General features: G+C 44.9%; 3 protein-coding genes and 5 non-coding genes across 8 annotated transcripts; all 8 read left to right on the plus strand.

Moving 5' to 3' along the window:
* The first annotated feature begins 2,033 nt into the window (after positions 1-2,033).
* LOC138787711 (small nucleolar RNA SNORD58) lies at positions 2,034-2,101 on the plus strand. Its single transcript, XR_011362446.1, has one exon. It is a non-coding gene; the product is annotated as a small nucleolar RNA SNORD58 (small nucleolar RNA).
* Positions 2,102-2,117: 16 nt separating this feature from the next.
* On the plus strand, positions 2,118-7,538 carry RPL17 (ribosomal protein L17). The gene is made up of 6 exons (XM_069963203.1): positions 2,118-2,224; positions 2,384-2,424; positions 4,074-4,208; positions 4,674-4,772; positions 5,773-5,964; positions 7,455-7,538. Exons 1-6 carry the CDS (start codon positions 2,185-2,187, stop codon positions 7,500-7,502), a joined length of 555 nt encoding a protein of 184 aa, XP_069819304.1. The 5' UTR covers positions 2,118-2,184; the 3' UTR covers positions 7,503-7,538.
* LOC138787709 (small nucleolar RNA SNORD58) lies at positions 2,468-2,532 on the plus strand. Its single transcript, XR_011362444.1, has one exon. It is a non-coding gene; the product is annotated as a small nucleolar RNA SNORD58 (small nucleolar RNA).
* LOC138787708 (small nucleolar RNA SNORD58) lies at positions 4,261-4,328 on the plus strand. Its single transcript, XR_011362443.1, has one exon. It is a non-coding gene; the product is annotated as a small nucleolar RNA SNORD58 (small nucleolar RNA).
* LOC138787712 (small nucleolar RNA SNORD58) lies at positions 5,633-5,699 on the plus strand. The gene has a single exon (XR_011362447.1). It is a non-coding gene; the product is annotated as a small nucleolar RNA SNORD58 (small nucleolar RNA).
* LOC138787710 (small nucleolar RNA SNORD58) lies at positions 7,146-7,212 on the plus strand. The gene has a single exon (XR_011362445.1). It is a non-coding gene; the product is annotated as a small nucleolar RNA SNORD58 (small nucleolar RNA).
* Positions 7,539-25,377: 17,839 nt separating the features above from the next.
* C3H18orf32 (chromosome 3 C18orf32 homolog) lies at positions 25,378-29,538 on the plus strand. The gene is made up of 3 exons (XM_069964827.1): positions 25,378-25,467; positions 28,585-28,769; positions 29,238-29,538. Exons 2-3 carry the CDS (start codon positions 28,590-28,592, stop codon positions 29,310-29,312), a joined length of 255 nt encoding a protein of 84 aa, XP_069820928.1. The 5' UTR covers positions 25,378-25,467; positions 28,585-28,589; the 3' UTR covers positions 29,313-29,538.
* A 6,690-nt stretch (positions 29,539-36,228) lies between these two features.
* Positions 36,229-237,621, plus strand: DYM (dymeclin). The gene is made up of 17 exons (XM_069963208.1): positions 36,229-36,361; positions 47,661-47,843; positions 58,818-58,870; positions 59,479-59,572; positions 61,982-62,115; positions 70,096-70,168; positions 79,256-79,381; positions 80,327-80,469; positions 101,874-102,056; positions 102,194-102,372; positions 103,314-103,439; positions 109,122-109,235; positions 111,907-112,001; positions 162,191-162,293; positions 191,533-191,715; positions 197,402-197,515; positions 236,579-237,621. The coding sequence occupies exons 2-17, from the start codon at positions 47,704-47,706 to the stop codon at positions 236,726-236,728; spliced, it is 2,010 nt and encodes a 669-aa protein (XP_069819309.1). The 5' UTR covers positions 36,229-36,361; positions 47,661-47,703; the 3' UTR covers positions 236,729-237,621.
* The last annotated feature ends 50,737 nt before the right edge of the window (positions 237,622-288,358 follow it).

A 288,358-nucleotide genomic window follows, 5' to 3' on the forward strand; every position in this document is an offset into this window, starting at 1 on the left:
ACCCCTCAGCTACCTAGCTGAGGGGTCCGGAGCAGGTATTTATTACTTGTGAGGACTTTGATCGCCGTGAACGGCCGGCCGGCTGGCGATCGGGACGGTGGTACCGTGACCACCATTACTTTTTACAGTAATGGCGGTCGGTGCCGTCCTCGGACAGCACCGACCGCCATTTTTTTCCGGGTCATCGGGCCACCGATGGCCCGGAAAGGTTCCGATCGCCGCTATGGGCTTATCAGCCAATAGCGGCGATCGTCGGCATGGGGGGGGTTAACAACCCTCCATGCCGACAGGGAGAGATGGCCTGCTATGTATTATAGCAGGCTATCTCCCCCGATCGGGACCCGGCGAGGATTAGGTGAGTATAGGGGGCTCTAACGGGGGTCGGGAGCCTGTCACCCCAGCATGGGGGGTGACAGGTTCCCTTTAAAGGGGTTATCCAGCAGAATTTTTTTTTTTAATCAACTGGTGCCAGAAGGTTATACAGATTTGTATTTTACTTCTACTCAAAAATCTCAAGTCTTCCAGTACTTATCAGCTACTGTACGTCCTGCTAGAAGTGGTGTACTCTTTCCAGTCTAAGGCTATGTATACACTATAGAATCCCGACGGAACACCCACTGCAGATTCTGCAGCTCGTACCCACTTGTGGACGCTGGCGGCTCCGCGTGTCTCAGCTGCTCTCATAGACGTTATTCTATGTTTTGACGGATTCCGCCGCCTGCCTGAAGAATGAGCGGGTGTTCCGTTGGGATTCCGTAGTGTGCACATACCCTGACACGGTGCTCTCTGCTGTGGACAGTTCCTGACATGGACAGAGATGGCAGCAGAGAGCACTGTGTCAGACTGTAAAGAATACACCACTTTCTGCAGGACATACAGCAGCTGATAAGTGCTGAAAGACTGGAGATTTTTAAATGGAAGTAAATTAAAAATCTATATAACTTTCTGACACCAGCCTTTAACTTTCACAATACCCAAACTTTGCTTTTTTTCCAGGCTGTATTGTGCTTTATTGTACTAAGGGCACTTCAGCTCAAACTAATTTGTTATTATAGGTAATAATAATAATAATAATAATAATAATAATAATAATAATACATTTCCTGTGAGTAGAATGGCATCTTGTAGGCACAGCTACAGTATGTGGATAAACATCCAGATTTGTATTTCCATATAAACCAATGACTGGTTGGCACAATGATTGGCAACATGTCCGCCTCTTTCCACGTCCCAACAGCCGAAATCCCGTTCTCGCGAGGCTTGGCGCCGTCATACCGCACCCAGAATGCTTTGCCAGCCCTCTTCCTGCGCGGCCTGAGGTGAGTGAGACATGGCTGCTGAGACCGGCTCCGGGACTTGTGGTCTGATCCGTGCTCTATCTCCGCCATCCTGCCCCGGATTGTGGCGGGGAGGTGTCGGGACATCGTAGTAACGTGGCTGGGAGCGGGATGCACCGGTATGAGGCGGGTGTGCGGAGGGCGCCCCGGGCAGAGGCCTCTGGAGACGCCGAGGCTGCGGCCTGTTGTCCGGGTGACATGTTGGCTGTGTGGTGGCAGCGCACAGTGAGCGCTTCACCCTGTATACTGCTATATGGTGTCAGGCTGCTGCGGGGGGGGAGGACTACTGCTCCCAGCATTGTGTGCCAGTGCTAATAGACTGTGTTATGTGGCTGCCATGCCTTGTAGTTGCTGTGTGGTGCTGGCATGCCTGGGCAGAGGGTGGCACCAGCCCCTGGCACTGACTGACATGCTGCCCAGTGCCAGCAGCCATGTGTGTCCTATAATATAATAGCACAAGGCGAGCAGGACACCCCTGTGGTCAGCTAATGGTTGCAACTCTAGTAATAGACTGATGGACTGTTTGGACTGTACCATTATACATATGGGGGAGATGTGAAATTGTCCTGCAATGCTATAGTAGGTATGGGTGTTTTTCTTATAACAATTCTCAGCTATCCAGGTATGATGGGAGTTGTGGTTCTACAACAGCTAGAGAGCACCGGCTGCTGGTGTACAGCTCTATAGGGTTCACAGCTGCGGTGATGACTTTCTTAGGACACCTTTGGAATTAAAGATGAAAACAACTTTCAGAACTGAGCGGCTGTGCTGTATGCTGAGCTGCACTCACAATGTTACCCCCTGTGTCTAATTAATTTATTATTTTCTTTCTAGGTAATACCTGAAAATGGTCCGCTACTCTCTTGACCCGGAGAACCCCACAAAATGTAAGTCACCTCTTATTCAGCTGCGTTATATCAGTGCTCTCCGGGTGGTGTATAACTGTGAGTTGCAGCGGCTGGGAGTTGTAGTGTTGCACCACCTGGAAATACACAATGTTGGGAAGTATTGGAGTAATCGATAACTTTGTTGTTTTCCCCCTACAGCATGCAAGGCCCGGGGCTCCAACCTGCGAGTGCACTTTAAGGTGAGCATGAGACGTCTCTAGCTTGGGGATTGCAGAGACCTTGCTGCGATGATGTTTTCTTAGGACACCTTTGGATTATCCGTGAAAAGAATAAGAATTCTGAGCAGCGAACGCTTGTAGTATATGTATAGGAATGTTGTGTACTGTAATGTGGGCTGGGGGTAAGGATATGTTTACGTGTGTCTGGTCCAACTTCCCAGCATCATGGTGCTTTAAAGTGACTGTACCACCAGGCCCAGGCTGAAGCACTGGAGGCGGGCCGACCCACTCTTAGTGGGAAGAAATTCCAGTGACTCCATTAGAATCAATGGAACCCTATCATAGAGGGGCTAGGGTTTCCTCCCACTAAGGGTGGGTCGGCCCGCCTCCAGTGCTTCAGCCTGGTGATAGTCACTTTAAAAAGTCAGTCGCTAAAAAAAAAACTTTGACATGTACTCAGGCATGTCAGTAGTTGTTGATCTCATTGGGTCTCACTGCTGAGACCCGCTGTGATCAGGAGATATAGCTGGGGGGAGAGAGCATGGCAGCAGCGACACCACTCCCTGGCTGCCATCTAAATCCAACAATGTAGCCTCATAGGCTTTTATTGTAAGAATTAGCCGATAAGGAGATACAGCTGAGGAGTGGATGGCATGGCCGCCGCTCTCTCCCTGACTCTCCTGATCACAGTGGGTCTTGGCAGTGAGACCTGCTGTGATAAAATATGGGCTACAAAAAAGGTGGGAGGCATAAAAGTTTAGGAAATCAAGAATGACTTAAACGTTTGAATCTGTATAGTCTGGAGGAAAAATAGGAAAGGGAGACATGGTGGAAACCTTTTAAATATGAAAATGGACTTAATAAGGTTCAGGAGGGAAGTGTTAAATAAAATTGACGTCAAGAACAAGAGGACACAGTGAGATGTTAGTTGGGGGAAAGATCAGAAGCAATGTGACAAAATATTACTTTACTGAAAGAGTAGTAGATGCCTGGAACAAACTTCCAGCACATGTGGTTGGTAAATCTCCAATAACAGAATGTAAACCTGCCTGGGATAAACATATATCCTAAGATAAGAAGGTAAATACTAAAAGGGCAGACTAGATGGACCCAGTGGTCTTTTTCTGCCAACAATCTTCTATGTTTGTGTGTCTGTAGGACACGTCGAAGTGAGGGCGCCCATTTAATGGCCCCTATGTAGTCGGCTAGTGACTGTTTGGACCACTTCCCACTCACACATTCATTTGGCCGTATGAAGTAGCACAGCAGCCCACCGTACTGACTGCAGCAAGGAGGAGGCCTGAAAATTGGTCATAGTATATATCTGCATCTTTTTGATGCTGATGTATACCTGGGTCGCAGTGCATTAACAGCGTCGACCCAGTTTTAGTCCTAAGGGAACTGGTGTGCCTGGCTTTTGACATGTCCTTGGAAGCGTCTAGGTTGTCTGTGGCAGGGCCTGCAGGAGTGTAATACCATAAGCACTTTGACTAAAAGAGTCCTGCATGCTGATTAACGTTACACTCCAGAGGAGATGAAGTGTTGCAGTATCTTGTGTGAACATGTGGCGATTACTTTAAGCAGCTCTAAAGTGATAGTTTGTGTTGCAGATGACTACTGTCAGTGATCCTTTTGGTTTGTATATAATATTGTATTTTATTTCCCTTCAGAACACTCGTGAGACTGCACAAGCTATTAAGGGCATGCACATCCGTAAGGCCACCAAATACTTAAAAGATGTCACTCTGAAGAAGCAGTGCGTTCCCTTCCGCCGATACAATGGGGGTGTTGGCCGTTGTGCCCAGGTCAGTATGATGTGGCCTCCTATCCCGGGTGAGCTATGGGCGGCTCATGGAGTTGCAGTGATGACCATCTTAGGACACCTTTGGAATAACCATGAAAACAACCTTTATATTCTGAGCAACTCCAGAAGGCTGTAATATAAACCTAAGTGCAGCTTTACTATGGCCACGCTGTGTGCACATACGCACAGGTCTCTCTAGTAGAAGTTTTTTTGTCAATTGCTTTTCTAAATCAGGAATACACTGCTGTGAAACTTGCGTGTGGTCTTGCTGACTCTAGATCTACTCAGACCATGTGTGATGGTGCTTTAGTAAGGTGTTGCAGCACTATGTACATTCTTTAGTGCAAATCATACACTGATTACGTTTCTGTGGGAAAGTTGTCACAGAGCAAAACCTGAAAGTGATAGATAATGGTGACAGTCTGTAGCTATCAGGGTTATAATTGCTGCTTCATTTATATTACAGGCCAAGCAGTGGGACTGGACACAGGGACGTTGGCCCAAGAAAAGCGCAGAATTCCTCCTGCATATGCTGAAGAACGCAGAGAGCAATGCTGAACTGAAGGTGAGCTGTGCTTCATAGCTACCCTGACTGTAAAACATAACATTGTCAGAGAGGTGAGCCGTTTACGGGGTCGTAGAAGGTATAACTCTATACACAGATGCATTCATTGTTTGGATAAATGCTGAGCACTTATACCTCATTGTCTTAGTGATTAGTGGAAACTGTGAAATCTGCATAGGATATTGGGCTGGCTGTAGTATTCCCCCCCCCCCCCCCAGCTGATTCAGTTCAGACAATTAAAGTTGTGAAAAATGTTTTTAACCCCTGCACGTCAGCAATACGTGTATATACGTTCCTGAGAGTGAGGGGCTTTAGGTGTGTCTTCGGAGCTGAGGATAATGACAGGCAGCTGCACTCCCATAGCTGCCTGTCATTAACCCATTAAACGCAATCTATAGTGATCTGTGTTTAAGTTAGTGGCAGGTTAAACATCTTTCACTGGCTGATCAGGACCCCCACCATGCTACAGGGTCCCGATCACTTGTACCAACGGGCGGGTGTTAGGACACTTACCTTCTGTCCTGCCGGATCGTCCATCTGTACATAGTCTGCTCTTAGGCAGGCTGTATGCACAGATCACACTGATCTATGCTATGCTAATAATGGCATGTTTAACTGTGGGGGAAAAAAAAAGTTTTATAAACCCACCACCAGTAAAAATTTAAAATACCTCCCTGCCAGTTATAAAAATGTTAAACAAAAACATTCTATATTGTAGCGTGCGGCATTGTCCAGCAATAGAAAAGTGTAATACATATATGTAAATATTTGTTACTGACTAAAGAAGCCTGTATGTATTGTTTCACTAGAGTATTAAGTGTTATGTGACCTCCGAAAGCTGGAGTGTGTGATATTACTGGCGGCAATGATGACTATCTTAGGACACCTTTGGAATAAAGCATGAAACAAATCTTTGTTCTGAGCCCCCAGTAATCTTAGTCTGTCTTGTACTTATGTCAGAAATGCTTCTGCTAAACCTTCACTTCTCTTTGGTTCCCAGGGGTTGGATGTTGATTCTCTGGTCATCGAGCACATTCAGGTAAACAAGGCCCCCAAGATGCGCAGACGCACCTACCGTGCTCACGGACGCATCAACCCTTACATGAGCTCCCCCTGCCACATTGAGATGATCCTGACCGAGAAGGAGCAGATTGTCCCCAAACCAGAGGAGGAAGTCGCCCAAAAGAAAAAGGTGTGGTTTTTTTGGGCCTTTTTGTTTGCCCTTCTTAATGGATCTAGATCATGTTTGTCAAATTTAGGCCCTCCAGCTGTTACAAAACTACAAGTCCCATCATGCCTGGACAGCTAAAGCTTTGGCTGTTCGGGCATGATGGGAATTGTAGTTTTGTAACGGCTGGAGGGCCTAAATTTGACAAACATGATCTAGACGGACACCCTTGGTTCACTATAAGGGTGCGTGCACACTACGGAATTGCCGCATATAACCTGCGGCGTATTCAGTCACTCACATTTCCGCCCATGCCATAGACCATGGGTCTCCAAACTGCGGCCCTCCAGCTGTTGCAAAACTACATTTCCCATCATGCCTAGACAGCCAAATCCAAAGCTTTAGCTGTTCAGGCATGATGGGAGTTGTGGTTTCGCAACAGCTGGAGGGCCGCAGTTTGGAGACCCATGCCATAGACTCTTCTATGCACGGGTGGATTACGCATTCCGCCAAAAGAAGTGACATGTCGATTCTTTCGGCGGAATGTGGAATCTACCTGTGCATAGAATAGGGTCTATGGCACGGGCGGAAATGCGCGCCGCCGCGTGCGGGTACGAGCGAATGAATACGCTGCGGGTTATGCGCGGAAGTTTTGTAGTGTGCAGGCACCCTAACTTGCAGACCACTGGGCGGTATTGGGTCATGGCTGAGCTCTTAGGGGGCTGTGTATCAGTATAGTTCAGGTATTGATCAGTGGTGTTTCTAGTACAGCCCTAAAGAGTACCTGTGAGTTGAATGCATTTCTGATATGTTGGTGTTTTAGTAGAGGTTGTGGTAACATGGGGAAATTCAACATGGCCAATTCTTTCTTTACCTGGTGACTGCCTGTATATGCTCACATTTCATGCTGAGTCAGTGGGGTGGTCCGAAAAAGGAGATCTGAGTCAGAGCTCGTGCGGCAGGGAGAAGCCTCAGGGGACGGCCGCTATGACTTAGGCCACATTCACACGTTCTGTGTTCTGCATATAGTGGACTCGGGCAGCATGAGCGTGAGGTTCCCTTTGAAATTTGTTCACTAGCTCTGCAGTCTGTAGCACAGGACTTTGTGCTAAATGGCTATGATGCCCAGTGCAGGCAGCAGTGTACTCACTACAGTATAAAGTGTTCTGTAACCTGTTACACTGGAGGATCTGTGTGACTACTGGCGGCAATGATGACTATCTTAGGACACCTTTGGAATAAAACATGAAACAAATCTTTGTTCTGAGCCCCCAGTAATCGTGATCTGAAGTGTACTTATACCGGAGATGCGTATTGCATATGGTTGCTGCTTATCTGTGGTTCCCTGGGCCTTATAGGCCTGAAAAACAATATTAATACAAAGGAAATGAGCTGCGCTAATGTAGTAGAGTATCTTCTATAGCCGACTGTGGCAAAGCTTCATGTTCATATAACATGTTGGATTCCATATTGTAGTTCTGCAAGTAACACAATGCTTTGTTTCTGTCTTGCAGATCTCTCAAAAGAAGCTGAAGAAGCAGAAGCTCATGGCTCGAGAGTAAAAATGAACTGTACAGAAATAAATGACATCCTTCTAAGTCCGGTTTCCTTGTTCTTGTGTTGCCGCTTTCTACCACCTATCGAGGGTCTTTACTTATACAGACCATCTATACCAGATCTGTTGTATTTATTTTTACTATCTTTTTCCTGGGATGTGATTAAAAATCATCAATTCCAGCGTAAAAAATGTTTTCCCTCATTTTTGTAGCCTTCGCACAGGATCAGTAATGGATTTTATAGTTTGGACACTTCAGAACTGATTTTTATTTACGGGGTATTTTTTTTTTATTTAAAAAAACTTTACTTTTTTATCTTACTAGATGCCTTTTCTGAGCAATCATTCCATTTATATAGAGCAATGCCAATGGATTGTGGTGGTCTACCAAATCAGCCTTCTGCTAGTACAGCCTGTCTATTGTGGGCTGTAACAGTTTACATGGCATAGAGACCTTTAGAAAGTGTCTGGCTACCATGCTAACTAAGGATGGTCCGAACCTGCCGAGGTTCGGGTTCGTATGAACCCGAACGCTTGGCATCAGATTCCCGCTGTCTGCCCGCTAGGATACAGCCTATGGCTGTATCCCAGTTTTCCAGGCGGTCCTCCCGCTGTATCCACCCTCTCCACGGAGCGGGCAGACAGCGGGAATCATTGCCGAGAGTTCGTGTTCGTACGAACCCGAACCTCAGCAGGTTCGGACCATCCCTAATGCTAACCTATTAGACCTTTGCTTTTATACCGTTGTCTGTTGACACAATTGTGGCATGCAGCATCTAGTGGGTTAAACTGTTAAAACCTGATGCCGGAAGTTGTTGACAAGTGTTGGTGACAGTGTACAGCTGGAACCATCCACATATACAGCGAGCTCTGCTCCTGAGTTAGTTAGTTTTACTGACTACCAAACTACTATAAGAAGTTATTTTGTTGGTCACTAAGGTATTCAGGTTTCAGCACATGCTTTCTGTATAAAGAGCCGCATAATATCTTAATCATTTGTTCTGGAGTCATATCTCAGTCTTTAAGATCTCTGCTGTCATTCAAAAGGAACCTATGGTTTACTATTCAGGGCGGTATATGGAGAGGATGGGATAATGGTAGGCTAGACTGAAAGTATGGCTGCATAGAAAGTTACATTGTGGCTCTATTATCAATAGAGATGAGTATATTCACAGTAATAAAGTGAAGCACTTATTGCTGCTTTGTGGGGCGGCTGACCACAACTGTCCTCATGCACCATGACGTGATTAAAAGCCCTGAGGAGAGCAACGTTGCAGATGACAATGGCGGTCAACCATAGTGAGCTTGGCAACTTGGCCCCAACAAGAGAGTTGCTAATAGGAAAGATGTTAACTTCAGAGCAGTAGAGCTCTTCTATGAGGATTCCTATAGCCTCTTCTACTCTCTACCTGTAACACCACACAGCACGCTGTATTCTCTACCTGTAACACCACACAGCACACTGTATTCTCTACCTGTAACACCACACAGCACGCTGTATTCTCTACCTGTAACACCACAAAGCACACTGTATTCTCTACCTGTAACACCACACAGCACGCTGTATTCTCTACCTGTAACACCACACAGCAGTGCATTGTCTATCTGTAACACCACACAGCACCCTGTATTCTCTACCTGTAACACCACACAGCACATTGTATTCTCTCTGTAACACCACACAGCACTCTGTATCCTCTACCTGTAATACCACACAGCGTGCTGTATTCTCTACCTGTAACACCACACAGCACATTGTATTCTCTCTGTAACACAGCACAGCACGCTGTATACTCTACCTGTAACACCACACAGCACGCTGTATTCTCTACCTGTAACACCACACAGCACGCTGTATTCTCTACCTGTAACACCACACAGCACGCTGTATTCTCTACCTGTAACACCACACAACATGCTGTATTCTCTACCTGTAACACCACACAGCACGCTGTATTCTCTACCTGTAACAGCACACTGTATTCTCTACCTGTAACACCACACAGCACGCTGTATACTCTACCTGTAACACCACACAGCACGCTGTATTCTCTACCTGTAACACCACACAGCACGCTGTATTCTCTACCTGTAACACCACACAGCACGCTGTATTCTCTACCTGTAACACCACACAGCACGCTGTATTCTCTACCTGTAACACCACACAGCACGCTGTATTCTCTACCTGTAACACCACACAGCACGCTGTATTCTCTACCTGTAACACCACACAGCACGCTGTATTGTCTACCTGTAACACCACACAGCACGCTGTATTCTCTACCTGTAACACCACACAGCACGCTGTATTCTCTACCTGTAACACCACACAGCACGCTGTATTCTCTACCTGTAACACCACACTGTACGCTGTATTCTCTACCTGTAACACCACACAGCACGCTGTATTCTCTACCTGTAACACCACACAGCACGCTGTATTCTCTACCTGTAACACCACACAGCACGCTGTATTCTCTACCTGTAACACCACACTGTATTCTCTACCTGTAACACCACACAGCACGCTGTATTCTCTACCTGTAACACCACACAGCACGCTGTATTCTCTACCTGTAACACCACACAGCACGCTGTATTCTCTACCTGTAACACCACACAGCACGCTGTATTCTCTACCTGTAACACCACACAGCACGCTGTATTCTCTACCTGTAACACCACACAGCACGCTGTATTCTCTACCTGTAACACCACACAGCACGCTGTATAGTCTACCTGTAACACCACACAGCACGCTGTATAGTCTACCTGTAACACCACACAGCACGCTGTATTCTCTACCTGTAACACCACACAGCACGCTGTATTCTCTACCTGTAACACCACACAGCACGCTGTATTCTCTACCTGTAACACCACACTGTACGCTGTATTCTCTACCTGTAACACCACACAGCACGCTGTATTCTCTACCTGTAACACCACACAGCACGCTGTATTCTCTACCTGTAACACCACACAGCACGCTGTATTCTCTACCTGTAACACCACACAGCACGCTGTATTCTCTACCTGTAACACCACACTGTATTCTCTACCTGTAACACCACACAGCACGCTGTATTCTCTACCTGTAACACCACACAGCACGCTGTATTCTCTACCTGTAACACCACACAGCACGCTGTATTCTCTACCTGTAACACCACGCTGTATTCTCTACCTGTAACACCACACTGTATTCTCTACCTGTAACACCACACAGCACGCTGTATTCTCTACCTGTAACACCACACAGCACGCTGTATTCTCTACCTGTAACACCACACAGCACGCTGTATTCTCTACCTGTAACACCACACAGCACGCTGTATTCTCTACCTGTAACACCACACAGCACGCTGTATTCTCTACCTGTAACACCACACAGCACGCTGTATAGTCTACCTGTAACACCACACAGCACGCTGTATAGTCTACCTGTAACAGGCATGAATTAAAGAACTTTTTAAATGTAATATTTTTTTTTTTTTTCATTTCCACACATATATTCTAATCAAGCATCTTTTATCTTTGAAGTTTATCCGCTATTATCTTACATGGGATATACTGTTTATGCCTTTTTTGTCCAGGTGGGATTGGCAGTGCCGGCTCTGATCCTCTGTGCTGTTTACCATCATTTAATTATGTTACTGCATCATTTATGTGAATATTCTGCAGTACTGCAATGAAACTCTATGTGTGAACACAGCCCTAATTTTACTGCAGAATATTGCACAATCAGTGAAGTTGCAGCAGCTGCTTCTGGCTGGTCAGAGATGGTGAATCACTCTGGATCCAGGGATCCAGCCAAGCGTCCTGTGTGATCACACTCTGCCCCCTGTCTGCATCATCAGCCTGTGCTCAGCAAACACACACAATGTGAGACAGAGGCATGGAAGATTTGCAGAAGGAGCAGGAGACAATGGGAATTGGTACAGAAGCCAGTTTTCTTTACTTGGATGTCTATCAGTTACCAGTGTGGCAGAACCGTACAGATATGGTAATACATTGTATAGACACATCTATATAACTTTTAATAGAAAACAAGTTTTCCTTATGTGGAGTTTTCCTTTATCTTTTGACATGTCGCACGGTCACAAGATCTGTGGTCTCAGTAGTGAACCCCCCTCCATTTTTCAGTTAGTTGGATAAAGCCTCCCTGGTGGGTGACCTGATCTGACTTATTGCAGCAGATCGGCTCCATTATAAGTCTATGGACCCCTTCTATAATTTGCATAGTTTACCAGCCCTAGAAGAAAAAAAACCTGATAAAAATGAAAATCCACCCCCTTTTTAAATAAACCTAACCGGTCCTGTCCTGTGGGGGAATGTCTAACAAATAATATAGGTGTAGACAAATACTGTATATATAGATACACACAAATAGATATATACACACATAGGTATATACACAGATATATACTGTGTATGTGTATATATATATATATATATATATATATGATACGAATTTAAACCACCCACCTTTGAATAAACCTAGCTGGTCCTGTAGGGAAATGTCAAACAATATAAATGTGTAAACATATACTGTATATATATATATACACACACATATATATAGGTGTATACATATACTGTATATACACACACACATATATATAGGTGTATACATATACTGTATATATACACACACACACACACACATATATAGGTGTATACATATACTGTATATACACACAGATGTAGGTGTATACATATACAGTATATATACACACACATATATAGGTGTATACATATACTGTATATACACACAGATATATAGGTGTATACATATACTGTATATACACACACAAATATAGGTGTATACATATACTGTATATACACACACACACATATATATATATACTGTGTATACACACACACATAAGTGTATACATTTACTGCATCTATACACATATATTGCATAAGGTACACGAGGCTGAAGTTGGTTTCTTATTCGGCCAGTTTCTTATTCGGGGCTGAAGTTGGTTTCTTATTCGGCAGTTTCTTATTCAGAGGATTTTTCTTTTTCCTGTTTTAGCTATTATTCTTACAGAAAATGAATAATATTCATACCCTACCGTAAGTGAGGGGCCCTGAGAGGACTGGTGATAAAAATGGCAAAAAAGACCCCACGGTTGGCATAAAAATGGGCATGAAAGTAAAACCACAAAATTATTATTTAAAAATAAAATTGACTTTGGGCCACTGATCTCACCCTGATAATACACAGAGCGGGATCCCCTGCATCACACCCAAGAGAGTCCAGCCTGGCCCAAAGTGGTTCTGGGTATAAAAACTGGCGTCAAAGTGGGCACATAGCCATTTTTCATTATTTGAATAAGTAACAGGTATTTTCAAAGGGTTAAATGAGTTTGGGCCACTGATATCACACTGATAATACACAGAGAGGGATCCCCCGCATCACATCCAAGAGAGTCCAGCCTGGCCCAAAGTGGTTTTTGGTATAAAAACTGGCATCAAAGTGGGCAGATTGGCATTTTTTCCCAATTTGAATAAGTAACAGCTGTTTTCAAAGGGTTAAATGAGTTTGGGCCACTGATCTCACACTGATAATACACAGAGAGGGATGCCCCGCATCATACCCAAGAGAGTCCAGCCTGGCCCAAAGTGCTTCTGGGTATAAAAACTGGCATCAAAGTGGGCACATAGCCATATTTCATGATTTGAATAAGTAACAGCTATTTTCAAAGGGTTCAGTGAGTTTGGGCCACTAATCTCACACTACGTACACACAGATAGGCATGCCCCGCATTACATCCAAGAGAGTCCAGCCTGGCCCAAAGTGGTTCTGGGTATAAAAACTGGCATCAAAGTTGGCAGATTGGCATTTTTCCCAATTTGAATAAGTAACAGGTATTTTCAAAGGGTTAAATGAGTTTGGGCCACTGATCTCACACTGATAATACACAGAGAGGGATGCCCCGCATCACATCCATTAGAGTCCAGCCTGGCCCAAAGTGGTTCTGGGTATAAAAACTGGCATCAAAGTGGGCACATAGCCATTTTTCATGATTTGAATAAGTAACAGCTATTTTCAAAGGGTTAAATGAGTTTGGGCCACTGATCTCACATTGATATTACACAGAGAGGGATGCCCAGCATCACATCCAAGAGAGTCCAGCCTGGCCCAAAGTGGTTCTGGGTATAAAAACTGGCATCAAAGTGGGCAGATTGGCATTTTTTCCTAATTTGAATAAGTAACAGCTGTTTTCAAAGGGTTAAATGAGTTTGGGCCACTGATCTCACACTGATAATACACAGAGAGGGATGCCCTGCATCATACCCAAGAGAGTCTAGCCTGGCCCAAAGTGGTTCTGGGTATAAAAACTGGCATCAAAGTGGGCACATAGCCATATTTCATGATTTGAATAAGTAACAGCTATTTTCAAAGGGTTCAGTGAGTTTGGGCCACTAATCTCACACTACGTACACACAGATAGGCATGCCCCGCATTACATCCAAGAGAGTCCAGCCTGGCCCAAAGTGGTTCTGGGTATAAAAACTGGCATCAAAGTTGGCAGATTGGCATTTTTCCCAATTTGAATAAGTAACAGGTATTTTCAAAGGGTTAAATGAGTTTGGGCCACTGATCTCACACTGATAATACACAGAGAGGGATGCCCCGCATCACATCCATTAGAGTCCAGCCTGGCCCAAAGTGGTTCTGGGTATAAAAACTGGCATCAAAGTGGGCACATAGCCATTTTTCATGATTTGAATAAGTAACAGCTATTTTCAAAGGGTTAAATGAGTTTGGGCCACTGATCTCACATTGATATTACACAGAGAGGGATGCCCAGCATCACATCCAAGAGAGTCCAGCCTGGCCCAAAGTGGTTCTGGGTATAAAAACTGGCATCAAAGTGGGCAGATTGGCATTTTTTCCTAATTTGAATAAGTAACAGCTGTTTTCAAAGGGTTAAATGAGTTTGGGCCACTGATCTCACACTGATAATACACAGAGAGGGATGCCCTGCATCATACCCAAGAGAGTCTAGCCTGGCCCAAAGTGGTTCTGGGTATAAAAACTGGCATCAAAGTGGGCACATAGCCATTTTTCATGATTTGAATAAGTAACAGCTGTTTTCAAAGGGTTAAATGAGTTTGGGCCACTGATCTCACACTGATAATACACAGAGAGGGATCCCCCGCATCACATCCAACAGAGTGCAGCCTGGCCCAAAGTGGTTCTGGGTATAAAAACTGGCATCAAATTGGGCACATAGGCATTTTTCATGATTTGAATAAGTAACAGCTGTTTTCAAAGGGTTAAATGAGTTTGGGCCACTGATCTTACACTACGTACACACAGATAGGCATGCCCCGCATCAGATCCAAGAGAGTCCAGCCTGGCCCAAAGTGGTTCTGGGTATAAAAACTGGCATCAAAGTGGGCAGATGGGCATTTTTGTCCTATTTTGAATAAGTAACAGGTGTTTTCAAAGGGTTAAATGAGTTTGGGCCACTGATCTCACACTGATAATACACAGAGAGGGATGCCCCACATCACATCCAAGAGAGTCCAGCCTGGCCCAAAGTGGTTCTGGGTATAAAAACTGGCATCAAAGTGGGCACATAGGCATTTTTTCCTAATTTGAATAAGTAACAGCTGTTTTCAAAGGGTTAAATGAGTTTGGGCCACTGATCTCACACTGATAATACACAGAGAGGGATGCCCCGCATCAGATCCAAGAGAGTCCAGCCTGGCCCAAAGTGGTTCTGGGTATAAAAACTGGCATCAAAGTGGGCACATAGCCATTTTTCATGATTTGAATAAGTAACAGGTATTTTCAAAGGGTTAAATGAGTTTGGGCCACTGATCTCACACTGATATTACACAGATAGGCATGCCCCGCATCACATCCAAGAGAGTCCAGCCTGGCCCAAACTGGTTCTGGGTATAAAAACTGGCATCAAAGTTGGCAGATTTGAATTTTTTCCTGATTTGAATAAGTAACAGCTATTTTCAAAGGGTTAAATGAGTTTGGGCCACTGATCTCACACTGATAATACACAGAGAGGGATGCCCCGCATCACACTGATAATACACAGAGAGGGATGCCCTGTGGGTCCTTACCAGACTTTGGAGCAAATGCCAAACTTTACTGAAACGGTAATGAGGATTAAGGTAAAACACACCTTTATCCATGGTGTTTTTGGTGCAATAAGGAGCTATCAGCAGTTTAGATTAATCTAACTGGCTGACAGTTCCCCTTTAATAATGGTCATTATTTGCCCTTATTTTTACTTTGTTTAAACATAGCCTAAAGGGGTATCCTGGAAAAATTGAAAAAAAAAAGAACGAAAATTAACCCTTAACTAAAGAACTTATATATTCCTTGTTGGCTTTACTCGGAGATTGCTGGTCCAGTCACATGATGCAACCTTTCTTACAGTGATGTCCTACTTCCTTTCATCTTCTTGGGTATGGTGACGTCAGCACTTGGGGGCAAAGCCATCTCTCGTACCCAGAACGGCCTTCCTACACGTGCGCAGTGCGATCATTAGTATTGCAGCATGCATCTGCTAATCCCACTGGGTACAGGGACATCAATGCTCCCGTAATCAGGTTCTGCTGGCTACAAGGGCAGTCTTACTGGCTACAAAGGGGTCCTATATGGCTAGAAGGGGACCCTGACATTGCAGGCAACACATAGGACAAATATATTTCAATGGCCCTGTTCACACATCTGTACAAGTGTTCAGGTCCACGTCCCGCGCTACAAAAAAATAAAGGATAGATTATAGTGCGGACTTGCATTTGCGGCACGAATCATTGTCTTCTACATAGTGCTCCGTAAACTGCGTAGCACTGTTACTGCACATTCATAGTGCGGTCCACCATTACAGGTCCGTATTCACTGGCTGAACTATGGATGTGTGAATGAGGCCTAACATAGCCTAAAGCAGACCTGTCAGCAGAAAACATTGCTGCAGGTATTGTTATTATAGAAATGTATTCAGGGTTAGCCGAGAAATGTTTAATAAGAAGAGATGGGACAGCTAATTCTGGGATCCTGTCATGCTGACAAATGCCTCCTGAGTACTTTAGCCCTGTTTGCTTAAAGGGGTAGTGCGGCGCTAAACATTTATTCACAAAATACCCAGAACCACTTTGGGCCAGGCTGGACTCTCTTGGATGTGATGCGGGGCATCCCTCTCTGTGTAATATCAGTGTGAGATCAGTGGCCCAAACTCATTTAAAGGGAACCTGTCACCCCCCGTGCCGGGGTGACAGGCTCCCGAACCCCCGTTAGAGCCCCATATACTTACCTAATCCCGCCGGGTCCCGCTTCTGGAGGTGGTCGGGTGACGGAGATCTCAGCCTCTGCAGCCCGGCGCGCGCTGAGAGATGAGTCCAACGCTCATAGAGAATGACGGAGCGCTGGACTCTCCTGTCATTCTCTATGGGTGTTGGACTCATCTCTCAGCGCACGCCGGGCTGCAGAGGCTGAGATCTCCGTCACCCGACCACCTCCAGAAGCGGGACCCGGCGGGATTAGGTAAGTATATGGGGCTCTAACGGGGGTTCGGGAGCCTGTCACCCCGGCACGGGGGGTGACAGGTTCCCTTTAACCCTTTGAAAATAGCTGTTACTTATTCAAATCATGAAAAATGGCTATGTGCCCACTTTGATGCCAGTTTTTATACCCAGAACCACTTTGGGCCAGGCTGGACTCTCTTGGATGTGATGCGGGGGATCCCTCTCTGTGTATTATCAGTGTGAGATCAGTGGCCCAAACTCATTTAACCCTTTGAAAACAGCTGTTACTTATTCAAATTAGGAAAAAATGCCAATCTGCCCACTTTGATGCCAGTTTTTATACCAAAAACCACTTTGGGCCAGGCTGGACTCTCTTGGATCTGATGCGGGGCATCCCTCTCTATGCAATATCAATGTGAGATCCGTGGCCCAAACTCATTTAACCCTTTGAAAACAGCTGTTACTTATTCAAATCATGAAAAATGGCTATGTGCCCACTTTGATGCCAGTTTTTATACCCAGAACCACTTTGGGCCAGGCTGGACTCTCTTGGATGTGATGCGGGGCATCCCTCTCTGTGTAATATCAGTGTGAGATCAGTGGCCCAAACTCATTTAACCCTTTGAAAACAGCTGTTACTTATTCAAATTAGGAAAAAATGCCAATCTGCCCACTTTGATGCCAGTTTTTATACCAAAAACCACTTTGGGCCAGGCTGGACTCTCTTGGATCTGATGCGGGGCATCCCTCTCTATGCAATATCAATGTGAGATCCGTGGCCCAAACTCATTTAACCCTTTGAAAACAGCTGTTACTTATTCAAATTAGGAAAAAATGCCAATCTGCCCACTTTGATGCCAGTTTTTATACCCAGAACCACTTTGGGTCAGGCTGGAGTCTCTTGGATGTGATGCCGGGCATCCCTCTCTGTGTATTATCAGTGTGAGATCAGTGGCCCAAACTCATTTAACCCTTTGAAAATAGCTGTTACTTATTCAAATCATGAAAAATGGCTATGTGCCCACTTTGATGCCAGTTTTTATACCCAGAACCACTTTGGGCCAGGCTGGACTCTAATGGATGTGATGCGGGGCATCCCTCTCTGTGTATTATCAGTGTGAGATCAGTGGCCCAAACTCATTTAACCCTTTGAAAATACCTGTTACTTATTCAAATTGGGAAAAATGCCAATCTGCCAACTTTGATGCCAGTTTTTATACCCAGAACCACCTTGGGCCAGGCTGGACTCTCTTGGATGTAATGCGGGGCATGCCTATCTGTGTGAACGTAGTGTGAGATCAGTGGCCCAAACTCACTGAACCCTTTGAAAATAGCTGTTACTTATTCAAATCATGAAATATGGCTATGTGCCCACTTTGATGCCAGTTTTTATACCCAGAACCACTTTGGGCCAGGCTGGACTCTCTTGGGTATGATGCGGGGCATCCCTCTCTGTGTATTATCAGTGTGAGATCAGTGGCCCAAACTCATTTAACCCTTTGAAAATAGCTGTTACTTATTCAAATCATGAAAAATTGCTCTGTGCCCACTTTGATGCCAGTTTTTATACCCAGAACCACTTTGGGCCAGGCTGCACTCTCTTGGTTGTGATGCGGGGCATCCCTCTCTGTGTAATATCAGTGTGAGATCAGTGGCCCAAACTCATTTAACCCTTTGAAAACAGCTGTTACTTATTCAAATTAGGAAAAAATGCCAATCTGCCCACTTTGATGCCAGTTTTTATACCCAGAACCACTTTGGGCCAGGCTGGACTCTCTTGGATGTAATGCGGGGCATGCCTATCTGTGTGAACGTAGTGTGAGATCAGTGGCCCAAACTCACTGAACCCTTTGAAAATAGCTGTTACTTATTCAAATCATGAAATATGGCTATGTGCCCACTTTGATGCCAGTTTTTATACCCAGAACCACTTTGGGCCAGGCTGGACTCTCTTGGGTATGATGCGGGGCATCCCTCTCTGTGTATTATCAGTGTGAGATCAGTGGCCCAAACTCATTTAACCCTTTGAAAACAGCTGTTACTTATTCAAATTAGGAAAAAATGCCAATCTGCCCACTTTGATGCCAGTTTTTATACCAAAAACCACTTTGGGCCAGGCTGGACTCTCTTGGGTATGATGCGGGCATCCCTCTCTGTGCAATATCAATGTGAGATCCGTGGCCCAAACTCATTTAACCCTTTGAAAACAGCTGTTACTTATTCAAATTAGGAAAAAATGCCAATCTGCCCACTTTGATGCCAGTTTTTATACCCAGAACCACTTTGGGCCAGGCTGGACTCTCTTGGGTGTGATGCAGGGCATCCCTCTCTGTGTATTATCAGTGTGAGATCAGTGGCCCAAACTCATTTAACCCTTTGAAAACAGCTGTTACTTATTCAAATCATGAAAAATGGCTATGTGCCCACTTTGATGCCAGTTTTTATACCCAGAACCACTTTGGGCCAGGCTGGACTCTCTTGGATGTGATGCGGGGCATCCCTCTCTGTGTAATATCAGTGTGAGATCAGTGGCCCAAACTCATTTAACCCTTTGAAAACAGCTGTTACTTATTCAAATTAGGAAAAAATGCCAATCTGCCCACTTTGATGCCAGTTTTTATACCCAGAACCACTTTGGGCCAGGCTGGACTCTCTTGGATGTGATGCGGGGGATCCCTCTCTGTGTATTATCAGTGTGAGATCAGTGGCCCAAACTCATTTAACCCTTTAAAAATACCTGTTACTTATTCAAATTGGGAAAAATGCCAATCTGCCAACTTTGATGCCAGTTTTTATACCCAGAACCACTTTGGGCCAGGCTGGACTCTCTTGGATGTAATGCGGGGCATGCCTATCTGTGTGAACCTAGTGTGAGATCAGTGGCCCAAACTCACTGAACCCTTTGAAAATAGCTGTTACTTATTCAAATCATGAAATATGGCTATGTGCCCACTTTGATGCCAGTTTTTATACCCAGAACCACTTTAAGCCAGGCTGGACTCTCTTGGGTATGATGCAGGGCATCCCTCTCTGTGTATTATCAGTGTGAGATCAGTGGCCCAAACTCATTTAACCCTTTGAAAACAGCTGTTACTTATTCAAATCATGAAAAATGGCTATGTGCCCACTTTGATGCCAGTTTTTATACCCAGAACCACTTTGGGCCAGGCTGGACTCTTTCGGTTGTGATGCGGGGCATCCCTCTCTGTGTAATATCAGTGTGAGATCAGTGGCCCAAACTCATTTAACCCTTTGAAAACAGCTGTTACTTATTCAAATTACGAAAAAATGCCAATCTGCCCACTTTGATGCCAGTTTTTATACCCAGAACCACTTTGGGCCAGGCTGGACTCTGTTGGATGTGATGCGGGGCATCCCTCTCTGTGTATTATCAGTGTGAGATCAGTGGCCCAAACTCATTTAACCCTTTGAAAACAGCTGTTACTTATTCAAATTAGGAAAAAATGCCAATCTGCCCACTTTGATGCCAGTTTTTATACCAAAAACCACTTTGGGCCAGGCTGGACTCTCTTGGATCTGATGCGGGGCATCCCTCTCTATGCAATATCAATGTGAGATCCGTGGCCCAAACTCATTTAACCCTTTGAAAACAGCTGTTACTTATTCAAATTAGGAAAAAATGCCAATCTGCCCACTTTGATGCCAGTTTTTATACCCAGAACCACTTTGGGTCAGGCTGGAGTCTCTTGGATGTGATGCCGGGCATCCCTCTCTGTGTATTATCAGTGTGAGATCAGTGGCCCAAACTCATTTAACCCTTTGAAAATAGCTGTTACTTATTCAAATCATGAAAAATGGCTATGTGCCCACTTTGATGCCAGTTTTTATACCCAGAACCACTTTGGGCCAGGCTGGACTCTAATGGATGTGATGCGGGGCATCCCTCTCTGTGTATTATCAGTGTGAGATCAGTGGCCCAAACTCATTTAACCCTTTGAAAATACCTGTTACTTATTCAAATTGGGAAAAATGCCAATCTGCCAACTTTGATGCCAGTTTTTATACCCAGAACCACCTTGGGCCAGGCTGGACTCTCTTGGATGTAATGCGGGGCATGCCTATCTGTGTGAACGTAGTGTGATATCAGTGGCCCAAACTCACTGAACCCTTTGAAAATAGCTGTTACTTATTCAAATCATGAAATATGGCTATGTGCCCACTTTGATGCCAGTTTTTATACCCAGAACCACTTTGGGCCAGGCTGGACTCTCTTGGGTATGATGCGGGGCATCCCTCTCTGTGTATTATCAGTGTGAGATCAGTGGCCCAAACTCATTTAACCCTTTGAAAACAGCTGTTACTTATTCAAATTAGGAAAAAATGCCAATCTGCCCACTTTGATGCCAGTTTTTATACCAAAAACCACTTTGGGCCAGGCTGGACTCTCTTGGGTATGATGCGGGCATCCCTCTCTGTGCAATATCAATGTGAGATCCGTGGCCCAAACTCATTTAACCCTTTGAAAACAGCTGTTACTTATTCAAATTAGGAAAAAATGCCAATCTGCCCACTTTGATGCCAGTTTTTATACCCAGAACCACTTTGGGCCAGGCTGGACTCTGTTGGATGTGATGCGGGGCATCCCTCTCTGTGTATTATCAGTGTGAGATCAGTGGCCCAAACTCATTTAACCCTTTGAAAACAGCTGTTACTTATTCAAATTAGGAAAAAATGCCAATCTGCCCACTTTGATGCCAGTTTTTATACCAAAACCCACTTTGGGCCAGGCTGGACTCTCTTGGATCTGATGCGGGGCATACCTCTCTGTGTAATATCAGTGTGAGATCAGTGGCCCAAACTCATTTAACCCTTTGAAAACAGCTGTTACTTATTCAAATCATGAAAAATGGCTATGTGCCCACTTTGATGCCAGTTTTTATACCCAGAACCACTTTGGGCCAGGCTGGACTCTCTTGGTTGTGATGCGGGGCATCCCTCTCTGTGTATTATCAGTGTGAGATCAGTGGCCCAAACTCATTTAACCCTTTGAAAATAGCTGTTACTTATTCAAATCATGAAAAATTGCTCTGTGCCCACTTTGATGCCAGTTTTTATACCCAGAACCACTTTGGGCCAGGCTGCACTCTCTTGGTTGTGATGCGGGGCATCCCTCTCTGTGTAATATCAGTGTGAGATCAGTGGCCCAAACTCATTTAACCCTTTGAAAACAGCTGTTACTTATTCAAATTAGGAAAAAATGCCAATCTGCCCACTTTGATGCCAGTTTTTATACCCAGAACCACTTTGGGCCAGGCTGGACTCTCTTGGATGTAATGCGGGGCATGCCTATCTGTGTGAACGTAGTGTGAGATCAGTGGCCCAAACTCACTGAACCCTTTGAAAATAGCTGTTACTTATTCAAATCATGAAATATGGCTATGTGCCCACTTTGATGCCAGTTTTTATACCCAGAACCACTTTGGGCCAGGCTGGACTCTCTTGGGTATGATGCGGGGCATCCCTCTCTGTGTATTATCAGTGTGAGATCAGTGGCCCAAACTCATTTAACCCTTTGAAAACAGCTGTTACTTATTCAAATTAGGAAAAAATGCCAATCTGCCCACTTTGATGCCAGTTTTTATACCAAAAACCACTTTGGGCCAGGCTGGACTCTCTTGGGTATGATGCGGGCATCCCTCTCTGTGCAATATCAATGTGAGATCCGTGGCCCAAACTCATTTAACCCTTTGAAAACAGCTGTTACTTATTCAAATTAGGAAAAAATGCCAATCTGCCCACTTTGATGCCAGTTTTTATACCCAGAACCACTTTGGGCCAGGCTGGACTCTCTTGGGTGTGATGCAGGGCATCCCTCTCTGTGTATTATCAGTGTGAGATCAGTGGCCCAAACTCATTTAACCCTTTGAAAACAGCTGTTACTTATTCAAATCATGAAAAATGGCTATGTGCCCACTTTGATGCCAGTTTTTATACCCAGAACCACTTTGGGCCAGGCTGGACTCTCTTGGATGTGATGCGGGGCATCCCTCTCTGTGTAATATCAGTGTGAGATCAGTGGCCCAAACTCATTTAACCCTTTGAAAACAGCTGTTACTTATTCAAATTAGGAAAAAATGCCAATCTGCCCACTTTGATGCCAGTTTTTATACCCAGAACCACTTTGGGCCAGGCTGGACTCTCTTGGATGTGATGCGGGGGATCCCTCTCTGTGTATTATCAGTGTGAGATCAGTGGCCCAAACTCATTTAACCCTTTAAAAATACCTGTTACTTATTCAAATTGGGAAAAATGCCAATCTGCCAACTTTGATGCCAGTTTTTATACCCAGAACCACTTTGGGCCAGGCTGGACTCTCTTGGATGTAATGCGGGGCATGCCTATCTGTGTGAACCTAGTGTGAGATCAGTGGCCCAAACTCACTGAACCCTTTGAAAATAGCTGTTACTTATTCAAATCATGAAATATGGCTATGTGCCCACTTTGATGCCAGTTTTTATACCCAGAACCACTTTAAGCCAGGCTGGACTCTCTTGGGTATGATGCAGGGCATCCCTCTCTGTGTATTATCAGTGTGAGATCAGTGGCCCAAACTCATTTAACCCTTTGAAAACAGCTGTTACTTATTCAAATCATGAAAAATGGCTATGTGCCCACTTTGATGCCAGTTTTTATACCCAGAACCACTTTGGGCCAGGCTGGACTCTCTTGGTTGTGATGCGGGGCATCCCTCTCTGTGTAATATCAGTGTGAGATCAGTGGCCCAAACTCATTTAACCCTTTGAAAACAGCTGTTACTTATTCAAATTACGAAAAAATGCCAATCTGCCCACTTTGATGCCAGTTTTTATACCCAGAACCACTTTGGGCCAGGCTGGACTCTCTTAGATGTGATGCGGGGCATCCCTCTCTGTGTAATATCAATGTGAGATCAGTGGCCCAAACTCATTTAACCCTTTGAAAATAGCTGTTACTTATTCAAATCATGAAAAATGGCTATGTGCCCACTTTGATGCCAGTTTTTATACCCAGAACCACTTTGGGCCAGGCTGGACTCTGTTGGATGTGATGCGGGGCATCCCTCTCTGTGTATTATCAGTGTGAGATCAGTGGCCCAAACTCATTTAACCCTTTGAAAACAGCTGTTACTTATTCAAATTAGGAAAAAATGCCAATCTGCCCACTTTGATGCCAGTTTTTATACCAAAAACCACTTTGGGCCAGGCTGGACTCTCTTGGATCTGATGCGGGGCATCCCTCTCTATGCAATATCAATGTGAGATCCGTGGCCCAAACTCATTTAACCCTTTGAAAACAGCTGTTACTTATTCAAATTAGGAAAAAATGCCAATCTGCCCACTTTGATGCCAGTTTTTATACCCAGAACCACTTTGGGCCAGGCTGGAGTCTCTTGGATGTGATGCCGGGCATCCCTCTCTGTGTATTATCAGTGTGAGATCAGTGGCCCAAACTCATTTAACCCTTTGAAAATAGCTGTTACTTATTCAAATCATGAAAAATGGCTATGTGCCCACTTTGATGCCAGTTTTTATACCCAGAACCACTTTGGGCCAGGCTGCACTCTCTTGGGTATGATGCGGGGCATCCCTCTCTGTGTATTATCAGTGTGAGATCAGTGGCCCAAACTCATTTAACCCTTTGAAAATACCTGTTACTTATTCAAATTGGGAAAAATGCCAATCTGCCAACTTTGATGCCAGTTTTTATACCCAGAACCACTTTGGGCCAGGCTGGACTCTCTTGGATATAATGCGGGGCATCCCTCTCTATGCAATATCAATGTGAGATCCGTGGCCCAAACTCATTTAACCCTTTGAAAACAGCTGTTACTTATTCAAATTAGGAAAAAATGCCAATCTGCCCACTTTGATGCCAGTTTTTATACCCAGAACCACTTTGGGCCAGGCTGGACTCTCTTGGGTGTGATGCAGGGCATCCCTCTCTGTGTATTATCAGTGTGAGATCAGTGGCCCAAAGTCAATTTTATTTTTAAATAATAATTTTGTGGTTTTACTTTCATGCCCATTTTTATGCCGACCGTGGGGTCTTTTTTGCCATTTTTATCACCAGTCCTCTCAGGGCCCCTCACTTACGGTAGGGTATGAATATTATTCATTTTCTGTAAGAATAATAGCTAAAACAGGAAAAAGAAAAATCCTCTGAATAAGAAACTGCCGAATAAGAAACCAACTTCAGCCCCGAATAAGAAACTGGCCGAATAAGAAACCAACTTCAGCCTCGTATAAGGTACCTACAGCTGTCACCCTGATGATATAATGTCACCCTTTAATGGCGGGGCTTATCTAGAAGGCAGCGCCTCCAGCAGAACAGCCAATAGCATGACTCCCCCCGCACACGTGACTGGCCACATGATTGTTACGTCATCAAAGGTCCTTGGTCCCTGTTGGATCTTGTAACTTCCGTGTGACAGCCGTTGCTGTGGTCGCTCCTGTGTCTGTGTGAGTGCGGGGGCTCCGGGGATCACTGTGCGGGGGGTGGGGGGACGGACAGGAGAGCTCTTGTGTTTGCTGTGGAGCAGTGTATGTGGGTACAGAGCGTTATACGGGGCCATAGGGGGCGCTGTACATAGCTGGGATTTATAGGACATAATGGTTTCCGGCAGCTGCCGTTCTCCTTCACTCTGTATGTTACTTCGTGACTCTTATAGGACCTTACACATCATGTCCCCTAACCAGCTGCTACAAAACTACAACTCCCAGCATGCTGTGCCAGCTCAGTGATGTACACAAAGAGACTGAGTGGTGTTATAAGATGCGGCATATATCTGTGTAATAGCCACAATATCCTATATACTATACCAGTGTATAAGGATCAGACATCACCGCTATAGTGTTACTGATCAAATATAATATACTGACACCACCATATACAGGTCACATAATACCGCCATACTGTTACTGACCACATCTCATATACTGACACCAATATATACAGGTCACATAATACCGCCATACTGTTACTGACCACATCTCATATACTGACACCAATATATACAGGTCACATAATACCGCCATACTGTTACTGACCACATCTCATATACTGACACCAATATATACAGGTCACATAATACCGCCATACTGTTACTGACCACATCTCATATACTGACACCAATATATACAGGTCACATAATACCGCCATACTGTTACTGACCACATCTCATATACTGACACCAATATATACAGGTCACATAATACCGCCATACTGTTACTGACCACATCTCATATACTGACACCAATATATACAGGTCACATAATACCGCCATACTGTTACTGACCACATCTCATATACTGACACCAATATATACAGGTCACATAATACCGCCATACTGTTACTGACCACATCTCATATACTGACACCAATATATACAGGTCACATAATACCGCCATACTGTTACCGACCAAATGTAATATACTGACACCAACATATACAGGTCACATAATACCGCCATACTGTCACCGACCAAATATAATATACTGACACCAATATATACAGGTCACATAATACCGCCATACTGTTACCGACCAAATGTAATATACTGACACCAACATAAACAGGTCACATAATACCGCCATACTGTTACTGACCACATCTCATATACTGACACCAACATATACAGGTCACATAATACCTCCATACTGTTACTGACCAAATGTAATATACTGACACCAACATATACAGGTCACATAATACCGCCATACTGTTACCGACCAAATATAATATACTGACACCAATATATACAGGTCACATAATACCGCCATACTGTTACCGACCAAATGTAATATACTGACACCAACATATACAGGTCACATAATACCGCCATACTGTCACCGACCAAATATAATATACTGACACCAATATATACAGGTCACATAATACCCCCATACTGTTACCAACCACATCTCATATACTGACACCAACATGTGAAGGACATATAATACTGCCATACTGTTGCCAACCACATGTAATATACTGAGATGAATGTATACAGGTAACATAATGCAGCCATACTGTGACACATTTGTACTGTATAGAATCCGTTATATCAAGGCCAGTATTACCATATCTACACTATACAAGAGTATACAACACTGTACAAAGGACAATACCGCCACATCCTGACCACCAGCTCTGCCTAATGACCTCACAATACTGAACCATCACATGATTAGAGGTGCAGGGTCTGGGGGGTGGAGCATCAGATGCTATAAATAGCTATAGCACCTCAGAGGCTATAGAGCAGTATATAGCACCTCAGAGGCTATAGAGCAGTATATAGCACCTCAGAGGCTATAGAGCAATATATAGCACCTCAGAGGCTATAGAGCAGTATATAGCACCTCAGAGGCTATAGAGCAGTATATAGCACCTCAGAGGCTATAGAGCAGTATATAGCACCTCAGAGGCTATAGAGCAGTATATAGCACCTCAGAGGCTATAGAGCAGTATATAGCACCTCAGAGGCTATAGAGCAGTATATAGCACCTCAGAGGCTATAGAGGAGTGTATAGCGCCTCAGAGGCTATAGAGGAGTATATAGCACCTCAGAGGCTATAGAGGAGTATATAGCACCTCAGAGGCTATAGAGCAGTATATAGCACCTCAGAGGCTATAGAGCAGTATATAGCACCTCAGAGGCTATAGAGGAGTGTATAGCGCCTCAGAGGCTATAGAGGAGTATATAGCACCTCAGAGGCTATAGAGGAGTATATAGCACCTCAGAGGCTATAGAGGAGTATATAGCACCTCAGAGGCTATAGAGGAGTATATAGCGCCTCAGAGGCTATAGAGGAGTATATAGCACCTCAGAGGCTATACATGGGTTTTTATGAATCCTCAGATGTTATAGAGGTGCATATACCACTGCTATGTTGGTTAAAGGGGTATTACACTCAAACATAACTTTTGATATGTTGCTGCCCATGGTGAGACTAATAATTGCTTAAATACTTGTTATTATCTATTCAGTCTCCTTCCCACAGTTCTGATCTGCTGCTTTCTGCCAAAGACACAAGAATCTGTGAGCCTTTCTCTCTGTCTCCCCCTTCCTTCTGAGATAGCTGATGTAAACAGTGCCTGGCAGGCTGTATCTGCAACTTTGTAGCTTCTTTGTAATGCTGGGAGGGATAATCTGAGGTGATGTTGCTGATGAACTCATCCTCCCAGCATTACAAAGCTACAAAGTTGTAGATACAGCCTGGCAGGGACTTGTTTCCATCATCTGTCTCAGGGGGAGGAGGAGGAGAAGGAGAAAAAAGCTCTCACGCAGATTTTTGTGTCTTCAGCAGCAGCTCAGAACTGGGGGAAGGAGACTGAATAGATAATAACAAGTATGGAAGGAATTGTTAGTCTCACCATGGGCAGCAACACATTAAAAGTTATATTTGAGTGGAGTACCCCTTTAAGGTCCATGTGGTTACAGGATGAGTTGTCATTTTCAGTTCCTATATACCCAGGAATATGGAGACACAGGAATCTTCTATAGACTCCAGTGACTTTTGAGCCTTCATTATCGGCCTCTAACCTCTTCCCATCCTTGTTGTGTCTCTCCGGAGCAGCCGCCATGGTTTGCATCCCCTGCATCGTCATCCCGGTCCTCCTCTGGGTCTACAAGAAGTTCCTGGAGCCCATCATCTATCCTGTCATCTCTCCTTTTATCAGCCGCCTATGGCCAAAGAAAGCGGTGAAGAGCGACCCGGCCTCTGCAGGTCAGGGCAAGATAGAGAGCAACGGTGGCATCAAGGTATGAGTCCTCCACTTATATGATGGCCTGGCAGCGGCTTATTCTCCTAAGTACACTGAAATTAATGGGAGATTTATCAAACATGGTGTAAAGTGAAACTGGCTCAGTTGCCCCTAGCAACCAATCAGATTCCACCTTTCATTTTCCAAAGAGTCTGTGAGGAATGAAAGGTGGAATCTGATTGGTTGCTAGGGACAACTGAGCCAGTTTTACTATACACCATGTTTGATAAATCTCCCCATGAGTGTATATACCAGGGGTAATGAACCTTGGCTCTCCAGCTGTTGCAAAACTACAACTCCCATCATGCCTGGACAGCCGAAGGCTGTCCAGGCATGATGGGAGTTGTAGTTTTGCAACAGCTGGAGAGCCAAGGTTCATTACCCCTGGTATATATGAATAATGGGTGGGAAGGAGGGAAGCGCCTGCTCAGTGCTTCTTCTTACCATTCACCTCGTCTTTCTACAGCCGGACAGTAACGGGACAGCGAATGGATGCGTCACTCAGGAACAGGATGGGACGGCTCATAAAAAGACAGACTGACCGCAGCCCCCAAAGGACTCCGGACTACACACTATGACCGTTCCTGCCGCCGTTCTAGGGAGGAGTTGCAGACGCCGACTGCCGCTTTGCAGATCTTTTTATTTATTGATTACATAACAATCCTGATCCCTTCTGTATATACTATTACGTGGCATTCCAGATGAGATTTTTAAAAAGATACTTTATAGTTCAGTTACTGAAAGTAATAAATTTATTATTCCGTGTAGCGTCTGTCTTGTGCTTTGCTGAACAAGTCTATGGGAGTAGTGCTCACCCTGCTGCAAGGAGGGACCTTAGATCTGTACTTAGTGTCACTGTGTATAATATATATATATATATATATATATATATATATATATATATATTATATATAATATAAATTTTTTTTTTTTTTTTTTTTTTTTTTTCAGAAAGCAATAGTCCAGGCGATTTTAAGAAACTTTGTAATTGGGTTTATTAGGCAAATATGCCATTATCTGCATTCAAAAAGACTTTCCCCAGCCCCCCCCCCCCCTCCTATCTCTCATTCACTGCTCATTATCAGGAAATCTTGTCTTTTGCATCAGACGTGCTCTGCCTGTTCTATGGAGGGGGGAGGAGGGAGATTAGTCGCCAGCAGAGAACAAAGGATTACACAGCAGGACCTGTGTGAAAGCCGGTATTCAGAGGTCAGTGCTGACTTCAGAGGAGAGAGCCCAGTGATGTAGCTGTAAATTAACTCTTTGTTGTCCTGTTTTGGTGCCTCATCTCCCTCCACCCCTCCCCTCTCCACAGAGAACAATGAAGACAGGGGCGAGAGCATCAAACTGCTTTTTCATGATAAAAATGCATTTTTCGGCTAATAGACCCAATTACAAAGTTTATTAAAATCTCCTGTACTATTGATTTCTGGAAAAAAAATAAAAAAAAATAAACGATAGTGACACTTTAAAGGGGTTGTAAAGAGGAAATCTTTTTCTTTCAAATAAACTGGTGTCAGAAAGTTGTAAAGATTTTGTAATTTACTTATAAATCTCTAGTCTTCCAATACTTATCAGCTGCTGTATGTCTTACAGGAAGTGGTGTATTCTTTTCAATCTGACACTGTGCTCTCTGCTGCCTCCTCTGTTCATGTAGGAACAAACCTCCATAGAAAACCTCTCCTGCTCTGGACAGTTCCTGACATGGACAGAGGGGGCAGCAGAGAGCACTGTGTCAGACTGGGAATAATATACCACTTCCTGCAGGACATACAGCAGCTGATAAGTACTGGAAGATTTGAGATTTTTTTTTTAATAGGAGTAAATTACAAATCTATATAACTTTCTGAAACCAGTTGATTTGAAAGAAAAAAAATTAGCTGGAGTTCCCTTTTAAGGGTGCGTTCACACCTACAGGATCTGCAGCAGATTTGATGCTGTGTTCAGTTATTTAAATGAAATCTGCTGCAGAAAATCAGCTGCAGATCTTGTAGGTGTGAACGCACCATAAAGGGGTTATTGAAACTTAGAAAAACATGTCCGCTTTCTTCCAGAAACTGCACCTTTTCTGTCCTCAGGTTGGGTGTGGGTTGAAGTGAATGAAGCTGGATTGTAATAACGCACACCACCTGAGGGCAGGGGTGGTGCTGTTCTTGCAAGAAAGGAGCTGTGCTTTGTCTCTTTAAATGGATATTGCACCTATGGACACCCAGTACAGGGAATAGGTGTATGGTTGAGGTGGAGTAGATCCAACATCCGGGACCCCCTCTAAGCAGGATAATGGAGGACAAATAGCCATAAACGATAACATAAACTAGTGACAGAAAAGCTGGACAGAATGATGTATCACTTACATTGTTCTATGCAGCTGATCCAGAGATATCCTCCTGAATAACATGGACAATACGTAGTCCTCGACATTATGTCCATGAGTTCAGTAGTCCTGGATATTCACAACCAAATTCCGCTTACCAGCTGCTGATTGGCAGTTATCTATCCATGCTGTGTGTAGGCAGTCAGCTGTTAATCAGAAGCTGGGGGAGGGGTGTGGCACAAATCCTATTCTCCTGCATATTAGGAGAACAGTAGTACACAGAGAAAAAGCCAGCTTACCCCCTCCACCGAGCTTCCCAGCACGGACTCGCACTCCAACAGGTGTCCACAGTAGATGCAACGAAATGATGAATCCAGCTTCCGGCAAGGTGGAATAACGTGCACTTTATTGAAACCTTCCGTCACCGTACACACATAATGGCATGCCCCCAACAGAAAAGCCTACGCGTTTCAGCTGCTAGACCGCAACCTTAATCATGGCTATCCTTCCACTGGCAGAGCCACACTAAATAGCTGCTAGCTGGTGGCGGAACAAGTCAGCAGTCCGCCCACTGGCTCCTCTGTGCCTGGGCCCGACCCGCACAGCTGCAGACTTAATAACTGTAATCCACCTGTGAAGTCAACTAAGACTATGTAATTAATAACAGAATCTATTATAAAAACACATCATTGCACTTGTTATTACATATGTAAATACCTCTTTATATGTATAGATTAGAAATTATGTGGGAACCCATATTATATAGTTGGAGACTAAGCAGAAGTTCACACTAGGAGCTATAACAATTAACGCAAATCCAACAACACGCATGATGTTATGTAAACAGGGTCATATTATATACCTAAGGATAGCATATAACCAGCAGCAAACATAATATTTTGTTGTATAACGGAAATCATGTTGTATACTGGGGGAACATAACAAATGAGGGAATGTAATTTATTGAAAAATATTATTGAGCTCAATTAACATCATTTGTATGAGTACTTGTATGAATCCATGATTGTGAACCAGTCGTCTTCACCTCACGGTTTGACCCCTCAGATCAGGGGAGTTCTTCCAGTGGTGTTGGAGTAAGCAAAAGGTAAGTTACTTTTTCAACTTTTCAAATGTGGATAGGAAAAAGGGGGGCGAACGACTGTGAGACACAGAGGGGGGCTTATTACTGAGTGAGACGCTGCAGAGATGAGTGGTGGCAGAAATCATCATGGTGGTCTGATAAAGAAGAAAAAAATGGCTGATTCTAATCAGAGAATGCGCCCCCTGTAGTGACTGATTGTAACTGCACTGTTATCACTATATGATCTGCAGAGCCTGTGTAGATCTGGTATGGTTATTGGTAAGTTATATACTGGCTCCTTGTGTAGTGGTGGTATTGGTGCTGATATACTGGGTTCCTTGTGTACTGGTATTATTTGTGCTGATATACTGGGCTCCTTGTATACTGGTATTATTGGTGCTGATATACTGGGATGCTTGTGTACTGGTATTAATGGTGCTGATATACTGGGATCCTTGTGTACTGGTATTATTGGTGCTGATATACTGGGATCCTTGTGTACTGGTATTATTGGTGCTGATATACTGGGCTCCTTGTATACTGGTATTATTGGTGCTGATATACTGGGCTCCTTGTATACTGGTATTATTGGTGCTGATATACTGGGCTCCTTGTATACTGGTATTATTGGTGCTGATATACTGGGATCCTCGTGTACTGGTATTATTGGTGCTGATATACTGGGATGCTTGTGTACTGGTATTATTGGTGCTGATATACTGGGATGCTTGTGTACTGGTATTATTGGTGCTGATATACTGGGCTCCTTGTGTACTGGTATTATTGGTGCTGATATACTGGGCTCCTTGTATACTGGTATTATTGGTGCTGATATACTGGGATCCTCGTGTACTGGTATTATTGGTGCTGATATACTGGGCTCCTTGTATACTGGTATTATTGGTGCTGATATACTGGGCTTCTTGTGTACTGGTATTATTGGTGCTGATATACTGGGCTCCTTGTGTACTGGTATCATTGGTGCTGATATACTGGGATCCTTGTGTACTGGTATTATTGGTGCTGATATACTGGGATCCTCGTGTACTGGTATTATTGGTGCTGATATACTGGGCTCCTTGTATACTGGTATTATTGGTGCTGATATACTGGGATCCTCGTGTACTGGTATTATTGGTGCTGATATACTGGGCTCCTTGTGTACTGGTATTATTGGTGCTGATATACTGGGCTCCTTGTATACTGGTATTATTGGTGCTGATATACTGGGATCCTCGTGTACTGGTATTATTGGTGCTGATATACTGGGCTCCTTGTATACTGGTAATATTAGTGCTGATATACTGGGATCCTTGTGTACTGGTATTATTGGTGCTGATATACTGGGCTCCTTGTGTACTGGTATTATTGGTGCTGATATACTGGGCTCCTTGTATACTGGTAATATTGGTGCTGATATACTGGGATCCTTGTGTACTGGTATTATTGGTGCTGATATACTGGGCTCCTTGTGTACTGGTATTATTGGTGCTGATATACTGGGCTCCTTGTATACTGGTATTATTGGTGCTGATATACTGGGCTCCTTGTGTACTGGTATTATTGGTGCTGATATACTGGGCTCCTTGTGTACTGGTATTATTGGTGCTGATATACTGGGATCCTCGTGTACTGGTATTATTGGTACTGATATACTGGGCTCCTTGTATACTGGTATTATTGGTGCTGATATACTGGGATGCTTGTGTACTGGTATTATTGGTGCTGATATACTGGGATGCTTGTGTACTGGTATTATTGGTGCTGATATACTGGGATCCTTGTGTACTGGTATTATTGGTGCTGATATACTGGGCTCCTTGTATACTGGTATTATTGGTGCTGATATACTGGGCTCCTTGTGTACTGGTATTATTGGTGCTGATATACTGGGCTCCTTGTGTACTGGTATTATTGGTGCTGATATACTGGGCTCCTTGTGTACTGGTATTATTGGTGCTGATATACTGGGATCCTTGTGTACTGGTATTATTGGTGCTGATATACTGGGATCCTCGTGTACTGGTATTATTGGTGCTGATATACTGGGATCCTCGTGTACTGGTATTATTGGTGCTGATATACTGGGCTCCTTGTATACTGGTATTATTGGTGCTGATATACTGGGCTCCTTGTGTACTGGTATTATTGGTGCTGATATACTGGGCTCCTTGTGTACTGGTATCATTGGTGCTGATATACTGGGATCCTTGTGTACTGGTATTATTGGTGCTGATATACTGGGCTCCTTGTGTACTGGTATCATTGGTGCTGATATACTGGGATCCTTGTGTACTGGTATTATTGGTGCTGATATACTGGGATCCTCGTGTACTGGTATTATTGGTGCTGATATACTGGGCTCCTTGTATACTGGTATTATTGGTGCTGATATACTGGGATCCTCGTGTACTGGTATTATTGGTGCTGATATACTGGGCTCCTTGTGTACTGGTATTATTGGTGCTGATATACTGGGCTCCTTGTGTACTGGTATTATTGGTGCTGATATACTGGGCTCCTTGTGTGCTGGTAATATTGGTGCTGATATACTGGGATCCTTGTGTACTGGTATTATTGGTGCTGATATACTGGGCTCCTTGTGTACTGGTATTATTGGTGCTGATATACTGGGCTCCTTGTGTACTGGTAATGGTGCTGATATACTGGGCTCCTTGTATACTGGTATTATTGGTGCTGATATACTGGGCTCCTTGTGTACTGGTATTATTGGTGCTGATATACTGGGCTCCTTGTGTACTGGTAATGGTGCTGATATACTGGGCTCCTTGTGTACTGGTATTATTGGTGCTGATATACTGGGATGCTTGTGTACTGGTATTATTGGTGCTGATATACTGGGCTCCTTGTGTACTGGTAATGGTGCTGATATACTGGGCTCCTTGTGTACTGGTAATGGTGCTGATATACTGGGCTCCTTGTGTACTGGTATTATTGGTGCTGATATACTGGGATCCTTGTGTACTGGTATTATTGGTGCTGATATACTGGGATCCTTGTATACTGGTATTATTGGTGCTGATATACTGGGATCCTTGTGTACTGGTATTATTGGTGCTGATATACTGGGATCCTTGTATACTGGTATTATTGGTGCTGATATACTGGGCTCCTTGTGTACTGGTATTATTGGTGCTGATATACTGGGCTCCTTGTGTACTGGTATTATTGGTGCTGATATACTGGGCTCCTTGTATACTGGTATTATTGGTGCTGATATACTGGGCTCCTTGTGTACTGGTATTATTGGTGCTGATATACTGGGCTCCTTGTGTACTGGTATTATTGGTGCTGATATACTGGGCTCCTTGTATACTGGTATTATTGGTGCTGATATACTGGGCTCCTTGTGTACTGGTATTATTGGTGCTGATATACTGGGCTCCTTGTGTACTGGTATTATTGGTGCTGATATACTGGGCTCCTTGTGTACTGGTATTATTGGTGCTGATATACTGGGATCCTTGTGTACTGGTATTGGTGCTGATATACTGGGCTCCTGATGACTCCATTACTTAGAGCCCACTATTAGCCCATGGCTCTGGCCCCGCCCCTTACACTTGCCCTACTTGCCCTGTTTTTCCTGCTTGCCCGTCTCCTCCTCAGCTGGCTGCACTCGCTGGGTGACATGTGCCATTGCTTCACATTTACCACGCCCTCTCTACGGCGAATATACTTAACCACGCCCACACAGACTTACCGACCGCCCCGCCCATTCATCCTTGACCACGCCTACACTGTACTCTTCCCATTTGCAGCTCTTTGAAACATCCCTCCCTGTAACCACGCCCACACGTCGCGCTCCGCCTTTTTCATACTGTAGTCTCTCACAAGGCCCGCCCTCTTTTATATAGCCACGCCCACCCGAGGAACCATCACGTTCCTGCTTCGCCTACTTATCAGGTAACCACGCCCATTAATAATATCCTATAGCCTATAGGCGTCAAGCGCAACTTTAACAGCCTCCTTGTAACATTTTTTGCATAGACACGTCCACATTCCAGCTCAGAGTAACTAGGCCACACCCCCTCTTACGTAGGCCGGCAGGCAAGGAGGCTGTCACGTGACGCTGGTGACGCAGCTGTCTGCAGCGACGTGGAGTGATGGCGGCTACATCCTAGTGACAGCAGAGGAAGAGGCTGGGACTGTGTGTACGGGAGAGCGGGGGACACAGGTGAGGGAGCGGGCACAGGGGGCGGCACTCCCCGCTCCGGTCACTCCTATGGGGCCTCTGCAGCCCGTCAGCTACTTCCCAGCCCCGGGACTTGTGTGTGAGTGATGGGAGAGGATGGAGGATGGCGGATGGCCCCCTGCCTGCTCTGTGTGCTACGCTTCTGTCTGTACTATGTGAGTGTAGTTACTATGGTCTCATGGTGGGCTGTGCAACTAGTATGTGAAGGGGGTCTCCTCTGCTGTGCTGGTGGAAACAGTCAGCGAGTAGTATGTGAGGGAGGGTCTCCTCTGCTGTGCTGGTGGAAACTGTCAGCGAGTAGTATGTGAGGGGGAGGGGTGGTCGCCTCTGCTGGTGGAAACTGTCAGCAAGTAGTTTGTGAGGGGTGGTCTCTGCTGTGCTGCTGGAAACTGTCAGCAAGTAGTATGTGAAGGGGAAGGGTGGTCTCCTCTGCTGTGCTGGTGGAAACAGTCAGCAAGTAGTATGTGAGGGGGGGGTCTCCTCTGCTGTGCTGGTGGAAACCGTCAGCAAGTAGTATGTAAGGAGAGGGGTGGTCTGCTGTGCTGCTGGAAACAGTCAGCAAGTAGTATGTGAGGGGGGGGTCTCCTCTGCTGGTGGAAACCGTCAGCAAGTAGTATGTGATAGGGAGGGTCTCCTCTGCTGTGCTGGTGGAAACCGTCAGCAGGTAGTATGTGATAGGGAGGGTCTCCTCTGCTGTGCTGGTGGAAACTGTCAGCAAGTAGTATGTGAGGGGGGTCTCCTCTCCTGTGCTGCTGGAAACCGTCAGCAAGTAGTATGTGAGGGGGGGTCTCCTCTGCTGTGCTGGTGGAAACTGTCAGCAAGTAGTATGTGAGGAGGGGGTCTCCTCTGCTGTGCTGGTGGAAACTGTCAGCAAGTAGTATGTGAGGGGGGGGGGGTCTCCTCTGCTGTGCTGCTGGAAACTGTCAGCGAGTAGTATGTGAGGGGGAGGGGTGGTCGCCTCTGCTGGTGGAAACTGTCAGCGAGTAGTTTGTGAGGGGTGGTCTCTGCTGTGCTGCTGGAAACTGTCAGCGAGTAGTATGTGAGGGGGGGTCTCCTCTGCTGTGCTGGTGGAAACTGTCAGCAAGTAGTATGTGAGGGGGGGTCTCCTCTGCTGTGCTGGTGGAAACTGTCAGCAAGTAGTATGTGAGGGGGGGGTCTCCTCTGCTGTGCTGCTGGAAACTGTCAGCGAGTAGTATGTGAGGGGGGGTCTCCTCTGCTGTGCTGGTGGAAACTGTCAGCAAGTAGTATGTGATAGGGAGGGTCTCCTCTGCTGTGCTGCTGGAAACCGTCAGCAAGTAGTATGTGAGGGGGGGTCTCCTCTGCTGTGCTGCTGGAAACTGTCAGCGAGTAGTATGTGAGGGGGAGGGGTGGTCGCCTCTGCTGGTGGAAACTGTCAGCAAGTAGTTTGTGAGGGGTGGTCTCTGCTGTGCTGGTGGAAACCGTCAGCAAGTAGTATGTGAGGGGGGGGTGTGCTGTGCTGGTGGAAACCGTCAGCAAGTAGTATGTGATAGGGAGGGTCTCCTCTGCTGTGCTGGTGGAAACTGTCAGCAAGTAGTATGTAAAGGGGAGGGGTGGTCGCCTCTGCTGGTGGAAACCGTCAGCAAGTAGTTTGTGAGGGGTGGTCTCTGCTGTGCTGCTGGAAACTGTCAGCAAGTAGTATGTGAAGGGGAAGGGTGGTCTCCTCTGCTGTGCTGGTGGAAACAGTCAGCGAGTAGTATGTGAGGGGTGGTCTCCTCTGCTGTGCTGGTGGAAACCGTCAGCGAGTAGTATGTGAAGGGGAGGGGTGGTTTCCTCTGCTGTGCTGGTGGAAACCATCAGTAAGTAGTATGTAAAGAGAGGGGTGGTCTGCTGTGCTGGGGGAAACCGTCAGTAAGTAGTATGTAAGGAGAGGGGTGGTCTGCTGTGCTGGTGGAAACAGTCAGCAAGTAGTATGTGAAAGGGAAGGGTGGTCTCCTCTGCTCTGCCCCCAGTCATACATCATGTGGCCCTTACCTACTGTCACTAATAGCAAAGAGCGCCCCCCCCCCCCCCACACTGCAATAGGAGGGGTTATACAGTTTTATGTGCCCATCACTAGCTGCAGGACCAGATACAGCCTGTGAGCAGAGGGGGCGCTGTTTGTGAAAGACATCAGCAATATCTCTCTACTCCTGGACAAACCCTTAAAGGGGTTGTTCACCAAACAATTCTTTAACATCAACTTATGCCAGAGATTTGTACTTTACTTCAATTTAAAAAAATCTCAAGTCTTTCCATACTTATCAGCTGCTGTATGTCCTGCAGAAAGTGGTGTATTCTTTCCAGTCTGCAGAGCAGGAGAGGTTTTCTATGGGGATTTCCTACTGATTTGGACAGTTCCTGACATGGACAGAGGTGGCAGCAGAGAGCACTGTGTCAGACTGGAAATAGTCCACCACTTCCTGCAGGACATACAGCAGCTGGTAAGTACTGAAAGACTAGAGATTTTTTTTAATAGAAGTACAGTACAAATCTCTTGCACTTTCTGGCACCAGATGATTTGACAGAACAACCCCTTTAAACCAGGGATGGGAAATCCAACAAGTTTCCCGCGTGAGTCCTACGATTAGGACAGGGCTTGGAACTCGCCAGGTGTCGCACAGTTGCCAAGGCAACCTGGATCAACATTGGACTGACCCCCTGACCATTATAGAAAACAGAAGAGTTACATACAAAAGAATGCATGACTACATTGATTACATGACTACAGAGTTTGTTTGTAGTCTGTTACCATGGAGACATAGATCTACAGATTTTTTTTTTTTTACTTCAAGTTAAAGGGAACCAATCAGGACAATGATGGGGATGAAGCTCCCCGGGACTCTGCCCAGATCTTGTAGACAGGTCTCCCACCATGTTGGGGTTGCTTGCTCAGTAGCTTTATATCCCAGTAAAACGTTGTTTAATCTGGCGCACGGTCCAGGGGGAGTAGTCCTCTGGGCGGGGTCTAGTCACTGCTCTCTGCCTGTCAGCGCGCTCTGCGAGGGTGAGGAGAGCTGAGGAGTGAAGCGCACATCACGCGCTTCTCCTGGCTATATATAGTGACTATTAGGGGTCTCTGACTAATCAGAACGTTTCATGTCTGTGACAGTAACACTGAGGCCTACTGTCATGTGACCAGAGACCGCTGGATTACCAGTCATTTAAAGGGTCACTCTTGTTACATCATATAGCAGGGGTAGGGAACCTTGGCTCTCCAGTCGTGGCAAAACTACAACTCCCATCATGCTTTAGCTTAGGCTGTCCAGGCATGATGGGAGTTGTAGTAGTAGTAGTAGTAGAGCCAAGGTTCCCTACCCCTGCTATATGATGTGTCAAAAGTTTTCATTGCTGCTTTGAAATCGATAAACGATTGATTGGGCGAATTATCGCTCGGTGTACCCGGACGATTAGACGCCACAATAAGTAGCGGCTATGGCATCTATACGGTTATATGACCACCTGGTCCTGTCCGCAGCCTGAGGGGCAGTCACAGGGTGCCGCTCTGTTGTCATAGCAACCTGGGGCCTCCCTGACCGTCAAGTTAGATTTATTATCCCTTGCAATAAAATGAAAGTGCACTGCAATACAAGGGGTTGCAGTGTACTGTACAAGTGATCAACGAAGTATAAAAAAAATTATAAACTTAAAATATTTAAAAAAAAATCACCCCCACCCCATATTTCCGATTTGTAATTTTTCCTCTGGGCAGAAATGGACGTTTTATTAACAGGAAAAAGACAATTAGAACAGTTTATCCTGCAAAAATAATAGAGCTGGAAGCCGACAGCGCCATACATTGTGCGGTGGCCATTCTGAGGTATTGCAGCTCGGTTCTCATTGATAATTCAGTGTTAGAAAAACACGGCCACTTTCTTCCAGAGACAGCACCGCTCTTGTCTCCAGTTTGGGTGCAGGTTTTGTAACTCAGTTCCATTGAAGTGAATGGAGCTTAATTTCAAACCACACGTGACCTAGACACAAGAGCGGTGCTGTGTCTGGGAGAAAGTGGACTTATTTTGTGGTGCTGGATAACCCCATTAATAGTAGACCAGCTCAGAGTGTAGTAAGGCATCTGCTTCCTGTGTATCCTGATGACCTGACACTGATGACATATCCGGAAGAAGTTTCTGGAAACCCCCTTTAAGTTCTGCTCTTTTAGTAGTCAGATGAGTTATCCTTTTTACATGTGAGGCTCCGTACTGTATGTTAGGTGCATGTTCTGTGATCGGTAGCGGTGAGGCGTGACTTGGGGGGTGTGAGGTATCACCAATGTGTTATAGAGAGGCAGCTACTGCACATAGAGGCCGCCCTGCTCCATTATATGTACAGTGCCATCTGGACTACAGGACTATGGGGCTGATGTACTAAAATCACCAGCATTGAAATTAGTTTAAATTGCATGCACGGCAGATTGCATAGTGATATTGCATGCACGGCAGATTGCATAGTGATATTGCATGCACGGCAGATTGCATAGGGATATTGCATGCACGGCAGATTGCATAGGGATATTGCATGCACGGCAGACTGCATTGGGATATTGCATGCACGGCAGATTGCATTGGGATATTGCATGCACGGCAGATTGCATAGGGATATTGCATGCACAGCAGACTGCATTGGGATATTGCATGCACGGCAGATTGCATTGGGATATTGCATGCACGGCAGATTGCATAGGGATATTGCATGCACGGCAGACTGCATTGGGATATTGCATGCACGGCAGACTGCATTGGGATATTGCATGCACGGCAGATTGCATTGGGATATTGCATGCACGGCAGATTGCATAGGGATATTGCATGCACGGCAGATTGCATAGGGATATTGCATGCACGGCAGATTGCATAGGGATATTGCATGCACGGCAGATTGCATAGGGATATTGCATGCACGGCAGACTGCATTGGGATATTGCATGCACGGCAGATTGCATTGGGATATTGCATGCACGGCAGATTGCATTGGGATATTGCATGCACTGCAGATTGCATTGGGATATTGCATGCACTGCAGGTTGCATAGTGATATTGCATGCACTGCAGGTTGCATAGTGATATTGCATGCACGGCAGATTGCATAGGGATATTGCATGCACGGCAGATTGCATAGTGATATTGCATGCACAGCAGATTGCATAGGGATATTGCATGCACGGCAGATTGCATAGTGATATTGCATGCACGGCAGATTGCATAGTGATATTGCATGCACGGCAGATTGCATAGGGATATTGCATGCACGGCAGATTGCATAGGGATATTGCATGCACGGCAGACTGCATTGGGATATTGCATGCACGGCAGATTGCATTGGGATATTGCATGCACGGCAGATTGCATAGGGATATTGCATGCACGGCAGACTGCATTGGGATATTGCATGCACGGCAGACTGCATTGGGATATTGCATGCACGGCAGATTGCATTGGGATATTGCATGCACGGCAGATTGCATAGGGATATTGCATGCACGGCAGATTGCATAGGGATATTGCATGCACGGCAGATTGCATAGGGATATTGCATGCAAGGCAGATTGCATAGGGATATTGCATGCACGGCAGATTGCATAGGGATATTGCATGCACGGCAGACTGCATTGGGATATTGCATGCACGGCAGATTGCATTGGGATATTGCATGCACGGCAGATTGCATTGGGATATTGCATGCACTGCAGGTTGCATAGTGATATTGCATGCACTGCAGGTTGCATAGTGATATTGCATGCACGGCAGATTGCATAGGGATATTGCATGCACGGCAGATTGCATAGGGATATTGCATGCACGGCAGATTGCATAGGGATACTGCATGCACGGCAGATTGCATTGGGATACTGCATGCACGGCAGGTTGCTCTATGAGATTGCATGCACGGCAGATTGCATTGGGATATTGCATGCACGGCAGGTTGCTCTATGAGATTGCATGCATGGTATATTGCATTGTGGTATTGCATGCTGTGTTTTTCTATGGGAGTGTATAACCTCACATGTATACCGCACAATCTCGCATGCTCTGCATCGTATACACCTGACATAACCCCCGGCCTGACTGTGTATGAATAGAGCCATGGCACTTGATGCTTGGAGCCCCGGGCACACACTCCCATCATGCATCTCTGCCAGTCAGGTGGGTAGCTGCCATTCTTACCAGTAACAGACGTGCATCACTGGGAGGGTCTTGCCTTCTTGCCACAGAAGGTGACGTTCGGTTTTCGCCTGACACTGACTCTTACATGCAGCTGCGGTGGTCGTACGTATGTCGGGTTGTGACGGACACCGGTTCTGAGGTGTTGTGTTATAAATATCGGCCTGATTTCTATATTGAACAGAAGCCTAAATCCTCTCCCGTCCTGTTCGTGCGGCAGCTTGTTGTCATGGCGACATGTAGGCGCAGTGTCCGTATATAATCCTAGTGTTATATAGGAGGACCCCCGCAGCTTCCTCACATGGGGGACATATAGTGACACTAACCACATGGATGGTTCTATCAACATAGAAGTCCTGGTGGTCTCTTGTGTCACAGACTTCCAAATACTTACATAGTGATGAAAAATCCCTTTAGTTTGAAGTAGGTGGTGGGACCGGGGGTGAGCAGTATACTCATGGGCTTTCTGTGCCCTCCTTATCCAGCCTGGCACAGCACATCTCTCCTCTTTACTATGCCATGCTAGACAGCGTGCACTAGCCTCAACAGGCCGGCACTGTGCTGGGGGAGGATTTACAGCACAATACAGTAAGTGGCATCTGGGGGGAGAAGAGGTTACTGATGCCCTGGACTTACAAGGTGCTACGTGAGCGGAAAGAAAAGAGACAGCACAAAAAAGGGGTCACACAAGGCACCGAACTGATCTAGCAGGCACATTGTAAAACCTATGAAGGATGGAGAAATCCTGAGCTTGTATGCAAACAGTCCTGTATTATACCCCAGAGCTGCACTCACTATTCTGCTGGTGGGGTCACTGTGTACATACATTACATTACTTATCCTGTACTGATCCTGAGTAACATCCTATATTATACTCCAGAGCTGCACTCACTATTCTGCTGGTGGGGTCACTGTGTACATACATTACATTACTTATCCTGTACTGATCCTGAGTAACATCCTTTATTATACTCCAGAGCTGCACTCACTATTCTGCTGGTGGGGTCACTGTGTACATACATTACATTACATTACTTATCCTGTACTGATCCTGAGTAACATCCTATATTATACTCCAGAGCTGCACTCACTATTCTGCTGGTGAGGTCACTGTGTACATACATTACATTACTTATCCTGTACTGATCCTGAGTTACATCCTGTATTATACCCCAGAGCTGCACTCACTATTCTGCTGATGGGGTCACTGTGTACATACATTACATTACTGATCCTGAGTTACATCCTGTATTAAGGCCCTATTCCACAGAACGATTATCGGCTGAATTTGGCTGATATCGTCCGTTATGGCCGATAAACGTCCCGTGGAATAGGAGGCAACGATCACCCGACTTTGTTCATGTCAGCTGATCGTTGAAGTTGTTTGTCTTTCAACATGTGATGTCCAAGGATTCTCTACTTGCAGCAGTCACTGTCCGTCGCTTTTTGGTAGGATGTAGGGCTGACAGACACAGACGGATTATCTGACAGATTTGTAAAACCAAAGCCAGGAATAGATTTGCAAAGGAGAAATCTCAGTCTTTCCTTTATGACCAGTTCTCTGTTTATAGTCTGTTCCTGGCTTTGGCTTCACTGTCAGATGAATCTGTGTATAATTCCACCAGATGATTATCGTTCGCATAATCGTTAACGATTAACGATCTCAAACGACCGCTATTGTGAAAGACCTGAAAACGTTCACTCGTTTCCATGGAACGATAATCGTTACTTATGATCGTAATTGCGATCGTTTTTTCTTCGCTATTTATTCGCTATTGTGTTCGTATCTACTGCGAACAACCAAACGACGTCTTTTCAATGTGAACGTTTTGCGAACGAGCAACGATAAAATAGGTCCAGGTCTTATAAAGCGATCAACGATTTCTTGTTCGGTCGTTAGTTGTTAACTGCATTTCAACCGAATGATTATCGTTTAGATTCGAACGATTTAACGATAATCGTCTGGTGTAGTAGGGCCCTATCTCTCCTTGTTGTGTGTATCTGCTGGAGAGGGTGATGGTCTCACGATGGCGCTCCAGCCCATTTTCTGTGTCCGGTTACATAGACATCAAAGAGGAGTAGGGGGTACACCTGGGTCCCTCTGACCCAGAACTGAGAAGCCCTCTGTATGTGCTGCCCCCCAGGCCCCGCTGTGTGTTCTGGCGGTGTCCTCACAGTCTTGCCATGCTTTTTCCTGCTCTTTCTGGGTCACGTCTCTGGCTGGGTCGGTGTTATAGGGTTATAATGGCCGGATGCAGCTACACCAGGGTCAGATGATGGAACATAATGCACTTCTGGGAAACCACACCCAAACTAAGGACAGGAGTGGTGCTGTTTCTGGAAGAAAGCGGCCGTGTTTTTCTAGCTCTACACAACCCCTTTAAGGGAACAGGGCAGGTAGTGATGCTATGAATATTTATTCATGGTCCCATTTAAAGGGGTACTCGGGTGACTGTTTAGTTCAAATCAACTGGTTTCAGAAAGTTATATAGATTTGTAATTTACATCTATTTAAAATTCTCAAATCGTCCAGTACTTATCAGCTGCTGTATGTCCTGCAGGAAGTAGTGTATTATTCCCAGTCTGACAGACAGAGTGCAGCAAATCCTCATAAAAAAAACCTCTCCTGCTCTGGACAGTTCCTGACATGGACAGAGGTGGCAGCAGAGAGCACTGTGTCAGACTGGAAAGAAAACTCCACTTCCTGCAAGACATACAGCAGCTGATAAGTACTGGAAGACTTTTTGTTTTTTTAAGTAGTAGTAGATAACAAATCTGTATAACTTTCTGTCACCAGTTGATTTGAAAGAATCCCCTTTAACCTCTGTGGGAGTTGTGCAGATTATGTAAAACCTCCACCTTGTCTGTTTCCACCTCTTTGACCACCCCCCGCAGGAGACCCCCAGATCTCAACATTTTTTAAAGAGGTGGGACCTTCATCTATCAGAGTTTTGTGGTGTATCCTTTGGATGTCCGGTCCTCTACGCAGGATCGGTAAATGGTTCCTGACTCAAAAACAATAAAGTTCATAGCAAGATGTCACTTTCCCAACCGCATTGGTTTTCCTGACCCCCCTTAAATATTTACAGGGAAAAAATATTCCCTGTGAAAAATAAGTGCCTACAGACGGCACAATAAGCTCACTGAGGGATCAGGTTACATGCTGCCCATAGTGATCTATAGAGAGAGGAGGGAGAACTAACAATATATAGCTGGAGCCTGCAGAGGGGAAAACAGGTATAAATGCCAGCTATGAATTAGTTGCAGGAGGGCTGGAGTCATTGGATTCTGGAATTTGGGGCCTGGATTCTAGTGCAGGGATGGGCGGTCAGGAGCCGCACCTCTGGTTTTATACGGTGTGTCATGTCATGTTAGTGATTGTGTAACACTAGTAATCATTGTTCTCTCCATGACATGTGTGATGCTCTCTGCAGCCGGTGTCCGGTTTAGGTGCTTAGCTGGCATAGTGGGTAGAGCCTGTATACCTGAGCGTAAGACCGTGAGAGCTACATCCTGGAACGTCATTCATCCAATGTCAGGAGGGACAGTGCAAATATTGGTATAGTGTAGCTGCAGCAGTCTCCGGTCCTCGTGATTATGGAGCGTGCACCATCACCATACTGCCCAGAGCCTGGCACGAGATATGTACCCACCACCATACTGCTGCACCATCACCATACTGCCCAGAGCCTGGCACAAGATATGTACCCACCACCATACTGCTGCACCATCACCATACTGCCCAGAGCCTGGCACGAGATATGTACCCACCACCATACTGCTGCACCATCACCATACTGCCCCGACCCCTGTGCCATATATGTGCCCACCACCATACTGCCCAGACCCCTGCACTAGATATGTACCCACCACCATACTGCTGCACCATCACCATACTGCCCAGACCCCTGTGCCATATATGTGTCCACCACCATACTGCCCAGACCCCTGCACTAGATATGTGCCCCACCCCACCACCATACTGCCCAGACCCCTGCACTAGATATGTGCCCCACCACCATACTGCCCAGACCCCTGCACTAGATATGTGCCCCACCACCATACTGCCCAGACCCCTGCACTAGATATGTGCCCACCACCATACTGGCCAGACCCCTGCACTAGATATGTGCTCCACCACCATACTGCCCAGACCCCTGCACTAGATATGTGTCCCACCACCATACTGGCCAGACCCCTGCACTAGATATGTGCTCCACCACCATACTGGCCAGACCCCTGCACTAGATATGTGCCCCACCCCACCACCATACTGCCCAGACCCCTGCACTAGATATGTGCCCCACCCCACCACCATACTGCCCAGACCCCTGCACTAGATATGTGCCCCACCCCACCACCATACTGCCCAGACCCCTGCACTAGATATGTGCCCCACCACCATACTGCCCAGACCCCTGCACTAGATATGTGCCCCACCACCATACTGCCCAGACCCCTGCACTAGATATGTGCCCCACCACCATACTGCCCAGACCCCTGCACTAGATATGTGCCCCACCACCATACTGCCCAGACCCCTGCACTAGATATGTGCCCCACCACCATACTGCCCAGACCCCTGCACTAGATATGTGCCCCACCACCATACTGCCCAGACCCCTGCACTAGATATGTGCCCCACCACCATACTGCCCAGACCCCTGCACTAGATATGTGCCCCACCACCATACTGCCCAGACCCCTGCACTAGATATGTGCACTTGTGTGCTTATTCTGTTTAGCCTTGGGAAGACACCTGCATACTGCTGTTAAAGGGGCGCTCCAGACTACTACTATAGAGGGGCACAAGATTATACAGCTACATTGCCGTTATAGGGGGACTCCAGACTTTTTGGCTAGGCTACTACTTTAGGCGGCACTCCAGACTATCCAGCTAGACTACTACTTTAGGGGGCACTCCAGACTATCCAGCTAGACTACTACTTTAGGGGGAGCGTCAGACTATCCAGCTAGACTACTACTTTAGGGGGAGCGTCAGACTCCGGTCTCCGGGTCTTGATGTACGGAGCTGTAGTTAGATCAGGCGACGTTCAGCACAATGTTTTATCTTCCGTTCTCTCTCTCGTCTTGTCACTGACCTGTGCGTTTGCCGTCCACAGGGGCCCCTAGTAGGAATGAACTGGACGCTGCACTTCTAGCAACATGGGTGCCAACAGCAGCACTATCAACGAACTGTCCGACAACGACTACCTGAAGAAGCTGTCGGGAACCGAGGCCATTTCTGAGAATGAGCCCTTCTGGAACCAGCTGCTGTCATTCACCTTCAGTACACCGACAAACAGGTACGTGATGGAGCGGACGTCTCACCCATTCACTCAAAAAGCTGTACTGCAGCCCAATCCTCTCACTTCATAAGAAGCAGGATTTCTGTGTCTATTTAGGTCTATGGAGGGGGGAGGGGTGAGTGAGCACGGAGTGGAGAAAAGGCAGCCTTGAAAAACACTACATCCTGCAATCCTCGCACCAAGACCAGCACTGACTTTTTGACCTATGAATCCAGCATTTTATGCGCCCAGTCTCCAAACTGTACAGCTGCTTCCCTGCTCTCTCTGCTCACTCATCCCCCTCAGCCCCTCCCCCCCTTCATAGGTTATAATGGACACAGCAAACCCGTCTTCACCCGCTGTTACCCGCTGGGAAACATTTTTTGAGTACAGAAAGAGGCTTTTTTTGACTCTTAAAATAACTTGTACTATTGATTTCTGCAAAAATATTTTAAATGACAGATACACTTTAATTCTCATTTATCGGCCATCAGTATGTAAAGTGTTTCTGTTACTTTAAAAAAATACATGAGGCATGTGAAAAGGTTTGATTGGCCGGACTGATCAAATCTGGAGCAATTGCCAGAATGATTGGAGAGCAGGAACCAGACTTGGTCACATGACCTTCAGCAGAGTGAAAGCCGACCATATAGAGCTGCATTGACGGGTAGATAAAGTTCTCTTTATTTGTTAGTGGTCTCGGTGTGGGCTCATTGCTCTTTGGGGATCAGAGCGTTTTGTACATTCTGCAAGAAACCATGGAAACCGCCGTATAAGAACATCGCAGTATGTAAGAGCGAAAGCGCAGAATCAGAACTCTGCAGTATAGTGGAGAGGACAGGGTGCAGTATAAGGCTGGGTTTACACTGTGTTTTTGTAATTCTTTTTTTTTTCATCTGTTTTATGCAAAAAAAAAAAAAAAAAAACCGTATGAAAAAACAGCTGCATTTGTGTGTATCCATTTTGATCCGTTTTTCCATTGACTTCCTTTATAAAAAATAATAATAAAAAAAAAGGATCTAAACCCACTTGTTTTTTTAGCATACACAAAAATATAGTCGATCACACTTTTACGTATACTGAAAGAAGGATGCGGTGTGATCTATTTTTGTTTTTTTTTAGAATGGAAGTCCATGAAAAAAACCCGATTAAAACGGAAGCACACAAATGCATCTGTTTTTTTTTTTTTTGCATAAAACAGAGGAAAAAAAACGGATAGCAAAAACGCAGTGTGAACCCAGACTGAAGCCCTCCTTACACGGGGCGATCTCATGGAGCAAGCGAGTGCCAACCTGTCAGGTCAGTGCTTGCTCGCTCCTCCCTACTTACTGCCGACGCAATTACACGCACGCACAAAAAGTAAGTGGGTAAATGTGGGGGGCTCCGGGGGTGATCGTTTATCGTTCGTAATGGCCAAGTACAGCCAATAAGCGGTTTGTGTAATAGGGTCTTAACTCTATGTAGGAGTCTGCTGTACAGTGGTACCTTGGTTTAAGAGTAACTTGGATTAAGACCTTTTTGGTTTAAGAGCTCCCAGTTTTTCAAAATTGTGACTTGGTGTAAGAGCATTGCTTTGGTTTAAGAGCCCCCTGTACTGGGTGAAAGGGCGAGTGGAGGAGGGGCATGATCTGCATAGCGGGGTCTACAGCCCTGTACTCTGACCCAGGAAGTCTCCTTCACCTTCCAAATCATAGCAGATCCACTTCAGGCTGGGGCTTACATCAGAGGACAGGACTGTGGAGGTAATCTCTCCATAGCTGTAACCCCTCTCTCCCCGGACAGAGAGTGCTGCATGTATGTGCCCACATATGCCCTGCTCATTCCTTCATGCTCCCTGCAGTCTCTGTCCGCCCTTGTGTTTCCCATCCTCTCCATTACTGTACAGTAACTTATAATATCACAGATTCTGCTGTTTCTGAATGTTTGTTTCATCTGTTTTACACGTTATTCATAATAATAAATCATTATTTTTGGGGTGTAGAACCAATTGTCTGCATATCAGTGATTTCTTATGGGAAAATTTGCTTTGGATTAAGAGTGGATTTGGATTACAAGCACAGTCCCGGACGAATTATGCTCGTAATCCAAGGCACCACTGTATATCTTCCTAAACAGCCAATGCACAGGGACATTTCCAAATGGAGATCCTGGCCTTTGAATAAGGATTGTCCTATCATATAGAGCCATTTATTCTGCCCACAATGAAAGCATAGCCGCGTTCATGTCTGTGCGCTGTATCCAAGGTGCAGCACTTATCTACCCAATACAGGGAATACACTTATCATTTTATGGCTTGTATCTATAAAGTCTTGGCTCCGGCACCATAATCTAGCTTGGCAGTAAAAGAAAAGGAATATACTATAAAATCTTTCAAGCTTCAATACGACCATGTGACAACTGCCTGAATAGTTCAGTTTTTCTCCAATATTCAGCACTTATCTTTATTAGTATTATTATAGGTGCATTGCCTGCAGTAAGGCATTGGCTACACTAGATGGCGCTGGTACAGCACTGATCACTTTCCTAAAGAGCTGTATCCATTAATCTAGAGGTTTCAGCTGTTGTAGAACTAAAACTCCTTTCATGCCCTGACAGCTGAATACCTGTATATGTATCTGAGTATACAGTTATCATTATATGTATACCATTATGTGTTCTAAGTTGTCCTTGTTTACAGATATTGGCTCAGGAGAATTATTTGCTTAGAGACTGGCAGATAGAATTTGGCAACTTTCTAATTCCTTGGCAAACAGAAGTGGTTACCTTTTTCATCTACTAGTGTTTTCTCTATAATCCTTATGTAAAGCAGATTACTGGAATTGCCTCTTAGGCTTTATTCACACAACGAACAAACAACGGTCGTTATTAATGTTCGTGATCATTAGAGAGACTCTGTAAGTTGGTTTATTGTGTCTTATCTAAGAGTAGCATCAACTAGTGACAGAGAAGCTGAACATAATGATGGATCACTTACATTGTTCTGTGAAGCTGATTCAGAGATCTCCTCCTGAATAACATGGACAATAAGTAGTCCTCTCTATTATGTGCATGACCCCAGTAGTCCTTGATATTCATGAGCACTGGTAAACGCCGCCCACCAGCTGCTGATTGGCAGTTATCTGTCCATGCAGCTTATAGGCAGTCAACTGTCATTCAGCAGCTGGAGAGTGGGGGAAGGGGTGTGGCAAGAATCCTATTCTCCTGCATATTAGGAGAACGGCTAAACAGAATGATGCAAGTAATACACCGATCTGCTCAGCATTTCAGCACTAGTTTATGCTGCTTTAATTTAATTTCAGACCACATAAACCTAGTGACGGATTCCTTTTAATAACGAGCATTGTTTTACAACAACTGCCGTGGTTTAGTTAAATGACGGCTGCCCACTAAAGAATGGCCATCATTACTATGTTTGAACAAAGCCTTAAAGTGTTTGCCTTTCAAAAAAATAAAATACAATACAATGAATGGTGTTTAGACCCTGTTGGCGGTCCAGGCATGATGGTGCCTCACTCCTATCCTGCGACGAGACAAAGCTGTGTACTTCTTCTAGCTTTGTCTTATAGTTGATGGGGGGTGTGAACACCCAGACAGATCAAAACTTTTTTTCAAAAATTTTTTTTTTTAAATTGACACTAACATGAGAGAGCAGCAGCAGGTTATACATCACTTCCAGGTCCCAAAAGCCGACAGCTACCAGTGGTGCCAAAGGGTGAAGTCCGCTTTTTCACAGAGAGCAGAAAAAAGGCCATCTATGTTGGATCCATTGGGGTCTGACTCCCATCACCCCCACTGATCGGCTGTTTAGAGGGGCTGCAGGCTCTTTAGGGTACCATTACGGGAAGCGATTTTACAATGGTCAACGAACAACGATAAACGATCTCAAATGACCGTTATTGCGAACGGCCTGAAATCATTCGCTCAATTACACGGAACAATGATAATTCCTTTGATCGTTCTTACGGTCATCTTGTCGTCCCTATTGCGTTCGCCGCGGCTGCAAACGTCCGAACGACCTCTTATTCCATGCAAACGATTTACGAACGAGCAACGGTAAAAATAGGTCCAAACTCTATCAAGCGACTAACGATTTCTCTTTGGACGTTTTATCGCTGTCTGCTATTACACTAAACTATTATCGTTCAAATCTGAACAATCTAACGATTTTTCCAACTATATTCGTTCCGTGTAATAAGGCCCTTAGGACCGTATTACACAGGACGATTATTGTGCAAAAAATCGTTATATCGTTCGAATTTTAAACAATAATAGTTCTGTGTAAATGCAGGCAACGATTGAAAAATCGCTCATGTGTCGTTGATCGTTTATTTAGATCTGAACCTAAAATTATCGTTAATCGTTCGCTGTAATTCCACATTCGTTCGCTCAGGTTCCGCATTTGTCACTAATCGTTCAGTGTAATTGCACATTGTTCATTGTTTTGCTGGGATCAGAAGGAATAAACGATCATAGTAACGATCGCAATAACGACCATCATTCTGTGTAATATGGTAAACGATTTCAGGTTAACGATAAACTATCTCGTTTGTAATCGTTTATCGTTAGTTGTTTATCGTTAAAAATCGATTTGTGTAATAGGACCCTGATGGTCCTTTTACACAGAGCGATTATCATTCGAACTTTTGCGACAACTATCCCATTTGAACAATAATCGGCTCATGTAAACACAGTGAACGATCAAGCGACGAGCAAGAAATCGTTCATTTTGATCTTTCAACGTGTTCTCAAATCGTCGTTGGTCGTTCGCTGAAAATTCTCCGATCGTTTCGTGTAAACAGTCTTTCACCGATTCTTCCTATGCGTGAGATGGGCTTAAGCGATCTTAAAACGATCGCAATAACGATTTTTTCAAACGATTTATCTTTTCGTCTAAATGCTGATCGTTATAAAAATAAAATCATTGCCTCAAATTCGTTAAACGATCGATTGTTTGAGTTATCCCTCAGTGTAAAAGGACCATGAGTCTTGACAGCGTTAGTTTTATAATGGCGGATAACCCATTCAACCTAGAAGTGTTTCACATAAATTAGTAATAATAATATGCATAGTATCTTCCTACAGAATAATGCCGTCACATACCAGACCCCTCTGCTCTTATAGCACTGGTAAAATCAGAGATGGGGATGCTTTATCAGCTTACTGAGGGATCAGGTTACAGCTGCTGTCCATAGAAATCAGTGGAAAGAGGGGGAGATACACAGCTTACTCTGCTGAACGGTCTGACTAATTATATATACCTGCCAGACCACTGCTTTTAGAGCAGAGTAGTGGTCTGTAACCTAGACTACGAGCTGTCATCAATGGGAGGGAAAGAGTGGCATATCCGGAAAAGGAAACGAGTTTCATAAATAAATGTGTTTGTCAAGTGTAACTATATCAACTGAGGTGGGAATACCCCTTTAAATCAATTTTTTTTTTTTTTTTGTTAAATTTATTTTATTATATCTTCCCCCTTTTGAATGACCTCTATAAAGGTTACTGAGCATGCCCAGAAGCCTACCTCATTCATCGGAATGGGATAGGTCCTGGCATTACAAAGAAGCCACAGAGTTGCAGATAAAGCCGGTCAGGGACTTGTTTACATCAGCCCTCTCAGAAAGGGGGGGCGGGGCTGGAGGGGGAAACAGAGAGAAAAGCTCACACACAGTATTTTGTGTCTTCAGGAGAAAGCAGCAGCTGAGAACTGGGGGAAGGAGACTGAATAGATAATAACAAGCATGGAAGAAATTGTTAGTCCCTCTGTGGGCAACAACATATTAAAAGTTATGTTTGAATGGAATACCCCTTTAATAGTCTTGGTATATATGGAGTGAGTATGTGAGTCGCTGTGCTGCTGGGGGTTATTGTCCTGAAACGACACAAGGGTTGAGCAGCGGGGCTGTAACGTGAGCGCAGTGATGGGTGTGCGGGGTGTCGGGGGGGGGATAGACCAGCACATTCTTGGAGCGGGGCCGACAATTGATCAGCTGAAGCCCTGCAGTGTTTGCTTTCTCGCCATGTGCCGGGCTCGGTGTGAGGAGCCTTCTCTGGAGCCGCTCTGTGGTTAAATGCAGGGATTCACATAATCACATTTAATATTCGCTTCCCATCTTTACATCCATTCACTCGCTCCTTCCTTCCTTCATTAATGAAGCGGCTCTTCCTGCCGGCTTTGTGGTCAGGGCTAAACCAATATGTGGAGCCGGTAGAGTTGGTCAGGTGCCACCTCATGAATTCTGACTGATGACGCCGGGGGACGCCGCTCACCGCGCGAGAGAGCGCTTAACAGCGTCTTCATAACGGACAGATTGTTGGGGTGGGCTGGGCGCCAGCCTCTGGGCGCGGGCCGTGATAGTAGGACCATATATGTACCATCTCCTGGCTGAACCGGAGCGGTCATCTGTAGCAGTCCTGGAGGGGGTTGACCCCCCCAGGCCTGGGAAGACCTCCGGAAACGTCCGAGCTTCCTGCATACAAGAAGAGCTTGTTCTTTTTATTGATTGATTTTTTTTATTTTTTTTTATTTTACGATTTCTAAACAAGATGGACGTCCTAATCTGGGAAATCTCCAGAAACACTTGGGCCTGAGCTGTGTATGTTTTCTCTACAAACAGGTTGTGGGACCTGGCACTTCTGCAGAAAGAGAGGGAGACATCAGTCTGGGATTCCTGCTGATATGGCGGGGGGCAGTCACCATACCCAATAGTCCAGAGGCGGTCACATGGTCGATAGAGGGTCTGTGACTGGTCGGAGATGGGCATCTGATCAGCACCAAAGCGGTGCAACATGTACTCCAGCAAAAAAAAAAATCAACTGGTGCCACAAAGTGCCAGAGATTTGTAGTTAACTTCTATTAAAAAGTCTCCAGTCTTCCAGTACTTATCAGCTGCTGTATGTCTTGCCGGAAGCTGTGTATTCTTTCCAGACTTAACAGAAGTAAATAAAAAAAATCTGTGGCACTTTCTGACACCAGTTGATTTGAAAGAAAAAAAAAATTGCCGGAGAATCCCTTTAATTCCAGCACGCACGATTTAGATGTTAAGGCAGATTAGGAAATAGGGGCAATGAGGTGTTCCCTTGGCTGCAAAAGCAGAGACGATAGCCAATAGAGAGAGCGCTGGGAAGAAAGCAGAGGGCAGGAGAAGACTGGGAGAGGTAATGTATAACAGTTTAGACCAAGGGCTGCACGGACATCGATATATATATCTCCCTTTCTAAAGGATCATCAAGCCCACAGGTGCCAAACCTGCCACCCTCCAGCTGTTGCAGAACTACAATACCCATCATGCCTGGACAGCCAAAGTCTGTCCAGGCGTGATGGGAATAGTAGAGGGCCAAAAGTTTAGCACCAATGTTTTAGACCCTCAACACAAATTACATGAGTTACACAGGACGATTATTGTGCAAATTATTATGCCGTTCGTTGTTATACCGCTAACCGTTTTGTGTAAGCAGGCTACGCTCATATGACCAGTGAGAAATCGTTCATCGTTCGTTTGGTGCTGACACCAAAACCATTGTTAATCGTTCACTGTAATTCCACATTCGTTCACTAATTGTTCAGTGTTATTCCAAATTCGTTCCTCCTTTTGTTGGGATCAGGTGGAGTAAACGATGGTAGTAACAATGGTAACAAACCACTATCCTGTGTAATATGGGGAACCATTTCAGGTTAATGATAAACAATCTCATTTGCGTTGTTTATTGGTAAAGTGATATTGTCTCTCCCCCTTTCCATGTCAGGAGTTCTCAGCACCGTTATATTCTGGACTTTCCATATCTTACCGTATAAAGGATTTCTTTGTGGCCTTTCCCCTCAAAAATGCATGTTTGTAGACAGTGTGGTAGAGGCTGGGCTTAACAGCCGTGGTGGCCTATATTTGACCACATTGGCGCAGTATACCCGCCCCCTCTGTGACGACATTGTTATATAGGCCCCTCCGCAGCCATTGGAATAGGCTGACCTAGAGGCCTAGGTCCCACCCCCTCTAGGTCAGCCTATTCCACTCACTGCAGAGGGGGGCCTACGGTGCCAATGTGGACGGAGATATGAGGATCCACAGCCTTTAAGCCCCGCCCCTATGACACTTTCCACCAACAATAACATGCATTTTTGAAGGGAGAGACCACAAAGAAATTCTTTATACAGTTAGATATGAAATGTCCAGAATACAAGCTTAAGAACGGTGCTGAGAACTCCTGATATGGAAAGGGAGGGACAGTATCACTTTAATAGTTAAAAGTCGCTTTGTCTGATAGGACCCTAAGCTAAATGACCACTGAGGACACTGACACACGTTTTCACGTTTTATTTCTGAGTCCCTTCTCACATTTTATATTTTCACCCCCCCCAAAACCTGCCTCAGCCCTGGAAATAGGTGCAGCCACAGTCCAGCGTTGTTCCTCTGCCAGCGATGGCTCCCCCGGCACCGTCCACCACTGACGTCCACTCTAGTTAAAACATGGCCGCGTCTCCGTGCATCCTGCGCTGTGATTTATGCCGCGTTTCCGATGATAATTCACAGAAGACTTTCCCAGTTCCAAAAGTGTGACAACTCGTAGCTGCGCTCTTTGTTACCGCTGCTGAGACATTTGGTTTCAATTAAGAGAGTGAACCTTCCGCCAGGAGCGAAGAGACCACCTTAGAGATAAAAATTTGAGATTTCCAAGAAACATACCAGAGAGCGGATTTCAGACCATCGGAAATGAAGAGACTGAGAAGGCCGCTCCAAGACCGGGGGATTATGATCAGCCAGGGCTCAGATTGCACCATGATAAGTCACCATGTGGCTGCCCAGACCCGCTGTCTACCGCACACCATACGTGATAGAGTCCCTGGCTCCCTCCGCTCCCGGACACTCCTTTTCCCACCCTGCCTTCGAGGTGGCTCAGACTATCTGTGATGAAGACGGCCCTTTGTTTCTGTAGAGAGTGGTTAACCTCCTCACACGGTGTTTATTTTCCTTCCCACGTCCCTTACGGACAGCGATGTTCCTCAGCTGCTCGGCCTCGGCAGGCAGGACCATGTTGACTCGGCCTCGGGTCATAGACTCTGCTTAGTTTTAATAAGCGCCACTTATTCTACAGCTCTCATGGTCCGCTACATGACATGACAGCCATTGGGCTTCACCGCAGCCAGTATGTGTGGTCAGAAAATGACTTTTTGTTTTGTCCTTCCTCACGGATATTTTTTTTTTTTTTTTATTATTATTCCAGGTTATGGTATTCTGCTGCCACATTGCAGAGTTGTGTGTCCCTTTTAAAGGGGTTATCCAGCACTACAAAAACACGGCCACTTTCTTCCAGAGACAGCCCCTTTCTTGTCTCCAGCTTGGGCGGGGTTTTGCTGCTCTGTTCCATTGAAGTGAATGGAGGTTAATTGCAAACTGCACCTGAACTGAAGACAAGAGTCGTGTTGTCTCTGAAAGAAAGTGGCCACTCAAAAAGCTCTGGGGGTGGCTTATGTCTCCCAGAACTAAGAGGTCAGGCAGTAAAATTCCATAACCCCTCACCCCTATTTCCCCTTATTTCACCCTCATACACTTTATATTGACACTTCGGTCTACCTAAGTATAAAGTATAGGGCCTTTAAAGGGGTACTCCGGTGAAATAGTTTTTCTTTGAAAACCTCTGGTGTCAGAAAATTATAAAGATTTTTAATTTTACTTTTATTTTAAAATCTCAAGGCTTCCAGTACTTATCAGCTGCTGTATGTCCTGCAGAAAGTAGTGTATTCTTTCCAGTCTGACACAGTGCTCTCTGCTGCCACCTCTGTCCATGTCAGGAACTGTCCAGAGCAGGAGAGGTTTTCTATGGGGATTTTCTCCTGACATGGACAGAGGTGGCAGCAGAGAGCACTGTGTCCGACTGGAAAAAATACACCACTTTCTGCAGGACATACAGCAGCTGATAAGTACTGGAAGACTTTAGATATTTTAGATATTTAGATAGAAGTTAATTACAAATCTATATAACTGACATCAGTTGATAGTAGCAGATGTGCTGTTCCTCTGCTCTTCCTAGAAATGGATAATTAAAGAGTCAATTGGGTGTTACTACTTTGGGGGTGGGGTTCCTGTATTGTCTGGCTTTGGTGTCACACTGTGTAGGGACACGCCCCCAACTGGTAACACCCAGTTGACTCAAAGGACAACTCTGACGCTGATAAAAAAAACAAATCAATCAATCATAAACAGTTTTCCCACTTACCATCCCTCCTGATTCTGTCTCAGTTTGGATTTCCCGCTGTTTGCAGGTCCCTGAAGCTCCAGTTGGTGTCTTCATTTTTCTTCACTTCCTGGTTTGGGCTTTCCCATGATGCACTTTGTCTCCTGTGATGTCTAACTGACTCTGTAAAACTGATAGATGGCTTACATCTTGTTCAGCCAATCAGAGCTGAGCAACCTGTGTCATCTGACAAAGGGAGGCTGGCCTAACAGGGCTTAGACCCGCCTCCCTCTTGATGATGTCATTTTCACAAAATGGCTGCGACAGAGCATCCTGGGGTCAACAGTCATCAGGTAAGAAGGAGTTTACCTCACTTCCTGGGGGGGGGGGGGTGGAGGGGGGAAAAGATAGGGAAGGGGAGTAGATAGGTGATTGATGGATATTACAACGTTATATAACTTTGTAATTTGTTTCAATTGGAGTGCCCCTTTAAGTTATACATTTCTAGAAATAACAAAAGAATCTCCGCACACAGAGCTATAAGATGTGCTGTGACTGGTTATTTCACAGGGGACAGAAAATTTGTATTAAATTGGGCAGGTCTGGGGCCATAGGTCCTCTTTAAGGGATGAAGAAAAGCTCAGTGTGATCAGTGACTGCAAACACAAGGGTGGAAAATGGAAATAAGGATGTGATGGATGGAGCTAGGCTGCAATAGCGGCCACCGCCAGTAGAGCGGCGCTAAGCTTTAATACCATTTTACCTGTATATAGTGTTATCTCTATCTTTTGAAGGCATTAATGCTTTTCATCTTCTTTATTTCAGCACTGACTCCAAATTGTTGGAAGAAGCCACCATTTCAATTTGCAAGGCATTAAGTAAGTAACAGATGTGCATGAAGGACCTGAGAGGAAGAGGGTCAAAGCTATATAGATTAGTAAATTACTTCTATTTAAAAATCTAAAGTCTTCCTGTATTTATCAGCTGCTGTATGTCCTGCATGAAGCTGTGTATTCTTTCCAGTCTGACACAGTGCTCTCTGCTGCCACCTCTGGCCATGTCAGGTACTGTCCAGAGCAGGAGGGGATTTCTATGGGGATTTGCTAGTGCTCTGGACAGATTTACATGCAGATTTTCTGTGCCAGTTTTGCACCAAAATCCCTTTGTATTTCACCTACAAACCCTTGTCATTTTCAGGGCATAGCTCATACTGCATGAAACTTCTATGGCATGTCCACAGGACGCACTACTTTACTACACATCTGGGCCCATAGAGGCGGCAATAGTGGGGAGGTCATTCTGAACCCTGTTGGTCAAAGTGGAATCACTGCAAATGTCGGCTCTGCGTTCCTTCTCCTGATCAGTAGGGTCACAGTCAGTAGAAACTTTTGACACATCTCAATGACATGTCCCAACGTTTTTCCTAATATAAAATAGCCGCTCTATCATTGTGCTCTATGGTCTAATCTTTACATTTCCTTTTCAGTTGAGAACAACCCAAGAACAGGAAATCTTGGCGCTCTCATCAGAGTATTCTTATCGAGGACAAAAGAGCTGAAGATATCGGCAGAATGTCAGAAGTAAGTGAGTGAGACCAGGCCTCCTGCGTATGTTAAGGCCCTATTCCACAGAACGTTTATCGGCCGTATTCAGCCGATATCGGCTATTACAGCCGATAATCGTCCTGTGGAATAGAAGGCAACTATCAGCCGACATCACTCATGTCAGCTGATCGTTGTGTCTTGTCTTTCAACCAGTTTGAAAAACAAACAAATGACTGAGATAGCAGCGATTTGCTGCCATCGCTCAGTGGAATAGGAGCGGGGGCAGCAGACCGCCACTATCCTCTATGGGCTGCCCGGACAATCTAGCGATCACTCGGGCAGCTCCCCGCGGCCCCTCCCGCACTAACCCACTCACTGCCGGCACGTGGAATATCGGTGGCAGCGAGCGGGGAACAAGGAGCAAGTGAGCGCTGACAGCGCTCATTTGCTTCTCACTGTCGGCCCCTGGAATAGCGCCTTTTCAGGGCTGTGGAGTTGGAGCTAGCTTTGGCTGGAGTCGGAAAAAAAAATGTTCCGACTCCAGCTTTAAAAAAATCTTTAAAAAATGTAGAATTGAATTTTAATATGAACTTTACAAGTTTTGCTCATAAATGTGTATTATGAGCAACATTCTAATAGGACACTGGCCCTATTACATAAGGGGGGGGGGGGTCATGGAAAAGTCACTTTTTGGCAGTTTGTTTCTGAGCTGGAAGAGTCCATTGTGTAGGGGGAGATCTGTGATGGTCTCTTCCTGGATGCTGGGTGACTGTATATGAGCAGCAGTGTAATATGAAGATATCCTGTGTAATATAGAGGAGGAGAAGACATAAGTAGTGTAGCTGTAACCTCTGTCCTCAGTGGGGTGTTTTCTCTCTGGGAGAAGATTGTGTGTTTTTCTTCCATGTTCTATGGCTGCAGCAGGCTGTGTATGTGTGCTATGACTACAGCATTCTGTGTGTGTGTGTTATGGCTGCAGCAGGCTGTGTGTATGTGTGCTATAGCTGCAGCAGGCTGTGTGGGTGTGCTATAGCTGCAGCAGGCTGTGTGGGTGTGTGTGTATGCTATGGCTGCAGCAGGCTGTGTGGGTGTGTGTGTGCATGCTATTGCGTGCCCCCACAGTGACCTTCTATATCACTATGTGTGACCCCCCTCTATATCACTATGTGTGACCCCCTGTATATCACTATGGCTGACCTCTATATTACAGGGATCTGGCATTGTTAGCAGTGTTTCTTGTATGGTGAATATTTAGTTAGAAACTGTCAGCAGGAAAAGACCACCTGCTCCATCTAGTCTAGTTGTGAGTTGTTCAGGACATGGAGGCTGGAGACTGGCTGCATCCACTGCACACACAGGAGAAGCTGCTTTATGTCTTTCCTTATTCCCTCAGAAGTCGCCCCAGGATCATGTAGGACATTAGGGAGAAGCTGCTGAGCCAGTGTGATAAATAACTCCCCTGGTATATGACCGGCCATTTATGAAGGAGCAGGAGTCGGAGTCGGTCCTGATAAAATTCAGGAGTCTGAGTTGGAGTCGGAGCTGCGAGTTACCGACTCCACATCCCTGCTTTACATCAGCCATAGTCTCCCTCCACAATGCCCCCTCCTCGAATGTGGACAATATACTGTCTATGAATGGCCTCTAAGGGTGGGATGAATGCTAACCTCCTTGTTATGTTCCGGCACAGAGGTCCCCACGGATCACAATGTAGTGTGAACCCAGCCTTTTATTTAAAAAGCTCAAGTCTTCCAGTACTTATCAGCTGCTGTATGTCCTGCAGGAAGTGGTGTATTCTTTCCAGTCTGACACAGTGCTCTCTGCTGCCACCTCTGTCCATGTCAGGAACTGTCCAGAGCAGGAGAGGTTTTCTATGGGGATTTGCTCCTGCTCTGGACGGTTCCTGACATGGACAGAGGTGGCAGCAGAGAGCACTGTCAGACAGGAAAGAATACATCACTTCCTGCAGGACATACAACAGCTGATGAGTATGGGAAGACTGGATTTTTTTTTTTTTAAATAGAAGTAAATTACAAATCTATCTAACTTTCTGACACCAATGGATTTGGGAAAAAAAAATATTTTTCACCATAATACCCCTTTAAAATGAATGAGCCCACCATAGTTTAACAGCATTTAGCATCATTTTAAGAAAACTTTTGACTCATAAAAACACCTGGAGGTTTTTTTTCCGTCCGTGGATTGGGTGATGAGACCTAATTTTTGGAGCAAGCAGGGTGATTCTTTCAGCCAAGCGAGTCTCTCCTCGCTGCAAAAGACTAGTTCTATAGAATCCATCTGCTACATATGATAGTAACTCTTTCTTCTAGAGCAGAGTGGTGGTCAGTGACCTAGAAAATGAACCGTCAATATTGGGAGGGGAATACCCCTTTAAGATCCTGGCAGGAGGATTTGTTATATCTAAAAGACTTTTCTTTCTTGCAGTCAACTCTTCATCTGGCAAGCCCACAACGCCCTCTTCATAATCTGCTGTCTCCTGAAAGTGTTCATCTCCCAGGTGTCTGAGGAGGAGCTGCTACTCCACTTCTCATATCAGAAGAAAGAGCCCGGATCATACGGTAAGTGAGAAGCCCCAGGGGGAGACATTGCGGATGGTTCTTATCACCATCATAGAGGTTCAGCAAGTGACACTGCAGACTGAATCACACCGTCCCCAATGTGTAAGGGCTGTATTACACACAACGATTATCGTGCAAAAAATCGCTATATCTTTCAAATTTAACCGATAATCGCTCTGTGTAATTGCAGGCAATGATCAGAAAATCTTTCGTATGTCGTTGATCATTGATTTCGACCTGAACCTAAAATTATGGTTAATCGTTCGCTGTAATTTCACATTCGTTCGCTCAGGTTCCCTATTTGTTCACTAATCGTTCAGTGTAATGGTGCGTTTACACAGACAGATTTATCTGACAGATTTTGGAAGCCAAAACCAGGAATGCATTTGAAAAGAGGAGAAATCTCAGTCTTTCCTTTATGACCCAATCCCTGTTTATGGTCTGTTCCTGGCTTTGGCTTCAAAAATCTGTCAGATAAATCTGCCTGTGTAAACGCACCATAATTGCACATTGTTCATTGTTTTGCTGGGATCAGAAGGAATAAACAATCATAGTAGCGATCCCAATAACGATCATAGTAACGATCGTATCTAACCACCATCGTTCTGTGTAATATGGACAATGATTTCAGGTTAACGATAAACAATCTCGTTTGCGATCGTCTATCGTTCATCGTTAATAATCGCTCTGTGTAATAGGACCCTTACTTGCTGCTCCCTGGGGAGATCCCTGAAGGATGTTCCTTCCCCATAATGGCAGATTCTTCCCAGCGTGAGGGATCAAAACAAGAGTTGCCACATAAAATAGGTGGCGGCACTGAGTAGACGCCACCCTCCATAGCTCACCAGTTACTGACACACTTGCCCGTGTGGATTTCTCTCACCAATAATCTACAAGCCCAGAGCTCATTGGTCAGTCTGCAGTAGAGGATTTTAGGAAGGGAAGCCGTGTTATTCCCTATATGACCTCTAGGTGGCAGTAAAGGAGTTGCCTTGGACACCTTTTGACATGAATATATATTTTACCTTTGTTAGTGCAACTTTCTATCCCAAGGTAATCACTGAGTTTGAGTCTCTATTAAGTTATTATTTTTCCCACCCTATTGTATGCGTTTTGCTATCTGTTTGGGGGTGGGGGGTGTTCCTCCTGGTAATAGATACTGAACGGGAGGGCCAGGGTGCTGCTGTTTTTTTTTTTTTTAGCTCTCTTGTATCAGCATAGCTTCCTCTCCCAGAAGGAAGAGAGCTTGCTCTGTGGTGCCACCTAGTTAAGGTAGCTTTCCAGCAACTTAAAGAGTAACTATCATGTTTTGATTTATTGCAGAAATCAGTAGTATAAGCGATTTTAAGAAACTCTGTAATAGGTTTCATCAGCCAAAAAAGCCTCCTTCTGTACTCAAGAAGCAATCTCCCAGCCTCCCCCCCTGACTTCTTATCTGTGCATTATCAGGCAAACACGTCTTCATTACAGAGAAGCCAGTGAAGACGGGTTCTGCTCTCTCCATTGTAAGCCTATGAAGGGGGGAGGGGCTGAGGGAGATGAGGGAGCAGGAAGAGGTGACATGAAGGTCAGCTGTTTGTAGACTCTCTGGGCACCTAAACTGCAGGATTCTGGGGTCAGAAAGGTTAGTGCTTATCTATGAACTTACTGAGAGAAGATTGCAGGGTGTTGTGCTGTGCAGGACTGCTCCGTGCTCAGTCACTCCTAACAGCTCCTCCCCTCTCCATAGCCCCATAATGGAGACAGAAATCCTGCTTCATTTGATGTGAGGGGGGAGGCTGGGAGATTGCTTTTTCAGTGCAGAAGGAAACTCTTTTAGTACATAAAACCTATTACAGAGTTTATTAAAATCGCTTGTACTGTTGATATTTAATGTTTTCAGAAAAATGACCCTGAAATGACAGTTACGCTTTAATATTCGGTCCCTTTTAAAGAACCTTGAAGCATTTCTGGTGACTATTAACCAGGCCTGAATCTCCCTTCCAAAAGAGTCATTGGCCCTATAGGGCCATCTGGAAACTGTCCAGAATTCCGGGTGCATTGCTTGACAGCCGAGGCCAGCACCTTTCCCTGGGCAACTGCTGACGCTGGCCCTTTAAGTGTACATGTTTCTAATTTGAAGTTCATATAGTTCAATGCGGAGCCGTGTTTTACAGGGCTGGGAGCCATTGGCTCTGGGCTCTGGCAATCACTCTTCTGACCGGAGATAGAATTATGCCTTTGGCAACAAGAAGCCGCTCTGCCCCCCCCCCCCCCCCAAACACTGCAGCGCATGAGTGATGTCACTTATGGGCTTGCAAAGTCAGAAGGTGTACTTCTGAACATTACTGACTTGGTTATGTTTTGCAGTCCAATAGACTGTCCTTGGGATAATACCCCGACCATCCGCTAGTAATACTCTATTCTGTGGGTTAGGAATAACTTTTAAAGGGGTACTCCGGCAAAAATCTTTTCCTTTCAAATCATCTGGTTGCAGAAAGTTATACAGCTTTGTAATTTACTTCTATTTAATAATCTCCAGTGTTCCAGTGCTTATCAGCTGCTGTATGCCCTGCATAAATGTTGTATTCCTTCCTGTCTGATACAGTGCTCTCTGCTGCCACCTCTGTCCATGTCAGGAACTGTCCAGAGCAGGAGAGGTTTTCTATGAGGATTTGCTACAGTTATGGACAGTTCCTGACATGGACAGAGGTGGCAGCAGAGAGCACTGTGTCAGACTAGAAAGAATATACCTGCAGGACATACAGCAACTGATAAGTACTCGAAGTCTTGAGATTTTTAACTAAAAGTAATTTACAAATCTATATAACTTCCTGATATCAGTTTTTTCGAAAGAAAAAGTTGTTCTTCAGAGTACCCCTTTAATTCTGGGATAACCCCTTTAAAGTGTTTGTGTAAAACAACCGCACACACATTCCAGTCCTAGAAAACCCTTTGAAGATGATTATATTGTCAGGCGCATTCAGTAAATTGGCAGCGCTGTCTCCACCATTCAGGTTTATGAGTTTCCAGCTAGGAAGCTGAGGGCGAGCCCTTTCCCCAGGTCACGTTCTCCTGAGCTGCAGAGACTGAGATAATGTCAGGCAGCGCTGGCTCCACGCAGCAGTCCCGGCTCCAGCCACCGGCCCGGCCTGTTTACATTGCATCGTGTTAGAAATCAGCCGACCTTTTCCCCGGTGCTATCACGTTGTAGAGGAAATCCATGGAGTGCTGGGGGCGCCCTTATTGTGAGCAACACAATACATAGCGGGCTATATTAACTATATAAAGAATCCGACCCTCACTGGCCGGCCATGTGATCTCATCTCTGCCATTCGTGACTTGTTTGCTTTCCTGTACGCCACTGGATTGTTTTGTTTGCTTTTTTTCGCTTTCCTACATCTCTGTAGAGTGTTGCTTTCCTACTTGGCGCCCAGTAATGATATCGTCCAGAAAGAGAGACTCTCAGAATGTTATTTGTAAGGAAAGACGCCCTGTCTGCGACATCTTGGGGGCCCGCTGGAGAGATCGGACCTGGAATAGTATCCTGAGCGGGCATGGGTTATTTTTGGCTGATGGTCATCGTTGCCATCATCCCTAGGGATGGCAACCCAGCTTTTCCAGACTTCTGAACTCCTGATGTGCAATGGAACTTCCTGTAGGAAACTCCATGTAAGGGAGGGGGATTTACTTAAAGGGGTACTCAGCCAAAAAAATTTTATATACAGGTTGCCTAAGGGCCCTTTATACCAAGCGATTATTGTCTGTCCTTGGCCGATTACCGGCCGTTGCAGCGATAATCGTGCGGTGGAGTACATCAGGTTAAAAGGCAACGATTGGACAACATGCTTAACGTTGGCTGTTCTATGTCTTTAAACATGCTTAAAGCAACTCTGTACCCACAATCTGCCCCCCCCCCCCAAACCACTTGTACTTTCGGATAGCGGCTTTTAATCCAAGATCTGTCCTGAGGTCCGTTTGGCAGGGGATGCAGTTATTGTGCTAAAAAACCCCTTTAGGGTATAAACCCACACACCGTATATGCAGCAGATATGCAACAAATACGCAGCAGATTTGTTGGTACAGATTTGATGCTGTGTTCAGTTATTTAGATCTAATCTGCTGCGATTTTGCTGCGAGTTTCCTGCGAGTTTGCTGCGTATTGCAGCAGTAAATACGCTGCATATACGGTGTGTGGGTTTATACCCTTACACTTGCAGCCCTGTGTCGAATTGACATGGCCTAGAGAACCCATGCCCAAGGACTGCACTGCCCCTCCATCCCCCCTCCTCGCCCTCCTCATCATTAGGGATGCCCCTGGCAGGATTTCTCCTATTCACCACTTGTCTAAACACTGCACATGTGCTGGAAGTTTAAAGGGAACCTTTCACCCCCCCGTGCCGGGGTGACAGGCTCCCGACCCCCCGCTACAGCCTCTTATACTTACCTGATCCCGCCGGGTCCCGCTTCTGGATCCGGTCGGGTCACGGAGATCTCAGCCGCTGCAGCCCGGCGCGCGCTGAGAGATGAGTCCAACGCTCTGAGAGAATGACAGGAGAGTCCAGCGCTCCGGCGGGATCAGGTGATTATAGGGCGCTGTAGCGGGGGGTCGGGAGCCTGTCACCCCGGCACTGGGGGGGGGGACAGGGACAGGTTCCCTTTTAAGGCTCATGTGCAGTGTTCAGACAGGTGATAAATAGGAGAAATCGTGCCTGGGGCATTCCTAATGGTGAGGAGGGTGCGGAGGAGGGACAGAGTGGCTATGCGAGCCTAGGGCACACATTCTAGGCAACGCCAATTTGACACAGGGCTGCAAGTTTAAAAGTTGTTTTTTAGGACAACTGCGTCACAAAAGCAGCTATCTGACGGTACAAGTGGTTTAGGGGGAGGGCAGATTTTGGGTACAGAGTGGCTTTAATCACAACTATCATGACAGTGACGGTCTGCGGGTCCTCGCCTGCGTAACAGGGTCAGCTGCAGTAGACCGACACTCTCTTCAGTGGGAACGATCTAAAGACCAGGCAGCCCCTCCCCTGCTTCTCCTACTCACTGTCTGTGCGTGTAATAGCACCGGCAGGGCAGCGAGCGTGGGCAGCGTGGAACTGCCAGATCGGCACTCTCTTCCTCCTCTTAATCGCAATAGGGCCCTAACTCTCATGGATGTTAAATGCCATTGCTTCAGCATCCCTTTATTATTATTGTTATTGTTGTTGTTATTATTATTATTATTATTATTATTATTATTATTATTTTATTATTATTTTATTTTTATTTTTTTTACCTACAGTGGCCTAGAGGGAACATTCATGTTACGTAATAGGAGCTTGGGACAGGTACCCTTTGACTTAAGATATCATTAGGGAACCGGGCCATTCAATAGTAGCTTGATGGGGAAAACAAACAAAAGACTAGATTGGAGTCAGGGATTTTCCTATAGGCATATAGTGCCGTCTGCGCATCGTGTCTGTGGTCATTCCTGCGGAGATCAACTCCATGTCCAAGAGCTTACAATCTAAAAGTCCATTTAAACAGAAAGATTATCTGACAGACTATCTGCCAAGCATTTGAAGCCAAAGCCAGCAATGGATTTGAAAAGAGGAGACATCTCAGTCTTTCCTTTATGGTCTGATCTCCATTTTTATAGTCTGTTTCTGGCTTTGGCTTCAAATCTTTGGCAGATAATCTGTCAGATAATCTTTCTGTATAAATGGACCCTTAAAGGAGTGTATTTAAAGGGTCATCAGTGTAGGTCCTTATCTTAAAATTAAGAGTTAGTGATGGATGACCTTCCTCCACATCTTCCATGTGTGGCTCCACAACTCCCAGCATACTGAAAGTTGCAGAACACAGCAGTAGTGTCATGGCTTTCCTCTTTTTATCAGTAGTCCTCAGTGTGCCCCGTGTATACATTGTGGATTGAGGCTGTCCTGCTGGGGGTATGGGGTTATGTCTTTTGTTAGGCCTGGCCCGGTTTCAGGTTGTGCGGGGCCATGCGTGCACGGCCGATCGTCTTCTCGCCTCTGAACACACACAGACAGCTCCTGGTTTGTATAGTCCGTGCCCAGTGAACTGAGGTCACTCAGACAATGTGCCCACAGTCAGGGGGCGCATGTCATACTCACTTTGTGCACAGCGCTGGATAGAAAAAAAAACAGTGGACAAGTTACACCCCCCCTTTTTCTTTTTTTTTTTCTTTTTTTTCTTCTTTTTGAGCCATTGAAGAATTACGAGCATTTGGAAAGCCCTCTCTCCCCCCGACTCTGGTATTTTGCTTACCTCCCTCTCGCTCCTGAGGGAGAATCCACTCTCTTAATTCCTCTTCAGTTTTGACAGCAGAGAAACGCTGATCCAGATACAGAGGAAGCGTCTTATAAAAATCTCCGCGGGGAAAGGCACCGGGCCCCCGGCCCTGCCAGCTTTCCACCGCAAATATGTTTGGCAAAACAAGAGGAAGATGGCACTCGAGGTCAGGCCGCGATGGGCGCAATAAGCGGCAGAATGGAAAAACGACCCCGCTGTAGCTAAATCCTACAGAAAGTGTTACTGGATTAAATCATAAGACGCAGAGATGTGTCAGGAGCGGCCGGCTGTCTGAATGCTTCATTTGTTTCCAGGGCACAAATTGATCTCCTGTTAAGTAGCTGACACCAGTCTCATACACTAATGGAAATGTTATTAAACAGAAGCGCCCGTGATTGTACTGACGCCTGCAATTCTACCGCCATATGGCAGAATAACCTGGGCTTACCTGCGACTGAGAAGGGGGAGACCGTGCCGATCAGGCTAATGAGCTCCTTGCTTTATCTGTAGTTGTATAGCAGTTATATCCTTGTATATAGGAGCAGTATTATAGTAGTTATATCCTTGTATATAGGGGCAGTATTATAGTAGGTATATTCTTGTATATAGGGGCAGTATTATAGTAGGTATATTCTTGTATATAGGAGCAGTATTATAGTAGGTATATTCTTGTATATAGGAGCAGTGTTTTAGCAGTTATATTCTTGTATACAGGGACAGTATTATAGTAGTTATATTCTTGTATATAGGAGGCAGTATTATAGTAGTTATATTCTTGTATATAGGGGCAGTATTATAGTAGTTATATTCTTGTATATAGGGGCAGTATTATAGTAGTTATATTCTTGTATATAGGGGCAGTATTATAGTAGTTATATTCTTGTACATAGGAGCAGTATTATAGTAGTTATATTCTTGTATATAGGGAGCAGTATTATAGTAGTTATATTCTTGTATATAGGGGCAGTATTATAGTAGTTATATTCTTGTATATAGGAGCAATATTATAGTAGTTATGGTTCAGGGAAGAAAGTGTGCTGCACCTCACACCTATGGCTGACACTAGTGCCTCTCGGCTGCATAAAAAGCATCAGAATTCTGTATGTGAATTGATCAAGCCACACTGCCCCATGTACCGCGTGCAGGTATCTGATACACATGGGTCCCTACACTAAGTCCACACCGTGCCAGTCAGCGACCAGCTATGTATTACAGATACACATTCACAGTGGTGGCCGCGGGTCCGCGGTCACTGGCTGCGCTACGGATGTGTGAATGTAGCCTAACAGTAAAACAACCTTCGTAATCTTGTGCACTGTATGGCTGTTCAACTCCGTATACAACAAGCTACGTAGTCCTATTTAATTTGACCCTTTATCACAGCCATCAATAAATTTTCTCAGCAGTTTTTTTCTTTCTGAATTGTATTTGTGGGATTGGACAAGACAAGCTAGTCTTTTCTTCCCATGCACTTGGGTGCCTAGAATACAATGATGTATCAGGCTACATCTCTCCATCAGACTCTGTCTATTTGTCCATATCCTTTATTTTGGGCTCTTCTTATTCTTGGTCAAATGTTATCGAATTAACTTTTTAATACTAATGATAGATCTTGGGGTGATTGTAAGTAGGTGATGACCTTTTACATATGGTGATTCTGAAAATGACTGTGACAATGTCATCCTGTTCTTTCTCTATCAGAATCGGACATAGAAGACCTTCTGGAGGAGCTGCTCTTCTGCCTCATCCATCTCATTGTTGAGGTTCCTCTTCTGTAAGTAATTCTCATCATCCACTGTCAATTTAATATCTGATGGTTTCTGAGTTTATCTCAACTCTTTGTATGAGAATCAAGTAAAAACTGGGCAGCCATACCCTGCTAGTTGTCACTGGATTAACCCTTTATAGCGGTGACATGCTTTTTTTCTTCCTCTCATTTAGAGCCCCCTCCATGATATAGTTAATCATTGTTCTCCAAAGCCACGCTGTTTGCAAGTAGAACACACATGGACTTCATTTCCCTTACTAGTCTGGCCAATCACAGCACAGCTCCTACTGCTATGCCATGACTTAGTGCTGTTGACTATATAGTGCAGTGGACTGAGTAGATTAAACCTTAGGCAGTACATTCAGTATTTCATGAGAGAAGGGATTACTCATGCACTGGGTTTGCAATGTGTCATGTGAGTTAAAAGTAGGGGTTACATCATGCACTGAACTGCGGCTGCTAATAAAGATGACAGGCCTGCAGACTAAAGGGAGGGGGGTTGCTTTCAGGAGGCAGCATTGTGTACAGACACTAGTTGGTATATACAAAAGGAACAGCTGACCAGAATTTTATTTGTTGTCAGGAATTTAAAGAAAGCCTTGATTTACCTTTCTGGATGAGTGTGAATACTGCTTGGGATGCATGTACAGTACATAGCACTAGCTATATTCCACTTTCACTTTATATGTTCAGTTGTGAACTATCACATGGAATGAGGGCCTGAAAGGTGGCTGGTGGAAGGGGAGTCAGAGAGGTGGGTGATGGGGAGGGCCTGAAGGGTGGCTGGTGGAAGGGGAGTCAGGGAGGTGGGGGACAGGGGAGAGCTTGGAAGAAGGTGGCTGACGGGAGAAAGCCTGGAAGTTTGCTATAGAACAAGAGTCAGGGAGGTGGGTGATAGGGAGGGCCTGAAGGGTGGCTGGTGGAAGGGAAGTCAGGGAGGTGGGTGATGGGGAGCGCCTGAAGGGTGGCTGGTGGAAGGGAAGTCAGGGAGGTGGGTAATGGGGAGGGCCTGAAGGGTGGCTGGTGGAAGGGAAGTCAGGGAGGTGGGTGACGGGGGAGAACCTTGAGGGAGGTGGGTGACTGAGGAGAGCCTAGAAGAAGGTAGGTGATGGGAGAAAGCCTTGAAGGTGGCTATAAAACAAGAGTTGGGGAGGTGGGTGATGGGGAGGGCCTGGAGGGTGGTTAGCTGCTTATTTTGCTGCTTATTTGCCTTTTCCCTGTTGAACACCCATGCATACTTAGTCGGTCTGAGCGTTTGTGTTTATGAGGAGGGTGGGAGGGATAGCTGATCTTGGACAAGTGTGAAGCTGACTGCTGTGATGGTGCATTATAGTTAGGTCTCCTATAGACCACCATCTATTGGGCTCTCTGAAGCATTCCCCTGTACTGTGACATATTCTTCCCCTATAGCGTGACTCCATCATTGTGTAGATTATGTCCCTCTTGATAGTTGACGCCTTTCTGAAGAACTTTTGTGGAGCATAAATAGAAACACTTGGACTGACTGGGTAACTATAGACCCCACCACCACCATATAGGAGATGCTGGTTATGAGAACCATCATTAGGGAAGGAATCCCCCCCCCATAAGTATCTCCCCCCTGGACGCCATTATACAGACGCCTCAGTCTGCAGACATCCTGCCTCCATAGTACATAAATCCGCCGCTGCACGTCTTCACACTACAATCTGCGTTCTCTGCAATTTATGTGCCCTGAGCCCGAATACCGAGAAGCCGCCCCTCTTTTGTAGATATTATGAATGTTTTTCTGATAAGCTCCGCTCAGATTTACTGTATGCTAAAAGTGTAATGTATAAATGCATTAATAATGTCAGGGGCTGCAGTAAACAGATGGTCCATCCTGCTCCTCGCCTCCTAGACTGAAGTCTCAGCGGTGGGAGAAGGAGACAGACTGTCCGGCTCTGCTGACAGCCTCCTGTCAGCCAGCAGATAAGAAACCACTAGATCTACAAGAAAGCTGGAAGACCGAGCCCCAACTAGTATTACGTTACATTAAACATGACCGAAAGGGAAAGGTATAAACACCATTACTCTAACATGTAGTGCCGGAAGTATGGCGCTGCTGACACATACGTGATGTATGACGGCTCCTCTATCACACGTATGTTTCAGCAACCTGAGCCCATTCTAATTATGGCTGGTCGATGGGCTAATGTCCGCACCTTCTCAAAGACGTTCAGTGACCACAAAGGAACAGAATTATGTCTATGCTTCATTCCTTATATCACATATCTGGGGAGAGGGGGGTATTATCGCTCCTTGTGGAGATCCAGTGTATGAAGTCTGAACAGGCAATGCTTGTTGGGAAACAAATATGCAAAGGACCTATTCTCTAGAAGGAAGAACACTGTCTCTCTAGCACCACCTATAGGTAGCTATTTACAGGCGGAGAGAGGGTGTATTCCTAAAAGTACATGCCTCAGCTGCTGCAGAACTCTTGTTTTCAACAAGGAGCAATAGCTTTATTCAGGGATTGGCTGCCATAAAGCTTCCCAGTAGCAAGGAGTGCATTGCATTACTAGCCATAAAGTGCTCCTCATACAGTACAGAGCAATATCCAAATACATGGACAGTCATAGTGTGCCTCCAGAGGCCTGACCTGTATATGACCTGCAGTAAACTCTGTATGTGTTGTGTGTGGCTTGTGCCGAAGGGGAAATCCAGCGATCAAATTAAAAAAAAAAAAAAGCAATAAAAGCATATAGGTGCACTCACCAACCCACTACCGACTGTTTGACACCTTTTCCACTTGGCTATGCTGCTCCTAGCCCAAACTTTTCCAAATGAATTCAGTACGTCATGGCACTACATCTACCAGCATGCATTGCACTTGATAACTAACTGCCCAGTTCCTGCCCCTGTCTTGTAGGATCTGCCCACCTCTGGCTCCATCTGCTTCTGCTTTGCACAGTAAACACAGAAACTGTCTATCTACTGTAGGTAGCTTAAAGTGAGTGTCTTCTTACTCCTATACGGCTGGGTTCACACTACATTTTTGCAATCCGTTTTTTTCATCCATTTTTTTTTTTTTTTTTTTTTTTTTTTTGCAAAAAATGGATGGAAAAAAACGGATGCTTTTGTGTGCATCTGTTTTCATCTGTTTTTCCATTGAATTCCATTATTAAATCAGATCCGTTTTTTTTAACGGTCACAAAAATGAGGTCGACTATGTTTTTGTGTACGTTAAAAAAAAAAAAAAGGATTCCTTTTGATCCGCTTTTTTTTTAATAGTGGAATTCAATAGAAAAACGGATGCACACACGTGCATGCGTTTTTTTTCCCCTCTATTTTTTATCCGTTTTTTGCAAAAAAAAAAAGATTTAAAAAAACGTAGGGTGAACCCAGCCTTCTACTGAGGAGAGGCTGTTGTTTCCCTTATCCCTTGGTCAAGTGATCACTGTGTTATCTCATTCGTGGGTGGGGTTACAGATGAGGTTTTACAGCTTGCCTGGCAACACAAGACAAAGATCATGTGACCTCTGTCTCAGAAGGGAGGGGGAGGACAGAGGAGTAGAGACAGAGTGGACCAAGTAGTGAGGATTTTCAGCATCTTCAGGGTGTCAAGATGTGCTGCAACCATCGGCCCTGTTCATGTATTAGAAACCTAATACACAAGCTTAGATTAAGGGTGGGGACTGAAGAAGGTTAAATCTTTAACTGGCCTTCTCCAGGTAATCGACGGTCATGGTTGTCCACATGATGTAACGTGATCTATCAGACTAGACGCCTTCTTCCTTTACTCCAGTTCTGATGCTCATGTGTTCATTGTAGACACTTTGGTTAGTGGACAGGGGTCAGTATTGGCGCAGCTACACAGCCCCATATACAGTACACTGTGATGTCCTCTGTGATCTGGCAGTAAGTTTTCATCAGTTTGGTCTGATCCCACAGATCAGCTGAGCCTTCACTCCCCTCTGGGCACCAGCTGGAACGTCCTTCTGGTACTGACACTTGCCCATTTTCTTGCTTCCATCACATCCACTTCAAGAACTGACTCTTCACCCCTTGATGGGCGCCATTGTCGCATACATTTACTATACATGGCTGACGGGTGTATATTATATTCTTATAAGTGGTCTGTCTTCTGAAGCTCCTCGCCCCTGTTATGTAGCTGAGCCAACCCTATCGCATGTTTGGCTCCTGACCCGTACACTATTTACCAGGCTCTTGTCCTTGTGACTGTGTCATGGTGACAGCTCTCTGACATCTTAACTGTCCCTTTCACCAACCAGAGTGAGCTGGCTGCGAGCGAGTTCTGCTCCGGAGGCATTGGTGGGAACACATAATCCTTGGTATGCCAGGCTTCAGACTGAGGCATTGGATGAATGCTAGAGATGTCAGCCCCTGCATGTCTACCACCCAGCGTCATCAGGACTGAGCCATAAACAGTGACTGTCATCCCCCCAGCCTGTCTCCAGTCATTGGTATCACACACTGGGGGTTTGAGCCTCCGCTATTGTTCGTGATACAAGTATAATCACATTTATCTCCATTATTCAGATTATTCCTCTCTGTATCCAAGATTTTGCCACACTGAAGAAACTTTTGGGGTCAGAACAAACATGGCAGGACAGTATCCCCATGATGGCTCCATTCTGGAACTTCTCTTCTGCTAATTCTGTATTGTGCACTTGTTGTTGCTCATGGAAGTAAAGGAAAAACTAATATTACGCGAATCAACCGCTGCACATTCTGCCATTCGCGCCTGCGCACATTTCTGCCCGTGCCATAGACTCCATTCTATGGTCGGGCGGATTCCATTGTGTGTACTTACCCTTACTGCTCTTTCTGCTTCCGAGATGAGCCCTCACGGCAGGACCCTCCCTCTTAGCCAGCAACTGGCCACATTGGTGTCCCACCTTCACCAGTGATTGGCTGAGCATGAAGGCTCCACTGCTCTCCGAATCAGGTTGAAGAGATGAGCAGTGAGGGATCATAAGAAGAATAATCAGAGCTGTGAGGGGAGCAGGGGTAAGTCGGTTCCTAGTACTGTAATATTATTATATATTCCTTAGCAACTGACAGGAAAAAATGATGTGTTATTTTTAACAACATAAAAAAAATTACTGTCTAAAGAAAAAAAAAATCAACTAATTCCATAAATACAGTTTGTCTCTCAAAAAACAGCTACATTGATAGGAAAATAAAAAAATTAGACTGGCATTCAGTTTTATATAGGGTTAAAAAAATAAAAATAAAATGAACCTTTGTTTCTGTGTGCAGGTTGTGTGTGGTGTCACACTACCTTCCTTAGAACTGCAGTACTGGCCGCAGTCTATGTTCTTGTAAAAAAGCATCCATTTGATTTTTTTTTTTTTTTTTTTTATATGTTGCTTTGATCAGGATTCAGCAATTTCTGGAGAGGCACGAGGCACTTTCGTCATTGTACCTCACTCATTTTGTATAAATTGTTCTTCTCTTCTCTGCATGCCAATAAATCTGATTGATCCATCTTCCTTCAGGATGTGATTTTCTCCATATTGGTTCTGCCAATGGCACCGCTGACCTCCATGACATCCCCCGCCGTGTTGTTGCCCTCTCTCCCCCGCAGGACAATTGTTTTATAAATGGAAGGTCAAAATACTAGGAAGCAGTCAGCGCTATATATCCTGTCTGTGATTGCAGTATATTGTGCGGCAGACAATGTATGCGCGCTGTCATTGACTCGCTGCCAGCCATACCAGGGTCTTCCTGTCGTCAGCCCTTCACTTCCTTCCCATTCTTTTGGCTCTTTCCTCAGATAGCCCCTCATTATTCCCAATCCTTTCTAGTCTAATATCCTCTCCGCTTTCCCTTTTTATTCTATTTCAGGATGACGGTGAATGAACAATTCCTTATTTAGGGAAATTCTTAATTCTTAATCAGGAACTGTCCAGAGCAGGAGAGGTTTTCCATGAGGGTTTGCTACTGCTCTGGAAGGTTCCTGACATGGACAGAGGTGGCAGCAGAGAGCACTGTCAGACTGGAAATAATACACCACTTCCTGCAGGACATAAAGCAGCTGATAAGTACTGGAAGACTTGATATTTTTAAATAGAAGTAAATTACACATCCCTGTCACTTTCTGGCACCAGTTGATTTATAAATAAATATAAATATAATATATATTTATATTTTTTTTTTTTTAGTTTTTCTTGTGAACAACCCCTTTAAAGGGAAATTCCAATGAAACACCATTTTTCTCCTCTTGTACATGGAGCACGGTTGGGAACGATGTTGGATAAATGTAGTGATAATCAGATATGTGATCCCCTGCGGCTCTTTGGCCGCCATCAGTCATGTACTGGGATTCTCTGGCGCGGCTGTTCCCCCCAATAATTCTATATGGAATATATGTAGAGTTGATGGCTTCTTCCTTGTCTCCTGTCGTCCTTGCAGCCGGTCTACGCGTCTACTCATCCTCTATAACATGGAATAATCCTCGCCTTTTCTACATTAATATTTGCGGTTTGTGAAGGAGGAAGAGACTGCACACTGAAGACTTATAAAACCCTGTTCATAGACAAGTAATGGAGGTCAGAGGGGCGAAAATCCCCATTACACCACCCCCACCCACTCATACACAGGGTCTGACTAATGTGTCTCCCATTGGTTCTTTTTTTAAATAAGGGCCCTATGTCTCTGTACCTGGGAAGTTGGTTAGACCCACTTATTTCAGTAGAATTGGCTGAATATGTGATGTGTATGGGAGCGTTCATTAAAGGGGATCCAGGATTAGAGAAAACACAGCTACTTTCTTGCAAAAACAGCGCCACCCCTGTCCTCTTGATTGTGTGTGGTATAACAATTCAGCTCCATTCTTTTCAATGGAACTGAGTTGCAAAACCCCCACACCCAAACTGAGGACAGGTGTGGAGCTGTTTCTGGAAGAAAGCGGCTATGTTTTTCTAATCCAAGACAACTTCTTTAAGGAAGTAATAGTAAAAGATGGGCAATCTTTTCAGTGTCACTGTCACTTTTCTTTGTCCACTGTCCAGAACTATATGCCAGAGCACTTTAAGCTCCTATATTAAAGAAATCCAATGAAAACAAATGACAGGCATGCAAGGAGGTATGGGAACATAATAAAACCTACTTACCAGTTCCTGTGCCCTCCGACCGGTGCTGGAAGTCCTTTTCGTAATGTAACCAGCTCCTCCAGCTGCGATGTTGCTGACTGGCTGATGGATTGCCCGCTCAGCCAGTCAGTGACTGCAGTGGTGTCCCGCCCCAGTCACTCATTGGTTGAGCAGGCAATCCATTAACCGGGTATGTGACGTTGCAGCTGGAGGAAACACCAGGTGATATCCAAATATCCAGCCAATACTTACCAGCGACTTAAGAGGTTTTGTAGTCCTGGAAATCCCTTTATGCAGTAGAGTACAGTATCACTACTTCGGACTGATGTTCCCATGTAAATAGGGCCAGCGATCAGTGATTGATTGCCACTTCTGGCCGGTCAAAAAATGATCTCCACAGATGGCTGATTAAAGGGGTATTTCAGTCAGGTATAATACATATCGACTCATTCCCCCCCCCCCTTCCTAGGGACTAACAATTCCTTTCATACATATTATCTTTTCAGTCTCCCAGTTCTGAGCTGCTGCTTTCTGTTGAAGACACAGAAAACTGTGTGAGCTGTTCACTCCGCTCTGAACGCCCTTCTCCCCCCTCTCTTCCGAGACAGCTCATGTAAACAGTGTCCCTGCCCGGCTGTCTCTGCACTCGGTAAAGCTCGGAGAATTTAATCACAGGGAAGTCATCAGCAGCTTGGCCTTATATTAACCCTCCTGGAGTCCTGGTGTCACATAGTGCAAAAACACTATCGACCCAGGTTACATGAGCTGTCTCAGAAGGGAAGGGGGAGGAGGGGGAGACGGAGTGAGCAGCTCACACACCATTTTCAGCAGAAAGCAGCAGCTCAGAGCTGGGGGAAGGAGACAGAGAAAAAGTAATAACAAGTATGGATGGAATTGTTAGTCCCAGCAAGGGGGATGGTTCAAAATGTATTTTATCAGAGCGGAATACGACACGATTAGGAGATTAGCGTCTCGGATCATCTATTCCTTGAGCAGGTATGGGGGATTCTGAGCTTGGCTTCATGTCCATGCTCCATGGAGGACCCTCCACAGTGATTGATACCTGAGTTGGTGCAACCATCTTTTTTATTTATTTTTTTTCCCTCTTCATTTGGCGGTGTAATTTATCATATTCTGCCCTCTCTGTATGATGAAAACTCCTCTCCTCGATATACATGTCTCCACCATAAAAAGAACAGAAGCCGCCTTCTTTCCACCGCCGAGCCAGAACGTCATACCATATAAACAGCGCATTAAGATATAATTACTAGACATTGGATAGATAGAACACGGAGCTGGGATGATTTCAGGGGAATGTTTTCTTTGGAGGGAGCGGACAAGAAGTTGGGGCCAAACACCACTTCCTCTATTCCTCCCCCTCTGGTGGTTGATGATAGCACTGGGAATATCATGGATGCTCTGACCTGAGCTGCACAGGAAGAGAACACCTAGTCCTGACTAAGAACAATTTAACTTCATTTCTGACTGTGGAAAAGTGATACTCAATCTTGTTTTTCTGCTCATTTTTTTTTTTTTTTTCCCTTCCAATTTTTTTTTTTTTTTTTTTTATGCATCAATTTCTTAACCGAGCTAAATAAGTCTTCACAATCTACAATATCTGTTCTGTAATGGAAAGCCATTGACCTGCCCAAATATAGCTCCTTGTAGACCTGCGGAGAAGAACAGTATTTATTAGTGGAACATAAATTATTCTGGGCCAAACAAACCTAAAAAGTGCTTCCTTTCTAGTGACTGCGGAGCCTTGGCTATCACTGTGTGTGGTTCTAAGCTCCGGCCTGGGCCCTGTGATTTCCTAATATATCCTTAAAGTGAATAGGGCTTTGTTGTTTTTTTTCTTTTCCTGATACAGAGCTCCAAATCCTCTGCATAGAGTTTACTTAGACTAGTGTTTTGTTTGAGCCTTCTACTCAGGGCAGCCTGAAAAGTAATGATAGTCATGTGTTATATACTGTGTTATATACCATCACTACAATGACTCTGTCCTCTCTTCCAGGGATATAACATACAGCATCCTCCTGGAAGCCGTCACTGCCCTCGTAGTGTTCCTGTCATATCAGCTCTTCCGGAAGGAGATCATCCATGAAAGCGTCATCCACAAATACCTGATGCAAGGCCGCTGGTAAGTCACCATTGTATACAGTATGAAGTGTCTCTAGGGCACGGCTGCATTGCAGTATCATTTGGCAATTGGCATAATGGTAATGCAACTCTGTAGGAAACACAAGGGCCCCATGTTTGTTTGTCACTGTGTACATTCTTTTACTGATCCTATCCTATTACATCCTGTATTATACTCCAGAGCTGCACTCACTATTCTGCTGGTGGGGTCACTGTGTACATACATTACATTACTTATCCTGTGTTGTATCCTGTGTTATACCCTGTATTATACCCCAGAGCTGCACTCACTATTCTGCTGGTGGGGTCACTGTGTACATACATTACTTATCCTGTACTGATCCTGAGTTCCATCCTGTATTATTCTCCAGAGCTGCACTCACTATTCTGCTGGTGGGGTCACTGTGTACATACATTACTTATCCTGTACTGATCCTGAGTTCCATCCTGTATTATTCTCCAGAGCTGCACTCACTATTCTACTTGCGGTGTGGTCAACCATGCTATTGTGTACACATAAAAATAGCTTTTTTTTTATCATGTACGTCAATGGGAGGCATCCTGACAGATCAAACAGATATGTGTATAGGTAGATACGCAGTGCGAACCCAGCCTTAGTGACAGCCGATGGGCAACAAGAGAGCTCTGACTGCGGCTTATCTCTTCCGGAACAAAGTGGTCGGGTGCTGATTGTCCATCACGCCCGACCACTATCACCTCCAACATCATCTGTCAGTGGTTGTTTGGGTGAGCCCCATACAGCTTATATTGTCGTCTGAATCTACCACAAGTACAAAAGTATAAGGCATACAAGGACCTCAAATCTTACTCCCACCTATGAGATGATATGAGAATAGACAGCCCTTTGGCTCCATCACCTCAAGGGATAATTCTATAACCAGTCCTCACAAATTAATGTAAGAATGGCCTTTCCTTCTATCCGCAGTCTTCCTTACACTAGTCGACTGGTAAAGACGTTACTGTATAACTTCATCAGACAGGAGAAGAGCCCCCCGCCGGGGTCCCATGTTTTCCAGCAACAGGCAGATGGGGGCGGTCTACTCTATGGCTTGGCCTCCGGAGTGGCAAGTGAGTAATGTCATTTTTTTATTAGCTTACGTTACAGTAATTCATGATATGTACAGCATTGGGGGGTCCTTCCACGATTGGTGACATATAGTTGATGAAAAATGTTCATTCTAGACCAGGGGTAGGGAACCTTGGCTCTCCAGCTGTTGCAAAACTACAACTTCCATCATGGCCGGACAGCCAAAGCTATAACTTTGGCTGTCCAGGCATGATGGGAGTTGTAGTTTTGCGACAGCTGGAGAGCCAAGGTTCCCTTTCCCTGTTCTAGAGGTTGGTTGTCGACTCCTATGACATCATTCTTCTTTTAATACCAACACTGTACTGCTGTGTAGGAAGACTGCTGGAGTGGGCCATAGTTGCTGAGTATGAACCACAAATGACCAACGAACGAGCAAACGTTTATCCATCACCTGATCAGACTGCTCTGATAAGCTGAGAAATCATTGACTGTCAGCCATACATCTCCCATCATTGCCAGATAGCGCCGCATGAACGATTCAACGATTGACTCATTGAGCCTTGTGCAGGCTGCGTAGATGAATGCTGATGTCAGAGATTGGCACTGGTTTACAGATAACCTTGGCCCTTAAAGACTCCGGCAATTTTTTTTTTTCAAACCAACTGGTGTCAGAAAGTTACAGATATTTGTAATTTACTTCTATTTAAAAAATCTTAAGTCTTCCAGTAGTTATCAGCTGCTGTATGTCCTGCAGGAAGTGGTGTATTCTTTCCAGTCTGACACTGTGCTCTCTGCTGCCACCTCTGTCCATGTCAGGAATAAACCAAGATGGGTGGCACTAACGGTGTAAGTCCATGATAGAAGGCAAGACACTGATGGTGCAAACTGTAGAAAAATAGTCATATGTATGAAATCTTGGAAGTAAAAGAGAAACAGTTGCACTCACCGCTCCGGTCTTCTTAATTTAAGGCAATATTACACAGCTTAATGTTCCGGGGGAAGTGAACGCCGGCCTGTAATTCTTACCTTGTCCAGATTGTCTATTGAAGTGAGCAGCAGTCTGCTAATACCACTCCTACTAGATGAAGCAACACGCAACAGACCATTGGGCATGCTGGCTGATTGTGGTCTTTTAACATATCCTATTACGCCAAGTATGGCGGATAATCGTTTAGTGTAATAGGGCCTTTAGTGTGTCATCCTGACCATCAAAGACCAGAATGCCTTTGAAGATATGGACAGCCAAGAAACAGAGAGATGAGGGTACGGCATTCTAGGTCCCACTGACTATGCCATCTTTTCTCTAAAGGGAAGAAAAGTAACCTGCTGATAGCTTCCTAGTGAGCACAGGGTGCTGAGGATGAAGGCATGTCTCTTACCTTCATCCTCTGCGCCGTTCCCATGCAGTTTTTAATGTAATCCTGTGTCTGGTAAGGCTGTTTGGAGCACTGCTCCCTGCCCCAGAGCGCCGATTAGGCCCACTACTTTTATAATCGTTACAAGGGGCGAGCCAGGGCCAAGTCAGTGTTATTGGGGCGGAGCAGTGCTCCAAATGGCCTTACCAGACACAGGATTACAGGGATGATGCTGAGGATGAAGGTAGGAGACATAGCTCCCTACAGTGCACAGGACGCTGAGGAGGATGGTGTCAGCAGATTTGTCTGATCCCTGAGGGCCATCACTCTACCCTGAACAGAGACAGGGATGACATATATATGGCTTATATATGTAAGTCACAGGCCAATGCTAGTTATTGCCATACAACACCACTATACGACTTGATTATAATATAGGTTGTTTCTGTTTTATGCAGCCCAGCACATGGACAGCATGAAAGTGATAGATTAATGCCAGAACACTATGATTTACTTTAAGGGGGTCTCCAGTAAAAAAAAAACAAAAACGGTTCCATTATCCATAGGCTAGAGTAAAAGAAAGAGATTTCTGGGGGTCCTACCTCTGTACCTCCTGATGATTTCCAGATCGCTTTCCGGGTGTTATGAATCATGTCATGTGCCGCACATTTTAGTTTTCAATAAGCTGCTGGGACCCCTGTAAGTAGTGACAGTGAGGGGGGCTGCTCCCCATCCTGCCAGCCTTCTGTGATGCATCTCACCTTAGTCATTTATAGGGAGAGAGATGCATCACTCAAGGCCCCTGGTCCACCATGTTACTACTTCTGTAAGCAAGGTGTAATAAGAGAGCAGTAAAAGTATACACCCATATAGCCGTATACTATATTAGTAATCACCCTCCTTTTATGGTCAAACAGTAAAACTAAAAAAAGTGTAAAAAAATGTAATAAACAGAAAATATACTTTAAAAAATAAAATTATTGAACCAAAGTATTAAACCATACCATTCCTGTTCTCCCTGGTGGTGATGCCTTCAGCCGTCAGGGCATCTTGGGAGTTGTAGGTAGTTTTGCAGCAGCTGATGAGTTACGAGATCACAGATTGTTATTTCATCTTCCCAGGAATCACCAGCATGTCTCGCTGTCATTTCTCAGGCTTCAGGCCTCCTTCATACCTCGGCACAGAAAATTTTTCAGTTTTCTTTTTTTTTTTTTTTGTAAGACTGGGTGTTGTAATGAGTCCTGGTCACTAGGGGGCGCCGGTTGCACATGGTAACCACCATACTGTCTGGATTGTCTCATTGGCAGGCGACGGTTTCGCTGCGTTCCTGTGATGTCTATTATGTGCTTCGGTTGCGCTGTGTTTATCGCCTAGCAGAGTTTGTTTTGGCCTCCTGGTTAGGAGAACCATTACAGGATCTCATGAAATTTCCCTGCGCCGCCTCTATAATTTATTTCTTAGACCTTTTTCTTTCTTTTTTTCCCCCTTAATCATCTAGCGCTCTGCGATTACACATTTTCCTTCATTCCTCAGATATGTTATGGGACGGGCTGATATATTATGGCGTTTATTAAGGCGGCTCACACCCCTTCTTTGATACCGTTCTGAGAAATTTGTATGAGTTCTTATGTGTATGTAACCCCTTCTTGTCTGGAGCGGTTAAGTCATTGAGGCCTGACCCAATATCCCTGTGATGTCTCCTGTGGTATCAGCATCCTGTAAGGTGTGGACCCCATATCCCTGTGATGTCTCCTGTGGTATCAGCATCCTGTAAGGTGTGAGGACCCCATATCCCTGTGATGTCTCCTGTGGTATCAGCATCCTGTAAGGTGCGGACCCAATATCCCTGTGATGTCTCCTGTGGTATCAGCATCCTGTAAGGTGTGGACCCCATATCCCTGTGATGTCTCCTGTGGTATCAGCATCCTGTAAGGTGTGAGGACCCCATATCCCTGTGATGTCTCCTGTGGTATCAGCATCCTGTAAGGTGTGAGGTGCGGACCCCATATCCCTGTGATGTCTCCTGTGGTATCAGCATCCTGTAAGGTGTGAGGTGCGGACCCCATATCCCTGTGATGTCCCCTGTAGTATCAGCATCCTGTAAGGTGTGAGGTGCGGACCCTATATCCCTGTGATGTCCCCTGTGGTATCAGCATCCTGTAAGTTGTGAGGTGCGGACCCCATATCCCTGTGATTTCCCCTGTGGTATCAGCATCCTGTAAGGTGTGAGGTGCGGCCCCCATATCCCTGTGATTTCCCCTGTGGTATCAGCATCCTGTAAGGTGTGAGGTGCGGCCCCCATATCCCTGTGATTTCCCCTGTGGTATCAGCATCCTGTAAGGTGTGAGGTGTGGACCCCATATCCCTGTGATGTCCCCTGTGGTATCTGCGTCCTGTGCGGTGTGAGGTGTGGACCCCATATCCCTGTGATGTCTCCTGTGGTATCAGCATCCTGTGCTGTGTGAGGTGCGGACCACATATCCCTGTGATGTCTCCTGTGGTATCAGCATCCTGTAAGGTGTGAGGTGCGGACCCCATATCCCTGTGATGTCTCCTGTGGTATCAGCATCCTGTAAGTTGTGAGGTGCGGACCCCATATCCCTGTGATGTCTCCTGTGGTATCAGCATCCTGTGCTGTGTGAGGTGCGGCCCCCATATCCCTGTGATGTCCCCTGTGGTATCAGCATCCTGTAAGGTGTGAGGTGCGGACCCCATATCCCTGTGGTATCAGCATCCTGTAAGGTGTGAGGTGAGGACCCCATATCCCTTTGATGTCCACTGTGGTATCAGCATCCTGTGCTGTGTGAGGTGAGGACCCTATATCCCTGTGATGTCCCCTGTGGTATCAGCAATAGATCCTGTGCGGTGAGAGGTGCGGCCTCCATGGATGGGACTTGTTTCTCCAGCACATACCTTACATGATCCATTGGATTGGATTGGATCTGGAGGACGAGTCACCATCTTCATATTTCTCATTCCTGAACAATGTCTGCAGTGTGGCCCCGGGGCATTATCCCCTACCATTAGGGGGTCCTGCGGCCATGAAGGGGGGGACTCGGTGTGCATAATGGTTCGGTAGGTGGTCAGTGTCACAGTAACCTCCACATGATGCCAGGACACAAGGTCTCCAGCAAAACATTGCCCATCACACTGCCCCGTCGTCTTGTCTTTTTCCAATAATACATCCTGGTGCCATCTCTTCTTTGGGTAAGTGATGCACACGCACCCGGCCGTCCACACGACGTCCATCAGACCAGTCACCTTCTTCCAATACGCCATGCTGCAGTTCTGATGTCCGTGTGCCATTGTTGATACTCCCAGCAGTGGACTTGGAGTCAGTATGAGCACTCTGACCAGTCGACAGCTACAGAGCAATCTGCCATGTCCTGCGTGATCACAGCCAGTGAGAAGTTTCTCAGCACATTGCTCCACAGCAGCTCTTCCATGGGATTGGACTAGACTGGCTAGCCTTCACTCTCCGTACACAATCAGTCACCCAGCCATGGTTCTTATTCCTTTAAAGGGAACCTGTCCCCCCCCCATGCCAGGGCAGAGCCTGGTCCCCCCCACTAGAGAACCTTATACTTACCCTGTGCACGAAGTCCCACTCCTGGAGCCGCTCCCGCTGCCAAGATATTGCCGTCTGAAGCCCGGTGCGTGCGCATCAGAGATGAGTCCGACGCTCATAGAGAATGAATGGAGCCGTCATTCTCTATGAGCATCGGACCCATCTCTGATGCACACGCGCTGGGCTTCCAACAGTGATATCATGGCAGCGGCTCCAGGAGCGGGACTTCGTGCACTGGGTAAGTATAAGGGTCTCTAGCGAGGGATCGGCAAGGCTCTGCCCTGGCACGGGGGGTAACAGGTCCTCTTTAAAGGGGTATTCCACTCAAACATAACTTTTGATATGTTGCCGCCCATGGTGAGACTAAGAATTCATTCCATACTTATTATCTATTCAGTCTCCTTTTCCCAGTTCTGAGCTGCTGCTTTCTGCTGAAAACACAAAAATCTGTGTGTGAGCTTTTCTCTCTGTCTCCCCCTCCTCTCCTCCCTTCTGAGACGGCTAATGTAAACAAGTCCCTGGCAGGCTGTATCTGTAACATTGTAACTTCTTTGTAATGCTGAGAGAGTTACTCACAGTGAGTTCATCAGCAACTTGACCTCATATTATGTTGTTTGCTATGGCCGCCTCCATTCTCTGCATCTACATCTATTATCCTTTAGGACATTTGCGGATTAGGGTATCATTGTGCCCTCTGGACATCGGTGACCCTGCCTCCCTTGGCCCGCTCTCACACCGCACACGTTGGCTGTACACCCAGCGCTACCACCAGCTCATTACGCTGATATATGTGCTGAAACAAACCCAGGGAAAAACCATTATGGATTCTGTGCTCTTTCCTCCCCGTGTGATGAGAATTTCCCCCATAAGGAATTTATTTCAGCGCGTGGAGGACGAGCCAGACGTGCTTTATTCCTGAGCCTCCTCCGTGTGCCGCACACAATTAGCTCCGGCCTCGCTCGCTCTATTGTTCCGCTGCCAGCTGTTTCATATTTTCTATGCTGTCCCTTTTTAATGTGTTTTCCATGGCATCTTTAACCAGCTGCATTCCAGTGCTGGGTGGCGCCCTCGCCAGGGCATGCCTGGGTGCTGCATCCTTTTGATTCCGTTCCTGATCAGAAATATATCTACTATGCTTGATAGAAGCAAGACTGAAGAGGAGGACGTTAGGATCTCCAGAATGTGTATACATTGGTCATATTTCCTTCAGTGTTGGTTGCTGTTTGTTTACCATTACAATGACTGATCTGCACTGTGTGTTGGAACTTTAAAGGGGTAGTCAAGTTATTTTTTTCTTTCAAATCATGTCGGGAAGCTGTATACATTTGTAATGCACTTAAAAAAAAAAAAAGTCAAGTTTTCCAGTACTTGTCAGGTGCTGTATGTCCTGCAGGAAGTGGAGTATTCTTTTCAGTTTGACACGGTGCTCTCTGCTGCCACCTCTGTTTATGTCAGGAGCTGTCCAGACCATAGAAAATCTTTCCTGCTCTGGACAGTTCCTGACATGGACAGAGGTGGCAGCAGAGAGCCCTGTGTCAAACTAGAAAGAATACATCACTTCCTGCAGGACATACAGCAGCTAAAAGTACTGGAAGCTTTTTATATAGCAGTAATTTACAGATCTTTATAACTTTCTGCGGTTTAAAGTAGCCTTTTAAGCTCTGCTTGCTCAGATTACCTGCACCATATATGAACAAGCTTATTGGCAACATATAGATTGGGTAACTACTGTACATAGATTGGAGGACACTGTAATCAATAGGTGATGTGAATGAGGTCAAACCAGGCAAATGGGCCTCAATAAAGCATGTTAGGGACTGGCTCTCTAGATATTATCCCATAAATCATTAGTAGGTAGATGGAGAGTAGTAACTGAGCATGTGTGTCCTCCAGCTCTCAGATCAGTAGGTGGACAGGGAGAGGACTGAGCATGTGTGTCCTCCAGCACTCATCCCAGTATGTGGCTTAGGAGAGTTCTGAGCATGTGTGTCCTCCAGCACTCAGCTCAGTATATGGACAGGGAGAGGATTGAGCATGTGTGTCCTCCAGCACTCAGCCCAGTATATGGACAGGGAGAGGATTGAGCATGTGTGTCCTCCAGCACTCAGCCCAGTATATGGACAGGGAGAGGATTGAGCATGTGTGTCCTCCAGCACTCCACTCAGTATATGGACAGGGAGAAGATTGAGCATGTTCGTCCTCCAGCACTCAGCTCAGTATATGGACAGGGAGAGGATTGAGCATGTGTGTCCTCCAGCACTCAGCTCAGTATATGGACAGGGAGTGGATTGAGCATGTGTGTCCTCCAGCACTCCACTCAGTATATGGACAGGGAGAAGATTGAGCATGTGTGTCCTCCAGCACTCCACTCAGTATATGGACAGGGAGAAGATTGAGCATGTGTGTCCTCCAGCACTCAGCTCAGTATATGGACAGGGAGATGATTGAGCATGTGTGTCCTCCAGCACTCAGCTCAGTATATGGACAGGGAGAGGATTGAGCATGTGTGTCCTCCAGCACTCAGCTCAGTATATGGACAGGGAGTGGATTGAGCATGTGTGTCCTCCAGCACTCACCCCAGTATATGGACAGGGAGAGGATTGAGCATGTGTGTCCTCCAGCACTCACCCCAGTATATGGACAGGGAGAGGATTGAGCATGTGTGTCCTCCAGCACTCAGCTCAGTATATGGACAGGGATTTAGCAATGCACACTATACACCATTATGTGCCATACCATGTAAGTTAATCCCCGGACTGTAGACGGGCGTTTGATTGTCAGACGTTCATTGTCCGTTTTTTGTGATCTGACCAATGTACAAGTAACACGCCATTATATAGTGGGTCAGCCCCTTTTACTAATGCTTATTTCACATTATCACATGACTATTGACTTGGACCATTAACAAAGGTCTAGCAATGCATTGTGTTATGTGAGATATCTCTGGGCGCTGAAAACACCTGAAGTGCCGTCCAAAGATTTTCTCGCTTTGTCTTTTCAGATAGTTTTGTCGGATTGCTTACTATTCTGCTATCACAGTGACCGTATCGGCGCCCCCCAAGCCCAGGCCAAATCACTTTATAATCATTCGAGCCCATTGGCTGGACCCTGCCAGCTCAGCACATATCACTAAATCTATAATGAATCGCCCTGATTAATTCCAGTCCAGCACGAAAACTGATCCTCCCCCCGCCGGACGCGGCTCCAAGTATCACTTGTTAGACGGAAGTTGTGGCTCGGTGTTTTCTAGAAGGAGCGAGGACTCAGTGCTTGTCATTTCTGAATAATGTTGTGCCATCAAGAAATAAAAACAGCCTGATCTGGCAGCGTCCGATGTGAGTACGGCCAAACAATTCATATCTCCTGTTTGACTTGTAATAAATAGCCCCAGATGTGGAAAGCATACGTATTAGTAAGGAGACATGGCATGGGCCGGTTTGCATTTAATATATAGAAGTGCAAGCATCACATAAACAAGTACAAATCTATATAACTTCCCCTCTTTCCCTGCAGGCTGCCGGCTTTTAGAAATCGCCTTCAGACTTCTCCTTCAACATTTAGGGTACTATTACACGGAACGATAATCGGCCGAATTGGCCCGATTCGGCCGATTATCGCTCCGTGTAATAAATGCAACGATCAGCCGATGACAACGATCATCGGCTGATTGTTGATATAGGTTAGACCCTATTTTTGTCGGGCGCCGACCGCTCACCGCTACGTGTAATAGCGGTGCGTGGCCAGTGATATACGTTACCCATCCACGTTCCAGGGCTGCTCCTGGGGTCCCGCACGCGCTCTAGCTTCACAGCGGCCTGTCAGCTGATAGGCCGCTCAGCCAATCACAGGCCGCGGCGGTCCTGGCCTGTGATTGGCTGAGCGGCCTACCAGCTGACAGGCCGCTGTGAAGCTAGAGCGCGCACGGGACCCCGGGAGAAGCAGGACCAGCCCTGGAACGTGGATGAGTAACGTATGCCAGTTTAGCAAGGGCTGCAAGGACATCGGTAACTATGTCCTTGCAACTCTTGTCAAACGATTATCGGGCCGTGTAATAGGCCCAGTATCTCTATGGAGATAGAAGCAGCGTGGGGGGGGGGGGAAAGGTAAAGGCCCTATTCCACGGAACGATTATCGTCCGTATTCGTATTCATGTCGGCTGATTGTTCCAGCCGTTTTTTTCCGACATGTTGTAAAACAACCAACTGATATAGCAGCGATCTGCTGCCATCGCTTTGTGGCATGCTCTATGGGCTGCCCGGACGATCCAGCGATCACCTGGGCAGCCCCCCCGCAGCTCCCTGCGGCCCCTCCCGCACTCGCCCGCTCGCTGCTGCCACGTGGAATTTTGCTGCTTCCACGGCACTGGCTCCTGATCTTTTCTTACCTATGTTTTAGTACTTTTTTAAAAATGTACCTGTATTTCTATCTTGTGTCTTTTGCGCACTAGTGTCCTGTGGGTGACAGCGCCAGCCTGTCAGGAGTTAAGGGCCGGCTATTTGTTTTCTATCTCTGCTCCAGAGTATTTACTTTGGAGAAGCTTTGACTTATTATGTATTTGGAAAGTGCTAACTAAACATCCAGGGGGGGAAAAGCGATTACAGGAGGAGGCCGAGGGGACAATCGCAGCAGCCGAGGGGGTGCGGGGAGATTTGGGAATGTGTCCAGTCAGGAAGCTGTCATGCCAAGGGCTGAGAGCCTGGAGACTCGGTCTAGTCACTGTGGTGCCAGTGATGTCCAGAGGTCGGTCACAAGACCCTGATATCTTAACTCAGTCTGTCATTTGTGCAGAGCACAGCGCGGCCCTGGCTGGGGTCTTTTCAGATAGCCGCACGTATCCTTCTAGAGATTACATTGTTACCCAGGGAGCAGGACTGCTAGATACAGATTAGGGATCACTATGGGGCTACTCGGATGTATACGGAAAAGAGAGATGCAGAGAGTACAGGGAAAAGGTGATAAAGAGTAAGCAGCCGGGAGCTTAGTAACCCCAGAGTGACCACCGGAAAGGTCACCGTCTGAATGATTGCAGCTATTACGCATACGTGGCGGTTTTATGATCCTGACCTTTTTATTTGTTGGGCGACCAGACTCCTTTTTGTGACATTGAAAGCTGTATATAAATCCAGCGCCAGCCCCTGACAGCCAGAGATTCACAGGTGGGGAAAGGCTGCCTTGGGCCTCATGCGCTTACACAGCTAGAAAATTTTATACAAATTTCTTATTGGGAAATTTTAGAAAATTTTCCTTTTTGTTGGGCACAGACACCCGGTGTCTGGTATTCCAGCATGGATTACCCCATTGAAGTCTATGGGAGCATGCAACATTCTGGACAGCACAGAAACTGGACGGAATTCTGGATATGTTGCTAGGCAGCTTGAGCTGGGGACGTACTGGCGGGTGATGCATCTGGTCCATTAACTGTATGTGCTCTTGATTAGAAGCGCATTTAGTTCATTGCGGCACTGTGATTGACAGGGCAAGGAGCCATTGGCTCCCCGTCCTGCCTGTCAGTCTTGTGAACGTTTTTACTGTCAGAAAATACTGATGATTTCCTTAAGCACTTACCGATCAGTATTTTCTGACATGAAGTTAGATAATTTTTATTTTTTACAAAAAATGATCATATTTTAGCTCCAGAAATTTTTAGTTTTAGTCGTCCTGGTTGCTAATTGTTACAGGACGGATCATGAATATTCATGATGAGGTGGCCAGAAAGATAGTACCACCCCAGTGCACTAACCCTCTAACTAGCAGATCAATAAAAAGTATCCCCAAAATGGTGACACAGATGAACATAATAAAGGTAGCTTAGTAATAACAGTCTCTGGCACTATAGGAAAATTAAAGGGGTTATCCAGTGCTACAAAAACATGGCCACTTTCTTCCAGAGACAGCACCGCTATTGTCTCCACTTTGGGTGCAGGTTTTCTCTGTTCCATTGAAGTGAATGGAGCAAACCCCACCTGAACTGGAGATGAATCATATTGTCTCTGGAAGAAAGTGGCCATGTTTTTGTAGCGCTGGATAACCCCTTTACCGGGCAGGTTAGATTCTTGAAGTGAATCCTCTGACACTGTTAGATAGCCCTTACATCAAGGAGACACATGGTACCTTTCATATATGCATCTTTCCTTCCAGAATAAAGAAGGTGCAAAGTGTCAGAGGTGTTCCAGAGCTCTTGAAGTCCTTAGAGCTATACCACCTCCTCGCTCCCCCTCCCATCCCTATCCCTGCTTGAGACTGTCAATCAAGCAGAGGATGGTGATGGGATGGGGGACTAAGGAGACATTCCAACTTGCTGTACTTCAGGATCAGGATCTTTGGAACGTCTGACACTTTGCACCAGAGGATAAAAGCAAGAGTCTGATGCCCTGTGTGTCCCTGACCTAACAGCATCTAACAGTGTCAGTAGTTGGGACAGTGAATTGGCAGCTGACACATTCCCAAGGTGTTAGATTTGCTGAATTGGTTAATAAATCCAGCCCACCAGCGGCTGCTCCTACTGCGTCAGATCCTCCTGCTCTTGGAGAGATAAGCGTCAGCAGTGGGGTCTGACAGCAGCTTCCTTCCTTGCCCTTTCAGAACACATGAATGAGCTGCTGAGCTGGTCATCCATATGAATGTGGGGGCCAGGGGAAATAGCTGTTGGCTGATGAAGGCTATATCATGTGCATGGCGTTTGGTACATGCATTGTGTTCCAGGCAGGACTAGGCACATTCTGAAGACGTCCTGCATTGTTGATGGGAACGAGACAACCGTTTCCAGTGAAAAACAATGGGATCACTTGTGCCATCAGTTTCCTTCCAACTTTTTTTTTAATAAAAATCTGGAGGAATTGGAGCCTGACTTCTTGAATAATATGAACTAGTCCAAGTAATTGTCCATTAAGTGACCCATTTTCATACACGCTGGAAGGAAACTCAGAATTAATAGGGGGGATATATCCTCTGAGGTGGAGAGCTGCGGTAGTGTCACAGAAGACCAGTCCTGTCCTATACTACACAGACAACCCACTGATAGGAATAGACACTGTGTAATGCCTCATTTCTCCTTTGGTGGTGCTGCAGGCACATTAAATCCTTACTGGCAGGTATCCCCGCAGATCACAGTAGGTATGTGTAAGTGAACACTCCCTTTTAAAATCAATTAAAATTAAGGTATGAGTTTACTATCCCTAACACTTACAGTGCAGACCCCACACAGTGTGAAAATGCATGAATCTGACGTGCACCCCCCTAATAAATCTGGTGCTTCAGCTGATGTCCGTGTGTCACAAGTTCAACAGTAAAAAATCTCCATAAAAAAAACCTCTCCTGCTCTGGACAGTTCCTGACATGGACAGAGGTGGCAGCAGAGAGCACTGTGTCAGACTGGAAAGAATACACCACTTCCTGCAGGACATACAGCAGCTGAGAAGTACTGGACGACTGGAAATTTTGAAATGGAAGTAATTTACAAATCTATATAACTTCCCCCCCCCCCCTCTTTTAAGTCATTGCCTTGAAGTTGATTGAAGAAGTTCTAGGTTCGGCCGCTCAATTGCTCCTGATCCATGAAGTCACATTGTTTGTGTATTAGTCGCTTGACACCATGAGGCGGCTGGGTATTATTATGGTAACCCCTGCACCGAGCCTTGTGGTGGAGCAGCGCCTATGGCTCCGGAGCAGGGAATATCCCACATCACAGGCTCCCGGCCCTAGGAGACATGACTCTGTTGTAACATTATGGAAAATGCACTGACTGCAACTCATGGTTCACATTCAAGAGTGGCATTAACTTTTTCCTACCGCAAGCGAATAAACGCTTTCCCAACTTCTCACTTTATTTTGGCCTTTCTGTCCATGTGTCTTTTGGAAATATCCCTCTTTTCCTGTCAAACAGAAACGGCTTTCATTACAAAAGCTCCGAGCGGCGTCTTTGATCCGTCTCATGCAGAGTAATGGTAAAGCCTGTGCCCGCGGCTTAGATACGCCCGCGGCCTCCGCTCTGAGCGGCCCTGGGGCTCCATCCTGTCCTCCTTTATGCCGTAAGCGTCTCCTCCTCCACCTTTTCTTTGAAAAAAAAAAAAAACTTTGAAACTTTAAAATTCATTAAAACCTGAAAATTCTAATCTCATAAAATGCCATTAATGTGGCACCTGATGGTCTGGGTAGTCTCATTAATAATAAGGAAGGATTTATTACTCAGCTCCTTGGCAGGAGGCTACACCAATGGGAATGGATCAGCGCTATTCTTTGATTTCAGTTTTTTAGTTAAATTTTTTTTCTTTTTTCATTTTTATATTTTTCTAATTAGCTAATTCTATAGCTACAGAATATACTATGCACCCCCATTCACGTACACTTTGGGGGAGATTTATCAAACATGGTGTAAAGTGAAACTGGCTCAGTTGCCCCTAGCAACCAATCAGATTCCACCTTTCATTTTCCAAAGAGTCTGTGAGGAATGAAAGGGGGGATCTGATTGGTTGCTAGGGGCAACTGAGCCAGTTTCACTTTACACCATGTTTGATAAATCTCCCCCTGTCTATATTCTGTTTTTTCCCAAAATAAGACACCCCAGCTACTCTACCCCTCTAGTCTAAAGTAAGCCACCCCCTACTCAAAACTAGGGCACCCCCTGTAAGTAAGGTGCCCACTCACCGCCTTTCAGGACTCACATAATCCCCACGTGAACCTCTGAAACTGGCACCGCAGGCGGTCTGGTCTATGGCCCCCACGCCCTGAGCATGTCCCGACGCTCGCCACATCTTACGCCACTGACCCGCTCTTCCCGTGAGTATTCCAGGGAAGTCGTCTTATTTATCTCTCTGAGGGGAGAAATAAGACATCCACCAAAAATAAGACAGTGCCGTTTTTTGAGTGGAAACGCGGTACCTGTCTGGCACCAGGCGGGTATGAGGAGTGCAGCATGAAGCCATAGAAACTGACAGCATGGACAGCAGTGTATACTTACCATCTGTGCTGCTGTGTGATCTGGATGCAGTCCTCCGGCTGGCTTAGGTCCTACAGCTTTCAATCTTCTGCAGGAGGTAGTGGCCTGAAGATACAGCAGCATCTGGAGTACGGGAAAGTGGTATGCCGGATCACACAGCAGCGAACTAGGTAAGTATGCACTGCATGTGTGATCTGGAAACTGACAGCAAGGATATATATATCCCAGACCCCATATATACCTATCCGTGCTGTCAGCTTCCCTTTGCTATCGGCCACCCATAACCCTGTTTACAAAGGAAGATGTGTAGCCGATTTATAAATTTTGAAGCCCGCTCTAAACACCCGATCAGCGGAGTATTAGGCTCAGCTGATTGCTGTCACTTTTACACAGGCCAGTTATCAGCCAAAGGAACTTTTCTAGCGACCCTCCTGGCCGATAAAGGACCCGTGTAAAAGGCCCACCTGGTTACTACGGCCTAGGGTGCATTTACACAGAAAGATTATCTGACAGAGATTTGAAGCCAAAGCCAGAAATGGATTTGAAAAGAGGAGAAATTCAGTCTTTCCTTTATGACCTGATCTCTGTTGATAGTTTGTTTCTGGCTTTGGCTTCAAGTCTTTGGCAGATTATCTGTCAGATAATCTTTCTGTGTAAATGGACCCTTATGGTGCGTTTACACAGAGATTTACTTGACAGATTTTGGAAGCCAAAGCCAGGAATGGATTTGGAAAGGGGAGAAAACTCAATCTTTCCTTTATGACCTGTTCCCTGTTTATAGTCTGTTCCTGGCTTTTGCTTCCAAAATCTGTCAGATAAATCTCTCTGTGTAAACGCACCATTAGCCATTCACTGTGTAGGCTGATCAACAGTGGTCTCAGGTGTCAGTACACCGCCACTCGGTGACTGATGACCTATACTGTGGACAGGTCATAGGGCAGAGGCTGTATCCAAGTTTTCCAGCATTCTCTAGGGCTGCATCCAACCTCTCCAGCCCCTGGGTGTCAAAGGGTGAGTGTTTGGACAAACCAGAACGTTTAGTAAGTTTGCTCATCGCTAATATGCAAAAAAAAAAAATCAATGAAATTTCAATCACAAAAGTGACAGAGACTAGAAAATAAGGACGTGCTTCATCATGTGGCTGTGGCCCAGGAAACTTTAAAAGGAAGCTTCTAAAAGTTTTGACCTCCCAAAACTACTTATAATAATAGATGACCGCGAAACAATATACGCTTATAGGATGTTCTTAGTAAAAGAATAACCGATGAAAGGAAAGTCTATTCTTTCTGCTGGGTTCTCTTAAGTGCCCTTGACCCTCGGCTGCAAATACCCCTAAACCCTTCCAGTTTGCTCTTGAGTGATGGTTATAGTGCCCCCTTTAGGAGGACACACTCTGCATCTGTGGCACTCAATGTTTATTAGTTATTGAGCACAGTGACATACATTTTGTAGTGACTGTGAGTGGTACTGCAGCATAGTCCTATTTAAAGGGATACTCCGGCGAAAATCTTTTTCTTTCAATTCAACTCGTTTCAGAAAGTTATAAAGATGTGTAACTTACATCTATTTAAAAATCTCAAGTCTTCCCATACTTTTCATCTGCTGTATGTCCTGCAGGAAGTAGCGTATTCATTCCAATCTGACACAGTGCTCTCTGCTGTCACCTCTGTCCACGTCAGGAACTGTCCAGAGCAGCAGCAAATTCCCATAGAAAATCTCTACTGCTCTGGACAGTTCCTGACATGGACAGAGGTGGCAGCAGAGAGCACTGTGTCAGACTGGAAAGAATACACCACTTCCCTCAGGACATACAGCAGCTGATAAATACTGGAAGACTGGAGATTTTTAAATTTAAAGTAATTTACTAATCTATATAACTTTCTGAAACTGGTTGATTTAAAAGAAAAATTGAGTACCCCCTTAAAGAGGTTATCCTGGACTAGAAAAAGCAGTTACTTATTTTCAAAAACAGCACCACTCCTCTCCTCAGGCTGGGGTGGTATTACAATTCAGCTCCATTCACTTCCATGGAAGTGAAGTTGCAAAACCACACACCCAAACTAAGGACAGGAATGGCGCTTTTTCTGGAAGAAAGTGGTTATGTTTTTCCTAGCCTGGAGAGCTCCTCTTATGTGAATAATTGAGCCATGTGTACTACCAGGTACAGCCACTACAAATGTTTGGCACTGTTCTTGGTAATGTTCCATAGTACTTACCCAACCACCAGCCGATCAGTCTAGGTCCCTGGACACTCACCGAAGGATAGTCCATTATTTATAATAAAATCTGGAAAACAACAACAGAATAACATTTTTTATTTCCAGAAACAGCGCCACCCCAGTCCATGGCTGTGTCTGGTATTGGAGGAAAAGAAAATCCAATCCAAGTTTTTTCGCCCATCCCCTATAGATGCTGATGCAGCATTTCTCCAGCGTCCCCCCATCTTGAAGCTTTCCTTTGTTGTGCTCTCAGTCATGCTTTGTGTTGCGGCTCTTCTACCTTCAGACATCTAATATTGTCTCGCTGCCAGATAGAAGTAAATATTGTTCTGTTATTTTAGCAATATGAAACATTGGCATCCTCCAAGCTCTTGGATTTAGGTCAAGTCGAGAAATAATCGAGTTTTTTTTTTTTTTTTTAACATGAAAAGAGCTTACTTTAATTCATGTAAACAAGAGCTCCTATTTCACTGTGAGTTGGCAGCGGCCTGCAACGGAGGAAGCTGAAAGTGGCCGAATGGGGGGGGGGGCACAGATTTAAGTCACCCCCCCCCCTTTTCAGTAACCCTGCTGAACAGTGTATCCTAGTACATATGGGACTGGTGTACGTGGGCCTTGCTCCTGGAGGATTCCCTCTTGTATCCAGTATAGCAGCGATCCCCGACCAGTGACCCTCCAGCTGTTGCAGAACTTCAACTCCCAGCATGTTCCGACAACCGAAGGCCAGGGTTTGGGGATTACTACTGTGGTGAAGGGAGATGAGGCACCAAAACAGGACAACAAAGAGTTAATTAACAGCTACATCACCGGGCTATCTCCTCTGACATCAGCACTGATCTCTGACTACCAGCTTTCACACAGCTCCCACTGTGTAATCCTTTGTTCTCTGCTCTCTTCTGGTGACTAATCTCCCTCCTCCCCCCTCCCCTCTCCATAGGTTACACAGGGCTCCAATGATGTAAAAGAGTGGAGATTTCCTGATAATGAGCAGTGAATGTGAGAGAGGAGGGGGGGGACCTGGGGAAAGTCTTTTTTTTTTTTAATGCAGATAATGGCATATTTGCCTAATAATAAACCCAATTACAAAGTCTCTTAAAATCACCTGGACTATTGATTTCTACCAAAAAAAAAAAAAAACACGAAACGATAGTGACACTTTAAGGAAAAGACATGTGGCCCCCAGGATTCTCAAGGTTTCTCCTGCAGAAGTTGCACCAGGTTCTGCCCGATCTCTGTATAATGAAATATTACAGGACCCAGCAAGGAGTATATATCTTCATACATAGGCATTGGGGTTTCACCTAAGTATGCAGGGTGAAAGGAGACCCACAAGTCGGCTGAAACGAAAAATTCCATCCACGGCTTCAATAAAATTATGGTAGCTTTATTGGGACATCACATTTATTTTTTTTTATTTTTGGTTTTCTGTTTTGTGATGTCCCAATAAAGCTACCATAATTTTATTGAAGCCGTGGATGGAATTTTTAGTTTCTTGGACTTTCCGGGTTGCGGCCCGCAATACAGCCAGAACGTGCTTCACTTCCAGGAGGTCCACACACACCTGCGCTAATTGCGGCTATCAAGGCTGAGCTGACATATTCTCCTTTTATGCTGTTGCCACAAGTCAGCTACAATTCTTCTTGCAATTTGCAGATCAAGGTCAAGGAGACACATGGTACCTATCATGTATACATCTGTGCTTCCAGAATGTAGTAAAATGTTTTTATTGTAAAGTAGAAAGTGTCAGTGGTGTTTCCAAACTTCTAAAAGTGTAACTATCGTTTGTAATAATGACACGTCAGAAGTGCGTATGGGTGGTGGTCCGGGTGCTGAGACCTTCACCGACTGCTAGAATGAAGGGGCAGAAGCGCATGTTCTGCCCCTTTGTCTCTGTTGTACAGATATGAATTTTGTAGGCTGCTAATACGAGCACTGTACGGAATCATACTGGTAGCCAATAGAACGTCCGTCCTGCTCTATTATAATTCAGTTGACTGTAGTTATAGCGGAGAAAAAGCGCTTCTGCCCCCTTATTCTGGCAATTGGCAGGGTCTCAGCACCCGGAACCCCACCGATATGCTATAACATGTCAGAAGTTTTTACAAATGATAGTTACACTTTAATGCCTCCTCGCTCCCTCTCCCATCCCTGACACTGCCTAGTGCTCAGATTCCAGCAGAGATAGAAGTAGGTGTTACAGCCCTCAGCACTTCTGGAGCTCGGAAACACCTCGCTGACACTTTGCACTGGAGAATAAGCGTGGAATTACAGCGAACAATTAGCAATCGGTTAACGATAATTTTAGGTTCAGATCTAAATCAACGATCAACAACATACGAACCATTTTTCGATCATTGCCTGCAATTACACAGAACGATTATCGTTTAAAAAAGGATATAACGATTTTTCACACGATAATCGTCTTGTGTAATAGGGCCCTTTAAAGTATTTTTTGTACTGGAAGTACAGACAGATATATGACAGGCACCATGTGTCTCCATGACCTGACAGCTATAGTACAGTGTCAGCAGTTTGGAGTGTGAATTACAGCTGACAGATTCCCTTTAAGATCTCTACTGGACTGGACACCTAGGCTAAGTCTTCCTCGTCTGTCTTTATCCTGGGTTGCACTTTAGTTAGAGGCCCTGGGTGTGTGATCCTGTGGGTATCACCATCCATCCTGGTTGCAGTCACTCTCCATACGTCAGGGCAGAGGAATGCTTCTCTTGCATGGCACATGTAACGGGCTGTACGGCCAGCTCGCCACAGTCCTGCATGACCTCATCCTCTCTCTCGTTTGCCGTACAGCTGATTTTGGGTGGGGACCCTTTGGCCTCGGCCTGGGGACTGCAGTCATTGTTAGAAACCTCCACCTAGAGGGAGTTCAGCTCTCCGTGCATCATCCATAAAGAAATGAGATGCTAATCCCGTACGTCCTGGCGGGCCGTGCCGCAGCTCTACTGACGATGGGAGAGAACGATTGTGCAATGTAACGTAATGAGAGATCTCCAGAAATGCATCAGAGACGGCGTCACAAAAATGGAATGTTTAATATCGAAGGCGACTTCCACCCAAAGCAGAGTCTGGTGATTATACTTTATTAGATTCCAGAGTTATCCGCGTTGTTCTGTTCAAGAGTAGCAGCCATTTTTGGAGGCGTGGAGCATCGCAGCATACAAGGTATCGGAGCACATGGGCGCACTATGGCGGGGCTCTGCCAGCACTGGACGCCAAGGAGGGAAGCCAATAAGCCACTTTGTCTTTAACATGGTATTTCGATACATGGTTATTGCAGCTAAGTAGCTACAGATATAACAAAGTAATGCAAAGAGTCACATCGCACAGAGCAGCATTTCACAGACACCACCGGCTTAGAGGCTAATGGATGCCAAACTGGGTTTTGGAGTAGAGAGGCTGCTGGGGTAGTGTTTCTCCTTGAGGAGAGCGCCAGGAGTATGTGGGGGCTTATGGGCCATCTAATACTCTCTTGGGAAAAATATGCAAATTAGCTCCACTCCAGAAGCCTGCAGTGGTCGCTTGCACAGTGACGTCGCACTGCGGCGGCATGGAAGGGGCAGGAGGGTGAGTATAAAGTTTTGTGATTTCCTTTTTTCCTGTGCTCCAAAGATGGGAGTGGGAAGAAGTTAAGATATTTGAATACTTGGATACTGTATATGGCTATGTTCACACTTTGTAAGAGACCGGCCGGATGATCTTTCTGGCCGTAGTGTTCTGATGCGGGCGCATCAGCGCGCGCCTGCATCAGAACTCCCCATAGGGAGCCGGAGCCGCTCGCTTCATTGTGTGAACTGACAGGGTTTCCTATGGCCGGTTGCAGAAAACTGACATGTCAGTTCTTTGCAGCCCAGCATGGGATCCCGGCCGGAGCGTGTACGATGTGTATACGCTCCGGACGGGATCCCATAGAGGAATAGGCAATGTGCCACGCTGTATAAAGTACGGCTGTTGTTGCCGATTGTAACGACGGCCGTACTTTTGCGTAGTGTGAACATAGCCTATGAGTGCAGAAAATCAGATGTAAAACTAAATGATTTGTAAATGACGAGCAGCCTGGGTAAGTGCAGTCTGTGACCTCAGTGTAGTCACTTCTCCCCGGTGTGAAATAAGGATGCGTTTATCATTGGTGTGTATTATTACGATAGATCTCAACCTCCCCAAGGCCCGACCCTGGTATAGATCATAAAATACGCATAATATTTGTCATATACTGTACACGCTGCTAACAATAAGGAAAAAGTTATACAAGTTTTGTATTATTGTGCTAGTCCATCTGCTAAAGGACACACACGTTCAGTCACTCTGTCCACCTACTGAGCTTAGTCTTAGAGGACACACATGCTCAGTCACTCTCCTTGTTTACCTACTGAGCTTAGAGGACACACATGCTCAATTACTCTCTGTCCACTTACTGAGTCGAGTGCTGGAGGACACACATGCTCGGTCACTTACCTAGCAGTCTGGCCTCTGCATAGTGATCCTCTGATCACTGCAGAGTAGCCAGTAGAAATCAGACCCCTACAGACCAGCATGGATAGGGGATAACAAGCTGAGATGTAACAAAAAAACAAAAAAAATGGTTGCTTCCTTTTTTTCCACTCCTGTCCCCAGTTTAGGTGCAGGTTTTGCAGCCCAGTTCCATTAAAATGAATTGTAATACCATGCACAACCAGAGGACAGGGTTGGGCTGTTTTTGCGAGAAAGTAGCTGTGTTTTTCTCATCCTGGATAACCTATTTAATGAGGTTATCCAGTGTTTAGAAAAACATGGCTGCTTGCCTCCAGAGACAGCACTTTTCTTGTCCCCCATTTTGGTATGGTATTAAAGGGCAGGGGAGAGCATAGCAATCAATCGTTACTTACCTCTCCCCATGTCTCCGAAGCGCCACTTCATAGGTCCTCAGACCTCAGCTGGAAGGCATCTTTCCCCAAGTCGTAAGGACATCACGATTCAGGGGGAAAATGCCTGTCCTGGCTGATGGTTTTTACACTCAGCCAATCAGTGACTGGGGCAACGGCTGAGCAGGCTGTCCATCAACCGGGTCAAGATGGCGGCATTGCAAGATATGCCAGAGCACGGCGGGGGTCCCAGAGCAGCAATCCAGAGCTGCAGAGGCACAGGGAGAGGTGAGTTTCTATATACTCTGACACAGTTGGTAGTGTAGAGACAGACCCTATTGATAAAGGGAATGGTAGTGCCCATTGTCAGTTTATTCACACATTTTCAGGAGGAATAACAGGGTTTTATGAAAAGATGTTCCAGAATCGAGAGAATGTCTTTACTGGAACCAGCACGATATTATACTGGAATATATTGGCTTCTTGTAATGAGAGATCATGTTCTTTTCCAGGCGGCCTATGGACAGTCTTAACCTTAGGAGGAGTGGGGAGCAAACCGAACGCCGTACAGGACCAGTCCTCGCCCCTCGCCAACCAAAGTCTACTCCTCTTGCTGGTACTCGCCAACCTCACCGATGCCCCCGACTGCCCCAATCCTTTCCGACAGGCTATCATGTCTTTCAGAAACACACAAGGTATGTTGTTCTTTAGAATGCTCTTGTGAGGTCCTGTCAGCTGCCGCTAAGCATTAAATAGTGGAAGCAACAGCAGCACAGAGTATGTCAGGACAGTAGTGCACAAGCTTTACCCACTTGCCGGTCTTTCATTTCAGACAGTTCGGTACCGCTCAGCCCGACTCCTCACTCCTTCCAGATCAATTTCAATAGTCTGTACACTGCCCTGTGTGACCAGCAGAAGTCTGACCAGGCTACGCTGCTCCTGTACACCTTACTGCACCAGAACTGCAATGTCCGCACCTACGTCTTAGCTCGCACTGATATCGAAAGCCTGGTGAGTATTTCCAGTAATAACATTAATATAGGAAGTAGCAATGATGTTTTTGTTGTAGGTCATTGTGTCCCAACCTCCAGCTGCTTCAGACTTACAATTTCTGTCAGGCTCTAACAGTCGGAGGATGTAAGGGCATGATGGGAGTTGTAGTTTTGCAATATCTAAAGAGCCACTGGTTGAGGAACTGCATGTAAGAAACTATTGAGTTTGTATGGATATACATGGGATGCATAGGTATAGATATAAGTAGATGATCTCATAGACATAGGTCCAGGTACTCTATACAATATCCACCGCCGTTTATTTGGTTGACTAATCCAAGTCGTCGTCACCTATCCTATCTATCTATCTATCTATCTATCTATCTATCTATCTATCTATCTATCATATATTTATTTATTAGGGTTGGAGCATAAGCAGGCATACTGTATGTGCACCTTTGCAGAGGCTCTGCCGGCAACTTGAACAGAAATAAACATATTCTACTATAGGATTGTTCATGATTGCCATGGGTAACAATTACTGTTACTACATTACAATTACAAGTACTAATACACCCACTGACCCAAAATGCCCCACCGGTTGTTGGCACAACATACACTGGCAATAACAGTGCCCATTGTCCCAGTCTTGTGGAATAACATGGTCTTTTTTTTTAAGGATACTTAGGGATAAAAATTGCTGACGCATTTTGAGTCTGATTAAGGATTTTCAATCCTCACCTACTGTGTCAGCAGTTTTATCCATTGCTTATATGTGATCTCAGGGGAGATGGCTAAAAAACAAGGGCCCCGTGTTCATTATACCATGTTCTACTGCTGGGATATGATCTCTTAAAGGGGATGTTTCCTTGGGAAATTGCCTGTATTTCTCCCGCTATTTTGCAGTTTTTATTCTGGCCAGAAGTCTAACAATGGTTGCTTTGTTTGCATTGTTTGTAGGTTCTTCCTATATTGGAGATTTTATACCATGTGGAAGAACGTAATTCCCACCATGTTTACATGTCTCTCATCATCCTTCTCATCCTGACAGAGGACGATGGGTTCAACCGATCTATCCATGAAGTGGTAAGATTACTGTGGAAAATGTATAAATACTGTCTGCGCCACCATCTCTACCCTCATGTGTTGTATGCCATAGGCATAAGCAAACGTCACACAGCCCTACCTGGAGTCATCTTCTGTTGCTTTTCTACTCAGAGAACTAGTGATAAAATACAGTTTATATTCTTTTTCTGCCATGTTTAGACATGTTGGAAGAAGTGGGACAGGAACGTTCACCTTTTAACTTATTGGGGGGGAAACACAAATAAAAAATATTAAACATCTAATAAGGCTTTGGGGCAGGGGTGAGAGGTGTTATGAGTCTGGGGGAAGGTGTGGGGGATGTAAATATATGAGGCTGAGGGGATGTTAATATGAGGCTGAGAGGGATGTAAATCTATGAGGCTGAGGGGGGAGGTAAATCTATGAGGCTGAGGGGGGAGGTAAATCTATGAGGCTGAGGGGGGAGGTAAATCTATGAGGCTGAGGGGGGAGGTAAATCTATGAGGCTGAGGGGGGAGGTAAATCTATGAGGCTGAGGGGGGAGGTAAATCTATGAGGCTGAGGGGGGAGGTAAATCTATGAGGCTGAGGGGGGAGGTAAATCTATGAGGCTGAGGGGGGAGGTAAATCTATGAGGCTGAGGGGGGAGGTAAATCTATGAGGCTGAGGGGGGAGGTAAATCTATGAGGCTGAAGGGGGAGGTAAATCTATGAGGCTGAGGGGGAGGTAAATCTATGAGGCTGAGGGGGAGGTAAATCTATGAGGCTGAGGGGATTGCGACTATGGGGCTTGGGGGGGGGGTGAATAGGAGGCTGTAGAGTGGTATGAATGTGGATGTTGGGGTTATTAATATGAGGCTGTGGGGTATGTGAATTTGAGGCTGGGGGTGTGTGAATGTGAGGCTGTTGGTGGTGTGAATGAGGTTGTGGGGATTGTAAATATTAGTCTGTGGAAGATTTGGATATAAATGTGAGGCTGTGGGGGATGTAAATATGAGGGTGAATTTGAGATTGTGGGGGGTGTAAATATAAGGATGTGGAGTTTGTCAATATGAGATTGTGCGGTTGTGTGAAAATAAGGCTGTGGGGGATGTGAATATGACTATGTGTAGAGGGTGTGAATATGAGGCTCAGGAAGATGGCAATATAAGGCTTAGAGGGCAGTTATTTAGAGAAAAGTGCAGATAATCAATAGTAAAATCCCTATACCACAGACATCACCTCTATGTTTATGGCCAGGTAGCTGCACAGTACACAGTATTAGACAGGTGGTTTTAATGATATGGCTGGTGTTTACCTATTTACTAATTCTACCCATATGCAGCTGCTACTTGGGGGTTTTGAACCCCTTATTGCCACAATCATTATAGGATTTGGCGCATCTTCTTGGGCTGTGTGTAGCGTCCAGCTTTCCATCTGAGCCCCATTTACCTGGTCCGACCACCCTCTTCCTCCCTGTGAGAGTCCTCGCTGTTCTTCGCCATGCTATGAGTGTGTGTGGCTGAAGACGCTTCGGCTTTTTATTTGGAAAGTAAATCTTGGCTGGCGCTGAGCTGCAGAATTTACGGCCGAGGCTCCTTGGATGTTCTTTCCCAGAGACACCTGATTGTTACATTAAATTACAAGTCGTGACACTCGATTGAAAACTTTGCCGTAAGCTGGAAAACGAAGCGGACGGATTAAAGGAACTTTTTTTTACTCAAAATAACTAAAAGTTTGGGTGGAAATTTCCATCGGTGGTACATTCAGCCAATTACCGTGAGCTGCGGGCTAACTTTCCTGAGACGGGAACCGCTAACATTGTTATGGTTTTTATCTTAATCCTTAAAGAGGATTGTCTGGTCTTATGTAATTGAATGTATGTTTATAGAGGCCAGAGCTCCATTTTGCTGATGCAGAGCTCCACATTCCCCGCTGAATTATAACATTTTGGTTGCTGGCAGATTTCACTAGGGTGGAGAAGCTTCTTGAAAACTTTTACCTATAAATATGCAAAGAGCTCCCCCTATTGGTGGCTGATGAAGACATAGATTTATCATTTTGGAGTTTGCAGTTGGAGGAAAATTGAAACCCAAAGAGGGGAATTTGTTAAGACAAGGACCCTTTAAAGCGACTCTGTACCCACAATCTGACCCTCCCCAAACCATTTGTACCTTTGCATAGTGGTTTTTAATCTAAGATCTGTCCTGGGGTCCGTTCGGCAGGTGATGCAGTTATTGTGCTAAAAAACAACTTTTAAACTTGCAGCCCAGTGCCCAACGGCCGTGGCCTAGATTGTGTATGCATTAGGATTACAATACCCCTCCGTACCTTCTCCCCACCCTCCTCATCATCAGGAACACCCCCTGGCAGGATTTTTCCTATTGATCACTTGTCTGAACACTGCAGAGGAGCCTTAACGATCCAGGTCATGTGCAGTGTTCACACAGGTGCTGAATAGGAGAAATTGTTCGAGGGGCATTCCTAATGAAGAGGGCGGAGAGGAGGTACGGAGGGGTGTCGCAATCCTAGGGCATGGGTATTCTTGGCCATGCCAATATGACACAGGGCTGCAAGTTTAAAAGTTGTTGTTTTAGGATAATAACTGCATCACTTGCCGAACAGACCCCAGGACAGATCTTGGATTAAAAGTGGCTATCTAAAGGTACAAGCAATTTGGGGGGCAGATTGTGGGTACAGGATCACTTTAAGTAGAAGAATGCTGGCTTAATGGGGGTTGTCCAGATGTAGAAAAACATGGCTTTCTTTAAAACACAACACCTCTCTGAGTGTGGGGTTTCGCAGTTCCGTTCCATTGAAGTAAATGGAGCTGAATTGTAATACCGCTCACAGCCTGGGGGGGTGCTGTTTTTGCAAGAGAGTAGCTGTGCTTTTTCTAATCCTGGAATAATCCCTTTAGGATGTACCATTATTAAAGTGGTACTCTGGTAAAAAAAAGAGTATTTTCCAAACAACTGGTGTCACATTTCCTGGAGGAATAACAGAGAAAAAACACAATGCAGAACTGAAAGAAAAAGATAGGAATTACAGAAAAACAGACCCTTCAGGAGAGTTGAAAAATGCCCTTTTAAAGGGGTTGTTCACCCAAGTTTTTTTTTTCTTTCAAGTCAACTGGTACAAGAATATGCCAGAGATTTGTAATTTACTTCTATTACAAAATTTCAACTCTTCTAGTACTTATCAGATGCTGTATGTCCTGCAGGAAGTGGTGTATTCTTTCCAGTCTGACACGGTGCTCTCTGCTGCCACCTCTGTCCATGTCAGGAATTGTCCAGAGCAGTAGAAATTCTCTATAGAAAAACTCTCCGATCGCAGACTCTCAGATCACAGACTCACAGTAAACTTAGTTTTCTAGACACATCTGTAAATATTTTCCTGCAGGATACTGAAGTAGACGGGGCCGGGATTCCTGACCTGGGAGCACGAATCCACGTTTCCTTCAGAGAGCGGCCCGTGTCCAGCTCTGCTCTATGGAAACGTGCTCACGTCTATTTGACAAGCAAAAGATAAACACCGTATATAACCCCGAAGAGCACAGAGTGTGTAGTGTGAGCGCCGACACAAGCATTCCCCCCTTTATGGAAGCCATAAACTGTGTCCCAGCTGTCTGGTGGGTTTATGAGCAGCCGTGTCAGGTCTGGGGGCCACATTCCAGATTTTCCAAATATATTTCACTATTGTATAGTGAGTTGTTTCAGAAGCAATGTTAAAAGACCCCTATAGGGGGAGCTGTCAGCACTTATAGGGCTACACGTAACGTTGTAATGTTGTATAGGGCTGACGTTACACAGGTGTACATGAGGTAGAAGTCAGCCAAAACCTCTCTGATCCTATGTATATGGGGGTCCCGGGGGTCTCACCATATCCAATCCTTTTGGCTCAAGAGCAATGAGCTGTTGCCAGTGGGCTCTGAGCATGTGAGTCTTCTAGCACTCAGCCCAGTATGTGGATTGGGAGAGTGACTGAGCATGTGTGTCCTCCAGCACTCAGCCCAGCATGTGGATTAGGAGTGACTGAGCATGTGTGTCCTCCAGCACTCAGCCCAGTATGTGGATTGGGAGAGTGACTGAGCATGTGTGTCCTCCAGCACTCAGCCCAGTATGTGGATTGGGAGAGTGACTGAGCATGTGTGTTCTCCAGCACTCAGCCCAGTATGTGGATTGGGAGAGTGACTGAGCATGTGTGTCCTCCAGCACTCAGCCCAGTATGTGGATTGGGAGAGTGACTGAGCATGTGTGTCCTCCAGCACTCAGCCCAGTATGTGGATTAGGAGTGACTGAGCATGTGTGTCCTCCAGCACTCAGCCCAGTATGTGGATTAGGAGTGACTGAGCATGTGTGTCCTCCAGCACTCACCCTATTAGGGTGGACATGCACATTACTATACACTCTGGACACCAGGTGGCACAACACCATGTCAGTAAACATCCTAACTCTTCACCGGGACATGTTTCTAAACGTTGTTCCTTTCTATCCATCTATGAAGTGTTCAGGCTCAGTAAAATATGTTTCAAGACAGGTCCCAAAACTGATGTTCCCGCTTGGCAATAAAAGTTACATAGAGAATAATTAAACTTCATTTAGGCTGGAATCGGCCATACAAACATGTTTATTTGAATGGGGAAGGAGGAGATTTCTGGCAGCATCTCATCTCCTGGCTGAAAACCCAGCCCTCAACAATTATCATGGGAACCCCCTTTATTAGGTAGGTAGGGGGTCCGCAGGTCTTCAGAACCCTATGTATAGGACCTTGGCCTGTCCTAATGTGGTCCTCACCATAGCCTCACTGCACAGATGAGAATTGTTCTATTCAGTGACAGTATTCAAGAATACCGGCCGGCCCCTCCTGTTGTGATAACCACATCGTATAACCATCACCCAGAGTCCCCTCTACTATAGCGGGTGGTATACCTGGCGTAGCGCCCTCTGCAGGCAGGCATCTCCCCAGCCCCCATCTCCAGCGCCAGCATTCCCCGCTGGATCCTTTTTAGTAGTGTTTCACAACAGTAAATAAATATTTTTTCGGCGATCCGTCCTTTATGTTGGGATTTACAGCGAGAGGTTTCTACTGAATGAGAGGAATTACCACATGCATTTCTATTGATCTCCCATCTGGTTCTCATATTATTGATCCCGGCTTATTTGACATGTAATGTTGGACAGAAGACTTGGCCATGTTCAGTCTCTGTGCTGGTTGCTAGCTGACGGAATCTGTTCTCTATTATTCTCCATGTTGAAAATGGCTGGTTATCAATTTATGAGCCCCTGCAGGTCTGGAGAACCCAAGTTACACATCTGTCCCCGAGTCTTCTATCAGATGTATATATCAGAAGCCTCTCCCGTATACCAAATATTGTAGGCTTATTTTTTACTGAATCCCTCTGTATACTATTCTTCACAGCAGCATGTTCTTACATTACATTACATTACTTATCCTGTACTGATCCTGAGTTACATCCTGTATTATACTCCAGAGCTGCACTCACTATTCTGCTGGTGGGGTCACTGTGTACATACATTACTTATTCTGTACTGATCCTGAGTTACATCCTGTATTATACTCCAGAGCTGCACTCACTATTCTGCTTGTGGGGTCACCGTGTACATACATTACATTACTTATCCTGTACTGATCCTGAGTTACAGCCTGTATCATACAGCACCCTTTGCTTTACAGTCAGTGACTATTGTATGTTATCTCTGCAGATATTGAAGAACATCACATGGTATTCAGAGCGGGTGCTGACTGAGATCTCTCTGGGCAGTCTGCTCATCCTAGTGGTGATTAGGACCATTCAGTATAATATGACTCGCACAAGGGTAAGTAGAATGAACAGTGGGGTACAGCGAATGCCTGGCCAGCTTCAGGCAATCACATCATGTTGCCTTGACAGGTACACATTAAAGGAGGAGATATAACTCTTATTTCAATCCATTGCTCCAGTGCTGAGATGTAAACTTTAGAAGTTTTATGCAAATTGGGAGATAAAGCCCAGCAATGTTCAGATGGGGTCTTTGCATGCAGGCATGGGGCCAGTAGTTAAGAGAAAATAGTCTGAACATTGCTGGGCTTCTGCAGCCAGGGGAACACCCAGTGGCTTTATCTCTTAATGTACATAAAACATTTAAAGTGTCACTGCCGTTTAATTTTTTTTTTTTGTTGCAGAAATCAATAGTCCAGGAGATTTTAAGAAACTTTGTAATTGGGTTTATTAGGCAAATATGCCATTATCTGTATTCAAAAAGACTTACCCCAGGTCCCCCTCCTCTCTCTCTCATTCACTGCTCATTATCAGGAAATGTCGACTCTTTTACATCAGCCAGGCCCTGTGTAACCTATGGTGAGGGGAGGGGGGAGGTTAGTCACCAACAGAGAGCAAAGTATTACACAGCGGGACCTGTGTGAAAGCTGGTATTCAGAGGTCAGAGAGGTCCGTGCTGACTTCCAATGAGCTAGCCTGGTGAAGTAGCTGTAAATTAACTTTGTTCTGTTTTGGTGCCTCATCTCCCTCCACCCCTCCTATCTCCATAGAGGACATTTAAGACAGGGGGAGAGCTTCATACTGCTTTTTCATGATGGAAAAGCATTTTTCGGCTAATAAACCCAATTACAAAGTTTCTTAAAATTGCCTGTACTATTGATTTCTGCAAAAAAATGTTTAAATGACAGTGACACTTAAAGCTTCGCTGGAGCGACCGAGTGAAATAAGAGTTTATAATTCCTGATTCAGGGTAAGAAGTCTTATTACACACTGCATTTACTTAAAGTGTCTCTGTTGTAAAAAAAAAAAAATATTTTGACATCATAGAGAAATGTCAAAAGTTTTGAACGGTCCGGGTTAGAGTGTTCAGACCTTTACCAATTGGGAGAACACCGTGCTGCAGCACGTCCACTCAGACTTATAATGGAGCTCTATGGAGCCTGACTCTTTTTTTTTTTAAATTTCTAACTCCGAGTGGGGAGAGGACGCCCTGCAGTGCGGTTCTCTCCCGGCTCGTTCTCCCGATCAGTATGAGTGTGAATACTCAGACCTGGACCAATTAATACTTTTGAAATGTCAAAAGTTTTTTTGGATCAAGCATTGACTTCCGGCAGATGCCTTCCTTCTGGAGGGGGGCCTACCTAGCAGGAGAAAAGGCAAACTTCTTCATGCAGCTCTGGGTGTGAGCGGAGTATAGTAGTACACAGTGCAGGGTGAGTGATGTCCTTACATGAGTTTTCAGCTTGCCCATAGCACCCACATTGCAGCTGGTTGGCATACACAGTACTCTTACATAGTCCTTGGGCTCAGTGTATGTGTCCTTTTTCTGTTGGGCATTATGTAGCCTATCACCCTACTGTGTGCACATGATGAAACCAATAACGTCAGGTCTATCGTTGTCATCGCACTGTGTTTTCCTGCAGTGACTGGTGGTTGTGCATTTGGAGAAGCTCGTGTTTCTGCATCCAGTAGAGGCCAGCAATGGCAGCCAGCAAATATTTGGAATCTGTATTCCTAATGACATCAACACTTTTCACATATTTAATTAAAATAAAAACCGTCCTCTGCGCCCGCATCCAGATTTCGCAAATGAGAATGAATTGTAGCATCTCTTATTACAGCGCGACCGCATTAGCTAATCTGTAGCCAGGCCGTGCCCAGTTCATTAATCCGAAGGGTCATTTGCCGGTCCGTTCTTCATGGTGAACTAGTAAAACAACTTACTGTGTATAATCTGCCAAACTAAAGACACAGAAGAAGTGACTACGGTCCATTTGATTTGTGCATCGTCCCTTATACAGTCTGTATTGTATCTCTGCTTGCTGCCAATACAATCAATTTAAGACTTTCCAGGGTATTTTGCTCAAAAAGAATTTTTTTTATGTTGCTGCCTATAGGGATAACATTACAAACAGCATTTTCTTGCCTTTTCATGCTCCATGTCCCCAGATATGCAATCCTGCCCCCACTTCTGAGACGGACTCATTTGGCAGTGACTGGCCACAGCCCGTGCTCCGTCTTGCACAGTGATTGGCTGAGCCGGCTTTCCCCCTCGGTGGGTGGAGGTGGGATCACTCATCCAGAGACCCGAATATGACATAGGAGAACACCAGGGAAGTGCGGAATGGTAGGAATACACTGTCTGTAATGTTATTCCCATGGGCAATAACATATGAAAAGTTAATTTTAATCGGAATACCCCTCTAAACGGGAACTAAAAGAAATATATATTTTTTGCATATCAAAAGTTTAGATTGGTTCGGGTCTTACTTTAAAGACCCCCACTGATCAGGAGAAGTGTGCAGTGGCTCATTTCACTCCCCAACTCACAGGCAGCTTCATTATATGTTCACACAACGTAAGTTCCACGGCTGTGTGAACATAGCCTAAGGCTGCATGTATGTAGTTGCCGGCAGTGAAACACATGGGACGTTGTACTGTAATATGACTTCAACACATATATATATATACATACAGAAGTGATTAATGAAGAACTCTTCTTCTTGCAGGACAAGTATCTTCACACTAACTGTTTGGCAGCTCTGGCCAACATGTCCGCCCAGTTCCGCTGTCTTCATCAGTATGCTGCACAGAGGATCATCAGGTATTTTCTTCCAATGTTCTCTCATCTAAGTAAAAAGTTAATGAACCATTTATTTATTTATTTATTTTAAATATCACACTGTGGCCAGTCTGACTTTCTTAACCCCCATGGAGTGAATTTTATCATAGGTAAGCTACTTCAGCCGTGGCCATGTAAATGACCATCTATATAATGTACAGTCAGCCCCGGTCTGCCAGATTAGCTCTTTGAGGGTTCCGTGCCCTCTGTCTATGACATCCATAACAACAATATGATCAAAATATATATATTTTATATATAATAATAATGTGTGTGTTTGTTTTTTTTGGTCCCTGTCTATTCAGCATCATACATGTGATAACTCCTGCTCCAGCAATGGAAATGGGTGGGATAGACAGGGGCACAATATCACCCATCACGCATAGGCCTGTGTGCACCAAGTCTTCACTAAAACATCTTTGTGGCCCACTTGGAGGGGGTTCAACACAAACCTAAATCCCTTAAACCACTGGACATAAGATCCCAGAGACGAGACATAAAGGTTACGAGACAGTTCCACTCTTGATAGATTGACTGTCTGCAGTGAGACAGATTTCATCCCGTCCGTCACATTATCAGCGGAGATTATAATTGTTTCTGCTCTTATGTACTGTGAGATCATTGATCAGAATAGACACATCTACAGTTACCCCGATACGTCTGTGAGGCTTAAGCATAATAACTGGATTCCTCCGACTAGGAAACCTTCTAAATCTTCAGCCTCTGCGTTTTACAGTGTTTACTCGACCTTGCAGCGCAGCTACAATAGGAAAGTGCACATAAAAGGGATTTATAGTGTTTAGGCGAAGCGCAGCGTCTGTTTGTACAAGAGAATAGAGATTTGTGATCTCCATAATAAAGTATGGCAAAGAGAAAAAAAAAATTCTAAAAATGCCTGTGACTGCTGTGTGAAGGGGGGGAGCGGCGGCCGTGAGAATTATCGCCCCTCATTTCACAGAGCTGATATTGGTGGAAATGGTTTATACTACAATACAATGCGTTCCATAAATATTCAGGCCTTTTTACATTTTGTTATGTTGTGGCCTTGTGCTGGAATAAAAAATATGAAAGCCCTCTATACCCCATAAAAAGAACGCAATAACAATAGAATTTATATGTAAAAACGCAAATTCCCCATTTCTGTAAGTATTCAGCCCCTTTACTCATGACTTTGGTAGTGATTCTGCCTCCAGTCTCCTTGGCTATGAGGCCACAAGGGTTACACCTGTATTGGGGGATGTTCGGCCATTCTTCTTTGTAGTGCAGCCATTATTAGGCCCATTGGGTCATGCCACTCCAGGACATTCACAGAGTTGTCCTTAAGCCGCTCCTGTGTTGTCCTCAGGGTCATTGTCTTGTTGGATGGTGAATCTTTGGCCTATTCTGAGGAGGTCCAGAGAATCGTGCGGTGTTCGAATGCTGGTGGCTAAAAAAGTTGGATACAGCCCTAAGGAGCCCTGGAAAATATGGATAAAAGGCTATGGCCATAGACACTATCCATCTTTTCCCGGACTCCCTAGGGCTGCATCCAACTTCTCCAGCCACCGGTATTCAAATTCTGCAGTGTCGTACTCAAGCATGCTCGAGTTGCGCTCATCTTTAATTAACCATGTAATTGTAAAGTTAAGTGTTTAGGTCCCCGGTGATCCGGGGTAGTGAAGGTGTTAATAGCAGCATCCCTGGTGATCTAAGGTAATACATTTCTGTATGCCCTGCTGGTCCAGGGCTCTGATGGGGCCAGGTCCAGTTTTTTTTAAGTTTAGGACAGAAAAAGGGTTAATGTAAAGATCCTTGGTGGTCTAGGACAGCGTAGGTCTAGTGGTGGTCTAGGTTAATGTAGGGCTCTAGTTTTCTAGGGTTGTAAGCAGGGCTGTAGAGTCGGAGCTATTGAATTTTGATATGAATTTTACAAGTTTTGCTCATGAATGTATATTATGAGCAACATTCTAATAGGACACTGGGCCTATTACATAAGGGGGGGTCATGGGAAAAGTTGTCGGTCACTATTTGGCAGTTTGTTTCTGAGGTGGAAGAGTCCATTGTGTGGGGGGAGATCTGTACTGTTCTCTTCCTGGATGCTGGGTGACTGTATATGAGCAGCAGTGTAATATGAAGATATCCTGTGTAATATAGAGGAGGAGGAGAAGACATAAGTAGTAGAAGTAGTGTAGTAGTAACCTCTGTCCTCAGTGTGGTGTTTTCTCTCTGGGAGAAGATTGTGTGTTTTTCTTCCGTGCACTATGGCTGCAGCAGGCTGTGTGTATGTGTGCTATGGCTGCAGCAGGCTGTGTGTATGTGCGCTATGGCTGCAGTAGGCTGTGTATGTGCTATGGCTGCAGCAAGCTGTGTGTGTGTACTATGGCTGTAGCAGGCTGTGTGTATGTGTGCTATGGCCGCATCAAGCCGCGTGTGTGTGTGTGTGTGTGTGGTGTGCGCTATGGCTGCAGCAAGCTGTGTTCGTGCTATGGCTGCAGCAGGCTGTGTGGGTGGGTGTGTGTGTATGCTATGGCTGCAGTAGTGTGTGTGTGTATGTGTGTGTGTGCGTACAATTGCATTCAGTGGCGGTCTTTGGCACCAAGCACCCCAAGCGATCGCTTGGGGCCCCCAAAATCCAGGGGGGCCCCACGCCCCGCTTTTGTGCTCAAGACCGCTGGACAGGGCCGCTGCCCCGCTCGCCATCTGAACTGTAACTATGAGCACTCGTAATGAGCGCTCATAGTTACATGCAGCAGCACCCTAAGGGCGGGAGACATTGGCTCCCTTCCTGTCAGTCACTCTTGTGGCCGCAGGAAGGGTTTTCCCTGCGGTCACAAGTGGCAGCTTTGTCCTTGTGGTGCCGGTGCTCCAGTGACATCACTGGAGCATCGGCGCCAGGACAAGGGGAGTGCGGCCTCTTGTGATTGCAGAGAAATCCCTTCCTGCGGCCACAAGAGTGAAGAGAAGAGACGCCCGGACCCAGGTGAGTATAAGTGTTTGTTTTATTGTGTTATATACTATATGGGAGGGGGAGCACACAGGGGTCTGTCTAACTGGGGGAGCGCACATCGGGGGTCTATATAAATGGGGGGAGCACACAGGGGGGCTATATAACAGGGGAAACACACAGGGGGGCTATAGACTTCTGGGGCTTCACAGAGGGGTCTATATACTACTGGGGGCAGCACACAGGGGGTCTATATACTACTTAGGGCAGCAGAATGGGGTCTATATACAACTTGGAGAGCACACAGGAAGTCTATATCCAAGTGGGGGAGCACACAGGGGGGCTATATACTACTGGGGGAGCACACAGGGGTCTATATACTACTGGTGGGGCACACAGGGGGTCTATATACTACTGGGGGAACATACAGGGGGTCTATATACTACTTGTGAGGCACACAGGTGGTCTATATATAACTGGGGGAGCACACGGGTCTGTATACTACTAGGGCAGCACACAAGGAGTCTATATAATACTGGAGGGGCACACAGGGGGTCTATATACTACTGGGGGAACCACACAGGGGTCTATGTCCAAGTGGGGGAGCACACAGGAGGTCGATATCCAAGTGGGGTAGCACACAGGGGGGCTAAATACCCCTGAGGGAGCACACAGGGGGCCTATATACTAGTGGGGGAGCACACAGGGGGTATATACAACTGGGGGCAGCACACAGGAGGTCTATATACAACGGGGGCAGCACACAGGGGGTCTATATACAACTGGGGCAGCACACAGGAGGTCTATATACTTCTGGGGGAGCACATGGGGGGCTATATATAACTGGGGGAACACACAGGGGTCTATATACTACTGGGGGAAGCAAACAAGGGGTATATACTACTGGGGGCAGGACACAAGGGGTATATACTATTGGGGGCAGCACACAAGGAGTATATATTACTGGCGGTAGTGCACAAGGGGTATATACTACTGGGGGCAACACACAGCGGTCTATTGTTTTGGAACGCGTGTCGAGGGGGGGGCCCCAGACATAACTTCGCTTGGGGCCCCAGAAATGCCAAGACCGCCCCTGATTGCATGCCCCTTACAGTGACCTTCAATATCACTGTGTGACCTCTATATCACTATGTGTGACCCCTCTCTATATCACTATGTGTGACCCCCTGTATATCACTATGGCTGACCTCTATTTCACAGGGATCTGGCATTGTTAGCAGTGTTTCTGGTGGAGTATGGTGAATATTTAGTTAGAAACATAGTAGACTGTCAGCAGGAAAAGATCACCTGCTCCATCTAGTCTAGTTGTGAGTAGTTCAGGACATGGAGGCTGGAGACTGGCTGCATCCACTGCACACACAGGAGAATCTGCTTTATATACAGTATTCCTTTATTCCCTCAGAAGTCGCCCCAGGATCATGTAGGACATTAGGGAGCCAGTGTGATAAATAACTCCCCTGGTATATGACCGGCCATTTATGAAGGAGCAGGAGTCAGAGTTGGTCCTGATAAAATTCAGGGGTCGGAGCTGCCGCTTACAGACTCCACGGCCCTGGTTTTAAGATCCATGATGATAATGTGTTAATGATAAATACTCCAGTTGCAATGTTTGTCCATTTTCCCAGTGTTCTTTTTTTCATCAGGCGGCTGAACACCAAAGGTTCAGCTGCCTTATTGCTCCCAGCACTGATCATAGAGATGAGTAAAGGGAGGAGACCGACAAGACTGTGGCTGTAAACCGTGCAGCCACACAGTTCTCTTTATGACCATTGAGATGAGTGCAGGGTGGGCACGGAGAAACCTGTGCAGCTGTGCCTGTATGGTCATACAGTTCTCTCTCTGACTATTAAGTTTAGTGCGGGTTGGGCATGGAGAGGAGTGTGCAGCCGTGCCTGTATGGTCACACAGTTCTCTCTCTCGCTAACCAGGAAGGTTAATGCAGAGAGGGCATAGAGAGGACTGTGCAGCCGTGCCTGTATGGTCACACAGTTCTCTCTCTCTCTAACCAGGAAGGTGAGTGCAGAGAGGGCATAGAGAGGACTGTGCAGCTGTGCCTGAGTTCTCTCTGTGATTGGACAGAGTGATTTAGGAGTGCTCTACCCCAGCCTTAAAGGAGAAGCTCATGGAGTCTACAGGGAATTGCACACTTCTGAGCTGGTGTGTGGGAACATTATCTGTGATTTATTTCTTCTTAATTTTTTTTTCACTTAAAAGAAATTATTGATATCTGGTGTCCTACCTATGTATGATCCCTTTAACCATTGGCTGTGGTGTTGGTCATAAATCTAGGTAACTGGCCTCCTTATAAACGCTTTCTTGTCCGGTCCCTCGGCCAAGTTGGCACAGCCAGGTACAGTAATTCATGCAGCGTTACAGTGATGCAACTGGCGCCTCTTCTGGAGACATGGAACAAAGCCGACTCCTGAGCCCACCATAGCCAATGCCGATCCTGCAGACAATTGTCACCTCTTCTGGATCCGCTTCATCTAACATGGCCTTTGTAGTGCTAATTGGTTTACTAACAAAAATCCAGTGTCGAAAAGGGGAATTTTCCTAACGTTTTTTCCCCCCCAGTGTTTAAATTGGCACGGCTGAAGTTTTCCTTTCTTGGGAACTGAACGCCCACCGAGACGGACCACGTGTGCTTCATCTTGGCATGTGGGAACCAAAGTTTTCCATCCCTCTGTTTAAGGTCATATGCCCCACAGTTTAAAACATCAAACAGCGTCATTTTATCAAGCTCTGGAAATAGGCCTGTATTTATGAGAGTGTCTGCCGGGGTTTACTGCAGGAGGAGCGCAGCTGGAAGGGATGGCATTTACACAACGGAAAAAGGAATCAGTCTGTATCTGCCGAGAGTGCGAGCCGGCCGGGCAGGAGACAAACACCGTACGGGCAGCAGATTCTTTCCTATGCAGTTACTGGAGAGCCGCACATATTTTATAGTAATGCTGGAAGCTCAGCCTTACCTGTCATTGTCTCCCAGTGAGAAATGACCCTTAAAGGGCCTGTTATGGCGTATGGACATCATAGCAGGGGGTCCGTGTTCTGAGACCCCTGTTTATGATCCAGAACAGAGATCTGATGTGTGTGTGTGTGTGTGTGTATATATATAATATATATATCTCCCTTTCTGGTTGTCCTTATAGATGAATGGCTGTCCATACTTTTCTACCACTATGGCTTCTGCTGTATATTGGCCTGAGAGCCCCTTTAACCCCTCAAAATGGTTATCCCACATTATCTGTGATCCACAGGATAGGGGATAACTAACTTATTAGTAGGGGTCTGACCCTTGGGACCACTGCCAATCCCAAGAATTGGGGTCTGTTAACCCCCTTGTGAATGGGGTGGCAGTGCATCAGCTCAATCGCCGCTCCATTCGTTCTCTATGGGGTTTTTAAACATTGCTGAGCACTTAAGTCTGGTCTGTTTGGACGTCCCATAGCAAATTAATGGAACAGCAGTTGCCACTCCATTAACTGCGACATATACTGTCAATAACCAACGTCCGAACGATCGTTTAGCCATCAGTTCTGTCTCCTGTCCGGCCCCCGTCCTACCCATACGCAGGAACGTTCGGCATGGCAGAGTGCTCCTGTGTTGTATATGGGGAGCAGAACATTAGAGAGCTGGGGCTTATATCTCCCAGAACAAATGGGTCATGCAGTGATTTTCCATTAGCTTAAGGTACGTGCACACTGCGGAATGGCAACAGAAAACCTGTTGCGCATTCCGCAGCTCGCACACGCTCGCGTACTGTGGCGCGCGCGTCTCCGCCTGTGTCATAGACTCAATTCTATGCACGGGCGGATTCCGACCTTTGTCCAAAGAATGAACCTCTTCGTTCTATGGACGGATGACAAAATTAGCCTGTGCATAGAATGGAGTCTATGACACGAACGGAGACTCGCGCGCAACGGGTTTTCCGCGGACATTCCATAGTGTGCACATACCCTCACTCCCTATCTCCACTGACATCATCTTATGGTGGAGAGAGCCCCTCAGACCAACGGCCGACACTTATTCCCATGATCAGTGATTGGGCTCCTATCAGTCAGCTAGTTAAACCCTATCCATAAGATGTCTTTTAATTTGGGAAAAACCCTTTAACTATGGTCTTCTGTCTTTTGATGGCCGGTGTTGGGGGTCTCACTTTTCTGGTGGTGCCCTGGACCTGTCACTAAGTGCTCCAGTTCTTAGAGCAGCCACCTGAGTATGACTGGGATCGGAAGGACCTGCCAGTTTATCGCATTGATAGCTCTGGTCTACAATTGCCACATGATCGAATGGGGCTCCCCCCTTTTTGATGTGGTGACCGGTTTCCCAGAGACCCATTTGGAGACTGTAGAAACCATCTGGAAATGATCCCTGGGAGCATAGAAAGAGCCCCCTGTAGCATAAGAACTGAAAATTATAAAGGACATTTTGTGGTATTCATGGGGCCCCTCTAATATTAATACACTGTAGTTGGGCACCTGACGGCAGTACTGGTCACATTGCGGTGATGGCGGCCCTCTGATGAGGAGCTTGTGTGGTTTGTGCTCCCCCTAAGTAAAGCCACAGTAACATCTGTCAGAGTCGTCTACTTGCTGACAGTTTCCAGGCAGCATCGGGAGATATTTTTTTAATTGGTTCAATAATGAAGTGAACAATAAGTGAGAACAGAACGCAGGATATATTAACCAGACGACGAGCCATAGAGCCGGTGCGCGCGGTGGTCATGGTGGAGCTCTGATCAGTCCATGTTCAGCTTTATATCTTCAGGATTCAATTCCTCTCTTGGAACTTAGTCAGTTGATTTTACTGGCTACAGACCAGAGTCCCCCCTCCGTATAAGCCGTGTCATCCACCTACACTGGTAAGGCCTGGTCAGATTGAAGTAAGCTTCGTCAGACTACAGGGGCTTCATGACGTACACAACTTTTTTCAGACACTTTTTATTATTTGCTGCTGACGGGGGTCTAATAAAAGGGGAGTTACAAATTACAAGGAGGCCACAGCAAGGACCGAAGCCACCAGGAAGCCATCTTTTTCATAGGCCCTTTAAGTGTATGCATCACATATCTCCCACGTAGTTTGTGACCAAATACTCGCGGTACTAGCATGCATGTGTTCTCCTGCCAGACACCTAAGGTGACAACTTATCTTCCATGAGACTAAAGGATTGGGCACAATGATATTCAGCTGCCTGATCCTTCTCTGTTCCGACATCTTCTGTCAGAGTAAGGTCAGGACACCCTGACACATTAGTGTGAGCTTCCTGAGGTATCTTAAATCTGTGTGTGTATGTATGTGTGTGTGTGTGTGTGTGTGTGTATATATATATATATATATATATATATATATATATATATATATATATATATAAAAACTAGAGATTTATTGTGCATTCTTATTGTAAGATTCTCACTGTTGCCCATAGCAACCAGTCACAAGTTCCCATTGTCAGAGCATGCTGGGAGTTGTAGTCTTACAGCAGATGAAGGGCCCCAGGTTGAGGATCACTAATGTAGTGGGTAGTAGTCCTGTTGACTGACTGTGAGAAAAGTAGCGGAGTCCTCGCATCACTGACGCCTGAAATACTCCTCCTTAGTCTTGCCGGCGCTCTTCATACTAGACGAGCGTCGTCGAGGCCTCAGACGTGACCGGCCATAGTCTTCCATCAGATCAGCAGCTTCTTCAGAAGCCGATGAACTCAACAAGTTAATAAATAGATGCAGATGGGCGGGAGGGAATGTTTTTGTTATGTCTGCGGGGGAGCCGCGGCGACTCTTCCTTGTGTTACATAAGATTGTGCAACCGTCATATTACCCCGATCGGAGGAGTGATGGGCGCCCCACCAGACTGGAAGGCCCCAGACACACGTCACATATGTCAGATCCGTGCCCTGTCTGACATTATATCAAGAAGTTCACAACCCCATTTCTGCTATCTTGGGGGACAAAATCTGCTATAAAGATTAGTAGCCTCAGGTATGTGCTGCCGAAATCCATCTTGGGTGAACATGACCTAAAGAATGGAAGACTGGCCCGTGTTAAACGGGTTTTCCAGGTTTCGAAAAACATGGCCGCTTTCTTTCAGAAATAGCGTCACTCTAGTCCTCAGGTTGTGTGTGGTAATGCAGCTCACGGAATTGTAATACCACACACAACCAGAGGACAGGGGTGGCGCTGATTTTGAAAGCGGACATGTTTTTCTCTTCTGGCATGTGAATGTGTATTGCTTTGTATATATCTTTCTAGCCATTAGGCATTATACTTCTAACTTAGAGGCTTGGGATTAACGCTGCTGTAGGCTCCTTTGATGTAAGGGACACACAACAGCCATTTATCTGTATGCTGATCGGGCTTGAGCAGCTCTGCAGTTCCTAATGCAGCCATAGATGACAGCAGAGGGGCTGTCGCCTCCTAATTCTGCTGCTCAATGTCAAAATGTATCTTTTTTTTTCCATCCACTGGAGCACCTCTTTAATGCAAAGATAATATGTAACACTGCTCATCCTGAGCCAGCTGATTCATGATATCAGGACGCTATTGTAACTATCTGCTCTGTTCAGAGGAGAGAGTAAAATTTGGAGGTTTAGCTGTCATTTAGGGTTTATATAACTGCACAATTGACTATGGGTGTAGGGATGGCAGCTACAAAAACCCAAACCATTGCACTATGTACAATACTGCTTCACCTTGTTCTGTTAGCTTTATAGATGTCTAGCATTTCCCAATCTGTAGAATGAATTATTAGCATTGCATTGTCCATAAAGGGTTAATATAATTTTTTTTTTGTGCTGACCAGGAAGGGTTAAGGCAGAGTGAGGTTCCCTCTGGTAGGAGGCTTCCCAGGAGACGACTGTCTGGCTGTGTAATGAATAGGGCGATACTCCGTGTTATCTGTGGATGCGGGCTGTCTGCATACTTGGCATGTTTTCTAGGAAACGCAGATAATGAGGACGGGATAACATTTTGTTATATGTGCACAGAATGGAAAAATAAAGGCCTGAGAACCGCTCCTGTGGTTGTGGGGGGTATGGTTTGATAGGTGAGAACATGCTGCCTCACTTGTCTGTCCCCATTGCAGTGATCTCCCACCTGGGGCTTTCCAATTCTTGCAAAACTACAACTCCCATCATGTCCTCACAGCCTTCGGTTGTCAGGTCATGATGGGTATTATAGTTTTATAACAGCCGGAGGGGCACAGGTTGAAGGATGCTTCTGCAGAGCCATTGATGCTCACACCGTGGTCAAGCATTTAGTGCACAATTCAGGTTTGAAGTAAGCCAGTAGTTCGTCTAAACTTTAGGCTAGGCCTAGGCCTGCTATACTATTCTATGGCAAATTTGGCGCATTGGAAGACAGACAGCCATGTGCATTAGATGGAAGTAGTTAGGAGTTAGGAGGGCAACCGCATGTCTTGACATCTGCCAACACTGGAACTCCCAGCATGCCCTGACATCTGCAGACACTGCAACACCCAGCATTACTCCACTGCTGCAGACACTGCAACACCCAGCATGCCCCCACAGCTGAAGACACTGCAACACTCTGCATGCCCCCAACAGCTGCAGACACTACAACACTCAGCATGCCCTGACATCTGCCGACACTAAAACTCCCAGCATGCCCTGACAGCTGCAGACACTGTAACATCCAGCATTCCCTGACAGCTGCAAAGACTGCAACACCCAGCACACCCCGACAGCTGCAGACACTACAACACTCAGCATGCCCTAAAAATTAGAGAACCTCTAGCTTTTGTAAAATAACTCCTGTCGGCATGTGAAGGCTACTGTTGCATGCTAGGAGTCGTAGTTTTGCAACAGTTTGATTTCCTGCAGCTCTCGGGGTATGGTGGGAGAGCCACAAGTAAGGAAATGTGGTCTCTATTCTCTGTGTATTGGATATTAGGCGCACTGTCTCCACTGCCCAGCAGGAGGCGCTGCTGCACCGAGTCCATACCTGCTGATGAGTGAACGTGCTGGAAGGCTCCTCCTGGTGTTTCTGTAGCTTCTTAATGGGCCAGCCCAGGCCTGACTTGCTTCAATCTTAAGTGTAATGGTTTGACTGGATTACAGCCTGTCATTACTTGTATTCTTTCTGCTCAATTTAGATTAGAGATTGTGGCTGAGCATGCCAACATACTGATCTCATTACTCGGGAAGGGGCTTTTCCTTTGAAAAGAGAGTAGTTTTGTCTCCCCGCGGTGCTCACGCCAACAAATTGATATCTTATGTACTTACATTTGTGCCGTTGTGACAGCCACTCCAAGCACGGCCGCGCTTCACGCTCTTTTATTATCCCCCCAAGAAAGCCGCAGTAACCTATCCAAGTATGAATTCATGCCCCAGATATGGATTCCACCCATGGAACGTTAAGCGCTCATCCGTGTCGTCTGTGTGAAGGGTTTGTTATAGAGATGTAGCAGAGCCAAGCTTGTCCTTTGGCATAAGGTGTTACCAGCATTTTCGTTTTCCAACAAGAAGAATGATAAACTTACACTTACATTCTGCTCAGGTCCGCCACCACTTTACGTCCGCCATGTCTGCTTCTGTCTTGTTGTGATGATATATTGTCCATTTGTTATGTCATGTGTTGATATCTGTGATAATGTACTATAGCTAGCAGCGACTGGTCTAAGTGGTCACATGATGTCATATGTCACTATGGGTGATAGAACCAGCGACTGGTCTAGGCGGTCACATGATGTAATATGTCACTATGGGTGATAGAACCAGTGACTGGTCTAGATGGTCACATGATGTCATATGTCACTATAGGTGATAGAACCAGCGACTGATCTAGGCGGTCACATGATGTAATACGTCACTATGGGTGATAGAACCAGCGACTGGTCTAAGTGGTCACATGATGTCATATGTCACTATGGGTGATAGAACCAGCAACTGGTCTAAATGGTCACATGATGTCATATGTCACTATCGATGATAGAACCAGCGACTGGTGTGGGTGGTCACATGATGTCATATGTCACTATGGGTGATAGAACCAGCGACTGGTCTAGGCGGTCGGTCACATGATGTAATATGTCACTATGGGTGATAGAACCAGCGACTGGTTCAGATGGTCTCAGGGTGATATATCTTTGTGGGTTACACATCCATCCGCTATACAATGACAAAAACTAAAATTCCCATCATGCCTGGACAGCCCAAGCTTGGCTTCGACTGTCCAGGCATGATGGGAATTGTAGTTTGGTTAAAGGTGGAGAGCGTCAGGTTCCCCATCCCTGATATAAATGATACAGCCCCTAATATCTAAGTGACCAATACAGCTCTGCTACATATGTCAGATGTCCTTGGCCTTTCTACCAATGTGTAACACTCCTGGAGGAGGCAGTAGCATCTTTTAGATTGCCTATCCAGGGAGCCATTTTGCTACTTTATTAGGACAGGACCCAGGGTATTTATTCTGGGTTGGGGGTGTGGTGTGTTAAAGGGGTACTCCGGCCGAAAAAATTATTTCAAATCAACAGATAACAAAGCTATACAGATTTGTAAATTAATTCAATTTAAAAATCTGAAGTCTTCTAGTACTTATCAGCTGCTGTACGTACTGCTGGAAATGATATATTCTTTCCAGTTTGACACAGTGCTCTCTGCTGCCACCTCTGTGCATGTCAGGAACTGTCTAAATCCTCATAGAAAACGTCTCCTGCTTTGGACAGTTCCTGACATGGACAGAGGTGGCAGCAGAGAGCACTGTGTCAGACTGGAAAGAATACACCACTTCCTGCAGAACATACAGCAGCTGATAAGTACTGGAAGGTTGGAGATTTTTAAATAGAATTAAATTACAAATCTATATAACTTTTTGACACCAGTTGAAAAACTTCACTGGAGTACCCCTTTAAATATACAGCCCTTAACCACATTGACAGCATTAAGCAGTATTGGAGGGGTTTGAGTCCTTGCAGAAGCAGCCAGATATGACCGGCCATGATGTGTGTCCTGGCAGTGTGCTCCCTGCGGTGCGCTCACATCCATCACTGTTTTCATTGCTCGGCCACTTGTGTTTGTTCTGCCCTCTTACACCTTTAAATCGTCCCACATTGTGCAGGTAAGAGCCGCTCACCCCCTCGTCCGCCGCTACATTAATAATGCTTTCACGCCATGCCGCACTGTTCCTGTCACGCATTGTTCCGGGGGACGCTGCCGGAAGCTTCTCCAGGCCTCATTTAAGTCTTTTCATATTCTGCGTGCAGAGTTCAAAGGTTTATTGTACAGGGTTCACCTCCATTATTTCCCAAGTGTTTGCTTTTTTTTTTTTTTATCCCCAGGGTAAATATAGACTGGGGTTGTTGTGGTACATTATGGGGCCCGTTCAGACACATACAGCTCAACTACACGGGTGACTTCTAATGAGGCCGTCACATGTCTTAGATAGCACCAGAAAGAGGGAGCGACTGTCAGTGTGCCTTCTTACATGATGAGGCTTAGAGGGATTAGCCAGGATTACAAAAACATAGCTGCTTTCTTCCATAAACAGCGCCACCCTTAGCCTCAGGCTGTTTGTGGTACTGCAGCTCAGTTTCTTTGCAGTCAGTAGAGGCAATCTGTATTACCACACACAACTGGAGGACAGATGTGGTGCTGTGTTTTTTTTTATATATATATACAAAAAGCAGCTATGTTTTTCTAATCATTAAACCCTTTAACAACTTAAAGGGAATCTGTCACTTAAATTTTCTGTTGCTGATCAGAGTCAGTTATAAAAACTTGTTTTTTTATTCTTATCTGGTTCACTTTTTATACATTGTTGTGGGGGCGGAGGCATTTCTTAACAGCATTAAGTGACATGCTTTACAGCAAGACTCATGGACACAGACGACAATAAAAAGATTCTGTCCTCTTGAGATGAATGGGAAACATTACTGAGTGCGCTCTGTGACTTGTGAAGAGGTCATTCCACAGGGAGCTGCTATTGTCTCCTCTATCTACTCGTGTCACATGACTACAATGCTGTACAGATCACTTTACAGCAGCCTCCTCTTATCACCACAGACACAACAGAAAGTCTCATCTTAGTTGTAGCCCCAGTGGTGAGAATGAAAACTGCAAGATGTCTGGATTATTTTATAATATAGATAGAAAAATGTAAAAATTAGAAAAAAAGTCACCAAAAATTATACAAAAAACCCATAAATGTTACATATATATTTTTTATACATTGTCATTTTCTGATGACACATTGCCTTTAAAGAGGTATTCCTACCTCAGCTAATATACTTGTAGGACTTGTCTCCTCTTGATATGCTGCTCTTTCTCTTCCATTGTTGACAGCTCGTTGTCTAGGTTACTGACCACCACTCTGCTCTAAAAGCAGTGGTCTGGCTAGTGTATATACATCATGTGCAGACTTCCTTCCATCTTGTCATAGGGAAAGTAAATGAAACTATAAAAAATGGCTCTAGATCTTTTGGCAGCCGCTAAATGGCATCTGGGCATAGTGAGTAAGCGTCTTCTCGCTGACGTTCAGTATGACGCCATGTTGCATCCAGTGCTGTGTAGCTAGGAAGGTGCTAAGTCCCATTTCTCTGAAAAGCTGGGAAAAGTGGGTTTGGCACGAGCAGACCCTGGTGAGGACGGCTTCACACATCTCCCTTCTGGTTGCTGACAGAAAAGAAATGTATGTGAAATGTGCTGAGCCCCCACTGTTTTACCACGGCTCAAATAACCAGGAGGATAGCATGGACCCCAGCATAAGTGTGCGCATTCACAGTGAGGATAGCATGGACCCCAGCATAAGTGTGCGCATTCACAGTGAGGATAGCATGGACCCCAGCACTAGTGTGCGCATTCACAGTGAGGATAGCATGGACCCCAGCACTAGTGTGCGCATTCACAGTGAGGATAGCATGGACCCCGGCACTAGTGTGCGCATTCACAGTGAGGATAGCATGGACCCCGACACCAGTCTGTGCATAGTGAGGATAGCATGGACCCTGGCACTGGTCTGTGCATAGTGAGGATAGCATGGACCCTGGCACTGGTGTGCTCATTCACAGTGAGGATAGCATGGACCCCGGCACTAGTGTGCGCATTCACAGTGAGGATAGCATGGACCCCGGCACTGGTCTGTGCATAGTGAGGATAGCATGGACCCCGACACCAGTCTGTGCATAGTGAGGATAGCATGGACCCTGGCACTGGTCTGTGCATAGTGAGGATAGCATGGACCCTGGCACTGGTGTGCTCATTCACAGTGAGGATAGCATGGACCCTGGCACTGGTGTGCTCATTCACAGTGAGGATAGCATGGACCCTGACACCAGTCTGTGCATAATGAGGATAGCATGGACCCCAGCACTGGTCTGCGCATAGTGAGGAAGGATAGCATGGACCCCGGCACTGGTCTGTGCATAGTGAGGATAGCATGGACCCCGGCACTGGTCTGTGCATAGTGAGGATAGCATGGACCCCGGCACTGGTCTGTGCATAGTGAGGATAGCATGGACCCTGACACCAGTCTGTGCATAGTGAGGATAGCATGGACCCCGGCACTGGTCTGTGCATAGTGAGGATAGCATGGACCCCGGTACTAGTGTGCTCATTCACAGTGAGGATAGCATGGACCCCGACACCAGTCTGTGCATAATGAGGATAGCATGGACCCCAGCACTGGTCTGCGCATAGTGAGGAAGGATAGCATGGACCCCGGCACTGGTCTGTGCATAGTGAGGAAGGATAGCATGGACCCCGACACTGGTCTGTGCATAGTAAGGATAGCATGGACCCCGACACTGGTCTGTGCATAGTGATGATAGCATGGACCCCGGCACTAGTGTGTGCATTCACAGTGAGGATAGCATGGACCCCGGCACTGGTCTGTGCATAGTGAGGATAGCATGGACCCCGGCACTGGTCTGCGCATAGTGAGGATAGCATTCTAGATTGCAGATTATCTCTCAGCTATGAGCAGAAAAAAATTCCCCAGCCTGTGTAATAGCGGCCACTGACGCCCGTCGGTTCACCGGAGGTGGAGACGCCTTGTGCAATGTTTGGGATGACGCTGATTTCTAATAACTACGTCTCGGTCGTTTTCTCAGAAATGGGTGATTTTAGGGATTTTTTAAAATTTTTTTTATTACGCCTACACCCCTCAATCCCCTATCTCCCCACTGACGTGTAAGTCGTGCCCATCATAAGGCAGCACCAGGCTGGCACAGTGACTTGTGTTTCTTACACATTCTGCACAGCCCAAGTGTTTCAGATAAAGGACTCGGTGTCTGAATTCTCTTCGGATGAACGGACCACGACATGGCATTACAGAAGACAATTGGCCGTCTGTAAAGGGCAGAGACAGCATGGCTGACTTGTAAATGTTCTGCCTGATTAGGATGTAAAAAATGTATTTATTTTTTTGGAAGTGAAAGCTTAGGGATCATTGCACAGCACAGCGTATCCATTGTCATCATCCGCTTCTGTAGCAGCAGATTTAGCCCAGCACTTGGCGTCCTCGTACATATGAGAGAGACAGACGTCTGTTGGCAGCATTAGACGCCCGCTGACCCAGTTGTGCCCTCAGAAATCTTCTAAAGCTGATCAGCTTTCTGCGTATGGGAAGGTGGCACTGTCTGTCTGCTGTGCCGGGCCATCCTGTGCCAGCCGAGGAGATGATCCGGGAGACACCACTCCCTCCCTGGGTAAACACGCTGTTTAGAGGGCTTATTCCCAAGACTTAGTCAGTCTGCATGGGAAATTGGAGCATCTACAAATTTGAGCCATTCACTCGGCTTTGATCTGGGGCTGACGTGCTGTGTTAGAACATGCCATGCTTTTCTGGTTACTGCACCCCCCCCCCCCCCCCCCCCAGCCAACACCGAGAGCCGGGCAAAGGTAACAGCACCATGTACACAAGCAGTGACAGCTGATGTTAGAGGTTGTGGTCACACAAACACAGTCACAGGAGATTCCAGCAAGTAGTGATCATTATAGAAGTGTGGCAAGAGCTTAAAGGGGTACTCTGGCGAAAATCATTTTTAATTTTAAATTAGCTGCTTTCAGGAAGTTCTATAGGTTCGTAGTTTACTTCTATTTAAAAATCTCAGGTCTTCCAATACTTATTATCTGCTGTATGTCGTGCAGGGAGTGGTGTATTTTCTCCAGTCTGATACAGTGCTCTCTGCTGCCACCTCTGTCCATGTCAGGAACTGTCCAGAGCAGGAGAGGTTTTCTATGGGGATTTGTTTCTGCTCTGGACAGTTCCTGATATGGACAGAGGTGGCAGCAGGGAGCAGTGTGTAAGGGCCCTATTCCACCGGACAATTATCGTTTGCATAATCGTTAACTATCTCAAACGACCGCTATTGCGAAAGACCTGAAAACGTTCACTCATTTCTATGGAACGATAATCGTTACTTATGATCGTAATTGTGATCGTTTTTTCTTCGCTATTTCTTCGCTATTGCGTTCGGATCTATTGCGAACGTCCAAACGACGTCTTATTCAATGCGAGCGATTTGCGAACGAGCAACGATAAAAATAGGTCCAGGTCTTATAAAGCAATCAACGATTTCTCATTCGGTCGTTAATCGTTAACTGCATTTCAACCGAACGATTAGCGTTTAGATTCGAACTATTTAACGATAATCTGAACAATAATCGTCCGGTGGAATAGGACCCTAAGGGCCCTATTACACGGGACGATTATCGTCTAAAACAATCGTTATATTCTGATTTAAACGATAATCGTTCGTGTGTCATTGATCGTTTATTTAGATCTGAACCTAAAATTATCGTTAATCGCTCGCTGTAATTCCACATTCGTTCGCTCAAGTTCCGCATTTTTTCACTAATCGTTCAGTGTAATTGCACATTGTTCATTGTTTTGCCGGGATCAGAAGGAATAAACGATCATAGTAATGATTAGAGCTAACTACCTACGTTCTGTGTAATATGGCGAACGATTTCAGGTTAACGATAAACAATCTTGTTTGCAATCGTTTATCGTTAAAAATCGCTTCGTGTACTAGGATCCTAAGACTGGAGAGAATACATAATTTCCTGCAGGACATACAGCAGCTGTTAAAGGGAACCTGTCACCCCCCGTACCGGGGTGACAGGTTCCCGACCCCCCGTTAGAGACCCCTATACTTACCTCATCCCGCCGGGTCCCGCTTCTGGATTCGGTCGGGTCCCGGAGATCTCAGCCGCTGCAGCCCGGCGCGCGCGCTAAGAGATGAGTCCAACACCCATAGAGAATGACAGGAGAGTCCAGCGCTCCGTCATTCTCTATGAGTGTTGGACTCATCTGTCAGCGCGCGCGCCGGGCTGCAGCGGCTGAGATCTCCGGGACCCGACCGAATCCAGAAGCAGGACCCGGCGGGATGAGGTAAGTATAGGGGTCTCTAACGGGGGGTCGGGAGCCTGTCACCCCGGCACGGGGGGTGACAGGTTCCCTTTAAATACTGAAAGACTGTAGATTTTTAAATAGAAGTCAAGTACAAATCTGTATAACTTGACGACATCAGTTGCTTTAAAAGATTTTTTTTTTTTTTTTTTTTTATCGTTCTGATAAGTGATAAGTAATAATATTGGGTAATCGCTCCCTTACTTGCCTATAAATTCTTATAAATTATTCCGCCATGAGGCACAACACAAGCACATTCAGGTGCCGCCATGGCCAGCTTCTGTTCTGTAGAGGTTATGGGGTTTGCACATAGTTCTTGTACAATCCTAAATGTTTCTTTATAACTGAATGAGTGTTTTTATGATGGAGTTCCCCTTTAAGTACTAATGACTAGCTTCCATAGACTGTATTGTGGCTCCATGCTTCTTCTTGGGTAGGTGTAGGATCTGGGCCGAGGTTCAGCCCCCCCCCCCCCCCCCCCCCCTTCCTGACCCTTTCTCATGGAGCGCCCTCATTCTCAGAACATGCGAGACGTTTGGCGGTTCTTGTTTTGCTGCTGTTTGGGAAACGGCGCTGTCATCAGGTTTTCGGAGAACGACTGCAGATACGGTTACAGGACTAGAAAACAGGAAGGAGGCAGCACTGATTCTACCCACTTGTCTGCAGAGTTTTAATAGGAGGTAATTCAGTGGTGAGACACATTCGTAAACCATTTCTCAATTGTGTCACATGCTGTCTGCGGCCGACGCTGCTGTAACCCTTCGCTTCCCTGCCGCACTTCCTGCCACCAACCTTTACTATAGATCCCAGCATGCCTGCAGCCTATGGTCACCTGTAGTAGGGGTTCTCCACTATGGACAATCCCTAGGACTAATTTGTAGGGAAAGTGTTCACTTATCCCTACAGCGCCACCACAGGAGAGAGAAAGTATTACACAGTAGTTTTCATTCCCATCAGTGGGTTGTCTGTATAATACAGGACAGGTCCTCCAGAGAGAGGGACGCTCTTTGTAACTTCTCTGGCTAGGAGATATCACTGATAGGGTGTATAAAGATTTGTTTATTGGAGAAATATTATGTCCATTTTTGTTCTGGCTCGACGCCCAACAATTATAGGTCCAAACCTATATCCACGACCAGCCGATGATCGGTGTCTGTGTTTATTACACGGAGCGATAATCAGCCGGATAGGGCCGATTATCGATCTGTGCGAAAATACCCTTAGAGTAGAGTAGGTTTTGACACGTTGTAAGTTACAGATCACACTGAGTCTCATTGCTGTGATCAAGAGATACAACAAGTATCGCATCAGCAACACACCAACAGCTGCCAGTCAAATCTTACAACTTTGCTTCATTATAGTCTATAAAGCATTAAAATACTCCAGCGAAAATCTGGTTTCAGAAAGCCATATAGATTTGTAATTTACATCTATTTAAAAATCTTGAGTCTTCCTATACTTATCAGCTGCTGTATGTACTGCAGGAAGTGGTGTATTTTCTCCACTTTGACACAGTGCTCTCTGCTGCCACCTCTGTCCATGTCAGGAACTGTCCAGAGCAGTAGAAAACCCTCATAGAAAACCTCTACTGCTCTGGATAGTTCCTGACATGGACAGAGGTGGCAGCAGAGAGCACAGTGTCAGACATGAGAGAATACATCACTTCTATGTCCTATGAAGTCTGCAGCCGTAGGGTGGGTTCACACTGAGGAATTCTCGCGGATAATATCCGCAGAATTCCGCTGTCTGTCCGCGCGCCTTTCCGATTGCTCCATAGACACCATTCTATGGAATGGTGTCTATGGAGCCGGTGGAAAGGCGCGCGGACAGACAGCGGAATTCCGCGGATATTATCTGCGAAAATTCCTCAGTATGAACCCACCCATAGGCTGTATCCAAATTTTCCCAGACTCCCTAGGGCTGAATCCAACTTCTTCAGCCACCGGTATTTAAATGCCGAACGATTCGACATGCTCAAGAACCACTCCACTCCAGGCAGTGCCCATAGATAGGTGGCACAGGGCTCGAGGATCTCTCTTCTTGGCGGGGGCCAGTAGTGGGCATTCTTCCTCTTCCCATAGTATTCAGGAAGCGTGTCCACCTCCGCTGTGATGAGAAGGCAGATCTGTCTCACAATAAAGCCTTATAATAATTTATAGTCTCATTATAAGCCCTGGTGGGGTGGTGGTGCTGTGATTCATTGTTCCCGAGCACAGAGCAGCTCCACTATGGGGAATTCCTGCGCCATTGTTGGTGGCCGCCTCCTCAATATTTTTCCAATAAACCATATTCAGTGACAGGATTCTTGCGGTTTGGCAAAACATTTCCCAAGGTTTTAGAGCATTGTTTTTTCGGCATCTCCAAAAAGGATCTTTTGTTAGGGCCAGAATTTAGTTGTGGAAAAGAGCTGGAAGACTCGCAGCCAATGTTCTTGTACATGGCTGCAATTTTCTTCCAGCAGCAATTCACAAGCGTTTACACCAGGAGTGTCCCTTTATATAATTGTAACAGCCATGGCATAGGAAGTAAGGGTTAAAGGGGTACTCCGACATCGGGTAAACATGCTGCGGAAGCATATAGTATTGCTTACCTGTCTGCCCCAGTTCTGAGACCATCAAAAATCTGTGTGAGTTACAGTCCTAATTCTGTACCTGGTTAAGCAGTTGCTCAGTTCTACAATCCCTAAAATGCATTGCTTTCCCCAAGCCCTCCCACCCTGCCTATTCCCCTCCCCCAGCACTACTGCCCACTCCCCTCCTCCAGCACTCCTGCCCAAAACCTTTGCAGAACATCTCATTTTGCTGTCGATTATTACATTAGTGAGGTTGCAGCACCTGCTGGATTTACTCCCTGTCTGCTCTTTCTTTATGCTTTACTGCATTTCTTTATTTCTTTACTGCACAAGGCAGTATATTGAAATCACAGCTCACATGCTCCCTGAAGGTGTGTGTGTATATATATATATATCAGAAAAAATTAGATGCAGACTGGAGGGGCTGGTCAGCCTTACAGGGGTGGGGCCAGAGTTTACAGACAAGATCCAGCCACGCCTCTGCAACATTACAGTATGATACGTTGTCTAAGGAAAGAGGGGGGAGCCAGGTTGCTGGAGACAACACACATTGTGTAGTTTTCAACTTCCTGTTAAGTAAATCAAGCAAAAGCGCCGAAGCCAGGACTATTAGTAGTAACACTATATTAGTAAGTTATATATTTTGGTGGGGGGTTTACAGGTAGCGGAATACCCCTTTTTAGTTTTTTTTTAGCCTATATATAATAGTGAAGGCTTCAGTATATGGTGTATGATGCTTGGATCCCCATAAAAAGCATAGCATAGAGTTCAGACCCTTACATTGCATTGGAAGGTTTGAACAATTCCCCCCCCCCCCCCCCCCCCCCAGTGATCAGCTATAATTTGTTGGGAAACCTGGCAGTAAATGTTTACATGTCCTGCAGCGCTGCCACAGGGGAAATTAAAGCATACCTCCCAACTTTTGCTGAGAGGAAAGAGGGACAGTCACGGCAATGCACCGCGCCCCTATAGCCACGCCCTCCCCATAGCCACACCCTCATATCCACGTCACCTATTACCATTATATAAAAAACAAATATCACCACATCATGACTTATACTCCCCATACCATTACTACATAACATCCACTATATAAAGACCAGTATCTCCACTACACTGAGCCATATGGAGGTAGATACAAATGCTGCACAGGCTCCTTACACCATATACATGATTACAGTACAGCTACAGTCAGTGACTCACAGGGGGCATCTTCTCTGGCGTCTTCTCTGGGAATCGGAATTGCTCACTTTTTCTCTTCTTCTCCATCTGGTACAGTCCATCATGAAAACCACTCCTGGCAATGCCTCGTCCCTGAAGAATCTGCCAGACAAATATTTTAGGCTTTTTGCTTTTGCACCATCCTCACCATCTATACAAAGTGCCCATCTATATTGCTCCATACTGTAACAGTGCTCATTGTATGCTACCATGTAGTGTTTAGGCCTACTGTGGACCCTCAAATAGTACTTAGGCCCCTCTGTGCCCTCATATAGTAGATACACCACCTCAGTGCCCTCATATAGTAGATATACCACCTCAGTGCCCCCATATAGTAGATAAGCCACCTCTGTGCCCTCATATAGTAGATAAGCCACCTCTGTGCCCTCATATAGTAGATACACCCCCTCTGTGCCCTCATATAGTAGATACACCACCTCTGTGCCCTCATATAGTAGAGAAGCCACCTCTGTGCCCTCATATAGTAGATACACCACCTCTGTGCCCTCATATAGTAGAAATACCACCTCTGTGTCCTCATATAGTAGATACACCAGGATAAGCACAGGGGCACTGAGAGCTGGTGGAGATAAGCACAGGGGCACAGAGCTGGTGGAGATAAGCACAGGGGCACAGAGCTGGTGGAGATAAGCACAGGGGCACAGAGCTGGTGGAGATAAGCACGGGGGCACAGAGCTGGTGGAGATAAGCACAGGGGCACTGAGAGCTGGTGGAGATAAGCACGGGGGCACAGAGCTGGTGGAGATAAGCACAGGGGCACTGAGAGCTGGTGGAGATAAGCACAGGGGCACAGAGCTGGTGGAGATAAGCACAGGGGGCACAGAGCTGGTGGAGATAAGCACAGGGGTACAGAGCTGGTGGAGATAAGCACAGGGGCACTGAGAGCTGGTGGAGATAAGCACAGGGGCACTGAGAGCTGGTGGAGATAAGCACAGGGGCACTGAGAGCTGGTGGAGATAAGCACAGGGGCACTGAGAGCTGGTGGAGATAAGCACAGGGGCACAGAGAGCTGGTGGAGATGAGCACAGGGGCACAGAGCTGGTGGAGATAAGCACGGGGGCACAGAGCTGGTGGAGATAAGCACAGGGGGCACAGAGCTGGTGGAGATAAGCACAGGGGCACAGAGCTGGTGGAGATAAGCACGGGGGCACAGAGCTGGTGGAGATAAGCACAGGGGCACTGAGAGCTGGTGGAGATAAGCACGGGGGCACAGAGCTGGTGGAGATAAGCACGGGGGCACAGAGCTGGTGGAGATAAGCACGGGGGCACAGAGCTGGTGGAGATAAGCACAGGGGGCACAGAGCTGGTGGAGATAAGCACAGGGGGCACAGAGCTGGTGGAGATAAGCACAGGGGCACTGTGAGCAGGGGAAGGAGGGGGGATAAGCACCATGTACTGCTGAGGGACACCTGACAGACCCCCCTCCCTGGAGCACTCACCACTGCTCTGCTCTCCCTCCCTCCAGGCTGATGCAGGTCATGTGCTCTGGACCCCGGCAGCCTCCTCCTCCGGCCCCAGCTCTCTCTGCCAGGTACTGATACTGTATAGGGGGCGCACCATAGACCTGTGATAATCCGGCCCTGGGAGCTATGGGGGAGAGAGCGGCCTCTTGTGGCCGGAGGCAGAATGACGCCTTCGGCCACATGAGTTTTAGCAGAGCAGGAAGCTGATGTTTCCTGCTCTGCCAGTGTGCGGGGGGCGGGACACATGGGGGCTGTACCGGGACAGCGGGACGTGACCCCAAAATCGGGACCGTCCCGCTGAATCCGGGACAGTTGGGAGGTATGATTAAAGCATTACACAGTTCTCATTAAAATGAATGGGCTGTTCATGTAATGGATGGCCATGCCAGCTCCTCCAGAGCATGAGACGCTCTCTGTAGCTCCAAGAGTATTAGAGGTTTGTCCTGAATGTGGAACTTATCATCTTTTACCCAGAATTCCATCATCATATCATTCATAAGTGTGTATACTATGCCCCTTATGGCCACTGCTGTGTGTATTGATGCCACGTTTTCACTATATTTCTGGCCTTGAATGGGAGCGTTCCTTTTTTTTTTTTTAAATATGCCAAAAATGTAAACAGATTATGTTGCAAAAGAAAGTTTATTAAAAAGTTACCGTACTTTAAAAAAAAAAAAAAAAAAAGTTTTAAATACTTCAGACTTGGTGTGTAGGAGATCATCAACACTGCGACCGATGGTCAGAAGATCTTTTTAATAACAGGTACTCTTTAACCAGAAGCAACAGAGAGCTTCTTATTCCTATAATTTTTTTTACCAATTATATTTTATTCACCCCACCCCTCCAACCTCTTAAAGGGGTTATCCAGGATTAGAAAAATCTCATCCTTAGGGCCCTTTATACATGGAGCGATAATTTGCTAAGTCAGGTCAATTTGGTAGATTATCACTCCGTGTAATAACCACAACGATCAGCTGATGAAACCTTCATTGGCTGATTGTTGGAGTCTATTTCACGTGTAATAGCAATGTGCGGCCGCTAGCTGATGAATGTGTCATAGCGATGCGCAGCTGGCAACTGATGAATGGGTAAAAAAACAATAAACCTTTATACATACCTGTCCACGCTCCCTGGTGGTGTTCTCGTTTCTGCCCGTTCCCCGCAGCCACCTCTGTAACTTCTCAGCCGGCCTCTGAAGTGACAGGCCATTCAGCCAATCAGTGGCCAAAACGGGACAGCACCACGGCCAGTGATTGGGTGAGCTGCCTGTCACTGCAGAGGTCGGCTGTGAAGTTCCAGGGGCTGCGGACAGAAGTCGGGAGCACAGAGATGTATACATTTTGCACCTACATCATTACTTCTGGATGGGCGGCTTTCCTCTGTAATATTTATATATTATGTAATGCCCTTGCTGCACGATTATCGAGCCGTGTAATAGTCTCAGTCAGTGAGCGCCGATCTAGCAGATCACTTTAGTGATCGGGCCATGTAATCGGGCCCTAGGTTTATGTGTGTTATGTAGCTCAATTCTCTTAGAGGGAATGTAACCATGTTGTAATACCACACACAAGGGGGGGGGGGGCTGTTTTTGGAAGAAAAAGCTATGTTTCTCTAATCCTGGATAACCACTTTACCTAAACTGCGACCCCCAGTCATAGCTTCCCCTTCAGTAAGGCTGTCCCTGCTCTGACCCTCCCTCTATCTGACTTTGGATAAAACTGAAGCCTTATGTGACTATTCCCACCATAGTACTAGATGCCATTATATTTGCATAGGGGAAGGAGGGATCGCTGACCCGTATGGACGTTGCAGTGTGCAGACAGTGGCAGGTTTATGGCTGACATCGGGATGGATAGGATGATTCTACTTTTTATCACCTCACCTTATATCTGTAATTATTTTATTGACAAAGTTGAAGCAATATGAGAATCTAGAGGCTGATTTTGCTTCACCAGTGTCACCCTCACAGCCATAGCCCTAGCTTCGCAGTTATGGGACCTTGTAATAAAATACTTTACTAATATCTTGACGCTTCCTTAAGAACATTGAACGTCTTGGTTTCTGTTCATTCTTTGGACTCCACTACCACGTGAGTTTTATTACACATAGGAATGACATATGCCGTGTTCATACATGGAGAAAGCCTTCCCTCCATGACAGCTAGCAAATTGTATGGTCCCTGACATTAAGTGCCATCTATCCCTGCAGAAGTGGTCACAGACTGCTCCTGTAACACAGTACACACCATGGCTGCCATGTGATGTGGACTGAGACCAGTGCACGGAGATACATACAGCAGCCAGCAGTAGGATGCATGCATGTGGGGAGAGAGGACCCGTTACTAACCTCTTATACACCATCTATCATTGTCTTCACCTCTATCTTCTCTCTTATTTTCTCTCTTCTTCCTTTCTTTATCCTCTTTACTTATGGTCCCTCTGTCTCTTTATTCTCTCTCTCTCTCTCTCTCTCTCTCTCTCTCTCTCTCTCTCTCTCCTTACCTTCTCCCTCTCCCTCTCTCTCCTATTACTTATCTATCTTCTTATCCTCTCTCATTCTCATTTATTTCTTTCTCTCCTCTCATTTTGCTTTCTATATTTTGCTTCTGCCCCTTCTCTCCACACCCCACACCAAATGTGTTTTTATTTCCCTGCTCCCTCTCTATCGCTCTTTCTATATCCTATCTGTCTCATTTCTTAGGTCTGCCACTCTTTTTTTTTTTTCTTTCTGTGTCTGTCTCTTTCCCCTTCGTTCTCTGCCTCTCTCTCTTTCCCTCCCTCTTCTATTCTTCTCCTCTTTTACTACTTCTTTCTTTAGAGCTTTTTTAACTTTTCTCTTCTTTCCCTTCCTTCTCTTTCTCTCCTTCCCTTCCTTCTCTTTCTCTCCTTTCCCTCTCTCTCTTCCTCTCTACCATTCTTTTTATTGCATGCTCTCTCTCCCCTTTTCCTTTCTTCTCTCTTCTTCCTTTCCCTCTCTTCTCTCTAGTTCCCCCTGTTTTTACCTTCTTTCTCTTCCTCCTTTCCCTCTCTTCACTCTCATCCTCCCTCTCCTTTCCTTTCTTCTCTCTCTTCCTCCCTCTCCTCCTTTCCTTTCTTCTCTCTCTTCCTCCCTCTCCTCCTTTCCTTTCTTCTCTCTCGTCCTCACTCTCCTCCTTTCCTTTCTTCTCTCTGTTCCTCCCTCTCCTCCTTTCCTTTATTCTCTCTCTTCCTCGCTCTCCTCCTTTCCTTTCTTCTCTCTCTTCCTCCCTCTCCTCCTTTCCTTTCTTCTCTCTCGTCCTCACTCTCCTCCTTTCCTTTATTATCTCTCTTCCTCTCTTTTCCTTATCACAGTATAGGCCATTGGCAGTGACATTATTCCCCCAGTTGCCGCTGCCTGTCAGATAAGTGCTGGGTGATCCCCTGAGCCCTGCGCAGTACTTCTATACAATACGGCAGGGTTGATGTTATTGTAGCGCTGGTCGTGGACGATCTTCATGGAAAGAGTTTGCAGATTATTTAAGAGTTCCGAGGTTACCAAGTTCTCCTTTGCTTTTTCATCTGTAATGTGACTCTCCATGTCTAGCTGTTTAGGATGGGTCTCCTCCAAACCACAGTGATCCCGCTCCCAGGAGTCTCTGCTGACCGCTTTGCCCATCACCGACACATAGCGCTCAGCACTTTTTAGTCTGATGATACCTCAGGGTTAACCCTTCTATTCCAGCACCCTGGAGCTTCTCCAATGACCGGGATCACTTCCGTCTTTTTGTACACTAAGGTTTCTGGACAGATAATTTTGAGGTATTAGATTTGGGGTTTTCTTAGAGACTTTGTATAGAATTTATTAAGCAAAAAGGTTTCTTTCTGTACTCAAAAAGCTGTCTTCCTACCTCCCCCTCACAAGGGGCCTTACTCTCTGCAAGATAAGTATAGTAAGGTATTCCTCAGAATTAAGTATGTGTCTTTCTTATAATGGAATACACAGAAGAGACGCTACACTTTGATTTCCGTCTTGTAATACTAACCTCATCAGTATAGCATCACCCGCCATTGGTTTCTGCTGCTTCTTGCATGTTTGCCCCCTAGTGGACTCCATGAGATGACCTTGAGGCTGGTTTCACACTTCTTTAAAGTGTCATTGTCCCTTCAGAAAACTAGAGACATGTCAAAAGTTTTGATCATTCCGGGTCCGAATGTTCAGACCCGTACCGATTGGGAGAAGACGCGCTACGCGTGATCAGTCGGCCTCCATAGAGCTCTGTTGTAAGTCTGACTGATGACGTGACTCGGAGCCAAGAGAGAACACGCTGCAGCGTTTCTTCTCCCAGCTCTATCTCCCAATCGGTACTGATCTGAACACTCAGACCGGGACCGATCAAAATTTTTGACATGTCTCTATGACACGTCAAACGTTTTCTGAAGTGACAGTGACTCTTTAATATGGACACGTTTTTGCTTCTGTATTACAGCCATGGGTCCTGCCCTGACCATGGCTCTGGTGACATGAACTGACAGCTATAGGCGATCAGACCAGCGGTCAGGTACTTGAGTGAGTCTATCAGCTACAATTCAGGTTCCAAACTGCTGACACTGTTATATAGCTGTTAGGTCAAGGAGACACATGGTACCTTTCATATATCTGTCTGTGCTTCCAGAATGTAGAAAAATGCTGGAATGCCTCCTCAACCACCCTCCCATTCATATTGCTGCTTGGAAAAAAATGTTTTTCTATTCTTGGATAACCCCTTTAAGGAGAACCAATCGGCACAATTGCGCTGATTGATTCCCTTTAAAGGATTATCCCCATCTCCCAAAGCGATGGTATACCCATCCTCAGTGATCCTATATTGATTATTCAGTAATACAGCCCCCTAACTTGACTGTTCTCCAACTTGTGTCTCCAGCTGTTGCAAAACTACAACTCCCATCAGACCCTCCTGATGATGGGAATTGTAGTTCTGCAACAGCTGGAGAGCCACAGGGTTGGGAGCACCGGTCTACATGGAGCAGTTATCCGGCATAATACAATACATGGCACAGCCTAATGACCACGGTGGCAATGTTTTATAACCTTCAAACCCCTTTAAGAGTTGACGGTTTTCTCCATTAACGGGGCAGATGCCAGCAGTGAATCCTGGATAGAATTGCATGGGGCTGCATGTTCATTCTCAAAGCATTGAAGTGAAAATGTCTCCTGCTCTCATGAATTGCCGCTTTACTGTTCTGCCTGCATCTCAGGGTTACAGACACAAGAACCTCTTTCATTGTTAAAAATAACATGATCAGATTTCTCAAAGGAAAATTTCCCTTTTTTCCCCTCCCTCCCTCTCTCTCTCTCTCTCTCTCATTCCCCCTTGTCTTTCAGTTCTGCCTGCCGCCACTTGCGGAGATACTTATATGTCCTGGACAAACTGTATTTTCCTCCCTCCCACTGCTCCACGCTGCAGCATTGCTTCACCAGTCTCAGTGACAATGGAGAGGAGCTCTTGTCTTTAACTTGCTCTCATATACTCCGATCCTATGCCTCCAGGTTATTAATCTCTGCTCGCTATCTGCATGCTGCATGCTCCGGTGTACAGTCCGTGACCTGTGACGTGGGTGCATGGCAACTTGTAACATGTCGCCTAATATCATACGGCAGTAAGATGGACGCGGGACACTTGTATTTCCGTATTGTCATAATGTTATCCTGCTAAATAACATGAGTATGTTACATAGAGGGGGAGCATGCTTATAAGATTTAAAGTGTGTGCCCACCTTCTTAACATTTATACTACATATAAAGTTTAGTCACTGTGTACATATATTACATTACTGATCCTGCACTGATCCTGAGTTACATCCCGTATTATACCCCAGAGCTGCACTCACTATTCTGCTGGTGGGGCCACTGTGTACATACATTACATTACTGATCCTGTATTGATCCTGAGGTACATCCTGTATTATACTCCAGAGCTGCACTCACTATTCTGCTGGTGAGCTCACTGTGTACATACATTACTTATCCTGTACTGATCCTGAGTTACATCCTTTGTTATATTCCAGAGCTGCACTCGCTATTCTGCTTGTGGGGTCACTGTGTAGATACATTACATTACTTATCCTGTACTGATCCTGAGTTACATCCTTTGTTATATTCCAGAGCTGCACTCACTATTCTGCTGGTGGGGTCACTGTGTACATACATTACATTACTTATCCTGTACTGATCCTGAGTTATATCCTGTATTATACTGCAGAGCTGCACTCACTATTTTGCTGGTGGGGTCACTGTGTACATACAGTACTGATCCTGAGTTACATCTTGTGTTATACTCCAGAGCTGCACTCACTATTCTTCTGGTGGGGTCACTGTGTAAATACATTACATTACTTATCCTGTACTGATCCTGAGTTACATCCTGTATTATACTGCAGAGCTGCACTCACTATTCTGCTGGTGGGGTCACTGTGTAAATACATTACATTACTGATCCTGTTCTGATCCTGAGTGACATCCTGTATTATACTGCAGAGCTGCACTCACTATTCTGCTGGTGGGGTCACTGTGTACATACATTGCATTCCGGTTTTTTTTCATCCGTTATTTGCAAAAAACGGATGGAAAAAACTGATGCATTAGTGTGCATCCGTTTTGATCCGTTGTGATCCGTTTTTCCATCGTAAAAAAAGGGATTAAAACGAATCTTTTTTTTTTTTTTTTTTTTTTTTTTTTTTTTTTTTTTTTTTTTTTTAACGGACACAAAAGTAGTATCACCTACGTTTTTGTGTCCGTAAAAAAAAAAAAACAGATCTGTTTTTTTTTTTTTTCCAATGGAAGTCAATGGAAAAACGGATCAAAACAGATCCTCACACATGCATCTGTTTTTTTCATCCGTTTTTTGCAAAAAACGGCTGAAAAAAAGCTGACAGCAAAACGCAGTGTGAACCTAGCCTTAGTTGTGTTTCTGATATCCCACTTACTATAAAACTGTATTAAAATTAAAAAACCCTGAAGAAGCCCGGTGTGGTGAAATGTACGTAGGGACGTTTGTGACCTACATAGGATTGATGGGTGAGTGATAATACGGTTTATGATCATTTGTGTTTTGTCTTATGCCATACGATTGCTAGAATAGCGGGTTACTCTGAGACAGGACACATCTTTGTAGTTCATTTAATTTTTTATCACCCATCTATCCTATGTTGTGGTCTATTTTTACATATATGGTACCTGGTTGTTTTTTTAAATACGTTTTAGTGATATTTTATATGAAATTTCTATCATGTTATTAACATAACTGTGATAAATATATAATACAGGAAAGTATAGCTCTGAGGGACTATTAAAATGGCCTGATTGTGATGTGTAGACTAGATAAACAGAGTGGATGTTTTTTTGGGGTGTTCCTGGTGTGTAGTGGTTAGTACCTACCAAAACCCTACAAGGATGGACGACCAGTGAATCGGCAACAGGGTCGTGGATGCACCAGGCTCAGTAATGTGTGGGGGTGAAGGTTGGCCTGTCTGTTGTGCTGTAAAGCAATCTGCTGAAAAACTTCCTGCTGTTTATGATAGAAAGGAGTCTGGTGACACAGGACATGGCTGATCAGTATATACTGGTGTATACTGCGGTGACCGTAGCCACCATCCCATGTGGGACCTTGTGATGTGTAACATACCATATGCTTAGAAGACTATAAAGTCTTTATTACGCACTGTAGTGCAGATCCCGCCAGGCCTGTGTGCTTTGATGTGCTGAGCTGGTAATATAATACAGTAGGACCACATTGGGTCACATCTGCGGCACTATGGCTCGGCCCTCCTCTAACCGTGCGTGCCTCTGAGCTATGTGACAGGTCTGCAGCTTAAAGGGATCCTCCACCCCAACGTAAACAGTCCTGATAGACAACATTCTAAGTTAACTATCAGTTCTGCCTTAAGTTAGACTGGTTGCTAGGGACCTTCTGCCTAACAACCTCATGAGAGAGGCCTTGTCTCCATAGAAACCAGTGTTCGGCTTATATCTGTATTGCACCTGTGCCGATAATACCTGTTCGAAACAGATGTTGAGTGGAAATAAGACTCTGTATACTAGCTGGGTCTCTTTAATGCTAAATAGTACAACCTCTGGGCACTATTACAATTTTACTTGAGGCAGTTGCAGCCAATAGCTAAAAAAAAACTGTATAAACTTAAAGGGATTACCCAGGATGGTTGATTTCTTCTAAAAACAGCACCACCCCTGCCCTCGGGTTGTGTGTGATGTTATAGCTTGGCTCCATTTACTTCAATGGGAACTGAGCTGCAGTACTAAATCCAAGCTGAGGACAAGAGTGGCGCTATTTCTTCTGTTTTTCTGGATAACCTCTTTAAAGGGATATTCCATTTTCAGGGAAAAATGTATTTCTTTGTATGATGAAAAGGTATATAGTTTCTCTTACTATTCCTCATGGTTTTCAGGATCACTGCGTGCCGTCATGCAGCAGACCCCTTTGTTTTCCTTCCAGTAGATAGCCATCTGTTCTGGTCATGTGATCATGAACCATAAACTGTGATGAGCCATGCACCTCACATGACCATGGGAGAAATGCAAGAAGACTGCTATTGAATAAATCCAAGCAGAGATCTTTAATTTTTACAAATGTAATTTAAAGGGGTACTCTAGAGAAGTAGGAAAAAACATACTGGTGTCAGAAAGTTATATAGATTTGTAAATTACTTCCAAATTACTTCCAGCACTTATCAGCTGCTGTATGTCCTGCAGGAAGTAGTGTATTCTTTCCAGTCTGACACAGTGCTCTCTGCTGCCACCTTTGTCCATGTCAGGAACTATCCAGAGCAGTAGCAAATCCCTCTCCTGCTCTGGACAGTTCCTGACATGGACAAAGGTGGCAGCATAGAGCACTGTGTCAGACTGGAAAGAATATACCACTTCCTGCAGGACATACAGCAGCTGATAAGTGCTGGAAGACTTGAGATTTTTTTTTTTATCTCTGCAGTTCCCCTTTAAAACTGCATTACGCATGAGAAACCTTTATTCACCCCTTGTTCTTCTCTTCATGTGCGGCAGGTGTTAGCGCTCACATTGGGCCTTATTCTTATATTATCCATATATCACACTCAGACGCATCAGAGTGACAGATCCTGTACCTCCCCCTTTACTAACATTGCAGTGATCCGTGGACAGATGACGGGAGCGCTCAACCTCCGTCAGCCTTGTAAAAAGCTAAAAGATTATCTCATCCTAAATTCTTTGTAAAACTTTCTATACTTTTTATTGGTCTCCGGGGTGGGGGGTAGCCGGCTGCTCAACACTTTACTTTATTTTCAACCTGCCGCCGTCTGATCCAGCTGTTGCAAGACATTGGCTGGATGATGCAGCAGACTCCTGTCTCTTTAGGTCAGGGACAGAGAACCTTTGGCCCTCCAGCTGTTGCAAAACTACAACTCCCATCATGCCTGGACAGCCTTTTTGCAACAGCTGAAGCGCTGAAGGTTCCTAATCCCTTCTGTAGGTGACTGTAGAACCTGACTTTAACCTCAATCTATACCTTTTCTATGGGATCCACACTTTTCTAGAGGAGTTAACCCATGAATGACTTTCATACCCTTCCTAAAAATTCCTAAAATGCTGTTAATAGCCATCTTAAAGGGATTTTAGTGTGTCAAGAAAAATACCTTTAAGAAAAAAAAAATAGTGGTGGGATGGGTTCTTTATTTGCTTGCTGACAGCAGAGTTCCCTCTAAGGGCCCTATTCCACCGGACGATTATCGTTCGCATAATCGTTAATGATTAACGATCTCAAACTACCGCTATTGCGAAAGACCTGAAAACGTTCACTCATTTCCATGGAACGATAATCGTTACTTATGATCATATTTGCGATCGGTTTTTCTTCACTATTGCGTTCGTATCTACTGTGAACGTCCGAACGACGTCTTATTCAATGCGAATGATTTACGAACGAGCAACGATAAAAATAGGTCCAGGTCTTATAAAGCGATCAACGATTTCTCGTTCGGTCGTTCATCGTTAACGCATTTCAACCGAACAATTATCGTTTAGATTATATCGATTTAACGATAACATGAACGAATATAATCGTCCGGTGGAATAGGGCCCTAACTTTACCCATAGGAGTTTTGCCATGTACTGGGGAGGCTCAGCTCTGACAAACAGGGAAAAAGATATTTCTATTGGCTCTATAGGTGGACAGGAAGAGTGAGCATGTGTGTCCTCCAGCACTCAGATCAGTAGGTGGACAGGGAGAGTGAGTGAGCATGTGTGTCCTCCAGCACTCAGATCAGTAGGTGGACAGGGAGAGTGAGTGAGCATGTGTGTCCTCCAGCACTCAGATCAGTAGGTGGACAGGGAGAGTGAGTGAGCATGTGTGTCCTCCAGCACTTTGCTTACTACATGGACTGGTAGAGGGACTGAGCATTTGTGTCTTTTAGCAGATGGACAGGGAGAGTGACCAAGTATGTATCCCCTCTGGTAGGTGGACAGGGAGAGTGACTGAGAATGTGTGTCTCCAGCTCTGGGATCAGTAGGTGGATTTACACAGTACTATACACCCTAAACACCAGGTGGCGCTGTGTAAGTATCTTCACTGGATCATTTCTAACAGTATATAAATAGCAAGTACAGTGGTGCCTTGGATTACGAGCATAATATGTTCCGGCACTGAGCGTGTAATCCAAATCCACTCTTAAACCAAAGCAAATTTTCCCATAAGAAATCACTGATATGCAGAAAATTGGTTCCACACCCCAAAATAATAATTCTGAATAACTTGTCAAACAGATGAAACAAACATTTAGAAAGAGCTGGATATGTGATATTATAAGTTACTGTAGAGTATAGCAATCAGCATGTGGTGTATCATGTATAATAACTGCATAACCCTGATAACACAGCAGCAGTTTGTAGATACAGGATGGAGCTGCAGATCCCCATATTGGTCACTATGTAAGCCCCAGCCTGAAGTGGATCTGCTATGATTTGGAAGGTGAGGGAGACTTCCTGGGTCAGAGTACAGAGCTGTAGACCCCGCTATGCAGACCATGCCCCTTCCCCACCCAGTACAGGAAGCTCTTAAACCAAAGCAATGCTCTTAAACCAAGTCTTAATTTTGAAAAACTGTGAGCTCTTTTGGCAAAACGCTCTCAATCCAAGTTACTCTTACACAGTGGATAATTGTGTTAATGTTGGGACAAACCCTTTAAGGCTCATATCATTTATTGATCGTAAGTTTAAGGCTGATAGAATAGGATCTCCCTGCCATTTGGAATAGGGTAAGATTAAGCTAAGGCAAGTAGATGAAGGGGTTGCACAAGGGTAGTTGTCTAATATATCACCCATGTAGCTGCAGACAGACATGGAGATGTAAGGGGATAAGGCAGCCAAGGAGCTTGAGGTCCGCTGTGGGATCTCAGCCATTTCTGTTGTGGGCAATAACCCTGCAGAAGCCGAATCCCCGACTCTGCTCGTGATTAAGAGAAAAGACATCATAGTCACATCATCTATGTGTATGTAATACAGCTGGGAAGAGAAGACTATACTCCTTTCTGGGGAACTGCAAATACCAGCATGTCGACAACCAGAGAATGAGGCCAGGCGGTGACTTGTAGTTCATCAGTAATAGCCCATCCCAGACCACTAAATACAGGATTGACTGTTACGGCCTTCGAAGGGTTAATGTGCGTTATGCCAGTTCTACAAGAAAGCAAAGGGAAAATCGCATGACAGAAAGAGTGGAGAGAGTCCAAGCGAACGGAGGGGAAATGCTGCTTAGCGGGGGATGCGGCCGAAAGAGACCACACAGTGAATGTAAGTGAAACCATCTTCATGGTCTGAAAGGGAGAGAGAGAGAAGAGGATGCAATTACGGCCAGAGCGTCGCATTTAATTTGTGTGAAAGGTTTTATTATGTGAAGCCCTTGAAGATCTTTCCCCCCCCAAAGGATCCGTCTGTAGGTGGGATTCAAAATTCACAGGAAACTGGATGATGAGAAGGAGGAGGATTTTTATGCCTCGAGTCTTCCAAGAAAACTAATGGCAGCTCAACCAGCGGAGAACCTCAAGGAAATCCCGCGAGATCCGCCATCACAAGCGCCATCCCAAGTTGTTGGTGTGACTAACTCCGAGCGCAAATAATGAATGGTGTCGAGCCAGAGTCCAATCCCAGCAGCCAACCGAGGACGAGCCAGAGCCCCGAGGACATTGTTACACTCACACAGGACTCACACACTGCAGATGGCAGAGGGGAAAAGATCCACAAAATAATAATACAGTAAACTTAAGTGGTAAACAAAGATAATAAATAAAACATATATATATGTGTATATATGTATATTGGTACCTTGGTACCTTGGACTGAGAGCGTTATGCAGAAAGAGCTCACAGTTTTTCAAAATTGTGACTTTGTTTGAGAGCTCCCTGTACTGGGTGGGAGCGTGAGTGGGGGAGGGGCATGGCCTGCATAGCGGGGTCTACATCACTGTACTCTTACCCAGGAAGTCTCCCTCACCTTTAAAATCATAGCATATCCACTTTAGACTGAAGCCCCCCTCTATGTGTCCACATCTGCCAAGCTCATGCCTTCATGCTCCCTCTGTCGGCCCTTGTGTTTCCCATCCTCTCCCTTCCTGCTAAAATGTGCCTGCACTCACACTCAGCTATACACACTGCGTCTATAATGTGCCTGCACTTCCACTCAGCCTTCACTCTACTGTATAGAAAAGTTTCTGTCACTATCCTCCTGCACAGCTCTGTGATTCTCACTTCCTGATTGGTCTATGCTGAACACACGCCCCTTCCCCATTGCTGTCATGTGACCACACAGACCTCTGACAGCAGCCCTGCTTCTCTATTCTAGCCTGTTGTTCTACTCTCCTGCATTATGGGGATCTGCAGCTCCATCCTGTATCTACAAACTTCTTCTGTGTTATCAGGGTTATGCAGTTACTATACATTATACTCCACATGCTGATTGCTATACTCTACAGTAACTTATAATATCACATATTCAGCTGTATTTTAATGTTTTTCGTTTGTTTTACATCTTATTCAGAGTAAAAAAAAAACAAAAAAAAAAAAACTATTTTTGGGGTGTGGAACTAATTGTCTGCATTTCAATGATTTCTTATGGGAAAATTTGCTTTGATATAAGTGTAATTTGGATACGAATTATGCTCGTAACCCTATTGGGCTGATATGGTTCGTCATGCACTGGCCGTGGCTGCAGCTTTGTACAGGAGAAAATGAAGTTTTATGCCCCAGGCACGTGGCAGGCAGAGGCATGGAGGTAGTCATCTGGGCGGCTCCCCGCCCGTGTCACCGCTCTCTGCCTGTCAATCATCCCCGCCGAGCACACTGACAGGCAAAGAGCAGTGACATGGGCGGGGAGGTGCCCAGATGACCGGGGAATAAAAGGCCAATAACAGACTTCTCTGCCTGTCATTTATCCCCTCCGAGCGCGTTGACAGGCAGAAAGTTATACCAGTATACCCACCCATATGCCAGCATCCCGCTATGATAAGATGGTGACATATACATATAGCGTAATGTAGGCCCATCCTCGCAGATGCCACTTGTGCTGCATCTTCGCTGCGGATTTTCTGTCATATATTTAGCAGATTAGTAAAGAAACCTTCCCCTGCGTGTGTGCACCAACCCCAAAGACATCTGGACAGCGTATGTCAGCACTATAATCTCAATATTTATGTCTCATACATAACATGACCCTCTCACCAGAGAGAGTCCCAGCATAGGAGGAGTCCCCAGGTCTCTGTACGTACAGTGCCCACAGCTATGGAGGAGGAAGAGTGAAAATACAACTGCTGCAAACATACAAATACATGGCCTCTTCTGCAGAACAGCACCACTCTTGTTCTCAGGTTGGTTGTGGTATTGCAGATCTGTTCCATTAAAGTGAATGGAGCTGAATTGTAATACCTTATACAAATGAAAGCTGTGGGGGGAGGCTGTGTTAGCAATAAATTAGCTGGATACTGGATAATCCCTTTAAATGGGTTCTCCATTTTGCGCAATCCTTTTTAAAGGGGTCCGTAGACAGTAAGCAGATTACACAATATCTCCCTGCTGAGACCTCCAGCGATCAGCTGTGATCTGTGAACAAGTATTCCATATCCCTGCAGCACCCCCACAGGAGAAATGAAGTATTACACAGGGACCACCTAAATCAATTGTTTAAATAATATTATTGATTGATTTAAAGCAATGTGTCATCATACAATGACTTAGGGCCCTATTCCACTGGACGATTATCGTTCAGATTATCGTTAAATCGTTTGACTCTAAACGATAAACCTTCGGTTGAAATGCAGTTAACGATTAACGACCGAACGAGAAATCGTTGATCGCTTTATAAGACCTGGACCTATTTTTATCGTTGCTCATTCCCAAAATGTTCGCAAATCGTTCGCATTGAATAAGACGTCATTCGGTCGTTTGCAGTAGATACGAACGCAATAGCGAATAAATGGCGAAGAAAAACGATCGCAATTACGATTATCGTTCCATGGAAATGAGTGAACGTTTTCAGGTCTTTCGCAATAGCGGTCGTTTGAGATCGTTAATGATTATGCAAACGATAATCGTCCGGTGGAATAGGGCCCTTAGTGTTGAGAATGTTTTTATGTTAAACGTATTTTTTTAGAATTTTTGGTGATATTTTTTCTAATTTTCCATCTATATTATAACATAATCCTGAGATCTTGCATTTTTTAATCTCACCACTGGGGCTAAAACTAAGCTGAGACTTTCTGTTGTGTCTGTGGTGATAACAGGAGGCTGCTGTAAAGTGATCATTGCATTGCAGCGTCAGGTGACACCAGTAGGTAGAGGAGACAATAGCAGCTCCCTGCAGAATAACCTCTTCACAGGCCACCGAGCACGCAGAGTAATGTTTCACTTTCATCTCAAGGAGACAGGCTATGTCTATTGTCGTCTATGTCCATGAATCTTGCTGTAAATCAAGTCACTGAATAATGTTAAGAACAGCCCAGGCAAGATGGCTGCCTCCATAACAATGTACAGAAAGTGAAATAGAAAAAAATTACAGCCAGAAAATAGATACAGATTAGAATAAATGAGTTAGTATCTGACTGTGATCGGTAAAAAAAATAAAAATCTAGATGAAACATTCTCTTTAAATAATAGGTAAATTAACTGATGACATGTTCCCTAATGATTGTCCAGTATAATGGTGCGTTTACACAGGCAGATTTATCTGACAGATTTTTTAAGCCAAATCCAGGAACAGACCATAAACAGGGAACAGGTCATATAGGAAAGACTGGGATCTATCCTCTTTTCAAATCCATTCCTGTTTTTGGCTTCCAAAATCTGTCAGATAAATCTGCCTGTGTAAACGCACCATAAGGAAAATATGGCTACTTTCTTAGTAAAATAGCGCCACCTGTCCATGGGTTGTGTGTGGTGTTGCACCATCCTTTTGATATAGCTGAGCTGCAGTACCATGCATGACCAATGGAGAGGAGTGGTACTGTTTCTGGAAGAAAGTAGTCTTTTTTTTTTTTTTCTTTTTATTTCCCTTATTTGGGATAATCCCTTTAAACAGGAGCAGGTTTCCCAGTCTCCCTCCTTGCAGTCTTTACCTGTGACTGTAATGGACGTGTGAGCACTTGACTTGTTGTAACTAGAAGGTAATTTGTAGGAATGATATGAAGCAGAGTGCGGCCTGTCAGAACATCTGCCAGCTGACAGCCATTATACTGTCATACACACTGATGTGACCGATGGGTTCTCCGTCATGGGTAGGGCTGTAAGTAAGAGGAGCCCAGTCAGCAGAGCGTAGAAGGTACAGCCCCATGAGTAGTGCCTGGCAGCCATCTATCACCACCCCACCAGGTATATTGCTTGTCTCTTATGTATCCAGAGACTCAGCCTTAGAGTCCAGCTCTGGAGTATAATACAGGATGTAACTCAGGATCAGTACAGCATCAGTAATGTAATGTATGTACACAGTGACCCCACCAGCAGAATAGTGAGTGCAGCTCTGGAGTATAATACAGGATGTAACTCAGGATCAGTACAGGATAAGTAATGTATGTACACAGTGACCCCACCAGCAGAATAGTGAGTGCAGCTCTGGAGTATAATGCAGGATGTAACTCAGGATCAGTACAGGATAAGTAATGTAATGTATGTACACAGTGACCCCACCAGCAGAATAGTGAGTGCAGCTCTAGAGTATAATACAGGATAAGTAATGTAATGTATGTACACAGTGACCCCACCAGTAGAATAGTGAGTGCAGCTCTGGAGTATAATACAGGATGTAACTCAGGATCAGTCATGTAATGTAAGTACACAGTGACCCCACCAGCAGAATAGTGAGTGCAGCTCTGGAGTATAATACAGGATGTAACTCAGGATCAGTACAGGATAAATAATGTAAGTACACAGTGACCCCACCAGCAGAATAGTGAGTGCAGCTCTGGGGTATAATACAGGATGTAACTCAGGATCAGTACAGGATAAATAATGTAATGTATGTACACAGTGACCCCACCAGCAGAATAGTGAGTGCAGCTCTGGGGTATAATACAGGATGTAACTCAGGATCCGTACAGGATAAGTAATGTAATGTATGTACACAGTGACCCCAGCAGCAGAATAGTGAGTGCAGCTCTGGGGTATAATACAGGATGTAACTCAGGATCAGTACAGGATAAGTAATGTAATGTATGTACACAGTGACCCCACCAGCAGAATAGTGAGTGCAGCTCTGGGGTATAATACAGGATGTAACTCAGGATCCGTACAGGATAAGTAATGTAATGTATGTACACAGTGACCCCACCAGCAGAATAGTGAATGCAGCTCTGGAGTATAATGCAGCATGTAAATCGGGATCAGTAATGTAATGTACACATGCCTAATTAGCCAACGTCAAAGCTTTGTCTGTCTAGGCATGATTGGAATTGTAGTTCTGCTACAGCTGGAGGGTGGCAGGTTCCCCATCCCTGCTCCATCACCTCTACAATAGGTTACATGACCCATGATCACCCAGCAGAACCATCCTGAGTGATGTAGAGTTAACCGTGAGCTGGAAATGGCTGAGATCAAATAGTTTCCAGGCCGCGGCTGGTAGGGGAGGGCAGACATGTTTATTGTCAACAGACTTGTAAACTGTTACAAATAGTTTAGAAGGAGCCGACCACGGGAGCGTCTGATGTGGAGAGAGTCTCACTGAGAGGCTGTTCGTGTGATCCGTGTTGATGTGTAAATGACATCCTTACCATATGTCAGGCATTAAAGCGTGTCTGATTGTCCAAACCTACACGGGTAAGGCATGGCACACCGCCTATAGAAGTGTGCAGTGTGACTCCCCGACAGCAGCCATTGGGCAGGGATAGCTGGCCGCTCAGGCCCTTCCTGTGACGACTGATGGAAGCCTATGTGTGGTCCTCAGCGCTCCCCTCCATCTGCATTTCATTTGGATGTGAGAGCCGTAAAAAGCTGCAAGAAGAAAGACCATTAATGTAGCTGCAGAACTGTAAACGCCACATTGTGACATGTGTAATTACATGTTTCCTGACAGCACTCCCACAGCAAGCTGTATACTAACCATTGTAATCCACTGTCACGGAAGGGAAGCCGGGATACTCCGCTTATAGGATACATCCACCTCTGTGCACCACTGTAGATACAGATATCACATACACTATCATTTATCCTGTACTGATCCTTATACTCCAGAGCAGCACTCACTATTCTGCTGGTGGGGTCACTGTGTACATACATTACTTATCCTGTACTGATCCGGAGTTACATCCTCTATTATACTCCAGAGCTGCACTCACTATTCTGCTGGTGGGGTCACTGTGTACATACATTACATTACTTATCCTGTACTGATCCTGAGTTACATCCTGTATTATACCCCCGAACTGCACTCACTGGTATACACACTTTACATTACTTATCCTGTATATATCGATGACCTATCCTCAGTATACACCATGAATGTGTGGTCAGAGGATGCGGACACCGCTGCTGGGGTATTTGCATTCCGTTGAAGTTAATGGATGTAATGCTGCAGTACCTCGTTCCACCACTACACAGTGAGCGGCGCAATCTGCTTCTGTCTCATTGTGTCCATTCTGTACAGTTGGTGGGCAGCTGTGTCAGGTATCGGCACTGATAATGATTGACTATGCTGAAATGACACCATCAATGTGATAAGTCCGGGGACCATACACCTGCAGGGAACCTGAGATCCCCGCAGCTGTACCCAGACCCATCAGACTATGGTACAGTGTGGGTCATTAGATGATAGACATCCAGGAGCTGCTGGAAGTCTGTTTTCTCACATCTCCCTAACACATCAACAGGCATGTAAGATGGAGATGCCCTTTAAGTAACTCCCCTTGCTTTGACCGTTTCCCTTTGTGTTTGCCTCTCCCCACATCTCTGGCCATTAGTTACAGTATGGCTGCTATGAAGTCTATGTCATAACAGAGATGGGAGAAGCCTCTGCAGGCCTGGCGCTAACACAAACACCGCCCCCCCGCTCCGCTCACGTGACCCAGAATGTTAGATTGGGAGGAAAAGTGTTTGGAGACAGTTGTGCCTTTAGAGATATAAACATGTAGGGATGATGGAGCGTGCTCCAGATGATGCAAGTGACCCCCGTGTTACCCCATGTGGGACACGCACATCCATATACTGGCGGCGGGTGGATGTAGATATGGCCATTGCTTTCCCTGTTCCCCGTCACGTGTTGCACCGTTCACATCTATGGGATGAGAGGACTGCAGACATCCGTCACTGCCAGCTCCGCTCTTGGCTTTTATCTCATCCGCTTCCAAGAATAATTTAGACTTGGAATAGTAGGTTAGAACATGCGAAAAAGCGTCAAGCTTCTGCATGGGAAGGACGAAATGTTCCCGCCGCCATGCTGATTATAATGCAAACACTGGCAGGCCCAGCATTTATGATGGTGAATGAGTCTCTTCTAGCAGCCATACTGTACTCCGCAGCTGAGGAAACTGGCTCTCTAGCGCCGCCTGTAGCTAGCTACTCTGTAAGTCAGCGTCCGTCTCTTTTGTGCTCAATATTGTCTTAAAGAGTAACTACCTATAGGTGGCACTAGAGAGGCAGTTTTCTTCCATCATTTGCATACTTTGTCTCCATGAACCACTGCCTGTCAGACGCTGTGTATTTACTAGATATTTGCCCACTGCAGTGGTATATCAGTTTGACCCAACAAACCAGTATACTTACCCAGCTCTGTACTCACCGGGGGCTGGTCATTTACTTACCCTGTTCTGTACTCACCAAGGGCTGGTCATTTACTTACCCTGTTCTGTACTCACCGAGAGCTAGTCATTTACTTACCCTGTTCTGTACTCACCGGGAGCTAGTCATTTACTTACCCTGTTCTGTACTCACCGGGAGCTAGTCATTTACTTACCGTGCTCTGTACTCACCAGGGGCTAGACATTTACTTACCCTGTTCTGTACTGACCGGGGGCTGGTTATTTACTTACCCTGTTCTGTACTCACCGGGAGCTAGTCATTTACTTACCCTGTTCTGTACTCACCGGGAGCTGGTTATTTACTTACCCTGTTCTGTACTCACCGGGAGCTAGTCATTTACTTACCCTGTTCTGTACTCACCGGGGGCTGGTCATTTACTTACCCTGTTCTGTACTCACCGGGAGCTAGTCATTTACTTACCCTGTTCTGTACTCACCGGGGGCTGGTTATTAACTTACCCTGTTCTGTACTCACCGGGAGCTAGTCATTTACTTACCCTGTTCTGTACTCACCGGGGGCTAGTTATTTACTTACCCTGTTCTGTACTCACCGGGAGCTAGTCATTTACTTACCCTGTTCTGTACTCACCGGGGGCTAGTCATTTACTTACCGTGCTCTGTACTCACAGGGGGCTAATCCTTTACTTACCCTGTTCTATACTTACAGGAGGCTAGTCATTTACTTACCCTGCTCTGTACTCAGAGGACTAATCACTTACTTACCCTACTCTGTACTCACTGGGGCTGGTCATTTACTTACCCTGCTATGTACTCACAGAGGGCTAGTCATTTACTTACCCAGCTCTGTACTCACAGAGGGCTAGTCATTTACTTACCCTGCTCTGTACTCACAGAGGGCTAGTCATTTACTTACCCTGCTCTGTACTCACAGAGGGCTAGTCATTTACTTACCCTGCTCTGTACTCACCGGCGGCTAGTCATTTACTTACCCTGCACTGTACTTACTGGGAGTTTGTCATTTTCTTACCCTGTTCTGTAATGTAAGATCCCCTTTAAATACAATTTGCACAGATCAATAACACAAGCGAATATAAGAAACTTTGTAATATATCTTATCAGACAAATAAACTTCATTCTGTTATCAAGCATCTCACCCAGCCCTTTCACCTGTGTGAACGTGCCCTAAGGGTCTTTTACAAGCACTGGGCTATTTACACACCTACGTCTGTGATTGTTTTGGTGGACAGAGGGCACAGTTAGAGAAATGTGTGTAAATTCATCCCCCAAGGGCTTATTCACACTTTGTGGTGATGCGGCAGGATGGCTGCAATTTTTTTTTTTAAATGACAGCAAGAAGAAATTCCCCTCATGAGTGTACCATGTGACTCTGCCCGCGGTCCTTCTCCTCTGTGGGTGCCAGCTGGGCATCCTGCAGTCTGTAGACTGTGAACAGCTGCGGAGGTGAAAGCCGCTCTCCATTCAGTCCACTGGGCTGAGATTGTGATATTAACCTCGTCTGCTTGTTCTCAGCCCTAATCTCAATGTCTGACCTAGTTAATATTATAATCATTCAGACGCTGCATCCTAATTCCGTAAAAACACTTGTCTATAAAGCTATGAGCGCAGGCTAGACCCGATTACCGAAAGGGAAAGCTCAGGTTTTCCTGGGTGAGGTTCAGGTCAAAGGGTCTGTCCTCAACATCAATAGCGTATCCATATGTGTCCTCACTTTAGTGCCACCAGTGGTCATGGAGCCACGTGTCACAGTGACCCCACCAGCAGAACAGTGAGTGCAGCTCTGGAGTTATAATACAGGATGTAACTCAGGATCAGTAATGTATGTACACAGTGACCCCACCAGCAGAATAGTGAGTGCAGCTCTGGAGCATAATACAGGATATGCATTGTATTTACCAGGCTCCTTGACTTTGTGTATCTGGCTGTGTGGTTTGGGCATCTTTCCCGGTGATTCTTGTTCTTTCCCAACTATAAGCATGTTCCTGGAGTCTGCTTGATGAACGTCTTCTGTTGCTGCTTGGAAAATCTTTATGGTTCCTAGAAGTAACGGCAAACCAGAGCCTGCATTATGTAATTCCTCACTATTCCCTGTAATGTGTATACACGTGCCGATAATTTCCTCCCGCACTATATACAGATAACGTTGTGTATATGGGCTACCTTGGAAAAAGCCTATAAATCTCACAGCCCTACAATACAGCGAGAACGTGAATAAATCACATTTTGTACATTGTTATCAGGCGGTCATATTGCCTGGGCTGTTCTTAACAGCATTTAGTGACATGCTTTACAGCAAGCCTCATGGACATAGACGACAATAGACAGACTCTGCCCCCTTGAGATAAATGTAAAACATGACTGAGCACGCTCTGTGACCTGTGAAGAGATCATTGCACAGAAAGCTGCTATTGTCTCCTCTATCTACTGGTGTCACATGTCGCTGCAATTCTGTAAAGATCACTTTACAGAAGCGTCAGCTTAGCTTTGGCCCCCGGTGGTGAGAATGAAGACTGCAAGATATCAGAATTTTTTTTGTAATATAGATAGAAAAATTGAGAATTAGGAAAATCACCCAAAAAATGTTTTAAAAAAGGTTTAACACAAAAAATTTTTTTTAACCAGAAATAATTTTCTGATGACACTAAGGTTCTAAGGTGAGGCTGCAGGGAAACCAATCTTTATCATGCTCTAGGGGTCAGAATATTGTAATGCAAACCAATAAATGTATTTATTTTACTATTTTTACTATTCAGTGACCTGAGAAAACATGCCTAAAATATATATATTTTTAATGTTTGGTATTTTTTGTTTTCTCTTTTAAATCATGGATATATTGGAATTGTTTTTTAGAATAAATAAAAGTGGACAAAAAGACAATTTTTTATGGCTGAAGGGGTTAATACCTGATTAATAATATAGCTGCTAGGTGTCCAGCAGGCGGTTACCCTCCATCCTATACAGGGCAGCCCGGCTCTCGCTTCATTCACTATTAATGTAAATCTGAAGGTCAGAGCTGATCAGGATGATGGAGGTAAAGCCGAGGCTGCTGGGAGAGATCTTCTTACCTGCAGTAATCTGCGTCTTATCCCTCCTTCCTGCACAGGTTACACCTGACAGCCCTCTGGATCTCTTGCACCCGATTCCCTGACCTGACGCCACCTTACAACCTTACAGCCGCTGGTTTATTCTGCACAGGAGCGTTCGAGCAGAATTTCATTGAGTGGCAGCAGTAAGTGGGGGACACTGCCTCTCTGCTGCCACCACTGGTTTGTGTTGGAAACTGCAGGGCTGCACAAGCCCTGGATAAGCAGCTGCCAGCAGTGTATGACTATAAGGCTTATCGCTTTGCCCTATTGAAAGCATATACACTCATCCAGGTCCTGCATGCATATATATGGGAGAAGTCTTATAACTGTTCTGGAGATCACTCCCATCATCCCCAGGACATGTTTCTTAGTATTGTATGTGCACCAGTCTGCCCCTACACCCTCTTAGTGGATGCTACAAGGTTTATATGGGGATAGTATTGACCCTTTTTAGTGGACATTAAAAGGTTTATGTAGGGAAAATATTGACCCTCTTAGTTGACGCTATAAGGTTTATTTGGGGATAGTATTGACTCTGTTAGGGGGTGCTATAGGGTTTATATAAGGATAGTACTGACCCTCTTAGTGGATGCTATAGGGTTTATATGGGGATAGTACTGACCCTCTTAGTGGATGCTATAGGGTTTATATAAGGATAGTACTGACCCTCTTAGTGGATGCTATAGGGTTTATATGGGGATAGTACTGACCCTCTTAGTGGGCGCTATAGGGTTTATATGGGGATAGTATTGACTCTGTTAGTGGATGCTATAGGGTTTATATAAGGATAGTACTGACCCTCTTAGTGGGCGCTATAGGGTTTATATGGGGATAGTATTGACCATGTTAGTGGACACTATAAGGTTTCTGTGGGGATTGTATTGACCATGTTAGTGGATGCTATGGGGTTTATGTAGGAGTATAATTGACCCTCTTAGTGGACACTGTAGGGTTTATATGGGAATAGTATTGGTCCTCTTAGGGGGTGCGATAAGATTTTTATGGGGGTAGTATTGACCATGTTAGTGGATGCTATAAGGTTTATATGGGGATAGTATTTACCATGTTAGTGGACACTATAGGGTTTGTATGGGGATAGTATTGACCATGTTAGTGGGCACTATAGGGTTTGTATGGGGGTAGTATTGACCATGTTAGTGAACACTATAGAGTTTATATGGAGATAGTATTGACCATGTTAGTAGGCACTATATGGTTTGTATGGAGATAGTATTGTCCCTCTTAGTGGACACTATAGGGTTTGTATGGGGATAGTATTGACCATGTTAGTGGATACTATAGGGTTTATATGGGGATAGTATTGTCCCTCTTAGGGGGTGCTATAGGGTTTATATGGGGATTGTATAGACCATGTTAGTGGATACTATAGGGTTTATATGGGGATAGTATTGACCATGTTAGTGGATACTATAGGGTTTATATGGGAATAGTATTGTCCCTCTTAGGGGGTGCTATAGGGTTTATATGGGGGTAGTATTGTCCCTCTTAGTGGACACTATAGGGTTTATATGGGGGTAGTGTTGACCATGTTAGTGGACACTATAGGGTTTATATGGAGATAGTATTGACCATGTTTGTGGACACTATAAGGTTTGTATGGGGATAGTATTGTCCCTCTTAGGGGGTGCTATAGGGTTTATATGGGGGTAGTGTTGTCCCTCTTTTTCCCATACACCATATTATTCCACTTTGCGAAGCTTCTGGCCGCGCAGACTAATGTTTATCTAATAATAATAAGGAAGCGTCCAGACCGCAGACCATTGTCAGCATGGGAAAAATGAGCAAGACAAAAGTTTAGGGAACATTCAGGCTGTTAGGGTTCCGGTGGCGGGCCGGACTCCTCCACAATCTCCATGGGAGCTGGCCTGTTGCTCTCGGCTGGCGGGACACGCACAGGCCGCCGTAATGCAAGCGACTACAGGGTATAAATAAATCCCCGGCCGGGCTCACTCGGCCCGCGTGTATGCAGACCTTATAAATATTTTGTCTTCGTGGCTGAGAGGATTTAGTTTCAGGAATTTTCCACACTAAGTTTCTCGAGTCTCTGGTTTTATTAGGAAATCCTGTTTATGGTCCTGCGCTCATACAGGCTTTTTTATTGGAGAAAGATTAAGTCGGGACTGTTAGCATTTATTTGCTCAGTTTTCCTTAATTGCCTGTTGTCTGCAACCCAGTCCGGCGGGCGGAGGCGTCCCTGACAGCTGAAGCTGACAGAGAACATGCTGGGACCTGTAGTGCCCCAAAATGACATTAGAAGATTACACAAGGGGAACTCGAGCGAAATGTTTTTTTTTTTTTTTTTTCTTTTAAATCAAAAAGTTATATAGATTTGTAATTTACTTCTATTAAAAAAAATCTCCAGTTTTCCAGTACTTATCAGCTGCTGTATGTCCTGCGGGAAGTGGTATATTCTTTCCAGTCTGACACAGTGCTCTCTGCTGCCACCTCTGTCCATGTCAGGAAGTGTCCAAAGTAGTCGCAAATCCCTATAGAAAACCTCTCCTGCTCTGGACAGTTCCTGACATGAACAGAGGTGGCAGCAGAGAGCACTGTGCCAGATTGTTAAGAATACATAACTTCTGCAGGACATACAGCAGCTGATAAGTACTGGAATAATTTTAACTTTACAACACAAGTTGATTTGAAAGAAAATAGGTTTCCCCTTTAAAGGGGTTATCCAGCGCCACAAAAACATGGCCACTTTTCCCCCTACTGTTGTCTCCAGGTCAGGTGCGGTTTGCAATTAAGCTCCATTTACTTCAATTGAACTGAGTTTCAAAACCCCACCCAAACTGGAGACAACAGTAGGGGGAAAGTGGCCATGTTTTTGTAGCGCTGGATAACCCCTTTAAGTAAAATTATGATAGCTGTGCAGGTGCAGTGAGCTGCTGAAGCCATGACCTACTTTCTCGCATACAGTGCACCTGTACCCATAGAGAGAAAGAGGCTGTAGAGTCAGTCTGCTGGTGCGAGATGGTAGCCCACAGCTTCAATAGCTACTGAACCACTTTTGGAAACGCGGTGCTGTCATGAGAATAGAGCAACTCTCGTCGATTATAAGCCAATCGTTGCTTGTCAATGGAAAGTGCTGAATTCTCAGCTAGGACTACTCAGTACTGCTCCATAATGACTTTCATGCTGCTCCTGCTTCTGAGGGTGTGCTGTAGGGGAGCAGGATCCCATCTTCTGCCTGTATACATTGTATGGTGGAACACTGAAAATGAAGAGCTGGAGTCTGCAGAAGGGAAAACTGATGAAAAATACACTGTACATTATTTAATAGGCAGAGATATTGCTGCTCACACACAAGTTACCTGAAACAAGTATAATAGAAAGAGACCTACTAGACCTACTAGAGATTGCCCTACTGAGCTATGATGGTCACTTTTCCTGTTCTGTTACTAGTCTGGTGCAGTGTGGTCATGAGTGTTAAGAGGACGTTCCCGACTTCAGCAACGTTCTCAGAAACTGAAGATGTCAGTACCTGGCCTATGGCTGTATCCAGGAAGCCTTAGGTGGTATCCATCTTCCCCAGCCATCAGAAGGCAAATACCGGGAACATTTTGGCAAGTCCACTCAACTTTGCGCAGATTTAGATCCACAAGTACATTGAGATTCCCCAAAATGAAACCAGACTTAAAGTTCACCCAAAAAATCTTTCAAATCAGAGATTTACTATTTACTTCTATTAAAACAGTCTTCAGCCTTCCAGTACTTATCAGCTGCTGTATGTCTTGCATTATGGGGTGTATTCTTTCCAGTCTGGAGAGCAGGAGAGGTTTTTGTATGGGGATTTTCCGCTACTCTGGACAGTTCCTGACATGGACAGAGGTGGCAGCAGAGAGCACTGTGTCAGACTGAAAACAATACACCACTTCCTGCAGGACATACTGCGGCTTATAAGTACTGGAAGACTGGAGGTTTTTTGACTAGTTGGTTTGAAAGATTTTTTTTGTATATTTTTTTTTTTTTGTGAGGGGGAGCTACCCCTTTAATAGAAAGCAGAAGAGAGATTCGGTAGTGCAGCCTCAGGCTCCGGGAAGGTTCCATAGACCTATATGTAGATGTCCCTGCCCGTCTGTGTATATTGTAGACGTCCCGTGCTGGTCCACACAATGCACTGCTTCAGTCTCTGGGATCCCACATTTGCGTCGGCTCCCATGAACCACTATCACAATATCTCGGTTTTATCTCTTTATTAACATTATTCTCTCTTTTTTCTCTTTTAGTTTGTTTTCATTGCTCTCTAAAAAACACAACAAAGTCCTGGAGCAAGCCACACAGTCTCTGCGAGGATCCCTTGGCTCCGACGACTCTCCATTTCCTGACTACGTGAGTATCTGATTTGAAGGACTCGCGTGAGTGTGTGCGTGTGTGCGGCGTCTTCTCGGCCCCGCTGATCGAGACGCTGACACTCTTGGTTGCCACAGTCTGTCGAGATGAGACCAAGATTCAACCTCGAGACTCGCAGGATGACTTCATGTCTCGCATGTGGTTGACTGTACACACAGATGTGACGGAACCGTGAGTGACAAGATCCTGTCACTGGTGCAATAAACCAGACACAGCGTTCTCAGTGTGTGCACAGTGCTATAGCCTTTATCTTACTGCAAGGTACGTCTATGTGCCGGTCATTACTTAGATGAGCCTGCAACTAAATTAAGTGGACTTATCAGCTGCTTTATGCCCTGCGGGAAGTGGTGTATTCTTTCCAGTTTGACACAGTGCTCTCTGCTGCCACCTCTGTCCATGTCAGGAACTGTCCAGAGCAGGAGAGGTTTTCAATGGGGATTTGCTACTGCTCTGGACAGTTCCTGACATGGACAGAGGTGGCAGCAGAGAGCACTGTGTCAGACTGTAGAGAATACACCACTTCCTGCACAGCATAAAGCAGCCAGTAAGTACTTCCTGACTTCAGTTGGTTTGAGATTTTTATTCCACTCCAGAGTAGCACTTTATTGCACGGAGAGTATAGTCTGTCATATCTCTTCACAATATGCCATAAATCTCTGTCCTGTGAAAATACTCTGTACGGATATATAAACCTCATAGAGAAGCATATGTATTATTTTATCCTAATGTATAGGGGGCAGTATTATAGTAGTTATATTCTTGTATATAGGGGCAGTATTATAGTAGTTATATTCTTGTATATAGGGGCAGTATTATAGTAGTTGTATTCTTGTATATAGGGGCAGTATTATAGTAGTTATATTCTTGTATATAGGGGCAGTATTATAGTAGTTATATTCTTGTATACAGGGGGCAGTATTATAGTAGATATATTCTTGTATATAGGAGGCAGTATTATAGTAGTTATATTCTTGTATATAGGAGCAGTATTATAGTAGTTATATTCTTGTATATAGGGGCAGTATTATAGTAGTTATATTCTTGTATATAGGGGCAGTATTATAGTAGTTATATTATTGTATATAGGGGGCAGTATTATAGTAGATATACGAACTGGAGAGAATGGAACGGATGCACATCCCATCTATGGCTGATACTAATGCCGCCAGGCCTATATTAAAAATCAACACCAGAGTGTCTGTATATGAATTGATCAAACCATATTGCCCCGTGTACCACCGCGCAGGTCCTCTGGTCCACACGGGTCCCTACGCTAACTCCACACCGTGTCGGTCAGCGACCGCCAACCCCGCAAAGCGTGCACGTGCAGGGAAGGGAGGCCATGGAACGGCCCTGCAACCCCAATGTCACAGGACCAGACCCAAAAAGCCCCAGGTGCTGGCCGGGTTCTGGTGTGGTGTTTTTGGGTCTGGTCCTGTGGCATGGGGGTCGCAGGGCCGTCCCATGGCCCCCGTTCCCTGGCTGTGCGCGCCTGCGGGGTTGGTGGCCACTGACTGGCACGGTGTGGACTTAGTGTAGGGACCCATGTGTATCAGATACCGGCACGAGGTACATGGGGCAGTATGGCTTGATCAATTCATACACAAAATTCTGATGTGTTTTTTATTTAGCCAAGCGGCACTAGTATCAGCCATAGGTGTGATGTGCAGCACTCTGTTTCTTCCCTGAGCCACATTTTGTTTCTCTCTTTTCTCCGTGTTTTGCACTCCTCCTGGTGAGACCCACATGACCGCAATTAGCAGGAGACACCTGAGTGCACATGGTTTTAATCCCTCCTGTTTTTTTCCCATTCTGTTTGCTGCAGCTATGGTGAGCGCAATACCTTATCCAGACTTGTGCTGCTTGGGGGCGACCTTCTCCGCCGGCGGTGCTGGCCGGGTTCTGGTGTGGTGTTTTTGGGTCTGGTCCTGTGGCATGGGGGTCGCAGGGCCGTCCCATGGCCCCCGTTCCCTGGCTGTGCGCGCCTGCGGGGTTGGTGGCCACTGACTGGCACGGTGTGGACTTAGTGTAGGGACCCATGTGTATCAGATACCGGCACGAGGTACATGGGGCAGTATGGCTTGATCAATTCATACACAAAATTCTGATGTGTTTTTTATTTAGCCAAGCGGCACTAGTATCAGCCATAGGTGTGATGTGCAGCACTCTGTTTCTTCCCTGAGCCACATTTTGTTTCTCTCTTTTCTCCGTGTTTTGCACTCCTCCTGGTGAGACCCACATGACCGCAATTAGCAGGAGACACCTGAGTGCACATGGTTTTAATCCCTCCTGTTTTTTTCCCATTCTGTTTGCTGCAGCTATGGTGAGCGCAATACCTTATCCAGACTTGTGCTGCTTGGGGGCGACCTTCTCCGCCGGCGGTGCTGGCCGGGTTCTGGTGTGGTGTTTTTGGGTCTGGTCCTGTGGCATGGGGGTCGCAGGGCCGTCCCATGGCCCCCGTTCCCTGGCTGTGCGCGCCTGCGGGGTTGGTGGCCACTGACTGGCACGGTGTGGACTTAGTGTAGGGACCCATGTGTATCAGATACCGGCACGAGGTACATGGGGCAGTATGGCTTGATCAATTCATACACAAAATTCTGATGTGTTTTTTATTTAGCCAAGCGGCACTAGTATCAGCCATAGGTGTGATGTGCAGCACTCTGTTTCTTCCCTGAGCCACATTATAGTAGATATATTCTTGTATATAGGAGGCAGTATTATAGTAGTTATATTCTTGTATATAGGAGCAGTATTATAGTAGTTATATTCATGTATATAGGAGCAGTATTATAGTAGTTATATTCTTGTATATAGGAGCAGTATTATAGTAGTTATATTCTTGTATATAGGAGCAGTATTATAGTATTTATGCGGTTCAGGGGAGAAACAGAGCGCTGCACCTCACACCTATGGCTGATGCTAGTGCCGCTAGGCTAAATAAAAAACACATCAGAATTTAGTGTATGAATTGATCAAGCCATACTGCCCCATGTACCTCGTGCCGGTATCTGATACACATGGGTCCCTACACTTAAGTCCACACCGTGCCAGTCAGTGGCCACCAACCCCGCAGGCGTGCACAGTCAGGGAACGGGGGCCATGGGACGGCCCTGCGACCCCCATGCCACAGGACCAGACCCAAAAACACCACACCAAAACCCGGCCAGCACCGCCGGCGGAGAAGGTCGCCCCCAAGCAGCACAAGTCTGGATAAGTCTGGTCCTGTGACATTGGGGTTGCAGGACCGTTCCATGGCCTCCCTTCCCTGCACGTGCACGCTTTGCGGGGTTGGCGGTCGCTGACCGACACGGTGTGGAGTTAGCGTAGGGACCCGTGTGGACCAGAGGACCTGCGCGGTGGTACACGGGGCAATATGGCTTGATCAATTCATATACAGACACTCTGGTGTTGATTTTTAATATAGGCCTAGCGGCATTAGTATCAGCCATAGATGGGATGTGCAGCGGTTCCATTCTCTCCAGTTCGTATTATAGTAGTTATATTCTTGTATATAGGAGCAGTATTATAGTAGTTATATTCTTGTATATAGGAGCAGTATTATAGTAGTTATATTCCTGTATATAGGGGGCAGTATTATAGTAGATATATTCTTGTATATAGGAGGCAGTATTATAGTAGTTATATTCTTGTATATAGGAGCAGTATTATAGTAGTTATATTCTTGTATATAGGAGCAGTATTATAGTAGTTATATTCTTGTATATAGGGGGCAGTATTATAGTAGATATATTCTTGTATATAGGAGGCAGTATTATAGTAGTTATATTCTTGTATATAGGAGCAGTATTATAGTAGTTATATTCTTGTATATAGGAGCAGTATTATAGTAGTTATATTCTTGTATATAGGGGGCAGTATTATAGTAGATATATTCTTGTATATAGGAGGCAGTATTATAGTAGTTATATTCTTGTATATAGAAAGCAGTATTATAGTAGTGTATTCCTGTATATAGGAGCAGTATTATAGTAGTTATATTCCTGTGTATAGGGGCAGTATTTTAGTAGTTATATTCTTGTATATAGGAGCAGTATTATAGTAGATATATTCTTGTACATAGGAGCACTGTGTGTATGTATGTGTATATGTATATATATATATATATATATATATATATATGTATATTTGGTGATGTGGCCAAAGAATAAAGTCTCTTGTGGCAGAGCAGAGAGCCAATCGCTGCTTGCTCTGTCAGTCCACTGCATTTAACTATAAGGGCCCATTAGGAGCAGTTATGGTTAAATACTTAGGTGTAACAGCAGACTACCTTCTGCTTAACCCCTTATGTAGTGAAGTGTGTATGTAACATAAATCTCACCTACATGCTGCAGCACAAAAAGGGTTAAAAGCAGAAGAGAAGGAGATGGCTAGTGCACTGATAACCTGTTCTTCTGAGGTCTGCAGAGGTCAGGGGTTATCAGACCAATGAAGCAGAAATGCCTTGTCTTCTGCTTATTAACCCATTTTTATGTTACAGTATGTAAATAACTTTGGGTCACTTAACACACAGAAGTACATGAGGGGTTAAGCAGAAGGACACAGGTTGGCTCTTATCTTCCCTGTGCATCCCCGGGCCCCCCTCATGCAGGGGCCCCATAGCAGCTGCCTACCCTGCATCTGTGGTAGCCTATGCATAGGAGCAGTATTATAGTTATATTGTATGTGGTAGTGGGAAGTATTGAAATTGAAAATAAAAACAAACACTCATTCTTAGTTCCTCCGGCCCTAGCACAGAATTTTCCCACAGTATTTCTTTGTCTCAGAGTCTAATGTCTCCAATTTCAAGTGCTCAGGGTGGGTCTTTTTTGTCTCTTATTTACCTCTTGGTACACACAATTATATTTTAGGAATTCCTTATTTTGAGTGGTCAGTTTTTTAACCACCAAGATGTGACATGTCTGAAGGAAGAGAGTCTGCACAATGCTTACTCCAGGAGATCCTTTTTCATTTGCTGGTTGGAGGACATCATCCGCATTCTTCCACAGCTCGGATTTCGTTAATATTTACAGCCAGTCCGGTTTGTTATTTTAATCTTTCCAGCAAGAATTCTGTTGGATACCATGAGCCCTCTTTATTATTCCCAGCAAAAGGTGCTGTGTTTCCCCACAAGAACAGCTGATAGACATTCCAGTATCCGAGCGCTGCTGTGTTAGGAGCCTTCAGCCACAGGGTCCACACGTAGTAGAACAAAATAAGATGCAAGCTGTTTTATATTAATACTATATGTTATATATTAATACCAAATTAACATAAAATAAAGAAATAAATTTTCTTTTATAAAATATGTAATTTTTTTAATCCATAAATATGACTACGACCTTACTTACTATTGTCTTTAAGAATAAAGTGACTATTTTACTGCCCCATATATACAAGAATATAACTACTATAATTCTGCCTCCTATATACAAGAATACAACTACTATTATACTGCTCCTATATACAAGAATACAACTACTATAATACTGCTCCCTATATACAGGAATATAACTACTATAATACTGCTCCTATTTACAAGAATATAACTACTATAATACTGCTCCTATATACAAGAATATAACTACTATAATACTGCTCCTATATACAAGAATATAACTACTATAATACTGCTCCTATATACAAGAATACAACTACTATTATACTGCTCCTATATACAAGAATACAACTACTATAATACTGCTCCCTATATACAGGAATATAACTACTATAATACTGCTCCTATATACAAGAATACAACTACTATAATACTGCTCCCTATATACAAGAATATAACTACTATAATACTGCCCCCTATATACAAGAATATAACTACTATAATACTGCTCCTATATACAAGAATACAACTACTATAATACTGCTCCTATATACAAGAATATAACTACTATAATACTGCTCCTATATACAAGAATACAACTACTATAATACTGCTCCCTATATACAAGAATATAACTACTATAATACTGCCCCCTATATACAGGCATATAACTACTATAATACTGCCCCTATATACAAGAATATAACTACTATAATACTGCCCCCTATATACAAGAATATAATTACTATAATACTGCTCCTATATACAAGAATACAACTACTATAATACTGCTCCTATATACAAGAATATAACTACTATAATACTGCTCCTATTTACAAGAATATAACTACTATAATACTGCCCCTATATACAAGAATATAACTACTATAATACTGCTCCTATATACAAGAATATAACTACTGTAATACTGCTCCTATATACAAGAATATAACTACTATAATACTGCTCCTATATACAATTACTTATTAATACTTATTATAGTAAACCTATTGTCATCCTTGATTCTGCCGCCATATTGAGACCTGAATAGCATTAATATAAGCCGACAAGGCTATGCACAATCCCCCCCATTACTGTAGGTGTGGTGATGGTGTTGTCAGCCTGAGCCATGAACACTTCCCCTGTAGGATGACATGGCTGCCTTGCCTCCTCCAACAAATGAAATGTTAACAAGCTAGTTACAGGGCTGTCCGAAAGATCAAATGTCTAAAAACAGGGGGAGGTCAGAGGTCACTCTAATGAGCGGCTTGGCAGGTCATAAAACTGTAACTCTCACAAGACGTATTGGGGGGGGGGGGACTTGTGGCTTCTGGATGTAGTAAATGGAAACCAATCCTTGGAAGAAAAACAACTGAAGTGTATAGAGGAGAGAATATCCTGCACGCAATGGAAGGAAGTCCCTAGACCGGTCACCTGCAGCACTGTATTCTTCCTGCACCATTGTCTTGATTATATGTCTATATCACCTGCATATAGCGTGTCTGTTGCAATGTATTTTGCTGTTCTTAGTGATTTGTGGTTGTTACTTAGGGCCCTATTCCACTGGGCGATTATCGTTCAGATTATCGTTAAATCGTTCAATTCCAAACGATAATCGTTCGGTTGAATAGCAGTTAACGACTAACTAATTGAATAAGAAGTCGTTCGGTCGTTCGCAGTAGTGACGAACGCAATAGCGACGACAAGACGACCGCAAGAAAGATCATAAGTAACGATTATCTTTCCATGTAAATTGGTGAACGATTTCAGGTCTTGCGTAATAGTGGTCGTTTGGATCGTTTATCGTTAACGATAATGTGAACGATAATCGTCCCGTGGAATAGGGCCCTTAGGTTGCATCATCTGTTGAGGTTGCTGGGGCTGCTCCAGTTCTAGTAAATAGGTTTTCCCATCTGTCAGTGTTAGTCGGGGTCTGTGGCTGTTCCTGGGGTTGCCCCAGTCATCACAATTAATGGTTACAGCATTTATAGGTCCATAGCTTTTACTGGGATTCCTTCATTTGTCCTGGTTGATGGAACATCCATGGCTATTACTGGGGTTCCCCATCTGTTGTCAGGAGTCCATTGCTGTTACTGTTATCCCCTAGATTGTTCTCATGGCTATGACTAGTATTTTCCCAAGCTGAGTTTCCTCATTCTGTATCTTATATTGGGGTCACTGGTTGTTACAGGGGTACATAAGTCTTTCATGTTTAATAAGGTTCTTAAAGGGGTATTCCACTCATATATTTTTTTTATGTTCCTTCCATACTTATCTATTCAGTCTCCTACTTATCTATACAGTTCTGAGCTGCTGCTTTCTGCCGAAGACACAAAAATCTGTGTGAGCATTTCTCTCTGTCTCCCCCTCCTCCCTTCTGAGCCGACTGATGTAAACAAGTCCCTAGCTGCAACTTTGTAGCAACTTTGTAATATCGGGAGGATTATTTACAGTTCATCAGCAACTTGACTTCAGAGTAATCCTCCCAGCATCACAGATACAGGCAGTCATGGACTTGTTTACATCAGCCGTCTCAGGAGGGAGGGGGAGGAGGGGAAGACAGAAAGAAAATCCCACACACACAGATTTTTGTGTCTTTAGCAGAAAGCAGCAGCTCAGAACTGGGGGAAGGAAACTGAATAGTTATGGAAGTATAAGAATAGATAATATAAGTATAAGAGAAGTATGGAAGGACTTGTTAGTCTCACCATGGGCAGCAACATATGAAAAGTTATGTTTGAGTGGAATACCCCTTTAAGGTTTTTCCTTGATTGTGGAGACATCATGGAGATTGAACAATGGCGACCACTAGTAACCCTGCGCCATACTGGTGCCTCTCCGCGAGTAGCCGTCTTATAGATATCAGGATGGAGCAGCATTGTGTCTCCTTCATTTTAGAAAGACATAAAATGAAACAAATAACTCGTCATTGCTTGAGGTTACAAAATAAACAAAAACATTGTGTGTGAACATTTCAGGTTTGTACGAAAGAAAAACCGAGTTAAAAGGGAAGCACGTAGCCTGTTTATAGGCTGCATGCTGCTTTCCCACACCGCGCTCACTGCAGGCTGCCCTTCAAAGGAAACTCCATGGAGCCTCATGTTACACTGCCCTGGGAATACGTCTGTGGCGTCTGGCCTGTACACAGGGGCCGTCCTGTCTCTCCTCTGTAACTGCACCTGCCTGTCTCTCTGTATCCACCCCATAGACTGTGACAGCGTCTTAAAGGGCTGCTCCTTTCTCCTACACCTTATTAGGGAACGCTAAGTTAGTAGAGGAGCCCCTTACCTTGGTCACAAGAAGACCTGCCTTGTCTAGTAGTATACAGAAGTCCATGAATGTAAAAGGACGGGGTGCAATACTCAGTATGTCCTGTGGGGGCACTGCAGGGAAACGGCATGGGTTTCCCCACAGATCACCGGTGGGCACAGTAGATAAACATTAAAGGGGTTATCCAGCGCTACAAAAACATGGCCACTTTCCCCCTACTGTTGTCTCCAGTTTGGGTGGGGTTTTGAGACATCAGTTCCATTGAAATGAATGGAGCTTAATTGCAAACAACACCTGAACTGGAGACAACAGTAGGGGGAAAAGTGGCCATGTTTTTGTAGCGCTGGATAACCCCTTTAAACTCCAGCGAAAACTTTTTTTCTTTCAAAATAACTGGTTACAGAAAGGTGTTGTTAAAGCTATTTAACGATCTCCAGTCTTTCCATACTTATCAGCTGCTGTATGTCCAGCAGGAGGTGGTGTATTCTTTCCAGTCTGACACAGTGCTTTCTGCTGCCACCTCTGTCCATGTCAGGAACTGTGCAGAACAAGACAAGTTTAATCTTGCTTTGGACAGTTGCTGACATGGACAGAGGTGGCAGCAGAGAGCACTGTGTCAGACTGAAAAGAATTCACCACTTCCTGCAGGACGTACAGCAGCTGATGAGTAAGGGAAGATTTGAGATTTTTAAATAGAAGTGAATTACCAATCTATATAACATTCTGAAACCAGTTGATTTGAAAGAAAAAGATTTTAGCTGGATAACCCCTTTAAGTGCTGAATGTATTGCCAAGGGACTCTTCTAACAAGTTTGGATTTTGATCTATGGTGGTAGATACAGACTGCAATTGGTTTCAGTAGTCATGACATGGATGAACCAGGATGCTCAGGATGAACATCTCTGCATGTCCTGCAATGCTTCTATGTGTGTATTCATCAGATCCGATGGACGGTGATGTCTCGATACCTTTACGGCTGTCCGGCTATGGCGAGTGTACGCCATAGGCGTGACACCGGGAAGGCGTCTGTACATTCCCTTCCTAACATGGGAACGCACCCCCCTCTGCCAAATCCCAACACCTTCCCTCCTCTCTGAAGGCTCTTTGTTCACGGCCACATAGAGGGAATAAAATTTTTGTCCTCGGGGCAGATTAGTTGATGTCCTCAATGTCAACATGACAGTCTGTTGTGAGGTGGGGGGCAGGGAGCGCATAACTCCGCCAAAGTCTTCTAATAGCTCCGAGATAAACTACGGCTCGCCAGTCTCTGCGGAATTAGGAATTAAGGTATAACACCGCTGGCAGGGCATGCTGGCATTCCTAGTTCCACGGGGCTGGATCATGCTTTACATTCCAGTGCAAGTGTTGAGGTTATACCAGGACTCGCCATCAGGGGGCAGGAAAGCACTCCGCAGAAAAACTCCCAGTGACCTCTGCCTCCAGGGACATGGCAGAAGCCTCTTGTGTAGCTGTGACGGAGTTACTCAGATACAATAGTAGTAAAATACACGTTCTTTAGCTTTAGAATTTTCATTGAAATCTAGTGGATCCTGCCAATTGTCTATAGAGATGGGGAAGTAGTACTGTGCGTAGGTAGATGCTGAGCATTGTGTATAGCTGTGTACAGAGAACACCATGACAACTGCGGCTTAGGACATGAACCTGTCTCCCTGCATATTGCAGCTCGGAGGTGATAGATGCGGCAGAGCAGAGGATCCCTATTGGCACAGAGTTCATTATGCAGCCTATATAGGCATCTTCAACCCCCTGTAAGGGTATATGGATATTACAGAAGCTTAGGAATCTGCATCTTCTGATGCCCATATTGAAAGGGAAACTTCAATGGAAATATATATATTTTTTTCTCAACAGATTTGTGATTTAATTCTAATGAAAAATCTCAAATCTTCCAGTACTTATCATCTGCTGTATGTCTTGCAGGAAGCGGTATATTCTCTCCAGTCTGACACAGTGCTCTCTGCTGCCACCTCTGTCCATGTCAGGAACTGTCCAGAGCAGGAGAGGTTTCCTATGGGGATTTGGACAGTTGCTGACATGGACAGAGGTGGCAGCAGAGAGCAGTGTGTCACTGTAAAAAAATACACCACTTCCTGCAGGACATACAGCAGCTGATAAGTACTGGAAGACTTGAAATTTTTAACTATAAGTAATTTCACAACTGTTTAACAGTTGGTTTAGAAATGTTTTTTCTTCTCCGGAGTACCCCTTTAGGTAGATGTAAAACTACATTCGATATAATACAGCCACAAACTGAATTACGTGTTGTGTTGGCATCTACACACACACACACATATTATTATATAATTATTATTATACACACTGGTTCTGCAGTCCGTTGTTGTAGGTGTATGGCCACCTTTTAATCTTCCAGTGATAACCACATAGTGGAGTCCCCTTTAAGCCCCATTACCGGAGGACCAGGCTCATTTGTCTTTTCACAGTCAGATTGATTCGTCCTGTAAGGAAGTGAAACAGCGTCATGAATTTCTTTTAACACACACAATCCCATAATCTGCGGGAAATAGGACGAGGAGGTAGGAGCGGTATAATCTGCCTGTTGTGTCCTGCCGCACCGTCCGTCTGGGTGACCGCTATCCCGGCTCCTGCCTCTGTCTCTGCCGGCCTTCCTGTTTGTGCTCCGCAGAAGCCTTTCAGATAGGCCAGGCAGCCTGATAGATGACATGATGGCACAGGCTGCAATTACACAGAGGCCGAGCCGCCCAGGGAAGGAGAAGCTGCCAGAATAATAAGCACTTCAGTGCCCGGCACAAGAGCCGCTCACAGCCTCTCCGGCCTCCAACCACTTAAAAGTCAACTGAGCTCAGCAGGTTACACTAATAAGCCCCATACCGGCCTCATTTTACAGGTATATATAATCACTTCAAAGACTTCCAGCGGCGGCAGGGAGGGAGGGACGGCCCAGGCCTCACCTGACTACTACAACTTAAGACTGTCTGGCTCTATGGATTGGTGGAGAGTTGCGTCTCTGAGACATCGGTCATTTCGGGGGATTTCAGCCACTGATCTTTCTCATGGTCTGTGATATGGAGTGAAAAATAATTCTTAGACCGATCTATGTAAGAGACTGTGATGCTTTAGTGCGGACATTACCTGTGCTCGCCATTCACAATAGGGTAAAGCGTAGCCAACATTTGGAAAAACTTTTAACAAGTCAAAAGTTTTAATTGGTTGGGGTCTCACTGCTTAGACCCCCACCGATTAAGCAGCAGGCTTTACTTCTCTGGTGTCCATCATCTCAGCCAGCCTCATAGACCTAGAATGGAGCGGAGATTTAAGCAGGTTGGGGGGGGGGGGGGGGGGGGGGGGGAATGTGCATCCTCATTTACGGCTGTAAGACTTCAAATGTGCCAATGTCCCCATAGTGAGCAATACAAGCCAGGCTTCTTATTGCCTCAGAAAGACAATAGAAAGTGGCAACATGCTTGCTCTCTGGTTAACCAGCCATTTCTTTGTGCTATAGGTGGGACTCCTATATCTTTGTACTATATGTGGGGACTCCTATATCCTTGTGCCATAGGTGGGACTCCTATATCTTTGTCCCATAGGTGGGACTCCTATATCCTTGTGCCATAGATGGGACTCCTATATTCTTGTGCTATAGGTGGTACTCCTATATCCTTGTTCCATAGGTGGGACTCCTATATCCTTGGGCCGTAGGTGGGGACTCCTATATCTTTGTGCTATAGGTGGCGACTCCTATATCCTTGTGCTGTAGGTGGGACTCCTATATCCTTGTTCCATAGGTGGGACTCCTATATCCTTGTGGCATAGGTGGTACTCCTATATCCTTGTGCCATAGATGGGACTCCTATATTCTTGTGCTATAGGTGGGACTCTTATATCCTTGTGCTATAGGTGGTACTTCTATATCCTTGTGGCATAGGTGGGACTCCTATATCCTTGTGCCATAGATGGGACTCCTATATTCTTGTGCCATAGGTGGGACTCCTATATCCTTGTGCCATAGGTGGGACTCCTATATCCTTGTGCCATAGGTGGGACTCTTATATCCTTGTGCTATAGGTGGGACTCCTATATCCTTGTGCTATAGGTGGGACTCCTATATCCTTGTGCCATAGGTGGGACTCCTATATCCTTGTGCCATAGGTGGGACTCCTATATCCTTGTGCCATAGGTGGGACTCTTATATCCTTGTGCTATAGGTGGGACTCCTATATCCTTGTTCCATAGGTGGGACTCCTATATCCTTGGGCCGTAGGTGGGGACTCCTATATCCTTGTGCTATAGGTGGTACTTCTATATCCTTGTGGCATAGGTGGGACTCCTATATCCTTGTGCCATAGGTGGGACTCCTATATCCTTTAGCCATAGGTGGGACTCCTATATCCTTGTGCCATAGATGGGACTCCTATATTCTTGTGCTATAGGTGGGACTCCTATATCCTTGTGCCATAGGTGGGACTCCTATATCCTTGTGCCATAGGTGGGACTCCTATATCCTTGTGCCATAGGTGGGACTCCTATATCCTTGTGCCATAGGTGGGACTCCTATATCCTTGTGCCATAGGTGGGACTCCTATATCCTTGTGCCATAGGTGGGACTCCTATATCCTTGTGCCATAGGTGGGACTCCTATATCCTTGTGCCATAGGTGGGACTCCTATATCCTTGTGCCATAGGTGGGACTCCTATATCCTTGTGCCATAGGTGGGACTCCTATATCCTTGTGCCATAGGTGGGACTCCTATATCCTTGTGCCATAGGTGGGACTCCTATATCCTTGTGCCATAGGTGGGACTCCTATATCCTTGTGCCATAGGTGGGACTCCTATATCCTTGTGCCATAGGTGGGACTCCTATATCCTTGTGCCATAGGTGGGACTCCTATATCCTTGTGCCATAGGTGGGACTCCTATATCCTTGTGGCAGTTTACATATTGGACACCAGCCAACAACTTTTTGGTTGCACATGGTTTTCTGTGTATTGCGTCTTTGTTCTAGACCACTCTTCCTCAAGGAGTTGTAGCTTTGCCATAGGTGGAGAGCCGCCCGGCTGCAGAACACTGCCGCACATGGTCGCTGCTCTCTATCGTTTGTCGGGCTGACATATGTGCTGCGGTGACCTGGCTGCACAGTGGCCCTCAGTCTAGGAAGTAGCCTGTCACACTGATAGGACACAGGGACCAGAGACACCTTCTAGGCTGTCTGCATTCCTCCAGACTAGACAAGACTTGCCTGGGCCCTAGACAAGCTCAGCTGTGCTCAGAAAGACGATTAAACCTCCTGTAGTACAACCCGGTGTCATTGACCTGCTGTATATACCATTGTACATGCACCACGTCTTCTTTATAGTGCACATCATGGGTTTGATCTGTTTTTTTCCCAGTAGCCCACTAAGCTTTAGGCTGCCGATAGGCTTCGAACAAAAGCTCTATCAATTGCGTTAAAATGTACACCACTCACAAAAAGTTAGGGATATTGGCCTGCGGGTAAAATTTATGCTATAGACCTCCTCTACATCCAAACCCTATAGGCCGGGATCCTGAAGGGGAATTATTACTAATGACTGAAGCCCGGTGTGATCTGTCTGCTTCCTAAGAACATGAATCATCCCAATGTCTCCTCTGTGACGCAGTGATTCATATTGCTATGCAACAGTGGTATAAGGTATCAGTCTCCAGCTGTTGTGAAACTACAACCCCCAGCATGTCCTAACAGTCTACGCACACATATGATGGTCTGTAAGGTGTTTCCAGAGAAATCCACCCACCCATACCCCAAACAACCCCCCCCCCCCCCCCTACACATTATAGATAAATTGGATGGAATTACAACATAAGGGGATGAGTAAAACTCAAGAAATTTGTTTAGAATCAGATTAAATTCAGTCTGAACAGAAAATATCTGACGTACTGAAGTCTACTGGACAAGACAGGAGATGTGTGAGGGGTTAAAGTACAGTATAGTATGGGACATGATGGATAAAACAGGAGATGTGCGGTGTGTAGTAGTACAGTATGGGACATGATGGATGAGGCAGGAGATGTGCGGTGTGTAGTAATAGTACAGTATGGGACATGATGGATGAGGCAGGAGATGTGCGGTGTGTAGTAATAGTACAGTATGGGACATGATGGATGAGGCAGGAGATGTGCGGTGTGTAGTAATAGTACAGTATGGGACATGATGGATGAGGCAGGAGATGTGCGGTGTGTAGTTGTAGTACAGTATGGGACATGATGGATAGGGCAGGAGATGTGCGGTGTGTAGTAGTAGTAGTACAGTATAGTATGGGACATGATGGATAAAACAGGAGATGTGCGGTGTGTAGTAGTACAGTATGGGACATGATGGATGAGGCAGGAGATGTGCGGTGTGTAGTAATAGTAGTACAGTATGAGACATGATGGATAGGGCAGGAGATGTGCGGTGTGTAGTTGTAGTACAGTATGGGACATGATGGATAGGGCAGGAGATGTGTGGTGTGTAGTAGTAGTAGTACAGTAAGGGACATGATGGATAAGGCAGGAGATGTGCGGTGTGTAGTAGTAGTAGTACAGTATGGGACATGATGGATAGGGCAGGAGATGTGTGGTGTGTAGTAGTAGTACAGTATAGGACATGATGGATAAAGCAGGAGATGTGCGGTGTGTAGGGTAGTAGTAGTGAACAGTACGGGACATGATGGATAGGGCAGGAGATGTGTGGTGTGTAGTAGTACAGTATGGGACATGATGGATAGGGCAGGAGATGTGTGGTGTGTAGGGTAGTAGTACAGTATGGGACATGATGGATAGGGCAGGAGATGTGTGGTGTGTAGGGTAGTAGTAGTGTACAGTACGGGACATGATGGATAGGGCAGAAGATGTGTGGTGTGTGTAGGGATAGTATGTTAGTAGTGTAGTAGTAGCAGTACAGTATAGAACAGGATGGACAGGTGGAAACAGGTCTCTGGATGTAAAGGAGAATGGCTGCCTCTTCTTCTTCTATAGCAGCCAGCAGAGATCTTGTCGTTATACCAGGTGATGGCGGCGTCACTTCAGGTGGACACAGCGGCATGTCCCGGAGGGGGATGGGCCAGGGCTGTAGTCCGTATTGTCCTATAAATGAGGATTTTCCATCTCTCTGATCCTCTCGCCCACTGGTTACAGACAGTTCTGTTTTGGAAACTCCCCAAATCTAATAAAAAGCGAGATCAGGGCCGTTCAGCTACAAATGCACTTAATTATCTGAAAGTGGATTTACTGTAAATTCTTCATAAAACGGAGGCGGAAGCTTACATCATACCACTCTGTAATTTAGGATGTTAAATGTGTAAAAGAAGAAAAAAACCTGAGGTGCCAGCCCCAGCCGACACGCAGCCTGGATTATAATGTTATTTATGAGGAATAGGGAAGGGCAGGATTAATCATAGGCTGATAACGTCCTGTGCCGTCTGCCCATCACATACACACAGGCCTGGAATGGCTTCAACCCTGGTTCATCTCCAGCATATATAATACCCCCATATAGTGCTCTATGGTACTGCTGTATAGTGCCAAGACAATACTGCTATGTATAGCCCACATACTGCTATACATAAAGTACTGCTGCCCTGAGCCAAGATAATACCGCTATGTATAGCCCACATAATACTACAATACTCAGTGAGATAATATGGCTATACATACAATTGCCCACATAATACTGCTGTTTTATGCCATAATACTATATATAGCCTGTAATATGGTACCAAGAAAATATAGCCCATACAATACTGCCTTATGGTGGCAAGATAATAGTGGTATACAGCTCATATAATATTGTCACATAATGTTAAAGTACCATGTATAACACACATACCATCATAGAGGGCCATAAAAATTCTGCTATGTATAACCCACATAATACTGCCATACATATGCCAATATACAGCTATTAAAATCCCATATTGTGCAAAGATAATACTACCATGTATAGCCTACATAACACCCAAGTTAATGGAAAATACTACTATACATAGTCCACACAATACTGCAGTATAGTGACAAGATAATACTACTATGTATAGCCCACATAATACCGTCATGTGGTGCAAAATAATACTACAATGTATAGCCTACATAATACTGTCAAATAGTGCAAAATAATACTATTATGTATAGCCTACATAATGCAGCTGTTAGTGCTACTACATATAGTCCACATAATACTGTCATATAGTGCAAAATAATACTACTTTGTATAGTCCTCATAATACTGTCATAGTCTAAAATAAAACTACTATATGTAGTTCACATAATACTGCAGTATAGTGACAAGATAATGCTTCTATGTATAGCCCACATAATACCGTCATATAGTGTTAATAGTGCTACATGCAGCCGACATAATGCAGCCATATAGTGCCAAGATGATACTGCTATGTGAACCACACATAAGTTCATCATGGAGTGCCCAAATAATATGCTGTGTGCAAAAAAACAAACAAACAAAAAAACACTTCTCTTAAAGAGCCCACATAATACTGCACATCATTTCCAAAATAATACCACCATACAGTGCTAGATCATACTGGGCAGTTTTAATGTGCCCTTTGGTTTACGGACTTTGTGAAGCCACTTAAAGGGGTACTCTGGCGCTGATAAAAAAAAAAAAAAAAACAATCACACAGTTTTCCCACTTACCATCCCAGTCTGTCTCCGTTTGAATTTCCCGCTGTTTGCAGGTCCCTGAAGCTCCAGTTGGTGTCTTCATTTTTTCTTCACTTCTTGGTTTGGGCTTTCCCATGATGCACTTTGTCTCCTATGATGTCTAACTGACTCTGTAGAACTGTTAGATGGCTTACATCTTGTTCAGCCAATCAGAGCTGAGCAACCTGTGTCATCTGACAAAGGGAGGCTGGCCTAACAGGGCTTACACCCGCCTCCCTCTTGATGATGTCATTGTCACAAAATGGCTGCCACAGAGCAGCCTGGGGTCAACAGTTATTAGGTAAGAATGAGTTTACTTCACTTCCTGGTGGAGATTGAGGGGAGAAAAAAAGAAGGAAGGGGGGCAGATAGGTGATTGAAGCATGTTACAACGTTATATAACTTTGTAATGTGTTTTAATTTCATGGAAAAAGCTTTTTGCTGGAGTGCCCCTTTATTAAATACAAATTGTAAAGTTCCATAAAGCTATTCATCCTGAGCTGCCTGGTTCACGGATGAAATGTTAAAACCACTGAGCCATTTCTTAAGGGAGCGGCAGGTGTTACACAGTGCAGCTATGAAGATTTATGTGCCTGCTGGAAGCCTGCGGAGTGACAATCAGCGGGGTGCGTCTGATGGCAGCGATTCCATGATGTCACTTCTACTAGGCGAGGACATGGATCTCCAGGTTGTCTCCAGCCGTGATGAGCAGGTTCTCTCCCTGGAAAGCAGGAGAAAGGTGTCGAGTCTTGTAAATAGCAGTCAGGAAATCATAAATATCTCCAGGCTGAGATCACTCAGGAAAAGTCACCTGACTTAAAGGGTTTCTCCACCCTGCTCTAACATGCACCTTCACCCAGGCATTGGAATATAGGAGTCAGGGGTTATATCATACAGTGTAACATAATAGGTAGTGCCCAATAGACCACTTTTCTTTTACCTAGATAAAGAGTTTAAAAAATACAAAACTTCGGAGTTCAAGAGAAGTAAGTCTGGTATATTCAACTTGATACTAACCCCCCACCCCCTTTGTTTACCCCTTTACAGCTGGTATAGTCAGCCCAAAAGGGGTACAAATCAGTTGGTTTCATAAAGTTATATACATTTGTAATTTACTTCTATTTAAAAATCTCAAGTTTCCCAGTACTTACCAGCTGCTGTATGTCCTGCAGAAAGTGGTGTATTCTTTCCAGTCTGACACAGTGCTCTCTGCTGCCACCTCTGTCCATGTCAGGAACTGTCCAGAGCAGGAGAGGTTTTCTATGGGGATTTGTTACTGCTTTGGAGAGTCCCTGACATGGACAGAGGTGGCAGCAGAGAGCACTGTGTCCCTGGAAAGAATACACCACTTCCTGCAGGACATACAGCAGGAAGCTGGAGAATTCTACGGACTTGGACAAAATACTGAACATGTGGATAAGTTGGCATCACAGCTTCTACCCCGCAGTATCCTCCATGCTGCTGCTTCTGAGGCTATAGAAGGAAGCAGTGCCTCTGCTAGGTGTGTGCAGTGTATGGGCTCTTATCATACAGGCTACCTATCCTGACACCTCCGCTTACATGTGTATGCTCAGTCAGTCAGTGTGTGGAAGAGTTTTAAATAAAAAGAAGGGAGAGAGACGCTGCCAGACTCCCAGCTCCAAGAACAAAAGGATTGAACTCCAGTATCAGAGACATCACCAGCTATTGGGGGGCCCCCATACAGATTAGATGGTTGCCTGCTCCCTTTGATCTGGCTGACGTTCATCTTTTGTGCGTCATCAGCTCAAGCTTCTTCCAGCCACCTCACGTGATGCCTGATCACCCTCATAAAACGTGTTAGAGGGGAATTTCACTCAAACTTTTGATATGTTGCTGCCCATGGTGAAACTAACAATTCCTTCCATACTTCCATTCCATAATTATCTATTCAGTCTCCTTCCCCCAGTTCTGAGCTGCTGATTTCTGCTGAAGACACAAAAATCTGTGTGCAAGCTTTTCTCTCCGTCTCTCTCTCCTTCCCCCTCCCTTCTGAGACAGCTGATGTAAACAAGCCCCTGGCAGGCTTTAGCTGCAACATTGTAGCTTCTTTGTAATGCTGGTAGTGTTAATCTGAGGTGAAGTTGCTGATGAACTCACTGTGATTATCTATTAGAGCATTACAAAGCTGATACAGCCTGCCAGGGACTTGTTTACATCAGCCGTTTAAGAAGGGGAGGGGGGGAACAGAGAGAAAAGCTCACACACAGCTTTTTGTGTCCTTAGCAGAAGGCAGCAGCTCAGAACTGGGGGAAGAAGACTGAATAGATAATAACAAGTAATGAAGGAATTGTTAGTGTCACCATGGGCAGCAACTAGAGATGAGCGAACTGGGTTCGGTTTCGGGGCTGCTGAACTTGGATAAAGCTCTAAGGTTGTCTGGAAAACATAGATACAGCCAATGACTATATCCATGATTTCTACATAGCCTTAGGACTTTATCCAAGTTCAGCAGCCACCGCTAATCAAATGCCGAAAGTTCGGGTTCGGATGGACTCGAGCATGCTCCAGGTTCGCTCATCTCTAGCAGCAACATATCAAAAGTTATGTATAAGTAGAATACCCCTTTAACCCCTTCTTGCCTGATCATTCTTTCCCCAGCATCATGTATAGAGTAGGAGTGTTGGGTCACCCCCACACACCAACTTTCATCTAATTTGTACAGACACCTTAAGGCTATGTTCACATTGGGGGAGATTTATCAAAGGGTGTAAAATTTAGACTGGTGCAAACTACCCACAGCAACCAATCACAGCTCAGCATTAGGCAGTGCTGAAAGAAAAGCTGAGCTGTGATTGGTTGCTGTGGGCAGTTTGCACCAGTCTAAATTTTACATCCTTTGATAAATCTCCCCCATTGAGTTCTTCACCATGTACTCTTGACAGGTGGTATTGCAACAAAATATGTGCTGAGAAATGTGTGCAATGTCTGTCTATTGTTATCCATAGGACTACATGGCGCAGTGTATGCTGTGAAGTGCAATGACTTTTTTTTTTTTTTTTTTTGCACCCCCCGCCTTTAAATTTGAAGTCTAATGGGAAGAAAAATACTACTATTTTGCGCCAAATGCAGACCTAGGAGCGCGAAACATAGAAACCATGGGGGAGATTTCTCAAACATAGTGTAAAATGAAACTGGCTCAGTTGCCCCTAGCAACCAATCAGATTCCACCTTTCATTCCTCACAGACTCTTTGGAAAATGAAAGGTGGAATCTGATTGGTTGCTAGGGGCAACTGAGCCAGTTTCACTTTACACCATGTTTGATAGTTCATATTTCCCTGTTAATTGTCAGCTAAAATCTGTCCATAAAATTTTTCAGCCAAAGAAATAAAAAGTGCCATTCCCCACCCTTTTTTTTCTTTTGGGTTGTTTTATAGTGCTGGATAAAACCTTTAAGCAAACCCAGCACCTAAAGGTAAAGTGCAGTAACATGGTGATTTCACTTCCTAGATAAAAAGGTGACTCCCAGATAAAATCGACTCCCAGAGCTGTGCGGGCTGTGGCTGCTGGAGAGGATGATGGCAGGGGGATGCTCAGTGTCCCCCCAGTGCCCTGTGTCCCTCAGTGTCCCCCCTGCCATCATCCTATCCAGCAGCCACAGCCCGCACAGCCCGTACAGCTCTGGGAGTCGTGACATCACAGTGTTATCCAGGAAGTGACATCACCATTTTATCCAGGAAGTGAAGCCTTGATGCAGTAGTAAGTGCAGGGAAAAAAGCACTTTATAAGCATTTCCCGTAATAAGTGTATATTGGGGATTTTTATAACTTTTGGGGGCAATACGATACTTTAATAAAAATTTTCGCTGGACTTATATTATATATATATATATACATATATGTGTGTGTGTATATATATATATATATATATATATAATGAACTTTTCAAGAATGAAGCGTCCTATATTGCACAGTAGTGCTGGGACGCTGGTCTGGAGCCCGGGGTGGGGGGGGGACGTCATCACTGTTGCTCTGTGACTAGTATGTGTACCTGTAGGCACTTTCCCCCGCACCACGCTGTTTCGTGCCCATCCCCGGTGTTTAGCTCACATGCCATTGTGTAATTGCAGCGTTCTTTAGATGTCATTCAGCTAAAGTATTCATTTAGTCCCCTGCACTCAGGGGTTAGTGTTGGGTTTCTAAAGGAGCTGCTCTTCTATTCATCGGGCCGGGCGGACCTCCCATACAGCCCGCCAATATCAACCGTCCCCTCAAAAGAGGTTTAACCCCAGAATGTAAAGCATTGTGCAAAATGAGAGCAGTGATTGTTAGCTACGTAACGTAATCTCTCCGGAGATGCGCAGGGACGTTCTGTCCCACTGGCTCCATAGACAGGGAAGCCTACGTACAATGCTGCGCGTCTCCTCAGATTTGCACTAATCCCTCTTGCACTTTTTTTTTTTTTCTTCACTTTTGTTTGGTTGAGAGATTTACTGGCGAGAAGCTGCATTGGTGTTACTCGCCTGCAGAGGGTCCATACAGCATCTATTAAATGACACTTCCCGTTTTCAGCCTGTTCTGCTTTGACAACATCTCCATAAGTGACTCCTCATTGCAGCACAAACCTCCCTCCTGTGCCGCTTTTTTGTTACAATGTGTCAGGGCATGGAAAACGTACCAGAATGCTTAGCTCCCGGAGGATTGTCGGCACAGACTGTAAGTCTAGGTTCACACTGAGGAATTTTAAGTGGAATCCGCGCTTAATTTTACACGTATTCCGCTTGAAATTCCGCCTGTAAAGTATGTACAGAGCAATGTCCCATCATGTTCAATTGGATTTCCCCTCTGATTTTCACGCGGCGGAATTTATGCACGGAAGGTCTTGCCATGGTCCGCGTTCCGCTTAAAGAATTCACATGTGGATTCCGTTAGAAAAATCCCATAGAAGTCATTGGGAATTTCCACTTTTCGCTCAAATTCTGCTCAAATTTCACATGAATTCTATGCCTATTCCATCAGAGCTGAAAAAGAGGATATTTCAAGCAGAAAACTTTCCTCTTCAATTCCTTGCCTATTCCTCGGTGTGAATGCACCCTAACAAAATCTCAGCTGTGAGATACATTGGGGGCTTCAAATACTTTCATATAAAGTGGAAGAACATGGAGAGGATTCCGGAGCTCAACCCACTCCGCGCATGGCAGCTGCCATCTCTTTATTACAGCTGACACTTTGCTAAGGAGAATAAAAGCATGTTTCTATGTTCTGGTAGTACAGACAGATGTATGAAAGGTATCTTGTGTCTCTCTGACCTGACAGCTCGTTTGAAACCTAATTGTAATTGGCCTGAATAATAGAAGTCCTCAAACGGCAGCATGGACAGAAACTAAAAAAGTTATGGCTCTTAGGGCCAGATTACACGAGCCGATATCCTGTGTAAACGAGGGGCAATCTGCTAGATCAGCGATGGCTTACAGAGCCTATTACACGGCTGGACGATCATGCAGAGAGGGAGATAGATATATATAGATAGATGGCAATGTCCATGCAGCCCTTGCAGCATATAAAGAAAATAATAAAGCTATACTTCTCCACGCTCCTCAGTGTCTTTCTGGCTTCACCCCAGGTTCCCTTTGGCAGCCCCTGGAAAATCTGACACGTCTCTGAAGTGACTAGCCTCTCAGCCAATCACTGGCCGAGACGGGGCAGAGCCAAGGCTAGTGATTGGCTGAGCAGCCTGTCAGTGCAGAAGCTTCAGCGTTGGCTGCAGTGAGCCGGGAGAAGACTGAAGGACACTATGGAGCGTGAAGAGGTAAGTATAGCTTTATTTACTCTGCACTTTCATTGGCCGCCCACAGAGCGATGCACAGTCGGCTGCCAGTGATTTTTAAAACCGCTTAAAGACACAGATCAGTTGATGATCGGTTCCCCGGCGTATTTTCGTCTTTATTACGTGGGGCAACATCTGCCCGAATCAGCCTGATTGGATACATAATCACCCCGTATAATAGGGCTAGGACCATTTAGGGCTAGGACCATCCCTAAATAAGGCCCTTAGGAAGCGCGAAGGAAAGAAAAATGAAAAAAAAAACATTGAAAAAATAGCAGAAAGTGGTTCCAGAGATTGATTGTCTGTCTGTCTGTCTAGTTTAGACCCATTTTGATACACTCTTTTAGTGGACTCAAGACTAATATAAGGGGGTCCTCTGCTCAGTGCAGCTATATAGTGTGTCTTCCCCTCTAGAGGTCCTGTCCTGTAAATGAACACATTGTAATGCCTTTTTTCACCTGTGGGGGCACTGCAGGGAACTTAAACACTTACTACCAGGTTTCTTAAAGGGGTTATCCAGCGCTACAAAAACATGGCCACTTTCCCCCCTCTCTTGTCTCCAGATTGGGTGGGGTTTAAAACTCTGTTCCATTGAAGTAAACAGAGCTTAATTGCAAACCACACCTGAACTGGAGACAAGAGAGGGAAAAGTGGCCACGTTTTTTGTAACGCTGGATAACCCCTTTAACCAATTCTAGACGATTTCCCAGCAAGTAAAACTTTGTGCTCAGTTTCCCCTCTGACAAGCAGCAATTGAGCACAGTGCCCCCATTCTCGTGCCCACTTACATTGGGCAAACCTGAGTGGCGCTGTTTCTAAGGGGGGGGGGGGGCTGAATCTTTTTTCCAAGCTCTGCGAGTTCATACTCTGTGGGAGCCCTGGAGTGAATGGCAGAAACCTTTTTCCAATACGGAGTCGTCCATCACCAGTAGCGTTGTGGATCTTGGATGATATGTACACTTCCTCTCAGGAATTATGATGTCATGTGGGGAGCAGAGGTTTCCAGTAAATCTGTGTAGCGGAGCCCGCCTGACCTTAACCAATAAACATCGCTCCATAGAACAGGCTAGGTAAAGAAACCATTGGCTTTCACCGTAACTTGCCCTGGTTATGCTCTTGGACCCCCACCAGGTATTGGCAAAGAAGCCCCAAGTAAGGGCAGAAGGTGAATGATGCCGACGTGTCCATAGAGTACTCCGCCACCACATGATGACGGCATCTACAGGTCTTTTTCGGAAAATCTTTTCCGATTTCGGGCCATGTTTCCGATAATTCATCTGGAGCAGCTTTAGTCGCCAAACATAAGGGAAGCCGGGATGTCCCGTCTTCCACGTCTAACGTAATCTGGCTCCGGACAATATTTGTCTGTCTGCAGGAAGATAGGGCGAGGTCGCTTTTATATTTAGCTTTGCCTTAGACTCCTACAAGGGATTTCTAAGAACATGGCCACAGGCGTATTATTTATATTGTCGGCATGAGACTACATGAGCTAAGACATTCTATGGAAGGCGGCCGTCCATACATCATACTGTCAGGAGTTACCCCGTGCTGTGTCTGCACACAGGAGATCTTAAAGGGGATCTGGCCTCCCCCAAAGTGCCAAACAGGGCTCAGAATGGCACACAAACCCCACCCACAGCCTTAGCCAGTGCCCTAGTTTCACCCTTTACTGACTTCCCCTACGGGTTTTGTCCTGTCGGCATTTGCAGCCTCATCAGAGGAACAAGCACATGTTAAAGTACCAATTAGCAAGTAGGCACCATCCATGGTATGTAGTAAAAAAAACAGTATTGCCCCTTTTGTCTGTGTTCTGCCTATAGTATAAGTGGCGCAGCGGGGCGAAACTAGGGCAGTAGCCAGGGCTAGCTGCCAAGAGGGGTTTGTTCTGCTTATTCCTCCTTGAGCAAGGTTAAGACACCTAGTAGGAATAGTTTGGGGATAAGACTATCAGTCCGCCCTCTAATATCTATGAAACAGACCGGCAGATGATGGGTGACTGTCCCCATCTTGTCCCCACTTCTGACGTGCTGATTTATGTCACTTGCCTTCAAGGGATCCCTATTGATGTATGTGGTTTAACATATTTTAGGTACATTTAGATTGTTAGATTTTAGACTTATAAAATGCCTTTTCCTTAATTTCTGTTTATACATTTTATTTATTTATTATTTATTTTTTTTATTTTTTTTTATTTTTAATTTTTTTTTTTTTTGGGGGGGGGGGGGGGGGGGGTCATTATCATATGAGCAGCCATAATGCCTGAGCTGCTTCTGTGCTCTGTTGAAAGCATTAGATAGCAGCTGGAGCTGAGTCACTTACCTCTACGGGGGAGTGCTGTGGACATGCTCTGTGACCTATGTAAGGGAGGAGGGAGCCAAGACCATCCCCTATTGTGCGTAGTCTGAGCTCATCTTAACTGTATACTGGTATCATACTTCACTGTAATAATTAATCCTGTCTGTGATGATAAGGAGGAAACTGCTGAAAAGTGATCTGTACAAAATAGGAAATATCAGCTTATTATTAGGCTTAGTGGCTGCAAGATTTTAGTAAAATGGAAATTACAAAGAACAGCAACAATTTAAAAAAAAAAAAAAAAGTATAACATATTGGAGAAATGGTAAATGTTCCTCATTTCTATTGGGGGACCCGTGCCGTGATCCTCATCCGGTCATCATGGAGCGGATCATGCCAGGGATCATGTGAATATAACCTTAGTACAGAGAGATGACAATCTACTCTTCCATTCCTCCAGACCCCATGTACTCAGTCATGCAGTAAAGCAGTGTTCCCCACCCTGTGGCTCTTCATCTGTTGCAAAACTACAACCCCCATCATGCAAAATGGGAATTGTATTTAACAACAAAGGTTTCCTCCTGTGAATTAGGAGAATGGTGTACTTTCATAAAGTATCAGCGGTGCTTGCATAAGCCGGTGCCGGCGGTGCCCACAATTATTCTCGCCAGGCGACACATCTCCTCGCCGAGCGTCCCCAACCCAGTGACCGGCAGAGTCCAGGAATGCGGTGACCCAAGCCTTAAAGCTGCACTTCCGATAAATGCCAGTCAGCTAGTAAATGTGCTGAAAACCACGGGCTGCCAGGTTCCTGCTATAATGTACACAAGGCCGGCTTACACAAACAGAAAAAACCCATAAGAATTGCAGGAATTCCACCAGAGAGACACCCATTCATTTAGTGCAGCTGTGACCGTCCTGCCAGACCAGCGCTGAGGTAAGCTGGTGCCACGCACTGAAACCCTGATTGGTATTTGTTTGGAGTCTTGTGTTGCACTTGGCTCTCGCTTAGCAGAGCCCATTATTCTGCGAGAGAAAATTACCTTTATCTCATTGTGAGAGGCCTGATTGTTTCCTCCCTCACTGTACTATGTCAGAGCGCCCAAACAAATGTGTCTGCCGGCTCCGTGACCATTAACACCAGCGCCACATCGCCGGCAGATATACGATACTGGGAGGGCAAGAGACTCTGCATTATTATACTGCTGCATCAGGAGCCGCTTGCAAAATCAAAGAAATTCCCAGCAAAGGGAAGAAAAGTTCTGGAGTCGTTCTCTTCCGGTACTTTGTTTCTTATTGAGATCTGGGAAAGCTAAGGGATGAACCATATGACCTTCAGGGAAGAAAAAGAGCGCTGCACCTCACACCTATGGCTGATACTAGTGCCCCTAGGCTAAATAAAAAACACATCAGAATTTTGTGTATGAATTGATCAAGCCATACTGCCCCATGTACCATCGTGCAGTGGCCACCAACCCCGCAGGTGCGCACAGTCAGGGAACGGGGGCCATTGGACGGCCCTGAGACCCCCATGCCACAGGACCAGACCCAAAAACACCACACCAGAACCCGGCCAGCACCACCGGCGGAGAAGGTCGCCACCCAAACAGCACAAGTCTGGATGAGGTATTGCGCTCACCATAGCTGCTGCAGACAAAATGGGAAAAGACAGGAGGGATTAAAACCATGTGCACTCAGGTGTCTCCTGCTAATTGCGGTCATGTGGGTCTCACCATGAACCATATGACCGCCTTCATCTGCAGAAATGGCAGGGGTCTAGGAGCATTACCTATGTGCCTTTTTAAAGGGGTAGTTCACAAAAAAAATTCTTTCAAGTCAACTGGTGCCAGAAAGTGGCAAAGATTTGTAATTCACTTCTATTAAAAAAATCTCAAGCCTTCCAGTACTTATCAGCTGTTTTATGTCCTGCAGGAAGTGGTGTATTCTTTCCAGTCTAGAGAGCAGGAAAGAGGTACTATAAATGGAAAGTGGAGGGAGAAGAGGTTACTGATGCACTGGGTTTCCAATGTGCTATGTGAGTAGAAATGAAAGAAGCAGTCACTTACAAACTAAAGGATAGATTATATTGCAGCATTATGGACATACAGCAGTAGGTATGCTGATACTTACTTACATACAAGCTTTTTAGGTTGTGAGTGCCTTGATTTACCTTTTAGGACCAGTGAGGATCATCTTCAGTAAGGAGACAGGCTCACCTTGCAGAGACACATCTCAGGCTTTATTGTCTGCACATGCCAAGCCCTGCCCCATCTTCCTGTGTTCTGTCCTAATCTAGCTGTTACTAGAGGCAGAGGAGTCGGGCACCTAGTGGCCAAGTCTTGTGCTTAGTGAAGTTATTTACAAATCAGTTAGGAATCTTATGGAGGGAGGGTATTTAAAAAGGACAGTGACCATTTACATCAAATGTCTGTGTAATACAGGATAGCACAGGTCCTCCAGGGAGTGAGAACATAGGACCCCTCCTCTCTATTAAAGGGAAGAGCCTGTGAAGCCTCATCGAAGAGTCTCGAAACACAGGACCCTCCGGGAAGGACCCAGCAAAAGGGGTGGCTCCCGTTAGGAAACCACCAAAACCACCATTTTAAGTGGCCCTATAAGTCAATGTAATGACAAGGGAAAAACCAAGGCCAGGTATCCATCCACATACAGCTGTTTCGGGGTGTTCCCAGGGGGCAATGCACCTAGGATTTCACTGCATTGAGCGCTTTTCACTAGCAGCTGGCAGTGTTATAATTTGGCTGGTCTCCCTGAGATCAGCGATCTGTTTCTCTTATGGCTCTATTAAAGGGGTGAACCCAATATTAAAAGATATGTCATTTTTGCAAAATAGGCAATAACTAGCCAAGCTATGGTAGTCCGACTACTGAAATCCACATTACTCACAAGAACAAAGGTCAGCTGAGTAAATGGAGTAGCAGTGTGCATGCTTAAAGGGGACCTGTCACCCCAGCTGCCGGGTGAAGCCGCCCAAACCCGGTCCCGGACCCCGTCCCGCCGCCGAGAAATCCCCGTCGGAAGCCGTGTGCGTGCTAACCAGAGATTAGTCCCACGCCCATAGAGAATGACTGCTCCACCGGGGGTCGGGTGGGCTTCACCCCGGCAGCAGGGGTGACAGGTCCCCTTAACACCCCTGAGCGCTGGCAGCCATGTATGGAAGTCCCATAGATGTTGATGTGTGCTGATCTTTCTTTTTTTACTCATATCTAAAGGTGACCATATGTATCCTCATCCCCCCCCCACACTCATGTACACTCTAAATGACATGCATGTGTACTCAACAAGTAGCGCTATATTCCCTGAAAACAAAAGGAAAAATCTAGTGACCCCATAGACATTTGCTGGTCAGTCCCTCCCACCAAGATCGCCAGCTTGAACTAAATCCTGTTTTAAGAGAAGTGCATTGTGGGAGGTCAGCTCTTTTGGTGTGGCAATGGGGAGGAGCTAATCTACCATTGGGTGGAATAAGTTTGTATTTTGTGGCGTTATATTTGAGTAATGACAAATCTCTGTACAGTAACGTGGAATATGCCGGCGCCATATAAAGGAATGAATTCTGCTGTTTTCTTATTACCAGGGAGCAGGGGTAGCTCTGATGAACATTACAGTAAAGCATTTAAGTCACATGTCTGACTATGAATGGAACTATACAGTTGTCTGTTTCCAAGGGCAACCAGCAGAATTTTGAAAACATTTATGCTTTAAATTGGTTCAAAAACAGGATAAATATTTGTGAACATGTCGTTATATATGTCGTTATATATGTATTTTTATATGTATTTATATATGTCGTTTATATATGTATTTATATATGTCAATTTTTTTGCATTGTTTTCACAGGCACAAGATCTGAATGTGATTGAAGAAGTCATCCGAATGATGCTGGAGATCATAAACTCCTGCCTAAGTAACTCCCTCCACCACAACCCTAACCTGGTATACGCCCTCCTATACAAGCGGGAGCTCTTCGAACAGTTTCGGAGTCACCCATCCTTCCAGGATATTATGCAGAATATTGACATGGTAAGTATTAGCAGTGTTATTCCTGTCAACCAAAGTGACCAATAATTGTACGTATAACAATGTATATAGTCTTATTGGCTGTCACGTATTGAAAGACAGTAGGCGTAAAAATCTACACTAGAGAAAGCTGATGTCAATTTGGAGGTTCAGGTTTCCACAGTTAATACCGCCATATGGTGCTTACTTAGTATCCCAATACAGCGCTCTTATATTACCCTAATGTAGTGCCCAGCTATTAACCCTTCTTCCCTAGGCAGTGATATCAATGTTCATTTACTGCCACTTTCCATGGAAGGATTATTGTGTATATTTCTATTAATACCGCTATCTACTGTACAATTCGGGTGGAGGTTTAGGGTAACCCTCCTCCACTAAAATTATTGAAGAGTAATAAAGACACTATGGGGAGATTAATCAAACATGGTGTAAAGTGAAACTGGCTCAGTTGCCCCTAGCAACCAATCAGATTCCACCTTTCATTCCTCACAGACTGTTTGGAAAATGAAAGGTGGAATCTGATTGGTTGCTAGGGGCAACTGAGCCAGTTTCACTTTATACCATGATTGATAAATTCCCCCCTATAACTTGACTGTCTCTTTTACCCCCCATTCATGGGTGTCATTAGACCCCTAGTGTAATTCCTTGCAATCTCATTCATTCATTGCCTTATAGTAGGAAGACCCCTTTAATGCCAAACCCTTTCACTATAAGGGTACGCTCACACGTACCGGATCCGCTGCGGATTTTCTGCTGCGGATCCGCAGCAGATTTCATCCAAATAACTGAACACAGCATCAAATCTGCACCATTAAATCTGCTGCAGATCTGCTGCGGGTCCTGTACGTGTGAACGCACCCTAAATCCACAACACATTTTTAGGATGACTTGATGCTGGGCCCTCCTGTTACAGTTTGGGTACTTCATCTACCTGTACTGTATTCAGGCCCGGACTGACAATCTGCTGTCCTGGTGGGCCTTTTCAATTTATCAATTACTGAACTACCTTATATATAATGTTTGCTCATGAGAGGGATGCTGAAGTCCCTGCAGCAGCTGCCCGACATTATAGAATTTGTTGTAAGTAAAAGTATGTGTGAGCAGCTGCAGGAGGACTTTATGTGCGGCACTGCCGGGGCGGCCCGACATTGTTAATTTAACAATATCAGGCACCTGCTGCAGTGCTCCATGCAGAGTCCTGTGACTGCTCACGCCAGGACCCTGTGTGCGGTGGCACATAGCACGCACGTTTGAGAGTCTGGCTGCCTACAATTGCTCCTCACTGGTTGTGCATACTGACCCTTACACACCCTCAGTATTCACTAGAGAGGAGAATCATGCTGGACTTCCTTCTACCAGCAATCCTAGAGCAGGTGCAGCTCCCACAGGTCACCCCAGCATGGTGGTACAGCCACACCGATCACATGACATACTGGCAGGGCTAGTACTGCAGGGTCACTGGTATCTGTACTGTACATATTACTGTCCTATCAGCCCTATATGTTATATCACTGGGTGACAGTAGGGCTCATATGACCTTTGTAGATGCTGATCCGACATCTGTGGCGCTCGAGTATCTGGAAAGAAGGCATACCAACCCCTACACACACATCAGCCCTTACACAAACATTGTCAGCGACTTTGAAAGTGATGCCAGCACTTACCGTACACATGTCATATCAGCAAGACAGACCTTTGTAAGTTCTGGTATATAGGTCCCCATACACTGTATACTTGTCTCGGCCGAACCCACCATTTGCAGGTATAAAATATATGGGGGTCCCCCAACAGTCCACCGCCTGAGGATGTGGGTTCAGATAGGGGTCAGACGTGATGGCATATCACTGCCCGACCCTTTTGTTCTTGGAGAGATAAGCCGCCACCAAAACAGTCTGGCTACAGCTTACCCCTTCCCATAAAGAACACAGAAATGTTCATGTGTGCTGACGTTCATGTGTATATGAAATCCTTTTGTTTTATCAGTGTTTCATAAGGCGTTTCTTACATGGGTGGTGTGTGTGGGCTGCTTTTTGGCCCCCGTCTGGACAGTATCAGATCCACCACATTTGTATAGCAACTCAAAGCCGCCAAGCACATTAGACCCGTGTCTGCCAAACCCGCAGGATTAATCTGTAATGTGTACAGGGGTCTCCCGCCAGATGGGACAAGCTGCCTACAGGAACGTCTGCCCATGGCTTACTCCTCCTGTCTCCATCACTGATACCTGAATGCTTGAAAGTGGACAGGTACCTTAAAGGAGAAGTCCGGCAAAAAATTTTTATTAAAGTATTGTGTTGCCCCCCAAAAGTTATACAAATCCCCAATATACACTTATTACGGGAAATGCTTATGAAGTACTTTTTTCCCTGCACTTACTACTGCATCAAGGCTTCACTTCCTGGATAACATGGTGATGTCACTTCCTGGATAACATGGTGATGTCACTTCCTGGATAACACGGTGATGTCACGACCCGACTCCCAGAGCTGTGCGGGCTGTGGCTGCTGATGGCAGAGGGACACTAAGGGACACAGGGCACTGGAGGGACACTGAGCATCCCCCTGCCATCATCCTCTCCAGCAGCCACGGCCCGCACAGCTCTAGGAGTCGGGTCGTGACATCACCATGTTATCCAGGAAGTGACATCACCATGTTATCCAGGAAGTGACATCACCATGTTATCCAGGAAGTGACATCACCATGTTATCCAGGAAGTGAAGCCTTGATGCAGTAGTAAGTGCAGGGAAAAAAGCACTTTATAAGCATATCCCATATGAGTGTATATTGGTGATTTGTATAACTTTTGGGGGGCAATACAATACTTTAATAAAAAATTTGCCAGACTTCTCCTTTTAACCCAGACCAGAATTGTCAGGGGATGCCCATAGTCCATCCTGTAAGACTTCATCCCTTCACATCCAGCCATAGAGGTTATCATGATTTTGTGTGGGACATTGGAAGACTCTACCTATACTGAGACTCATCTCTACAGCCACGCTCTCATCTTGATGGGAGTTGTAGTTTTGCAATTGATTGTGATTTAGAGCACAACTCCACCAGGTTGGCACCAGTCCAGTAACACTTACTTTGCTGTTGGGTTACAAATGGTGGATCACACATATGTTGTTCCCTAGCCATATGGAAGCCTAAAAGCCTCTGCTACTAGCTGCCTGAGCCCAGCTGCTCTACTCTTCTGTTAGAAGGACTGCACAGACCTCAGACACTTGTTTTTGTCATGGGTCGCTCAAAATTAAAGGGGTACCCCAGCAAAAATCTTTTTCCTTTTACATCAACCTTTTTCAAAAAGTTATATAGATTTGTATTTTACTTCTATCTAAAAATCTCCAGTCCTTCAGTACTTATCAGCTGCTGTATGTCCTGCAGGAAGTGGTGTATTCTTTGCAGTCTGACACAGTGCTCTCTGCTGCCCCCTCTGTAAAAAAAAGAAATGCAATGTAAAGTCCCCACATGGGCGGTGATGTGCACGAGGAGGCCTGCCGGTGTACAGAAGGGAACACATGAAGGAGGCCAGCCAGCGATGTGCACGAGGAGACCTGCCGGCGATGTGCCTGAGGAGGCCGGCCACCCAGCAATGTACCCGAGGAGGCCTGCCACCCAGCTATGTGCCTGAGGAGGCCGGCCACCCAGCAATGTGTCCGAGGAGGCCTGTCACCCAGCGATGTGCCCGAGGAGGCCTGCCGGCGATGTGCCCGAGGAGGCCTGCCAGCAGTGTGCCCGAGGAGGCCTGCCAGCAGTGTGCCCAAAGAGGCCTGCCAGCAGTGTGCCCAAAGAGGCCTGCCAGCAGTGTGCCCGAGGAGGCCTGCCAGCAGTGTGCCCGAGGAGGCCTGCCAGCAGTGTGCCCGAGGAGGCCTGCCAGCAGTGTGCCCGAGGAGGCCTGCCAGCAGTGTGCCCGATGAGGCCTGCCAGCAGTGTGCCCGATGAGGCCTGCCAGCAGTGTGCCCGAGGAGGCCTGCCGGTGTACAGAAGGGAACCTGACACATGAAGGAGACCTTGTTACTGAGATTCCTGCAGAATGAAGCGGCTCCGCTCTGGTTTCTGTGTTTGCCATTAAACCAAATGCATCCAGACGGCCGTGTGAAGACGTCCTCTCGTGCGAGCCTCACGTCTCCCCCTTACACGCCCGGCCTTTGAACTGGATCTGCTTCGGTCCGTCTGACAGGCGAGCGACAGGAAGACAAACATCATTACAGATCGTCAATACATTTATTGTGATTTGTCTAGCTCTAAATATTGACATTGTTCCTTATTTTCTGGCTTCTCTGCCGACCTCTTCCTGCCCTTGTTGTTCCCATAGAAAGGAAATTGTATTCAGTCCTTTACATATACGTCATATATACACTGTAATGTAGGGGCACTGTTGTCCTTAAAGGGGATGTCCAGAGCTGAGCACCACTGTAATATGTTATATATATTACGTATATTATACGTATATATATATATATATATATATATATATATATATATATATATATATATATATATATATATATATATATATAAACAAACTACATATATGTACACAGTGACCCCACCAGCAGAATATTGAGTGCAGCTCTGGAGTATAATACAGGATATAACTCAGGATTAGGGCCCTATTCCGCAGGACGATTATAGTTTGCATAATCGTTAACGATTAACGATCTCAAACGACCGCTATTGCGAAAGACCTGAAAACGTTCACTCATTTTCGTGGAACGATAATCGTTACTTATGATCGTAATTGCGATAGTTTTTTCTTCGCTATTTATTCGCTATTGCGTTCATATCTACTGCGAACGACCGAACGATGTCTTATTCAATGCGAACGATGTGCGAACGAGCAACGATAAAAATAGGTCCAGGTCTTATAAAGCGATCAATGATTTCTCGTTTGGTCGTTAATCGTTAACTGCATTTCAACCGAACGATTATAGTTTAGATTCGAACGATTTAACGATAATTTGAACGATAATCGTCCGGTGGAATAGGGCCCTTAGTATAGGACAAAGTACAGGATCTGGTGTAGGACTTATCACCACAGCAGGTCTGATGAGCAATTTTTATTTATGACTACTGATCTGGTTATACGGTGATGCTAAGATTGGACAAGTCCTAACAAAATCTAAACACATTTTTTTAATTATTATAACTTTTGCGTAAACCAGGACTCCTGAAATCGTCTGCATTCATCTCCGGCGCAGAGTCGGTTAAATCTCCCTTAATTTAGCCCAAAACCGCAGCAGACACATGAATCTGGGAAATGTTTCAGTAACCTTTTCATGTTGAGTTCTGAGGAGACCACGGGTGAGGATGTCGCTGTAGAATCCCTGCGTCTCCCCTGCTGGCTTTCCATGGGGGTAGCAGAGGAAACCCTGCCCGTCTGGACTGCGTCTTGCTTTCTGCTTTGAAATGTTACACTCTGCCCGTGACCTGTCGGCAGGGGATCTGTTGACATTGCGTTATAATCGCAGTTATGTGAACCCCTCCAAGCTGCCATGTAAAAGTATACAAGGTGAGCGATGGGGTGGTGCCACCATTACCTCTCTTCCTCTATGTGTGAGCCCCATAATCTTTAGTGGTGCCAGCGTATACAACTGTGGAACCCTAATAGTATTATTTTATTAGGCTGCGCCCAGCATGGGGTATATGGGGACAGCTGCACTCACTTTTACCCTTGTGTGTTTTACAGGTCATTGGCTTCTTCAGCTCTCGTCTGGAGCAGGCCGGATCGGATCTCTCTGTGGAGCGGGTGCTGGAGGTCATCAAACAAGGCGCAGTCGCACTGCCCAAAGACAGGCTCAGGGTAAGTGCACACGACTTATTGTCTGAGAAGCCAGGCACTATATACTCCATCACCGGTAATGTGATACTCTATAAAGCCCCATTCCCGTCACCATAGTCTGAAGCCAGATTAGGTCTATTTTGGTAACGTCTCCTATGCAGAGCTTTATTAGTTCAATGTGGGGCTTAGTATTGGAGGCTATAGGGTGGAGATAGCAGTGTGGGTGGAGCTCTAAGTATTGGTAGTGCTACCAGTGGGTGAAGCTAGTAGTATAGACAGAGCACATAATGTGGATGGATCTAGCAATGTAAGTGGCGATGGCAGTGTGGGCAGAGTTAGAAGTGTAGGTGGAGCTAGCAATGTAGGTGACGATAGTGGTGTGGGCAGAGTTAGTAGTGTAGGTAGTGATAGCAGAGCTAGTAATGTAGGTGGTGCTACCAGTGTGGGTGGAGCTAGTAGTGTAGATGGAGCTAGCAGTGTGAGAAGAGTTATTAGTGTAGGTGGAGTTAGCTGTGTGAGCAGAGCTACTAGTGTAGGGGGAGCTAGCAGTGTAAGCAGAGCTAGTAATGTAGGTGGAGCTAGTAGTCTAGATGGAGCTAGCAGTGTGAGCAGAACTAGTAATGTAGGTGGAGCTAGCAGTGTGAGCAGAACTAGTAATGTAGGTGGAGCTAGCAGTGTGAGCAGAACTAGTAATGTAGGTGGAGCTAGCAGTGTAAACAGAGCAAGTAATATAGGTGGAGCTAGTAATGTAGGTGGAGCTAGCAGTGTGAGCAGAGCTAGTAGTGTAGGTGGAGCTAGTAGTGTAGGTGGAGCTAGTAGTGTAGGTGGAGCTAGCAGTGGGAGCAGAGCTAGTAGTGTAGGTGGAGCTAGTAGTGTAGGTGGAGCTAGCAGTGTGAGGAGAGTTATTAGTGTAGGTGGAGTTAGCTGTGTGAGCAGAGCTAGTAGTGCAGGTGGAGCTAGCAGTGTGAGCAGAGCTAGTAATGTAGGTGGGGCTAGTGATGTAGGTGGAGCTAGCAGTGTGAGCGGAGCTAGTAATATGGGTGGGGCTAGTAGTGTGGGTGGAGCATGTAGTGTAGGTGGAGCTAGCAGTGTGAGTAGAGCTAGTAATATATAGGTGGAGCTAGTAATATAGGTGGAGCTAGCAGTGTGAGCAGAGCTAGTAGTGTAGGTGGAGCTAGCAGTGTGAGCAGAGCTAGTAATGTAGGTGGAGCTTTTAGTGTAGGTGAAGATAGCAGTGCTAGTAGTGTAGGTAGAGCTAGCAGTGTGAGCAGAGCTAGTAATGTAGGTGGAGCTTTTAGTGTAGGTGAAGATAGCAGAGCTAGTAGTGTAGGTAGAGCTAGCAGTGTAAGCAGAGCTAGTAATGTAGGTGGAGCTAGCAGTGTGAGCAGAGCTAGTAATGTAGGTGGAGCTAGAAGTGTAGGTGGAGCTAGCACTGTGAGCAGGCTATCCCCTGAGCACAATTTTTGTGGATTTGGGTATAAAATGAAGTGGTCTGGTTGTGTGTAATGTTTTGAATGATTTCTCTACCGTTTGTTCATGCAAAAAAGTTCCACAAGATGCTGGTTGCAAACAGCAAGTTATTAGCAAATACAATGCTTTTCCTACAAGACCATGGTATATGTTCCCTTCGTTCTTCCCAGGCTCTGGCAGGGGCCGCACAGCGATGTTGGTCACCATTGTATTGCACTGTAGGGATCACATCACATTACAGCTATGATCAGGGAATAAGGTTGTGTTGCAATCACATGAGTTCCTGATAGTTCTCTGATAGATTTCTTACAGCTGTCACTGTTGTGGCCACCAATAGGCCACAGCACGGCCCCATTCACGGCCCCGAACTGCAGTGCTGCCATTGTGGTCCAACACCGTGATCTGCACAATCCCTTCCATGTAGTCCAACTCTGTAGAATTGTACAGTCTGCAACTACTCCTGAGCAGGGCACGCTGGGAGTAATAGTCTGAAATAATAAGCTTTACAAAGAGAACAGTACTGGCGCTACCCTTCAGGCACAACTTCTATTGGACCGCGAGATGAGGTTGCATATACCAAAAACACTGTGCAGGGTGCTCCTCATGAAATACAAAAACATTCATAAATATGTCCATAGAAGTTGGAGGGCACTCACCGTACTGATGTGCAAACTTTATTCCATACAAGCTGTAAAATTCCAGCAGGTTCATCTGTCGCGGGCTCGGACGCCAACCACTAATTAGCACAAGCTATTACAGCTGTTTCGCGCGTGAGCGCCATCTGACGAAGCGTGCATGTGTGCAAAACAGCTGTAATAGCTTGTGCTACAGACAAACCTGCTGGAATTTTTAAGCGTGTATAGAATAAAGTTTACACATCAGTCTGGAATAATAGACGTAGTGCAGACCCCAATAACCACAGTAACAACTACGCTTCTGATGTTCAGCATCCTCATCTCCATATACCTTTTACTGTATAGGACAGTCCAGCCTGCTGCATTTTCCAGTACACTTGGTCACCAAATAAAAGAACCCATACACTCTGGTATATTTGTGTATTCTTTACATGCATAGTATTCACACCTGCAGGCTTCAGAGCTGCAATCCTCCTGCATCCCTGGCTGGTTCAGAGTCTATGCCATTATACTATAACCTGTAATCCCTGCATGCCTGCAGTAACTTACGTAGATCCCAGTTAGGGACAACAACTGCAGATCTTCGTGCCTGAACCTCACATGCATCAGCTTGTTTAATGGGAGCGTTTAGGAGGCCACGGCGGTATTTGTGTAAGTATGTCTTTGTTGTTAATGGAGGTAGCGCATAACTGTGAGTTTTACTGCTGCCCGCCAGTGGAACGAGAATAGATTCTTTTTCATGCTGCTGAGCAGCGAGCGCTACAATGGTAATAAGTCACGCTTCTCACAAATATACCAGCAATATGTACCCCCACCCTGCTAGAGAGGGTATATAGTGTGTCCTGTATCCGGGAACCACCCTATTCATAACCACCAGCCATCTTACATTGTACAGAGATATCAGTCCTGTTGTATGTAGCCCCAAGAATCGTTCCGTCAATCACTCATCTCCAGAATCTAATAACTGCATCAATATTCTATCCTTGTAGTGAGTTCCCCCCCAACACCTTCCTCTGGTATAGAGCTCCATAGTCCCATTGCTCTTACAGTAAACAATCTTTTTCTATATGGATGTAGAAACTTCCTTTAGTATAAATAGGGGAGATCAGTGACCTTTACTTGATCATCTTTATGGGTACCTGTATATGTCTGTCTTGTACACCAGAGAGGTGGAACCTTCTTTGGTCTTCCAGCTGTTGCAGAACTACAATTCCCATCATGCCTGGACAGCCAAAGCTAAAGCTTTGGCTGTCCAAGCATGATAGGAATTGTAGTTTTGCACCAGCTGGAGAACATGCTATTCTATGTGTGGTCAGATAGTGATTTGTTCAGTCATACTGTACATGAGTGTATTTGCCTTGGCGGCAGCTTTATGACACTGGTTGCTCCAGTTATATTTACTGTGAATTAAAGCTTCGAAGTCTTTTTCCATGTCAGTGTTTTCCTATTTAGTATATAATGGTGACATGGATTTTCGCATCTGATTTGCATAATATTTGCCAGCGTTGACCCCCTATCTGCCACTTCTCCGTATAACACGCCATCTTAAATAGCTTATAACCTCACAGCTATCCCACTCCCCAGGGTGCTCCCCCGGGGCTTTCCATCGTCTGCTATCTGCAGTATGATGGATGTGCAATGTGAAGGTAGAAAGGCCCTATTTCAGGGTTTTATAGAGCGGTTAGGCCGGAGATCACCACCATCGCCTCCTCCTCCTCTTGTGAGTGCTGGGAACATTGTCCTGGACGCTGCTTATCAGCTGGGAAGCCATGTTTTTAGTTGCACTCCATAAACCTCCTTGATGTGGATAAGTACATAGCCGTAGTGTTTATCCTGCCGCTGGGGTAACGCCGACTTCTTCCTTTGTAATTTCTTCTTTAATTTTCTATGGTGGTCACTGATATCAGCCTCCCATCCATATGTAGTAAGGTTGGATAAGGGGGTGAGGTTACGGGGTGAGGTTCCTCCAAGGTCACATTGCAATTTCACTAAACATTGACCAATACGTCTACAAGAATATTATGTTATAAGATTTCCTAATATAGATGAGTAAGCAGATGACTTAAAGGGAACCATTCACCCCGTGGCCCCCAGCAGAAACTGACATACAGTGACATAAAGGTCAATATACTTACCACATCGCTCCCGGTCCCGTCCCGGATCCCGTTGTTGACACGGAGAAATCGCTGATTCTTCTTCTCGCGCCCATTATGTTAATGAGCTGAGATGAGTCCAACGTTCATAGGAAACGACAGACAAGTCCAACTTATTCATGAGGTCTTCTTCTCGTCGCCGCCCATCCATGCCTCCTGGAACTTGATTGACGCCTTCAGTCTTCTGACGAATTCCCGCGCCGTTGCGATGGTCTCGTCATTTCTTCTGCGCCTGCGCTGTAAACAGGATACGTGCTCGACACAATCGGCGCACGCGTAATAAACAGTGAAGCTGCGGAGTGGCGTCAATTGTGAACTGCACATGCGCCGAAAACAACCGTCACGGCGCCTGCTCGGGATCCGGCGAGAAGAAAGAAGACGAGGAGGAAGAAGACCCGGCGTCAATCAAGTTTCGGAGGCGGGGAGAAGGCTGGACTTCGGGCCCGGCGGCGCTCATTACCATAATGGGCGCGAGAAGAAGAATCGCCGATTTCTCCGTGTCAACAACTGGATCCGGGATGGGACCGGGAGCGATGTGGTAAGTATATTGACCTTTATGTCACTGTATGTCAGTTTCTGCCGGGGCCACGGGGTGAATGGTTCCCTTTAAGTATCTGGAGCACAAGGGTGTAGCTTCGAGGACTAAAGCTTTGGCTGTCCAGGTATGATGGGTATTGCAGTTTCGTAAAAGTTGAAGGTTCCCCATCCCTGATGTAGATGGGGGAGATCAGAAGGGGAAGCAACATGCCACTTTGGAAGGGTTGGGGAGGACCCAACCTATTAGCTCTCGGAGGGCTTCTAATTGGCCAAGTGGACTTGAGACCAGTGAACATAGTGTTTGTGGTCTTCTAACCCCCTCAGTTGAGTTCTTATTGGGAGGTAAAAATGGGACGTATTCACAAATGGTGCCAATCCACACTGTTGCAGAATCCATGCTGACTTCTTCATCCAAATCCACACAGCTTTACATACCTACCACTTCCCGTTGACCTCAATAGGAGAGACTACACCTTGCTGGGGAAAAAAAATGTAATCTCTGCATTAATGCATACATTTTTACATTGAGATGAATGGGAATTTTTAAATCCGCATCAAACTCTGTAATGAAATTCCACATAAATGCTTCTTTCAGCTGCTATGTGGACAAGCCCATAAAGGTTGTTGTTTCAACTGTAGCAAATGTCCTTGCACTAGAAGAACTTAAAGGGACCAAACAAGACAAATCTAACCTGCTGAAGATAACTTACCCTCATCCTCAGCTCCCTGTGCACAAAGGGACATAGCAGCAGGTTAGAGCAGTATAATGTGCTGTTTGCTTCCCTTTAAAACTCTGTTCGGCCAACTTAGTGTAAGGTGGCACGTTTTTAGCCTTGCTAGCGTGGGTTAACTCTGTGTAGAAAGTTGGAGTACATGTGGGCCATTATTTTAAAGCCCATTCATGCTTTGGCAGCCGACAACAGTTTAGCCCAACACCGTTGTCAGACATGTGGCCTAACAGCAGAAATCCAAAGACGACAATACAGATTAGTCGCGTTGCCGTCAAACACCCAGATTATGGTGCTGATCAATCATCTATTGTATTTGGGGGTGTCCCTGATGTCAGCTATTGGGGGAGAGACGTACTCTGCAGTTGAACTTCCACATGTTCAGTCTTTGGTTCTGGAGGAGATAAGCCGCTGGTAAGCTTGCTCTTTTCTCAGTTGGGAACACAAGCACACAGAGTGTGCTCGTTCATTAGGGGGTTGGGGGGAATACCTGTTGTACTGTGTTACTGTTACCTGAGCTCCACAATGCACTGCTCTGTGTTCACATCCAGAGCTAAACTCTGAATTCTGCAGCAAAATTACTCCGTGCTGTTTGCAGACTATTCTCTCCTGTCTTCACAAATATGTGTATATATGTATATTAATAGATTTACTAGACCCCTGAAGCCTGTGCGGATTTCTTTAATGTTTCAGCGTGTGTTCCGTATCATGGAAGTGAGGCAGTGAATCACGCTCCTTCTTTATGGCTGCAGGATGTGTATGGCGGCTTATGATGCATTGACAGGCACGCACGCCATTCTGAATAACACTTCAGCCCTGATCGGGGTCTTCAGCGCCGTACGTCGACAGCTTCTACAAGTATTTACTCTGAGCATGTCTAGTTTATAGATCACTCTCATCCTGGCTTGGCCTGGTAATACCAAATGACGCCTAATATATAGAGCAGCACCCTGCAAACACGGTGTACCGTCCTCCTATCACTTTCCCTATTCACTGACAGCAAGCAGAGGGCCTAAAACTGGTAAAGAATTAAGAAAGATGCGTACTGTTATATAATGATTATAACCAGAAACCCCTTTAATACCATTTTATAACGTTGTTATTCTCTGCCTGTGAATAGAGAACTTATCCCGGGGACAGCGTCCACCAGGGCGGCCATTCCCGTGTATTTATGGTGCAGTGAATTCATCATAAGAAAGAGCTGATCCTGCTCAGTTCGGCTTTACAGCGGGGGCCTGCCAGCTCTGCGCAAACTGGGACATTGGAAAATTTCTGCTTGGCTCAGAAGTGTGTGTTGCAGGATTGAAGTCTTTAGACAGATCCCGAAGTAAAGCCCTGTGTACTCACCGGGAGAAACCCAGGAGAAGGTTTCATCCGGCCACCCAGGGGTACAATAACTCTGGTATTACAGACCACCCTAAAATACAGGATAGCTTATGTAACAGAGCAAACTGTATGAGTATACATTGTACACCCACATATAGATATGTATATACTTGCACATGTATACATAGACACACAATTAGACTAGTATATATGAGAGGGACCGTGCTCATGATCTAAGCCACACTCATGGGGGCACCACTGTGCTGGATGCTGCAGTAAAGGGGCTGGTGAGGGCATCTGCCTGTTTAGTCTGATGATCGTAGGAGATACCGTTACGTTGGCGCCCACCGAGTTCATTGGAAGCTTTTGGTCTAAGCATGTGGACAATTCTCATAATTTTTGTGTTAGAAATAGAACTTAAAGGAGTTTTTGGCTTAAAATAAGTAGTAGGTTGGAGTTCAACCACTGGGTTCCACATGATCTCCAGAACAGGGCTGAGTGAATGGAGCTGAATATTTCTCATGTACCATATTGTCTCCGGATCTAAGATAGGGCCCTGTTACACGGGACGATTACCATGCGAAAAATCGTTATCGTTCCAATTTAAATGATAATCGTTCTGTGTAATTGCAGACAACAATCGAAAAATCGTTCGTGTGTCGTTGATAGCTGATTAAGATCTGAACCTAAAATTATCGCTAATCGTTCGCTGTAATTCCACATTCGTTCGCTCAAGTTCTGTATTTGTTCACTGTAAATTTGTTCAGTGTAAATGCACATTGTTCATTGTTTTGCTGGGATCAGAAGGAATAAACGATCTCAGTAACGATTGTAGTAACGATCGTAACTAACGACTATCGTCCTGTGTAATACGGTAAACGATTTTAGGTTAACGATAAACAATCTCTTTTGCGATCGTTAGTCGTTAATCGTTAAAAATCGCTCAGTGTAATAGGACCCATAGCCAATTACTGTACTCGATACACAGTGAATGGAGCGTCAGCACGCATGCCCAGTTCTGGAGACCACAAGAGAGACTGGAGACTGCCAAGGTTTCTGTGATCAGTGGTGGTCCCAGCAACAGGTTGATAAATGATGGTGGAAAAGACCCTTTAAAGGAAATTAGTTGGCTCTATATCAAGTTCAGAGTTCAAGTGTCAAGGAGGCAGTGCCAAGCCACAACATGCACGCCACCTCCTTCCCCCACCCTTCTCTGCTGTGTATGGGGTAATATACACGGCTTGTCTTCCAGCACTGGGTCCTGAATATCAATTCAGACAGAGAAAGGTGGGGGAGTGAGGAGGCATGCATGCTACAGCTTGGCTCTGCCTCCTTGACACGTGACCTCTGTTTACTTTTCAGATCCCGCTCATAATTTATACATAGTTATATACCGAAGACCGTCACCCCTATTACTTTTTCCTTTAGGACGGGTCCATGGGTTGTAGCCATTGTGCACCTTTTGGAGGGTCATAACCAAGACTGACTACATAGAACTTTTTGTGAACTTTAGAATTTTTAATGACTCCTATATTGATGTCACAATAAAGTTTTCCCAGCTGAGTGATTTGTCAGGCAACTCCAGGAGGAACGCTTGTTCATTTCTTACATGTTTTCTTGGCACGAGCTTAAAGAACATGTAAATGTGTTTCTGACACCTCGGATAAAAATACAGAATGGTGAATAAACAGAGCAGCGACAGCGTCAACACTGGAAAGTATGCAGCAGCAGCAGCCATGTCTTGGGTTTCTGCTTTTGAAACCCTTTTCCCATGTAATATCAGGTTCTGTCTAGAAGGCCGCCAGCAGAAAAGTAATAAGGCCTTCAGATGGAAAGGGCACATCGTAAAAAAAATACGCATTCCAGATCTGGAGGAAAATTGTGTGTCAGCATCATTTCTCTGGAAATCGTTTCCGGATTTGGGACGCGGTGTTGCTTTCACAACCGTTGTGACTTTGTGTGTACATGGAGACGGGCGACCTCCGCCAAGAAGTGGTGGCGTGCTTTAGGCATTTCCCCGGGACAGATCCATAGTATGTCAGGCTTCGCTTTTTGGTGTCTGGAAGACATACACTACAAATTTTTCTTCTGTTTTTCTTTCAGTTTTTACCCTTATTTTTCTGTTTTTGTTTTTTTTTTGTTCCTGGTAGGTGGGATTTTGAAAATCCTTTCCATCACATGGTGAACATAGCCATAGATGTATCTTAAAGGGTAACTATCAGCAGGTTAGACGAATCTAATGGTGCGTTTACACGGAACGATTATTGTTCGAATTTTTCGCAATAACGAGCACATTTGAGCGATAATCGGCGAACGATCAAGCGACAAATCATCGTTGGTCTTTTGCTAAAAATTCTCAGATCGCTTTGTGTAAACAGTCTTTTATAGATTCACCCTATATGTGAGATGGGCTTAAGCGATCTTAAAAATGATCGCAATAACAACTTTTCTAATGAATTTTCTAACAATTTTTTTTACGATTTATTCGTCTTAGCGCTGATAGTTATAAAAACCAAATTGTTGCTTCAAATTGTTTCAAAACGATCGATTGGGCGAATTATCGCTTCGTGTAAACGGACCATAACCTGCTGCCCGGGACACTGAGGAGGAAGGTGTGTGTGTGTGTTACCTTCTTCCTCTGCGCTGGTCCCACATTCTTAGTCAGGTAAACTCCCCTCCAGCCCAACGTTAGGAGCACTGCCTCGTCATCCGGCTCACCTCTTCTAATATTAATCAAAGGAGTGCGTGGCCTGATGCCGCAGAAATGCTCCTAACAGTGCTCCGGAGCAGAGTTTACCCCCATTAACAGTGCGGGACCAGTGCCAAGGAGGAAGGTAACACAAATACCTTCCTCCTCAGCGTCCCCGACGCTATAGGGGGCTATCAGCAGGTTAGATTCGTACTAGTTCCCCTTTAAAGCAGTGGTGTCACAAAGCATTTCTGAAAATGTGTTGTTTGAGAAATATAGACACCCTAATTCTCCCATCTGATGCTGTTTGATGACCTGTTGCTCTTGGTTACGACCTGCCAGGCATCCACTAGCTTAGGTCACTCATGCTCAGTTCAATCCCAGTCACATGATCTGTCCCATTAGTGCTGGCATTTGGTTTTCACTTCACATGCAGCTAGGGGGATTACAGGAAAGTGTCTGCACTGTTGCATAGCAACCGCAGGGTCACAGTTCAGTGAGGAAACCAGGAAGTGATCAGATGCATAGAGAAGACAAATGTTACCATGATGTACGTTAAGGCAGTATTACGTGGTATGATGAGGGGGAGCAAGCACCAACCTGTCAGTTCAGCGCTTGCATCCCCCTCGTTTCTTGCTCACTGCCCGGAGCGATGGGCAGCAGACCGTCACTGACGTGATCAGGCTGTATTGAAAGACCACGATTTAGCTGATCATGGCCTTTTAACGTCCTATTACACCAAACAAATATTGGCGTTAACTGACGTTAAGTACGGGCGAGTGTTAGATTTATGTATATGGTACACATATGATTTTACCTTCTTTGCTTCTTTACATCACCCCTTTTAAGGAACTAAATTTTTCAGATTTTTTTTAATGTAATCATTCTATAATAAGAATAAAATTTCCCCTCTAACCCTTAGACTGGGACCAAGTAGCGCCACTAACTCATAGATGGTGCTGCATGGAGTGATTACATGGAGCCCATATACCACACAAAATTCTATAATATCCTTCTCCTTGAACAAAACACATACGAAATATGTCAAGTTCTGTTACCTTCTGACTTGATCTCCGTTTGCTGTCAGTGAATGCAAAGGTTATTGTCTACTTCCAGAAGTTGAAACCTATGTTAATCGTTACATCAACATTTGCCAGTTGACCTTGGTGCAGTCCAGTGTTCCATAAGTGTAACTTGGAAAAAAGTTAAGAACTTTTTACCGTGTGATTCTGGATCTGCAGCCATGATTTGCACATTGAACTCCCTGTAGGCTTCGCTAACATTGGACATTACCATTCCATTCACACTACTAATATATAAATGAGTTGACTGTTGGGATTAAAGGGGTTATCTGGCACTACAAAAACATGGCCACTTTCTTTCAGAGACAGCACCACTTTTGTCTCCAGGTTGGGTGAGCTTTTGTAACTAAGGGCCCTATTCCACTGGACGATTATCGTTCAGATTATCGTTAAATCGTTCGAATCTAAACGATAATCGTTCGGTTGAAATGCAGTTAACGATTAACGACCGAACGAGAAATCGTTGATCGCTTTATAAGACCTGGACCTATTTTTATCGTTGCTCGTTCGCAAATCGTTCGCGTTGAATAAGACATCGTTCGGTCGTTCGCAATAGATACGAATGCAATAGCGAATAAATAGCGAAGAAAAAACGATCGCAATTACGATCATAAGTAACGATTATCGTTCAATGGAAATGAGTGAACGTTTTCAGGTCTTTCGCAATAGTGGTCGTTTGCGATCGTTAATCGTTAATGATATGCAAACGATAATCGTCCAGTGGAATAGGGCCCTTAGTCTTACTGTCTCTGGAAGAAAGTGACCATGTTTTTGTAGCACTGGATATCACCTTTAAAGATTTGCAGCTCTAGTTCATTATGATAAAAGCCCCCAGATCTAAACAGAAGAGAATTCGGGGGTGTAAGGAGCGGGACGCTGTGATGGGTTACATGGGAAATGTGGGTGTATCACAATAGACGATTACAGTAAACGCCAGAGTCTTAGATTTATTTAGCTCAGTCTTGTATATAGCACCGAGGTCGGTTACGGCACTTGTGTGGGATATTACTGAGGAGGATGAATGAGTAAGGGCCATTTTCAACACCCTTGAGCTCAATGGCAATGAAGTATTTCTAATGAAAGGGCTATTGCTGATTGTGCACTTCCTGTAATATGGTATAATAGTCTCCGAGTCTTTATAACAATGCTCTCACAAACTTTCAAAGCCTCTGGCGCCCACACATACCATTTCATCTGCTGGGTGGAGATGCGTTCTTTGTTTCAGTCTAGTGTCTATTTACAAGGTAATTCAGAGTTCAAATTCCTGGATATAGCAATTAGAAGGATTCCAATAGATAGGGCATACATATACATTCATACGTCCTTGGTATGAGGTTGGCACAGAATATATTTGATTGTAAGCTCATATGGGTAGTGCTCTTTTTACACCTCCCTAACTCCAGTTTTTAGAGGGTTTTCTACAATAAAACTATATTCTTCATTTGAAAATGATTCCCGTCCTTTTATAAAATGATGCGCATGTGCACCACCACTCCATTCATTCTGTATGTATAATCGGCTATTTCTAATGGCTTCTATAGATAAATAGTGGCGCACATGGATGTTGCGATGCTCCATTCGGATGGGGCCTCCACAATCGGCTAGTTATCTGCCTCCCCACAGAGAAAACATCAGCGCTCAGCCATATAGAACACTCATGTGTATGGGGAGATTTCATCAAAACTATATATGGCATTTTTAAGATCTTTAGAAATCTTTCATCCATGAAACTATGCTTAAAATATTCCCATGAAGACTTTTTATTCTTTACCCAGTGTCATTGATCATGTATGGCCAGTCTGAACACCTGTACAGGCCAATATGGACTAAAGTGTGTATGGATATGTCTGCACCATTGTTCATCGGGTGGTATGGCTGAACGTTCACATGTTCTCTATGGGATGGTTAAGCCACAGTCAGACAGCTCTGCGCCATCTTATCCCTTTAAGAGCAATTAGATTGGGATGTTGAAAATCCATCATGCCTGACTTTCTCTCTACTGACATCCATGTGTCGGGAGGGCCCATATACTGCAGGCCGGACACACCACTGGAGGCAGGTTCAGCCAGCTATATTTATAAGGTGCATGGGAACTTTTCGACCAGGAATAAATATCTTCATGATGTTTATGTCCCCTCATACTTTCCTGGGCTTTTATTGGGTTTTTGCAATTTCCGCCCACAATCCAGAAGGTTACCAATGGCTTTTTATCATACCTGACTGCATCCCCACCTATTCGGATCTCACTGTGCACATACTTACACTGCATCCAGTTCCAGTTCATACTTACACTTTTCACATACCGTCACTGCATCCAGCCCTAAGGCTGCCTGGAAAACATGGATACAGTGATAGGCCATAGGGCTGCCCACCCCCATGCCAGCATACTCTAGTGTTGCTCATCTCCAATTATATCCAATAAAAATATAATCAATAACATCACAATCCTATAAATGCTGGCTTCACTTTACCGCTTTGGAGATTTTCTGTGGGCCATGCACCAGTGATCAGTGAGGTGCGCTCTAGTCCAAATTTAGAATAAAAAAAAAAGCAGAATTTAGCTGTTTTGTTTGTATATAGTGTATAACTATGAAGACATAGATCTGCATAGGAACTGTAGACGCAAAACAGTAGGTTAACAACAAAGCTACTTTAGATGCATTGGAGCAACGGTGGACATGTATATGCAATAATAATGTATCTATTGAATAATGTATCTCTTCTCGTCTGTCTCCTGTCACTTGAAACTGAGGAAAATTTTTGAAATATGACTTCCTGCCAGCCTGTGTATACACAGAGAAATATATACACTTCCCTCTAGTAGTCCAACAATGTCTCCAGTGGCATCAACCATCTGATAGTGTTGAGAGTAGAAGTAGCATTGGATAAGCCTCGTCCTGTATGTGTCACACAGTATGGTATGTTCCCACACACACGGGATGGTTAACCCCTGCTTAACCAAAAGAAAGGATGCATTATGGCCATCAGTATCTCCCGTAAGAGCCCAAGTGTCAACCTCCTAGAGTATAGTTGACTTTTCATGTAAACCTGCTCATCTGGAGGACATTGGGGCAGGTTTAAGGGATGAACAATGAATACATTGTGTTCCTGTGAAATGTAAGCACGAGTCTTAGGGCAAGCCCCGTCACCTTGATCGATTGACAGCCTATGGATGGTGCTATCGGTGGAGTTCCTGCCTGTATTCCAGTGGATGACATTCCTTCATCTAGCCTTAGATGACTCAACAAACCGGCTAAGCTGACCTGGAGGCCAGAAAAAGATGATTCTCCTACGGTCCATAGAGCTAAGGAGCTCAGTTCTCGAATCCTCTTCATCATGGCAGTTCTCATCCATGCGTTGAGTGGAGCAGCCGAACTGTTTGGGGTCGGCAACATTCTCTGAACTCTCAGCATTTGACTCCCGGTGGCTTCAGAGGTTAAATGCAGCCCTAGAGAGTCGTGGAAAACATGGATTCAGCGATAGGCCATATCAGTATCTTCCAGGATTCCCTAGGGCGGCATCCAACTTCTGAGTATATCCAAGTGTTCTGAGAATATTGCCGAACCCCAACAGTACGTCCTTACCGCTCAAGAGAGAGATTTACAACTTTAATTTCGACACAGAAGTGTATTCTTGACCAAAATCCAAGGCAAACCGTATTGCTTTGTTTGTAGTGGGAATCTAGTTTGCCATCTCCGCAACACAGAATTAAGCACAATGATGGAGAATTCCAGTTTGGAGAAAAAAAAATGATGTCACAAATTTTGAGCACTGTTATATTATCAGACCGACAACCTCAAAAGCTGGTATCAGCAAAGAGTAATGACTGATTAAAAGCTGATCCATCATGTTTAACTTCACCCGGGAGTTGATCATTTTTCCATCCCCACCTCTAGCAGTTGGCCTCCCATCTCCCCGATTGGAGAATAATCTGCAGTAGACACATCTGCCAATTGCTTATCTCCAGGAATACCAAAAAGAATGAATGTTGACACCGTAGTGTGACCAATGCTTCTTTCCTTCATACACATGAAATACTAGGCATTTCCTATTTGGACATCCTTTTTTTCACTTCATTCATGCTATAAACGATCGGCCTAGTAAGTGGGATAATTTAACCCCTTTCAGCTGCCATAGATTAAGGGCGGGGTAATAATGGAGCCACAAACACAAATAGTTAGGTGGCAGCCATGTTTCATAGATACGTTGGCTATAGATGGAGAGCTATATCAAAAACACCTAGCTGGTCATTCTCAAAACTCCTCAAAAACAATTCTCATGATCAGCTTCACTGTACATTGTATTGCAGTGTATGGTGGCACTCCATCCCATCCTTATGTACAAGAAGGATCTGTACTTTACCCTTTGTTGTCCATATTTGCTACCCATTCTATTGTCTTCTGTCTCGTAGACAGGCGTTAGTTTGGGCGGTATATCACTAGGAGTGGGTGATCCGTCCGTCAGCAGATATTTAGATGGTCTCATCTCCGTTTTATTAGTATATTCCTATTCTTTTCCAGCTGATGTGTGTGTGTGCGCGGCGATAGGAGGCGACCATGACACAGTGCAAACATTGAGGCCATTTACTCCATGCTGTGCTCATGACACATGATGCTTATGGAGGTAGACATCACTACAGTATCCCAGGTGCGGTGTCTACAGCAGTGAACACGCTTGGGGATTGACAGATCACCGTGATTGATTTGCACTCACGACATTGCTGACAGATGGATATTATGTAGGTGGAAAACAATAGTAAAGATGAGAAATATGACATTTAGGTTCAGTAGATTACATTTGGCGTAATGGGACAGGATTCTTATGATCCAATACATTGCATGTACAGTGGGGTCTTTGGAGCCCTGCGCCCTGTCCCAGGATACGGGTGCATTCATTGGCTGCGCTAGGTCATGTCTTCATGACGTTTGATACGATTGGCTTCTGGGTACAAGCACAAGCCCACCAGGAACGTGTTGTGCTGTGCATCAGCTAATCAGAGCCAGGCTTGTTATGCTCCACCTCCACCTGCTCGACACAAGCTGCAAGGGAGGCAGGGTAAGAAGATGCACAGTAGGGTATACAGTATGGAGCAACAACTATAGGGAGGGAGGTATACAGTATGGGGAAGAATTAAGGGGGGACTTACAGTATAGGAACAACAATGGAGGGACACACAGTATGGCTAACTACCGTATAGAGTGGGGCTACAGTGTAGGGGGTATTTAGAGAAAAAAAAATAATATAAGAACATGTCTCATTTTCTGAGAAACAAAGGGAGTTGTGTCAAAATGTCCCGCCATGTTTGCCTCTTAACAAAGCTTTGCCCAATTTGCTTAATCTCCTTTGACTCATACGTCGTACTACATTATTGGTAAATCCCTGTTGTGGAGCCGGGTGGGTACACAGGCCCTGGCTGACCTTTTGTAAAGTAGCTTGTAATACATGTGCACCATCTTTCTTTATAACCTTGTTGCAGTATAGCTCCGGCTTATAAAGGAGTAGTAAAACAAAATGCGGTGGAGTTTGGGTTTAGTCATTCTCGGTATCTACAATAATGTGTGGTACTCTCCCACGATGATGCTTAGGAAACCCTAAGAGGTAATTCCCAGTTCCACCAGGGCATTTCCCAGCCGTGAATAATTTTTGGGTGTAAGCCTTAATTATTTTACTTCCTCTTTAAATTCTTATTTATGTTTGTTGTTATCTTACAGTTTTTGCACATTGTGACCCTTTCTGTTGTAGATACGACCCCCTTCCCCCCTTTCTTGTTTCTGCGGAGCCCGGGCCAGAGAGATCTCACATGTTTATTAAGTGCTATCACGCTGAGCCTCCGTGAGCTGCAGAATGGACCTGGCAGTTCTGCTGTTTGCATGGTGCTATTTGGCTCGGCACTGATAAGCAATAGACAGTCTGGCTCCTTCAAGGAGTCTCTCAGTAATGTCTGAGCACTCGGCAGTTCGGAAACCCTCTGGCTGACTTTCCCCTGTGGACTGTTCATTTATCAGGAAATGAAATTGGTTACAGGGTTACTCACATTGCCAAACCTCACTGACGAAATCAGAATTGTTCCTACTTGCAAAAGCTGACGGCCCTTATTAACCCTAGTAAGATTGGTGAATAGACAGAATGGGGACACCCCCCCCCCCCCCCTCCCTTCCTTTAAGAAAAAATATATAGCTTATCACTCTCCAGGGGTTAAGGAGGAAACTTGTATAAAAAAGATGCATTGTATTTTATTCTATCCTGTTATTTTTCTTCCACAACCATCGAAATGATCCATTTACGCTAGAAGAGGATGAGTTTAAGGGGTATTCCAGCCTATTGTAAGAAGGTAAGATACTGCTGGTTCGGTGGAAGAATAGAATAAAAACATATACTTACCTAATATCAATACAGCATGAAGAAAGTGAAATAGCGGCACTCACCCGGCTTCTCTTCAATCTTTATTGGGGTTCTTAATACAAAACAATCCACTAGGACATCAATAGGTGAGGGAGGACGCATGGGGGTGCATAAAGCGACGGCAGTTTTGTGCGCAGGCGCACTTTGTCACGGCTAACGGCTAACAGTGTTAGCCGTGACGAAGTGCGCCTGCGCACGAAACGGTTGTCGCTTTATGCACCCCCATGCGTCCTCCCTCACCTGTGTGATGTCCTAGTGGATTGTTTTGTATTAAGAAGCCCAATAAAGATTGAAGAGAAGCCGGGTGAGTGCCGCTATTTCACTTTCTTCATGCTGTATTGATTCATGGACTGTTTGCTGTGAGCAGAGCACCGCCTATATCTTCATTATACACTTCCAGCTTCCCACAAGGTCAGTCTAGTGCGCCGAAGACGCAGTGCGTGTCAGTATTAGTGCCGGTCCGTGCTTTTCTCCTCTCCTTGGATGCATATACTTACCTAACCCCGGTCCCCTGATTTTCTTCATGCTTCAGAGGCAAGTTCTTGGTGCAGGATCTGCCACATCAGCCAATCACTGGACGAGACAGGACACCATTGCAGCCAGTGATTGGCTGAGCGGAAAGGTCCTCATCTAAGAAGAAGAAAGTGAGACTGGAAGGAAAATAATGAAAACAGGAGGGGATCAGGGTTAGGTAAGTATTCATTTTTTATTCAAATTTTCCCCTGCCCCAGCAGCATACTATTTTTGTCTGGAATCTTTGAAATTACAGATTGAACAAGCTTAACAAGCTCTACCCAGGACCCCAACCTATTGTCAATGGCCAGCATGTGTGGTGTTTTAGTGTCTACCTCTCCATTTTTTTCTCCAACTGAATGCTATATTTGTAGACCACCTCATCAGATGGGACAGAGCATTGGGGTCCCCCTTGTTAGGTATGCACTCGTCAAGGATTTATGGCATATCTTGTGGATTAGTCATGGGCATTCCAGTTTACATATTACTTTTCTGTAAGAAATATTTTAGGGGACTTCCTTAAGGGGGCTATTCAAAGATTAAAATGTGTTACTTATACAAAGGGTGGCTTATTGTTGGGAGTCGAACTGCTACAACACTTGCTATGGGACTTCCAAAGATAGCCGGCCAACTTGCACAGTTACAGGGGTTATTCAGCACTACAAGAACATGGCAACTTTCTTTCAGAGACGGCACCACTCTTGTCTCCAGTTTGGATGCAGGTTTTGTAACTCAGTTCCATTGAAGTGAATGGAGCTTAATTGGAAACCACACCTGAACTGGAGACAAGAGTTGTGTTGTCTGAAAGAAATTGGCCATGTTTTTGTAGCGCTGGATAACCCCTTTAACTTTGGAAGTCCTCTAGCCAGTGAATGAACAGTTGGATAAAAGATCCCCATATTCATGATTGGTGGTGGGGGTCAAACCGCTGATCAGATCCTTATTACCAACACTGATAACAGGTGAGAACTTTTAATCTTAGAATGACCCTTAAGGTGAATTTTCCAGGTGGTCCTCCACATTGGAGACTTATGAACTTTTTTGGACCTTTATGGATTTTTTTGGACCCCTATAGTTTGTTTCTCCCCGGTCAGCAATAGCTGATAATAGTGATGAATTATAATGAACTTGTCGATAGTATTCGTCAGATGTAAGAAGCGTTGGGGAGGACTACCCTAGACTTCGTGGTACTGTGTCAGTCACACAAGAAATCCATTTTTTTTGTAGTCGAAAGAGGAAGAACATGCAGGAAACTTTTTCGGAAACCGCTTACACCCCGTGTGGTGTAAGCGGGCTATAGGCGAAGAGCTATTGATATTTGTAATGTTTTAGTCATCTTTGGCTCTTAGAATCTTTGGATATTTTCTTTTTTTTTCTTTTTGCTATTCTTAAAAGTTCATCCAAACAGAGCGATTTTTACATAGCTCTCGTCTGCCTGCTGGCACGCTCCATTTACTGTTTGAAGTTCTAACATGGAAAACCTGAGGAAAATGTGAAGACGGGAGTTTAAGGAGCAGCCAAATAACATGTTTTTTTTTTTTAAGTGTTGTTGTTTTCAGACTTTGGAGGATTTGGCCCATTGACAAAATTCCTCTTACCCCGGACAAATTTATCATGCGGGGCTGATCTGTCAGGGGATCTCGTGTGTTGGATACAACAGTATTTCATAATGTCAATTTTTAATATTTCTTCTTGCTATATTTATTGGAGTTTCATCCTCCATATGAGACCAGTTGATCCTGATCCCAAGACTCCTGCAAATAGAGACTTGATCTTGGCCGCTCACTTCCCCACAGTGGCCACTGCAGGAGAAAGGTGGAATTGCATGTACAAACTTATCCGCCATTGAATTCCCCCCAGGCTGGGGACCACTCTGTATGCTATCCATATCTCGCTTTCATATATATATGTGTATCTTTATTGAATCATGGACAGATATTTAGAATTTCGACTATGTAAGAACCACGTGGGTGTTAAAGGAGGGCGGGGTTGTTATCACAGCTCCACCCCTGCCTAGCATCACTAAATTTCCTCTGTAGTGGCAGAGGGTGAAGGCTGGATCACGGGTAGAGGTAAGTTAGTAGCCTTTGTTTTCCCCCCTTGTGCCATTCAAAAAAAAGAAAAAAAACCTTGAGGCTGAACTTCTTCTTTAATTCAGTAGTAACTATATATCAGGGCTCCAGAGCTCCCCCTAATGGTGGCTGCCAGCAGTCAGAAGTTTATTATGAAGTTGTGAAAGGTAAAAACTGGATTTGGAAAAGTGGAAATGTGTGTTAGAAAAAAATTAAGAAAAGCTGTGACCCCCCTATAGTAGAAATGACAGATTACTAGAATACTGGTGAAACAATTTCTATAAGAAGAAATATCCAGCTTTACTCTGCTGCATACACTTCTCATTGACATTTATGAGGTGTGAATTGACAACCCCAGCAAATACTGGACGCAAGCTTGTAATACCATAGGTGTATCAAGTTCCACCCATCATGCACCAGTAACCAGTAGATTACAGGATAATCCCAGGGGGGGGGGGTTAAATATTTTTTTCCTGGATTTTTCTTCCTGGAGTGTAGCGGGCAGGCGTGAGTGCCGAGGTGGATTGGCCTGTACAATGAACTCCCAGAGTCTTTCACAAGACTGATTGTCTGTCTCCTAATGAAGACATAACAAGTTCTCCTTACATCTGTAACCATAAAGGTTATTGAGGTCCTTCAGACTAAGTGGAGTAATGATTGCCAGTAATACAGCCCCAGCACATAGCTACTTCTCCTACTTCTCCTTTCTATTTCTTTTTTTTATTCTCCACTTTATTGCACAATTTTTTTCCCTAGAAAATAACATAAAACAGAGCAAATAGCGGAGTGCAGTATTAAAAAGGGTACCCTTTATATAGATTTGTGATTTACTTCTATTAAAAAATATACAGTCTTTTTTAGTACTTATCAGCTGCTGTATGTCCTGCAGGAAGTGGGGTATATTTTCCAGTCTGACACAGGGCTCTCTGCTGCCACCTCTGTCCATGTCAGGAACTGTCCAGAGCAGGAGAGGTTTTCAATGGGGATTTGCTACTGATCTGGACAGTTCCTGACATGGACAGAGGTGGCAGCAGAGAGCAAGGTGTCAGACTGGAAAGAATACACCACTTCCTGCAGGACATACAGCAGCTGATATTTTTAAATATAAGTAAATTACAAATCTGTAAAACTATCTGAAACCAGTTGATTAGAAAGAAAATGAGTTCCCTCATAATATATCTGCACGTCTGTTAGAAATCCTACAGAGAACATATGGGGTTAATTTTTTGCTGAACTTTTCCACTTATTAGCAGGGAAATGACTGGTAGGCGTGGTTTAGTCAAGAGGCGGGGTTCAATAGGGGGGGGGAGGCTCCTGCTGCAGCCGCGTGTCTGTCATTTGCATACACTTTTGACGTGTCACATGCTGTAATTAGTCGTGGTGTTAGTGTTCAGACCTCCACAAGTCATTAAAGGAGAAGTCCGGCGAATATTTTTATTAAAGTATTGTATTGCCCCCCAAAAGTTATACAAATCACCAATATACACTTATTACGGGAAATGCACATAAAGTGCTTTTTTGCCTGCACTTACTACTGCATCAAAGCTTCACTTCCTGGATAGCATGGTGATGTCACTTCCTGGATAACATGGTGATGTCACGACTCCCAGAGCTGTGCGGGCTGTGGCTGCTGGAGAGGATGATGGCAGGGGGATGCTCAGTGTCCCTCCAGTGTCCTGTGTCCCTCAGTGTCCCCCTGCCATCATCCTCTCCAGCAGCCACAGCCCGCACAGCTCTGGGAGTCGTGTCGTGACATCACCATGTTATCCAGGAAGTGACATCACCATGTTATCCAGGAAGTGACATCACCATGTTATCCAGGAAGTGAAGCCTTGATGCAGTAGTAAATGCAGGGAAAAAAGCTCTTTATAAGCATTTCCCATAAGTGTATATTGGTCATTTGTATAACTTTTGGGGGGCAATACAATACTTTAATAAAATTTTTTGCCAGCCTTCTCCTTTACAATGACCAGGGAAAAGCTCCCAGCTGTGGAACTTCTAAGATCAGAGAAATACTTTTGGATATTTATTTTATTTTTGCACTTTTTTAATGTTCACCCTTTCTTCAAGCTATGATGTCTGATGGATAGGCACATACCCTAAATGACCCCAGTGACTACTCGCTACTTCTCCTTATCTGCAACAGGAAGTCTGAAAGCCTGAGATAAACCACCACCCATTACTGTATTACATATGAGACAGGAACTCTATATACATGGATGGTATGTGGGTCATCTGACCGCAATAAAACTAATCCTATAAGAGTTTGCAACGTGTCAGAAAGCAGTCAGCAAACCACTGTCATTCTCCATAGACCTGCACATTGTTACCTGTACGTGAATAGGAAACTATATACATTCTACTTCTAGCTCCATTTTACATTATATAATACAGGATGTAACTCAGGATCAGTACAGGATAAGTAATGTAATGTATGTACAAAGTGACCCCACCAGCAGAATAGTGAGTGCAGCTCTGGGGTATAATACAGGATGTAACTCAGGATCAGTACAGGATAAGTAATGTAATGTATATACACAGTGACCACACCAGCAGAATAGTGAGTACAGCTCTGGAGTATAGTACAAGATATAACTCAGGATCAGTACAGGATAAGTAATGTAATGTATGTACACAGTGACCCCACCAGCAGAATAGTGAATGCAGCTCTGGAGTATAATACAGGATGTAACTCAGGTACAGGATAAGTAATATGTGTCATTTATAAGTGATTCAGCTTCTTATATAAACTAATTCTGTCCATCAGCTATAAAGTGATCTATAAAGATGGATATACCCTTTAAGGCAAACACTGCTTTTTTCTATATTGTGTAATGATACGATATATGTTTGCAGTGTTTTGACTTATACTTAAATATATTCTTACTTGTAGAGGACAGAGTTCTTCCCTCTTTAGAATCCCTATGTAAGTCCCTGGGTCAGCACAGATCTCATCCTGTACATTCTGCCGACCATCTGCAGAGAAGCATTTTGCGCAACATCTGATCCAATTTTTCAAGCGTTGCCTCGGATTTCCGCCATCTGTCCTAAGCTTTGTTAGCACAAGCGAACATATTATCATTATGCATGCAAATGAACACTCCATGTCTAGTACTATCTATAGGACTGGTACATTCACGTATATTGTGTGTCTGTCCAGGATCATGTATTAGGGAAGGCCATGGTGCTACTGGTGAAGTCCCACTTAGTAAAGCTATAGTGGTCCAGGCATTGTGGCCCTAGTACAGGGATGGGGAACGACTCCCATCATCTCTGGACAGCCAAAGCTTTGATGATGGGAATTGTAGTTTAGCTACAGCTGGAGGACGGACGGACTTACAGGGCTTGCTGCCAGAAATCATGCTGTGATAAGGATGGGGTTGGACCGATGTCTGGGTATGTAAGATCCAGCCTAAAATGGTGTTTACTGGCCTGAGCCCATCATTATTATGCCTTTAATTCTGCTTCCCAGACTTGTTGTCCCATCGGGTGCCACCATAATATTATACCTGGCAAAGAGAGGTTTTTGTTTTGTTTTGTTTTTTTATTTCCACTTGACCAGTGCCCACATTTTCATTATGATTTATTGTGGAATCTATGATGCTGTACCCAGCCCATTATACAACACCAAGAGGTGCCTATCGAGGGTTCCCATCGCTCTACAGGGGTACTCCGGTGAATTTTTTTTTCTTTCATATCAACTGTTGTCAGAAAGTTATACAGATTTTGATATACTTTTTTTTTTTTTTTTAAATCCAATCTTCCAGTATTTATCAGCTGCTGTATGTCCTGCAGGAAGTGGTGTATTCTTTCCAGTCTGACACAGTGCTCTCAGCTGCCACCTTTGTCCATGTCAGGAACTGTCCAGAACAAGAGATGTTTTCTAAAGGATTCACTGCTGTGGACAGTTCCTGACATGGACAGAGGTGGCAGCAGAGAGCACTGTGTCAGACTGGAGAGAATACACCACTTCCTACAGGACATACAGCAGCTAAGTACTGGAAGACTGGAGATTTTTAAATGGTAAAATACAAATCTATATAACTTTCTGACCCCAGTTTTTTTCACAATAAAAATAATACTAAAAATTGTAGAAATATATAGTAACAGAACACTAGGACACTAGAGCACATCCTACCAGCTCCTATAGTCTATCTCAGACCCTTGATGTCCCCAGGACAAGGCCTTCTCAGTAAGCACTCAAGAAGGAATAAACTTTCATTATTAACAATTACAATTATGATTGTAACCAATGACCATCGTTCTGTGTAATTTGGTGAACGATTTCAGGTTAACCATAAAAATCTCGTTTGCGATCCTTTATCATTGGTTATTAATCGTTAAAAATCACTGTGTAATAGGACCCTAATAGGGTACTATCACATGGAACGTTAATCGGCTGAATCGGCCCTATCCGGACGATTATCGTTCCATGTAATAAACACTACGATCAGCCGATGATCGTTGCCGTCGGCTGTTGATATAGGTTCGAGAAATTCTTTTTAGGCGGCACGTCTGTGTCGTGGGTGGTGCTCGTAGTAGGAAAAAATTCCTATAGTATCATGAAAGTTCAAATCTCGGCACTTACCATTTTCATGCTTCCAGAAATAAAATAATACAAGGGTACGTTCACACTTACCGGATCCGCAGCGTATTTTCAGCAGATCCGCAGCAGATTTCATTTAAATAACTGAACACAGCATCAAATCTGCACCATCAAATCTGCTGCGGATCCTGTAGGTGTGAACGCACCCTAATAAAAGATTTCTGGAAGCATGAAAATGGTGAGTGCCGAACTTTCATGTTGATATAGGTTCGGACCTATAATTGTCGGGCGCCGATCGCGCATCGCTACATGTAATAGTGGTGCGCAGCCGACACTGACGATTTGCAAACAGAATACATTACCTATGCATGCTGCAAGCTCCTCTTGTGCTCTGCTTCTCACCGGGTCCCGCATGCTCCAGCTTCAGAGCGGCCTGTCTGAGCTGACAGGCCGCTCAGCCAATCACAGGCCGGGACCGCCGCGGCCTGTCATCTGAGACTGGCCGCTTTGAAGCTGCAGCGTGCGGGACGCGGTAAGAAGCAGAGCGCAAGAGGAGCCCTGCAATCTCGATAGCTAATGTATAAAGTTTAAGCAAGGGCTGCAAGGACATCGGTAACGATGTCCATGCAGCCCTTGCTAAATGGTTATCGGGCCGTGTAATAGGCTCAGTAAACGAGCACCGATCTAGCAGATTGGCGCTCGATTACAGTTATTATCGCCCACCCCCCCATTGGCCCGTGGAATACGACCCTTAGAGTCCATAACGTAATGTATGTAAGGGGGGGGGGGGGGATTGGTGCCCTCTCCCTGTGACTTTCCCAGAAGCCCCGCTGCCCCCCTGGCAGTCCTCCTCGGTATCTGCTTGTAGCAGGCAGAAGTGCTGTGTGTGCTTGCCTCGCATTAGGACAGAATGGGAGCTTGTAAGTTATCACGCAGCCTTTCCAGGGCACATAGATTGTGGAGCCAGAGGTCTGCAGCCTGAATAGGGGGTATTAGTCAGCATGTCCTGAACTCAGACAGATAAGGGTCCGCTTCCCGGCCTGCTCTGATCACACAGTTAAAGTCTGGTGACAGAAAGTCTGTCTCTGTTTTTACGCAATTGTTATCCCTTTTTTTCCCTTTTTTTTTTTTTATTTACTAGTCTGGCCGGGGTTATGAATGTACATATAAAGCCAAGAAACTACTTTTAAAGTCTGACTGTCCATTAATAATGTGCATCCAGGTTCCCATAGTATCTATTCATCCTCTGTCTCATTATATTTGTATTAGTAGCAGAATAATCATGGCTGGAGACATCGGGCGGCCGCCGCCATTTTCTATCAAGATATTGAATATTTAAACGTACAAGAGTTATACAGCAAGGAAGAGCCAGGGAAGGGAAAGTTTAACGCCTTCCTTCAGGGTATTCATCATCTGAGAGAACAGAACTGTATGGTTTTTAGATATTTGAGCAGTGGAAGTGTGTGTTCACATTTTGCATAGGCAACACCTGTCAATGGAGAAACCAAACTCACGGCAATAACCTGCATTCTACTCCAGAGCTGCACTCACTATTCTGCTGGTGGGGTCACAAATATTACATTACTTACCCTGTACTGATCCTGAGTTACATCCTGTATTATACTCCAGAGCTGCACTCACTATTCTGCTGGTGGGGTCACTGTGTACATACATTACATTACTTATCTTGTACTTATCTTGAGTGACATCCTGTATTATACTCCAGAGCTGTGCTCACTATTCTGCTGGTGGGGTCACTGTGTACATTCATTATTGATCCTGAGTTACATCCTGTATTATACTCCAGAGCTGCACTCACTATTCTGCTGGTGAGGTCACTGTGTACATACATTACATTACTGATCCTGTGTTACATCCTGTATTATACTCCAGAGCTGCGCTCACTATTCTGCAGGTTGGGTCACTATGTACATACATTACATTACTGATCCTGTATTATACTCCAGAGCTGTAATCACTGTTCTGCTTACTAATCCTATACCAATCCTGAGTTAAATTTAGTGTTATACTCCAGTACTGTTGGTCTGATGGGTTATGTGGACAGGCATAGAGTCTATGTAACGTTGATCATCTTAGTACCTTAGTATGTAGGCTCCATTGGGCAGGGTATTTACAGAAGTATTCTCCCTATGGGTGTCCTAAGGGGAAGCACCTCTCTACATATAGATACATGTATAGTTTTTCCTCCGTATGATTTTGCCCCCAGACTGGGACAGTATTATAGGAAGCCGGTTAATCAGTCTGTGGAAAGAATCTGGGAGACCGGAACATGGAGAAAAACCAGTAGAACACTGGGGATTTTCCAAGATCTGAAAACCATTGACTAAATAGAGGAAATGGCATCAAATACTGGAATCCCCTGATACATTCACCTTCACTATGGTTACCTCGGCTTATCTAGCTTTATTGTGAATCCCTGCATACCCGCATGACTGCTCCAGCCAATCACTGGCCTCAGAAGTCTCTCACTGTGCACCACTAAGGCCAGTGATTGGCTGCAATGGTCACATGATTAAATGGGCGTGTCCTCACTGCAGCAAGGTAAATGAAGACCACTGAAGAGACAGTGCTGGAGCAGGGGGATATATCAGATGAGTATTTTTTCCACTTAACCAAACTTCAGATCTCGGAAAACCTTTTAAAGGGGTTATCCAGGATAACACTAAGCTCAGCAACTTTCTAGCAAAAAACGCACCGTCCCTGTCCTCAGGTTGTTTTTGGTATTACATTTCTGCTCTATGTACTTTAATGGAATTTAGCTGCAGTACTACACCCAACCTGAGAACAAGAGTGGCGCTGTTTCTGAAAGAATGTGGCCATGTTTTTTTAAGCATGGATAACCCCTTTATTCCAGCAAAAATCTTTCTTTCAAATCAACTGGTTTCAGAAAGTTGTTATATAGATTTTTAAATTAATTCTATTTAAAAATCTCCAGTCTTCCCATACTTATCAGCTGCTGTATGTCCTGTAGGAAGTGGTTTATTTTTTCCAGTCCGACACAGTGCTCTCTGCTGCCACCTCTGTCCATGTCAGGAACTGTCCAGAGCAGGAGAGGTTTTCTATGGGTATTTGCTTCTGCTCTGGACAGTTCCTGACATGGACAGAGGTGGCAGCAGAGATCACTGTGTCAGACTGGAAAGAATACACCACTTCCTGTAGGACATACAGCAGCTGATAAGTATGGGAAGAATTGAGATTTTTAAATAGAAATAAAATACAAATCTATATGAGTTTCTGAATTGAAGGTAAAAAGATTTTCGCTCTGATGCCACCCCAATGTTGTCTTCAAAAACCAGTGTCTCCAGTGGAGTTTGGGTGCAGCCAGTCGTCCTGAATGTTGTTGTGGTGCATCATGTTGGTGCCACTGTATGAGTAATTCAGCGTGGCCTGCTGGTTTGTGTTGCAATGTATCATAGACGCATATAGGAATAGGGAACTTGTTCCCATCTATGAGGTCACCGTATGGGTCACTGTCAGGACAAGCTCCTCTTTCGATTCCATGAGTAATAACATGATGCAATAAATGACATGTAAACACCAGTGTTATTACAGCACACGCCGTAGACTCATAGCCCAGAGATACATGACATTTTTAGCCTTTATTTTGTAGGACGCCGCATCTGTCTTCATGTCGCCAGTTTAGTTTTTTCTTTTTTCCGCTCTCTTCTCCGGTTGACCCATGATTCACTTCACATGATGCAATGGTTCGGAGCCTCCTTATATACTGACCATACACAATAGACTTCTTGATTTCGGAAGGTCCCATCCTTTATAACTGGATCCAACATAATGTAATGTCGGCTGATCGTTCTCTCTATGACAGAGCGAGTCGATTTGGCCGATTATCACTGTGGAATAGGGCCCTAAGGAGGCCTTGAGTTTTGACTACAGTGTATGGTGTCATTAAGGAGACTGACTGGGTAGCATAAACTAGTGATAGAGAAGCTGATCAGATTAATGTATCACTTACATTGTTCTGTGCAACTGATCCAGAGAGATCCTCCTGAATAACATGGACAATAAGTAGTCCTCTCCATTGTGTGCATGAGCTCAGTAGTCCTGGATATTCATGAGAAGCAGAAAACTTTGCCCTCCAGCTGCTAATTGGCAGTTATCTATCCATGCTGTGTATAGGCAGTCAGCTGTCAATCAGCAGCTGGAGGGCGGGGGGAGGGGTGTGGTAAGAATCCTATTCTCCTGCATATTAGGAGAACGGCAGAACAGAATGATGTAAGTAATACACTGGACTGTTCAGCATTTCTGTTACTAGTTTATGCTGCCCTCAATTAATGTACCATAAACCTTCTTTACGCTTTGGTTGTCTAGGCATGATGGGAATTGTAGTTTTGCAACAGCTGGAGGGTTTAACATCCCTGATCTAGAGCCAACAGATTCCATTAAACTTACACATGCTCGATCTGACTACATGGAGTTTGTAGTCTGTAACCATGGAGTCACATAGTTCTGTGCAGGTATACCCAAAACAATAGGAGACTATCAAGACGTGATAATGTATCGAATATATATATATAATAAGAAGTCTTAGAGAGGGTGTACCATCAGGTACATCCTCTTTAATCTGACCCAGGGATAGAATGGCGCTGTCACAGGGATTCTAATGAAGCCACGTCATAGAGGGGAGGAAATTCCCACCCACTGGGGATGGCCTGGCCCGCCTCCTGTGCTTCAGCCCTGGCTGCGGCACCGGCTTCCCCATGATGACACCGTTCTATCCCTGAGTCAGATTAAAGAGGATGTACCTGATGGTACATTCTCATTAAAAGTTGGAGTCTTAGAAGTTGCAAAAAGGTGATGGTGGGCCCATCTGTATATAGGGCATTAGTACCCCACATATGCATGCATTCTGAGTTTTATAGACCCAGGAGGACCTCCCGGAGTTCATATGTGGGTGACAATACACCCCACTGTGGGGTAGAGTCCTCCTTTGGCCTTCCCTTGTGCGGAGGGTGACTCTTGTTTTTGTAGCATGTTACTGGTATGAGACAGATGAGAAAGAGAAATGAAACAGGAAGAGAGGACAGTCACGGTGAGTAGGTGCTCTGGAGCCAGACACAGGACCGTAATAGAGAAAATATGCACTCTGGTAATGTGAGGTTTCAGCTAAACCCCAGGAGAGCCTTCATGTCTCCGCCGCTGGGCTCTCGTGCACAATCCCTTGGCACCGGATAACTGTTAGGGGTAAAAGCTATGTATAACCCACCGCAGGAGGGGCTGTATTCTGTGGGCTCTCAGATACGGACAGCCGGCAGGGCTTGCTGGGAGTAGTAGTTTATACCATACTTTATACCCGAGTGCCGGAACGTATTGCATTATTACTATTACTATGGCAGCAATCTGCTAGGAAATCTGTATTTGTTTTAGTGATTTAGCAATCTAGTTGCTGCCGAGAGAGAGGAATAAGCCCACAGAAGTGTTTGCGGTAGGTTCATTCTTACATCTCTAGTTCTTACATCTGTTCCAAGGACTTCCTGTGGCTTTTGATAAAGTCACGTGATTGGAACGGCAGACAGTCTGCAGCGTATTTGGACTGTCTCGTTTTTGCACCTCTATCCAAACCACTGACTAGCACTTCTGCTTTTAGCTCACGCAATATTCTGCCGTCTGCTTATTGGGCCTTGTCTTCTTCTCTCTTTCTCATTCTCTCGCTGTCTCTAGGTTGTGAAAGCAGAAAAAAAAGAACATAGCGGAGAGAAACACACCATCAAAACCTGATTCATACAGCGCATCAGAGTGTTCTGATTACATATGATATTAAGGCGACCTCGCAGTGCACCACACAAAGCCTAAGGGGCCTATCCCACCGAGCGATTATCGCTCCGTGTGGTAAATACAGCGATCAGCCGATGACAACGGTCATCGGCTGATCGTTGATATAGGTTTGAACCTATAATTGTCGGGCACCGACTGCTCATCGCTACGTGTAATAGTGGTGCACGGCCGGCAGCTGACGATTTACATTACCTATCCAGGCTGCAGGGCTCTTCTTGCAGACGGGTCTCGCGCTCTCCAGCTTCAGGGCGGCCTGTCTGAGCTGACAGGCCGCTCAGCCAATCACTGGCCGGGACCGCCGTGGCCAGTGATTGTCTGAGCGGCCTATTAGGTGAGACAGGCCGCTCTGAGGCTGGAGCGCGCGGGACCCGGGGAGAAGTCCGCAAGAAGAGCCCTGCAGCCTGGATAGGTAATGTATTCAGTTTAAGCAAGGGCTGCGAGGACATCGGTAACGATGTCCCTGAAACCCTTGTTAAAAGATAATCATGCCGTGTAATACTCCCAGTAACTTGTTTACAGTTATTATCAGGCCCCCATCAGCCCGTTTAATAACACCCTAGCCCCCCGTAAAGGACCACACTTGCTTTGAGCATACTTTAAAGGGGGTAACACTGGTGGTCTATCCTGAGAACCCGCCTTACTCTTCTGATCATCGGAAAGTTAGGGTTAAGTTGCAGTACCAGATGCGTCCACATCAACGGTCACTGGGGGAGATTTATCAAACATGGTGTAAAGTGAAACTGGCTCAGTTGCCCCTAGCAACCAATCAGATTCCACCTTTCATTCCTCACAGACTCTTTGGAAAATGAAAGGTGGAATCTGATTGGTTGCTAGGGGCAACTGAGCCAGTTTCACTTTACACCATGTTTGATAAATCTCCCTTTAACTGAGCCTAGTAAATTCTGGAGATCAGACCCCACTGATTGGCTACCAGTGTGATAGACGGCACAACTAAGGCCCTTACACTGTACTCGGCCGATTCGGGTTTGGTGTAATAGGTCATGTTAAAAGGCAATGATCAGCATCCTGTATGTCGGCTGATCATTGTCTTTTAACATGTTAAATTACAATAAAGACGACCGCAACCACAAGGAATGGAGGGAAACGAGCGCTGACCAGATAGGTCACCTTCCGCCTCGTTCATTTCTGGCTGCCTGTGCTATTACACACACAGACAGTGGGCATGGGGAGCTGTCAGAGGGGCAGCCGGATGATCTTTAGATTGTCCTGGTGGCCCATTGAAGAGAGTGGTGGTCTGCTGCCAGTGCTCCTATTTCACAGGGTGATGGGTAGCACTGTCATTATTGCTGTTATACAATATGTTGAATCAGTCAGCATCGTGCAGATCGTTGCCTTTTAACATGACCTACAAAATGATTACCGCCCAGTAATGATCCAAGTATGGCCGATAATCGTTTGGTGTAATAATCAGCCCGTGTAACAGGAACCTAAGGAGCTGACACCCAATGGAGCATTGTGGTTCCTTTGAAAAGCTAATTGGCAGGGGTCAGACCCCACCAAAATCATTAAAGGGGAAGATAATTCATTCAAATCAACAGGTGTTAGAAAGTTATATAGTTTTGTAATGAACTTTTATTTAATAATCTCAAGTTTTCCGGTACTTATCAGCTGCTGTACGTCTTGCAGATAGTGGTGTATTTCTTCCAGTCTAACACAGTGCTCTCTGCTGCCACCTCTGTCCACAGAATTACATTACATTACAATACATATACTATATGACTGGTGATTTTTTTTTTCTTTTAAATCCACTGGAGTACTCCTTTTAAATTACAAGCCCCTCAATCTAATATTGCTGGTCTATCCATTGAAAAAAAAACACAATACTCTGCCTCTCCATGATGCACAGGCTTCTTTTAGGTGGGTAACAGAATTGCACTGTGAGTAGATATGAGCTATGAACTAGCCAGGACCTAACATTGCCTGAAAGGTGAGAGACACTTCAAGCAATGCAACTCTCGATATATATATATATATATACATATATACATATATATATATATATACATATATATATATGTGTGTGTGTGTGTGTGTTAATAATAAAAAAAATGCAGATGACTTGTACACCCACAGCAGAATAGATATGATAGCCAGTAGAGGGGGAAAAAAAGACGTCCGATAGTTCTGAATTCCAAGAGTAACAGACAGGCGGCCAAGTGACACTGAGCTCCGGCTAGATAAGGTTTCCCTCCATTATTAATGCCACGGTCAGCTTCACAAACATTGTCCCGGTTCTTGTAATCGTGTTGCAGAGTGGCAGTGTATTATTAGGCCTAGCCACATCCTTATAAATAATGGACCGGGTCATGTATTATCTCCCCCGGCAATTACAGCAATGAGGCTTTTTATCTCTCCCCCTGTTGACTTAAGCAACAATTAGGAGCAGACACCAGGCCGGTTCTCATGGCTTGTTCTGTGCCTGACACCAGGCTCACATGAGTGGTAGCCATCCTGAATGATAGGGAGCAGGATCACAGAGAGGTCACGCTGTCCACCACACTGTCTCCTTTGTTTAACCACTTTGTAACCATGTCTCATGTCCCGTCTTTTTTTTTTTACTTATTCCTGGAACGGAACAGTTGGGGTGGGTGAAGGGGTAAAAACAACATCATATTGTTGGGGCCATAGAGAGAGTCAATATCTATTCATTAAGTAAGGACCATTTAAAGTATCACTGTCGTTTGTTTGTTTGGTTTTTTTTGCAGAAATCAATAGACCAGGCGATTTTAAGAAACTTTGTAATTGGGTTTATTAGGCAAATATGCCATTATCTGCATTCAAAAAGCCTTTCCCCAGCCCCCCCCCCCCCTCCTTTCCTTTCTCTCATTCACTGCTCATTATCAGGAAATCACGGCTCTTTTACATCAGTCGTGCTCTGTGTAATCTATGGAGGGGGAGGAGGGAGATTAGTCGCCAGCAGAGAGCAGAGAACTAAGGATTACACAGTGGGAGCTGTGTGAAAGCTGCTATTCAGAGGTCAGAGAGGTCAGTGCTGACTTCAGAGGAGATAGCCCGGTGATGTAGCTGTAAATTAACTTTGTTGTCCTGTTCTGGTGCCGCATCTCCCTCCACCCTTCCCCCCTCTATAGAAAACAATGAAGACAGGGGGAAGAGCTTCAAACTGCTTTTTCATGATGATAATGCATTTTTCAGCTAATAAACCCAATTTCAAAGTTTCTTAAAATCGCCTGTACTATTGATTTCTGGAAAAAAAAATATTAAACGACAGTGACACTTTAACATGGGCCAACTCAGCATCACAAGCGAACATTGATCAGTGAGATTGATGCTTGTGTGCAGAGCCTCTACATGGATCAATCCGCATCGGTGGCTGAAAAAGTTGGATGCAGTCTATGGCTGTATCCATGTTTTCCAAGCAGCACCAGGGCTGCCTATAACTTCTTAAGCCACCGGTAATCAAATGCTGATCGCTTGGGCTCGGAAAAACCTGAGTGTGTCTAAAAAGGACCCTAAGGCACGAATACTTAGTGCTGATCTTGAGTTAAAATTTTATCTGAAGTTGACCATAGATATAAAACTGAGCCTAACCCAGCAATTTCATTTGGATTGTCTGACCAATTATTGTGTATGAGAAGATAATAAGTAAAAGGATTTTCACCTTCCAAACCCCTTTGTCCTCAGAAAGTTAAGGTGTGTGGCAGCAGCTTACTCCTCTCCCCTTATCTAGCCAAGTATGCATGTATGTGAAAGGATCGGGAGAGATCAACCAACAAATCTGTCCACTCTATATAATGCTCAGAGCTCAAGTGTCAAAGAGGCGTTGCTGAACACCCCCTCTGCCTAGAATGATTGATGTACAGGGCTCAGTGCTGGAAGCCAAGCCCTGTAGATCATTCATAAGGGAGGTGTAGAGGAGGTGTGCATGCTGTGGCTCAGGAAACCTCCTTGACACTTTAGCTCTGAGCATTATATTGATGTTCAGTTTTATATTCCAATCACATTCGGAGCTACATTCAGAATTCAGCTGCGTACTACATGAAAATAGTCAACGTGCACTCACCCCTGAGATGATATGAGATACATACTGCTTTAACATAAAGTATTTCTGTCCTCAATTAAAAGCAAAGAATCCTGAAAGTCATTCACCTTTTAGTTATATTTAGATTTTGTTTGATGTCTTGTAATATTGGCCATTCCTGGTAAGAACATTGCGAGAATTACCAAGCCATCATTGATGGTTTCAGCCGCCACACACCCTGCCATGTTAAAAACGCCATCATGAGATCCTCCTGGTCCCACCAGAAATGATGTTCAGCAATTCATCATAGGTTAATAGTGACCTCCATCCATCTCCGTAGCCGTGCACACTCCACCGCCAGCCCCTCATCACCTCACTTGTCGTCTTCTGTAGAAAGGAGATGGACAGAGCTGCCCTTCACTCACCAACCACTTCAGACTGCTGGCGGAGCCTTGTGAGGTTTCAGAGCTGCAGGTTACAGGTCCGGCTTAGCGGATTGGCACAGGGTTAAAAGAGCCTTTCATTCTGTAACTACTCCTTCAAATCTGCCTGTGATCAAAAGTTATTAAGTTTTACCGTCTGACAGCGAGCATGAGGTGAGCTTAAATCCTGGCCACGAGCGAGTCCACATCAGTAGAGCTGTGTAACCATACCTCTTAACTGCGCTACATCAACATCACCGGCCTTCATTAAGCTGACAAACGTTTCCAGGCTGCGCTGTCAGTCTGACTAAAGAACAGCTTTGTCTTTCATTTCACGGACGGTGACATTCTGAGAGCTTCGTGTAAGAGTAATGTAACGCCAATATACAATGTGGAAAGTTTACGATAGAAGACATATCGTGACGAAAGTGGCAGAGATCCGGAAACAGTCAGGGTTGTTTTCTCCAGTTGTCCATCTTTGTTCCTATGTACAAGAATATAACTACTAAAATACTGTTCCCTGTATACAAGAATATAACTACTATAATACTGCCCCTATATACAAGTATATAACTACTATAATACTGCTCCCTATATACAAGAATATAACTACTATAATACTGCTCCTATATACAAGAGTATAACTACTATAATACTGCTCCTATATACAAGAATATAACTACTATAATACTGCCCCTATATACAAGTATATAACTACTATAATACTGCCCCTATATACAAGAATATAACTACTATAATACTGCTCCTATATACAAGAGTATAACTACTATAATACTGCTCCTATATACAAGAATATAACTACTATAATACTGCTCCTATATACAAGAGTATAACTACTATAATTAGCAATTAACAATTAGCAGGAGACACCTGAGTGCACATGGTTTTAATCCCTCCTGTTTTTTTCCCATTCTGTTTGCTGCAGCTATGGTGAGTGCAATACCTTATCCAGACTTGTGCTGCTTGGGGGCGACCTTCTCCGCCGGCGGTGCTGGCCGGGTTCTGGTGTGATGTTTTTGGGTCTGGTCCTGTGGCATGGGGGTCGCAGGGCCGTCCCATGGCCCCCGTTCCCTGGCTGTGCACGCCTGCGGGGTTGGTGGCCACTGACTGGCACGGTCTGGACTTAGTGTTGGGACCCATGTGTATCAGATACAGGCACGAGGTACATGGGGCAGTATGGCTTGATCAATTCATACACATAATTCTGATGTGTTTTTTATTTAGCCAAGCGGCACTAGTATCAGCCATAGGTGTGATGTGCAGCACTCTGTTTCTTCCCTGAGCCATAACTACTATAATACTGCTCCCTATATACAGGAATATAACTACTATAATACTGCTTCTGTATACAAGAATATAACTACTATAATACTGCTTCTGTATACAAGAATATAACTACTATAATACTGCTCCTATATACAAGAGTATAACTACTATAATACTGCTCCTATATACAAGAATATAACTACTATAATACTGCTCCTATATACAAGAATATAACTACTATAATACTGCTTCTGTATACAAGAATATAACTACTATAATACTGCTTCTGTATACAAGAATATAACTACTATAATACTGCTCCTGTATACAAGAATATAACTACTATAATACTGCTCCTATATACAAGAATATAACTACTATAATACTGCTCCTATATACAAGAATATAACTACTATAATACTGCTCCCTATATACAAGAATATAACTACTATAATACTGCTCCCTATATACAAGAATATAACTACTATAATACTGCTCCTATATACAAGAATATAACTACTATAATACTGCTCCCTATATACAAGAATATAACTACTATAATACTGCTCCCTATATACAAGAATATAACTACTATAATACTGCTCCTATATACAAGAATATAACTACTATATTACTATTCAGAATTATAGATCTATATGTGTACTGGTATTTCTATGTGGCCGGGTGGTGCTGTAATATATATACACATCCTTCTGCAGACACTTGGACAGCAGTGACCCAGACAGGATTCTATAATCTTAGTGTCAGAATACACATGGGAGATGGAGGGACGGATAATATCCATTTCCTTCGTAGAGGAAATCAGTGGTAAATTGTCTTTTCTCAGGCTAATGGGGATACATTGAATTCCAGCTAAAAAGCCCTGTGTATTATGAAAAACCTAAAGGTCTAAAGAAGGGGAAAAAAAAGAAAACTCCATTATGTTTGATTCCCGAGGAAATGGCATTGTGACGCTGTGCTGAATGCGGGGTCTCATGTCTGCCGCAGCGTCCCAGACAATGGCGAGCTCTACAGAGACTAATCACTCAGCACTTGTATGATAGCGCCATTGTCTGCACAGGGAGTTTTCATTATCTGTCTATTGAATGACTTGTAGTGTTTGTATAGTAGGTGGTAAACATGTATACGGCCTCTATGAGAGCAGACATTAACCAGTTCTGCCGCCTCTCTCCCTTCCACTCTACGGCTTTCATATCGCACAAACTTGTTGTTTTTTCTACAGCATTTCCCGGCTCGCAGAGTTCAATGACTTTTTCCCATTGTTTCTGTAACGTAAGAGCTCGGCTCAGTACTCTGTTCTTCTGCAGACTATGAGTGCAGCCGAGGCGCCTTGAGAGGGTTCAGGTCCAGGCATACAGCTGCCACCGCTATCTCCAAAACTAGATGAGCTCCGTAATAACATCATACAGACAAAACACTGGTATAGACTAGCGGGAATGTGGCCAAACATTGACCCTAGTGGAGATAGTTCACCCCTGCATTAAGCCGGACCACGTGTTTTTGCTGACTAAACTATTTGTTGGCAGCACTACTGGACTCCTTACTAATGGACACCACCTTCTTCTTAGGGCCCTATTCCACAGGACGATTATTCATTATCGTTCACCCATTTACACAGAACGATAATCGTTACCTATGATCGCTCTTGCGGTTGTCTTGTCGTCGCTATTGCGTTCGTCACTACTGCGAATGACCGAACGACATCTTATACAATGCGAACGATTTGCGAATGAGCAACGATAAAAATAGGTCCAGGTCTTATTAAACGATCAATGATTTCTCGTTCGGTCGTTAATCGTTAACTGCTATTCAAAGGATAATCGTCCCGTGGAATAGGGTCCTTAGCCTAAGGGGTATATTATTGTAGTAGAATGTGATGTTAGGACACCATCTTGTCTATAGCAGTTGTCTTCAACCCTTGGCTGTACAACTATTGGGAAACTACAATTTCCAGCATGCCTTCTTGGAGTTGAAGTTGCTGAACAGCTGGAGAGCCATGGGGGGGGGGGGGGGGGGACTCCTATAGGTTCATTCTATCAATGATGTTGCATACACAAATGTCTTGCGTGGATGGGGAAGACTTCTTTGTCACTTTGGAATAATTACTATATAGAATAATAATTAGAACATCCTCTAATCCGATCGTTTAGCATTTGAATACCGGTGGCTGAAGAAGTTAGATGCAGCCATAGGGAGTCCAGAAAAACGTGGATACATCCATAGGCCTAGGGCTTTATCCAAACGATTTTGACTTGAGCATGCTCAAGTTGCGCTCTCCAATATTTCTAGCACTTGTGTAAAAGTACATCTTGATGTCATTGATCCATGATGTAATAAAAACATATCCCTTTCACATGGAGGGGGACTAAGGGTCAGCAGCCATGTTCTTCAGATTTCTGAGCTCTTACTACTGTGATTCCCAAGAATGAGGTTATCCTATCAATGTGATTGAAGGGGTTTTCCCCTCACAACATTCTGATGGGCTATGCTTAGAACATATGTCTGCATCACATGAAGGCAGGGTTGAAAATTTTCTTAAAATCTGGGCCCTTTGGGATGAGTATTATGACCGGTCTCACCATACTTGGCTTTCAGGGTTCTGGGCTATAAGCAGCCATCTTTTTTTGTCTGTCCGTCTTTGTCTTCCCCTATGTTTTTATGTCGGTTTGAGTTGGGTAGTTTGGCATGGGACGAGTCCTGTTCTTGGTTCGTCGTAATTCTTGTGACTAATTGATGGGCTGGGCAATTTGAAGGACCGCTAAGAGGAGTTCACCTAGGACTACCCTACCGCCTTCAGTTATGGTTTACAGTGTATTTTCACATGTTCTGTTATAATTGAAAATCTTAAATTAACAGTTTATTAAAAAAAAAAAAAAGAAAAGGCCACTAGTATCTGACACCCATCACCCCACCAATCAGATGTGTGCCCAAGCCGCAATAGTAGACAAAACCAGAAACAGAAGTACACTGACCTCATAGGTCTGGTGGGCAGCATGGGGCAGGCTCGGCGGCTGAGCCTGCTCCATGTGTGGCAGGTGGCGGCTGCTATTGAAATTTGCCTGGTTAAGAAAAGAATTATAGGCAAAATTTCTTTAAAAAAAAGTGGTGCCAAGTGGTAAAAAAAAATGAAAAAGGTTGATGTAAAACTATTGGATGTCATGTATTATGGTCGTAATGTCACGCCACCAGAGTTAAGCAAATTTCGAGCACGCTCACGTTTGTCCAAACTCAAAGTTTGCTCAACTCTCCCCTGCTGGTGTTTCAACTCTGGTGGGTAAACATATGGCAGCTGGTGGCCTGGAGGTTCCTGATATTGGAGCCATCTTCTGCCGTAAGATTGGTGGATATGGCCTCTCGCTACAACTTACAATATTTTTGTTTTTCCCGTAGAAATTCCCTGAGCTGAAGTTCAAGTACGTAGAAGAGGAGCAGCCGGAGGAATTCTTCATCCCCTACGTCTGGTCCTTAGTTTACAACTCAGGCGTGGGACTGTACTGGAACCCGCAGGACGTTCAGCTCTTCACTATGGATTCCGGTTGAACCAGACGCCCGATACTGGACAAGCTTTTCTAGGATATTTCTGCTGCATGGAGGGAACGTATGGCCTTGCACTCTGCAACGTCTGGTCGGCTTCTGACCCACCTTCCACCAATTCAAGGAGTCACGTCTTCATTTTTAAGTGTCTCTTTATATTTTTCCATATTCTTAAAAATCCTATGTTCCCAAAAAATATTAATAATAATTATTCATATATTTTTTATTTTGGCAGAAGAGGGGAGGTTTTAAATATATAAATCTATATATAAGTTTGAGTTTTGTTGAATAAAGCTGTGAAGGTAACGGCATGCACATCACCGATGTATCCTACATATCTGTCCCTATGATACGTATCATCCTCACAGGACAGACCTGATGATCTGACAATCGTAACCATAATCACTTCTCCATCTTCCATTGGTCAGAACAAGCACTGGTTTCATGTTGTTCAATGGGGCTTGTACAATGAATTGGATTTCAACTTTTTCCTTCCTATTGTTCTATGGGATAAGTGGCAACTATTGTTTTCAGGATCCACTTTTCTCCCTCCATAGCATTCACCTTTGACCTAGCCGGACACAGACGTTAGGAGGATCTAGAGATTAGTGGATGACGTGATAAAAGAAATTCTCTTGCCTTTTAGGAAAGTGGAAATCCAGCTAGAACATAGGCAGTGATCCTTAAAGGGGTTCTAAAATGTTATCAAAATTTTTGAATATACTTTGTATTTCAGTTTCTCACCGAGAATGTACGTCTGGGTTCACACTGCATTTTTGCTGTTCCTTTGATGGGAAAAACTGGTGCATTTGTGTGCATCCACTTTGATACATTTTTCATTTGACTTTCATTATTTAAAGAAAAAAAAAAAGGATCAAAAAACATCCTTTTTTTGTTTTTGTTTTGCTTTTTAGCGTACACAATAGAATAATGAAAGTCAGTGAAAAACTGATGAAAACTAATGCACACAAATGGATCCGTGTTTTCTTCCGGGTTCGTTTAACGAGCAACATAAAAGCAGTGTGAACTCGGCCTAACATTGTTCCATTTCATCAATGGCAGAGAATTTGAAATATTCAAATTTGTTTGAAATTATTTTTTTAAACCAAAATAAAGATTAGAAAACTCCATATACAACAAATATTTACATAAGACCCCATTAATATTAGGGCGCCTGAAGATGCATCCATGTCCCGCTCTCTAACACCGCTTTTGCCTTTCCCCCAATGACGCCTGAACCATCTTATTGTAATACTGGAATAGTCCGATGGCAACAACTTTACTGCCTTCATTTAGTAATTGACGGGTTTTTTTTTTTTTTAGGTTGATTTTTTTTTTTGGGGGGGGGGGGGGGGGGGGTTTTTTTTTTTTTTTTTTTTTTTTTTACCAGTGACACATACTCGGCTGGATTTCTTCGTTCTACATATCCGTACGTTTAGCTTGTTATTGAATAGATGACCAAGCCTTCAGTGATCTCCAACGTGTGCTGCTCAAGCCGTTACAAGACTCCAACTCCCAGCTGAGAGTTCGAGTTCTGCACCAGGCTTGGGTCACTACTTTAGATGCTGTATTGTTTTGCCGTTTCCTCATATTCCTGCTCCGGCTGATGTAGGTACTGTTGTATATTTTCTCCTCATCATCACAGCATTGGAGGCGTGTATATAAACCGTATTTATTTTGGTATTGAGAATATAACCTGGCATGGATTTATAGATGGCATAGTAGTTTTTTTTTTTACCCCACCCACACACACACACTCTTTTTGCGTTATATAGCCACCAGTATACAGGTATGTGATGTCTGAGAACTCCTTACACCAGTGTCCTTGAACCTATGCCCAGAAAGCCACAGGTTGGGGAACACTGAACATTTGTAGGGGGCAAAAATTTTATGTCGCATGTTCATAAAAATTATTCAGATTTAGTTTTTTGGCAGTTGTGTTTAAAAATAAATTAAAAAAATGCAAAAATTTGTAGAAAATTTTATAGCAGTTGAGAATTCCTAAATTTCATTGATCACATGAAGAACTTGAAAAGCCACCGATATACCGAGTTATAGTTAGGCCGGGTTCACGCTGCGTTTTTGCTGTCCGTGCTGTTTTCAAATGGTTACTTTTAACGTACACAAAAACGTGGTCAACCACCGGTTTGATCGGTCTTTGTTTTATAATGGAGGTCAATAGAAAAACTGATTCAAACAAATTGCACACAATTGCATTCACTTTTTTCATTCGTTCTTTTCATAAAACGTATACGTTAAATGGACTGCAAAAACGCAGTGTGAACCCAGTCAAACATTATGACTGTCTAGGGGGCAAGTAAAATCAAGCTTGGCTGATCAGATTCAACTTAAGGCTAGGGCTACATGACGATCCCTAGTTGCACGATCAGGGATCATCGTGTCGCACTCAAGTGAATGGGGTCACATTGCAGTGGCAAAAAAACCATCCCGGATGAGTGATGGAGCCAGGCAACCGGGAATCACTGTATAGCCCTAACCTTAGGCTTGTCCGCCAGTCATTTGTAATAGAGTAATGGCTGATATTTATATCATTTGGATTTAAAGTTTCTTTTAGTTGACAATCTAATCCAATCCATATGAACAGCTCCTTCAGATGATACTTCGGGGCATGGCTGGGATGCCAAAGAGGGAACTGAGAGCTTAATGGGTGCCTTGTCCTAAACTTTACAGGTCCCACATCCCAGTGAGAGGGGGTTGTGGCGGTGAAGTGTGTGCGTTCTTGTTTTCTGCCTCTTTTCTCCCGCCGTGCTCCGCTTGCCTTTTATTGGAGTTGATGTGTGAGCTGTTCTCTTACCGCCGTTCCCTCCGCAAGCACAAACTTTTGACTGACAACTAGCGCCCCACTATTGATATATACACCTCCAAAGAGGTTGTGGACACTGCCGTGTGCGTTCATATTACTACTATGGGTCAAATCTGCTCTGTAAAATGGAATAAAATCACCTTTCTGAAAGATCAGCTTGTCTTGTAGCATCTTTGTTTTTTCAGCAAAAAATAAAAAAGGAATAAAAAGTGATAAAATATCCCAAAGTGGTAGAAGGTGTCCTGCAAAAAACGCACCCTTGCATCAATCTGTCAAAAAAGTAAGAACATCTCGACCTGCCATTAAGAGTTTGAAAACCTGGTCTGACCTGCTCACATCTCTACTTTGTTACAATGGGTCAGTGTAGGGCAGCACAGGCTAAACTGTTTTGACATGCTGGGTTCCTGGCCTCAGTTTGACTTAAAGGGCTACTCTGGAGTGATTTTATTTTTTTTAATCTTTTTAAATCAGATGGGGTCAGAGAGTTATAAATTAATTCTATCGAAAAAAGGATCCTTTTGTTCTCAGGGGTATAAGCCCCCGCCAGAGAAGTCTGTCAGCAACTTTATACTTCTCCACTCAGAACATATGATCACATGTTCAGGCCAAACTCAAATTCTTCAAAAAGATAGAAGACTTGAGTGATTCCTCTTTGTGGACCCAATGTCGGACACCATGGTAGGTCCCAGGCCAATGACATAAGAAGCCACAGCCTCCCATCATCATACTGACACAATGGAGGAGATAAATGGCGCTGTCTTATAGAAAGATTCTCCTTAGTGCCCATAGTGACCAATCACAGCTCAGCTTTCATTTCTTGTTTCTCTGGTAAATTGAAAGCTGAGCTGGTATTGGTTGCTGTGAGAATCTTCCTATAAGATGGTGCCATGAATCTCCCTCTGTGTACAACCCATCTGTATGTTCTACTTGTGGAGTAACAAGCGACCCTTGGGTGAGAAAAAAAACAAACAAACCGGGATTGTCAGATGACAGGAAGCGACTGTCAGTGTAGATGTAATACATGTGTATGGACACACACCCCACACCTAAGGCTGATGTATGGCAGCTCGCTGTCTGATGTCTGGATTAGCAGATGGATGTCCTGATTATCCTGCGGAGTTAACACTTCATTAGCAAAGTGACTCATCCCCGGCATCTTCTCCTTCTATCAGTCCCTTCTAATACATCTCAGCGTGTTCCTAGAAGCACTTCACACCCACGTCTCGAGCACAGCCGCCTCACCCCAGTACATAAGGACCCCAGGCTCTTCCGGCTACACCAGAAGTCTTCACACTGCAGCTAAAGTCATAGGAGAAGGGACCAGAGACACAAAGATTCTCCACCGCTTGCCAGCAACATGGGCGATAGCTGGGCACTCTGAACTAGCTCATCCAGCAGAACACACTTAAAAGAGAAGTCCGGCAAAAGTTTTTATTAAAGTATTGTATTGCCCCCCAAAAGTTATACAAATCCCCAATATACACTTATTACGGGAAATGCTTATAAAGTGCTTTTTTCCCTGCACTTACTACTGCATCACGGCTTCACTTCCTGGATAACATGGTGATGTCACTTCCTGGATAACATGGTGATGTCACGACTCGACTCCCAGAGCTGTGTGGGCTGTGGCTGCTGGAGAAGATGATGGCAGAGAGATGCTCAGTGTCCCTCCAGTGCCCTGTGTCCCCCGCCATCATCCTCTCCAGCAGCCACAGCCCGCACAGCTCTGGGAGTCGGGTTGTGACATCACTGTTATCCAGGAAGTGACATCACTATGTTATCCAGGAAGTGACATCACTTTGTTATCCAGGAAGTGAAGCCTTGATGCAGTAGTAAATGCAGGGAAAAAAGCACTTTATAGCAATTTCCCTTTATAAGTGTATATTTGTGATTTGTATAACTTTTGCTATACTTTAATAAAAAAAATTTGCCGGACTTCTCCTTTAAAACCGTATAACCTGGCGATTATTATTTAAATTAGCGGTGGCTGCTGAAATTGCATATAGCCATAAGGCTGCCCTGAAAACATGGATATAGCCTATGAATTATGGCTGTATCTATGTTTTCCAGGCTGCCCAATGGCTATATGCAACTTCAGCAGCCACCGGTAATCAAAAGCTGATCACTTGGGTTCGGACGAATTTGAATATGCTCGAAGATTGCTCAACTTTAATGGAGACCCTCCAGCCCCCCAGCTGTTGCAAAACTACAATTCCCATAATGCCTGGTCAGCAGAGGGAGCTGTGTGTGTGTGTGGGGGGGGGGGGGGGGGGTAGACACATAATTGGCTCCGGGCACACAGCAGCCATAAGCTGCTCATCATGCAATGTACTAATATATATCTTCTGAACACTGCACCCCCCATGTCAGGTTCTGTCCCTCCTCCCTGGACCTCCATCCCCTGTCTGCACGGCAGCATAGACCTCCCTGTGTGTTCCAGCAGCCCGGGCCCCGGTGCTGACAGCCAGTGTAAAGTTCCCAAACTTCTCCGACTTCCCAACAACATTTACTCAAAACAGATTTCTCAACCAAATGTGTGAACACGATGAAAAGGAAGGAGAGGCTGCAAAATTATGACCATGTGTCCTTATATCACTCTGGGGCCGCAGCCAAACATCATCCTACACTTCACGATTATCAGATAATAAGGATGAGAATTAGAGGTGAGGTGCGGCTGCAGGGAGGCACAGTACTCCTTTCATAGAGATCCGGGCCGGGGGAACCAGCTACTGTAGTTGTCCCCTTTATATTTTGCAACATGGAGATGAAGAAAAAAGTTATCAGTAAATATATATATATATATATATATATATATATATATATATATATTACACTCACCGGCCACTTTATTAGGTACACCATGCTAGTAACGGGTTGGACCCCCTTTTGCCATTAGAACTGCCTCAATTCTTGGTGGCATAGATACAACAAGGTGCTGGAAGCTTCCTCAGAGATTTTGGTCCATATTGACATGATGGCATCACACAGTTGCCGCAGATTTGTCGGCTGCACATCCATGATGCGAATCTCCCGTTCCACCACATCCCAAAGATGCTCTATTGGATTGAGATCTGGTGACTGTGGAGGCCATTGGAGTACAGTGAACTCATTGTCATGTTCAAGAAACCAGTCTGAGATGATTCTAGCTTTATGACATGGCGCATTATCCTGCTGAAAGTAGCCATCAGATGTTGGGTACATTGTGGTCATAAAGGGATGGACATGGTCAGCAACAATACTCAGGTAGGCTGTGGCGTTGCAACGATGCTCAATTGGTACCAAGGGGCCCAAAGAGTGCCAAGAAAATATTCCCCACACCATGACACCACCACAACCAGCCTGAACCGTTGATACAAGGCAGGATGGATCCATGCTTTCATGTTGTTGACGCCAAATTCTGACCCTACCATCCAAATGTCGCAGCAGAAATCGAGACTCATCAGACCAGGCAACGTTTTTCCAATCTTCTACTGTCCAATTTCGATGAGCTTGTGCAAATTGTAGCCTCAGTTTCCTGTTCTTAGCTGAGCGGAGTGGCACCCGGTGTGGTCTTCTGCTGCTTTAGCCCATCTGCCTCAAAGTTGGACGTACTGTGCGTTCAGAGATGCTCTACTGCCTACCTTGGTTGTAACGGTTGGCTATTTGAGTCACTGTTGCCTTTCTATCAGCTCGAACCAGTCTGCCCATTCTCCTCTGACCTCTGGCATCAACAAGGCATTTCCGCCCACAGAACTGCCGCTCACTGGATGTTTTTTCTTTTTCGGACGATTCTCTGTAAACCCTAGAGATGGTTGTGCGTGAAAATCCCAGTAGATCAGCAGTTTCTGAAATACTCAGACCAGCCCTTCTGGCACCAACAACCATTCCACATTCAAAGGCCCTCACATCACCTTTCTTCCCCATACTGATGCTCGGTTTGAACTGCAGGAGATTGTCTTGACCATGTCTACATGCCTAAATGCACTGAGTTGCCGCCATGTGATTGGCTGATTAGAAATTAAGTGGTAACGTGCAGTTGGACAGGTGTACCTAATAAAGTGGCCGGTGAGTGTATATATATATATATATATATATATATATATATATATATGTCATAGATGTTAGACTAGGCTTGTGGCTCACCCTTCCTGGTGTCATAGATGTCAGGATGGCCTTTTAGCTTATTCCTCCTAGTGTCCTAGATGTTAGGCTAGTCTTGTAGCTTACCCCTCCTTGTGTCGTAGATGTTAGGCTGGGCTTGAAAGGTGACATCTAGAGATGGGGTAACCTTAAAAGGGTTATACAGCGCTACAAAAACATGGCCACTTTTCCCCTCTCTTGTCTCCAGATTGGGTGGGGTTTTAAACTTAGTTCCAATGAAGTAAATAGAGCTTAATTGCAAACCACACCTGAACTGGAGACAAGAGAGGGGAAAAGTGGCCATGTTCTTGTAGTGCTGGATAACCCCTTTAAGTACATTGGGGTTTGTCTGAACCCAAGCATGCAGCATTTGATTACCGGTGGCTGAAGAAGTTGGATGCTGCTCTAATGTTTCCTGGAAAACGTGGATACAACCATAGGCCATAGACTGTGTCCATGTTTTCCAGGACTCCTTAGGGCTACATCAAACTTCTTCAGCCACCGGTAATCAAATGCTGCACATTCAGGTTCACTCTTTACTAGTGACACCTCTACTGAGTAGTTGGGGGCACTTAGGGTATTCCACTTACAGACCACCTCACCCTTTTATTTTGGAGTCCCCCAAAGTATGTTCCTGGCCTGTTTGTGGACCCTGGACGCTATGTAGACAGTGTAGATCACTCTCCTGAGATCTTCACTATTCGAGGTACATTATTGGCCAGTTCTCAGTCCATCAGTTTGTTGTTCTTCGGCTGTTGGGCAATTTCGCTTTTACCTCTTACACTGGTTATTTAACCATGCAAAACAGCCACATAACACAGGCGTAACATCTGGACGTCCTGAAAGGAGCATTCGATAAAATATGAAAACATTAGTCTGTTGTCATATTTGTTTTTTTATTCTCAGAACAGAAAGTCGCAGCTGGAAGTGTCTCCTGTAACCGAAACATTTACAGTATTTATAGCCTGATCTGTGGTTACTGTGTACCAGATAGATAGATAGATAGATAGATATTAGATACATGAAATATATATAGTAGATAGATAGATAGATATTAGATACATGAAATATATATAATAGATAGATAGATAGCGGTGACATTGGCGCTCCTTCCATGATGTGACGTCTCCTCTCCCCTCCTCCTCCTCCTCCAGGTCACCCTGTTCCCTTCTTACTGACTCTCTGCAGGATGTGGCCGCCTTCACCGCTGCTGACACAGGCTCCTATTATACATTCCTGCTGCCTTTTTGGGTCATTTCTGGATATCTGCTTTTCTCCAGATCTGACTAAACAAGCCTTGAAAGGGTTTTTATCTTGACAGGCTTTATTTTTTTAAAGCTTATGATACAAAGAGGTACAGCCGCCCACAAGGTACTGAGCGTCCACTGGGAGCTTCTTGAAGACTTGGAGAGGATTCTGCAGTCTGTCTGCGAGGAGGACTGAAAATCTGCCGGGATAACTCAGTCTTTGTAACGTAGAAAATATGAGGTGCTATCCCGTCACAGTCACTTCCCCACTACTCCGAAAACAGGATCTGAGGAGGAATGTGGCCACTTGGACTAGTGACATATTGCACAACGGGAAGACTGATCTGTCAGGGACTGAATTAGCAATTTCAAAGGTTTGAGGTTTTTCTTTTTCTGGTTTCTTATCAAATTTCTTTTCTAAATCTTCAACTTATCGCGGATGATTAATAAGCTGTGAAGAACACAAGACACGGGCTAAGACCGATTTACAGGAGAAGATATATGTATACTCAAGGGTACGGCTGGAATAATGCGGCCTCTCCACAGCAATGTACTCCTGGACCTCTGCCGACAACTCTCCCTTCTTGTAGGAATTATAGTCAGGCCGAGTCAGAGAGATCTGTTTTCTAACAGGGACACTCCTTGCCAACAATTCCTTTGTTGCTTCTCCAACGTGGGTGGTCTAAGGTTCATCTATGGCCAAAGCTCATCTCAAAAGTATCTAAAAATCGAGAAGATTGGCCAAGAATTGTCAAAAATGTGCATTGGAAAAATATTGGCCACATATAGTGGGATGGGGAAGAGTACATTAAGTGTAAGACCAACATGTACACATGTTACATAGAAGAACATGCAGTGAAATGACGGTATCATGTGTCTAGTGAATGAAAGGAAGGGCTGGTGTGGACACAGGACTGTGGAACAACAAGGGCATGAATGTTGAGTTGAGCCAAGTTGACGAACTGTTCGGGTTCGGAGACATTCTCCGAACCTTAATGTTCAGCATTTGACTTCTAGTGTCTGGAGAAGTTCGCCTATGGCTGTATCCATGTTTTCCAGGACTCCTTAAGGGCTCTCTTACACAGGACAAATATTGTGCAGAAAATCATTATGTCCAGGCTCGGAGTGGCCCACAGGGGAGCAGGGGAATCCCCCGGTGGGCCCTACCCCATGGTAAGCCCCTGACAAGGAGGTGGGCCTACCTGTTTACCAGCCCCAGGACAACATATAATCCCCCAGCACTGCTGCACAGCCCTAAAAGCTGTTCACTCACTGCCTCTATATAGTATAGAGGCAGGACCCCCTCTCTTCTCCCCTGGGACCCTTCCCATATCCTCCTCTCAGGCGGATCCAAGGTACCCCAGTCCGACACTGGTTATGTCGTTCAAATATAAACGATAATCGTTCCGTGTTATCGCAGGTAACGACAGAAAAATCATTCGGGTGTCGTTGATCGTTCATTTAGATCTGACCCTAAAATCATCGCTAATCGTTCGCTGTAATTCTGTATTCGTTCACTAATCGTTCAGTGTAATTGCACACCGTTCATTTGCTGGGATCAGATGGTGTAAAGGATCAAAGTAACGACTATCATTCTGTGTAATATGGTGAACGACTTCGGGTTAACGATAAAAAAAAATCTCGTCTGCGAATGTTTATCGTTAATCACTAATCGTTAAAAATAGTTTTGTCTAATAGGACCCTAAAGCCCTTATTACACGGGGTGACTCAGAGGAGCAAGCCAGCGCCAACCTGTCAGGTCAATGCTCGCTTGCTCCTTGTACTATTACGTGTGCCGACAGCGAGCAGGTAAGAGCACAGGGGGCTGCGGGGAGCTGTCTGGGAGATTGTTTAATGGTCTGGGGAGCCCATAGGAGATAGCGGCTATGATACGGAGTGCCGGCAGCAGATTGTTTATGTTTCTGCCTGTTGAAAGACAACAATCAGCCGACATCGCGCATGTTTGCTCATCGTTGGCTGATCGTTGTCTTCTATTACACTAAGCGAGGGGGCCGAATACAGCCGATAGTCCCTTTGTGTAATAGGGCCTTAAGGCAGCATCTAACTTCTCTAGATGCAGGGAGTCAAATGCCGAGCATTGTGGTTCAGAGAACGCTTTGGAACAGTTTGGCAACTCCATTCAACACTACTTGCAGGTCTAGACACAGGACTGTAGAGCAAGAAGTACCAGGGTGTAAAGGTGGGATTATCGTTCGAAAAATCGTTAAATCATTCGGAATTTGGACCTATTTTTATCGCTGATCGTTTTCAAATCGTTCGCGTGTAATAAGATGTTAAAAAAAAAAAAAGACGTTATTCGGTCGTTCACAGTAGCGGCGAATGCAGTGGCCACGACAGGATGAACACAATAACGATCATCGTTCCGTGTAATTGGGTGAAGGATTTCAGGTCGTTCGCCAAAGTGGTCGTTTGAGTTTGTTTATCCTTAATCATTGATCGTCGAAAAATCGCTTTGTGTAATAGTACCCTAAAGGTAGACCCATGGCTGGCAGGTGGGGACAAAAGATTTGCAGTTTTAGACACGACTCCATGAAGAAGGAAAGCAAGAAAAAGCTTGGTGCCTACACAATGGTGTTTGAATTGTTCCAACAAATGGTACGTGGCATAACCCGTGTAGATGGAGTGTTAAGGCAATATTACACGGGCCGACTGAGAGGAGCAAACGAGCGATGTTAGCGCTCGTTTGCTCCTCGTTCCCCGCTCGGAAATCCGGGGGTGCGGGGGGGGGGGGGGGGGGCGGGCGGAGCTGCGGTAGGGCTGCCCAGGTGATCGCTGATCCTCCGGGCAGCCCATAGGCTATAGCGGCGGTCTGCTGCTGCCGCTCCTATTCCACAGAGCGACGGCAGCAGATCGGCAGCAGATGGCAGGGGGACACTGAGCATCTCTGTGCCATCATCCTCTCCAGCAACCACAGCTCTGGGAGTCGGGTCGTGACATCACCATTTTATCCAGGAAGTGACATCACCATGTTATCCAGGAAGTGACATCACCATTTTATCCAGGAAGTGACATCACCATGTTATCCAGGAAGTGACATCACAGTGTTATCCAGGAAGTGACATCATCATTTTATCCAGGAAGTGAAGCCTTGATGCAGTAGTAAGTTCAGGGAAAAAAGCACTTTATAAGCATTTCCCGTAATAAGTGTATATTGGGGATTTGTATAACTTTTTGGGGGCAATACAATACTTTAATAAAAAATTTTGCAGGATTTCTCCTTTAATCAGACTATACAAAAATATAAGAGCTGCTGACCGACTGGGATTTTAAGGTGGCTGTGATATGTACTGCCAGGGGCGTAGCTGGGATTCATGGGGCCCCAAAACAAGAAACTGTATGGAGCCCTTGAACCTTGTACAGGCCTCCTCCCCATCCTCACCTGGCGCGGTCCCGCGGTGTTCCGTCCTCCCAGATCCCTGGCGCATGAGTGACGTCACTGGCATGCCGGGGAGCTTGGAGAACGGTATGCTGAGGGACTGCGAAGGATTTGGTGGGAACCGGCGGAGGATAATGCCAGGCCAGTCACTGTCGCGGGATGTGTGGGCAGCGGGGACAGTGTCTGAGGATTGTGCTTCCGGGGGGGGGGGGGGGAATTGGGGCTGCTGCTGGTGAGTTGTCAGTGCCAGTGCTGGAAGGGTAACCCATTAGTACCATGGAGGCAGGCCACATGTTTTGCCAATGGGGGCCCACGAGCCCCATAGCAGTTGCGTGGTCTGCCTTCATGGTAGCTACGCCAGTAAGTACTGCTCTTTTCACATAAGATGCATGAGCAGGAATGCATACAGGACTAAATGCAATGCAGCTCACCTAACAAACGCTGATCTGCCTCCCTACTAAGAAACTTATGACGCTGCCATGAATTTCTTGGTGCATTGCATCTATACATCAATATAAATCCCAACAATACATAACAACATCAGTTTACAAATTTAGTAGTAAAAAGAAAAAATTCTATTCCCCTCTTACCTCCTGCCCCCTTCCCCACAGTTTATATGCTAATCACAGATAAATAAGCCAACTGCATAGAATAACCTTTCCGGCGTCTCTCTTGTCCTTCCCATGTGACCTTAAACATCTCGCCTCTCTGTCCCCAAGACAACAATAATTAGATTGAAGTTCGCCAGGACTTGTGGTGCCTGTAAACATGCGTGTACATTAAGTCTGCACGCCCCGGCTACATAAGAACACATTGTTATCACTAATATATTCAGACGCCTGTCCCCTGAATTCTCCAGCGTCAGGACAAATGAATCACAAGCCCCCGACTGTCATCCGGTGACTTCACAGCCGTCCGTTGTCGTCTATATTTAATATTCGCCTTGTGATCGCTCACTTGAGTCGGCCCCTTGTGTGACGCTTGGCAATGAGCAGGAATTTTTGTTCATTTTTTTTTTTTTTCTTTTTGCGAAAACTGGTACTTGGGGCACAGAGGTAGTGCCAGCAGCAGAATGTCTAATAACACTGCCGCCTTGTATAGAAACCTATGGAGCGGCTGCACTATAATTAATGCTTCACCCAGGGAGCCGAATGCTGAAAGGTGCTGTGTGTGTCACCTTATATCCACTCCATAGAATATTCATAGGCATAGACACTACAGCACTGAACAGGGTAAACAGCTTCATTAATAGCAACATGACTAAGGATGATACAGGGCGGATTTGGGGGTGTACGAAATGTGCATTGGGGGGAGTTATAGATTGTCAGATATCTGACGGCTGTGACCAACACAACCCCTCATTGTATACAAGATGACTCTATGAAGCCATGCTATGACTGTATGTTGCACTGCTCTATTATGTCGCACAGAGTATGGAGGTGGCGGCATTGTTTATTCATACAGCATAATGTATGGCACTGCTATATGAGTGCAGTACTGTATGGCTGTTTGCAGCATGTAGAATGATATGTTATGTTTGGCAGGGTGGGGGTGACCATCGGAATATCCTATTCAATATAAAGGCGATTCTAGGCTAATGAAGATTCGGTGCTTTTCAGCCACTTTTCAACCTTTTAAGATGAACAGAATATCCAGGGAAATTGAGTACAGGAGCAGGGACTCCTATCAAAGACAGGAGTCCCTGCTCCTGTGCATACTGAGCAGCTCAGCCCCTAAGTGATGTGTGGGATATAAAAAGTTACCTGCACTATTCTACTGTCTGTCACAGGCCCTGGACCACCATCTTCTCTCTTGACCGGTTATAAAATAGGAAGACATCGAAAATGGGTGGTAACTGGTCAGATGATTGGCAGTCCTGGTCCTGTGACAGATATCAAAGAGGAATGATTGAGGTTTTTACACCCCAAACATTCCTTAGGGGCTGAGCAGGAAATACCTGGCTGCTCAGTACATACAGGAACAGGGACACTTATCTTATACAGGAGTCCCTGCTCCTGTACAACAGTCCAGAGGTAAGTGACAATACTAATTGCAATCCCATGAACACTCGCACTGGGTGTTCTGTACCTGACCCAGCGAGTGTAGGGACATATTCCATATTACCAAAAAAAAAAAAAAAATAGCTTCATCCAACTTCTTCAGACACCAAGAGTCAAATACAAAGCGTTGCGTTCGGGTTTGGAGAACATTGCCGAATCAGCAACTCCACTCAGCACTAATGATAAATTCTCCAGATAGACTTTAAATTGTTTATAATGTCCCGGACTCCAGAGCATCCATTGAGTTCAGTCTATTTCTGATTTCGCCCCATCAAATTGCGGGAGGTGGGAGGAGAGTTATTTATCTTGCACATTATTTATTATCCACCAGCTCGGACTCTATTTTCATCGGCCATAAAGCAGTAATTGCGGTTCCTTGTTGCTCGTGATATTTATAAAGCTCCAGCAGTCAGAGCCAGCTCCCGTCATGTTATTTCCAAAATTCTACGAATTTTACAGGAATAAATATCTTCGATCGTTTGGGTCGGGGATGAATAAAATTGTGGTTTCCACCACAAACACCCAAGCCCCTCCGTAAATAGCCTGACATGTCAATGTTTCTGGCATGAGGTCGTGGAGGCATAGCCCATTTGGCGCCAAGGTCTCCTTGTTGGCGCTGGGAAGTAGAACTTCAACTCACACTTTGGACACTGAGCGCCGCTTGAGAGGAACAAAACCTCACTTCCTGGCCTGGTTCTTCGGGGAAGGCATCTCTATTTTTTCTTTCTTTCAGTAGAAGAACCTACGGGACTAACAAAGCTAACGAAACCCACGTAGGGTCGGCAGCCAGTAACATCTCAACGTGTCTGACTGCGGCGGATTGTGTCACCCTTTTCTCCACCGGTGGAGTTTGGCTCGACTCAGGGATTCGTCTTTCAGCACTCTGGGAAAGTCAATTACGTGAAAGTGCCCCGAGGCTTCCAAACATCTGATCTCAATGCGAAGAAAATGTTGTATATCTGTCAGAGGATCCCGCAGAGGGAGAAAAAATATTTAAGAAAAAGGAAATGTAAAAATTCCTCTGAAACGTATTTAACCAGAGAAAAAAAACTTGAAATAAGTATAATAATATAAGAAAATATTTAACAATTCTTTTAATTCTTCTAAAAAAAATTTGTAATTGTTTAAATATTTAAAATATTTAATTAAAAATATTTCCTCTTAAAAAAAAAAAATTAAGTCTTTCAGTCATCTTCTTTTGCCATGTTGATACTCTTAGTAGTATAATAGAAAATACTGCCCACCTTCCTCGACTTGTGTGTGACCAGACTTGCCAACCCACAACATAAGTCCAATAGTCCATTGGACTGATAGTCTTATAGCCCTATTTCACGGAACGATTATCGTTCATAGACTCGCTCCAACGACCGCTCGTTAACGAGCACTTAACGATTTTTTTAAGCGAACGATAACACATAATACGTGTGGGAATGTGAACGATATCTGTAGTGTAACGATTTTTTTGCGGTCGTTACATCGTTACATGGTCGTTTAAAACGCGGGGAAATGTAGGTAGACATTTCAAGAACGACTGAAAGATTTTTTATTCAACGAAAAGATTAGCGAATTATTGTTGAAAGACCAACGATTTTTTTCCGACATGTTGAAAAAAAATAGTGAACGACTCAACGACGATTTCGCTGTTGTCGTTCGCTCGTTTACAGCTATTCCACAGAACAAATATCGTTAACGAGCGGTCGTTTGAACAATTTTATGAACGATAATCGTTCAAAAAAGTTCTGTGGAATAGGGCCTTTAGTGGTACCTTAAAGGGGTTGTCTGGGACAGAAGATGGCCGAAGCCTTCTGCTCTCCAAGACTCAACTCTGGAGATTCCACATCTTGTACATCTATTAGACATCGGGATATGTATTCACCTCCTCTACATCTCCTCTGTCACCTTGCTCTACAATCTGAATCATTTTATCTGGATCTATATCTAGGGAAATATATCATTAATAGGTCTAGAGAAACTATAGTGACTATTTGAGAGTGTTGTGGGCATGCTCTGTGACCTTGTATCAGGATGGGGGAGGAGGTGGACTGTGAGGATTACCTATTCTCATTGTGGATCCTGTGTCATCTGCCGATAGCTTTATAATAGATCTGTCATTGTAATCCTGCCTGTTACATAGCAGAATGTGGATTTCCTACACCACAATCCTCTTTACCCTGGGGTGTGGAATTCTTTGATCTTTAAACTTAAAGGGGTACTCCAGTAAAAATCTTTTTCAACTGGTGTCAGAAAGTGCCAGAGATCTGTAATTTACTTCTATTAAAAAATATCAAGTCTTCCAGTACTTATCAGCTGCCGTATATCCTGCAGGAAGTGGTGTTTTCTTTCCAGTCTGACACAGTGCTCTCTACTGCCACCTCTGTCCATGTCAGGAACTGTCCAGAGCAGTAGCAAATCCCCACAGAAAACTTCTGCAAACAAAAGTACAAGAGTACATCGAAAGTACAACAGATGAAACAGTTTTCACAAATGGAATGAGAAATAGAGCTAAGGTAAAGTTAACAATAACGCAACATGTATTAAGATAGCATGTCTATCAAAATATGCATGAGGATATTGTGAGTCTGTATGTGATATCATCGTATGAGTAATTATAGCGTATTCATAAAACAGATAAGAAAATAAACAGAAAACTTAAGGTGAAAAAGGGGACGAGATGTCCACGACCACATTGCAAAAATTTATTGACAAAAATTCAATAAAATATATTGAAACTCTCTGCTCTGGACAGTTCCTGATATAGACAGAGGTGGCAGCAGAGAGCACTGTGTCAGACTGGAAAGAATATGCCACTTCCTGCAGGACATACAACAGCTGATAAGTACTGGAAGTACTTTTTAATAGAATTAAATATATTTGGCACCAGTTGTTTTTGCTAGAATAAAGGGGTTATCCAGAGAGCAAGAAAGGTCCTAAAGCTTTGAGTTGGAGCCAGGAATAGAAGAACTGGTACCAGGCAGACAATCTAAGGACAAGACAGGAGTGCTGTCAGGAACTGCTGTCAGGCAACGTGCTGCTGCCAGGACAGGAGAGGGAAATCAGCCCAGAATTTTGAATCTTTTGAAACATTGGTGTTAAAGGGTGGAGAACCACTTTAAAGAATTCATTACAGATTCTGTATTTTCATTTCGGAGCTGTGTCATTACCAAACCGCCAACCAGCGAAGAAGACGTGATGCCAACATGAATTACCCTATCCTCCTAATGATGATATACAGTGAGGCCTCTATGTTATTTAGGGCAAGACGAGCCTCACTTCTAATAAAACCCTGAGCAGGAAACCTTCCAGACTGACAGATTTAGCTTTCACTTTCTGTATAATGCCACGTCTGGAGCTAGATTTGTTCTCGATAAATTTGGTTGCGATCTGTGTCATAATTCCCTTACATTATTTTTATAGACTTTTCCTTCACCACATCCTTTATCCCCGGCAATAATGCTATGCCTGAAAGTTGTCTCTTACCAATAATTTTTTTATACTAGGAGTCAAAGATGTTAAGGGAGTTAGAGACGACCCTCGATTTATAGAAGTAGCCTAAAAATTCCTATAGGGTGTAGTGATCCCTATACAGGGGGTCCTGGTCGCCCTGCCAGTCTCCAGTCTGATGAGGAGCAGAACACACGTCCTATACCTATGAAGGAGGATGAGGAGGAACCTCTTTTTCTTCGCCATTTTAATAATTGAGAAGGAACTTAGTTGACTACAGTTATACCTGTGAGGTTTTTCAGGAAAAAAAAAAAAAAGTAATTCCCCTCCCTGTGTTTCTGTGGTCTGCATTACTTCCATGTGATGTTTTACCTCTTTTTTTTCGTTATGTAGCTCACATTACTTTTTAAATTATATTCAACCTCTTCTCCTTCCTTAAGTCTACATTACTTCTGTGTTATTTTCCACCACCTCTTCTTCCTTCTGTAGATCATGTTTCTGTGTTATGTTCCACCTCTTCTTTTTCCTTTTGTAGATCACATGTTCATCATATTCTTCCTTCTGGAGTTCATATGACTTCCATATTATGTTCCTTGTCCTTTTCCACATTACATCTGCATTATTTTCGACCTTTTCTTCCTACCATAGGTCACATTACTTCCATGTTATATTCCAGCCCCTCTTCCTTCTGTAGATCACATCACTTTAATGTTATATTCCAGCTCCTCTTCCTTCTGTAGATCACATTACCTCCATGTTTTGTTCCACCTCTTCTTCTTCTTACTCTTTCTGCAGGTCACATTTTTTTATGTTATATTCTTTCTCCTCTTCCTTCTGTAGATCACATAACTTCCATGCTATGTTCTTCCTCCTCTTCCTTCTGCAGGTCACATTACTTCCATGTTATATCCCAGCTCCTCTTCCTTCTGTAGATTACATTACTTCCATGTTATATCCCAGCTCCTCTTCCTTCTGTAGATCACATTACTTCCATGTTATGTTCTTCCTCCTCTTCTTTCTTTAGGTCACATTACTTCCATGTTATATTGCATCTCCTCTTCCTTCTGTAGGTCACATTACTTCCATGTTATATTGCATCTCCTCTTCCTCCTGTAGATCACATTACTTCCATGTTATATTGCATCTCCTCTTCCTTCTGTAGGTCACATTACTTCCATGTTATATTCCAGCTCTTCTTTCTTCTGTAGGTCACAATACTTCCATGTTATTCTCTTCCTCCTGTAGATCACATTACTTCCATGTTATATTGCATCTCCTCTTCCTCCTGTAGATCACATTACTTCCATGTTATATTCCATCTCCTCTTCCTTCTCTAGGTCACATTACTTCCATGTTATATTGCATCTCCTCTTCCTCCTGTAGATCACATTACTTCCATGTTATATTGCATCTCCTCTTCCTTCTGTAGGTCACATTACTTCCATGTTATTCTCTTCCTCCTGAAGATCACATTACTTCCATGCTATGTTCCTCCTCTTCCTTCTGTAGATCACATTACTTCCATGTTATGTTCTTCCTCCTCTTCCTTCTGTAGCTCATATTACTTCCACGTTATGTTCCTTTCCCTCTTAAAGTCCACATTACTTTCATTTTATGTTTTACTTCTTCCTTCTCTTGATCACATTACTTCCATGTTATATTCCGCCTTTCCTTCTTCCTTCTCTAGATCACATCAGTCCTGATTTAAATCCTTGGTTTCATATTTCATCTCCATATTCCTTCAGTCCATATCGTAGCATTTTCCATCTTCCTCTCTTATTCCCCACGCTCCTGCACCTACCATTCTACTGTACGGACTATGAGCCCATACACTAATGTGGTGACTGGTGGGTATAGGAAAATGGAGTCCCAATCCAAGTTTTGCCATTGAACTCCTAATCCATATAATCCATATAGTCCCACAGTCTACTATTATTAGTTCTCATCTATTATTCTGTTACTACTACTTGTGTCCTATTACTCTTACACTAACAAATCATATATATTACTTATAATGTACGTCATCGATATATCATGTTTTAAACTTGTGGTTATTGTGTGGTTGTAACAACTTTCTTTTGGGTCACCTAACGCTAGCAATGAAGATATCTCTGCGGAGACCCCCCCAACACACACACACCTCCAATGATAGCCTCAACAGGGAGAATGAGGCCCATTGAATTTTGTCATCCCCCCCCCCCCACACACACACACACTGAGCCACACATGATGCCAGAGGGAGAATATGACCCCAAACCCCTTTAAATAGTTAATTCTTGGAGGTGAAATAGGAGGCAAAATATCCTTCTGCATCAACAAGAAATGCCCTTTAGCAAACATTTCCTATTGTGATGTAAATAGTGGACATTTTCATAGAGAATAACAGATACCTGGGTGTCAGCCAGATAGGAAATCTCTTACATTTGGAGGAAAGCGATTTGTAGCTGAACTTGTATAACCTGGACGCTGTGTATGTTTGCCTATAGCGTACATTGTTTGAGTTGACTATTGCTATTTCCACACCCGGTCACGTGACCATATCATCAGCTCTTTACCTTCTAATGATGTATAAGCATCGAGGCGCCTGGAAAACACAGGGGAACATGCGGAATATTTGGTATTCCCTAATATTTGTTCTCTTTATGACCTTTATCATTGTATGTGTGCGGTGACCGTCATCAGTGTCGGACTGGGGTACCTTGGCCCACCAGGGAAATTGATTCTTGGGGCCCACCCAATATATAAAGACATAATCAGCGCCAAACCTTTCATGTTAGTACAGTGACTTTGCATAGAGCTGTGTATGTGACCAGCAACGCTAGTGCAGTGCCAGTCACTTGTACAGTTGTTACTGATTTATGCAGTTGTGGTAAAACTGCACCATTTATGTAGAAACTTTAATGAAATTCCAACAATATTGCTGTAAAAACACAGAAAAAATGTCACGTGTGAACACAGCATCAGAAGATGAGGGAAAGAATGACCATCTAGTCTGCTCCTCTATTACAATCTCCAGCAGAGGAGACCCATGACTGTTTATTCTAGCCTCACCACAAGCTGTTGGGCTGGAATAAGACTTTAAAGGACCATCATGAAAGTCATATCAGTGGTCAGCGTGTAAACCTGGCTTTAAAATGTAATCTGCCATTTTATACATCTACTAGTAGAAGAGAGAGAACACCATGCGGCGCACATAGCGTATTACTGCAGAACATGTGTGTAAGTGACTAAACTTGCTGCTCACCTCGGGCGGTCATGTTACAAGCCCAACACCGCCAGTCACTTTAGCGGTGGTTTGTACACCTTGATGCCGCTTGCAGCCCTTTCAACAGAACCAGGAGACTTGGTACAATAATTCAGCAGCGAAGACAGCACCAAAGTAGTCAAAAATCTTGTGACTTTATTCACTCCCTCTTGTGCAATGTTTTGCCTTACTCAGAGCTAAAACGAAACATCGCGCTAGAGGGTGTGAATAAAGTCACAAGAATTATTACTACTTTAGTGCTGCCTCTGCTGCTGCTCCGGAGGGGGTATAGTCTGGTGAGGGGGTATTATCCTACCTATCACTGATACTACTGCTCCGGAAGGGGTGCAGTCAGATGAGGGATACATAATCCTCCCTATCACTGATACTACTGCTCCGGAGGGGTGCAGTCTGGTGAGGGGGGGTATTATCCTACCTATCACTGATACTACTGCTGCTCCGGAGGGGTGCAGTCAGATGAGGGGGGGTATTATCCTACCTATCACTGATACTACTGCTCCGGAGGGGGTGCAGTCAGATGAGGGGGGGCATAATCCTACCTATCACTGATACTACTGCTGCTCCAGAGGAGGTGCAGTCAGATGAGGGGGGCATAATCCTACCTATCACTGATACTGCTGCTGCTGCTCCGGAGGGGGTGCAGTCAGATGAGGGGGGCATAGTCCTACCTATCACTGATACTACTGCTGCTCCGGAGGGGGTGCAGTCTGGTGAGGGGGTATTATCCTACCTCTCACTGATACTGCTGCTCCGGAGGGGGTGCAGTCAGATGAGGGGGGCATAATCCTACCTATCACTGATACTGCTGCTCCGGAGGGGGTGCAGTCTGGTGAGGGGGTATTATCCTACCTCTCACTGATACTGCTGCTCCGGAGGGGGTGCAGTCAGATGAGGGGGTATTATCCTACCTATCACTGATACTGCTGCTGCTCCAGAGGGGGTGCAGTCTGGTGAGGGGGGCATTATCCTACCTATCACTAATACTGCTGCTGCTCCAGAGGGGGTGCAGTCTGGTGAGGGGGTATTATCCTACCTATCACTAATACTGCTGCTGCTCCGGAGGGGGTGCAGTCAGATGAGGGGGTATTATCCTACCTATCACTGATACTACTGCTCCGGAGGGGGTGCAGTCAGATGAGGGGGTATTATCCTACCTATCACTGATACTGCTGCTGCTCCAGAGGGGGTGCAGTCTGGTGAGGGGGTATTATCCCACTTGTGTCTGCTGCTTATATCTTTATTTTTGATACAATCGGTACAATAGTTGAGAAGAAGTTCACACTCTGGAGGTCCCAGTTGTGCAGGAGATCCGTGAGGCTTGGGCGCTGATCAGCTGAGTCCGGATTCTCACATCACAGATGAAAGGAGTTGTAGTAGACTTAGGAGTAAGACAAATCAATGGATAATGTGTTTCTAAGGGAATCCTCAATAGATCTGATGATCTCATTTGATGAAACACGTCATACATTGATTAAAGTCTTACTGTTATATCAACTACAACACCTATCATCTTCGATGTGAGAATCCTCAGCTGATCAGAGCCCAAGCCTCACATATCTCCTGCACAACTGGACCTCCAAAGTGTGAACTTCTCATCACATACATACAGTATACATATATACACAAATAGACATACTGCAGACATACACACTGTATACATATATACACAAATAGACATACTGCAGACATACATACAGTATACATATATACACAAATAGACATACTGCAGACATACACACTGTATACATATATACACAAATAGACATACTGCAGACATACATACTGTATACATATATACACAAATAGACATACTGCAGACATACATACTGTATACATATATACACAAATAGACATACTGCAGACATACACACGGTATACATATATACACAAATAGACATACTGCAGACATACACACGGTATACATATATACACAAATAGACATACTGCAGACATACACATACTGCAGACATACACACGGTATACATATATACACAAATAGACATACTGCAGACATACACACTGTATACATATATACACAAATAGACATACTGCAGACATACACACTGTATACATATATACACAAATAGACATACTGCAGACATACACACTGTATACATATATACACAAATAGACATACTGCAGACATACACACTGTATACATATATACACAAATAGACATACTGCAGACATACACACTGTATACATATATTCACAAATAGACATACTGCAGACATACACACTGTATACATATATACACAAATAGACATACTGCAGACATACACAAACATGCAGACACAACACATCTTACATATATACATCTAATTATACTAACACACACACAGACTCACCAACATGGATACACAGATACAAAAGCATGCAGATTACACATATAAACTATCTATAGAACTACATTACATAATATACACTATATACATGATAGAAAACACACATATATATCACTCACATGCATAAACACATGACACATGTATAGACACACACTGATGACAAAGATAGACAAGAATACACACACACACACTCACATGTTCAGCAGGGCAGGAAGCTTCAGTCTTCTTGTCTCCATCTTCTCTTCTCCCTGCCAGGCCCAGCAGCCTGCAGCCTCTCCCCATCTCCTGTGCACCGACTGCACACACAGCAACAGGAGAGTCACGTGATTGCAGAGGGGAGGGGGATGGAGGGCCCTGCTGCTGCTGCTGCTCTCGGCATCTTGTGACAGGCAGGAAGAGGGCAGCGCTGAGGATGGGAGCAGATGTAAGGGAGTCAGGTGAGCAGGGGGAGGGGAGGGCCAATCATTATACAAAGGACGGGCCCTGATGCGGTGCTGAACTCACCCAGCAGTGTGGGAGCTCCCGATATAAGGCAGCTTCCAAAGGGGACTCCTCTCTGGCTTAGGGGAAGGGCCCTGCAAGAGGGAGGAGGGGCTGGGGCCCACCGGGGGATCCCCCGGCTCCCCGGTGGCCCAGTCCGACCCTGACCGTCATGGTGTGGAAGATGGTGGATTTCTATTAAGTCACTGTCTAAACTCCATCAATGGTGATTCAGGAAGAGCTCTAGAAACACTGGAGTACCCCTTTAACCCAAGAATAAGAGATAGAAAGCAAATACGTACCAGGGTGTCGTGGGGTTAACTAGGACTCCATGTTTTTCTTTGATATAGGACCCTAGTCACCTCTATGTATGTGATAACATTGAACCCAAAGAATATCCTTAATATATAGAATGCTGCCATATTGACAAAACATGATGCCATGGGTATCATGAACAATTAAAGGGGCTATCCAGGGTTAGAAAAACATGGCCGCTTTCTTCCAGAAATAGCCTGTCCTTAGGGTCCTATCTTACGGGCCGATGGGGGCCCGATCAACGATGTAAACGAGCGCCGATCTGCAAGACCTATTCCACGGCTCGATGATCATTGAACTAGGGCTGCAGGGACATCGTTACTGATGTCCATGCACCCCTTGCAGCATACAATACCTGTCAGGACTTCTCCTCTGCTCCGTCTTCCTCCCCGGGTCCCACCGCACAGCATGAGCAGCTCCTGGCCTGTGATTGGCTGAGCGGTCTGACTGCTCAGTCAGGCCGCTCTGAAGCTGCTGATGCTGTGCTGCGGGACCCGGGGAGGAAGACGGAGCAGAGGAGAAGTCCTGACAGGTAAAGTATGGTGCTGCTTCTCAAATCGTCGGTCGCCCGCCACGCCTGCTATTCCACCGTAGCGATGCACGGTGGGTGACCGATGATTTTAGGTCTGGCCCTAAATGAACGATCATCGGCTGATCGTTTTCTCTATTCCACCGAGCGATAATCGGCTGAATCGGGCCGATTCGGCCGATTATCGCTCCCATGGAATAGGCCCCTTTTGCAGCTTGGTTCCAATGAAGTGAATGGAGCTAAATTGTAGTACCACACTCAACCTTGGCATGACTAACCCCTTTAAGGAGTGATGGGGTGCATTAAATAGGTATAATTCCATTTACAATAAGGAACCAATAGGATGCCCAAATCTTTTAGAAAAAGGACGGTATAGTAAGGAAGGATACAACAGGGAACCCCAGTTATGTGACTACAGGGGGTCCCCTATATGGACATCCTAAATGTGTATATATATATATATACATGCAAAGAAAAAAACACACAAACGGCGCTGCATGTGCAGGTCAAAACACACTTTGGAGAAACATGCATATGTGTGCAAATGCACGCTCACCTGAGTGGGTCGTACACAATTAGGCACGACTCTAATAAGCGCTCTGGATCAACGGGGGATGCTGCCTTCCACCTTCCGATTCTCCAAAGTGGATCCTCGGTGTCAGTCACAATAGTGGTAAACAGAAGAGGTTGGTGGGATTTGTCTGGCGCAACCACCCCTATTGGAACACCGGCCACGTTCCCCTGTAACTTCTCTGAATGAGGAGAACTCCTGGCACTGGTGTGAAGTCAAATTCAGGCTTTTATTTGATGCAACGCGTTTCGAGGGAACAACATGGTCCCAGATCCCTATTAAGAATGTCAGATGGGAGGGGTTCGACATCACTTCCAAATGTATTTCATGTCATATTGAGACCTATGGGACTACACTACTGTATTGATTTTGGCTTTTGTGCACACCAGACGCATTTATTTGGTCGCCATATCAAAGATGATAGTCACTCTTTACTGCTGAGGGTTGTAGGAAGTGTTGTTTTTTTTTTTTTTTTTTGTGCATTGTAGACTAGTGTATATGAGTACATGAAGTTTACCATAAATTAATGTTGGCCTGTATGCAAGATAGGTTATACAGCTGTATTCCTAGTTTTAATTGGAAGTAATATGGGCACTATTGGCCAGCGGCAATTGTCTGTATGTTATTAGACCTAGATTTACACCGAGTGATCACAATAATGGAAAACTTTGGATGGATGGAGGATTTGAACCCAGGAGTACAGAACTATGTTTATATTGTGCTGGAAGGTGAGCCACAGACTCTGAGGTCTATCAAGTGAAGATTCACATATACTTATACCTATGGGTAGTGTTCGACGATCACAAATAGTACATATTATAGAGGTATTTAGCAAATGCCGTTTTTATACAATTTTTTTATATATCTTTTTATATTATATTCTATATTATAATGATTTCCAAGTAGCAGAGATCTGATGTATGTTTTAAGGTTATAATCAATCACACAATATAAATTCATAATCACTCACTGTAGGGTGGATTTACCTTGTACTATGTAGTATCAATATAGATATATGTAAAATGAAATTTATTATACTCTTATTCTATTTATTAACCTCCCAAGGGGCTTGAACCCATGACTTCAGCTAGGCTCATTGGTCATAGGCCAGACACTTACCACTAGACCATTTAGACATTCTGCCTCCTGCAGCTGATATTGGTAATGATCTATGTTCAGCACTATAAAGCCATATGGGATAGAGATAGTGATCTTATAAGTCTGGAAAACAGCAGAGAAGCATTTCCACTAAATGTAAAGAACGCTTTTTATGAGGATGTGTATTTTTATTTTATTTTATTCAATCTCCGGTTGAAAGATATGTGTTTTTAGCCAAATGTTTGTTAGTATCAGTGTAATGTGGGATGATGATGTCAGAGGTCACTAGAGAGCAGAAAGCACTTCCGGGTCATCCATTACTGTTTTACTATAAAAGATTGTTGTTTGTTACCTGTATTATGCCTGATGAAGAGGGGATTGCACCCTCGAAACGCGTTGCATCAAATAAAAGCCTGAATTTGACTTCACACCAGTGCCAGGAGTTCTCCTCATTCAGAGAAGTTACAGGGGAACGTGGCCGGTGTTCCAATAGGGGTGGTTGCGCCAGACAAATCCCACCAACCTCTTCTGTTTACCACTATATATATATATATATATATATATATATATATATATGCAAAAAAGGGGTCCGTGGAGCCTCAGTTACGAGTCTCAAAACACGGGAATAGCCAGATATCCCTCTCTCCAGAGAAGGAAGCCCATTGCCAAGGGGTGCCTCCTAGTTGGGAGAGCACCAAACCACCCTGATATGTAGTCCCTCAGGTCCTCACTCTGTTGCGAGCTTTGGGACCTAAATAGGGAAACACCAGGGTGGCCCCTGTGAGTCAAAGTCTAACTCTGTGGTGAGTATAACGACATAAGACAAGGGTTACCAAGGCTAGGCATCCATCCACAGACTGCAGTTTCGGGGTATAGTGAAAAATTCCAATGGAGTACTCATTTCGTAATGAGTAAGTGAGTACTCCATTGGAATTTTTCACTGTTCTCCCTGAGTTCAGTGATTGTTGTGTTTTGTTGGTCTATTTATCATTGCCCCAGTAGCCAGAATCCTGCTCCACACTGTCGAGGGGCAAATACAGGCCCGGATTGGTAATCTGTCGTACCGGGCAAATGCCCGCTGGGCTGCCCGATAGCCAATCCGGGGAGGCTGCCTAGTGTGTGTGTGTTAAAATCGTATATTAATGTAAACCAGTAGCGCAGCAGCTGCACGCCACCACGCTGCCTATAAATCATCTGAAGAGGGCCGCTTCCTGACACTGTGGGCCGCGGCTTCTGACACTGTCATCCTGTCACACTGCAGTGAGGGGAGCGCTTCTGGACGCTGCTGGACCCTGCTGGACGCTGCTGGACCCTGCTGGACGCTGCTGGACCCTGCTGGACGCTGCTGGACCCTGCTGGACGCTGCTGGAAGCTGCTGGACGCTGCAGAGCAGTCGCTGACGGCACAGAGGAGGAGGGGGAGACAGGGCCAGCTGCTGCCTGAGTAACCACTCACATGTCGGGAGGCAAGCAGGGGAGAAGAGGAGCTCTGGCTGATACTGTGGGAACACTGAAGCAGTGAGCTCCCCTGCAGGCAGATTCCCCTGGGCCGGTTGGTGAGTCCCTGTAGGGGCTGCTCTCCTCTGATCCCCAGCCCCAGACAGGTGAAGAAGCCGATTTTCATACAAGGTCCTGACCTGGGATGTCTTCTATGTGTCCCGATTGGCTCCGCCCCCTGACCTTTAGCCCCGCCCCCGCATGGGCTGGCGATGCCGTTGGGGATAATGCCGGATTACCCATCCTCCTCTAGGGGTCACCTCAGGCCGCTCCTCAGCTCCCTCCGCCCGCCCCCAGGCCTCCCAGAAGGAGGTGAGTTAGTTGCAATGCTGTTTTTTTATGGCAGCAATTCCATATTGATAAAAGTACAGGTGACAGTAATAGGGGCTGAAATTCTGCCCCCATATCTACAGTATACAGAGGATTAGTGACCCTGGGTGGTCATTTCAGTCCCTGTTCCTGTCATCCCATTGATGTGACTCTTGTGGGGGCTGAATCAGTCTCTGTAGAGGCCATAACACTAGGAGGTAAAGGGAAACTATGGGGTATAACCAACCAACCCGCTGATACCCCTGCAGCTGCGTACCTCATGTCTGTGACAATGACCCCCAGAGCGCCCTCTCACCCCACCTGCCGCCTCATTCAGTGACGCCTACCTATGTACAGATGCCTGCTGTTCCTGCACATGCACATCAATGTCCGCAGCTGCAGGGGTATCAGCGGGTTTGTTTGCAACTCACCTCTATTGTCCCCTGATGCATGCAGTACAGGTTAGATGAATCATGATTTCTGGTCTGGTTTTTAATCTATAGGTATGTGCACACTATGAAATTTGGGTGGAAATATCAAGCGGAATCCGGGTGGCGGTTCCACCTGTCCCATAAAATCAACGATATTCTGAAGCTCGATCTACCCAAAGAATTGACATGTCAATATCATTGAGTCTATGGGAGAGGCGGAACTTCATGTGGGGACCGCCGCACAAACTCTGCTTGAAATTTCCATCAAATTCCGTAGTGTAAACATACCCTTACTGTGTAGGTATAGAGTTGTGGCTGCCTACAGGAATGAGGGGCCAAGAATGCCATTGTCATGGTGGTCGGAGGCAGGTGAAAAAGGAAACAATGGGGAACATTTATTAAGTCCGGCGTTTTTTGCACCAGGCTTAAAAATGTTCCCCCAGCTCTGACAGTAGGCAGATTTATGTAGAGGCGCACTGACTAAATAAATCCTAAGCGCACGGAGGGAAACCTACACCAGCTCTGAGCGCCCCCCTTCTGCCCCTTCCCCGCCCCCCTGGTGCAAGTGGCATAAACTGGGCTTTCACGAATAAATTCATTCGCATCTGCCCGTTTTACGACGAAATAAGAACTTTTTACATAATAATAACATAACATAATTGATAAATCCCCCATGACTTCAAACAGAAAGGACGTTCTCTGTGAGTCTCAGATTATAGAGACCCTGTCACCTCCCCTGACCTGTACAGTACATCCTTTTTATTTCCCACAGCATAATAATTCTGGAGCATTTTGACTTAGAACTCTGTGTTGTAATGTCCCTCTGTTATTCCTCCTGGAAATATCTATGTAAGGTCGGCTCTACATGGAGACTTTTGTAACACAATGGGGCGAGATTTATCAAACATGGTGTGAAGTGAAACTGGCTCAGTCGCCCCCCGGCAACCAATCAGATTCCACCTCTCATTCCTCACAGACTCTTTGGAAAATGAAAGGTGGAATCTGATTGGGGCAACTGAGCCAGTTTCTCTTTACACCATGTTTGATAAATCTACCTCAATGTCTTCATTTTACCTATGAGGCTCCGCCTCCAATGAACAGCAATCCATTTAGTTGTGGAAGGCTGCCGTCACTCATTAGTTAATATGTATTGGGTGCAACCATATTCCTGTCCCTGGACACTGTACTGTGTGGGGACACGGCACTATGACAAAGAGAATATTTACATCCAGACATTCATATATTTCCAGGATGAATAAAAGAGGATCAAGATGCTCTGGAATCATTAATGGATAATACATTTATATACTTGTATTTCCTAAAGCAGACTGGTTAGGAAAAGTGGCAGATTCTTTATTAGCCTATGTTCCCACGCAGTATTTTTGCAACCAAAACCAGGAGTGGATTGAGAACACAGAAAGGATCTGTTCACACACTGCTGAAATTGAGTGGATGGCCGCCATTATTTCAAAACACTGGCAGTTGATTTGAAATAATGGCCGTGATTTGAAAAAATTTGCCACTGCAAAAAAACTGACCAAAATGCTAAGCAAAAATACTGAGTGGGAACATAGCCTGATAGTACATGTAGTGCATCGTGCAGCTGATCAGTTCTGTATTCTGTACTACAGTCGGCAGTGTGATAATACTTTCCAGTGCACCTATGTATTATGTGTTATATGGTTCTTTGTGTAGTGATAGTGAAGATGTGACGGGATGTGAAGGGATGTGACCTAGTAAGTCAGAGTTTGCCACAGCTTGCATTCCGCTCTGCATTAAAGGGCTACTCTGGCTATATCAACTGGTGTCAGAAAGTTATAAAGATTTGTGATTTATTTTTGTTTAAAAATCTACACTCTTCCACTACTTATTAGCTGCTGTATGTCCTGCAGGAAGTGGTGTATTCTCTCCAGTGTGATACAGTGCTCTCTGCTGCCCCCTTTGACCATGTCAGGAACTGTCCAGAGCAGGAGAGGTTTTCTATGGGGATTTACTGCTGCTCTGGACAGTTCCTGACATGGACAGAGGTAGCAGCAGAGAGCACTGTGTCAGACTGGAGAGAATACACCACTTCCAGCAGGACATACAGCAGCTGATAAATACTGGAAGGTTTGAGATTTTTTAAATAGAAGTAATTTACAAATCTGTATAACTTTCTGACACCAGTTTAAAAAAACAAGATATTTGCCGGAGTACACCTCCTTCATTTGATAATTGGCTTGTCTAATAGGTCCTTATCACAGAAACCTCAGCTCATCTTATCTTTTGTGTGGGCAGTCAAATATATCGCTATTGCCCACACATCTCACTGGACAATAGCAATATATTTCAATGGCCACATGAACAATACAGTGATCGTTTGTGCGGTCCGGCTGCTCGATTACTCGTACCTTCTGAGGGCACTGCATTGTATGTGGGCTGGTAGGGTTTGACTGCCAGGGCTGCTTTTTAGTCCCAGTCCGGCCCTGGGCAAATACCCCGAAACTGCAGTCTGTGGATGGATGCCTAGCCTTGGTAACCCTTGTCTTATGTCGTTATACTCACCACAGAGTTAGACTTTGACTCACAGGGGCCACCCTGGTGTTTCCCTATTTAGGTCCCAAAGCTTGCAACAGAGTGAGGACCTGAGGGACTACGTATCAGGGTGGTTTGGTGCTCTCCCCACTAGGAGGCACCCCTTGGCAATGGGCTTCCTTCTCTGGAGAGAGGAATATCTGGCTATTCCCGTGTTTTGAGACTCGTAACTGAGGCTCCACGGACCCCTTTTTTGCATATTTAAATTTTGTATGGGACAATCAATGGAGACTCGTAAATGAGTACTCCATTGGAATTTTTCACTGTTCTCCCTGAGTTCAGTGATTGTTGTGTTTTGTTGGTATGTATATATATATATATATATATATATATATATATATATATATATTTATATATATATACAAATAAACCAGATACTTCCATCCTAACAATAGATGGATAAAACGTTGCAATGGATAAAAAGTCATGTATAAAAATACAAAATTTGGCCTAAATGGTAAAAACCAAAAATAATCGGATCTGCTCCCCAGGGCTCTCCGGGGTTAATGATTGACATTTACCAATTTGTTGTATCCTAATATTTGGAGATGGTGGCGGTGCTCTTTCCTGTTCCTGGTGGTATTTACCATGTCGGAGGAGAAGCCTCGGTAATGATGGAGGAATATTTATAAGCCGCTCATGAATCCCGACTCTATATCCTTTGCTCTTTGGAAAAAGCTTACTCCAGGAAAATTTCAATCAAATTAAATCTGTCTCTTCCTTAAATGAATCTCGCTGGCTCCACTTGGAGGAGAATATGTAACCTTTACACTCGCACATTATGCAATCAATACTCGGCCGACATTAACACTGCTTATGGATTTTCTTCCTCTGCCCCATAGCGGCTCCGTAATGTAAAAGATTTCAGCTGGGAGCCGGGGATTCTGATCCCGCGACGCATCCGATTTGCTCAGAACTTTGCTACAAGAACTTACTTTCCTCTTTGTTTTGAAGTTTTGTTAGGATTTGAATCTTTACACTTTATATTATATTGTTTCTGCATCATTTTATGATGGCGTTATATATTCATCTTTGGCACCTGCACCCGTGTGGAGAAGGGGGATCCCCAACCCACCAACCAAAAAGGTGGCCATGCATCTCGCTCTACTGTGTGCAGCTCTCTACTGATGACTATGGGGGATATGGAAACAGCCGGGTCTATAGACCCCCCCCCCCCCCCCCCTGTATCGGCCGTTTGTGATATATTTTGCACATGTAGCTATTTCTTAAAGGGGTAAACCACAAAAAAAATCTTTTATATCAGCTGGCCTGACCGGGGATTTGTAATTTACTTCTATTAAAAAAATCTCCAGTCTTCCAGTACTTATCAGCTGCTGTATGTCCTGCATGAAGCGGTGTATTCTTTCCAGTCTGACACAGTGCTCTCTGCTGCCACCTCTGTCCATGACAGGGACTGTCCAGAGCAGGAGCAAATCCCCATAGAAAACCGCTCCTGCTCTCCAGACTGGAAAGAATACACCACTTCCTGCAGGACATACAGCAGCTGATAGTTACTAGAAGACTTGAGATTATTATTTTTTTAATAGAAGTAAATGACACATCTGTGGGACATTCTGGCATCAGTTGATTTGAAGGAATTTTATTTTGGGTGAACTACCCAAGGTGCCCATAATAAAGTCGTCAGACCTGCTGCCATCAGGAGGTCTCAGGACACCTCGGATGAGATGACGACACAGAGTCCCCCATTGAAGTCTATGAGATGTGCGTTTTTCATGGATTGCATGGATCTGACATCTGTACAATCCATGAAAAATACGGATGTAATCAGTGCAATTTTAAAAGCTTTAAACAGATCCGTGAAAAACACGGAAACGGATGCAATCATGAATGTTTTTTTATGGATCACTGAGGTAGAACACTGAACATGTGAATAAGGCCATGAAGCCACGCTGAACTGTCATGTGTTTGGGAAGGATGGAAGAGATTGTTCCACCAACATTTATTGAAGGTTTATAGGCACCTTCATGTATATAGCGGTCTCCCTACCCTTCCCTGACTGCCTGATCCTGGGTGACCATCTACTCCATATACCCCTGGGTGACCATCTACTCCATATACCCCTGGGTGGCCATCTACTCCATATACCCCTGGGTGGCCACCTACTCCATATACCCCTGGGTGGCCACCTACTCCATATACCCCTGGGTGGCCATCTACTCCATATACCCCTGGGTGACCATCTATTCCATATACCCCTGGGTGACCATCTTTTCCATATACCCCTGGGTGGCCACCTACTCCATATACCCCTGGGTGGCCACCTACTCCATATACCCCTGGGTGGCCATCTACTCCATATACCCCTGGGTGGCCATCTACTCCATATACCCCTGGGTGGCCACCTACTCCATATACCCCTGGGTGGCCATCTACTCCATATACCCCTGGGTGACCATCTATTCCATATACCCCTGGGTGACCATCTACTCCATATACCCCTGGGTGACCATCTATTCCATATACCCCTGGGTGACCATCTACTCCATATACCCCTGGGTGGCCATCTACTCCATATACCCCTGGGTGACCATCTACTCCATATACCCCTGGGTGACCACCTACTCCATATACCCCTGGGTGGCCACCTGCTTCATATACCCCTGGGTGACCACCGACTCAATATACCCCTGGGTGGCCACCTTCTTCATATACCCCTGGGTGACGATCTACTCCATATAATCCTTGGTGACCACCTACTCCATATACCCCTGGGTGATCATCTACTCCATATAATCCTGGGTGGTCACCTACTCCATACACCCCTGGGTGGCCCCCTACTCCATATACCCCTGGGTGGCCACCTTCTTCATATACCCCTGGGTGACCACCTACTCCATATACCCCTGGGTGACCCCCTACTCCATATACCCGGGGCTGACCACCTACTCCATATACCCCTGGGTGGCAACCTACTCCATATACCCCTGGGTGACCATCTACTCCATATACCCCTGGGTGGCCACCTTCTTCATATACCCCTGGGTGACCATCTACTTCATATAATCCTGGGTGACCACCTACTCCATATACCCCTGGGTGGCCACCTTCTTCATATACCCCTGGGTGGCCATCTACTCCATATACCCCTGGGTGGCCATCTACTCCATATACCCCTGGGTGGTCACCTACTCCATATACCCCTGGGTGGCCACCTACTCCATATACCCCTGGGTGGCCACCTGCTTCATATACCCCTGGGTGACCACCGACTCAATATACCCCTGGGTGGCCACCTTCTTCATATACCCCTGGGTGACGATCTACTCCATATAATCCTTGGTGACCACCTACTCCATATACCCCTGGGTGATCATCTACTCCATATAATCCTGGGTGGTCACCTACTCCATACACCCCTGGGTGGCCCCCTACTCCATATACCCCTGGGTGGCCACCTTCTTCATATACCCCTGGGTGACCACCTACTCCATATACCCCTGGGTGACCACCTACTCCATATACCCCTGGGTGGCAACCTACTCCATATACCCCTGGGTGACCATCTACTCCATATACCCCTGGGTGGCCACCTTCTTCATATACCCCTGGGTGGCCATCTACTCCATATACCCCTGGGTGGTCACCTACTCCATATACCCCTGGGTGACCATCTACTTCATATACCCCTGGGTGGTCACCTTCTTCATATACCCCTGGGTGACCATCTACTTCATATAATCCTGGGTGGTCACCTACTCCATATACCCCTGGTGGGCAGCACTGTAGCCTTGCAGCACTGGAGTCCTGGGTTCAAATCCCACCAAGGACATCTGCAAAGAGTTTGTATGTTCTCTCTGTGTTTGCGTGGGTTTCCTCCGGCGCAGGGGCGGGCTGGGCCGGGGGGCAGGGTGGCATCTGCCCCCCGGGCCGGCCTTCCCCAGTACATTACAGGGCCGCGCTGAGGCTGCTTACCGCCCCAGCGCTCTCCTCTCTGCCTGTGCTGCAGGGCCGGTCTGTGATGCTAGTGGCAGCTGAAGCTGCTCCCCGCCCCCGTTAAGCCCCGCCCCCGTTAAGCCCCGCCCCCTGTGTACCTCCCATGTTCCTCCTGGCCCAGGACTTCCTGTATTACACAGTGTGGAGAGGAGGAGGCTGGCTGCTGCTAATCTCCAGCTACACAGCGTCCTCCAGCTCCAGGCTCCTGCTCCCTGACCATCCCCCTCGTGTCCTGCTCTCTGCTCAGCAGCTATAATGCAGGTACTTCGGGTTGTAGATAGGAGGGAGGTCGGGACAGAGAGGAGAGGGCTGTCTGCTGAGCTGGGCTGACAGAGGCAAACACACACACTAGCATCTGTTCCCCCAACCCCCTGTAGCTGCTGCCCTTTACCCCCTATAACTGCACCCTCTTCCACAGGCTGCATTGCCCCTCTGCACCTGTAGTTGATATGTACCTCCTAAGGCTGCTGTGTGAGCCTTCCCCCAGACTGCTGTGTTCTCCCCTTCAGGCTGCTTTGCCTCCCCCCCCCCCCCCTTCAGGCTGCTGTGCCCCCCCTTCAGGCTGCTGTGCCCCCCCTTCAGGCTGCTGTGCCCCCCCCCCCCCCCCCACACACACACTTCAGGCTGCTGTGCCCCCCCCCCCCCTTTCAGGCTGCTGTGCCCCCCCTTCAGGCTGCTGTGCCCCCCCCTTTCAGGCTGCTGTGCCCCCCCTTCAGGCTGCTGTGCCCCCCCCCTTTCAGGCTGCTGTGCCCCCCCTTCAGGCTGCGGTCCCCCCCCCCCCCCTTTTCAGGCTGCTTTGCCCCCCCCCACACACACACACATTTCAGACTGCTGTGCCCCCACACACAGAATGATACACACTCATAGAGAACAATATACGGTCATACAGAACCATACAGAACAAAATACACCCATACAGAACAATACGCACTCATACAGAACAAAATACACCCATACAGAACAATACGCACTCATACAGAACCATACAGAACAATATACACCCATACAGAACAATATACACCTATACAGAACAATATACACCTATACAGAACAATATACACCTATACAGAACAATACGCACTCATACAGAACAATATACACCCATACAGAACAATATACATCTATACAGAACAATATACACCTGTACAGAACCATACAGCACAATATACACCCATACAGAACAATATACACCCATACAGAACAATACGCACTCATACAGAACCATACAGTACCATATACACCCATACAGAACATGCAGTACAATATACACCCATACAGAACAATATACACCTGTACAGAACCATACAGAACAATATACACCCATACAGAACATTACGCACCCATACAGAACAATATACACCCATACAGAACAATACGCACTCATACAGAACAATATACACCTATACAGAATATACACCCATAAAGAACCATGCAGAACAATTTACACCCATACAGAACAATATACACCCATACAGAACCATACAGTACAATATACACCCATACAGAACCATACAGTACAATATACACCCATACAGAACCATACAGTGCAATATACACCCATACAGAACAATACGCACTCATACAGAACCATACAGTGCAATATACACCCATACAAAACCATACAGTACAATATACACCCATACAGAGCAATATACACCCATACAGAACAATATACACCCATACCAAACAATATACACCCATACAGAACAATTTACACTCAGACAGAACCATACAGAACAATAAACACCCATACAGAACAATATACACCCATACAGAACAATATACACCCATACAGAACAATACGCACTCATACAGAACCATACAGTACCATATAAACCCATACAGAACATACAGTACCATATACACCCATACAGAACATACAGTACAATATACACCCATACAGAACAATATACACCCATACAGAACCATACAGTGCAATATACACCCATACAGAACCATACAGTACCATATAAACCCATACAGAACATACAGTACCATATACACCCATACAGAACATACAGTACAATATACACCCATACAGAACAATATACACCCATACAGAACCATACAGTGCAATATACACCCATACAGTACAATATACACCCATACAGAACAATACTCACCCATACAGAACAATATACACCAATACAGAACAATATACACCTATACAAAACCATACAGAACAATATACAGTACACCTATACAGAACCATACAGTACAATATACACCCATACAGAACAATATACACCCATACAGAACCATACAGTACAATACACACCCATACAGAACCATACAGTACAATACACACCCATACAGAACCATACAGTACAATATACACCCATACAGAACCATACAGTACAATACACACCCATACAGAACCATACAGTACAATATACACCCATACAGAACCATACAGTACAATATACACCCATACAGAACCATACAGTACAATACACACCCATACAGAACTATACAGTACAATATACACCCATACAGAACAATACGCACTCATACAGAACAATATGCACCCATACAGAACAATATACACCCATACAGAACAATATACACCCATACAGAACCATACAGTGCAATATACACACATACAAAACAATACACACCCATACAGAACAATATACACCCATACAGAACCATACAGTGCAATATACACCCATACAAAACAATACGCACTCATACAGAACAATATATACCCATACAGAACAATATACACCCATACAGAACCATACAGTACAATATACACCCATACAGAACCATACAGTACAATACACACCCATACAGAGCCATACAGGACAATATACACTCATACAGAACAATACACACCCATACAGAACCATACAGAATAATATACACCCATACAGAACAATATACACCCATACAGAACCATACAGAACAATATGCACCCATACAGAACAATATGCACCCATACAGAACAATATACACCTATACAGAACAATATACACCCATACAGAACCATACAGTGCAATATACACCCATACAGAACAATACGCACTCATACAGAACAATACGCACTCATACAGAACAATATACACCCATACAGAACAATATACACCTGTACAGAACCATACAGAACAATATACACCCATACAGAACAATACGCACCCATACAGAACAATACGCACTCATACAGAACAATATACACCTATACAGAATATACACCCATAAAGAACCATGCAGAACAATTTACACCCATACAGAACAATATACACCCATACAGAACCATACAGTACAATATACACCCATACAGAACCATACAGTACAATATACACCCATACAGAACCATACAGTACAATATACACCCATACAGAACCATACAGTGCAATATACACCCATACAGAACAATACGCACTCATACAGAACCATACAGTGCAATATACACCCATACAAAACCATACAGTACAATATACACCCATACAGAGCAATATACACCCATACAGAACAATATACACCCATACCGAACAATATACACCCATACAGAACAATTTACACTCAGACAGAACCATACAGAACAATAAACACCCATACAGAACAATATACACCCATACAGAACAATATACACCCATACAGAACAATACGCACTCATACAGAACCATACAGTACCATATAAACCCATACAGAACATACAGTACCATATACACCCATACAGAACCATACAGTACAATATACACCCATACAGAACAATATACACCCATACAGAACCATACAGTGCAATATACACCCATACAGTACAATATACACCCATAGAGAACAATACTCACCCATACAGAACAATATACACCAATACAGAACAATATACACCTATACAAAACCATACAGAACAATATACAGTACACCTATACAGAACCATACAGTACAATATACACCCATACAGAACAATTTACACCCATACAGAACCATACAGTACAATACACACCCATACAGAACCATACAGTACAATATACACCCATACAGAACCATACAGTACAATATACACCCATACAGAACCATACAGTACAATATACACCCATACAGAACAATACGCACTCATACAGAACAATATGCACCCATACAGAACAATATACACCCATACAGAACAATATACACCCATACAGAACAATATACACCCATACAGAACCATACAGTGCAATATACACCCATACAAAACAATACGCACTCATACAGAACAATATATACCCATACAGAACAATATACACCCATACAGAACCATACAGTACAATATACACCCATACAGAACCATACAGTACAATACACACCCATACAGTACAATATACACCCATACAGAACAATACACACCCATACAGAACCATACAGAACAATATATACCCATACAGAACAATATACACCCATACAGAACCATACAGTACAATATACACCCATACAGAACCATACAGTACAATACACACCCATACAGTACAATATACACCCATACAGAACAATACACACCCATACAGAACCATACAGAACAATATACACCCATACAGAACAATATACACCCATACAGAACCATACAGAACAATATGCACCCATACAGAACAATATGCACCCATACAGAACAATATACACCTATACAGAACAATATACACCCATACAGAACCATACAGTGCAATATACACCCATACAGAACAATACGCACTCATACAGAACAATACGCACTCATACAGAACAATATACACCCATACAGAACAATACGCACTCATACAGAACAATTTACACCCATACAGAACAATACGCACTCATACAGAACCATACAGAACAATATACACCTATACAGAACAATACGCACTCATACAGAACAATATACACATTTTATTGGGTATTTTGGAGCATATTGTATAGTAGTCAGTATGTTGGAGGTCACCCAGCTTTCCCAGCATCTTGTAGTCAGTAAAATGGAGGTCACCCAGCTTCCGCAATATCTTTCACTCAGTATAATATGGTCACCCATCTTTCCCACCATTTAATACTCAGTATATTATGGTCACCCATCTTTCCCACCATTTTATACTCAGTATATTATGGTCACCCAGCTGTCCCACAATCTTATACTCAGTAAGATGGAGGTCACCCAGCTTTCCCACCATCTTATACTCAGTGGCTGGTAGCCTCGGGGAGCTGCATAGTATATCTATACTGTGCAGCTGAAAACCATATCACCACAATTGTGCTAATTGGTTCCCTTTAAGGAGCACTCCAGCCCTTACCTATTATTACCCTCCCCACATCAGTGCAGGGACGGTAGATGGCACCCCGGGCCTCTACTTCTGCCAGCGGCGATGTTCCAACAATTCGGGTAACGTCTCCTTCCCTTCTGGTCATTTGTGACAGGGAATTCCTACTGCTCTGTGTGAAGGGGCCAGAAGTCACCTTGTCAATGTAAGTCTATGGGATGGTTTCGTGTCAGCGCTGAGCCGTCCCATATACTTATACAGTAAAGAGATCCCCGACCCCGTCACAGCGAGCAGTAGGAATTCCCTGTTTACAAATGACTGGAAGGGCTGAATGTGTTATCCGAAGTGTGAGAACAGTGCTACTGGAGAAAGTATTGGAGTGGGTGGCATCTACCTTCCCTGCACTGATGTGGGGAGCGTAATAAGTGAGGGCCTAGAGTGGTCCTTGAAGGATGGGCCGCTAGCCGGCTACTCATGGGCCAGTGCTGTGTGCTTGCCCCCCAGGCTAAAATTTGCCAGCCAGCCCCTGCCTCCGGGTACTCTGGTTTCCTCCCACACCCAAAAAACATACAGATAGGTGAAGTGCTGCGGAATCTGTGTGCGCTATAGAAATAAAGCATTGTTATACCTCTGCTGCAGGGTTCCAATATAAAAAAAACAACAACAAATGGTAAAAAAAAAAATCGAAATATGTAAACATTGGTATGCTTGGTGCTGGTTTCCCAAGGCCGCCGGCACACTGCGGCAGCCTGGACTTGGATTCCAGGCCATGATTCCCATCTCATACACTTTGTTCCTTTATCCTGTAAACATGTTTTATTAGCGGAGAACATGAAGCAATTGGAAGTTGAGTCAGACTCTGGACACTGAGGACCCGCGGCTCCTGATATAGTTCACATGTAGCGGCTGAGCTGGGAAACTATTTTCAAAGTGGCTGTCCATTACACTGGCAGCTTGTTACAGACACCATCGATAAGGCCAGAACTGCCAGAACAACTTTTATCAGTGACGTCACAAAGCTGGAGAACCTCTTCTGGATTATCAGCTCAGCCAAGTATGAAGCTAAATTAAAAACCGTGAATGTACTGGTCCTAATGAGAATAAAGAGGAGGCTCCTGTGCCCCCCCCCCCCCCCCCCCCCATAGCGATAAGATAGGACGTATAGCAGTTTATATAATCATACCAAACCAAAAAAGAAAACCTCCCAGTGGGAAGCGTAGAGATAGACGGTGAGAGGAGGGAAGGGACTTATCTGGACGAGCTACAGCTGAAAAGCCAGACAACTTAAATAGATATAATGCTTTCTGTAACAAAAACGTCTGTTATAAAATGCTCTCCCTCTATACATAAGAATTATAATACAGTAATATTCTTCTTATGTACAAGAATATCTTCCACTATATGCAAGAATATAACTACTATAATACTGCCTCCTATATACAAGAATATAACTATTATAATACTTCTTTTATATACAGGAATATAACTACTATAATACTGCCCCCTATATACAAGAATATAACTACTATAATACTGCTCCTATATACAAGAATATAACTACTATAATACTGGCCCTATATACAAGAATATAAATATTATAATACTGCTCCTATATACAAGAATATATCTACTATAATACTGCTCCTATATACAAGAATATATCTACTATAATACTGCCTTCTATATACAAGAATATAACTACTATAATACTGCCCCCCTATATACAAGACTATAACTACTATAATACTGCTCCTATATACAGGAATATAACTACTATAATACTGCTCCTATATACAAGAATATAACTACTATAATACTGCTCCTATATACAAGAATATAACTACTATAATACTGGCCCTATATAAAAGAATATAACTACTATAATACTGCTCCTATCAAAGAGTATTGACTCCCGTCCTACCGTGACACTATGTCTCTTGCCTAATCGATGTCTATGCATGTAGAGATGTCACCAGTATAATGGATGGGGTTATAATGCACTGTGTGTGAGTGGAACATGGTAAATCCATTATAATGCACTGTGGCCACATCTAAGGGACCTTTTCCTGTATTTTCCTCCCTCTTCCAGTCCTTCTCTATGTGAATGAGCCCTACTCGCTGTTATCAATTATATCCCCAATGTGAAGACTTCTTCATGCTAGAACTTCCCGACCACAGACATTAGGCAGATCACGCAGGGCTGGAGACTGTGGACAATTAGCCTTTCTCCGAGGAGCGGGGGATGTTGGGGGAACGGGGACATTTTTTAGGATAAGTGACCCTTTGGGCCTAATAAACCTAAGTTAAGGGGAAAATTGCATATTTCCAGTTTAGGGCTCGTCTCTTCTCAGCATAAACACAGTGATCATTATCCAGGATGAAGATAAAACTCAGCCCAAACACAACTGCTCTGAAGTCATGTAAATGTGGGGATTACTCAGGCCGAACAATGGACAAGAAGTGCTCAGGGTTCCAGCTATACTCGGGGATGACCCGTTCCGGTGCTGGACCTCTCCTTCCCCAATGATCAGGAATAAGTATCAGTCCTCCGCCAGTGATCAGAATGGGCTTTATGGGTCTGGTGTGGGTTATTAGCAATGTCTAGTCCAAGCCGTACCCCTGTCGCTTAAAGTTACCCCCTTCCCCTCTAATCACAGAATAGCTTAGGGCCCTATTCCACCGGACGATTATCGTTCAGATTATCGTTAAATCGTTCGAATCTAAACGATAATCGTTCGTTTGAACAGCAGTTAACGATTAACGACCGAACGAGAAATCGTTGATCGCTTTATAAGACCTGGACTATTTTTTTCGTTGCTCGTTCGCAAATCCTTTGCATTGAATAAGACGTCGTTCGGTCGTTCGCAGTAGTGACGAACACAATAGCGAAGAAATAGCGAAGAAAAAAGGATCGCAAATACGATCATAAGTAACAATTATCGTTCCATGGAAATGAGTGAACGTTTTCAGGTCTTTCGCAATAGCGGTCGTTTGAGATCGTTAATCGTAAACGATTATGCGAACGATAATCGTCCGGTGGAATAGGGCCCTTAGTGTGTGAGAGTCCTAGCCAGGGTCATATGCCAACAGGGAGTCGTGACCAAATTTATAAGTTCCTTTTAAAGGGGTTGTTCACGAAAAACAAATTCTGTCGAATCAACTGGTGCCGGAAAAGTGCCAGAGATTTGTAATTTACTTCTATTAAAAAATCTTCCAGTACTTATCAGCTGCTGTACATCCTGCAGGAAGTGGTAGATATTCTTTGCAGTCTGACACAGTGCTCTCTGCTGCCACCTCTGCCCATATGAAGAACTGTCCAGAGCAGTAGCAAACCCCTATAGAAAACATCTCTTGTTCTCCAGACAGGAAAAAATATGATGTCCTGCAGGACATACAGCAGCTCATAAGTACTGGAAGACTGGAGATTTTTTAATAGAAGTAAATTACAAATATATGGTACTTTCTGACACCAGTTTATTTAGGAACAATTTTTTCCACCAAAGTACCCCTTTAAATATCAGACTCCATACTAGACCCTAACATTAATACTAGACCCCAGACCAGACTCATATTAAAATCAGACCCAAGACCAGACCCTCATATAAGTTCCAATTGGCACATGAGATGACTATCCACAGGACAGTGGTGCACAACCTGCCCCGACTTTGGTTGTCCGAAGATGGTGGGGATTGTAGTTTTACAACAGCTGGAGGGCGGCAGGTTGAGCACAAGTGCCACAGGTGGCTGTGCCTGGTACTGCAACTTGTATCACTTGTATAGGACCAAAGGGACAATTGTTCCTTTGGTCCTGGGATCAGATCGGGTCATGGGCCACGTCTCTATAAAGTGTTCCACTTCTGGGATTACAGGGATTACCAGGCCATATAGAAGTGCACAGAATATATAAGCAACAATAGGATGTGATTGTGAGGCGGCTACTACCGGGAATGTGCGGCCCTCATGAACACTGAGCCTCCTGTGTGAGGAGCGGAGCGGCCTGGAGCCTCGGCTATATCAGGCTCAATGTCACAGGATGGGTTAAACAGGGCCGTAAACAGACACTGAATTTGGGGTTTGGCTCGTCCAGGTGTTTTTAAGAGCCCATTATAACCGTGAATGAACCTTGTGTGGCGGCTGAGAATGGCCGTACTTGTTCTACCCCCAGTAATATTATCAGCCGGAATGTCAGCCAAAACCACAGGTTAAAAGTAATCAAACCGGGGAACGGTCATTATCTAAGATGGCAGAGTAAGGTGTTATGGTGTGTGATGGCGTGCTGGACGGAGGTCAGCGACTACTGCGGAGTCCGAGTATAGGGCAAGACTCCTCCGATACCTCATAGGAACCATACAAGCTCCAGCAACCTGATCCTCACCTTACACCACTGTCCTATATGGACAAGACATTGACATATCAATGATACACATCTCTCCTGTAGGTTAATAGTGCAGGCACTGCTGGTGTGAACAGAGCCTAATGCAAGCTGTATGCAGAAACTGAACAAGCAGGAAATAATAGGAGACGCAGCTGTGAAGCATCATCCTCAAATGTGTATACAGATGTAAATACATATATATCTATATATACAGTCTATGGGGGAGATTTATCAAACATGGTGTAAAGTGAAACTGGCCCCTAGCAACCAATCAGATTCCACCTTACATTCCTCACAGACTCTTTGGAAAATGAAAGGTGGAATCTGATTGGTTGCTAGGGGCAACTGGGCCAGTTTCACTTCACACCATGTTTGATAAATCTCCCCCTATGTATTTATCTGTCTGCATCTATTTGTCTGTCTCCCCCAGAAATGTCCCCTTTATACAAATACACACCGCCCCCTAATAATAATAAAAATAATAATAATAATATTTTTTTGTATAGCGCCAACAGATTCCGCAGCGCTTGCAATGGTAACTGAATGGTGTCATGACAATAAAGTTTAATGGGGTTGTACATCAGACTAGTAATATATCACTGATTTCTTCCAGAAATAGCACCACACCTGTCCTAAGGATGCAATGCCTCACACACAGGGCCGGCTCGGGGTGTTTGGGGGCCCTCAGGTAACAGAGCCTCAGGGGGCCCCTCATTCATTCACTATGTACAATCACTTGAGACACCACTAATATACACAAACACGTTCGTTCGGTATTTGATTAGCTGGGGCTGCTGAACTTGGATAAAGCTCTAAGGTTGTCTGGAGAACATGGATACAGCCAATGACTGTATCCATGTTTTCCACATAGCCTTAGGGCTTTATCCAAGTTCAGCAGCCACCGCTAATCAAATGCCGAAAGTTCGGGTCCGGACGCACCTGAATGTTCGGTAAGTTCGCTTATTTATTTATATGTCTTGAGCTTTTTCATCCCTCACACATCAGTTTATAGGTATCCAAGCATACATCCATCTTTCTCATCTATCTATTTCCTGGGCCTGGGTGTGACCACAGTCTCTACAATCCCGCAGTCTCGCCCCATTCATTGTATATATCTTGGTATATGGTGATCACTATTAGTCTTGTGTCCCGGGGGTTACGTCGGTGTCACAGTCGCACACGTCACCGCCATTGGGTCCATCTCGGTCCATGGACTCTCAGACATCACTTGATTCATCTTCTTGTGTTCTCAGAATACAAAGCGCAGCGCTCCTCTCCAGACATTGTGCGGCTAATCCCGGCTTTGTCTGTGGATATCACAAAGCTCTGATTCCGGCATTTGTATTTGTTCTTCGATGTTTGCTGACATAAAAGAAGATCATTCCGGATAACAAACAATGTGCATTTCACATGCTGCACCGTCTCGTCCTCCATAGACAGATTACTGAGCCCTCTCAAGGCTGAGTGCAGAGGAGAAGGTGCGTCCTCCATCATTACAAGGGGAAAGTGTGCCAGTGATGTATCTAAGGACCCCATTTGGCCCGATTCGGCCGATTATCGTTCGGTCAAATAGAGAGAACGATCAGCCGATGATCGTGTCATCAGGTGATCGTTCATTTAGGGCCAGACCTAAAATCATTGTTCCCCCACCGCGCATCGCTACGGTTGAATAGCAGTGCACAGCGGGCGACCAACGATTTGACAAGCAGCAGAAGCATCATACATTACCTGTCCAGGCTTCTTCTCCGCGCTGTCTTCATCCCCGGGTCCCGCGCTCTCTATCTTCAGAATTGCCGGTCAGCTGACGGAGCGCTCAGCCAATCGCAGGCCGGGACCACCGCGGCCTGTAATTGGCTGAGTGTGGCCTGTCAGCTAACCAGCCATTCTGAAGATAGAGCGCGCGGGACACGGGGATGAAGACAGCGTGAAGAAGAAGCCTGGACAGGTAATGTATGCTGCAAAGGCTGCAAGGACATCGGTAATGATGTCCCTGCAGCCCTCGCTCAATGATCATCGGGCCGTGGAATAGGCCCAGTAATCGAGCGGCAATCTAGCAGATCGCCGCTCGTTTACATCGTTGATCGGGCCCTCCTCGGCCCATGGAATAGGACCCTAAGAGTGCTGGGCCATCATATCTAAGCCTCTCCTACGTGATACCATCTGGAAAACTAATTTATCTAAGCCCATCATGCATGATACTGCCTGCTGAGCCGGTGTATCTAAGTGCCATATTACATAGGGCGATTATTGTGCAAATTATTGTTATATTGTTTAAATTTGAACGATTGTTTTGTGTAACTGCAGACAACGGTCAAACGACCAACGAGAAAACGTTGGTAATTCTGCATTCATTCGCTAATTGTTCAGTGTAATGGTGCGTTTACACAGAGAGATCTGACCGATCTTTGAAGCCAAAGCCAGGAACAGACTATAAACAGAGAACAGGTCAGAAAGGAAAGACTGGGATCTATCCTCTTTTCAAATCCATTCCTGGCTTTGGCTTCGAAAATCTGCCAGATAAATCTGTCTGTGTAAACACACACTAATGGTGCGTTTACACAGAGAGATTTATTTGACAGATTTTGGAAGCCAAAGCCAGGAATGGATTTGGAAAGAGGACAAAACTCAATCTTTACTTTATGACCTGTTCCCTGTTTATAGTCTGTTCCTGGCTTTGGCTTCCAAAATCTGTCAGATAAATCTCTTTGTGTAAACGCACCTTTAGGGTCCATTTACACAGAAAGATTATCTGACAGATTATCTGCCAAAGATTTGAAGCCAAAGCCAGGAATGGATTTGAAAAGAGGAGAAATCTCTGGCTTTCCTTTATGACCTGATCTCTGTTTATAGTCTGTTTCTGGCTTTGGCTTCAAATCTTTGGCAAATAATCTGTCAAATAATCTTTTTGTGTAAATGGATCCTAATGGTGTGTTTACACAGACAGATTTATCTGACAGATCTTTGAAGCCAAAACCAGGAACAGACTATAAACAGGGATTAGGTCAGAAAGGAAAGACTGGGATCTATCCTCTTTTCAAATCCATTCCTGGCTTTGGCTTCCAAAATCTGTCAGATAAATCTTTCTGTGTAAACGCACCCTTAGGGTCCATTTACACAGAAAGATTATCTGACAGATTATCTGCCAAAGATCTTAAGCCAAAGCCAGGACTGGATTTGAAAAGAGGAGAAATCTCAGGCTTTCCTTTATGACCTGATCTCTGTTTATAGTCTGTTCCTGGTTTTGGCTTCAAATCTTTGGCAGATAATCTTTCTGTGTAAAAGGGCCCTTAGGGCCAATATGAAGGAGAAAGCGAGTGGTGACCTGTCTGGTCAGCGATCACTTGCTCCTTGTTCTCTGCTCGCTGTCTGTCTATAACTACACCATCAGCAAGCGGGTAGGAGCGGGAAGGGGGCTAAATGTGGTTACTGTGGTCGTAATATGCTCGCTCATCATCCGATCATCATTGATCATTGATCAAGTAGGTGAACGACATGTACATACGCCTTGAGAATCTCCCTTAAAGGGTTGCTAGAAAGTGTGAGAGATTTGTAATGTACTTCTATTAGAAAATCTCCAATGCTCCAGTACTTATCAGCTGCTGTATGTCCTGCAGGAAGTGGTGTATTCTTTCCAGTCTGACACAGTGCTCTCTGCTGCCACCTCTGTCCATGTCAGGAACTGTCCAGAGCAGTAGCAAATCCCCATAGAAAACCTCTCCAGCCCTCCAGACATACAGCAGCTGATAAGTACTGGAAGACTGGAGATCTCTTGATAGCTTTAAATTACAAATCTCTGGAACTTGCTGGTACCAATCTAAAAGAATTCTTTTGGGGGGTGAACTACCCCTTTAAGACTCCAATAGGTTATACATCTCAGAGTTGATGGATCTGTTCTGGGATCTGTAGTTCCACAGGTGTCTCCAGGCTCCTCACTGACGTCACTCAGTTTGACACATTCTTTCGGAATGTTTTCGCCTCTTTTTTTTTTTATCCACATTCCAGTTAATCAGATATTTCCCTAAACTTCATCTGGCGTGTTGCACAATTTGTGTACCCAGACTTGTCCCCGGGAAACATTTAGCAATCTTGTCTCCTCTATCAGACTCGCCGGTTCCTTATAGACCAGAAGGGAACTCAGTGTAAAGATGATGTCATTATCCTGGGTGTATTCTCAGCATATTCAATATAATTAGTTAAAGGGACAGTACCGATAAAATCTAATATTCATTGGCCATTATTCTCTGGTATCAGCCGGAGAGAAGCTGTAATAATAAGATGAGTAATAACATACCCAATACAAAGTGAGAAATCCCCAATCCCATTAAAGGGGGAAAAAAGATAATTTTTCAAATCAACTGGTATCAGAAAGTTATATAGAATTGTAATTTACTTCTATTTTAAAATCTCATGTCTTCCAGTACTTATTATCTGCTGTATGTCCTGCAGCAAGTGGTATATTCTTTCCAGTCTGATACAGTGCTCTCTGCTGTCACCCCTGTCCATGTCAGGAACTCTCCTGCTCTCTATGGTTTTCTATGGAGATTTGCTGCTGCTCTGACATGGACAGAGGTGGCAGCAAAGAGCATACTGCAAAGTGTCATACTGCAAAGAATACACCACTTCCTGCAGGACATACAGCAGCTGATAAGTACTGGAAGACCAGATTTTTAAATAGAAGTAAATTACATCTCTATATAACTTTATGGCACCAGCTGATTTAAAAGATTTTTTTTTTCCCCGCAGTACCCCTTTAACATCTATACCAGTATCTTCTCCACTATATTCACCTCCAACATATGCATTTGTGCCCCTTTAAGATGCGCGGATAAATTCTTGACCTTGAAGGTCTACGTATTTGCATCCAGATAAACCTTCCCTATAAGCAGAAAAGAATTACGTGCGCTTGTAACTCATGATCCTGGTTTATGTCTTGTCAACGTCCAGGGCGTTTTATGTCTCCTCTGGAATGAGAATCACCGATTTAATTATTGATTGAAACTAATGATGATATTGGAAAAACAGGCGAAGATGAGACTTTGGGAGCTGCCAGGGGTCAGCGGCTGTCAATGAGAGGAAGTGGCTGGATGGATTCCTATATGTGGAGGGGAGGATGCACAGAATTACCTCTCATCTCATCAGTCTTATTATGTTTTCCCACAAGAAGCTTTTTTAGGTTGTTTTCCCTGATAATATATCTGTAGTTGGGCTGTGCGATTAATCGTATTAATTTGCCCATAATTTGAAAATCAATTCGATTTTTTCGCAAATTTCATAATAAAAAAAAATTGGCAGGTGGCAGCAGAGAGCACTGTGTCAGAAAGGAAAGAATACACCACTTCCTGCAGGACATACAGCAGCTGATAAGTACTGGAAGACTGGAGATTTTTAACTAGAAGTAATTTATAAATTTATTTTGCTTTCTGACACTCGATTTGTAAACAAGTTTTTTTTTTCCCCCTTTCAACTATTTTTATTATTTTTATATGCAAATCTAAAGTCAGCATGAAATTTCCATAAATTCCGTCTCAGCTGCTCTCTATGAACAGACATGCCTCACTCAGCAATTACTAACCATGGCGGCCTAGATACAGGGGACTCCCGGCCATCTGCTGCACTTAATGTGCACAATTTTTATTAACAATTCAGCTGTAAATTTTCGGAGAATGTGATTCTAATACACGGAAAGACAATTACAGCCAGAGAAACAATGAAGCACATGGATTTTATGGAGTATTTGTAGTGATTATTTATTCTGGTTTTATGTGCTTCCTCTATAGGATTTTAAAGGGGCACTCCAGCGAAAAAGCTTTTTCCCAGCAATTGAAACACATTAAGAAGTTATATAACGTTGTAATATCCATCAATCACCTATCTGCCCCCCTTCCCTATCTTTTCCCCCCCTCCACCCCCCCCCCCCCCCCCCCCCCAGGAAGTGAGGTAAACTCTTTCTTACCTAATGACTGTTGACCCCAGGCTGCTGTCGCAGCCATTTTGTGACAATGACATCATCAAGAGGGAGGCGGGTCTAAGTCCTGTTAGGCCAGCCTCCCTTTGTCAGATGACTCAGGTTGCTCAGCTCTGATTGGCTGAACAAGCTGTAAGCCATCTAACAGTTTACAGAGTCAGTTAGACATCACAGGAGACAAAGACAAAGTGCCTCATGGGAAAGCTCAAACCAGGAAGTTAAGGAAAAATTAAGACACCAACTGGAGCTTCAGGGACCTGCAAACAGTGGGAAATTCAAATGGAGACAGACTCAGGAGGGATGGTAAGTGTAAAAGCTATGTTTATGATTTATTGTCATACAGTATCCAGATATCATGATACGTTATTCAAAAAGTGGCTAGAGTGCTCGATATGGTATCAAGATGGAGGATACAATGCTTAAAGGGGTACTCTGAAGAAAAAAAAAAGATTTTAAATTAGCTGGTGCCAGAAAGTTATATAGATTTGTAAATTACTTCTACGTAAAAAAAAAAATCTCAAGTCTTCCAGTACTTATCAGCCGCTGTATGTCCTGCAGCAAGTGGTGTATTCTTTCAAGTCTGACACAGTGCTCTCTGCTGCCACCTCTGTCCATGTCAGGAACTGTCCAGAGCAGGAGAGGTTTTCTATGGGGATTTGCTACTACTCTGGACAGTTCCTGGCATGGACAGAGGTGGCAGCACAGAGCACTGTGTCAGCATACACTACTTCCTGCAGGACATACAGTTACCATATAGTGCCATACAGTGTCATCTAACCTTTATGGACAGATATACAGGTTGCTTGCCATGGACACTGACCCAACAAGTTAGCAGAATCTGTAGCATAGTGGATATCCCGTATGTCAGATGATGCTGTCGGAATCCCATAAGCTCCTCTCTCTCCACACTCTATGGATGGGTTTTGGCTCTGTTACACCCCCGGGAACTGGAAAGTCTCATTTCATCATCCCGGCCTCCAGTAGATTCCTCGGTACGGTGACACCATCTGACACCGCAAATATAAACTGCGCTCGTTTTTCCAGGAAACGAAAGGTTTCACCGAGCCGCCGGATTGATCTTGAAAATGAGAAAACACAATGTTGTCTCTGATCATCAAAGAACTCGGGTTAATTCTTCTTATTTATGACTTGCTCTTGAACTATGGCCAGTGGCATATATCACCCAGTAACGCGGATTTGGAGGCGCTCCAGGGATAATATTATTGCTTGTTCTTGCTTGTGATATGGAAGCATTTGGCATTGTTAGGCCGAAGAAAAGAATATCAACTAAGGCCGAGAGATAGTCGTCATTACTTCTCCAGCCTGGGGCCACCATGTTTGTTTCCCTAATAGTCACTATGGAATACAATATACTAAGAGATGATGTTACCATAGACGCCATAGCTTCTAGGCCCCGGTATCAGTAACAGGGTCATCATATGCCATGTGCCCAATCCTTGTGTCTTCTTTAGGCCACTTGAGTAGTGTTGAGTGAACTTGCAGAATTGTTTGTGTTCGGCAACGTTCTTTGAACCTGAACGCTCAGCATCTGACACCTGTTGGAGTTAAACGCCGCCCTAGGGAGTCCTGGAAAACATGGATACAGCCATAGGCCATAGGCTACAAAAACATGGCCA

This window comes from Dendropsophus ebraccatus, chromosome 3 (genome assembly GCF_027789765.1).
Source record: "Dendropsophus ebraccatus isolate aDenEbr1 chromosome 3, aDenEbr1.pat, whole genome shotgun sequence".
NCBI classification, from domain to species: Eukaryota; Metazoa; Chordata; class Amphibia; order Anura; family Hylidae; genus Dendropsophus; species Dendropsophus ebraccatus.

What these genes read in the sequence shown, in the direction of transcription:
- RPL17 (XM_069963203.1), top strand. Translation starts at nt 2,185, where the DNA reads ATGGTCCGCTACTCTCTTGACCCGGAGAACCCCACAAAAT. An exon ending in ACCTGCGAGTGCACTTTAAG is followed by an intron (nt 2,425 to 4,073) that starts GTGAGCATGAGA and finishes ATTTCCCTTCAG; the next exon opens with AACACTCGTGAGACTGCACA. An exon ending in AAGTCGCCCAAAAGAAAAAG is followed by an intron (nt 5,965 to 7,454) that starts GTGTGGTTTTTT and finishes TCTGTCTTGCAG; the next exon opens with ATCTCTCAAAAGAAGCTGAA.
- C3H18orf32 (XM_069964827.1), top strand. Translation starts at nt 28,590, where the DNA reads ATGGTTTGCATCCCCTGCATCGTCATCCCGGTCCTCCTCTGGGTCTAC. An exon ending in AGAGCAACGGTGGCATCAAG is followed by an intron (nt 28,770 to 29,237) that starts GTATGAGTCCTC and finishes GTCTTTCTACAG; the next exon opens with CCGGACAGTAACGGGACAGC.
- DYM (XM_069963208.1), top strand. Translation starts at nt 47,704, where the DNA reads ATGGGTGCCAACAGCAGCACTATCAACGAACTGTCCGACAACGACTAC. An exon ending in ATAATATGACTCGCACAAGG is followed by an intron (nt 109,236 to 111,906) that starts GTAAGTAGAATG and finishes TTCTTCTTGCAG; the next exon opens with GACAAGTATCTTCACACTAA. An exon ending in GCTGCACAGAGGATCATCAG is followed by an intron (nt 112,002 to 162,190) that starts GTATTTTCTTCC and finishes TTTCTCTTTTAG; the next exon opens with TTTGTTTTCATTGCTCTCTA.